The 288,358-nt window shown below is 42.0% G+C and overlaps 6 protein-coding genes across 13 annotated transcripts in view; 4 read left to right on the top strand and 2 right to left on the bottom strand.

The window, feature by feature from the left end:
* The window catches only part of cdr2l (cerebellar degeneration-related protein 2-like), a 31,871-nt gene extending 20,378 nt beyond the window's left edge, over nucleotides 1-11,493 (bottom strand). Inside the window, exon 1 of the mRNA XM_034039541.3 lies at nucleotides 10,611-11,493. Within this exon, the coding sequence (XP_033895432.1) occupies nucleotides 10,611-10,689 (79 nt within the window). The 5' untranslated portion in view covers nucleotides 10,690-11,493. The remainder of the gene's footprint in view (nucleotides 1-10,610) is intronic.
* Nucleotides 11,494-25,271: 13,778 nt separating this feature from the next.
* On the top strand, nucleotides 25,272-36,660 carry LOC117970838 (interferon-inducible GTPase 5-like). The gene is made up of 2 exons (XM_058989975.1): nucleotides 25,272-25,388; nucleotides 34,887-36,660. Exon 2 carries the CDS (start codon nucleotides 34,894-34,896, stop codon nucleotides 36,079-36,081), a length of 1,188 nt encoding a protein of 395 aa, XP_058845958.1. The 5' UTR covers nucleotides 25,272-25,388; nucleotides 34,887-34,893; the 3' UTR covers nucleotides 36,082-36,660.
* A 1,954-nt stretch (nucleotides 36,661-38,614) lies between these two features.
* Nucleotides 38,615-39,269, top strand: LOC117423624 (interferon-inducible GTPase 1-like). The gene is given in 1 exon segment (XM_034928794.2): nucleotides 38,615-39,269. A coding segment is annotated over 1 exon segment (654 nt). The 5' UTR covers nucleotide 38,615.
* A 26,741-nt stretch (nucleotides 39,270-66,010) lies between these two features.
* On the top strand, nucleotides 66,011-142,299 carry tmem94 (transmembrane protein 94). Of its 6 annotated transcripts, none has more exons than XM_058989972.1 (32): nucleotides 66,011-66,229; nucleotides 71,250-71,555; nucleotides 85,619-85,738; nucleotides 86,583-86,710; nucleotides 88,599-88,735; nucleotides 89,907-90,109; nucleotides 97,854-98,005; nucleotides 98,217-98,319; nucleotides 98,940-99,026; nucleotides 99,653-99,769; nucleotides 101,839-101,895; nucleotides 105,734-105,838; nucleotides 107,256-107,429; nucleotides 107,534-107,752; nucleotides 111,584-111,893; nucleotides 120,587-120,760; nucleotides 121,851-121,953; nucleotides 122,796-123,013; nucleotides 124,340-124,521; nucleotides 124,957-125,089; nucleotides 126,481-126,596; nucleotides 127,085-127,184; nucleotides 127,686-127,794; nucleotides 130,346-130,535; nucleotides 131,781-131,858; nucleotides 131,997-132,082; nucleotides 132,571-132,652; nucleotides 132,973-133,115; nucleotides 133,512-133,606; nucleotides 135,908-136,001; nucleotides 137,173-137,343; nucleotides 138,451-142,299. In XM_058989972.1, the coding sequence occupies exons 2-32, from the start codon at nucleotides 71,532-71,534 to the stop codon at nucleotides 138,521-138,523; spliced, it is 4,083 nt and encodes a 1,360-aa protein (XP_058845955.1). In that variant the 5' UTR covers nucleotides 66,011-66,229; nucleotides 71,250-71,531; the 3' UTR covers nucleotides 138,524-142,299. The 6 variants fall into 6 exon arrangements, with proteins under 6 accessions (XP_058845955.1, XP_058845953.1, XP_058845954.1 ...); XM_058989970.1 differs by having other exon boundaries at nucleotides 71,246-71,555; XM_058989971.1 differs by having other exon boundaries at nucleotides 71,228-71,555.
* Nucleotides 142,300-150,427: 8,128 nt separating this feature from the next.
* On the bottom strand, nucleotides 150,428-254,642 carry LOC117423595 (caskin-2-like). 3 transcript variants are annotated; one of them, XM_034039653.3, is made up of 22 exons: nucleotides 254,254-254,642; nucleotides 250,579-251,046; nucleotides 207,665-207,716; nucleotides 196,154-196,251; nucleotides 195,481-195,626; nucleotides 192,165-192,260; nucleotides 187,096-187,226; nucleotides 183,133-183,241; nucleotides 181,344-181,452; nucleotides 178,107-178,201; nucleotides 174,549-174,666; nucleotides 170,306-170,473; nucleotides 169,368-169,454; nucleotides 167,604-167,725; nucleotides 166,766-166,844; nucleotides 163,196-163,425; nucleotides 161,660-161,770; nucleotides 160,319-160,420; nucleotides 159,693-159,831; nucleotides 156,331-158,520; nucleotides 155,712-155,997; nucleotides 150,428-153,692 (listed from the first exon to the last, which is right to left on the bottom strand). In XM_034039653.3, exons 2-22 carry the CDS (start codon nucleotides 250,670-250,672, stop codon nucleotides 153,596-153,598), a joined length of 4,659 nt encoding a protein of 1,552 aa, XP_033895544.3. In that variant the 5' UTR covers nucleotides 250,673-251,046; nucleotides 254,254-254,642; the 3' UTR covers nucleotides 150,428-153,595. The 3 variants fall into 3 exon arrangements, with proteins under 3 accessions (XP_033895544.3, XP_033895546.3, XP_033895545.3); XM_034039655.3 differs by lacking the exon at nucleotides 169,368-169,454; XM_034039654.3 differs by lacking the exons at nucleotides 250,579-251,046; nucleotides 254,254-254,642 and adding an exon at nucleotides 217,103-217,387.
* A 24,610-nt stretch (nucleotides 254,643-279,252) lies between these two features.
* Nucleotides 279,253-288,358, top strand: part of LOC117423623 (alpha-N-acetylgalactosaminide alpha-2,6-sialyltransferase 2-like) — a 13,501-nt gene continuing 4,395 nt past the window's right edge. The window contains exons 1-6 of the mRNA XM_034039683.2: nucleotides 279,253-280,089; nucleotides 284,706-284,874; nucleotides 286,365-286,530; nucleotides 287,332-287,470; nucleotides 288,096-288,199; nucleotides 288,283-288,358. The exon at nucleotides 288,283-288,358 is cut by the window's right edge and continues 8 nt beyond it. Of these exons, the coding sequence (XP_033895574.2) occupies nucleotides 279,328-280,089; nucleotides 284,706-284,874; nucleotides 286,365-286,530; nucleotides 287,332-287,470; nucleotides 288,096-288,199; nucleotides 288,283-288,358 (1,416 nt within the window). The 5' untranslated portion in view covers nucleotides 279,253-279,327. The remainder of the gene's footprint in view (nucleotides 280,090-284,705; nucleotides 284,875-286,364; nucleotides 286,531-287,331; nucleotides 287,471-288,095; nucleotides 288,200-288,282) is intronic.

The following is a 288,358-nucleotide window of genomic DNA, read 5'->3' as shown; positions in this document are numbered from 1 at the left end:
CAGCAGACAGACAGCACGGTGTGACGAGGGCGGAGGGGAGTGCAGCAGACAGACAGACAGCACGGTGTGGCGAGGGCGGAGGGGAGTGCAGCAGACAGACAGCACGGTGTGGCGAGAGCGGAGGGGAGTGCAGCAGACAGACAGACAGCACGGTGTGACGAGAGCGGAGGGGAGTGCAGCAGACAGACAGCACGGTGTGACGAGGGCGGAGGGGAGTGCAGCAGACAGACAGACAGCACAATGTGACGAGGGCGGAGAGGAGTGGTGTGCTACTGCTATGGTAGAAAATTGCAACTTTAGTTTTATTCTCTTTATGCTTTTTATAACCCAATAACATATTGATTGATATATTAATATTATATTACCGGTACTGAAAAAATATTAGACAATATTGGACAGAATGTTTCGAAACTGTAGCTAGAGTTTTTATAACTTTTGTTGCATTACTGTTTCTTGCACCTATTAGTAGAATTATCAAACAGCAACTAGCTTAAAATATAATCATATTTATTTTAACCCTTTCTCCTGCCTCTTATTGATGTTAGCAGTAATGCTGCATGGTTCTGAGCGGTTCTGCCTTCTGTTGCTCCAATATTTAGTTAGTATTATCTGTCTCAAAATGATTCAAACCAAGATAGAGAAGCATGATAATTCAGGGCTGGAGCATCAGTGCCCAGAACCACGCTCAATGATTGCGAACATCATAAAATACAAGGACAGGGGGAACAAATACATTCAATTAATAAAATCACATTTCAAGGGACTTGCTCTTAAATTTTTATATAACAGATTATTATTTTTATTTCATTTATTTTTAAATCATTGAATTTAAATTTTGCTGTATTGTAGAATTGTTATTCATTTTGGCTGAAGTCGTTACACTTCAATAAAGTACATTCTACAAACTAAAGACAAAGAACATTGCTGATTATAAAATGGTAAGAGCTAGTTCCCAAAAGAGTTGACTATGAAACAATTTCCTTTTAAAACTCCACATGCCACCATCTCTCTAGTACAAATGTTAATTATTGAATTAGTTATCTCATAAACACTTCCCTTTACAGCCCTCTGTATGTCTTTGATAATATCCAGACCCTGACAGAATGAATTGCTGCAAGCCTTTTTTCTAACCGAGGAATTGCAAAACTGATGTAGAAAATCAATGACCCTCACCACTGCCGAGTGAGTGATCAGGTATTACCTTTCAAACGAATGCTTTCACACTGTAATTGCTGTGTGCATTACCTACACTGCTACATTCAGTTTTAATTTCATAGCACTCTTCACAAACTGACTAATGAAATTCTTCTACAGACATCGACACACAAACACATCTTTATATCCTTGTACGTGTGCAGTATTTTAACCTGCTATTCATCTTCTGTTTTGAATCCTCTTTATGCTAAATAAATTCAACATGTCAGCAATCTATAACTGTTCTTTAGAATAAGTAAAGCGGTTCCATTCTGGTTGAGTGGTTCCATTGAAATGTATATCATGAATCATGCTACAGAGGCAAGGAGGAAGTGCAGTAAGGGCAGGATGCTTTGCAATGTATGTATACCGAAGGGAATGCGTTTCTGTCTTTGATCATTTTCCCCAAAGTATTAACAATGAACAACCCAAAGACAAATGTGCCGTTTTAACCTGAGGCAATTGTACCATTGCCAGCACTGTGTATGAGAGGTGCGACACGTCTCTGTACAGAGAAGGCTACTCCAGGATGCTCATGAAATGATATTCTGTTGATATAAAATCTACTGTACACTGTAAGGAAAAGAAAGTATGTTTGAACCAAAATCGCTGAATTACTTTCCTTGGACGAAGCTGTGCATCTGCGTATTATAGCAATGTGGTGCAATTCAGAACAACGTGAGTCACCTGGTCAGTTCAGTCATTGGATTTGAAGGAACACATTCACCTGGTCAATTCAGTCATTGGATTTGAATGAACGCATCCACCTGGTCAATTCAGTCATTGGATTTGAAGGAATACAAGATAGATTCCAAAATAAGATCCAGTTAAAAAAACATTCTATCTGCAGCATTGAATACAAAACAGTTCTCAACACTAGAACTCTATTCTTTTGAATTTAAGACACCCTCGAATTTATAATGCAGCCCAAATTTCTCGCCCTCAATTAGAGGAAAAAATAAAACATCAAATAAAAGATGCATTTACAAAGATACAACCTCAATTACACATATAAGATACAGTTTTACTCAGGAATACTCATCTATTAGGCATATTACTAAAGCATGTTGTATATGGTAAATTAACATGCCTGTAACAACAACAAATCTCTCCTCGTCATCCTCCTCTGAGTTGGAGGAGTCCTCAATATTACTGGACATCTCCTAGCAATGACCCCCGCTTCTTTGACAATGGCTGCCTGTATGTCATGGATGATTCAAGATCGGTTCAGGAACGTTTTTGTTCGTCTTTTCTCGGGCAGTCAGTCACGTTCCTGTTTGTGTACTCGGGCAGTCATATCTTTTGTTGATGATTTTAATACACATCACTATACTCAAATTTAAGACCCCATTTTGAGAAGAAAAAAATGGGTTTAAAAACTGTGTCTTAAATTCGAACAAATACAGTATGTTATATGTTTTCCATTTCATTTTTACTCAATTATCGTTAGTCCAGATCACAAAAAACACACCAGAGAGGCCAGGGACTATTACATGACAATCTATACCAATACCTAAAGGGGTTGTTGCTAATGAAATAATTCCATAAGCCTGGCACTTTAATTCTCTGCGTAGATCTCAAATGTGCAGTTCTGAAAGAAACACATATGTTGCAAACATGTATTTTCATTATAAAGAATTATATCTACTAGATTAAACACAGCCCTTCAAGCCTACTCACCAGCAGCAGCAGCAGGTTGTGTGTGAGCGTGCACTTCTGTTGGTTTACTTAAAAATGGCTCTATTTTATAGCCAGGGTTTTCATTCCTATTAACTATGGTACTATTGCAGAGAATTAATCTGTACATTTTGGGATTTTACTGCTGTACTTCCATTTATTTATTTCTTTTTTATTTATTTATTTCTTAGCAGACGCCCTTATCCAGGGCGACTTACAATTGTTACAAGGTATCACATTATACATTATTTCACATTATACAGATATCACATTATTTTTACATACAATTACCCATTTATACAGTTGGGTTTTTACTGGAGCAATCTAGGTAAAGTACCTTGCTCAAGGGTACAACAGCAGTGTCCCCCACTGGGGATTGAACCCACGACCCTCCGGTCAAGAGTCCAGAGCCCTAACCACTACTCCACACTGCTGCCCATATGTAGGTTCTATAGACATTGCCATCACAAATATATTGCAAATGTCGTGGACTTTCTTATGTTCTTATGATATTGTATAGTAACAGGAATCTACATTGAATGAACTTTAATCTAATTTGTCTAGCTTTGCCTAGAGGTAACGATCAACCGAACACCTTGAATGCACCAGGCACTCAGGAAACAAAAGGCTAATCAAACCTGTCTCTGTGATTTAATTAACCCATCTAGTGAGAGAGAGGTGGTTTAGCATAGGAGTCTGAAAGAGAGAAAAATAGCTTAAAGATTCAGAGATTTAAGACAAATTTCACATCATATTGATTTAATACCACTATGAGTACAAGATGCAAGTGTTTTTATTCTTAAATTGCCTAACAAGTATAGAATAACCCAGGTAATAAATCCCTAAGAGAATTAAACTGTTTGCAATGTCTAACCAAAGTCGCAACCCGACATGTTTGTTGTCTAAAGAAATGTAATTTCTTATGGTAAAAATAACGGGAATTCAGAATAAAATCTGAATTATTTAGCAAAAGTTATGCATGTTTTAAAAGTTTCCCCTTTCCAGATTATGATAATGAACTAATCAGACAGAGGAAGGGGGGCGCAATCAATCAAGATTTCAAGCCCATTCGCTACAAAATAGCCAATCGGAGCATGCAGCGGGAAATTCAAATAATCTCTTTGTTTGAAAAGTATAAAAGCCAACTAAACATTAGCTCCTTGCCCCTGCTCTACGCCCCAGATCTGCCCCCCTACCCTAGTCTCTGCGTTAGCCCCAGCTACCCTCTGCTGGCCCCTGCTCTACGCCCCTGCTCTATGCCCCTACGCTAGCCTCTGCGGTAGCCCCTGCTCTAGCCCCCTGCTACCCTCTGCGCTATCCCCTGACCGCTGATCCCTGCTCGCTCAGATTCCAAGAAACTACAAGACTGCACCTGCAGCCCTCAGCTCTCAGTATTTATCCATCAAGGTTGGGGGCCCTGACACTCGGAGAAACACAAGGTAACAGAACTCGGAAAGTGACTGCTTTCCAGGCTAGGTAACAATACTCTTAAATATCTATTCAGGTATTGTGTGACCGCTTGTTGTTGTGTCAGTATGTACTAATATTTATTTGGTAAATTGTTGTTTTAAACCTTAGTTCTCATTGTAATGCTTTTAATGTGACATTGTGTAACTGTTTTGTGTGATTTTCAGACTTATTTTGTTGCATGCTTAATAAACACCATCTTTCTAAGAAGAGATTCCCAGTATTGAGTCATTCGCTCATGTTGAACAAACACGATTTATGAACTTTGAACAGTCTGGAACGTGGTCTATTTTTGGCTTGTTGTAACGTGTAAATCCGCCATCGTTTTCAGAGAGCGATATTGAAAATGTGTTTGTACATTATAATAGGACACTGTTTATTGTAGAGGTCCCAACGAGATCTTGACAATCGAAGGTATCTCTTTATCCCCTACAGTTTTTGGAGGTCCTTTAATTTATTGCTTTTAAGAATATATTAACTGCCTAGAATAGTACCCACACACAGTATCAACACTTTTCAGTGCACGGTACAGGTTTGTCTCATTCTGCACCACCTAGTATTTCATTTCTCCCCTGATTAATAGCCTGTTGTGTTTGTATTATTCTCTCTTGCTGTTTTTGTTGAGACTGTTTTGTGTCCTTTTTCAACCACAGGGATTGCTTAAGAAAACACTCCTAAAAGCAGAATTTCTGCAGCTAGGTAGTTTTAGAAATGACACTGTAGCAGCTGTGAGCTAATCAATTCTCAATGCTAAATCACTGTATAAAGCTGCACACAGATGCTACAACAGCGGACATTTTTATAACCACCCAACTTTAGAAATTCAGCTTTTCAAAAGCAGACTAGAAATTACAAGAGGATGTCAAAGAACAAACACAATAGGATATTAAACTAACGATGCACAGAAACTATATTATTAAAATCAATTCATCCAGAACTCTGCTGCCCGCCTGGTGTTCTCTCTGCCTCGCTTCGCCCACGCTACTCCACTACTCCGCTCGCTCCACTGGCTCCCGATCACCACTCGCATCCAGTTCAAGACTCTTGTACTAGCCTACAGATTCCTTGACCAGACTGCACCCAGCTACGTCCAGACCCTCATCTCTCCCTACACCCCCACTCGACCTCTCCGCTCCGCCTGCACTAGAAGACTAGCTCAACCTCCGCTACGCTCCCCTGCCTCCAGAGCCCGCTCCTTCTCCACCCTTGCTCCGCAGTGGTGGAATGACCTTCCTACAGATGTCAGGACTGCCCAGTCCCTGACCACATTCCGACGCCTCCTTAACTCACCTCTTCAAACAGCACCTGTAGAACTCCTCTGTTTGTATCCTGGGACACTATCACCCTTCATGTAAATGTGCTTTATTTTGCTCTTATCTGCCCCCTATTTTACTGCATTTAATCCTGTACTTCAGAATACTGTAATCTGCCAAGTGTTTAACCTGTAGTACTTTGTATTTAATCACATCCTGATGTAACTATCACTATTTAATCATATCCTGATGTAACTATCACTATTGTCTGCTGTATTATTGAATTGTGGTTTGTCACACTTGTACTTTGCTTGAACAAAAGTTATTGTGTTTCTTGCTCTTATTGTATTACTTGTATTGTAACACTTGAAATGTATTTGCTTACGATTGTAAGTTGCCCTGGATAAGGGTGTCTGCCAAGAAATAAATAATAATAATAAATAAATAATATTGTGTTTTTTTGTTTTGTTTTTTTAAATAATAAAATGATATATTCCCTGTAAAGGAGTCTTTACCTAGTGGCCAGTTGGAACTGTACCCAACCCAGGAGAGACACAGTGAGTGGAGTCCTGCATTGACAGACTCCACGGGAGGGAGGCACGTGTGGAGTACTTAGCCGGTCCCTAGAGTGTCCCCATGGGAGGGAGGCACGTGTGGAGTGCTTAGCCAGTCCCTAGACTGTGCCACCACGAGGGAGGCACGTGTGGAGTGCTTAGCCGGTCCCTAGAGTGTCCCCATGGGAGGGAGGCACGTGTGGAGTGCTTAGCCAGTCCCTAGAGTGTGCCAACAGGAGGGAGGCACGTGTGGAGTGCTTAGCCAGTCCCTAGAGTGTGCCACCACGAGGGAGGCACGTGTGGAGTGCTTAGCCGGTCCCTAGAGTGTGCCACCACGAGGGAGGCACGTGTGGAGTGCTTAGCCGGTCCCTAGAGTGTGCCAACAGGAGGGAGGCACGTGTGGAGTGCTTAGCCAGTCCCTAGAGTGTGCCACCACGAGAGGGAGGCATGTGTGGAGTGCTTAGCCGGTCCCTAGAGTGTCCCCATGGGAGGGAGGCACGTGTGGAGTGCTTAGCTGGTCCCTAGAGTGTGCCAACAGGAGTGAGGCACGTGTGGAGTGCTTAGCCGGTCCCTAGAGTGTGCCAACAGGAGGGAGGCACGTGTGGATTGCTTAGCCGGTCCCTAGAGTGTGCCGTGCTAACATTACAGCTATTAAAAACACAATCATCTGCTGCCTCTCACAATGCACTACTGAGCTCCAAACTGGCTGGGTAGTCGACTGGGAGAACAATACAAATTGGTCATTCTTTCTCATTTGATTGTAAAAGCTAGCAGTAATTGCGGGGGAATTTGTGGGCCAGATTAAAGCCAGAACTGATCACGCTGAACGGATGTGACTCCCACTCATTCAACTGAAAAAGTGCAATCAGAGATTGACGACAACTGAAGTATTTGTTCTGTGATTCAATGGGTTTCCCCTGCCCTGGCCCAGCATGGTTAGGCTGTTTAAAGCCAACAAGGCTGGGAGAGCCAGCAGCACTATGGGTTCTTGCTACATGTGGCCTGCCTTTTTCCTTTCTCTCTCTCTGCCCTGGTGTGCTGTGGTGTGCCAGCGAGAAGGCCCCTATAGGCGAAGCTCAGTCTGCCAGCACAGTGGAGCACCCTGTGATTTAGTTTGTATGACAGCGGTAATGTCTTTTGTGGCCCCAGGGCAAAACCTGGGAAATTCACAAAAAAAGTGAAATTGTTCTGTTATTTATGTTATTTAAAACAGCTCATTAAGCATTAAAAGCGAAACAGTGTGGTATTTGTGCCTGAGACAGTGATGCACGATGTGTGATGCGGCACAATGCGCATTTACAAACAAGCCAACTGAATCCAGCAAGTGTGACTGCACCGATATGCCGTGCTACACTATTTATAGAAACAGGCATCAGCGGATGAAGACATGACCTGATTACAAACGTGACGTTACTGAAAACATGGCTCAGTCTTTGGGACCTGCTGAGTCAAGCTCAGTTTCATAAAATTACAAACCATTTTGGAACATTATACATTATGTAACACGCCATGACTTTTCGAATAATGTCACTACTTTGTTGCATTGCTTATTAGAAAATGACTCTGTAAATGCAGGCAGACAGATTTTTGGCTTCTTAGAGTGACTTTCAATACTTTATGGCAAAAGTTTTATTCTCTAAACGCTGTTGGTTGAAAATCTTAAACTTCAGGAGGTCAATGAAATGAGAACAAACTGCAGAGAATGTCCCTGAAAATGCCAGTGCAAGGTTATTAAAAGCAGCTTCATGTGAGAATATTGGTTTGTAAGTAAATCTGTGATCGATTCAATTCAGCTCGAGACATTGCAGCTTATTTTGTTATGTTTAACCGTTTCAAATCTCTCACTGGGAATGCATAGTGTGCTTTCTGAATTGGGGGATATATGGAGATACCTCACACTTTATACATGCAATGTTTGCTGACAGCTTTCATTTTAAATTTACAGCCATGCACAGGGAAGTATGGTACTGTACTTACATCAGTGATGCATTGATGAGATTTTCAACATGATTCAATTTATAATCAACCAGAACCTTTGTCATGTTTTGTGTTATTTTTGTTTCCCAAGTTCTTTGGACTTCATTATATTTTACAGTTCAGAAGCTACAGCACTGTAGGGGTTAAATGAATCAGTATGGTTTGAATCAAGCAGCACTTTCGTGCTGGGAATGAATTGATTGCTGGCAATTAGCACAGTAAGAAGACAGGCTGGTGCTGCCTAAGTGGGTGTTTGTATTGTATTACACAACTGGCAATCTCAACAGTGCAACTCTGTGGAAAAAAAAGCCAGCTGGGAAGTGCCTCTGCAGGGTTTCTCTAACCTTGAAATGAAAGTTTTGCCCCTTGGTGCATTACATTTTGCAGCTTTACATTGTTCTATTAATTGATGCCTTTTACAACCAAATAACTTTAATGTGTTGACATAATGTAAAATGATGGACATTATCTTTAAAAAGATATCGCAATACAATCTTCTCTGAATAATAATCCACAAAGGGCTAGATACTGTACTGTTTCCTTGTCAGAAACCCCCTAGCCCGTTACGAAGTCTCTTACTCTGATAACCAAGCCCTGGATCACAGGAGTAACAGTAACTAGGACACAATCTTTTTTTTCTTGTTATTTGGTAATGTGACCCTGGGATGTCATTAGTTTCACATTAATTTTCTCCTGTATCATTCCCTGCCTGGCACAAGCTGGCATTTTCATCCCCATCTTAATACTTTTAGTAAATGCTGGTGACAGTGAGATGTCTGACTGCCTCTTGTTTAATCATCCTAGTCCCCAAGGATAGACACTTCCCAGCCTCATCGGACAGCTAGGTCATTATCTTGTTTTTTTTCAATGAGTTCTGTTTTTATCTGGAATCGTTTTTAAAGGATTGGTATACACATCAGAAACATACACATCAGTGGGCTTATCAACTCAACAGGATAATACATAAGCCTCTGCCTTTTACCTATGGAGGACTGAGCTGGAATCTACACTACTGTAGCTCAGGGGAAGATTAACACTGGGAACATCATTTAAAGAAAAGGCATCTACTTGATAACATGGTATGATGCTATGTGGAGGTTTTAAAGTGAACAAGTATAGTAGAAGAATTATATTTATTTTACTAACAAATAGTTGATATTAAGTTTATAGTGTCAACCGTTTTTATGGCAGGACATTGCCTCTGGTGGGTTAGGGATCCAAAACCAGCAGGGACTGTTTCTCCTTCTCGTGCCACAGTGCCCCCTACTGGCCAGGCACCCAGTGAGCTCAGCAGACACCTGCAGGGCTGGCTTTTGTCCTCCAGAGGACAGAGGCTGGCTGACCTGCTTTAGTTTCTGGTTGTAAAGAGGCAGCTGGCTTGGTCGTGGGATCGGAGGATGCCCACACTGACCTTCAGTTCTCAAATAAATAAATCAAATAAATAAAAATAATCTCACATGTAAATCAAGCGAACTCCTCCGCTGCCTCAGAGACAGCATTAATTGACAGCATTATATGTATTTAGAAATTGTATTTGCTGGGAGGAAAATACATAATCATTCTATTGTTGCCCTGAACTACACAAAAATATACATTTAAAAACACATATAGAAAAATAATAAAAATGTCAAGGCCTTGCTGATTGTAAATGATCCCCCATTTATGTTGCTTTTTTCTGACAACTATCAACTTTTCAGAGGCAGAAAAACATCACCCGTTCCAGGCATGTGACACATTCCTCAAGGTCAGCTGATATTGACATGCATTTGAGAAGGTGAGTCTGCATCACTGAACTGTCAGTCACCTTGACATGCGAGTGCTGCTTCTCTATGCAAGCAATAGGGGAGCATTTCGGGGTAGCATTCTACTTGCGAGACATGTGTGTCTGTGTGTGTGTGTACATAACACAATAGCATTCCTTCTGGCTTGTTTACTTTCTGTCATGCAAAAAACAGTAGGCCTAAGCTGTTCCCATGCAAATATTACCCTTGAATGCATATGTATAAAAGGCTGCTTGTTTGTGTGGTAATTATTCGATTTTGTTGTGCGTGTATACTCAGCTCTTGTGGAATAGAATCTGCTATTCGCCCTTTTCAAACAGCATGGAAGCTTCCCATACTCTTAGGAGTGGGTCTATTGTGATGCGACTTATAGTAATCACCGTAGGAAACACACATACATTACAGGACCATAACTTAACAAGAGTACCGCACTCCACACAATCCTATAGCTGTACAGCATTATACAGGGATCATAAGGTTTTGTGTAGGCTACTTTTGGGTTGTTGATGCAATATACAATGTACAGCAATATTAATATTATTCAATAACAAACACAATGTTCATTCGTTTTGCAATGCAATATGGCATTTGTCTTTGTGAATTCATTAATGTGTTTATTATTTGCGACCTCAGATCTGGCCTGGTCGGTTTCTTTTCAGTAAATGCTGTACACAACTCCACGCATTGCATAGCCCTGGCTACCCTACCTTGTTCCAGGTCTTGTTGATCATACCACGGCTCCTCTTCCTCGGTCTCAAACTCCTCCATCCTCCCTGCGCTCAGCATCAGGACGCCCGAGCCCTGCAAACACCGGCCGGATACTTAGCTTCCCGTCGTGGAGACGGGTGCGGAATCCAGGTAAACAACAACTAAATGATGTATCCGGATTTACAGGTAACAACAGAGCCGTCAGAATATCAAAGTCTGGTCTTACTCCAAATCCACAGCGAGCTGTCTAGAACAAAGGACGCGGTGCAGTATAGTAACAGGTAAACACCGTGCAATTTTGGTCAGAGATGCCGGAGAGAAGTAGCTACAGCAGCCGCGGGTCAGAAGCTGTATCCTCGCACACTGTGCAGTAAGCATTAACTGTGTGTGAGTATAATTTATTTACCCGTTTCAAATCCCCTCAATGATGTATGTCCAGCTGCATGTTGTCAGAACTAAATCTACACAGCCCAGCAACCGGCCACTGTGGTCGCCCTGAAGCAATGCGGACAATTAATGCTTCGCCTCACAAGCAAAGACAATTATGCAAATGTGCCAATGATGTAAGCTGCTCGCCCAGATGTGTTATTGTAGCTGGTGCCCTGCTACGACGTCTCTCCTCCTTCCCTGTACTCCCTGCTTTGTATCTTCTCTATCTCCTTCTGATACAGACGTGGCAGACAGTTGCAGCTCCCCCTCCTCGCCACTCTCCCCCACACGCACACATGCAGTCACTCACAGCGTTGACTCATAAATGCAGATGTTGTGTCGCCTCACTGTGCCAAAACAGAAACGCAGAGGAGTCCACGAGCAGACCCGGGAAGAGGGAATGCGGCTTCTGCAGCTCAGTAGGGACCTCTAGATTTGGTTTCTTCAGAACACGCTACTGCACAGCTACACAGAACACATTATTGAACAAACATCAGTGTTTAATTTGTGCCGGGTCTCAGCCCCGGAACCTCTTCAGTTATGAAAGTTAAAAACCTCACACAAATGTTTGCTCTCAAATGCGTTTTCCTAAAATTGTCAACACAGTTCGCAATACTAAAGAGAGACAGTCCGCTGCCAAGTTCGTACATTTATACTTTACGATTTTAGCTGAGTGAGCGTCTTTAATGACACTGGCAGCACAACAAGTACTGTGTTGTGTGTGACTTTTGTCGTTTTTTATTCACAAATAAGCTTACTTGATTTGAAAAACGTCTTCTTACACTACTTGGTTTGATTAAATGAGTACACAACAAAATATGAAAGATAAACATTAATTTCAACAAAGAACAACAACAAGTTTTAATGAAAAAAATATTGTAGCCAACTTCTATATGAACATTAATGTCACAGCTGCAGTATTGCCACTTGCCCAGTTTAAGTGATAACATATTAGCTGTCTGTCTGTCCAACACGCAAGCGCACCACGTGTGTGAGTCTGAAAATCCCGCGAGATTGAGGAGACGTGTAAAAGAATTACTGGGTTTGAAAGTGAAATTTGTTGGACTGGCGAAAAGAGAACTGCGTTAGATGTACATTGTATATTACTGAACGAAATGAATACATTAAGTATGAGAAAACTATTCTAACAACTGACACGTTTCATTCTTAATTTCTTCTGCATTCAGAACAATGTGTGTGTGTGTGTCTAGATATATATATATATATATATATATATATATATATATATATATATATATATATATATACAGACGTGCGCAAATTTGTTGGTACCCCTCCACAAAAAACGAAGAATGCACAATTTTCTCTGAAATAACTTGAAACTGACAAAAGTAATTGGCATCCGCCATTGTTTATTCCATATTTAATAGAAATCAGACTTTGCTTTTGATTTTTTATTCAACATAATATTGTAAATAATAAAACAAATGAAAATGGCATGGACAAAAATGATGGGACCGCTAACCTAATATTTTGTTGCACAACCTTTAGAGGCAATCACTGCAATCAAACGTTTTCTGTAGCTCTCAATGAGACTTCTGCACCTGTTAACAGGTAGTTTGGCCCACTCTTCCTGAGCAAACTGCTCCAGCTGTCTCAGGTTTGATGGGTGCCTACTCCAGACTGCAAGTTTCAGCTCTTTCCATAGATGTTCGATAGGATTCAGATCAGGACTCATAGAAGGCCACTTCAGAATAGTCCAATGTTTTGTTCTTATCCATTCTTGGGTGCTTTTAGCTGTGTGTTTTGGGTCATTATCCTGTTGGAGGACCCATGACCTGCGACTGAGACAGAGCTTTCTGACACTGGGCAGTACGTTTCGCTCCAGAATGCCTTGATAGTCTTGAGATTTCATTGTGCCCTGCACAGATTCAAGGCACCCTGTGCCAGGCGCAGCAAAGCAGCCCCAAAACATAACCGAGCCTCCTCCATGTTTCACTGTAGGTATGGTGTTCTTTTCTTTGAAAGCTTCATTTTTTCGTCTGTGAACATAGAGCTGATGTGACTTGCCAAAAAGCTCCAGTTTTGACTCATCTGTCCAAAGGACATTCTCCCAGAAGGATTGTGGCTTGTCAATATGCATTTTAGCAAATCCCAGTCAGGCTTTTTTATGTTTTTCTGTCAAAAGTGGAGTCCTCCTGGGTCGTCTTCCATGGAGCCCACTTTCGCTCAAAAAGCGACGGATGGTGCGATCAGAAACTGACGTACCTTCACCTTGGAGTTCAGCTTGTATCTCTTTGGCAGTTATCCTTGGTTCTTTTTCTACCATTCACACTATCCTTCTGTTCAATCTGGGGTCGATTTTCCTCTTGCGGCCGCGCCCAGGGAGGTTGGCTACAGTTCCATGGACCTTAAACGTCTTAATAATATTTGCAACTGTTGTCATAGGAACATCAAGCTGCTTGGAGATGGTCTTGTAGCCTTTACCTTTACCATGCTTGTCTATTATTTTCTTTCTGATCTCCTCAGACAACTCTCTCCTTTGCTTTCTCTGGTCCATGTTCAGTGTGGTGCACACAATGATACCAAACAGCACAGTGACTACTTTTCTCCATTTAAATAGGATGAATGACTGATTACAAGATTGGAGACATGTGTTTTACTAATTAAAGAAACTAATTAGTTTGAAATATCACTATAATCCAATTATTTATTATCTTTTCTAAGGGGTACCAACAAATGTGTCCAGGCCATTTTAGAATATCTTTGTAGAATAAGCAATAATTCATCTCTTTTCACAGCTTATTTGCTTTATTCTATGACATACCAAAGGCATGCAAGTATACATGATAAAATAGCTTTTAATTTCATCACTTTTCAGGAGGAATGAAGCATTATTTCAATGAGCTGTAAGGGTACCAACAAATTTGAGCACGTCTGTATATATATATATATATATATATATATATATATATATATATATATATATATATATATATATAAACACAATAACATTCCTTCTGGCTTGTTTACTTACTGTCATGCAAAAAAAGACATCATTTAACTATTTATGATCTTGGTTTGCATGCAGGTAGTTTGTTACTCTTTCACTTCCTGTCATCCAAAACAACATCTAAAAACTATTGTAACATTGTAAGATCTGTAGCAATGCAGATGAGGCTTTTCCATCCACGCTGCCAAACAAAAACAAAACATTGTATTTTTAAATACAAAGCATAATACATGCAAAACAAAATACATGGCTACGCCATAATATTTATAAATAATAATAATAATAATAATAATAATAATAATAATAATAATAATAATAATAATAATAATACAAAACAAAACAAATATACTTTCTATTTGCAATGCTTTGCACTGCCCCTTAAATTGTGTGCAGGGCTCTCTCCTGCTGCCCTGCTACAGGTATAAGGCACAGTAAGTGGCACCACATGTTTACCTTAAAGACCTGTCCGATTTGATTATTTTTCCAACATACTATAAAACATAGGGGTAGGTTCACTAAAGTGTTGCGCCTGTTGACTCTCAAACCAGTTGCAAAGTCTTGGGTGAAATGTACTAGACAAGCGCAATGCTATTTGCGACGTTTTGGGGAATGCTTTGCTGCAACAGTTTCTGTTTCTGGTTCAAGCCTGGATTAATATGTAATTCTGGGCATTCCTGCATACATTCGCAAAAAAGGGGTGGAGATAGTTAAGAACTATCGAAAGCATATTTTAAACAGTCGCAATTATTGCTGGCATTTCCCAGTCCGCCTTTTCTTGTGCTCAATGCATGTTTGAGGCGAACACCCAAATGCCTATTTTTTCCCTAAAAGCAGGGTGTATTTACAAGCCTTGGAAACAAATTTCTGTGACATTTCTAGTTTCCCCAACGTGCTGCCCAGCTAATTCTGAACATCTGTACAGGAACAGGAAACACACCTATTCTATTAATGTGCAGGTGGTTTGGTCCACTGGGATCAGTATTAGGTCCTCAGCTCTTCCTATTCTATATTAATGACTTAGATTCTGGTATAGTAAGCAAACTTGTTAAATTTGCAGACGACATAAAATAGGAGGAGAAACACTATTGCAGCAGCAAAGGTCATTCAAAATTATCTAGATAGCATTCAGAACTGGGTAGACACATGGCAAATGACATTTAACAGAGAAAAGTGTAAGGTGTAGTGTGCATTATAAATACCATATGGGAGATACTGAAATTGAAGAAGGAATCTATGAAAAAGATATAGGAGTTTATGTTGACTCAGAAATGTCTTCATCTAGACAATGTGGGGAAGCTATAAAAAAGGGCAACAAAATGCTCGGATATATAGTGAAAAGTGTTGAAGTAAAATCAAGGGAAGTAATGTTAAAACTTTACAATGCATTAGTAAGACCTCATGTAGAATATTGTGTTCAGTTCTGGTCACCTCGCTACAAAAAGGATATTGCTGAAAGAGTGCAAAGAAGAGCGACCAGAATCCTTCAAGAAGCTGCTTGATGAGATTCTGGGATCAATAAGATACTACCAACCAAATGGCCTCCTCTCGTTTGTAACCTTTCTTATGTTCTTATGTTCCAAAAACACATTGGTGTTATTTTGGCGCATTGATTTATACATTTCATATACATTGAGCACTATAATGTGTGTGCAATTGTAGTGTACATTTTTTTAAAATCGACACCTCCTAATGTTGGATAAACATATCCGGTTTAGCGAGGGGCTACTGTATGATTATGAAAATCTTTTTGATAGAAACACATTTATTTGGGGGTGAAGGTGGGGGCCTATAGGATCTGATGGGATTAAACTGTTATATATATAGTTTATATATATATATATATATATATATATATATATATATATATATATATATATATATATAGTCATATATATATATATATAGTCATCGAACAATTAGACATAATGTAATAGAACTAATGGAAAGCAATATAAAACAATATGAAATGTACATAGACTCAGTGACCCATATTGAAAAAATGAAATTAAGTGATGGGAGTATAGATTCTTGGGCTACAGAGGCAGAAGTTATGGCAGCTGTAGACCTCCTAAATAGGCCCATACACGAATACATAGACTTAAAGAATAAGGACTGTTTTAAATACGAAGGCACAATAGAATATATTAAAAATAAGAACGATCCAATTAATCTTTTATACAACAATAACCATTTCTCAGTTATTGTATTTAAAGACAATGAAACCGGAAGAAAATCTAAATACTGTGGCATAATTAAGAAAGATAATCAAAATAAATCTAAAACAGTAAAAATAAACCAGGTTAAAGTAAATAATAAAATGCAAAATAGAGAGTTAAACATGAATAGGACAGAGAATTCAAAACAGAAAGATAGGAGACCCAAAAATAGACATGGTACCAAATACACAAAAGATAAGACAGAAGACATAGTATTCAATTTATCAAGTAAAACTTTCACCACATCCCAAAAAGCGGTACTGAGTAAAGGACTTAAGTTTATACCGACTAAAAGATACATCGATAAAGATAAACTGGCCACTGAATTAAAGGCGTGGGAGAGACGCATGAGATTAGCAGAATATTTTTTCAATGAAAATATCTCGGATTCAGAGGGTAATTATGAACATGGGATTAAGGTTAATAGTACAAGCACATGGACTCCTCCGGATGGAAGAGATAAATGATTAGATATGTATATTGAAGTAGTTGAACAAGAAATAATAGTAGGACTAAAGAAAAGATGTAAACTTAATTGAACCAATATTGAAGAACAAGCTATGACTGAGTTGTTAAATGATGATGATATAATGATAAGACCAGCAGATAAAGGCTCAGGAATAGTGATAATGAACACAGATGACTATATGAAATCTGTAGAATGTGAATTAAATAATACATATACATATGAAGAAGTTAAGAGCAATAAGATCAATAAATCGGTAAAAGAGGTTAAGGAAATTGCGGAGAGACTATACAATAAAGGCATTATATCAAAAGAATTAAAAAAATACATGCAGCCACATAATGCAAGAACAGGCCTAGCAAGAGGAAATCCTAAAATGCACAAAGAAAATCACCCTATGCGAATGATAGTCAGTACAATTGATAATCCAACACACATTATAGCTGAAATAGCAGAAAAACAACTTAGGTCGCACGTTGAGAAATTACCAAGCTATGTTAAGGATACAACACAATTTTTAAAAAGACTTGAATCAATAAAACACAACCTTCCAGAGAATACAATTTTATTTTGCATGGATGTAAAATCCTTGTACCCAAGTGTCCCTCGTAAAGAAACTTTAGAAGCTTGTCAAAAAGCACTAGATAATAGACTAGATAAATCAATACCTACAGCAGAGGTACTGAACATGATCAACATAGTTTTAGAAAACAGTTATTTTACATTTGTTGATAAGAATTACAAACAAAACGATGGTACCGCAATAGGATCTAAATTAGGAATGCATTTTGCCAGTACATACATGGGAAAATGGGAAGAACAATTACTTAGAAAATCGGAAAGAGAACCTTTAGAATACATTCAGTTTGTAGATGATATTTTTGGGGTTTGGACACATGGAGAAGAATCTCTTTTCCAGTTTCATAAAATGGCAAATGAAATACACAGTAATATTAAGGTGGACCTTCGATGGACAAGGAAAGATATAGAATTTTTAGATACCATAGTAAAACTTGAAGAAGGTTCAATTGAGACTGACCTCTTCTGTAAACCTACTGACATGCACCAGTATTTACACATGTCCTCTGCACATCCGATACACACTAAAAGGGCAATCCCAAAGGGTCTAGGAATAAGAATACGAAGAATATGCTCAAAAGAAAGTGACTATGTAAAACAAAGAAATGTATTAAAAACAAATCTTAAAAAAAGAGGATACAAAGAAAGAATTATAGAGACGGAGTTAAGAAAAGTGGATAAACTAAAAAGAGATGATCTACTAGATTATAAAAATAGAGATAAAAAGGTCAAAAGAGTCCCATTAATAATGACTTACTCTAAACTTTTGCCCAATATTTCTAAAATAGTTTGGAAACACTTGCGGATTCTACATAATTCAGAAAAATTTAAAAAAAGTATTTCTTAAGGCCCCAGTTGTAGCATTCAAAAGAGAAGCTAATTTAGGTGATATTTTAGTTCACAGTAAACATAAAAGAATAATTGACAAAATAGGTTCTACGAACATATGCACTAGTAGATGTAAAGTGTGTAAATACATAGACAAACGTAAAAATATAATTAAACATAAGAACACCACATATCCACTAAAAACTAATACCTACTGTAAAAATAGCAATGTTGTTTATGGAATAGCCTGTGAAAAATGTGATGAAATCAAATATGTTGGAGAGACTGGAACTACTTTATATAAAAGAATTCAGAACCACCTTTCATTAATTAGAAATAAAAAAATGAATGAACCAATAGTACAGCACTTCACCAGTCAGGGACATGACATAAATGATGTAAAGTTTGTAGTATTAGAACAGCTCAAATTAGACAATGCGACATATAGAAGAATAAAAGAAAGTAAATGGATAAATAGACTGAACACGATTATGCCAGCGGGACTCAACAGAAAAGAATGAACTAATTAACTTCAATAAATATATAACATTTAAATAAATAAACACAATTCATTCAAAAGTTATGCATGCTGATGCGCTGGGGAGGCCAAATCTAGACTGATCCTCAGAGCCAGCATTGCATGATATAATAAAAATATAAGTTTATATAAAGTAGTGTTAATTAGAATTAATACAGATTCAAAAATAGAAGTACAAATGATGTCACGATATATAGAACACCATTACATCATGTAAGAATAAATCATGAATTTGAATGTAAACAATAACAAGTAGTTGTCATGCCATCAAAAACCTATAAATACCTCCAATGTTTGGATTCAAACACAGGCTCCCTTGAGAAAGATATGTACAACATATCGAAACGTTGGGCATTTTGAGTTTCAGTGTTTTAAAATAAAATATCAAACAGAACGAAATTTTAATGTACCATTTGTAATTCAGTAATATGAGAGAATTCGTCAGGGGTCTGAATACTTTTGCAAGGCACTGTGTGTGTGTGTATATATATATATATATATATATATATATATATATATATATATATATATATATATATATATATATATATATATATATAACATACAGTACTGTGCAAAAGTTTTAGGCAGGTGTGAAAAAATGCTGTAAAGTAAGAATGCTTTCAAAAATAGACATGTTAATAGATTATATTCATCAATTAACAAAATGCAAAGTGAGTGAACAGAAGAAAAATCTACATCAAATCCATATTTGGTGTGACCACCCTTTCCCTTCAAAACAGCATCAATTCTTCTAGGTACACTTGCACAAAGTCAGGGATTTTGTAGGCATATAGTCAGGTGTATGATTAAACAATGATACCAAACAGGTGCTAATGATCATCAATTCAATATGTAGGTTGAAACACAATCATTAACTGAAACAGAAACAGCTGTGTAGGAGAAATAAAACTGGGTGAGGAACAGCCAGACTCAGCTAACAAGGTGAGGTTGCTGAAGACAGTGTACTGTCAAGGGTCATACACCATGGCAAGACTGAGCACAGCAACAAGACACAAGGTAGTTATACTGCATCAGCAAGGTCTCTCCCAGGCAGAAATTTCAAGGCAGACAGGGGTTTCCAGATGTGCTGTCCAAGCTCTTTTGAAGAAGCACAAAGAAACGGGCAACGTTGAGGACCGTAGACGCACTGGTCGGCCAAGGAAACTTACTGCAGCAGATGAAAGACACATGATGCTTACTTCCCTTCGCAATCGGAAGATGTCCAGCAGTGCCATCAGCTCAGAATTGGCAGAAAACAGTGGGACCCTGGTACACCCATCTACTGTCCGGAGAAGTCTGGTCAGAAGTGGCCTTCATGGAAGACTTGCGGCCAAAAAGCCATACCTCCGACGTGGAAACAAGGCCAAGCGACTCAACTATGCACGAAAACACAGGAACTGGGGTGCAGAGAAATGGCAGCAGGTGCTCTGGACTGATGAGTCAAAATTTGAAATATTTGGCTGTAGCAGAAGGCAGTTTGTTCGCCGAAGGGCTGGAGAGTGGTACACGAATGAGTGTCTGCAGGCAACAGTGAAGCATGGTGGAGGTTCCTTGCAAGTTTGGGGCTGCATTTCTGCAAATGGAGTTGGGGATTTGGTCAGAATTAATGGTCTCCTCAATGCTGAGAAGTACAGGCAGATACTTATCCATCATGCAATACCATCAGGGAGGCATCTGATTGGCCCCAAATTTATTCTGCAGCATGACAACGACCCCAAACATACAGCGAAAGTCATTAAGAACTATCGTCAGCATAAAGAAGAACAAGGAGTCCTGGAAGTGATGGTATGACCCCCACAGAGCCCTGATCTCAACATCATCGAGTCTGTCTGGGATTACATGATGAGAGAGAAGCAACTGAGGCTGCCTAAATCCACAGAAGAACTGTGGTTAGTTCTCCAAGATGTTTGGGCCAACCTACCTGCCGAGTTCCTTCAAAAACTGTGTGCAAGTGTACCTAGAAGAATTGATGCTGTTTTGAAGGCAAAGGGTGGTCAGACCAAATATTGATTTGATGTAGATTTTTCTTCTGTTCACTCACTTTGCATTTTGTTAATTGATAAATATAAACTATTAACATGTCTATTTTTGAAAGCATTCTTACTTTACAGCATTTTTTCACACCTGCCTAAAACTTTTGCACAGTACTATATATATATATATATATATATATATATATATATATATATATATATATATATATACAGTGCCTTGCGAAAGTATTCGGCCCCCTTGAACTTTGTGACCTTTTGCCACATTTCAGGCTTCAAACATAAAGATATGAAACTGTAATTTTTTGTGAAGAATCAACAACAAGTGGGACACAATCATGAAGTGGAACGAAATTTATTGGATATTTCAAACTTTTTTAACAAATAAAAAACTGAAAAATTGGGCGTGCAAAATTATTCAGCCCCCTTAAGTTAATACTTTGTAGCGCCACCTTTTGCTGCGATTACAGCTGTAAGTCGCTTGGGGTATGTCTCTATCAGTTTTGCACATCGAGAGACTGAAATTTTTGCCCATTCCTCCTTGCAAAACAGCTCGAGCTCAGTGAGGTTGGATGGAGAGCATTTGTGAACAGCAGTTTTCAGTTCTTTCCACAGATTCTCGATTGGATTCAGGTCTGGACTTTGACTTGGCCATTCTAACACCTGGATATGTTTATTTGTGAACCATTCCATTGTAGATTTTGCTTTATGTTTTGGATCATTGTCTTGTTGGAAGACAAATCTCCGTCCCAGTCTCAGGTCTTTTGCAGACTCCATCAGGTTTTCTTCCAGAATGGTCCTGTATTTGGCTCCATCCATCTTCCCATCAATTTTAACCATCTTCCCTGTCCCTGCTGAAGAAAAACAGGCCCAAACCATGATGCTGCCACCACCATGTTTGACAGTGGGGATGGTGTGTTCAGGGTGATGAGCTGTGTTGCTTTTACGCCAAACATAACGTTTTGCATTGTTGCCAAAAAGTTCGATTTTGGTTTCATCTGACCAGAGCACCTTCTTCCACATGTTTGGTGTGTCTCCCAGGTGGCTTGTGGCAAACTGTAAACAACACTTTTTATGGATATCTTTAAGAAATGGCTTTCTTCTTGCCACTCTTCCATAAAGGCCAGATTTGTGCAGTATACGACTGATTGTTGTCCTATGGACAGAGTCTCCCACCTCAGCTGTAGATCTCTGCAGTTCATCCAGAGTGATCATGGGCCTCTTGGCTGCATCTCTGATCAGTCTTCTCCTTGTATGAGCTGAAAGTTTAGAGGGACGGCCAGGTCTTGGTAGATTTGCAGTGGTCTGATACTCCTTCCATTTCAATATTATCGCTTGCACAGTGCTCCTTGGGATGTTTAAAGCTTGGGAAATCTTTTTGTATCCAAATCCGGCTTTAAACTTCTCCACAACAGTATCTCGGACCTGCCTGGTGTGTTCCTTGTTCTTCATGATGCTCTCTGCGCTTTAAACGGACCTCTGAGACTATCACAGTGCAGGTGCATTTATACGGAGACTTGATTACACACAGGTGGATTCTATTTATCATCATTAGTCATTTAGGTCAACATTGGATCATTCAGAGATCCTCACTGAACTTCTGGAGAGAGTTTGCTGCACTGAAAGTAAAGGGGCTGAATAATTTTGCACGCCCAATTTTTCAGTTTTTTATTTGTTAAAAAAGTTTGAAATATCCAATAAATTTCGTTCCACTTCATGATTGTGTCCCACTTGTTGTTGATTCTTCACAAAAAATTACAGTTTCATATCTTTATGTTTGAAGCCTGAAATGTGGCATAAGGTCGCAAAGTTCAAGGGGGGCGAATACTTTCGCAAGGCACTGTATATATATAGCTCTCTTGAGAAAGATATGTACAACATATCGAAACGTTGGGCAGCTGGCTCTTTGAGCAAAAATATATATATATATATATTGTAGCGAACCTCAGTTAATGCAGGGGCATCACACAGGGCGAGGCAATCCACACACGGATGAAGGGCGGGCGTGAACCCAGGACCTCTCGTACTAAAGCATAGTGCCGATACCGCTGTACAAAAGAGCCGGCTCCCTTACAAGTAGCGTATATATCGGGCTTATGTCTCTGTGTGTGCTTACGTCACCTACCAGCCCTGCTGCTGCCTTCCCCTGTGCACACTACACTCTCCTGTGCCAGCCTTAAGTCCGTCCCCGACTTGCTAACCAGGCTACAGTCCGACTGTTCCCTCTTCAGTTAAAATAGGTTAACTGAAGAGGGAACAGTGCATTGTACAGTTGACGTTTACATTTAACAAAACAATGTTATTTAGATTCTTGCACTATTGCATGCATATACTTTAAACTTCAGGCACCCTCTGCTGCAGCAAACCACAACTCAGCTCCTGCTGTTATTTAAGAAGACTGGTGGTGAGTGAACACAGGTGAATGCAATGCAGTGCGGAATAAACAGACAGACAATGATATCCAGGTGCAAGGGTGTTTATTGATGATTACAATGTCCAGAGCCTTATGGGAAACACCTGTAAATTATAAATGAAGAAGTGATACAGCGGCGTGTATCACTTCGTCTGTAAATCCCCGGGTAACCAGAAAGTCCAGTCTTTATCCCACCCACACGAAACACAAAACACAAACACAGTTAACAGCTTTCACTACAGCTCCGGATTATGTTAGTGGTAGTCTATAACAACAGACAAACAGGTTTTACTAACACTGACAAACAAACACAACACTCACGGTTTTCTGGAATCACAGGAGTCTCCTTTTTAGGTTGATCTAACCATTTACAAAAGGAACAGATCACATTACACTACAACCCCTTTATACCCTCCCCCATGACCCCTAGGTTAACGAGCGCATTCGTTCCTCCAGTCCGCGGATGACATGCCGTTTCCCGTCCGGGTCATTGAGTTTGGGTACCGTAGCTCCGCCCCTTTTCTAGATGGCAGACTTCCACCTAACCCAAGGAATAAATTGTCATGCCATTTAGTCCAGGGTACTCTGTTCCCTTTACACAGCGCCCTCACAGGTCGGGAGGGAGCTCTAACACCAAGAATCATTCGATCTCTGTCACAAAGACACAACAAATATTTAAATTAGTATATTGCGGCTCTTTTCATTAACATATTTTCTCTTAGCACATAGGACAAAATGTTTACTTTGCTAAATGTTGCAACGAAAATGCAAACTGCGCTATGTTTGTGCTGCGACTGACCCATCTTAGTGAATCTACCCCTTAAAGCTTAAAACTATAGCTCGCGGGGATTGGGGAAGATTGATTACTGCATATCTCACCAATAGATCTGTACACTCTGTTTGCTGAGTTCATGCTTCAGCATAATCTGCATAGCTTGTTTGCTTTATCTTGTTCAGTTCTTCATTTTCAATAAAATTGAAATGATATATAATGCAATACCATTTTTACAATGAAGTAAAAATTCTGTTTAAAATATACAAAACAGTACAACAGGTTAAACACTAGCCAAATACAGCAAAAGTCAGATACATCTTAATCTTAATACTGTCAGCCTAAACCAGATTTCTAATAGTACAACTTTGAAAATGCCAGGCCGAACAATTATGTCTTCACCCAATTCCATTAGTCTGTGTATCCTTCTGCTCTGTGTCTCACAAAATAAAGGTTGTGAAGGTCATACAGATAAAGTGAGGGGTTGATTTTATTAATCTTTACCCAGCCTGGAAAATTCACTGCTTTTTTTAGAGCTGGGAAACATACTAACACCAGTGTGTGCCTCCCTGGATCTGCATCTACTTGTCTGTCTTTATATCAAATGACATCTTTACACGTGCATACAGTGGGCATGACATGGTGGTCTACTTCCTCATGTTAGTGATGACTCTTACCTTGAATTTATAGCCCTGACAGGGTGCTGATTTCCATCGACAGTCTTGTTTAGTGTTGAATTGCCTTTACAATAAGCCCAGTAGGTGGCGCCACATGTTTAATTTACCTTAAAAAATCATCAGATAGTATTACATTTCCTACTGATTTATTGTAAAATACTGTAACTGTCTGGAATCGGTTTTCTTAACTGCATATGACACCAACAGTCTGTGTGCTGTGTTTTAGTTTGAAGCATAAACTGAGACTTTGTTCTTCAGAAAGTAACAACATCATATTAGAGTCTCCCATGCTTTGTGTGCTGGACAAAAAAAGAGCCGAGAAACCCATACTGTACGAAAGTCAGATGTGCTGCACTGTACTGCTCTTTATGTTATCTCTTCATAGCACAAAACCTACAGTACAGAGGTTAATGAGAGGTGAGATGAAAACTTAAGCCTTCTTCAGTACCAGGTCCCCGATAGAATATATATTTACAGATCTAAGCTGTGCAGATTGTTTCCTGGATGGGACCTAACATGTCTGCAATGAGAGACTCTCATACATGCTTTTTGGATTTGTACAGAAGTGAGCTGTATTTTATTACACAGGGATGTAATACAGGATTCAGTATTATGGAAGTGGAAGTCTTCGTGCCAGCTCTCCCTGCTACATTGAGCCATGACTACAGGTTTATCTGTGTGCCCGGCTTTAGCCCCCTGATATAAAGACACACCCCAGCCTGTTTATCTGTAGCATGATATTTCCCAGAAGCAGAAGTTAAATCACATGATGTACCTGCTTGTTAAATATAAAGACGTTCACCAGCTACTTTAATTTAAACCTGAATCCACAGTATCAATACCCACTGAAAAGTGACACTTTTTTCCAACGTCTGCAGAAGCATCATTTTGGTAAGTGGTTATATACAGTATATGTACGTGTGTGCGTGCGTGCGTGTGTATGTGTGTGTCTATATATATATATATATATATATATATATATATATATATATATATATAATATATATATATATATATATATATATATAATAAAATAAATGTATTATGGAAGTGGAAGTCTTTGTGCCAGCTCTCCCTGCTACATTTTTTAGTTTCTGTTTGCACTTTTTTTGTCAAATGAAATGGTTTTTGCAATTATTGTGCACAGTGTGTGCCGGGAGGATTTTCCCCCAGTGCTGGGGGGAATGGCAAGAAAAGAAAAAAAGGCACTTTATATATATATATATATATATATATATATATATATATATATATATATATATATATATATATATATATATATATATTATAATTACTGCATTCACAATGGCGTTGCTTTAAAAATAAGCTGCTTTCAGGAGACCTACAGCTGTTCATCACTTTGAGACAGAGCACTCTCCATTGCTTTTGCCATTGCCTGACGTGAAGTTTTTGCATGCAGAGAAAAAAGTTATTTTCTTTTTAACCAGCGCTCCACTCTTTACACTCAGCCCTGTTTCCGCCTGTTTTTCGCTGTTTTCATTTATGTATGTTTATGTAGCGCCCGCGATCTTTTCTACTTAACTGTCCAGGTCGCTATCGAACTACGCCGTCTATATAGTTTAACGAGGAATAGAACCTCCAATAACCTTATTTATAAAGCAGCAATATTTGGGTACCCCACATAGAGCCCCTCTCAAATAAATGAAAAGACAAAATAATGGAAATTGGTTGTGCTCTTTTCAGCAAAATCTTTATTATCGACAACAAAATAACAAAACTAAAATCAACAATTGCTGCAGTGCAATAGATACAATCTTAACCATATATCTTGCACTCAAAATAATTATTTACTTATTGTCCCCAGCGACACCTAGAGGAGAGATAGAGAAACGTCCATTCAATTAATAAATAATGTTTGGCTGCTCCACCCACCAAATCCCAGAGGGCAGTCAAGCACCACCTGTGATAAAATAAACCACACATGAATAATAAAGTAAATATATTAAAAGTGTACCTACAAACAAAATCACCACACCAGACTTAACAGTGCACAATTCAAAAGGAAAACACAACCCAGCACCTGACTTGACTGAACGTTCAAAGCAGCCACAATAGTGATTCTCTCTCTCTCTCTCTCTCTCTCTCTCTCTCTCTCTCTCTCTCTCTCTCTCTCTCTCTCTCTCTCTCTCTCTCTCTCTCTCTCTCTCTCTCTCTCTCTCTCTCTCTCTCTCTCTCTCTCTCTCTCTCTCTCTCTCTCTCTCTCTCTCTCTCTCTCTCTCTCTCTCTCTCTCTCTCTCTCTCTCTCAGCTCCTATAGACACACACACTAAAAACTAGCTGAACGCTGCACGGCACTATTACATCCAGAGTATGTGCGCCGACTCACCCTGCACTATACCAGTAAACAATACAATAAAACCAGAACACCAGAACACTTTGCACTTAACAAAGATTCAGAGGGAGCAAAACAATAGTGCAACTGGCTTACCTCGTCACAGGGGGAACCACGGCAACACAGGAACACCAAAACACAGGTACATTGCTCTGCTGCACCCTTGCGGTGCCGGTATTTATAATGCTGGCAGTACACACTTCCAGGTTCCCACGGTCCCACCTGCAAAATGTAACTACTAGATAGTACTGTGTGCATGTTACAAATCAAATGAAAGGCCACAACATGTCCGTTCATATTATGTAAGTTGCAACAGGATCAGGCATACTATACCTGGCAGAGATGAGAATATATGAAAAAAAAACACTGCACCATTAAACCTCAATATGAAATGAACATGGGGGGGGGGGTGATGGGGGGGAAGCTGAGGAAAGCGATACCTCCCCTTTCAGTTGAGCTGCTTCAAAGACGGAGCAAAACGAAACCTGTGAACTCATGATGAGATGCTTAACTTCAGGCCGTCATAGTTCTGGTTAGGAGTACCGCATACACACACTGAATATGTCTTTGGAGAGCCCCGAGTCTGTGCTTTTAAACAGGTAGGTGGCTTTTATGGTGCCTGAGTAATATGTGTGTAACTTTTGGTGCGCTGGCGCCCCCAAAATGAATGGGCTGAGTTTTAAGAGTTAGCTTTGTCCAGAGCTATATAAAAATACATTTGTATTATATTTTTCTGTCATACTATTACTATTATATTTTTCTGTCACACTATTACTACTGTTTCATTTACTGCTACTTTGTGCATTCAGTGCATTTTGTTGATAAGCAAAGCAATATCTCTCGTCAGTCCTGTAAGAGAACAGGGCTTTTATCTTAACAACAGTAAGATATTTTTTGAGTTTGTTGCTGTTAAAAACCAGGTATTTATTTTAGGTATTTATGTTTTTGTGTTGTTGTGAGATATGGTGTCGCTGATGTACATACAGTCAACAGCAATTTTATCCTGCAATAGTATATCGTCCTGTAAGACAGGGATTTTTATCTTAACAAAGGTAAGATATATTGCTTGTGATGCTTAAAAAAAAAAACATAATTTTTTTTCAGTGTGCAGCAGTATCTTTCATTTTAGTCTCTCTTTCCTTGTTTTAGTTAAAATCCTCAACCTGCCAGTGTAAAGAAGTGTATTTTAAATGTAAATTTGGCAGGAATGCCAACAATAACGTGAGAAATGTGGCCAAATGCCCACCCTTTCTGTGATTATTTTGTTTGAAACTTTTAATAAATGTGTGCATTAGCGCTTCACTGCAGCTTCCCTGTCTCTGGGTCTGTTTCCTGGCAGTAACAACTTGGGCCACAGCACTATCCTGCCACAGTTGGTGTCAGAGTGGGATCGTGTCTCTGGAGACTCAGAGCAGGACTGCAGGTGAAAAACAAAGCTAGGGTGCGGAGCGGGTGGGCACCTCCGAGACATGTGCCCATAAGAAGACACTACATTTATGGAGGCCTTCGCAAGAGACAAGGTGGTCGGCTGCGGAATGTTTCCACATGAAGGTCCATCCCAGCCACCCACCCAACAGTACAAGGTGAGCCCCTCTGCCTTCCAAGCACCCTGGGATGACGGAGTAGACGCCCTTCTCGTCTGCCTCGAGGACCAAGGTTGGTGCCACGCCTGCAGGGATTTCGGAAACTTGGTGCTATGCTGCCTCTCCCACATCAGGAGGAGGAGCTACCTGCCCAAACGCCAGAGAAGGAGGAGCGACCTGTCTGAAAGAGGAAGAAGGGGAAGGGCCCGCTGTCTCTAGGGTCAGAGGGAGAAGCCCTGCTGTCTCCAGCGCGAGAGGGAGAAGCCCCGCTGTCTCCAGAGCCAGAGGGAGAAGCCCCGCTGTCTCCAGAGCCAGAGGGAGAAGCCCCGCTGTCTCCAGCGCCTGAGGGAGAAGCCCTGCTGTCTCCAGCACCTGAGGGAGAAGCCCCGCTGTCTCCAGAGCCAGAGGGAGAAGCCCCGCTGTCTCCAGAGCCAGAGGGAGAAGCCCCGCTGTCTCCAGCGCCAGAGGGAGAAGCCCCGCTGTCTCCAGCACCTGAGGGAGAAGCCCCGCTGTCTCCAGCGCGAGAGGTAGAAGCCCCGCTGTCTCCAGAGCCAGAGGTAGAAGCCCCGCTGTCTCCAGCGCCTGGGGAAGAAGCCCCGCTGTCTCCAGCGCGAGAGGGAGAAGCCCCGCTGTCTCCAGCGCGAGAGGGAGAAGCCCCGCTGTCTCCAGCGCGAGAGGGAGAAGCCCCGCTGTCTCCAGCGCGAGAGGGAGAAGCCCCGCTGTCTCCAGCCCGAGAGGGAGAAGCCCCGCTGTCTCCCGCGCAAGAGGGAGAAGCCCTGCTGTCTCCAGCGCGAGAGGGAGAAGCCCTGCTGTCTCCAGGGTCAGAGGGAGAAGCCCCACTGTCTCCAGCACGAGAGGGAGAAGCCCCGCTGTCTCCAGAGCCAGAGGGAGAAGCCCCGCTGTCTCCAGCGCGAGAGGGAGAAGCCCTGCTGTCTCCAGTGCCAGAGGGAGAAGCCCCGCTGTCTCCAGGGTCAGAGGTAGAAGCCCCGCTGTCTCCAGAGCCAGAGGTAGAAGCCCCGCTGTCTCCAGCGCCTGGGGAAGAAGCCCCGCTGTCTCCAGCGCGAGAGGGAGAAGCCCCGCTGTCTCCAGCGCGAGAGGGAGAAGCCCCACTGTCTCCAGGGTCAGAGGGAGAAACCCCGCCATCTCCAGTGGCAAAGGGGAAGGAACTGCTACCGTCTCTAGTCAGCAGGGCAATCGCCAGGCCAACTTCAGCAGCCACTACATCTGCTCCAAAGGGTCCAGCACTGCCGCCGCCACCGGAGTGTCCAGCACAGCTGCCAGTGTAGCCACTGCTAGAGTGCCCCTCGCTGCTGCCAGCTTCACTACCACTGGAGGGACCAGCGTTGGGGCCAACCTCTGTAGAAAAGCTCAGAGCGGGGAAAAGTCACTCGGGCTTAGGGGGTAGAAAGGGGGTTAAACGGATGCCCCCTTACAAAAGCCCAGGGTTGACCACTGGTTAAATGGGCGCCCCCTTACAACAGCCCAGAGGTCACAAGAGGGGTTAAATGGGCACCCCTGACAGAAGACTCAGAATCACCTCTGCCGAAGAAGGAGGCAAGGAGATCACCACCACAACCCCGACCATCACCCCTGTGTCCGGACCTGCTGCCTATGGGTCGGAGCCCTTGACCCGTGCTCCTGGACAACCGGCATTGGTGTCTGGACCTCTGGTCGCTGGGACTAGTTCCCAGGTTGCTACATCACCAGGCACAGTTGCCTGGTCTCCGCTGGGGCTCGCACCTCTGCCAGCTGCTACACCCACCCAGTCACCCACCTGCGCTCCTGATGCCTCGTCCACATCGCCTGGTCCCCTGTCGCTGGTTCTCGGTCTCTGGGGGGGAAGCACTGGAGTTGGGACCAACCCGCCCACCAACCCACCAACAAGAATCCAGAGGGAGAAAGACAGACAATGTGGGAGGGGGTTGGTGTGCTGGTTGCAGCCATGTGTGCTGCATACAAAGGGGGAGGTATGTGGCAGGGCGGAATTAAGAAGTGTATTTTAAATGTAAGCTTGGCAGGGACGTGGTTAATTCCATCTCTGCCAATATGTGTTTGACCTGTGCTTTTGAAAACTGTGTAGTGAAGACGAATGCGCAGACTACTGGTGATTTATTTTTTTGTTTTAAGCTTTTATTTTGGCCCTCGTGCTGTGTTTGTTTCTGCTTTTTTAACCCTTTGCGGTACATTTATTCAGCGTGTCAGGTCCAATTTATTTTCACACGTGCAGTTTATTTTAGACGCGCTCTTTACATTTTTTTTTCACAGTAAAACAGGTTTAAAAGGCACTGCATATCAACAGGACACTCAGTACTGCATCTCAAGCCCCGCCCCACCCCTTGTTCGCTGTATTTTTCACATCCGTCTTAATAATAGTACATACCGATAAATCATCTCCTGATCACTCGTTTTATCACCAAACTCCTCAATAATGCGATTAAAGTCATTATTTTATTACTATAACATCTAAAAAAGCTCTGCAAATGTCTGTGATATTCTTTGAGCGCTGGATGCAGAAGCAGCTATCCTGTTTGTTTATGTCCGTGTTATCTATGTGGTGTCGGGGTTTTCTATATTTATGAGATAAGCTCAATATTTTTTTCTTTTTCGGGTTCTATCAGTCTCACTCGGCCATTGAATGGTTTTCTCAGCTTTTTGTGGAGAAAAAACGACTAGAGCTCTGTTTTTTACGTCTTTTTGATGATGTCGGACAGGGTCTGACATTGGACGGGAAAGGGAAAGTTGCAATGTCGGACCAGGTCCGACATAGGACCGCAAAGGGTTAATAGACATGCGCATTAGCACTATCCTGTCTCTGAGTCTCTTTCCTGCCAGTATTATTATTATTATTATTATTTATTTCTTAGCAGACGCCCTTATCCAGGGCGACTTACAATTGTTACAAGATAACACATTATTTTTACATACAATTACCCATTTATACAGTTGGGTTTTTACTGGAGCAATCTAGGTAAAATACCTTGCTCAAGGGTACAACAGCAGTGTCCCCGACTGGGGATTGAACCCATGACCCTCCGGTCAAGAGTCCAGAGCCCTAACCACTACTCCACACTGCTGCCCTAACATCTTGGGCCACAGCACTTTCCTGCCATAGCTTCAAACAAAACAGACCTTCCAACACCACCTCCATAGAGGGAGAACACTCTCGTTGATAAGAGAGACATGACTAGATTCTTATCTCGTAGCGCACAGGGCTAATAAAACTTTGAAACGTGGAACTCACCTCTGCGCTACACTTTTGGACCACGGAACAACAATCTACCAAGTTTCATCTGACTGGGCCGATCCTCGCAGGACTGTTGTCCTTCTTCACTGAAACTGTGTTGTTTCTCTAAAAGCCACGGAACAACAGAAATGTTCCTTGCAGAAGTGAAACCTTCACGCAGGCATGACTGTTACTTTATCCGCTTACAAATGCCCATCGTACATTTTGTTTCGCTCGGCTCGGGTCGAAGCATGTCGACCCACAACCTGAGGAGCGCCAGTGTGAAAGAGGCTTAGGTCCAGGCTTGTAGCCGTGGGTTGTACTCGGGAGCTCCTTTCTATAGCGTCATGGTGGGGCAGTGGGAGTTTTCAGTAGCAGGAGTTGTAATTGCTGCATCTGCAGTTGCATTTCTCACTGTATTTGTTGCTGCATTTGTTGTCCCATTTCTTCACTCCAGTCCATTTCTCTTCATTTCTTTGGAAAATATCCTCCCGTCTGCTGACAATAATCTGTTGCAGATAAATCAGTGTAATCTTGTGACGGAGTGTCCCGCCTCTTTGTTTATTATTTATTTATATTATGATTTATCTGTTCATATGACGGCGAAAGCCGATGATTATTTGTTATTGTTTTTGTATTTTAAAAACCTTGTGAGGATGCGTGACTGATCAGCTACTGATTTATTTAACTAGCTGACAGTCACGCATCCTTACTAAACTCATGCAGACTTACTAACAACTTGCAGCTGTCTGCGCTCAGGGAAGAGAGTGTCAGAGGAGAGACGTAAGTCTGTGGTAAAATAGAGATAACAATTGCTAGACGTGCTGGCTAAAAACCAGTACGATACTTGTTTGTTTCAGACTGCCAAGGCGTCTTTTGTTTTGTAGTGTCTTGTTTTGTTTAAACTGTTTGTTTTGTTTAATAAAAGCTGAGCGCCGGAGCGTTTCAGTTTGCCCCACCATTCATTGTTTTGGGTCTGTGTTTCTGTTTTGACGTCACCACTGCAAGCCATTCTGGTCACAAATCTACATCAATCTCTGCACCTGTGTTGAACATCTTTGATTCCTATATGTTTATCTTCAACAAGGAGAACAACAAGAACATTTTTCACATTTTGAATGCATATTTCTCTTTTGTCTATAACGGGCATTACAAACCTTTTTATGTGTGTGATGTTAGTTCGTGTCTCTACATCTGTTCAGAAACACAGAGGCGTAAAGGCACTTCAACATTTCAAACAGTGGCAGTCAATGGTCCCCTAGGGAGCTAAGCATTGTGATGGGGTGTCTGTACGTGTATGGAGGCTCTGTGTACAAGTATGAATATGAGTAATGGCACCCCTGCATAACCTTAGTAATTAGCAATTGGTAAGACTAATTGTAGCTGTCTAAATAGTTCTGTAAATGTCCCCTGCCATGCACATTCATTCACTATATAGATCTCAAATACGCAGTTTTGAAAACAACACATTTTAGCAAACATGTATTTTCGTTGTAAAGAAATCTCTGTTTACAAGCCATGTTTTTAGACAGTCTTGCACTTCCTGGGTCATTTCACCTGGAGAGTGAAATTGTCTCTGCCCTTCAGGGCCTCCTTTCCTGTCAGTAACCAACCAGCTGCTTCCTAATGGCAGTGTGACCGAGTTGTTGAGTGGCGTGTGGGTGGTGACATCACAGACCAGGAACAGAAACCAAAACAATGAATGGCAGTGGTGAAACTGGAGCGCTACGGCACTCAGTGTTTTATTAAATAATAAACAAACAAAAGATTTAAACAAGCAACACACTACAAACAAAAGGGCACGTTGGCCAAACAAATAGAAATAAACAAATAAGTATCATGCTGGGGTAAAACCAGCACGCTTAGCAGTTGTTTAGATTTGAAATCTCTCTCCCACTTTGCTCGCTGTCCCGTACTCTCCTCTGTACACTCTCCCCTGAGCGCAGATAGCTGCAGGCTTTTATATTCTGGCCGAGGGGTTAACTAGCTATTAATTAATTATTACTCCTCGGCCATATTATTATTATTATTATTTATTTCTTAGCAGACGCCCTTATCCAGGGCGACTTACAATCGTAAGCAAAAACATTTCAAGCGTTACAATACAAGTAATACAATAAGAGCAAGAAATACAATAACTTTTGTTCAAGTAAAGTACAAGTTTGACAAACCACAATTCAATAATACAGCAGGTAATAGTGATAGTTACATCAGGATATGATTAAATAGTGATAGTTACATCAGGATGTGATTAAATACAAAGTACTACAGGTTAAAAATTTGGCAGATTACAGTACAGGATTAAATGCAGTAAAATAGGGGCTGATAAGAGCAAAATAAAGCACATTTACATGAAGGGTGATAGTGTCCCAGGATACAAACAGAGGAGTTCTACAGGTGCTCTTTGAAGAGGTGAGTCTTAAGGAGGTGTGGTCAGGGACTGGGCAGTCCTGACATCTGTAGGAAGGTCATTCCACCACTGCGGAGCAAGGGTGGAGAAGGAGCGGGCTTTGGAGGCAGGGGAGCGTAGCGGTGGTAGAGCTAGTCTTCTAGTCTGCACGAGTTTAATAAGTCTGCACGAGTTTAATAAGGATGCGTGACTGTCAGCTAGTTAAATAATCAGTAGCTGATCAGTCACGCATCCTTCCAAGCTAGTTAAATAATCATCAGCTTTCGCTGTCATATAAACATATAAAAATCATAATATAAATAAATAATAAACAAAGGGGCGGGACACTCCGCCACAGGCAGACATGCTTTGCAGCCAGTAAAATGCTTTGACCCTGAAGACTGGGGTGAAATGACCTGGGAAGTAAAGCAGTAAGAGACTTCCGGGAAGGCAAAGTAAACTGTAAACTTGTTTTAATCTAGTGTAGTACGAGATAGCATGTTTTGAAATGAAAATACATGTTTGCTATAACTTGTGTTTCTTTCAAAACTGCACCTCCAAGACCTTTCTAGTGCATGGCAGGTATGATGTATGAAATTATGTTGTTAGCTACAGACACTTTAAGTACAGTTTCTCCTCAGCTCAGGGCATTAAAGAAACTGTACAGCTTAATGGACCATTTTCATCCACTAAAAATGTTTTATTAAACATTTTAAAATGTGAACACATCAGTTTTATTAAACTTTATAAAAATGTATCAGCATCCCTTAAAAATGTTCCCTGATTTTTTTTTTTTATCATTCTATGTTGGCCTCTAATCACAAATCTCATTTTTTTTCTAGGAACACAATGGCCAGTTCTCATTCCTGTGAGTTTTTCAGTGATAAAGAAGCTAAAAGTCTTACATCGCTTTATAACGAGGGTGGACTAGCAGCTGTAATCCCTGTGATCAAAGATAAATTACACAATTTGGAGAATGAAACCCTTAACATTGCAGTGACAGGTTGCACTGGCTCAGGGAAATCAGCATTCATCAATGCTTTAAGAGGTCTTCGTAGAAATGATGAGGGGGCCGCCCCAGTTGGTGTTACAGAAACGACAAGGGAAGCAAAGGCCTATAAGCATCCAAACCTTCCTGGAGTGAATTTATGGGATCTCCCCGGAACTCGTTCCACTACATTCCAGGCCAAGGATTACCTGAAGAAGGTTGATTTGAATAAATATGACTTCTTTGTCATAATGGCTGCCAAAAGATTTACAGAAAACGATGCAAATCTTGCCATGGAGATCGAAAAGATGGGGAAACAGTTCTACTTTATTCGTAACCAAATTGACATTGATATTCATTCTTATGAATTAGAGGGCATTGAATACAATAGAGAGGAAGTACTTCAAACCACCAGAAATAATTGCATTTCTAAGTTAATACAGATTGGCATTCAGAAACCTTGTGTTTTCCTCTTATCAAACTACCATGTCAACGAATACGATTTCACTGCATTTACTCAAACTATTGAAGCTGAGCTCCCAGAGAAGAAGAAGCATGTGTTTTGGCTCTCTCTTCCTAGCGTTACTTTGCAAGTGATAGAAAAGAAAAAACAGATCCTGAAGAAGAGAATCTGGATGGTAGCAGCAGCTGCAGGTGCATTTGGAGCAATTCCTGTGCCGGGTTTGTCCTTTGCATGTGACATTGCTATACTAGTGGTTGAACTCTTGTATTACAGGGAGTTCTTGGGTCTAGATCCACAGTCCCTTCAGAGGCTTGCATTGAATGTTGGTAAACCCCTGAAGGTTCTCACAGCAGAAGTTCAGAACCCATTTGTGTTTGACATAACCCCACAGTCTGTCACAAAGTTACTGATCTCATCTGTCTGTGGTGCTATGATGATTGCTGATGATGCTCTCCTTGTTATCCCTGTCATTGGATCTATTCTTGGAGGAATAACATCCTTTGGAACCACCTACATGATGCTGAGAAACTCACTGGATCAGTTTGTAGAGTCTACTCAACGGGTGGTGAAGAAAGCACTTGAATAGATTTTAAATGCCTGTATACGTTAGGTTTACACGTCACTGGAATTCAATTAATTGTGATATTTGCATAACTAAATAGCTAATCCTGTAGCATTATTGCGGTGTGGCAACCACTAATCAACATATATAATGATGTGCATATGTGTAGAAAAGCTCACAAGCAAGTAGGTGAACAGCAGGGGTACCCCTTCTTTAGCAGTTACGACGAGTCAAGGCTTTGATATGTTTGTCTTTCCAGAGCATCCCTTTTCCATCCAGCTGCCCCCTATATTGAAGTATCACAGCTTAACACATAAGGTATGGTTTAATTTGATTATATTTTGGATGAACTAAAATCACCTCGACAACTCAGTTCCTTAACATTAATACCTAACCTCAGGAATCTGAACTGCCTTGACTCTGTCACCTTGGAAATGAGGCACAGTGGAGGAACATGCAGACATCTCCCCCTCCCTCCTCTATACTGCTCTTCAGGTTCAGGACCTCGCGCTGGAATTCCCCTCAGAAATGTTAGAGTGTGAGAAGCAATAGCTGTATGTCTGTTAAAGAATAATAAGGTTCAACTATTCATGTAATAATTAACAGGTGTATATATATATATATATATATATATATATATATATATATATATATATATATATATATATATTGTAACACAGCAGGGAGGGGGTTAAAGCCTCCCTGAGTAGAAAACATGTGCAGAATGCACATTTGTTTAGTTTAATTGTTTTGGTTTATCATTGAATTTGATTTGTTAATTGTTTTATTATTAATTATCCCCTGCACCTGGTAGCTATTGTTAAATTAAAACCAGGTGCAGGGTATTTAAGAGAGGCAGCTAGTCTGTTCTAGGCTGCTGAGGAGAAGGAGGCAGAAAGGTGTGCTCTGCTTCCTGGCAGTCATGAGTGAGAAAGTAAGTGCGGTCTCAAACCAGTGTGTTTTGTAAGGACGGGGAAACAGTGTAGCTGTCCCGTGTTAGCCAGGGTGTTCCTGTGTGTTAGTTAGTGCTCGTACAGAGCTAGGTGTTTATTTTGTGTGTTCTGTTTGATTCTTGTGTTTATTAAAAATAGCGCAACCGCGCTGAAAACTCAATTTCTGTCTGCTGGGTCAAGTTCTTAAAGGGGCAACGAACCCGAGTGAGTTGTGCTTTGTCACTATATATATATATATATATATATATATATATATATATATATATATATATATATATATATATATATATATATACTTGATTGATTGTAATGCAGTGTTTGATATTTTTATCTTATCCCTAATAAAAGTTTACTTCCGTATGCAATATTAAAGAAAACAAAAGTGATTATTAAAGTATGGTGAAATGATAAATATGGTATTCAATGGAAAATACAGTATTGACATTGGGAAAACATGGTAAAATGCTAAATTACCTTCAGAATTTGCCATAGTAAACTTTTATTTATGGGACCTGACTTAATCTTTTTTTGAATGGAATTACAGTGGGCTGGTGATATAAACATTTTTAAGCTGATTACATTTGAAAACTCTTTTTACTAATTAAAGTGCTTTGAGATATTGTTTCACATGAAAGGCTCTACAAATACATATTAATTAAGATGTTTCCATGCCTGGAAATATGCTTCTGCTCTGTAACTGAAAAAACTAAAACCATATACACGAATGCATGATCTGTCATTTGAGAATTTACTTTAAGTATCTTTTTACCATTTAAGAAATATAGCCAATTATTTCCGTATCTGATGCCAAGAGACCAATGCATGCATTTGTTTAATCTAGAATTGATTATTGTAATGCACTTTTTCTGGTATCCTAAAACATGTGCTATCCTGCTTGCAGCTTGTTCAGAATACCACTCCTAGAATTCTGACTAAAACCAGGAAATATGAACATAGTATCCCTGTTTTGGCCTCTACAGTTGTATATGTGACATGCTATACAAATGTATTGTGGTTTGTTCTTTTTTTCTGCTATGTACTGTACAGTGCTTTGAGATAGTTTTGTATAAAAAGCGCTATATAAATGCAATAAATAAATAAAACATGATTTGCATTGTCAAATATGGAATATTATTATTATTATTATTATTATTATTATTATTATTAAAAGTACATGGTCCAGAGTGGCTCACTTGGTGAAGGTAAAGGGGAGAAGGGAAGACAAGGGAAGTGTCTAGTGGGTGATGATAAAGCTGTTTACTAGCCAAGTAGCCCTACATCTTATGTTGTTTTACTATTAATTAGGGTTTAAGTAATTGTTACCAACTGCATCACTGCTCTCTCTTTATGTATTGTCTCCTGTTCCTTTAGCCTCATCCTTTATGTATAATGCTCAAATCCCTGTAATAACCCTGACTATCCACAATCAATCCACTGCATTGTACACAGAGAATAAGTATACAGCAGCAATACTCACTACTAAGCCTCCTGCAGTAACTCTTTATAGAGCGACATCAATTCACAGACTACCTCAATCCTGTGATAGCTGCTGAGGCACAGTGTATTCCATCTTACATGTCTTTCTGTTTTTTTTCCAGAAACACAATGGCTAGTTCTCCTTTGTGTGGGTTGAATGAAACCCTTAACATTGCAGTGACAGGTTGCACTGGCTCAGGGAAATCAGCATTCATCAATGCTTTAAGAGGTCTTCGTAGAAATGATGAGGGGGCCGCCCCAGTTGGTGTTACAGAAACGACAATGGAAGCAAAGGCCTATAAGCATCCAAACCTTCCTGGAGTGAATTTATGGGATCTCCCCGGAACTGGTTCCCCTACATTCCAGGCCAAGGATTACGTGAAGAAGGTTGATTTGAATAGATATGACTTCTTTGTCATAATGGCTTCCAAAAGATTTACAGAAAATGATACAAATCTTGCCATGGAGATCGAAAAGATGGGGAAGCAGTTCTACTTTATTCGTACCCAAATTGACAATGATATTCATTCTTCTGAATTAGAGGGCATTGAATACAATAGAGAGGAAGTACTTTAAACCACCAGTAATAATTGCATTGCTAACTTAGAACAGATTGGCATTCAGGAACCTTGTGTTTTCCTGTTATCAAACTACCATGTCAACGAATACGATTTCACTGCATTTACTCAAACTATTGAAGCTGAGCTGTCAGAAATAAAAGAACATGTCACAGAAAGAAGAAAGGACATGCCCAAGAAGGGAAACAGCTGCAAGCTTCTTTGATAGAAACAGCTGCAGGCTTCTTTGATAGAAACAGCTGCAGGTTGCTGTGGCTCATACCTGTTACTGGTTGGCTCTGTCTCTGTGTGTCTAGCATAGGTAAACCCCGGGAGGTTAAAAAACACCCATTATTTTTTTTTTTAATTACGGATATAGTCCTTCTTTTAATTAATCTGTTGTTGGACGGCTAGTTCATGTGGAACCAAATAAAACATTTTGAAGAAACTCACTGGAAACATGTATTGAGTTTATTCAACAGATTGCATAAAAAAGAACATTCATTTATTGTTGATTCATTTAAAGCAAAGATAGCTTGAAAAAAGGAATCCTTAGTGCTCCACATTCCTGTAATCATTTACATTTCTTACATTCACGTGATAAGTGCAACAATGCTAAAGTTAACTACAGCATCTGTTCGGTCTTCCCATGTTATTAATGGACCCAGGGTATCTCAGGACAATATGCCCCAAACATAACAATGTTTCTGTCATTTGAGCTACTGTTTGACCACCATACTTGACAAACCTCTCTAACCGTCTTTTCCTTCTTCCTGTCACTGCTGCTTCTCTTAGTGACCACTTTCCCATTGCTTTGCCATTTCTTATACTTGATGTCTTGGAGCAGCTTACCAACATGACTATCCTTCCTGCTGTGGCACCAGAACACCTGAACCCACTATCATGCCTCTTTAAAATGCTGTTAGATCTATGCCCTTCCCTATTTCTGGCAGTGTACGTTCCCTTATTCTGATACTCTCATACAGGTAGTGGACAAAAAATGGAAACACGTGGGTAAATGAGGGACACCAAGTATATTGAAAGCAAGGGCTTCCACACAGGTGTGGCTCATGCGTTAATTAAGCAAATAACATCCCAGCATGCTTAGGGTCATGTATAAAAATGCTAGACAGGCCTGGTTGCCTATAATTATGGCTAGCATGGCTGCAAGAGGAGACCTCAGTGACTTTGAAAGAGGGGTGATTGTTGGGGCGCGTTTGGCAGGAGCTTCAGTGACCAAGACAGCTCAACTTGCTGATGTTTCACGAGCAACGGTGTCTAAGATAATGTCGGCATGGAACTCTGAGGGAAAGACAACATCAGCAAAGGGCAACAGTGGGCGGAAGCTCATACTACAGGATTGTGATATCCGTGCATTAATTCGAAGTGCAAGGCAAAACAGGCGAGCAACTGCAGATCAATTTACTGCAAATTTCAACCTGGGGCGTGAGCAGCCAGTTTCATCAAAAACAGTTCACCCAGAACTCCACAGAGCAGGATACCATAGTGGCCCAACACCCTATAAAGTGACTTTACATTGGTGAGCTAAACTCATCTGTCCAATAATCATTTATTTAGACATTCTAAGTAAAATAAAACCAAACCTCTTTATTAGGAACACCAACCAAACTGGTTCCATTTGGATTAATGAAAAAATAAACCTTCTGGATGGAATTTATATTTTTCTAAATATTTGTATATCTAACATTTAATGCTTAATCAGCAGGGAGCATTTGCGTTCATAATCTTCTTAGTTACAGTAATTTTGTATCTAAATAACTATGACCCATGATGCTTGTGTATAAATATATGTGTTTTATTAATTAAGTATTTGTTTATAAGTTTTCATTTTATTATTGCTTCGGCTCAGGACTCAGGGCGCAGTTCCGCTTAAATGTGTCTGTAAAATGTGTTTTTACTTCTGCAAAAGGTTAGACAACAGAAAGTAGGTAGGGAATAAGGCTAAACCACATGTATACGTGTTTACTTGCACATAATACTAAACTGTTCAGAATGAAAGACAACCCCTTATATGGAAAAAACATCTAGAATGATCTGTGATGACGTGCATTTTGCATGAAGGAATTATAAATGTCTCAGCCACCTTGTCACATGCTGAGAGAGATTTGTATTTGTAATGCATCTGCTGCTCTCCCCTTGCGCATTGAATTAAAGCTTTGTGAAAACCTGTGATCTGAGTCTGCATGTCGATCCTTCACCTGAACATCACCTACTACAACCTGTTAGATAATTCAGCAAAGAATACAGTCAGTGCCCCCTCTGGTAATATGACTAGAAAAGATGAATGGTTCTGATGGGGTGTGGCGGAGTGTCCCGCCCCTATTTATTATTATTTGTATTTTTGTTTGCGGCGCGGGTAAAAGCGCCGCGTCTTTTATTGTTATATTTAAAAACCTCGTGAGGATGCATGGCTGATCAGCTACTGATTATTTAACTAGCTGACAGTCATGCATCCTTACCAAACACGTGCAGACTCTGGCCGGGGGATAATAAGATAATTACCAACTAGTTAAATCCCTCGGCCAGAGTATATAAACCAGCAGCACTATGCACTCGGGGTGTGGAGTGTTCGAGAGTGGAGAACGGGAGAGAGAGAGGAAGAAAACAATTGCTAAAACGTGCTGGAGTATCCAGCACGAAACTTACTTGTTTGTTTATTCGTTCGGCCCTCGTGCCCTTTTGTTTGGTGTTTTGTTTAAATCTTTTGTTTTGTTTATTAAATACGCTGAGTGCACCAGCACTCAGCTTCAACCGCCCATCCACTGTTTTGGTTTGAGTTACTTCCTGGTCCGTGACGTCATCCACATCACCACTGCGAGCCAGACTGCCACATATGGTGTCCTGCGTGGGACAAACAACGCCTCCAACAGCCGGACCAGGAACAGCAAAGGAAGGTTTTTTCGTGTTCGTTTTTTCAAATAGTGTTTTTTGTGTTTGAAAAAAAAAAAAAAAAAAAAAAAAATGGATGAAGTGGACGCCTATATGGAGAGGTGGCATGCGCATCAGAGGGAGTTGAAGGAAGGAGGGGCTACATGGTGCCTCGCCTGCCTGGAGTATGGGCACCTCCCTGAGGTGTGCCCATATGAAGACCCCCTCTTTGTGCAGGCCTTTGATCGAGGTGAGGTGGAGACTGCGGAGGAGTGGATCCACCTGAAGGCCATACCATCGCCGCAGGTGGATCAGGAAACCTGCCTCACCTGCCTCAAAGGGGAGGAGTGGTGCTTTGCCGTCGGCAAGGTCGGGCACAAAGCACCCGACCAACCCCCTCCATGGCAGGAGGTGGAACTGCTGGTCCCGAAGAAGGGAAGGAGGGGCGGTGCTAAGAAGGCAAAGAAGCCCGCACGTCCTGCGCCTGAGCGGGAGGAGCCCGAACGTCCTGCGCCTGAGTGGGAGGAGCCCGAACGTCCTGCGCCTGAGTGGGAGGAGCCCGAACGTCCTAAGCCCAAGAGGGGGGAGTCGGTGCATCCACAGCCCAAAAGGGAGGAGTCGGTGCGTCCACAGCCCAAAAGGGAGGAGTCGGTGTGTCCACGGCCCGAAGAGAGGGAAGTCGGGGCTTCCACAGCCCTAGGACCCAAGCTGCAGTCCCAAGAGCCAGAAGGGGAGGAGTTACAGGCTCAACCCCCTGAATTTTTCTGGGGGGGAGAAGGGCAGGATGCTGGTGTTCCCCAGCAGCCTCTATTTATGCTGCTGAAGGGAGCACGGCACACACCAGCCCAGCCGCCACAGCAGAGGGAGCCAGCACCGCCACAGCCTCCCTCTGAGTGGCCAGCATCCGCCCCATCGCCTCTGCCTCCACCACCACCAGGAGCAGAGCAGCAGGAGCTGCCTCTGTCTCCACCACCACCAGGAGCAGAGCAGCAGGAGCTGCTTCTGTCTCCACCATCACCAGGAGCAGAGCAGCAAGAGCTGCCTCTGCCTCCGCCACCTCCACCAGCAGAGGGTGAATGCCTGCTGGTTCCGCCTCCACCGTCGTGGGAGGACTGCTTGCCCCTCCCACCTCCACCAGCAGAGGGTGAATGCCTGCTGGTTCTGCCTCAACTGCCGTGGGAGGACTGCTTGCCCCTCCCACCTCCACCAGCAGAGGGTGAATGCCTGCTGGTTCCGCCTCCACCGTCGTGGGAGGACTGCTTGCCCCTCCCACCTCCACCAGCAGAGGGTGAATGCCTGCTGGTTCTGCCTCAACCGTCGTGGGAGGACTGCTTGCCCCTCCCACCTCCACCAGCAGAGGGTGAATACCTGCTGGTTCCGCCTCAGCCGCCGTGGGAGGACTGCTTGCCACTCCCAGCTCCACCAGCAGAGGGTGAATACCTGCTGGTTCCGTCTCAGCCGCTGTGGGAGGACTGCTTTCCCCTCCCACCATTGCCATTGCCTGGGGATGGCTGTTCTGCATCGCCTGGGGCTGCCTTTTGTTCTCCACAGGACACAGGGTACGAGGGAGAAGTGGAGCTCCCGCTGCCGCCTCCATGGCCAGGGGCTCCCCTCCCGAGTTCGCCTTCCGAGGGTCCGCTGCGGCTGCCGTCGCCTTCCGAGGGTCCGCTGCTGCTGCCGTCGCCTTCCGAGGGTCCGCTGCTGCTGCCGTCGCCTTCCGAGGGTCCGCTGCTGCTGCCGTCGCCTGGGGTCGCCAGGGATCCTGCTTCGCCTGGGGTCGTCGAGGGTCCGGCTTCACCTGGGGTCGCCAGGGATCCTGCTTCGCCTGGGGGCGCTACACGATGGCCGGAGCTCCATGAAAGGGAGCTGCCAGAAATGAAGAAAGGGGGGGAGGTCAGGAGACCAGCTCCCCCAGCCGCACTTTCGCGGCTGGAGATCATGTGGTCAGAGCCCCACGGAGGGGAACTGCTGGCCGTGAAGAGGAGGGGGGAGGTCAGGAGACCAGCTTCCCCAGCCGCACTTTCGCGGCAGGAGTTTGGGTGGTCAGAGCCCCACGGAGGGGAACTGCTGGCCATGAAGAGGAAGGGGAAGGTCAGGAGACCAGCTCCCCCAGCCGCACTTTCGCGGCCGGAGATCATGTGGTCAGAGCCCCACGGAGGGGAACTGCTGGCCGTGAAGAGGAGGGGGGAGGTCAGGAGACCAGCTCCCCCAGCCGCACTTTCGCGGCAGGAAATACTGTGGCTGGAGCCCCATGAAGGGCAGCTGCCAGCCATGAAGAAGGGGGGGGAGGTCAGGAGACCAGCTTCCCCCGCAGCAATTTCGCTGCAGGAGAAAGGGTGGCCGGCCATGAAGAAGGGGGGGCAGGTCTGGAGACCACCCCCAAAATTTTTTTGGCCAGAGGAGCCGGCCGGTGCGCGGGCCATTGGAACGCTACGGCTGTTTGGGTGGGAGGAGGACATCCCACCGTGGCCGCCACCTTTGGTCCGCTGCTGCCCCTGTTCCTGCGCCGGGACTGCTAACCGGGACTTTGGGGACTAAGGGGGGAGGTGGCCGAAAAGGCCATGTGTGCTGCGCACAAGGGGGGGCATGTGTGGCGGAGTGTCCCGCCCCTATTTATTATTATTTGTATTTTTGTTTGCGGCGCGGGTAAAAGCGCCGCGTCTTTTATTGTTATATTTAAAAACCTCGTGAGGATGCATGGCTGATCAGCTACTGATTATTTAACTAGCTGACAGTCATGCATCCTTACCAAACACGTGCAGACTCTGGCCGGGGGATAATAAGATAATTACCAACTAGTTAAATCCCTCGGCCAGAGTATATAAACCAGCAGCACTATGCACTCGGGGTGTGGAGTGTTCGAGAGTGGAGAACGGGAGAGAGAGAGGAAGAAAACAATTGCTAAAACGTGCTGGAGTATCCAGCACGAAACTTACTTGTTTGTTTATTCGTTCGGCCCTCGTGCCCTTTTGTTTGGTGTTTTGTTTAAATCTTTTGTTTTGTTTATTAAATACGCTGAGTGCACCAGCACTCAGCTTCAACCGCCCATCCACTGTTTTGGTTTGAGTTACTTCCTGGTCCGTGACGTCATCCACATCACCACTGCGAGCCAGACTGCCACATGGGGGCAGTGATAAATAATTTGTTAACAGCAACATTTTCTGGTAATATTTGGTGACAGTCTGTTCCATCAGTTTGTTTGTTTTTCCAGACGATTCTTAAATTCTAGTTTTGAAATCTGCTTGAGATTATACATTTTATGAATAAATAAAGTATGCAAAAAAGATCACATTTGAAAAGTCACACTTTCGGTATGAGTGACTCGTAGCGGGTTGTCAGTCCCATTACCTCCCAGCTTTAGTGTGTGCAGCTCCCACAATCACTCACTTCAAATCAGCTGTCAAGACCCACTTGTTCTCTTTTGCTTTCAATGCTCTCTAAGCCTGATCTCTGTTACTAGCTGTTAACTAAATTGCTATCCCAGGTTTTTCACTCCATCTTATTCGTTTAATTCTGCTTGACACACGCATCCACAGTGTTTAGAATTCACATTCTAGCCTTGTATTTAATGTATTATGCTTATATGTAATGTATTATGCATTGTTTTTTTACTGCTGTATTTAATATACTATGCCCTGTATGTAATGTATTATGCATTGATCCTCAATTTGTAACGCTCTTTGTGATGGTGCTCCACTATGAAAGATGCTATATAAAATAAATATTGATTGATTGATTGATTGATTGAAATATGCATCAGCAACTGCTGCAGTCACTTACAATAGGACCTTGGTTTTATATTTGATATAATGTTCAGAGGGAGGTTAAGTACTGTAACATGCCCACGTCCAGACAGTAAGGTGTGTTGGGTTTCAGCACGTAAACTCTTGTCAGTGTAGGGCAGTGAAGAGAGAAGGGAAGTGGGGGGGGGGGGGGGCTATGCTTTGCCAATTAAACACATGGAAAATGTTAGGGGTCCCATAGCCATGAGGTTTCAAGATGACTAACCCTGAATAAGGCTTAGGTATTTGGGGTTACGCACAAGGATGCGGGTTCATGTGTAAATTGGGGTACAGAGCTTTGTTGCTGATTGAATTTTTCGGAAAAGAAAATCTTGATTTATAGAGAATATGCATAAAAAACCAAAACATACATTGTTTGTGTCATGGACGGACGTGGTGATAGCAATCGAGCCATTGACATGCCAGAAATAATGTATGCCATGTTGTTTTCATGACTCTCGAAAACTTCCATCAGTAAGAACATACTGTATATACTTACATAATTGTGTTTTAAACACATACATTGCACAAGTTAGTTTGTGAAGGACTGTATTAAAACTAGATGGTAACTTTACAAGTAAAGTTGTGGGGCTTGCTTTATCGGGAAAGTGGTCAAAGTAGCTGATTTGTGTCAAAAGTTACATCGTTTACAGTAAATAGAATGTTGGAAGTCTGGGAGTTTTTAAACAATGGGGAGCTTTAGAATGTTGAAAAAAGTCCCATTAAAGTGAATGAAGATGGACAAAAAAGGACAAAAAGCTTAATAGTTTAAAAAGTATAAAATATATCAAAAAGTTGTATACAAGAACACTATTCCAGACCGGTCTACACATTTTAAAGTTTGAACGGCATTTCTAGCCCCACTAATAAATGCTTTTTTAATTGTAATGCGACTTATAACATCACTGCACTGACGACGGTCTATTATTTGTCAGTTTGGTACTGAATTTAAGGTACTGCACAGTGCATGGTAATATATATATACACACACACAGAGTAGGCAGTATGGGGCTTGTTGGAAAATTACAATATAGCTCAGTACTGGTATTATTTATTTTATACAGTCTTTCTTTATCAAGGGTGCCAATAGTTTTGGAGGTGACTGTATATATATTACTACAGAGTAGGCAGTAAGGGGCTTGTCCCTTCCCACGGGTGGGCTGGGTATATTGACCCACTGTTTTGTCAAGTCTTTATGAAATTCCTCTATTAAAATATCCTCATGTAAGTTCAACGTTTACGTTCACTATCAAAGACTAGTGGGTGAAGTAGGGGCAAGCCTGCTGACCTGCTATGTCCCTGTCTGCAAGCTGAGGTCCTCTGACTCTGGCTTGCTTGTTATGCCCAAGCAAAAGTGCACCACACTCAGAGAGCGCTCTTTTAACTTCATGGCCCTGACTCTCTGGAACTTGCAGTTGGGAAATGACTGATGACTCCATTTGGCAGCAGTTCAAGAAGCTTTATTTCAATGCACGGAAGGGAAGAGCAGCAGCGACAACAACAACTCACTCTCTCTTGGTTATTGACAATATTTATACACTACTAGTGTAGCAACAATAGGCAGATTAACACGTCAGCATGGTTATAGAACTTTCTCGAAGATGAAGGTTTCCTTATAAGGGGTTGTTTTTTAGTTAGGCAGTTTCGCCTCAAAGTAGACATAACAGCACCCTCACCACACCCCTTTTTATCTCATGAGAAACACATTTCAAGCAATTTCACTATAACATACCGTGCTCAAAACTAGTCATTTAGCAGATGCTTTTATCTAAAGGAGGTGAACTAGGGGCAAGCCTGCTGACCCGTTATGTCCCTGCCTGCAAGCTGAGGTCCTCTGCCTCAGGCCTGCTGGTTATACCCAAGCAAAAGTGCGCCACACTCGGAGAGCGCTCTTTTAGCTTCATGAGCCCGACTCTCTGGAACTCTCTCCCAGCTTTAGTGCGTGCATGTGACCGAGTTGTTGAGTGGCGTGTGGGTGGTGACGTCACGGACCAGGAACAGAAAGCAAAACAATGAATGGCGGGTGAAACTGAACGCAACGGCGCTCAGTTGTTTTATAAAAAAATAACAAAACAAATACCACAAACAAGGCACGTTGGCCAAACAAATACGTATCGTGCTGTGGTAAAACCCGTACTCGCCTCTGTACACTCCAATTGATTAATTGGGCTCCAGCCACAAACTATAAAAGCCAGGAGAGATCCTCTCTCAGAGAGAGTGTTAAGAGGAGGAAGGGGAACCAATGTTGTGAGTACGAGAAAGATGATTGCTACCAACTGTGAGACTTTGTAGGTACTCGTTCTAGAAGATTACTTGTGTCTTTGGCCCCCGTGCCATTTGTTTTCCGAGTGTTTTGTTTAAACTGTTTGTTTTGTTTAAAGCGCTGAACACTAGTGGTGGGAAAAGTGATGCCTCTTGAACCACTGAACCATAATAGATTCACTGAGTCGAATCACTTGAAGCGCTTCGTGCTCCCTAGTGACATCTATTGGTAGAACCGCGTCATTGAACATACTTGAACATACAAGTTACAAACAGGCTGCTATTGCCTGGAACTTGGCATTTAGAAATTATGATCTGTAGCCTATTGTACACGAAAGACACCATAAAGAACGCTTTTTACAGGCTCTGTCAGTGTGACTTACAAAATGAAGTTACATTTTATAATTTCTCTGTTATCTGGTTATATATCAACTACACATGTGTTACCCAACAAAAAAGCCAGTCACGCATACGTATTATCATACTTGAAATGTAAAATTGTTGTACAATCGAAAACACGATAATGTTGCTTTAGAAAGGTGGGCATATCTGACCTCAGATGTACTCAGCTGGGAAATTAGTGTTGAAACAGTAATATATTTGATATTTCATTTTTTAGCCAGTTTCCCAGTGGTGCAACAAGTTAGTAAGTCGTGTAATTAGAAATGCTTGTCAAGCGCCTGCTCCTTTGAGGAAGTGTGCGTGTAGAGAACTTGTTTTAGATTTAAAAAAATAATAATTACATTTTCCAAAATGCAAAACTGAAAGAATCATATTTGCTGATATTTTTTTAAATAAACAAATTGAAAAAAAGAGAGAAATAATAAATGCATCTAGGCTATATTTAAACAAAGCATTGTATTGATTCTGGTGCAGTCAGATCACGTGATGTGTTGCTTCATGCGGAACACTGTCCGCTTCAGATGGTTCGAGGCGGGTTTATGTCATTTGTTTGCTTCACATGAAGCAGTGGTCATTTGAATCAGCTGAAGTAGTGAATCACTGAATCATGTGACTGATCCGAAGCCTCAGTGAGCTCCTGTGAGCGATTAGAAGCCTCATGAGGCAATGAACCCTGTGTATGATTTGAAGCCTCAATGAAGCAATGAACCCCGTGTATGATTTGAAGCCTCAATGAAGCAATGAACCCCGTGTATGATTTGAAGCCTCAATGAAGCAATGAACCCCGTGTATGATTTGAAGCCTCATGAAGCAATGAACCTCGTGAATGATTTGAAGCTCCGCACTAACGTAGAATCAGTTGAAGCCCCTCTCCAAAACTCATAGGCATTCTAGTAGTATGCATAGCATTAATGGGTCATTAGTTCAGTGTCTCATCGGTGTCTCTCGGATGGCTAGATCATTTTTAAGCATACAACATACTTGAAGTGTAACCCCAAGTCAATTAAAGCCTATTGGACATTTAAAAAAAAAGTGTTTTTAAAGTGCATAATATATAGAAACATAATATAATAATAATGTTTATTGTCCCATCTTGTCCCATCTCTAGCTGGTCTGATCACCATACCATATCTAAATTGAATCAATGTTTGCTCTGCTAATCCTAGGATCTAAATAGTGATTTAGGTTTTAGATATTCTTACTTGTACCTTTCTGACAGAATCAGTTAATGTGTTTTTTTTGTTTGTTTTTTTAAAGCCAGCGTGATTAAACAGCTATTTCCTACCAGGCATACCCAATCCTACCCAGTTTATATATATATATATATATATTGTGACAAAGCGCAACTCACTCGGGTTCGTGCCCCTTTAAAAATACGACCTAGAACAATGAAATGGAGTTTTTCCGCGCTGAGCGCTAATTTTTAATGCACACAAAAATAAAACAAAATAGAAAACAAACACCTAGCTCTGCACGAGCACTACCACACAGGTTTAATACAACACACTTTTACCTTACGTCTGCTGGGAAGCAGAGTACCTCTTCCTGCCTCCTACTCAGCAGCCTAGAGCAGACTGACTGTTCTCCTTATAAACCCTGCACCTGGCTCTAATTTACAATCAGCCAGGTGCAGGTGATAATTAACAATAAAACAATTAACAGAAAACAATTAACCCAGACAAATGTGCATTCCGCACATGTTTTTACTGCAGAGAGGTTTTAACCCCCTCCCTGCTGTCTCACACATCCCCCCCCCCCCCATGTCTTTTCAAGACACCGGCCATACCATGGCCACCTCCCTCCACCCTTAAAAGACCACCCAGCCTCAAGTCCAGCAATGTCCATTGCCGCCCTCTTCCACGGGCGGGCTTGAGGATGGGTCGGTCCTTCCGGCGCTGCCAGGAAGGGACCGCAAACCGGCGACACGGGACCCCATCGGGCTAACAGTTCCGACCGAAGCTTAGGCCGGGGCACTGGAGGATGTCGCAGTGGACACAGGTCTTCCCCTGGGAACTGGCGCAGTGATGTCCGATCACCCAGGGGGAGCGAAGCAGCTAACAGGGGGAGCAACAGCGACGTCTGGCAGCAGCCCAGCGACGTCTGGGTGCTCGGGGAGAGCAGAGCAGGTAACCAGGGGCAGAGCTGTGGCCAGTGCTGCAGACTCCTGGGCTCCAGGTCCAGCACAGGGAGGTCCAGGAAGACCGGCAGGGTGTCCAGGAGCAAGGGGTGAGGGACTGGACGCAGCGGCGCCGAACTGGACTGTAGGGGTTGTGGTCGGGGCTGTGGTGGAGGTATGCTTTTCACCTCCTCCCCTCTGGGCTCCGGAAGCGGCAGCTGCTCCCCTCTGGGCTCCGGAAGCGGCGGCTCCTCCCCTCTGGGCTCCGGAAGCGGCGGCTCCTCCCCTCTGGGCTCCGGAAGCGGCGGCTCCTCCCCTCTGGGCTCTGGAAGCGGCGGCTCCTCCCCTCTGGGCTCTGGAGCTGGAGTCAGCGGGGTACCTCTTGCTTGCTCCCACTTTTGGAGTAGCAGGTAACCAGGGGCAGAGCTGTGGCCAGTGCTGCAGACTCCTGGGCTCCAGGTCCAGCACAGGGAGGTCCAGGAAGACCGGCAGGGTGTCCAGGAGCAAGGGGTGAGGGACTGGACGCAGCGGCGCCGAACTGGACTGTAGGGGTTGTGGTCGGGGCTGTGGTGGAGGTATGCTTTTCACCTCCTCCCCTCTGGGCTCCGAAAGCGGCAGCTGCTCCCCTCTGGGCTCCGGAAGCGGCGGCTCCTCCCCTCTGGGCTCCGGAAGCGGCGGCTCCTCCCCTCTGGGCTCCGGAAGCGGCGGCTCCTCCCCTCTGGGCTCTGGAAGCGGCGGCTCCTCCCCTCTGGGCTCTGGAGCTGGAGTCAGCGGGGTACCTCTTGCTTGCTCCCACTTTTGGAGTAGCAGGTCTGTCGGCTCCGGATCCGGTAGCCCCCACTCCTGTCTCCACTTCTTTCTCTGCTCTTTCTGAGCAGCGGTGTTGCGATCGATCATTGCAATTAATTCTTTCAAATCCATTTTCTGGGTCGTAGGGGTGCCCGCATTCTCCACCATATGTGACAAAGCGCAACTCACTCGGGTTCGTGCCCCTTTAAAAATACGACCCAGAACAATGAAATGGAGCTCTGTACTAGCTCTGTACAAGCACTAACTAAACCACAGGAACACCCTGACTACCAGTGGGACAGCTAGGCTGTTTCCCCACTACACAATAAACAACACCACACAGGTTTAATACAACACACTTTGACCTTACGCCTGCTGGGAAGCAGAGTACCTCTTCCTGCCTCCTACTCAGCAGCCTAGAGCAGACTGACTGTTCTCCTTATAAACCCTGCACCTGGCTCTAATTTACAATCATAGCCAGGTGCAGGTGATAATTAACAATAAAACAATTAACAGAAAACAATTAACCCAGACAAATGTGCATTCCGCACAAGTATTTACTGCAGAGAGGTTTTAACCCCCTCCCTGCTGTCTCACAATTTATATATATATATATATATATATATATATATATATATATATATATATATATATATATATATATATATATATATATATCACTTTGCTGTTTTGTTGCTTGCTTCTCTTCAGTCAAGAGCATTGACTGCAAACTTTACCTAGTATTTACAGAAATATTACACCTGGGTAAAGATATCTTCACTTTTCCTTTAAGATACATTCTAAACGTTTGTATTAGCCCATAAGTTACTCTTTTAAATGATATGGACAAACCACTAGGATACACTGAAGACATAACTGCAAAAATGTAGTACTGTAAGATAAAATGTAGCAGACTTGGGACAAAAATAGTTATATTTTAATCAAAATCAAATAGTTTAAACATTTAAATATACTGCATATGTTCACAAAGGCAATGATTTGATAATATTTAAATATATTTTTGTGGAAAGAACTATTTTAAGTACAGTATTTAAGTTTAGGTACATGTTAATTTATTATTATTTACGTCTAACTTGGCTTCTGTTTAAAAAAGAAAAAACAAATCCAAGTTAAAAACAAGTGCCTAACCATATAAAGTAGAGATATCAATAACAGAAGCCATACAATTGTGGCAACCTTGGCCCCCACCACATTTACAATTGTGCCTATTTGCTTGATGCTGGTCAAGGGTACTCCAATTGTTTTTTTTTTCTAACTTGTGCTTCTGTGATATCTCCACTTTATATGGTTGGGTTTCGTTATCTAACATATATATATATATATATATATATATATAGACACATTTTTTCTTCTTCTTAACATATGTACAATAACACTCTATTAACAGTCACTTATTCTATTGTTCAGCCTTTTTACATTTTTTGTTGATATCCATGATTTTTTCTGTTATGTATCTGCCTATTTTTGGAAACATTGATTTTATTTCATCTTCCTTCAGATTTTTTTCTGCTTGGCCAGTCTTTGTAGCAGTCTGTTAAAGGAAAATAACATAAATTAAAAACAACAAAAAAATATCTTAATTCTAATGTGGTAGCTTTTTTCCCGTTTCTCTTTTTGTGGGCTCAAAGTGAATAAATAGTATTAAAAGAAGACAAAAACAAAACAGGGAAGGGTATGATACTATGTGTACTTTACGTATTTACCTTTCATTGCTCTGTACTTAAAAGGAGTGAGGGGCTCTCTTGAAGCAGCCTTCGTTGTAGGGCAACCTTTGCCTTCTAGACTTCTGTTTTTATTATTATTATTATTATTATTATTATTATTATTATTATTATTATTTATTTCTTAGCAGACACCCTTATCCATTAAACAAAAATACATTTCAAGAATCACAGCACAAGTATTAATACAATTAAGAGCAAGATAAAATACAATGACTTCAGTTCGAACAAGTACAAGTATATGACAAAATACGATTCATTAACGGAGCAGTTAACAGTGTCTGTGATAGTAACAGCAAGATATAATTAAATACAAAATACTACAGATTAAATGACACTTGACAGATTACAGTACTCTAAAGTACAGGGTTAAATGCAGTAAAATGTTAGAGTAGCAGACCCCCAGATTGAAACTGCTAACTCCTTCACAAATAGAGAGTCTTTTTGATTAGAACAGATTTTTTTTCCATTGTTCAGAATTGATCCAAACATTGCCTCCAATGTGAATCTAAATAGAGATGACATTTGAATTTAAGATCAAAAAGATCACAATCTCTGTGTTTGCACTTCCTATACATTGTATTTATAATAGGCCTACATCGATTGCAATCAGTATTAAAATACCACTAATTAATAATAAAACATAGTAACTTTTATTTTTGTTTAATTACAGTTCGATTCATAAATTATCAATACACAACGTGTTAAACTCGCAACGAAGAGCAAGTATAGGGCTTTTTTTTGTAATCATGACTCGATTGTGCCTTATTATACTTGTTTTTATTGCTCATTTTCTCTAAAAGCCTTATATAACCCAATCTCTTGTTTCTATTTTTTCAGAATTCTAATTTCAATTTTCAGAAAGTCCTTTAAAATAATAAGGGAGCCTACAAAGGTACAGCATTTTAAATACAATATAAATGATTAACGTAGCCAAGTTAGCAAGAATATCACTGTTAATAATTACTGAACTAAAATTATGCTAGTTCCTCATCTCTTTCCATTAAAAGTTATATTGATTGTAAAAGTGATATTAATTAGATGGATTGCTATCACAAATATTAAAATAATTTTTTTTACACAAATTGCATTGTCATTGAAATGGTCATAAATATTATTTTGGATAGCATGAATAAATTCACTTAGCTGTATGTTTTCTTTTTTTTTTAATTTTAGGTACCATTTTGTATGATTGTCATATGGCTTAATAAAATGAAAAGGTCATATAAGCAATATCTAGAGCCAAATGAACAGTGCAATATTCCACGAACAACTAAATACAGATTGAGTCATGAGCAACAAGATGGAGCTGTCACCAGATCTGCAGAAATGCCTCTTTTCTGAGTCTGTTTCTCTAGAAGAACACAACACAGAACAGCAACTGCACATCTTTCATCCTAACACAAGTACTGCTGATAATGCCAGTGAAGAATCACAGACTGAGGTGATACTCCCAGTAAGTCAACATTTTTTTTTTAATGTAGCATTTAATTTTAAACTAATGAGAAAACTGTTGAATTGTTTTAAAAGTATGGATTTATTACAAAAATCCCAGCAGTGAATATACAGTGAAAACAAAAACATAAGAACTCTTTTCATAAATTTGTCACTGGGGCAGCAGTTTTCACATCTGTACAACTCCTGAATGTAATATAATATTTCTTATATATTTTCAGGAATTCTCCAACTTCCCTTGGGATCAGCTTGTTTCAGATCATCAATTCAATCACATGAGTTGGGCAGATTCACAGAACTCTCAGAAATGTGACTCAGACTACTTCATTGAAAGTTCAAATTCTCAAGCAAGTGAAGAATTGGAATGTGAAACTACAGAGGGCATTTACAAGGATCCTTTAAAATTGCTGTCTAATGATAAAAATCTAGATGTACCTTTATATAACTTTCTCAGCACGACCAAAGCAGAGGTTTTAGTAATGTTAGTGACTTATACACTGAAGCACAATTTAACTGTTGCAGCACTTACTGCCTTACTGAATTTAGTAAGTGAAATATTCAATGATTTAGTTTTACCCGTTACTAAGCACATGTTTAGTCAAGTATTTAGCAACCGATGTTGAATTTCATTTTTATGTACCTGCTGTCAGACGTATGTTGGAAGTCACAAGCAATGTGATCTTAAAGAAAGAGAGCAGTATGAGTGCCCACAATGCAAGAAGACTTTTACTGCAAAACATCTTAAAGGCAATGTGACAGGGTGGCGTAAGGGATGAGGCCCAGAGACAGACTGTAGTTCAAACAAAAGACTTTTATTAAATAGAAAACACAAAATAAACAGGCACGAGGGCCAAACAAAAAGGTTCTTAACACAAAGAATAAACACAAAGTAAAAACTTACAGAAATAAGGCTTCCAGGCTGAGCTTTGCCTTCACTGGATTGCAGCATTAACCACCCCCATCCCCATCCCCATCCCAAAAAAAACTTGCTTCCTTAACTACCTCTCCCTACTGAGGAGCTGAGGCCTCCTTTTATGTCAAGTGGCTGGGTGCTGATTGATTGTTAATGATTCCCACCTGACACAATAAACCTGGGCAGGGAGGAGAATTTAACCCCATCCCTGCCAATATTTACAAGGACAGAGCCCTGCTCTGCCACAGGCAGCAATTAATTGCCCCTTGCATCACAGGAACATACATAAAGGAGTAACGTGGAAAAACAATTTGACTTTGGTAAGCAGCAAATTAGTAGGTCTGTGTTGTTGTGTTGATTCTGTAGCAAGGCCTCTCATGCAGAACACAACACAATATAATGGCTACTATGGTTGTGGATTTTGTTATTATCCAGGAGTGTATGTCAATGGCTGTATTAAGTATCCTGTTGGTCCTGAGGTGTATGAGGACAGAAAAGACAGTGAAAGTGTTAGGGGTGTTAAAGGCCCATCTCCATTAATTAACTTAACCTACTTCAGGATTGCAAGTGGTTTTGTTCCAGATTGTATGCACTGTGTACTACTTGGAGTAACTAAACAGTTGACACAATTGTGGCTTGAAGAATTTGGTAATGACTACTATATCGGTGCCCCTCAAAATCAGCAAATAATAAATTCCAGACTACAAAAAATTAAGCCTCCACAGTGTATCACAAGAACTCCAAGAGCACTTAGTGAACGAAAGTATTGGAAGGCATCTGAGTGGAGATCCTGGCTTCTCTTTTATTCTTTGCAATGTGTTAAAGATGTGCTACCCACTAGATATCTGGGTCATTTCGCTCTGCTTGTGTAAGCAATGCATATATTGTTGGGAAGTGAAATTAGTAAGCAGGATATTAACTTTGCTGACCAAATCCTCCTAGAATGTGTATTTTGCATTCAGATCCTTTATGGAGAAAAAGCCATGACATTCAATGTGCATCAATTAACTCACCTGTCCTCAAGTGTCAGGAATTGGGGACCCCTGTGGGCCCATTCTACATTTTGTTTTGAAAATGGAAATGGAAAGCTAGTTAAGCTTGTAAAGAACTCTAAAGGCGCACCACTGCAGATTGCTAATAAGTTTATGCTGTCAAAGGTTCTCCCATCTTTTAGCAATCTACACAACATTGGTGAGAGGGTATTGGATTTTTGTAGCAAAATGACTGGACCACCAACACTTAAACAAACAAAACAAATTGATAACATCAGGTTGATTGGTCGAGAAACCGTCCTCCTTAGTTTAAGTACTGTGGAAGAAAGTGCTGTCCTGAGAGCAACACATGGCCAAGTCTTGGATGGATACCATATGTATAAACAACAAGCAAATGGTTAATTCATTGGAATATACCAAACCAAAGAAGTCCAATGACATGGTTGTTTTACTAAAGGACGGCACAATTGATGGAGTCAGTAGGATACTAACCCTTACTATAGGGGGGGTTAGTATCCTACTGACTATCCTTACTATAGATGGTACTGAAAAGCATCTCAAAACAGTAAAGCAATTCAGTCTTCTTGGTGAGCCACTTTTACATGATAGAGCTTCAAATGTTTCTGTTCCTCTTATTGCACTGTGTTCTTCTTTTTGTTTTTCTTTTTTTTGAATTTAGTCGTTGCCAATTAGTTTTTTTTAAATTTTTTTATTATTTTCTCCCCAATTTGAAATGCCCAATTATTTTTAGGCTCAGCTCACCGCTACCACCCCTGCGCTGACTCGGGAGGGGTGAAGATGAACACACGCTGTCCTCCGAAAGCGTGTGCCGTCAGCCGCCCGCTTTTTTACACTCTGCAGACTCACCGTGCAGCCGTCTCAGAGTTACAGCGTCGGAGGACAACGCAGCTTTGGGCAGCTTACAGGCAAGCCTGCAGACGCCCGGCCAGACTACAGGGGTCGCTGGTGCGCGGTGAGCCGAGGACACCCTGGCCGACCTAACCCTCCCTCCCCCCGGACGACGCTCGGCCAATTGAGTGCCGCCCTCTGGGAGCTCCCGTCCACGGTCGGCTGTGGAATAGCCTTCATCACTAGTAATAGTGATGAAGTCAAAGAAGTTTCACCCAGTGCCATAGTTTGCAAATGTATGTTGATTTGCTTTACAAATGCTACATGTGTATACAGGTTCCCAGATATTACAGAGAGGGATTAAATGCTGGTTATTTTAAACCTGCTTAAGTAAGCTCACAGTGATAATCAAGTAACCTGCTTAAGTAACCTCAAAGTGATAATTTAACACTTAGCTGACACCCTTATCCAGGGTGATGTACAGTGGTTGCAACATAACAGAGCAAGTACAAACTAGAGTTGCAAGCAACTTTACGGCTTCCAACCAGTCATTGTAAATTTAAGCGCATTGATTGGTTGTTGTGTATTGGTCACTCAAAATTGCCGTGTGTGTGTGTGTGCATATTAGTGTGTTTGTTTTTGTTTTCCTTTTGTACATCCTCTTACATTGTTATGTACTATTCTTCACAATTTTGTTAGGGCACAATGTTATTAAGGGGAGAAATACAATACTTTTCTATAAAAAATATGAAAGCAGAGAATTGAGAAAGTAAAGTCAAATGTACGTCATTTTAAAGTTGTAAATTAAGGGATTTGGTTTCATTGTGAATGTACTTGACACCAATGAAATTTTGTCAGCGGTTTTATTTTCTTGTATTTTCTGTGATACACAATACATTGTAACAAAGTTACATTGTGTTTTTATATTGATTTAATTGCTTGAACCAAAATAGAAATTAAGATTTTCTAGGACACATTAAAATGCCATATATTCCTGAACATTAAAAAAAAAATGGTACTTTTCAAATGTAAAAATACACAAAATATACATAAATATATAATTTTAGCAGCAGAGCCAATTAGACAATACATTACACTTCTATTACATTTTAAGGATGAAAAAATTAAGGCACACACACAAAACTAAGCACAACAATGTTATTATCCACACCAGAATCACAAGCTTTACAACAGCCACCATTAGCAAGCAAATTCACCAGCATGCACATGACCATCTAAAACTACCAGCAAATAGCTCACTTGCCAGCTTGACCATCTGAAACTCAGATAAACCAGCAGTAGTCCAGCTCACTCACCAGCTTGACCATCTGAAACTCAGATTTACTAGCAGTAGACCAGCTAACTCACCAGCTTGATCATCTGAAACTCAGATTTACCAGCAGTAGACCAGCTCACTCACCAACTTGACCATCTGAAACTCAGATTTACCAGCAGTAGTCCAGCTCACTCAACAGCTTGACCATCTGAAACTCAGATTTACCAGCAGTAGTCCAGCTCACTCAACAGCTTGACCATCTGAAAACCAGCTTGACCAGCTCTATACCATCACTGACCAGCTTCATTTTGAAGCTGGTCATTGTTGGAATTTCCAGCAGGGTTTACTGCTGTATTTAATGTACTATGCCCTGTATGTAATGTATTATGCATTGATCCTCAATTTGTAAAGCTCTTTGTGATGGTGCTCCACTATGAAAGATGCTATATAAAATAAATATTGATTGATTGATTGAACTATGCATCAGCAACTGCTGCAGTCACTTACAATAGGACCCTGGTTTTATGTCTCTCATATATTTGATATAATGTTCAGAGGGAGGTTAAGTACTGTACCATGCCCACGTCCAGATGGTAAGGTCTGTTGGGTTTCAGCATGTAAACTGAGGGCAGTGAAGAGGGAAGGGAAGGGGGGTTAAAACAACTTGGATGACATTAGCTATGCTTTGCCAATTAAAAACAGCTGGAAAATGTTAGGGGACCCACAGCCATGAGGTTTCAAGATGACTCATCCTGATTAAGGTTTAGGTATTTGGGGTTACACACAAGGATGCGGGTTCATGTGTAAAGTGGGGTACACAGCTTTTTTTGTGGCAAACAAGCAGCTAACTTCAGCATTCTGATGGAGGCAAGGTGTAAAACAGATGTAAAGGTGTAAAATAGTGGCGTAGCCAAGGGTGGCCCACGGCCCACCTAGTTTGCTCACAGACCCAAATCTGCGCCTATGTAAATGCCAAGTTTAAGTACATTTATGAAAAAAATAAAAATAAAAAAAATAAACGTCAACTGTGCGCCCTGAAGGCGGGTGTTTAAGTTTAGATCAAATAGGCTATTTTGTTTTTAATACCGTAGGCTTTAGCCAAACAAATCAAAGTAGTAATTGTGATGCAATTTTTGGTTCGGATCTTCCTCTCACAAAACGAATCATGTGCAAGCCACGTTTGATTGACAGCTTGCGAGGCAGTTGGCGCGGATCTGTTGAAAGTTTGTTGAAAAGTCCCAGACGTTTGTTTTAATGTGCATTTTTAAAGTAAGTTAGTAGTAGTGCGGCGGCCAACATCGCAAAACAAATATGCACACTATGAGTTTAGTTTAGTAGAAGGGCTCGAGTGAACATGATTAAGACAGCTGGCCGAATGCTGAGAAATAGCTTAAAATTGCTGTCCTTTGAAGAGATATGTGCGATTTTCTGGAGTGTCGTGACTATATAACTGCAAGCCCCGACGCTTTATCCTATGTAAGGTGGAGTGGAGACGAGAGGATAGTAACTAGGCAATGGTAAGTAATTGACTGACTTTCATTGTATTTAGTAATTGCTTAAAATGTAATGCTGTGTTCTCGCTGGTTTGGTGATGCTGCCTGTTTGACTTTTTAAAGTGCATTCACTGTGAATATACAGTGCCTATAGAAAGTCTACACCCCCTTGAACTTTTTTCACATTTTGTTGTGTCAGTGCCTCAGAGTTTCATGCATTTAAATGAGGATTTTTTTCCACTTATCTACACACCATACTCCACACTGTTAAAGGGAAAAAAGTTATATATTAAAAATACAAAATTGAAAGATCATAACTGGATACGTCTCCACCCCCGAGTTAATACTTGGTGGAAGCACCTTTGGCAGCAATTACAGCTGTGAGGTCTATCCCAACAGACTCACAGCGTCCCTATCCTGACAAGTGCCCCAGTCCCTGCCGATGAGAAACATCACCATAACGTGATGCTGCCACCGCCATGCTTCACAGTAGGGATGGTGTTCTTTGGGTGATGCGCTGTGTTGGGTTTGTGTCAAACATAATGCTTTGCATTTAGGCCAAAAAGTTCAATTTTAGTTTTGTAAACTTTTATTTATGGGACCTGTCTTTTTTTTATGGAATTACAGTGGGCTGGGGTTATAAACATTTTTAAGCATATGTTTCATCTAGAATTGATTATTGTAATGCACTTTTTTCTGGTATCCTAAAACATGTGCTATCCTGCTTGCAGCTTGTTCAGAATACCACTGCTAGAATTCTGACTAAAACCAGGAAATATGATCATAGTACCCCTGTTTTGGCCTCTACAGTTGTATATGTGACATGCTATACAAATGTATTGTGGTTTGTTCTTTTTTTCTGCTATGTACTGTACATTGCTTTGCGGTAGTTTTGTATAAAATGCTCTATATAAATTAAATAAATAAATACATAAATAAATAAAAAATGATTTGAATTGTCAAATATGGAATTATTATTATTATTATTATTATTATCCACAACCAATCCACTGCACTGTATACAGAGAGTAAATACACAGCAGCAATACTCACTTCTAAGCCTCCTGCAGTAACTCTTTATAGAGTGACATCAATTCACAGACTACCTCACACCTGTGATAGCTGCTGAGGCACAGTGTATTCCATCTTACATGTCTTTCTGTTTTTTTTCCAGAAACACAATGGCTAGTTCTCCTTCGTGTGGGTTGAATGAAACCCTTAACATTGCAGTGACAGGTTTCACTGGCTCAGGGAAATCAGCATTCATCAATGCTATAAGAGGTCTTCGTAGAAATGATGAGGGTGCCGCCCCAGTTGGTGTTACAGAAACGACAATGGAAGCAAAGGCCTATAAGCATCCAAACCTTCCTGGAGTGAATTTATGGGATCTCCCCGGAACTGGTTCCCCTACATTCCAGGCCAAGGATTACCTGAAGAAGGTTGATTTCAATAGATATGACTTCTTTTGGAAGATCGAAAAGATGGGGAAGCAGTTCTACTTTATTCGTAACCAAATTGCCAATGATATTCATTCTTATGAATTAGAAGGCATTGAATACAATAGAGGGGAAGTACTTCAAACCATCAGAAATGATTGTATTGCTAACGTAGAACACATTGGCATTCAGGAACCTTGTGTTTTCCTCTTATCAAACTACCATGTCAACGAATACGATTTCACTGCATTTACTCAAACTGTAGATGCTGAGCTGTCAGAAATAAAAGAACATGTCACAGAAAGAAGAAAGGACATGCCCAAGAAGAGAAACAGCTGCAGGCTTCTTTGATAGAAACAGCTGCAGGCTTCTTTGATAGAAACAGCTGCAGGTTGCTGTGGCTCATACCTGTTCCTGGTTGGCTGTGTCTCTGTGAGTCTAGCATAGGTAAACCCCGGGAGGTTTAAAAACACCCTTTTTTTTTTTTAAATTACGGATATAGTCCTTCTTTTAATTAATCTGTTGTTGGACGGCTAGTTTATGTGGAACCAAATACAAAATTTTGAAGAAACTCACTGGAAACATATATTTAGTTTTTCAACAAATTGCATAAAAAAGAACATTCATTTATTGTTGATTCATTTAAAGCAAAGATAGCTTGAAAAAAGGAATCCTTAGTGCTCCACATTCCTGTAATCATTTACATTTCTTACATTCACGTGATAAGTGCAACAATGCTAAAGTTAACTACAGCATCTGTTTCTGTCATTTGAGCTACTGTTTGACCACCATACTTGACAAACCTCTCTAACCGTCTTTTCCTTCTTCCTGTCACTGCTGCTTCTCTTAGTGACCACTTTCCCATTGCTTTGCCATTTCTTATACTTGATGTCTTGGAGCAGCCTACCAACATGACTATCCTTCCTGCTGTGGCACCAGAACACCTGAACCCACTATCATGCCTCTTTAAAATGCTGTTAGATCTATGCCCTTCCCTATTTCTGGCAGTGTACGTTCCCTTATTCTGATACTCTCATACAGGTAGTGGACAAAAAAAATGCAAACACCTGGGTAAATGAGGGACCCCAAGTATATTGAAAGCAAGGGCTTCAACACAGGTGTGGCTCATGCGTTAATTAAGCAAATAACATCCCAGCATGCTTAGGGTCATGTATAAAAATGCTAGACAGGCCTGGTTGCCTATAATTATGGCTAGCATGGCTGCAAGAGGAGACCTCAGTGACTTTGAAAGAGGGGTGATTGTTGGGGCGCATTTGGCAGGAGCTTCAGTGACCAAGACAGCTCAACTTGCTGATGTTTCACGAGCAACGGTGTCTAAGATGATGTCAGCATGGAACTCCGAGGGAAAGACATCATCAGCAAAGGGCAACAGTGGGCGGAAGCACATACTCCAGGATTGTGATATCCGTGCATTAATTCGAAGTGCAAGGCAAAACAGGCGAGCAACTGCAGATCAATTGACAAATTTCAACCTGGGGTGCGAGCAGCCAGTTTCATCAAAAACGGTCTGCCGAGAACTCCACAGAGCGGGATACCATAGTGGCTCAAACGCCCTATTAAGTGACTTTACATTGGTGTTTCCATTTTTTTGTCCACTACCTGTATATCTCCTTGGCTGAGACGGACAGTACAATGGAATACTAGATGAGTTTGGCTAAACTCATCTGTCCAATAATCATTTATGCTAAGTAAAATAAAACCAAACCTCTTTATTAGGAACACCAACCAAACTGGTTCCATTTGGATTAATGAAAAAATAAACCTGTTAGATAATTCAGTAAAAGAATACAGTGCCCCCTCTGATAATATGACTAGAAAAGATTAATGGTTCTGATGGGGCAGTGATAAATAATTTGTTAACAGCAACATTTTCTGGTAATATTTGGTGAGTCTGTTCCATCAGTTTTTTTTTTTTTACCAGACGATTCTTAAAATCTAGTTTTGAAATCTGCTTGAGATTATACATTTTATGAATAAATAAAGTATGCAAAAAAGATCACATTTGAAAATTCACAGTTTCGGTATTGCCAAAAATCAGTCTGGCATTACAGTAACTGCATTTGACCATGACATTTCCTATTCAAATACAGCATGTTTGCAGTTTGTGATACACAGTTCTGTTTTGTGATGCACATTGTTTTGAAATGTGCTGCACATAGAGTCTCCTGCTTGGTTCCCATACAAAAACACTATTTAAATAATGAAAAGGGGTTGTCCTTCTCTTCCAGCAATCTTCCAGTTGAGGGCAGCAACATTTGAATGTAGCAATGGAATGCAGATTTGATATGCAGATACAGGACATGGCCAAGGTTCCCTAGGACAGAAATGGCTGAAATGACTAAATTGCTATACAGTGGGAGCTTGTATGTAAAGTGTGAAATTAAGTTATTCCAATTTATAGCTGTCTCTATTGCACTGGATACTGCTTGAACTCCACACAGTGGTGGGAATAGGAGCACAATGATAAACGTGTGTGATACTGTATGATTCACCTCTTCAACCACTAGAGGGGATGGGTGGACAACACATCCACTCTGGTAGACTTAGTATGAAATGCAGTCGATACATGAAGCATTTTGCAGCTACATCATAGTTGAACTTAAATTAAGTCATTGTGGGAGGTGTCTGCAGTTTATTGTATTTTCCACTTTAAGTAAGGTGAGTTTTGCAGAGATTTGGTGATGCAGTCCAATTTTGCAAGCATCCCTTAAATATGAAAAGAACAGTGTTTGTGTTGCATATGCATCAAGGACTACCACGACCAGGACTAACTGTTTCCTCACTCCCTGCTTCTTATGTAAAACCATGTTGTGTGCACAAGTAGTGCATTTTTATATTAAACCTGAGTGACAACTGACCTTGTTTTTTTAAAGATTAATTATGACTTACCCAAGCAAAAGCGCACCACACTGGGAGAGCGCTCTTTTAGCTTCATGGCCGGCCCAGACTCTCTGGAACTCTCTCCCAGCTTTAGTGCGTGCAGCTCCCACCGTCGCTCGCTTCAAATCAACTCTCAAGACCCACTTGTTCTCTCTTGCTTTCAATGCTCTCTAAGCCTGGTATCTGTTATTAGCTGTTGTCTTAATTGCTATTCCAGGTTTTTCACTCCATCTTATTCGTTTAATTCTGTTTGACACACACATCCACAATGTTTAGAATTCACATCCTAGGCTTTTATTTAATGTATTATGCCTGTATTTAATGTATTTGCATTGTTTTTTTTACTGCTGTATTAAATGTACTATGCCCTGTATGTAATGTATTATGCATTGTTCCTCACTATCTTGTAAACAGCTTTGTGATGGTGCTCCACTATGAAAGGCGCTATATAAAATAAATATTGATTGATTGATTGATTGGTTGAACTATGCATCAGCAACTGCTGCAGACACTTACAATAGGACCTTGGTTTTGTCTCATATATTTAATGCAGGTTCATGTGTTTTCTATAGCTGGGTAACGTATAAATTGGGGTACACAGCTTTGTTGCTGATTGAATTTTTAGGAAAAGAGAATTTTGATTTATAGAGAATATGTCATAAAAAAAAACCCATAACATACATTATTTCTGTCATTGCAAACGAGCCCTTGACCCGCTGTTTTGTCAAGTCTTTATGAAATTCCTCTATTAAAACATCCTCATGTAAGTAAAAACATGAGATCAACGTTTACATCCACCATGAAATGGTTTACATTTTGTGAATATCAGCGCTTTGTACACAGTGTTGGTTTTAAACGATACACAGTATGCTTAGCAGTAAAATGTATTTACAGAGCAGTGTGTCACAATGAAAAAAGATCCGACCAATAACTTTTCATGAGATAACATAAAAATAACTCATGGAAACGTAGCCACAAGAGCGTTATAAAGAGTCCCGCTATCTACAACCTGTCATTTAATCATTCAACCAGCAACAAAGCTGTGAGTCCTAAATTAAGGTTACTCCAACATTGAAACACCCACATCTCGTGTTTATTTAGCCCTAAATACCTACGCCACTCCGGAGTAGGCAGCCTGTAACGCCATGTCTACGGGACCCACAACATTGACAATCTTATCATTATTGAATTAGCAAACAAGCAGCTATCTTCAGCATTCTGGTGGAGGCAAGATCTACAGATGTACAGGTGTAAAATACAAAAAGCAATACACACTATGAAGTTGTTATGCTCACAGTACACCACTAGTCTTGAAATACTTAACATCGGGTAGTCTAAAATAGCGCTAATCTGGGTCTGTGAAACCAGCCATATGGATTGGTATACAGTAATACACCTAATCCGATGGTACAGTACAAATTCAACATCATCCCATTTACCTTCTTAACTAAATGTATTCCTCTAATGCTGTCAAATATACGACCTACTTCTCTTATTAATCCAGACGCACTTGAATTTGCATTTCTAACTCTGAGACGCTAAATTACGCCCTGCTATAAAGGTGTATTTTATTATTGTCAACAGCTTTTGCTCCAGAGACCCAGTAAAACTAACGACGCACAACCGCAAAAAGCTAGATCAGCCCCACAACTGCCTGAGCGATAACCGCTGAAGGCATCCCTCCGCATCAAATCGACACCGAGAACACTGACTAGCTGACAGCGCTCAGCCAATAACGAGCCACGTTGTTTGGGCGTTTGCTATCCTTATCCCTTGGTGATTGCCATAACCCAAGATGGCGGGCACAAACTGTCATGAAATGGATTAAGAGGAATGTGCATGAACCATTAAAACTTTAAATGTCAAAGGGACGGCAGTAGCGTTTTTTGGTGAGTTAATAAAACGTATATGTTACGTTTTTTAATGTTTATTTTACTGTTAATACAGTTTAAAGCATAGTACTGTATACACTGACAGTTCCGATCGCTACATAGCTCAGCTGGTTGTATGGCAGTTTCATTTTAATACCTACATACTTAGACAGGACGTATGGTTGTAGTCTATGTTTTGTTAGGGTTTAGGTATTGTTGTTGTGCTTTTAAGATGCGTTCTCTTTGCACATGTTTAATACTAGGATAACATCTGGGTTCGTTGTGTGAGTTTAAACTTAAACTCGGATACAATCAAATCAATACATAGGTTAATACAACGCGAGACGCTGCTCTACTGAAATATGTGAAGACATTATATTTTACGCCAGACTGTTTTAACACAGGATGGCATGGTGAATAATAAACAGGTTCGGTAAACAAAAACATACCGAAGGTTTAAAAAATGTCTTCCGTTTAGATCTACCACTGAGTGCCACCTGTTAGCCAGTGTACTTTGTTTCAGCTCACCCTGTGAATGAAATGTGCATGCTTGGTGTACTTGCAGCAGTAGGAGGTTATATGTTACACATTCAAGGTTTGTTTGACCTTTATTATGCATTTCCCTTATAGTGCTGAGTGATGTTTATCATTCTGAGTCATCATTTGTTTTGCAAATCTAACCTGGTTTGAGCTTGCCTGCAATATAACTTCACATTTTTGCACAGATAAAACTGCACTACACTGCAATGTTCAATAAATCTGCATTGCTTTGTAAAGTAACCTGGCCCAACCCCAGTTTGCCCTCAGAGTTATGCTGTAGATGTTGTTGCTAAAAGACAGCAGCTGTTGATCTGCAGTTGCAGCAAGAAAATCAGGGTTTGCCAGATTGTGATGGCTTGTGCAATTGTGATACAAGTATACAAAACACAAATCTGTGCATTTAATAAGCATAAGCACCGTAATCATTGCATTCCTATACCAGATCCAGCCAGGAGCTGGAGAGTGGCCCAACAAGGTATCGGCTGTACAAATGCATACCTCACAGAGACATTCAGTACCCAAAACTGCTTGTATATACACAAGTCGGCTAACATAAGGGTTATCCCAGCCTACCTGTATTTATGTAGGGAGTTCTGTTTTGGGGGCCATGTTTTACACTTGTCTTATGCTGGGCATCATACTAACCACTCTGATACTGCACACTTTGAAAGTGTGATCCTTTGTGTACTGACACTGATGCATGAAAACCACATTGTGTATGCTGTGTGCTTTTGTATAAGGCCAAATAAAAAAATATGTACTGTTCTGGTTACGATGGAAAAAAAAAATAGGGTAGGTAGATAAAACTTTTTATTTTATTTGCCAAATAAGCAGTGTGAGCTGGTAAAAGTGGCAAGTGATAGTTTAGTTTACACTGTCGTCTTGCTTCATTCTCCCACCTCCCTTTCTCCACCTCACAGCTGGCTGAGTCTCATTTTGAGGGTGCATCTTCATTAATAAACTTTCTGACTGCCTTGTTTTATGCTGTAGGATATTAACACACGCGTACATATGCATCAGGTTTAATTACGATTAAGTAGCATATCCACATAACCACATTTTATGTATTTGTATATGATGTATTTAAATCACATTGCCAGCACACACTTGCATAAGCCTCTTGGCACTGGGTATTCAGTGGCTCGACACCGTCAGCAGCAGTGCTGGTGTTACAGGCTAATTCTCACCCCATGTTATATATATATATATATATATATATATATATATAAATACATGGATGAAGGCTATATTTGCATCCTGAGCCATTCTAAAAAAAAAGGCATAATACCACTAATACCACAGCAGTGACGTCAAAAAGTGATAATTCCTCTAGAAGAAAATATACTTGAACTTTGACCCATTCGACTCCTCAAGACACTACGTTAAAAAAAAAAAAGAAAAAAAACCAAAAAACGACCTGTACTGTTGAACCTCGTCGTCTTTAATATTAGCATCATAAGGGTGTCCATCTTTTATGAAAAATAATAGATGGGCCTCTTCAGTGAGTTACAGGAAAACAATTCCACAGTTAATAAATTACTTGACCTTCGGTCTCGTAATTTATGACATCACAGAAACCCTAGATGAAATTATTTTCATGTAACTCACTGAAGCTTCTCTCTCTCTCTCTCTCTCTCTCTCTCTCTCGATAGATATATAGATAGATATATATCTAAAAATATTTTGGGTCGGGTAACCGGAACCACACATTTTTTTTTTTAATTTGGCCTAATGATAATGGTTTTTATCTTCCATACATTTTTACAATCTGCTTCAAATATTCAGTCTTCCATTTAACTACCGCAGTGCTTGTACAGTGTAGATGCTGGATGCTTTTAAAAAAAAAAAAAAAAAAAAAAGAAAAATGTTCTTGCTTATTTCTTGATTGAAACAATTGTTAACCCTTCAAGCTGAAATCCAATGTTAACAATACATGCATGCTGTGATTCCTCCGTGCTGTGATACTGTGGAGGTTGAAGTCCATATCTAACCAGGTGTAGTTACTAAGGGGCAGAGTAATGTATAATAGAAAGCACTCTGCATTAGTGAAATGAACTGATCAAGTATGTTGCAGTTTTAATACAAGGCTGTAGAGCCCTGTACAGGTTAAAAAAAAAGTTTATACTTGCATGGCTTCACCGAGTCAAAGTAAATATTAAGTCTAGAAACAAAAAGACCACCAAGAGAATGTGTGTGTATGAGAGGTAAGGGAATGTTTTTGAAAGCTTCAATATCATATAATCATGATCAAGTGGAACGCATTCCTGGGAGGTGGCTGCAGTCGTGAGCCCATAGAGAAAGACCAGCCTGGCAGTAGCGTGCCTCCCTGGCAGTAGCGTGCCTCCCTGGCAGTAGCGTGCCTCCCTGGCAGTAGCGTGCCTCCCTGGCAGTAACGTGCCTCAGTAACATGTCTCCTTGGCAGTAATGTGCCTCAGTAACATGCTTCCCTGCAAGTAACATGCCTCCCTGCAAGTAACATGCCTCTGGCAGTAGCGTGCCTCCCTGCCACGACTGTGAATTCAAAATGAAAGCTGTCAGCATGATGAAAATGGGGATGACCATGCCATATATCAGCAGTATGCACAGAATAGTATAGAATACAACTGAGCCATGAAATGTGTAATCACGATTTCATAAGTGATTCTCCATAATGTAAGTGTGACCTGCTGATGGACAGATGTACAAACACAGACCCCCACCCCCATATCCCCAGAATCTGATCTTCTCAATAGCTTATGGTAATTAATGTTCCAATAATACCAAGTTTAATGACAGTTATCCACATAGATGGAAGAATGTGAAGTGGGGGATTCTAAATAGGGCTGTATTGTTTTCATGGTAAAAAAATAGGTATTTCAAGATGTTTTGCAATGGGGAGTTTTCATGTGTGTTCTAATGTTACTTGAGACATTGTGCTTGAGCCAAATGAAAAATGGCCCTATGTAACAGCTGCAGTTTCTGGCCACAAACCTGATCCTCTCGAGTTGTTCTCCCAAATGTGCACACGCATCGCCACTTCACATGTAAATAACCACACGTGGAAACTTCTCCAATGAAACATATATTAAAGCAGAAAAAAATAGCACTGTCACATTCAAAATGGATCATTTTCTCAAGAGTTATTATACACAAATGTTCCTAAATATTTAAATGCTCATCTGAAAAACAGTAAATGCTAAATTGTAGAATTTTTCATTTTTTATGCCCACCATTTTAACATTCTGTTTTCACCATCAGTGAATTATCAAACAAAATGTCCTCTTGTAATGGACAGAGTGATCTTTAGAGAAATATTTCTGATCTTTGATGTAGCTGGTGTCTTTTTCGTTGAAGACGTTTTAAAGAAATCATATAGCTCTATACAGTGTGTTCAGTCGTTTACCGGAAGCAAACTAAACCGACTGCCAGGTTCCTAAATGCAGTGTAACAGGTAGTGTGTACTGTATTTATTTGTAAGTGATATAAAATATATAAATTTACACTGTTCTTTCAGAAATTGGAGTTTTCACAGGGAACTACGCATTACGCAACAATCTTTTAAAAACCCATCAGATCTACAAAATTAGAGAATTGAAATATAAAGTAATAAAAAGTAAATGTAAGTCAACAATCTGTTTCTCACAACAATCTTCAGTAGATGTTGGTCCCTTTAAATCTGGATGGTTGTATTACTAGAGAGAAAAGAACCATGCAGATCTGTTCTGTACTATAGAAATCTCACAGTATCGTGTTTCGTTTTCCATACTATAACTAAAATGTCACAACACACAAGCTATGCTGTTCCACGCGTAGCCTATTTCAACACTGCTCCCACTAACCTTGGAGAAGCACAGGAGAGCAGTGTAAGCAGGATTGAGCTGGTAGCTGCTATTATTTGTTCCTAGAGGTTACTCATTTGTTTTGTGGGTGCTGCCTGTACATTTGGCTTGTTTTTTTCTCCCCTAATTTATTCAAATTGTTGCTTTGTCTCCAAAAGCCTTTAAAAATACAGTTTAGGATATTTTATACCATTTCGATCTGTATTAGTTGGGTTAACAATCTAAATTGCAATGTGATTCACAACACAATACAAGACAGACCTGAAGTAGTGTTAACAAAGCTAAAAAGATAAATGAGGTAACATTATTGTATTTGTGTGCAGGTAAAAGCTTTGAGAATCTAGCCCAATGTATGTGTATCGCTTGAATTGGAAAGTTATACTGTACAATATACATTTCTTATTTTCAAGTTTAAAAAAAATAAAATAAATAATACATATACAAAGGTTTGTATGTTTGTAAATGCTGCCACTAATTATATAAAATAGGGTAGATCGTTGTGTGCTGAGGCTCTGAAAACAGTGTCTCTGTAGAAAAATGTAAGACCCAAGCGAGGTTCCTTCTTAACGACCTAAACCCTGACCGTACTGTACTTATTTCAGCCACGGTTTAGATAATTTGAATAGATAAACTCTCTTGTTCTAATCATCTTCAACAGTTTTTCTTTTCATTCCAGACAGATGTGTAACCACTCCAGGGGTCTGAGAACAATATTATCTGTGCACTGTAACAGGTAAACGGCACTATAAATATTCCCACGACTTCTGGACAGCTTCCCTGCACATTGTGTCGGTCTGACTGCCACTGAGATCTGCATACCTGGCATGTAATCGGTGCTGAACTAGGCCTCTACCCTGCCAGTCTAGGAGTCTGAGAGAATTGGGAATTGTGCATGTCGGAGACTGTTGCTTCCCTCTGGGATTACAGCATCCTACTGAGCATGCTCACAACGCACTGCTGCCATGGAGCTGCAGGATAAGAACCAGGTAAGGGGGATGTGAGGAGTGCTCAGTGCGCGTGGAGTGAGTGAGGAGTGTTCAGTGCGCGTGGAGTGAGTGAGGAGTGCTCAGTGCACGTGGAGTGAGTGAGTGAGGAGTGCTCAGTGCACGTGGAGTGAGTGAGGAGTGCTCAGTGCACGTGGAGTGAGTGAGGAGTGCTCAGTGTGCGTGGAGTGAGTGAGTGAGGAGTGTTCAGTGCGCGTGGCGTGAGTGAGGAGTGCTCAGTGCACATGGAGTGAGTGAGTGAGGAGTGCTCAGTGCGTGTGGAGTGAGTGAGGAGTGCTCAGTGCGTGTGGAGTGAGTGAGGAGTGCTCAGTGCACGTGGAGTGAGTGAGGAGTGCTCAGTGCACGTGGAGTGAGTGAGGAGAGCTCAGTGCATGTGGAGTGAGTGAGGAGAGCTCAGTGTATCAAGAGTACATCAATTTTTTGAGCATTTTTTTAATTAGTCAAATGGATCTGGCTAATCTAGTTAAGATGAAATCCACTACATATGCGTTTGATCCCATCCCTACTCCAGTTTTTAAAGTATTCTCCAAAATAAAATAAAATTAAATATTGTTAATAGCTCCCTTTTATCAGGTATTGTTCATAACTCTTTCAAGACTGCAATAATAAAACCACTACTCAGAAATCCACCTTAAATCACGATGTTGTTAATAACTACAGGCCTATTTCAAATCTTCCATTTTTGTCTAAAGTTTAATAATCTCTTACAGTTCATAACATACATGAGAAATTTCAGTCTGGGTTTTGTCCTTACCATGGCACGTATTAGAGTGGTTAATGATGTGCTATCCTCTGACACAGGCACACCTTTGGTTCTTATACTCTCAGTATCTCATACATTTAAGTGATGAGTTTTGACACTACTGATCGTTCTGTTTTAATTGATTGCCTTGCAAATCTGGTAGGATTGTCAGGTTGTGTTCTGTCTTGGTTTCAATCCTATCTCTCGAACTGGTCGCAATTTGTTAAACTAGAGGAAGAGACCTATTTTTTGCCGGAGGTTACATGCGGTGTCCCACAGGGCTTAGTTCTTGGTCCAACTGTTTTCTTTGTATATGCTGCCTCTGGGCAATATTATTCGCAGCTATGGGGTTCATTTTTCTTGTTACACTGATGACACACAGCTATATTTATCTCTGAAACAGGGTGACACCTCGGCGTAAATATCGAGTACCTGCCTTGCTAACATTAAAAAATGGATGTTTGAAAACTTTTTAATGCTAAACTCAGATAAAACAGAAGTGATGATTCTGGGATCTCTGAAGCAACAAATATGTGTGATTTACTCCCTGGTGGCTTTCTCTTATGAACTTAGACAAAATGAGAAATGCAGGTGTGGTCTTTTGACCCAAATCTTTTTGAGACACACAGGAATATTTCAAAAATGTCTTTTTTATCATCTTAAGAAATATTGCCAAATTGAGAAGCTTTTTTTCCCACTCAGATACTGAGAGATTGATGCATGCTTTTGTATCTTCTAGAATTGATTATTGTAATGTCCTATTCTCTGGTACTCCTAGCCATGTTATATCTCGACTGCAACTTATACAAAATGCTGTAGCTAGGATTTTAACCGGGACTCAGAGACGGGATCACATTACTGCTGTGCTAGCATCTCTGCACTGGCTTCCAGTCCGATTTCAGGATAGGTTGCTTTTAACTTATAAGGCATTGTTTGGCCTTGCATTTAAATTCTTTTTATATGTAATCCGTCAAGTATCTGCCCGTCACACATCTGCCCTATCCATTTATCTGCCATGATCAAACTCTTCAGCAACGTTCATTTTCTTATTGAACAGAGAAGATTAGTTCAGAGATTGTAGATCCTACCAACATTTTCGTACACTGTGTTGTATGTGCTCCGTGCGCTAGTAGTGTCACGTGAGCTGTTCAGTGTATTGCCTTGACATGTAAATAAATCCTGTTCGCCTGTGGGGCGTATCAACTTCAACCTCCGTCTCTATCTCCTGCCTGTCACTCAGCAGCGAATGCACGCACCCACATGGCAGACGGCTACTCTGACACAAGCATTGTGTATTTTAACCCTTTGCGGTCCATTTATTAATCGCGCGTCAGGCACGCCAGGTCTAATTAATTTTCACACGCACAGTTAATTTTAGACGCGCTGTTTAAAAGTATTTTTTTTTCACAGTCAAACGAGTTTAAATGGCCCTGCATATCAACAAAGCACTCACTAGGCATCTCCAGCCCCGCCCCACCCTTTTGTTTGCTATAGCGTTCACCTATGTAAGAAATAAATAATAATAATAATAATAATAATAGTTGTACATACCGATCGATCATCTTCGGATCACTCGTTTTATCACCAAACTCCTCAATAATGCGATCCAAGTCATTATTTTATTACTATAACATCTCAAAAAAGCTCTGCAAATGTCAGTGTTTTCTGTGCGATGATTCAGTCAGCCAACTTGTTTACTTACGTCCGCCCCCGTTATCTGATACCTGATACCATGTATGACTATTCATGAGATACGCCTTTTTTTTTTTTTTCCCCCGACTTGTCTCGGCTCCTGTCGCTCCCACTCGGCAATAGAATGGTTTTCTCAGCTTTTTCCGGAGAAAAAACGACTAGACACCCGTTTATTGCGTTGCTATAATGATGTCGGACCCAGTCCGACAAAGGACCTGTGAGGAATAATTGCAATGTCGGACCCAGTCCGACAATGGACCGCAAAGGGTTAAGGGATCTAGGGGAGCTCCCTAATAAAAGCTGAATCTCAATAATTGTGTGAATATAGTAATTGCTACAGCTGTGTAAAATGATATTTAAAACAGGATTCATTTATCCGACTTTTTACTTATCCGCCCTTATCTGGTCCCACCGCAGTCGGATATGTGATGGACTACTGTACCATATATTCCTAGATACTTACTCAGATCACAGAATGCCAGATTGCCAACTGTCCCACAAATTAAAGAAAAAAAAACACATTCAGTTATAAGGCTCTGCCTAGCTCTGTAAGGGAAGCACCAAGTGTCACTATTCTTTGTACAGCCCTGTGATCCCATTCAGTCTGAAAAATCTATAAATGCATAAAAAAATAAAAGCAGCAGCACTCCTATCTGTCTGTATTGCATTTCCAATAAAGATGCTGCCTGACAATATTATGAGTTTCATATATAAAATAAGTTCCTTTCAAAAAGGGATTATAGGGCTATAATTGGATCTGGCTATTCAACGACTGTAATGGTTTTTTTAATGCTTATCCACTTTATTCTCGATGGTTACTCTATATTTGTTTAATTCATTTGAACTTTACAGAAGTGTGCTGATTCATCTTCTTTTGTGATTTTGCACTGAAGCATCAAGCACCAATTAGCACTGGTCTGCATGCTCACTTTAGGAATGCTGCTTCTGGGCATCCCAGAGAGAGGTTTAGCATATTTCCTATTCTGCAACATACTGTAGGGAATTCCCATTCTGTTTAAACACACCAGTACAGTTTTATCATTTGAACTAAGATGAACAAATAAGAAACAGAAGCAAACAGTTTAGAGAAAGGTCTGGACTTTTTCATCACCCATAGGGAGATTCCTCCTCTGCCACTGATACTGGCAAGCCAATTTTATATATTGCAGAATATATATTGGGGTACATGTTACAGGATATTTTCCTCTTTGTTCAAGTGAAATAACCCAGGCTTAAGTGCATGGAATGAGGGAGACCAGTAACAAATGTTAAGAAAGTTAATAAGAGCATGGATTTTGAAGACTTGGTTATCTCTCCTTTTAACATGAAACAGGCAGTGCAGACAGGTCATAAAAGTAGTTTAAATAAAGTCCCAGAATTATTTCATACACCTTGGATAATGTGGGGTTGTTGTCTATAGCTATGGCTAAAGTTTTGCAAAACCTAGAATTTTAGGATTTGGACATAATAAAAATATATATATATATATATATATATATATATATATATATATATATATATGTGTGTATGTGTGTGTATGTATGTATATGTATGTGTGTGTGTATATATATATATATATATATATATATATATGTGTGTATGTGTGTGTATGTATGTATATGTATGTGTGTGTGTATATATATATATATATATATATATATAATGTATGTGTGTATATATATATATATATACACAGTACTGTGCAAAAGTTTTAGGCAGGTGTGAAAAAATGCTGTAAAGTAAGAATGCTTTCAAAAATAGACATGTTAATAGTTTATATTTATCAATTAACAAAATGCAAAGTGAGTGAACAGAAGAAAAATCTACATCAAATCAATATTTGGTGTGACCACTCTTTGCCTTCAAAACAGCATCAATTCTTCTAGGTACACTTGCACACAGTTTTTGAAGGAACTCGGCAGGTAGGTTGGCCCGAACATCTTGGAGAACTAACCACAGTTCTTCTGTGGATTTAGGCAGACTCAGTTGCTTCTCTATCTTCATGTAATCCCAGACAGTGAGATCAGTGCTCTGTGGGGGCCATACCATCACTTCCAGGACTCCTTGTTCTTCTTTATGCTGAAGATAGTTCTTAATGACTTTCGCTGTATGTTTGGGGTCGTTGTCATGCTGCAGAATAAATTTGGGACCAATCAGATGCCTCCCTGATGGTATTGCATGATGGATAAGTATCTGCCTGTACTTCTCAGCATTGAGGAGACCATTAATTCTGACCAAATCCCCAACTCCATTTGCAGAAATGCAGCCCCAAACTTGCAAGGAAGCTCCACCATGCTTCACTGTTGCCTGCAGACACTCATTCGTGTACCGCTCTCCAGCCCTTCGGCGAACAAACTGCCTTCTGCTACAGCCAAATATTTGAAATTTTGACTCATCAGTCCAGAGCACCTGCTGCCATTTTTCTGCACCCCAGTTCCTGTGTTTTCGTGCATAGTTGAGTCGCTTGGCCTTGTTTCCACGTCAGAGGTATGGCTTTTTGTCCGCAAGTCTTCCATGAAGGCCACTTCTGACCAGACTTCTCTGGACAGTAGATGGGTGTACCAGGGTCCCACTGTTTTCTGCCAATTCTGAGCTGATGGCACTGCTGGACATCTTCCGATTGCGAAGGGAAGTAAGCATGATGTGTCTTTCATCTGCTGCAGTAAGTTTCCTTGGCCGACCACTGCGTCTACGGTCCTCAACGTTGCCCGTTTCTTTGTGCTTCTTCAAAAGAGCTTGGACAGCACATCTGGAAACCCCTGTCTGCCTTGAAATTTCTGCCTGGGAGAGACCTTGCTGATGCAGTATAACTACCTTGTGTCTTGTTGCTGTGTTCAGTCTTGCCATGGTGTATGACTTTTGACAGTAAACTGTCTTCAGCAACCTCACCTTGTTAGCTGAGTTTGGCTGTTCCTCACCCAGTTTTATTCCTCCTACACAGCTGTTTCTGTTTCAGTTAATGATTGTGTTTCAACCTACATATTGAATTGATGATCATTAGCACCTGTTTGGTGTAATTGTTTAATCATACACCTGACTATATGCCTACAAAATCCCTGACTTTGTGCAAGTGTACCTAGAAGAATTGATGCTGTTTTGAAGGGAAAGGGTGGTCACACCAAATATTGATTTGATGTATGTGTGTGTATATATATATATATGTGTGTGTGTGTGTGTGTGACAGGGTCTTACGTCACGTGCGTGGATAGCCGCTGTTTACAAAGTAAAGAGAGACATTGGGGTGGAGTTGAAACTCCGGCACAGGCGCGCAGGATTTATTAATACAAACAGAAAAGAAAGTAAAGGTGGTCATGTGACGTTACCAGCCATGGTAACGCACAGAGGACACATACAGCAAGCTGTACAAAAGGCAAAATAAAACACAGTACAAAAACTACAAATAAAGGTGCCCCAGAAGGCGAGCGCTAGCCTTATAAACCGGGCGTCCCGCTCCAGGAACCGGCTACACTACGTAACCCTCGCTATACATCACATGGGATCATAATCCCCTAACTAACCTACTCATGAGCCGGTATTCATTCAACGACTCCTGCTGCTTCATACGACCTTGGCTGGGCATTGCCTTCACAAACACCGCTTGCAGTTTCAGGGTTGTGTAGCTGTCGTTCCTGCAGAGCGGACCCTCTCCTCCCGAGTATACGCCGCTCCCCTCTGGCATGGCGTTGCAGTTGCCCCGAATCTTCTCCCGCGGATACATTCGAACTGACGGACACTCGGTCAAGACCTGCCCACCTGCTCATTGAGGTCCAGCACAGCCAATCACTTGCTGCCCTTCCCCTCAACCAAGCCTAGCAGGCAGCAAGTCTCAATCGAGCGCCCGTCTGTAAACAATAATGTAATTAAACAAATCAACTCCAAAACGACACACAATAAACCCATTTCCCCATACAAATTATATCAACACTAATTAACACACCTGCAGGGCAATCACCCTGCTACTATATATATATATATATATATATATATATATATATATATATATATATATATATATGATCATAATTTATAACTTTTATTTAACATCATGTAAATAAAGAACCTACAAAATGATAAGGCAAAAGATTACCGGAAGTCATAATAGTAGTACAGTATTTCATGTTAGATTTTGAAACGTCACATTTTTCAATTTTTGCCAGTTTTCTGTTGGAAACTACAAGTATGGAAACTACAAAGTGGTATGTAATTGAATATGTTAACATAACATTATTCAGCAGGTTTCATTCGACTTTATGAAGCAAAATTAGTTCATTCTGTAGGGTGATGCAAAAGTTTTGGCCACAGCTGTATATTACAGATGACCAGTCCTTACACAGCAGGTCAAGCGTTATGGACTTGCTCAGGCTGGGAACCTCAAGGCTTGTTTAAAAATAACTCACCCGGGCATTCAGAATAAAAAGGAGCCCCATAAGAGAGGAATGAGTACTGAATACAAGAGCTGTGTTTACTTCACTTCAACAACAACAACAACAACCATTCACCTTTCTATAGTGCCTTTCATCACTAGGATCCTAAAGCTCTTCACACACACACAAATAAATACATACATGAATAATTAAATTAACAATAATCCAATACAGAATTAAAAAAAAAAAAAAAAAATGTGGTTTTAGTTTTAACATTTGAAAAACCTAAGACAAAGCTATTTTTTAGACAATTAAGAGTCTAAAAAAAAAAAAAACGTAGAGTGTGGGCTCTTTGGAGCAGGGCTTCTGTAAGGGTTACTGTAAGTTCATGTTCTCTCAAGTAAAAGAGAATCTATATATATTGCCCACGGCTTGAATTTCATTTTTATGTGCTGGGGGGTTTCCAAAATGTTAAAGGGGGAGTGGCAAAAAAGGCACCAGAATATAAAAAACTATATATTTTACTGCATCATTCACACTGGTGTTTCTTTAAAATAAGCTGCTTTCAGGAGATCTAACAGCTGTTCATCCCTGCGAGACAGAGCACTCTCCATTGCTTTTGCCATTGCCTGACATGTAGTTTTTGCTGCAGCAGAAGAAAAAGGTGCTTTTCTTTTTAACCAGCGCTCCATTTCTTTTTTTTTTTTTAACTCTTTACACTCAGCCCTATTTCCACCTGTTTTTCACTGTTTTCATTTATGCATGTTTAACTACTGGATAGTTTGTACTGCATGCATGTAACATATCAAATGAAAGGCCACAGAATGTCCTTTCATATTATGTAAGCTGCATCAGGATCTAAGGCATACTATATGTGCTAGAGATGAGAATATATGTAAAAAAAAAAAAAAAACATTTTTCCAAAATAATCATGTTTGGTCACTGCTATATATATTGTAATCGTAGATGGCTCTAAAAAAATAAATAAAACACTGCACCATTGAACCTCAATATGAAATGAACATGGGGGGGAAGCTGAGCTTCTAAGCTTTCCAACGATACCGCTCCTTTCAGTCTAGCTGCTACAATGACGGAGCAATAGACTCAAAACGAAACCTAAGCTGTGAACTCTGTCACGCGATGAGAGGCTTAACTTCAGGCGATCGTAGTTCTGGCTAGACACACTGAATACGTTTTTGGAAAGCCCCGAGTCTGTACTTTTAAACAAGCCGTGAACCAGGTATAATATGCCTGAGTAATATTATTATTATTATTTATTTCTTAGCAGACGCCCTTATCCAGAGCGACTTACAATTGTTACAAGATATCACATTATTTTTTTTACATACAATTACCCATTTATACAGTTGGGTTTTTACTGGAGCAATCTAGGTAAAGTACCTTGCTCAAGGGTACAGCAGCAGCGTCCCCTACCAGGGATTGAACCCACGACCCTCCGGTCAAGAGTCCAAAGCCCTAACCACTACTCCACACTGCTGCCCTTGTATGTGCGTAACCTTCGGTGCCTTGGCGCCTCAAAATGAATGGGGCTGAGTTTTAAGAGTTAAAGCGAAAGTCACTGCTTGCAAAACAACACCTAGATAGACTTAATACCGTATTTTTTTCAAAACTGTTTATTTACTGCAGTGTACTGAGATCCTATAATCCTTAAAGATAGCAGCCGAGAATCACGTACGAGAGAATAAAGTCTCACAGCACTTAAAATATCCAGTGCTACTTATTTATTTATTTATTTATTCATTCATTCATTCATTCATTCATTCATTCATTCATTCATTCATTTATTTATTTATTTATTTTAACCAGAACTACGCAGAATGCGGCTCATAGTGCTTTCGTCACTGACACCCACTTCCTTAGAGATTGTTGTAGCGTTTCAGGCATTGTAAATTGGGTGAAAAATACAGTAGCTTGGTGTCTTAAAATATCTCTGCGGGATTTTCCCATACTGAAAGTTGCAAGATATGCGGGAGCAACTTGGAAAATGCACGATTCCCACAATCCTGCACTGAAATTCAAGCTGTGTTGCCTAAAAAACCCTGGGCTGTCTCCTGAGAGAAGTCTTTTTCTTGTGTTATGTTAGTGTCTCTTGCCTTTGGCTCGGTACATTTAACTACACAGCCAGCCTAAATTGCGTAAGTCTCAATTGTGTCTGTAAGTCATTGACTGGTGACTTGTTAGAAACTTTTCTGGCAGCTATAGAGTTTGAGGGGCGGTTTATAAAAGAAGTTGTGGACTGATTTAACCAAGATCTGATTTATTACACCTGGTAGTTTAAACATTAAATGAGAGTATTTGTGAAACCCAGGATTGAGTGCCGGGCTAGTATGATGTCATTTTAGATTTTAGGTTTCAAGGTTTCAGTGCAAGAAGCAAATAAAAACCTACATTAGAATCTTTTGATGCAGAAAATCCCCAAAGACCTGAGGATAACAATTTCAAATTTGTCATTGTCATCTGGAGTGGTGATTCCAGAGCCTTTTACTGTGTAACTGTTCCAGTTTCCTTATTGGTAAAAACCAACCCATTTTGCAGTACTCCAGATGCACTTGAATCCCTTCATTGTTTCGGGCTGTGGGCCAATCCAAGCAGAACTATGAGAGAACACTGCAGATATTCCGCGGCTGCGCTCTGATTCATCAATCTGCTGTTCCTGAGACCTTTCCACCAACTGCAGCTAAAAGCAGCTCATTGTTCATCCAAGTCATTTTGGCACCCTGATGCACATCCTCTTTAGAAATTTAGATGCAGCATTGATCCTTTCCAGCCTATTTTAGCTTGCAGGACTCAGAACTCCTCTCCGGAAGGCAAACTGCTGTGCTGGCTGGAAGTGATTAATGGCTCATGTTGAAGGACAGCCATCCCAGAGAATCGGTAGCAGCCGCCTCCCCCTCTCCCCCAGTCTCTTACAGTGCGTGACTAGAGGCAAGGGCTAGGCTGATCAGGAACCCTGCTTGCTTACATCTTGCAGCAGCAGCGGCAGCAGCATGCCAGGTCCTGTCTTTTAAATCCTGTTATCTGCTGTGGAAGTAGCAAACGGCTGTGACGTACGAGATAAGGAAATGTTGTGGTGGGGACTCTGCACCGTCTTGTTTGCGACCCTTTGTTTGCAGTAACTTTGCTTCAAAGAGAGTTTGTGTGCTGCATTGAGTTACTAGCAGCAGCACCCTCCCTGCAAGACCTGACAATCCTGCAGCCTGCGATTTTAATTTTGAGGCAGGAAATCAATCTGAGCTTGAGGTCTCCTGGGTTCTGTTTCTAAAGGACTTTCTTTGGGCGGCAGCAAACTTCTGGCATTATCCGATAGTTTGTCAGCGTCCAAATCTCTATGCTTTTGTCGATACGCCTGGCATAACTACAGCCCTGCTGGTAGACTCCAAGGGATTCATTCATTTTCTAAAAATGATCTTCAAAAATGCAGAAGCGTGGCAAACGTTCAGGCACAAAAAAGTAAGTGGGCTATGTTTTCTTTTTCATCAGTGCATTAATGGGTTGTCTTTTTGCAAGGACAGCAGGAGAGTCGGCTTGCTTTGTGGTGAGTGGGTTAATCAGGATTAGGGTATTTGAAGTAGCCACTGTAAAAGTCTCTGTTACTGATTTGTATTTGTTTGCTTTTGCCTCCATAACCCAGTTTCAGGCTTGTTTGGAGATCTCCCCAGTGGGTAGGGGCTATTTTTAGCTGGTGCTGTGAATGCCGTAGCGGTCAGAGCTGGTTACAGGAAAAGGAACCAGCGGCTGTGGGAAACAGGGAGTTCCCAGTAATATCTGACATGCCGGGTTAATCAGGATTAGGGTATTTGAAGTAGCCACTGTAAAAGTCTCTGTTACTGATTTGTATTTGTTTGCTTTTGCCTCCATAACCCAGTTTCAGGCTTGTTTGGAGATCTCCCCAGTGGGTAGGGGCTATTTTTAGCTGGTGCTGTGAATGCCGTAGCGGTCAGAGCTGGTTACAGGAAAAGGAACCAGCGGCTGTGGGAAACAGGGAGTTCCCAGTAATATCTGACATGCCGGTCCTGATCCTGAGCTATTTTTCTTTCCTTTTTTTGGTCTAACTTGTCTTTCCATCACAGTGGTTCCCATCCTTTTTCACATTTAGAGATTTCTCCACAGATCATAATGCGGCTGAAATATGAGCATTTACACTACAAACAAAACCAGTACTTTAGATATTGGGAGGATTATACAGCAAAATGCCAGCATGCCGTTAAATCTGAGCATTGATTAATTCCAGCATGAGAAATATTCTCATGCTGGAATCTTCTAAGTACTTTGAAACATCAGTGGCCATCTTCCGATCCCCTGACCATGCCAATTACCTCTACAGCCAGGAGCTTGAGAGCGGATATCGGAGAGCTACCTGGTGGCCACTGGATGACCAAGGCCAACCCTGCAGGTGTTTGGTTTGAGATCTCTGGGTGCCTGGCCAGAAGGGTTTGCTCTAGCAAGATGAGGGGAAACCGTTCCTGTTGATTGTGTCTAGCTAACCCGCAGGAGGAGACATAGTTTTACGTGTTGTAGGGTACCAGGTTATGCTGCGCACAAGGGTTCCTGTTTTTTTTTTTTAAATTAGGACCCTTAAAACAGTAACATTAAGTCAACACATTGAAATGTGGGCCTGAATAATACATAACTCCTAATGCTATATTACAGCCTTCATTCTTGTTATAATGCGGAGCACCGTTAGCACGCTTCGACACCCTACTATAGTGTCTTAAAGAGGAGTGATGTACAGTACTGTGCAAAAGTTTTAGGCAGGTGTGAAAAAATGCTGTAAAGTAAGAATGCTTTCAAAAATAGACATGTTAATAGTTTATATTTATCAATTAACAAAATGCAAAGTGAGTGAACAGAAGAAAAATCTACATCAAATCAATATTTGGTGTGACCACCCTTTGCCTTCAAAACAGCATCAATTCTTCTAGGTGCACTTGCACACAGTTTTTGAAGGAACTCGGCACGTAGGTTGGCCCAGACATCTTGAAGAACTAACCACAGTTCTTCTGTGGATTTAGGCAGCCTCAGTTGCTTCTCTCTCTTCATGTAATCCCAGACAGACTCGATGATGTTGAGATCAGGGCTCTGTGGGGGCCATACCATCACTTCCAGGACTCCTTGTTCTTCTTTACGCTGAAGATAGTTCTTAATAACTTTCGCTGTATGTTTGGGGTTGTTGTCATGCTGCAGAATAAATTTGGGGCCAATCAGATGCCTCCCTGATGGTATTGCATGATGGATAAGTATCTGCCTGTACTTCTCAGCATTGAGGAGACCATTAATTCTGACCAAATCCCCAACTCCATTTGCAGAAATGCAGCCCCAAACTTGCAAGGAACCTCCACCATGCTTCACTGTTGCCTGCAGACAGTCATTTGTGTACCGCTCTCCAACCCTTCGGCGAACAAACTGCCTTCTGCTACAGCCAGATATTTCAAATTTTGACTCATCAGTCCAGAGCACCTGCTGCCATTTTTCTGCACCCCAGTTCCTGTGTTTTCGTACATAGTTGAGTCGCTTGGCCTTGTTTCCACGTCGGAGGTATGGCTTTTTGGCCGCAAGTCTTTCATGAAGGCCACTTCTGACCAGACTTCTCTGGACAGTAGAGGGTCCCACTGTTTTCTGCCAATTCTGAGCTGATGGCACTGCTGGACATCTTCCGATTGCGAAGGGAAGTAAGCATGATGTGTCTTTCATCTGCTGCAGTAAGTTTCCTTGGCCGACCACTGCGTCTACGGTCCTCAACGTTGCCCGTTTCTTTGTGCTTCTTCAAAAGAGCTTGGACAGCACATCTGGAAACCCCTGTCTGCCTTGAAATTTCTGCCTGGGAGAGACCTTGCTGATGCAGTATAACTACCTTGTGTGTTGTTGCTGTGTTCAGTCTTGCCATGGTGTATGACTTTTGACAGTAAACTGTCTTCAGCAATATCACCTTGTTAGCTGAGTTTGGCTGTTCCTCACCCAGTTTTATTCCTCCTACACAGCTGTTTCTGTTTCAGTTAATGATTGTGTTTCAACCTACATATTGAATTGATGATCATTAGCGTGGTTACACCAAATATGGATTTGATTTAATTTTTTCTTCTGTTCACTCACTTTGCATTTAGTTAATTGATAAATATAATCTATTAACATGTCTATTTTTGAAAGCATTCTTACTTTACAGTATTTTTTCACACAAAACTTTTGCACAGTACTGTATATTCTTTCTTTATTTAGAAAAAGCTTGATACCCCATAATATCACTATATATTAAACAAAGGAGAGGAATTGCTTCTCATCAGCCTACCCTGTAAATCTTCAACACATTTCCACTCCTTTCTCAAATCCCACTGCATTGAAAGGACCCATTCCCAGTATAGAGGCTTGTTGCTGAGGAGTGACGTCACTGCCCTGTGCCTTTTGCTACACTGCTGTCTGCTACAGCTGAACATCTCGTCAGTTCAAATAAAACCTGCTTCAGCAATCAGCAAGTCACCGGTGCCCTGAACATGGATATGTTTGTTGTTGGCAAAAGAAAAGACAAAAGTGAAAATGAAACAACACAGCTGCGGTCTGTAAAAAAAACTAAAAACACTCATAGCTCAATATTAGTGGCCAGCAGTCCAACTATTTTGCTTTGTAGTATTATGCAGTGAGTGTGTATATGGTATAGTACAGTATTAATGCTTTGTTTTTAAATGTTTTGTATGTTTTTGTTTGTGATGTGCATCGTGCAGTAACTAATGAAATGAACAGTAATTCTAAGAGAAATTGCCTATATAGATATACCGGACAGAGACAAAATTATAGGCATTCTTAACATTAGGTAGACAGATAACATTTACAATGCTTAAAATTCAGCTCTAACAGTTGCAGATTTCAAGTTACTTATAAAATGTTACAGCTAACTTGAAGTATGCAACTGTTAAGAGCTGAAAACAATTAAAAAGGTCTAATTAAGCAAATTACCAGTTCAATTAAGGGTATAGTTAAGTAATGGAGAGCTCGGTTAGAATGAAAGCAGCAGACACAGTGGGTCCCCAGGACCAGGGTTGAGAAACACTACTCTAGACTTTGCAGGGATGACGATCACACCCTAGGGGCAAAGCACATATTTTCTACGTTAATTATATGTTAAAGGGATGTGTATTTTACATTCATACATTTCCTAGTGTGAGTTGTAATGTGTTTTACTATGTAAGCCGATGTTGCTGGTAAATATTTGAATGTTTGATGTTTGTGGTTGGCAGGATGAGATTACAGTGAGGCTTGGGCTGTCTACTGGCCAAGCTCTGAGAGCCCTGCGCGAGCAACTATCAGCCCTGCTGGAGGAGACCCAGCAGCAGGGCAAGAAAGAAACCACCTGGCAGGTATGGCACAGCCTGGAGCCTGCTCACACCTCATTCTTTACGCAGTTTAGTTTGATTCACTCGCCAAAGAAACTCAGTCCAACTGGAACTTAACCCTTAGCGGTCCATTTATCCAGCGCGCGTCAGGTCCAATTTATTTTCACACGCGCAGTTTATTTTAGACGCGCTGTTTATAAGTATTTTTTTTAACAGTAAAACAGGTTTAAAAGGCACTGCATATCAACAGGACACTCAGTACTGCATCTCCAGCCCCACCCCACCCCTTGTTTGCTATATTTTTCAAATGCCTCTTAATAATAGTACATACCGATAAATCATCTCCTGATCACTCGTTTTATCACCAAACTTCTCAATAATGCGATCCAAGTCATTATTTTATTACTATAACATCTAAAAAAAGCTATGCAAATGTCTGTGATGTTCTTGGAGTGCTGGATGCGGATGTCGGGTCTATAAGTATTCATGAGATACGCCCTTTTTTTTTCCCGGCTCCTATCGGTCTCACTCGGCCATTGAATGGTTTTCTCGGCTTTTTCCGGAGAAAAAACAACTAGAGACCTGTTTTTTGCGTCTTTTTGATTTTTGGACAGGAAAGGGTTAAAATCAAAAGTGCGGAAAGTAACCCACGCGTTTTTATAACTTGGCCATTTTATCGATATCCCGTTTTACAGAGTTCAAACTCATTCCCGAGTTTCATGAAGATATGTCTTCAAGAAAAATGATACTGTTTGTGTCACTGGAGGACTGAAGTGGTATCTTTGTTCCAGCGGAATGCTGTGACGTTGTCTTGAATTAAACTTCCTGTCCTGAACGGTAGTAATCTTCTGTGCGTGTTCTATTGCAGAGGTTGTGGGGATGGACTTTTCTTCACCAGGACAACCGCTACTCCAGCTTCCATTGGCCCGGGGCAGCCCTGACACTGCTGGCAGTCATTGCACTGCTCTGTTGCTATGGAAGTCAGCCGCAGGGAAGGTGAGGGCCTCGCCACCAGGGGGAGCTAATGCAGTAGCTGTGTTAATAGTGAAACTCAGTCTTCTTGAGTTCATTATCAATTCCATCACCAATATTCTAAAAAGTAGTGTTTGCTGGACAGTTAACTCTAGTCCTCTCCCTAACAATTCATCTGAGATGTATTCCCTTTGTGTTCTCAGTTACTGTGTTTTAATTCAGTGTATCATAACTGATTTGTAACTGATTGTTTTGAATCAGAAAACAAAAGTTTACGTGACAAACTCAATCTGGCTGGGAGAAATGCTTCTGCATCTATGCACTTGAATTTAATTAAACCCAACCCTATTCTAGCATTGAAACTGGTTTACATTCAGGATATACAGTACTGTGCAAAACTTTTAGGCAGGTGTGAAAAAATGCTGTAAAGTAAGAATGCTTTCAAAAATAGACATGTTAATAGTTTATATTTATCAATTAACAAAATTCAAAGTGAGTGAACAGAGAAAAATCTACATCAAATCAATATTTGGTGTGACCACCCTTTGCCTTAAAAACAGCATCAATTCTTCTAGGTACACTTGCACACAGTTTTTGAAGGAACTCGGCAGGTAGGTTGGCCTGAACATCTTGGAGAACTAACCACAGTTCTTCTGTGGATTTAGGCAGCCTCAGTTACTTCTCTCTCTTCATGTAATCCCAGACAGACTCGATGATGTTGAGATCAGTGCTCTGTGGGGGCCATACCATCACTTCCAGGACTCCTTGTTCTTCTTTACGCTGAAGATAGTCCTTAATGACTTTCGCTGTATGTTTGGGTTCGTTGTCATGCTGCAGAATAAATTTGGGGCCAATCAGATGCCTTCCTGATGGTATTGCATGATGGATAAGTATCTGCCTGTACTTCTCAGCATTGAGGAGACCATTAATTCTGACCAAATCCCCAACTCCATTTGCAGAAATGCAGCCCCAAACTTGCAAGGAACCTCCACCATGCTTCACTGTTGCCTGCAGACACTCATTCGTGTACCGCTCTCCAGCCCTTCGGCGAACAAACTGCCTTCTGCTACAGCCAAATATTTCAGATTTTGACGCATCAGTCCAGAGCACCTGCTGCCATTTTTCTGCACCCCAGTTCCTGTGTTTTCGTGCATAGTTGAGTCGCTTGGCCTTGTTTCCACGTCGGAGGTATGGCTTTTTGGCCGCAAGTCTTCCATGAAGGCCACTTCTGACCAGACTTCTCCGGACAGTAGATGGGTGTACCAGGGTCCCACTGTTTTCTGCCAATTCTGAGCTGATGGCACTGCTGGACATCTTCCGATTGCGAAGGGAAGTAAGTTTCTGTGCTCAGTCTTGCCATGGTGTATGACTTTTGACAATAAACTGTCTTCAGCAACCTCACCTTGTTAGCTGAGTTTGGCTGTTCCTCACCCAGTTTTATTCCTCCTACACAGCTGTTTCTGTTTCAGTTAATGATTGTGTTTCAACCTACATATTGAATTGATGATCATTAGCACCTGTTTGGTATAATTGTTTAATCATACACCTGACTATATGCCTACAAAATCCCTGACTTTGTGCAAGTGTACCTAGAAGAATTGATGCTGTTTTGAAGGCAAAGGGTGGTTACACCAAATATGGATTTGATTTAGATTTTTCTTCAGTTCACTCACTTTGCATTTAGTTAATTGATAAATATAATCTATTAACATGTCTATTTTTGAAAGCATTCTTACTTTATAGCATTTTTTCACACCTGCCTAAAACTTTTGCACAGTACTGTATATAGAGGATTAGGGAATCAATTCCTCAAGCAGTTAGCTGGAATCCGATCACATGGAAGGCAGCCAGAGTTTTTGGTTCTTTGCTGGTGTGAAAAATGAAGAGACTCTGTTTGTGCTGTTTCCTGAAGCCAGGGGATCGAGATTGTGAATGCGGGGGCCCTGTTCCTGCTGCTCCTCCTAAACCTCTTTCTAATTGGACGGCAAGAGAGGCTGAAGAACAGCGAGGTTGTCCGCCGGCTGCAGGCGATTATCGACAAGTTGAACAGTAAGCAGACCTCCTGGTTTACTTCCCCGGTAGCTTCCCATACACTACAGTCCCATACACCTCTACTACCCCATACACCTCTCCCATACACCTCTACAACCCCATACACCTCTACAACCCCATACACCTCTACAACCCCATACACCTCTCCAATCCCATACACCTCTACTACCCCATACACCTCTCCCATACACCTCTACAGTCCCATACACCTCTCTCATACACCTCTACAACCCCATACACCTCTACTACCCCATACACCTCTCCCATACACCTCTACAGTCCCATACACCTCTCTCATACACCTCTACAATCCCATACACCTCTACAACCCCATACACCTCTCCCATACACCTCTACCATCCCATACACCTCTACCATCCCATACACCTCTACCATCCCATACACCTCTACCATCCCATACACCTCTACAACCCCATACACCTCTCCAATCCCATACACCTCTCCCATACACCTCTACAATCCCATGCTCCTCTCCCATACACCTCTACAATCCACCTATCCAATACACCTCTACAATCCCATAAACCTCTACAACCCCATACACCTCTCCAATCCCATACACCTCTCCCATACACCTCTCCCATACACCTCTACAATCCCATACACCTCTCCCATACACCTCTACAATCCCATACACCTCTACAACCCCATACACCTCTACAATCCCATACACCTCTCCCATACACCTCTACAATCCCATACACCTCTACAACCCCATACACCTCTCCCATACACCTCTACAATCCCATACACCTTTCCCATACACCTCTGCAATCCCATAAACCTCTACAATCCCAATCACAAGGAGAAGCCAATTGCTGTTAAACAGCCCATGCCTGTGGATGTTGGATCGTATTTGAATGCCCTGGAGTGTGTTGTTGCATTTATAAAATGGCACCCCAAGCCTACCCCCCTCCTCTCAAAGTGAATTGCTTGTCCAGTGAATCAGGCAGTGATTTCTGAAAGTTCCAAACTGCGTTGCTAGGGTGACATATCTGCACAGGTTGGAACACTTGTTAGCCAATGAGATTTCTCCCTCCATTTTTGCCATTTTATAACAATATTTATTTTATTTTATTTCAGCTGTTTAAGTTTATCTTGCCTGGAGCTGTGAGACCGCTATCCTGACTGTGTGTTTGATTTTCAGACACGCTGTCCAATGCAGACACAGTGAAGTGGGCTCCCTCTCTGTTCCCAGACCTGTACATGCCCTCAGCCCCGTCCTGGTCCCTGCACTGGGTCTACAGAGACGGGCAGCTCGTCAACATGCCTGTGAGCCTGCTGGTGGAGGGGGACGTGATCGCTCTGCGGCCTGGACAGGAGTCCTTCGCATCGCTCCGTGGGATCAAGGTACATTCCACATCAACAGCCACTTTACAGAAGCAGTTTTATGTTTCCATTTGACTTTTATTGTATTTTTTACTTTTCTGAACTTCATTTCTCCAAGAGAGTTTAAAAATAGTTTTCTTAAGCTATATGTATGTATAGAGGGGTCATCCTGTCTAGGGTTGTGCCCGAGTATGAGCACAAACGAGTATCCGTAATGAGTATGAACATTGTGGTGTTTTTTTTTTTTGTCTGAGTACAAGTAATAAACAAGTAATTTTACTATTACTCATTATTTTGAGAAAAAAAAACTCCTGTAGGGCAATAGGACAGTGACAACGGTTAATCTCGTCTAGAGTTAGTGAACCAATCCAGGGGGGAAGCAGTCTTTGAGCGACATTTTCTGAAAGTGTACAAAATAAGGATGGGCATTTCTGTATATTTTAATAATTGTATACACATAATTTACTAAATGATTACACAATTATACATTACATCAACCTGCCACTGACTAAAAATAATGCTTGCAAAATACCCAAATTGAAGATGTAACAAAAAAATAAACAACCACGGTACTATTTGACAATGCTTCAATAAGTAGCTCTTTTTATTTACGTGAAATGGTACATTTCAACCACGTTCGTTACCCATAGCTACAGTATTGGTATCGTCCTGCCCTTTAAAAAAACAAAATCATCAATACATTAGCACATATATTTACAAAACCATCAATGCATCAAATACACACATCTGTTAGGAGCTTGAGTAATTTAAAGCCATAGAAAGAAATAATGATTTATTTATAGTAGTACGCTGGGCTGCAGCGGCAGACATAGCGTGGTTAATGGGTCTGTTCAGACCATTTATATCTGTTGCAATACGAGATTAGATTATATGATTTAGTAATTTTCTAAACAATTTTCTAATTATTTACTCCAATAGATGGTAACATGTGCCCGTGCTATAATAAGTTAGGACGCTTTTGTATCTTGAAATGTTCACATGCCTTCCTGAACAGCACCACAGATGAAGTATATCTCAACCAAAAGTAAAATATAACATGTTTCATTCAGCACACAGGAAGTAAAGAGTTTAAAAGGCAAAGGAGAATCAACATGATTCGGTTCTTTTTTTTAGTGTACTGTACAGCCTTCGTTTTGTGAATGCACTGTAGGTGATTAAAACATGTCAGATTCCTTTCTGATGAAATGTATTAGTCAAGAAAACATAACCATGTATCATGGCTGATTTATTTGAATGGCAAATGATATACAGTACCACTTAGCATTAATGAAAAATACGTTGTTCAATGTTGGAAAAATTGTGTTTTTATTTGTTTTACTGTTTTGTAATTAGGGCTTCTGTTTTTATGAATAATTTTTTGGTGTTTATTCTGAGCTATTTTCAAGTTTAATGTAGATCTCCTGAACGTTCGCTTTTTATAAACTCTGTTAAATTGTGGTTTTTGGTTACTTTCCAAAATGCGTGGGCATTTTTTTTCTGTCACAATATGTATAGTAACTTGACAGCACACTTGTACCTTCTTTCCTTTGTCTTCCACAACTAAATCCTTATGGTCACGGGCACATTATTCTGGGGTTTTTGTGTGTCTATGCCTTTTTCTAATATTTCGCCACAATTTTACAATTCTGTTTTAAATCCTCCCTATCTAACCGTAATATAGCTTTAAATCCTGCGAACAGTCCTTGGTTTCTAATTGTAATCTTGTTTAAAATCTCGCAAACGGAGTCTCCAATAGAAATGTAGGAATTTGCAGCCACTCAGTAGTTGGGGTGGGTTTAAAGTAGGGGTGGGCAAAGATATGAAAATTGTATATTGATATCGTGTATGTATTTCGATATCGATAATATTGAAGTCCTGCAAAACATAAAAAATATAATAACACAATTGCAATATCAAACATATATACAGTGCCCTCCATAAGTATTGGGACAGTGAAGTCAAAATTGCTATTTTTGCTGTACACTCAAGCAATATGAAAATATAAAGAAAGATTAATATGAGGCAAAAGTACAGAATGTCACCTTTTATTTCTGGCTGTTTCAACACATATATGTTTTACCAACTAAGAATAACAGCACTTTCAGAGTTCCATCCCCCCATTTTATGTGAGCATAAGTATTGGGACATTTGGCTCACAGGTGTTTCTAATTGATCAGGTGTTTCCTGTTGCATTGATTGTTCACACATAAAAGAGCTGTGAATGTGTAGTCTCAGTTCTATCCTTTTTTTGCCTTTGGAGTCTGCGTTTGATGTCAGTAGGCATAATCCAACATGAAGACTAGGGAGCTGTCTATGAAAGAAAAGCAAGCGATTTGGATGCTAAAAGAAAAGAGGAACTCAATTAGAACCATAGCACAAAAGTTGGGCATAGCCAAACCAACAGTTTGGAATGTCCTGAAAAAGAAAGAAACCACTGGTGTCTTCAGCAATCGGCAACGACCAGGTCGACCAAGGAAAACAACAGCCGTTGATGACAGAAAAATGACCAGAGCTGTGTAAAACAACCCTAAAATAAGTGTCAGTGAAATCACCAACAACCTCCAGAATGCTGGGGTGGAAGTGTCACAATCTACTGTTCGCAGAAGACTTCGGCAGCAGAATTACAAAGGCTACACTGCAAGATGCAAACCTCTGATCAGCACCAAAAACAGAAAGGCCAGATTAGAATTTGCTAAAAAGTACAGAGATCAGTAGAGTTTTGGAACAGAGTTTTATGGACAGATTAGACGAATATTAACCTTTATCAAAGTGATGGGAAGGCAAAAGTGTGGAGAAAAAAAGGAACTGCAGATGATCCAAAGCATACCACCTCATCTGTGAAGCATGGTGGAGGTAGTGTCATGGCATAGGCATGCATGGCTGCCTCTGGAACGGGCTCACTCATCTTTATTGATGATGTAACGAATGATGGCAGCAGCAGAATGACTTCAGAAGAGTACAGAAGCATCTTGGCTACCAATGTACAAGAAAATGCCACCAGACTCATTGGGCGGCACTTCACAATGCAACAGGACAATGACCCAAAACACACTGCCAATGCAACCAAGGAGTTCATCAGGGAAAAAAAGTGGAAAGTTTTAGTCTGGCCAAGTCAATCTCCTGATTTAAATTCGATTGAACATGCATTTCACTTGCTGAAGAGGAGACTGAAGTCAGAAATTCCCCAAAACAAGCAACAGCTGAAAATGGCTGCAGTAAAGGCTTGGCAAAGCATCTCAAAGGACGATATCAAGAGTCTGGTGATGTCAAAGTGTCGCAGACTCACTGCTGTTATTGCATGCAAGGGATTTGTGACTAAATACTAGCTTTTATACTTCTTATATTTGCATTAAGTTGAATTGTGCATTTATTGATACAGACAGATAACTTGTCACATCGTTTTCCTTTTGAGTTTACTGTATATCATACTTTTTTGTTTAATTCAAGAAAATAAAGACCTATGAACACCGATACAATAGCTTACTTGGCTAGAAAAAAATTGAACCGATATTAACCGGTATTTCATTTCATTCGAACCAGAACGGAACGAAATCAGCCGTTCAGAACTTTCGGAACCGGAGCCGAAAATTCCGGTTTGGTTCAGAGCTTTTCTGCTACGTGTTTCAGATCCTTGAAGAAGAATGAGAAGCTGCATAGTTTAAGAGTCGGGGGTAAAGTTCAGAGTTCCCGTTCTGTTTTTGTTTATTGCATTACCATAAGTATTATGTCTAACGCTTCTAATGCATAATACACAATAATAAGCAATTTTGTTTTACATATCACAAAACTGTTTAAGCACTAATGTGTTATACGCAATTGCATTATTTATGCTAGACGATTGTTTCATAATAAATCATGGTCATAATTAAGGGTCTACCTAAATCGTGATTTAGCGGATTTCGCGGAAATCATGAAATTGAGGGGTCACCACGAAATTCAACTCTTAGGGGCCAATGCATACAAACAAGGAAAAAAAAAAAAAACTTGTTTAAATGAACTACTGCACAATGCAAGCGACGCAAACTACTTATCTTCCTTCTGTAGGTAGCCCTTTTTTATTCCTTCACCGTCCCGTGTGCACTGCACTTAAGCAAAAAACAAACAAACAAAAAACATCCACAAGTAACATTTACAAAATAAATTATCCAAAGCAGTTAACGTTCTTGTTTACTATTCAAATGACAAAGCTTTAATCAGCCTATCAGTGCGTCTTTACTGCTTTTATGTGATCTGTACTGTGCATTAGGGGGTGGGACAAAGTTGGTGCTGCATTGTTTTGATTTAGGTTGCTAAAATCTAGTTTTCAGCATTGGAGGTAAAATACCAGAAATGGACGATTGAAAAAAGCAATGTATATTTCGGCTGATGATCGTTTCAAGATATTTCCCAAATAAACTACATGCAAACTGAGGTAATTGTTTTCCATATCTTAATGTGTCTTTGGAGAAAATACGATCGATCGCTATTTAGCTTCAGAATCAAACATTAAACAAAAGGCTATCACAGAGGCTGCTGAACAGAACGTAAAATAAACAGCTTTCAGAAACCAAACTGGAAAGTCAGCCCAGACAAGAAGTATTCCTGTCTGCAAGTTAAATTAGTGCTAAAACGGTCCAGCACAGCCACCTCGCTTCAACCTGCTGCTTGCTTTTTAAACACAGTTGGAATTTTAGACCCGAATAGCCATGTTCTCTGTGTTTTTACTCAGTACTAATAAAATAAATTATTGGATGGGGCAAATAATATGACAACAAATGTGCTGCATACATTGCCTTTATTAAAGTATGCCAGATGCCCTTGTGTAACTGAGTTTCTAATCGATTTCCACATCTGTATAACTTGGCAAAGCTGTGCCTTAACTTCCAACCAATTCAGTGCAGAACGTGCAGTCTTAATATATATATATATATGTATATGTGTATATATATATATGTGTGTGTGTGTGTGTATTCAGAAGTATTCACACCCTTTGATGCTATGATAGTATTGTCTACAAGGTGCTAGAAATGTCAATATGATAATGCAGAACCTAATTCTAGAAAAGTCTAGATAAATGCTGGATTGTAGGTTAACAAGTATAAAAGGCTTAGGCATAGGGTGATTGCTGTCATTACCAATAAGTCAATATTGGAAAAAGTAAAGAGCTATCTGAAAATTATTTATTGTCATAAAGCTGAAGAAGGATACAAGAAGATTTCCAAGCATTTGAGTATCCCAAGTTCAACTATTGTTTCTATTATCAAGTACAAGACTCATGATACTGTCAAAACGCTCCCTCAGTCTGGAAGAAAGTAAGTTCTTTCACCAAGAACAAGCAGAAGAATTGTGAGGAAGGTTAATAACAATCCAAACTGTCAAAGATATTCAAAGTGAATTGGCTGCAAGTGGTACTGGGGTTTCCATTTCAACCATTGGTCGAGTATTGCATGGTGGATGTCTCAATAGTCACAGGCCAAGGAAAAAGCCACTCTTAGGAAAATGTCACAAGGACAATCGCTTAAAGTTTGCAAAACAGCATTTGAATGATGAATATGAGTTCTGGTCAAAGATTTCATGGAGTGATTAAACAAAAAATTGAGCTATTTGGTCACGCCGATAGTTGTTACGTTTGGAGAAAATCTGGTGAAGCGTACAAAGAAAAGAACACCATACCTACTGTCAAGCATGGAGGTGGTAATATCCTTCTATGGGGCTGTTTTTCCTCTAATGGCACAGGCAATTTAGTTCCAATACATGGTAAAATGGATTCCATAGCATATCAAAAGATATTGGCCGATCGTCTGAAACCCTCCGCTACAAAACTTGGTTTAAAGTGGAACTGGACGTTCCAGCCCGACAACAATCCAAAGCACACATCAAAATCTACTTCAGAATGGTTGAAGAAGAATAAAATCAAGGTTCTGGAATGGCCTAGTCAAAATCCTGATCTAAATCCGATTGAGAATCTTTGGTATGAGTTGAAGGCTGTGCACAAGAGAAGTCCTCGGAATTTGAATGAACTGGAACAATTTTGCGTTGAAGAATGGTCAAAGATCACTAAAGAATCATACCTAAAGCTCATTGACAAATTTAAAAGAGATTATTATTGCTAAAGGTGCCTCAGCTAGCTATTCATTTAATTTTCCTTGTCAGGGTATGAATACTTTTGAATTAGCATTTTTTTGAGTTTTGCAAAAAAAATTGCTGAAATAAATAATTGTAGACATCTAGTTCTTGTAACTTTTTTTACAAAAGATTTTGCTACGAAAGATTTTTCCTGTATTTTTTGTTTTTGAGAAATTTCTAGAAATTATAAATTTCTATTGGGGTATGTAAACTTTTGAATACAACTATATATAAACGTTTGTGTGTTTCGTTACTGTGAATTTATCTCTTGGAATATTTTTCAGCCAAATTGTTCTCGTGTCTTCATGCACGGGAAATGAATGAAAGCTTACTGTTGAATTGCACCGTGCTGAAGCTGAGCATGATGGGACACAGCAGTGATCACTGCAGTATCCTTCTCGTTGTTGATATTTAAATGCTTTTGTAGCTGTGCCTGAACTACAACATCCTTTTTCTATTAGAAATTAAACAAACAAGTAAAAAAAAAAAATTAAACCGTTCAATACAGCAAAGGAAAAGATGTAAACAGGATTTGAAATAAACCGCTCATTCTCCGGAAATTGAGATAGCGGTATCCTGAAATGTGACGTCACTTGGTGCAAGCAGCGTATACAATGCGTAATAATACTTCAGTGTGTGGTGTTTGTCTACGAGACTGACCATGATTGGTATCTATAGGGTTTGTTGTATATTAATATCAAATAAACTTGATTTTACTGAGTTTGTATTTTTAGCAGTATTAGCAATAAAAAGTATCGCTATTCCGAAATTATTATTGATGTAGGTGCCCATCCCTATTTTAAAGTATTCAGAACGAATCAAGGAGAGATACAAATCAGGAAGGAGCCTAAATGCACTGGGGAAGGTAGTTTGTTTTTTGTTTTTTTGTTATTTTTTTTTATTTCAGTTTTTAAAATGTTTGTATTTGTTTATTTTTATCACTTGGAAAGGGGTGAAATCATCGTTAATTGAGTAACCATTGTCGTTGTTTTTCCAGTGTTTATTGGCTGTACATCGATTTTCATTTTTTTTTTGTATCGGGGGTGTATAATCTGTGTTTGTCAGTTAAAACTGAAAATCAGAAGCCCTAATTTATAATACCACTCAGTTTAAATGCATTTTTTTTGTAGTTACAAAAATATAACTTCTTGTACTAACTAGCAGGCCTACCACCAGTCCCCCAAAACACATACACCATATTCTTGTTTAATATGCTGGTTTGTTTTATTATTATTATTATTATTATTATTATTATTATTATTATTATTATTTTTGCCTGGTACTATATTTTACATATGACTATTAATTATGCCCATATACTTGAATTCAATCAATGTACCGACAGAATGCAGACAAACTAAACTAATTTCATGTCTCCAATAAATGCATAACGAATGAAACTACCTTGCTTAATAAAAATAAAGTGACCTGCTCATAGAAGCATGTGATTTACTGTACAGCAGCTTCCAGATACTTGCGCTAAGACTCCAAGCGGGAGGCTACAGCACCCCTAGGTGCTTATTTGAACTAATTCTGGAAGTAGTTTGTAAGCACACTCTTCTAGAGATGACTATGAAGTTGTTTTCGGGATGAGGTGTGTGTGTGTGTGTGTGTGTAACTCTACCCCTTGCTCTTACCTGGGTGCTGGATCTCTCCGCAGGATGATGAACACATAGTCCTGGAGCCCGGAGACATGTTCCCACCCTTCTCACCACCACCCTCCCCTCGAGGAAAACAGAAAAAGGGGCCCCAGAACCCCCAGCAGTTCCGCCTCTTCAGAGTGGTGCGGACCCCCGTCATTGACCATGTCAGGTGGGTTCAGCAGAGACGGAATGCAGTGACATTTAGAAATACTAAAATAAACTTAATAAGTCCATGACTAATTTTTTCTTAATGTCTTCAATGCGATCAGTGATAATGCTGCTAATACTAATAGGGGATAAGAAACATTTTTAGCACCCACTCCAGTGATCTCAAAGTATCAAAGTGTTCGATAGGTGTAAACTTCTATTTCCCATTGCAGGCACAGTCTGGACTTTGCCCTGTCCCGCCCTGTGACAGCACTGGATAACGAGAGGTTCACAGTCCAGTCCGTGATGGCCAAATTCGCATGTCCTGTAGTGCTGGTATGTGCAGCTCTCCTGTAACACATCTTAATGGCCTGCTGTGTCCATGTGAAAGTTGGTGCTCGTGAATTGACTTGAATAACCATCGTTTAGTCATTAACCCCTTCATGCATGAAATATTGAAGATAACTGAAAAGTCGTTTTGGACACATAATAAATGCATATTTAGTGAAACTTTTTATTCCATTACTTTTATATGGGGAATAAATTGCATCCTCATATGAGGTCATCATGCTTTTGCGTCTTCCACATCCCCCCTATTAAGATTAGAAGAGAGTTTTTTGTATTCGTCCCCATATGAGGTCTCCATGCATGAAAGGGTTAAACCGATACGACAAACACACACAAGACAAGCGATCTAACTTTTTATTTTGTAAATTGTCCTACAAAAATGATCCAATTTGCAGGGTCAATTATTTCTTATCTCTGGTTAAGAGGACTTGCTTTGAGGTCTTATCTTAAAATTTGGTGTGCAATAGTGTATTACTGTATGATTCTCTCACTCACATGACTTTGTACAGGAGAATGAATGCAAACACAATGCTGATGTCTGTGTGAATTGTATTGGTCTGTTTAGGATCTCCCTCAGTATTAACATTCTATGCAATCCTCTTTTCCAGTCTGCCTTCCTCATTACAAACACAGTGCGCTTCTTTGTCAACGCCCCTGGAGTCACGCCTTGGCAGTTCAGTTTCATACAGCTTCAGGTAGGCCAGTGTTTGTTAGGGATGGGGTCTGCTCTTTACTGGAGGCTGGAGCCCAGCTAGTCACGGGAGGATAGTGGGGAGTGAGCTTTGCAGTGTATCTGCTACACTACAGGGTTTATATGCACAGTTCTCTCTCTCCTGGAAAACGCACCTGAGTAAAAGTTGAGAAATGTATTCCCCATGCGATTTATGTCGTGTGATGTGTGATTAAAATATCCCAGCAATCAGGTTTGTGTATAAATATGTATTGCTGCACTACAGACAACGTGTGACACAGAACAGGTAACTGAATACGTGTCTTGTAAACAACAAGTTCAATGTCTACCAATTTTCATTTTCATACCAGTTTACATTAAATAGAAAAAAAAACATTCAAAAGCAAGAATGTTTTTTTTTTATTTACTGCACTGCGTGGATTTATGTGAAAAAGCTCCTGCCATCCTCTGTCTTGCCCATTGTAACTGAAACAGACACAGGCAGATAAGAATCAGGTGCCATTTACAATACAAATGAAATGTGCTACTGTACATAACGTATATGTGATTCTGTTTTTTTTTTATCCCCGCCCATGTATGTGTGTTCAGGTCCACTAGCAGTATTGCAGTAAATGCTCTTCCCTGTTGCAGGTGAATGGTGTTCTTCCCATTCTGCCTCTTGTGTTCCCGGTGATGTGGGTCCTGGTCACAGCGTACGGAGAGGCCCGAGTACTGGCAGAGTCCAGCAAGGCTTCTCCCACTGGCCTGGTGAGTTCTTCTGACTAAAGGGCTGGCCTGGCTTTCATTAGAGACCCAGCCAGTTCTGTAGCTTTTTCTTTTGACAGTGTTGGCTACCTATAGAAGGGGGATTACTGCCTTGGCCACACTTGCTTTTTACATTTTTAGAACTGTTTTTCCTGTTGTGATGGAACTTGGTATGGGCTTTCCCAGGCACTTGTTGAGAGTAATTGGAATCTAGGTCACTTTCTGGATAGAGCACATATCTTCAGAAAAGACCCAAATGTAATGGAACTTTGCATGGACATTTGGTACAGGAATATTTTACACATGTGAATGTAGGTTATTGTGACAAATGTTTTTACAGTACCAATATCTGAATGAAACTGTGAAGGCACTATATTAGGAAACACTAGTCTGATTTTAAAAGACCGTATTCTACAAAAGAAACCTGATACATTTAATGACAAATGGTTCAACTAAGAGTTAATGCAGCCCAGTTGAAGACATTAGAAGATACTGTTCGTTGAAACATTTGTTATTGAATTTATCATGTTTCTTTTAGTACTTCTAAACAGGTATGGTTTGGAATATTTTATAAGGTCGGTATGGTTTGCTTGCTACAGACCCTGTATGCAAAGCTGGTGATGTTGCTTCTGTTGAGGCTGAATCTGCCTGGTCGGCTGTGCCTGTTTGGTAACTGAGAGCTGCATTCATACTGATCCAGCAGGGTCTGATTAATAACTGAGAGCTGCATTCATACTGACCCAGCAGGGTCTGATTAATAACCTAGAGCTGCATTCATACTGACCCAGCAGGGTCTGATTAATAACTGAGAGCTGCATTCATACTGACCGAGCAGGGTCTGATTAATAACTGAGATGCATTCATACTGACCCAGCAGGGTCTGATTGAGAAGTGAGAGCTGCATTCATACTGACCTAGCAGGGTTTGATTGATAACTGAGCTGCATTCATACTGATCCAGCCGGGTCTAATTAATAACTGAGAGCTGCATTCATACTGACCCAGTAGGGTCTGATTGATAACTGAGCTGCATTCATACTGATCCAGCAGGGTCTGATTAATAACTGAGAGCTGCATTCATACTGACCCAGCAGGGTCTGATTAATAACCTAGAGCTGCATTCATACTGATCCAGCAGGGTCTGATTAATAACTGAGAGCTGCAGTCATACTGACCCAGCAGGGTCTGATTGATAACTGAGCTGCATTCATACTGATCCAGCCGGGTCTAATTAATAACTGAGCTGCATTCATACTGGTCCAGCAGGGTCTGATTAATAACTGAGAGCTGCATTCATACTGACCCAGCAGGGTCTGATTGAGAAGTGAGAGCTGCATTCATACTGACCCAGCAGGGTCTGATTAATAACTGAGAGCTGCATTCATACTGACCCAGCAGGGTCTGATTAATAACTGAGAGCTGCATTCATACTGACCCAGCAGGGTCTGATTAATAACTGAGAGATGCATTCATACTGACCCAGCAGGGTCTGATTAATAACTGAGCTGCATTCATACTGGTCCAGCAGGGTCTGATTAATAACTGAGAGCTGCATTCATACTGACCCAGCAGGGTCTGATTAATAACTGAGAGATGCATTCATACTGACCCAGCAGGGTCTGATTAATAACTGAGAGATGCATTCATACTGACCCAGCAGGGTCTGATTAATAACTGAGAGCTGCATTCATACTGACCCAGCAGGGTCTGATTAATAACTGAGAGCTGCATTCATACTGACCCAGCAGGGTCTGATTGGTAACTGAGCTGCATTCATACTGACCAAGCAGGGTCTGATTAATAACTGAGAGCTGCATTCATACTGACCCAGCAGGGTCTGATTGATAACTGAGCTGCATTCATACTGACCCAGCAGGGTCTGATTAATAACTGAGATGCATTCATACTGACCCAGCAGGGTCTGATTTTATAGCTGAGCTGCATTTGTACTGATCCAGCAAGGTTCCAGGCAGCAGGTCTCCATTGCAAAGACTCCACCCTCATGGATGGTGCTGTGGGGAAAGCTTTGGAGGAAGGTGTGCTTGTTTTAACCAGCATCTTCTTTTGCTCTAGCTGGCTAAGTTCTCAGAGGATACTCTAAGCAGCTTCACGGAGGTGGTGTCTTCACAGGTATAAAAACCAACCTACCCCCCTGCCCGACTTCCCTTGCCAAATCCCTCCACAATCTTCCCTTGAAATCCCTCCATCTCTCACCCACCCTTTTTTCACAGATGCCTTGAATCATATTTTGCTCAAATTTCCAGTGGTGTTCAACTACAGCCCTCAGTCCGTTTTAACAACCCAGTGCACAAATATAAAATGCTGTTCTGTACACCCTACTGACCTGTTATTTATGGAAGTGTGCAAACTATAATGAATACACATCTCTGGCTATAGAGTAATACAATTAAACAATAAAGAAGTGTTGATACAGATGTGTTATACAGTACTGGTCTTTTTTATTTAGTATTGCTGACTGCACTGCACTCGTATAAAATATGGTCCCTATTAAATACCAGAAAGCTGTAAACATGTAAATAATAATAATGACTGTGCTTTGTATATTTAGCTGTGTTAAAATATGTAATGCTAAACAGCGATTTTAAATCACAACTATCTTACATTTGTGAAAATAACTGAATATTGGGAGCATTTTAATTGACGCCCCCTCAATTTCAGTTAGTAGCTGAGAAGCAGCGTGTAACAGAAATGAGTTCTAAACAGCTTTGACTGCAGTTATTTTCGTAGAGGCTGATTGGAACAGAAAGCTGGTTTGTTGGATGGTTGAGGAGTACTGGAGTTGAACAGCCTTGCTTTTTCAGTTCTGAACCCCCCTCCCACCCTGCCTAAGGCCTGTTAGATGCCTTTACCTTTCCAGCCGACTATACTTGCATGATTGTATTACTAGCTCTTTAATCACAAAACCTTGATTCAGACAGAGATGGACGTGATATTTGATTTTATTCATTGGATTATGTTAATTAATTTGTTTTTTAAAAACATTTGTAGACATAATTTTAAATATATGGTGATTATAAAGGGAGTAGGCCAGTGTCCCACGGCACAACAGCAGTATCGATCACGTGAATGTACAACTTGCAGGATACAATAAGGAAATCCACAGGACCTTTCAGCCTACCTTGGCTTCCGCCCTCTCTCTCTTTTGATATACTAAGCTTCCCCCCACCACCCCTGAGGCAAATTTGTCACGAAATGGGGGGGAAAACTTTGCATAGGGCCCGGCCCATTGGTGCAAACTTAGCAAGGGAACAAAAGCTTAATAAATCTTCCTCTCATCACACCCCCACCACATGTACCCACCCCTCCCCACCCAATAGCTCCCCAAACCCCCCTCACTGTCTCAGCTCTGCATGCCTCTGCTCTACATGGCAAGGGTGCAAGACCCCATCGCTGCTGCCTGTCCACCAAGACTTTGCACAGCAGCCCAGTGTAATCACTGAAACTTCTTTTGCACCTCCAGGGGCTGGGCTGAGATTGGAGGACAGTCTCAGCTAAAGACAACACATTTTCTAGAGACTGTTCTTGTACCTCTATTTAGTACCTGTTCATTGATCTGTATCCCGCTTGAACAGCATGCATGTTTGAGGCTGATGATGCTCTCTGCACGGCTCACTTCAGAAGCTGTTTTTATGGTTTGTTCAGCTTCAAGTTGCACAGTGGAAACCTTATCTGGGGCAAGCAAAGGGCATTACAGCCTTTTTAAATGTTTTGGATTGATTTTGTAATTGCCGTGGTTCAGCCAACCAAAAACTAAATTTTTTGAAGTCAAGGTTAGTTAGTATCTTGTATTTTCTCATGTGCCCGAATATTACTGTTCTCATATTATTTATGTTGATTTGGGGAAATTTCAATTTTTTTTTTTTTTATTGTTATTTTAAATAAATTGTAAGTGCAAACCTGGGGTTGTATTACCTGTAGAAAAGTAACAGAGTTGCATTGAAAAATACGTTTACAGGGTTGCCAAAAATCAAGATACTAACCTGTAGAAACCTTAACTTCATATCAGAATAATATAATGCTCCAGGTTAGGTGGACTGGTTCAGTTCAACTTGAACAGACTGTGCATGTTGCAAATGGATTAAGAGTGTAGTTTTGTTTGACAATATTAAAGGGATACGTTACACCATCTATAAATTCAGAATATTGGATCCCCTACCAGTTTAATATCATAGGTGTGTTCAGTATTATTCTCTATTGATGTTTATTTTTTTTACCATGATAAATAACTTTACCAGCAAAAAATCTTAAACTGAATTTCTGAAGTGAAGTGGTTTTAGAAATGAGCACTAGGGGTGTGCAGCTGTAATCTCTGCCCTCTCTGCAACTGCGAGTTAGTAAATGGGAAAATATCTATCCGAAAATCTGTTTTACAAGGGACCTATATTACAGATGCATACCCCTAGTGGGCATTCTGCAAACTATCTCACTTCAGAAATGTAGTTTTAGAAGTGGTTGAATGATGTCATTTTTGCTGGAATAGTTCATAAGCCTGGTGAGTAATAATCTAAGCAGAAACCACACAAGAGAATATACACATAACAGTGTTGAGCAAGAAATTAAGCATTAGGAAAATGCAGGTGATATAAAGTACTACCCCTTTAAGAGCTGATGGACTAGATAAGAACTGTGCATTGCAGACCTTTGGTCAATTATAATTAGAATTACAATCACAGCCTAATTGTTTGCTGAAATTGCAATTGCAATGCTGTTTAGTCAATTAGTTACACTTATTCTGCAGTAATTACAATTAATTACAAGTATACTAAAAAGTAACTTTAAGCAAGTACACACTAACATGTTTATTTATTCTAAATAACTCGGCAATAATCACAGGTACAAATACAGAAACATACTATGTAATTTTTTTTTTTTTTTTTTTTTTTTTCAAACAAATAGATAGGGTGGTTGAAAATACAACAGTAATGATTGAATGACAAATAAATACATAATTGAACTGTAATCTGTCAGTTCTATGGTACAATTAAGCAGACAGCCATGGTTCAGCTGCTATTCCTGTTCCATTGTAATTGAGCCCAGGACTGGTGTATTGTGGTCCTGATTTGCTGAGCTGCTGGTATGAAGTGCATTATTACCTAACGATTAAAGATTACTGTAGATCTACTACAATATCACAATCATACTGATTTATCATCTTGTATTAATCTCTTTATAATCACCTGATTGATTTATCCTTTGCATGCTCTGATTGAAGTTTCTGGTCTGAATTTAAACATGTTTGTGAAGTTCTCTGGTAAGCACAAAATAAAAAAAACCTGCCATAGTGAATGTATCTATAATGTTCTGGTGGTTCTCCAGCAGTAAAGCCTGGTTCAACCCCCTCCAAGATTCAATCATGGATTTCTTGGTGCATTCTACATCTATTTAATGTAAACAAGGAGTAGTAAAAGTGTGTGCTAAATAAGGACAGTTAGTAAAGAAACAAGTTCTGAATAACGGTGCAGTAACACACAAATACATTCAAAATGAGTTTCTGTTGATTTACCACATTACAAAAAAAATAAACATGTGAATGTATCCTTCTGTACAGTGGTAACCGTGGATTTTCAAGCCATTTAATGTTTTTCCATCTCTGTCCGGTTGAATGGCATTAAGCTAACTTAATTAGAACTTCAGTTGAACATGAGCCCAATTTGAATATTCTTCTAAATCCAGATCTCCAAAATGCATAAACATACCGACTGCTGTAAACGAGGGCAGAGTGAGCCCCTTTATTCCTGGAGGAACACTTGCAGCGTTGTTATTGAGGCAATGCTGAAGAAAAGAGGTTCAGCAAGAGGTCTGGCCTCTCTAGGAATCCAGACTTTCACACATCCAAAAGGCCGCTTTCCATGACATTCCCCTGTAGATGCCCAACGTTGTGCTTTTTGATGGCACCTAAAGACTGCTTTTGTGGGCAACAGTCTGAAAATGTGTGATTGGTTGACAGGAGATGCTGCGTTGCATCTGGACACACTTCCTGTGTGTCCTGCAGGGGAAGTCCATGACTCTGTGCTACACGTCGAGTCTGCTGCACAGCCTGGGCTCGGTCACAGTGAGTAACTCTAAATACATTGAAAGTGCTTTCATTGACCCCTTCCCCCTTCATTGTAGATAGTGTATATGTTATGACCCCCAACCCATCTAGATTGGGTTGACAACATTGGGTTGGGGTTCACTTACATTTTTAGAAACCGAAATCTGTTTGTGTTCGGGGTGGGGTTGTTTTGCGAATTACCCCATTGCGATGCAGAACATTCACTTAACCCGAACCAAATCTGAAGAAGATCATCCGAAGACACAACTCAGCAGTGAGCAGCAACGTCCCTGTGCGCGTCGTCTTCCAATGAAAGCTACAGTACCACATTAGCTGCGCAGTACACAGCAGAGTATTCAGAATAAAATAACACATCAAATACCTAAATATTCTACATTTGTTTAACTCTAACAAGTAATAACATTACTAAAATAATCTGAGTAGTGCAACTGGTCCAGAATGCTGCTGCTGCAAGAATACTGACAAGTACAAAACTAACTGAACATATTACATCTGTCTTGGAAACCTTGCATTGGATACCTTTCAAATATCAGGTTATTTAAGATTCTTCTGTTGACCTTCAAGGCTATTCGAGGAACTAAATATTTATTGGACTTTCTGCATCCCTACATACATACTAGCATATTGTTGGAATGTATTTTCTGTTGTTTTGGCCAGGTTACAATATTTCAATCAAGCAATCAATCAGTAAATGTATTTTTATACAGCGCCTTTCATGGTAATGGCATCCCAAAGCACTTTACAAGAAAAATACAAACAAAAAAATAATAATAATACAAAGTACAATGTCAATACTAAAGTAAACACATTACAAGCATTACAAAACGATTAACATAAAAAAAAAAAAAAACTCTATTACCAAAAGCTAGGAAAATGATGGTACTCTGTGTACTGCACAGCTAATGTGGTACTGTAGCTTTAATTGGAAGATGACGTGCACAGTGACGTTGCTGCTCACTGCTTGAGTTATGCTGTGTTTTCGGATGATCTTCTGCATCGCAAGACAACTCCACCCCGAATACGAAAAGATTTTGGGCTTCTGAAAATGTAAATGAACTCCAACCCGATGTGGTCGACCCGGTCTAGATTGGGGTGTTTTTCGGGCTGGGGTCCTAACATATACGTGATACAAAAAGCAGTTTCTGATCCTCTCAGTTCAGATTTGTCCATTTTCAGACCTCATCACCCAGTTATCTATTTTAAAGGCCACTCATTGTGGGTTTTCTGGTGATTTTATCCCTTTATAAAAAACAAATGCGTTGATGGCCCTTAAGCAGCGCGTTCTGACGTGCTAGTGTTTCTTGCTCTGTTGGTCCTGAATCTGTTTCTTGCAGTATTGCTGTGATAGGCAGGTCCCTTCTGTTATAGTTTCTTGCTGTATTGCTGTGATCCAGTCAGGTCCCTCATGTTGCAGGTGCTGTGCTGTGTGGATAAGCAGGGGATCTTATCGTGGCCCAACCCCAGTCCTGAGACGGTGCTCTTCTTCAGCGGGAAGGTGGAGTCTCCCCATGACAGCCAGGAGGACCTGAAAGACGACCTCTCCATGGGGTCCTTCTGCAGGACGGAGGGGGAGGAGGACCGAGATGAGGTGAGGGTGACTGCACACTCAAACAGTTAATCTGCGACCAAGATACTGATCCAGTGAAATAAAACTAGCATTTATAAATCTCTCTGTCTCTCACCTATATAAAGGCACAGGAGGTGGATGCCCTGTTGTGTGCCGCCCCCCCTGCCCTGGACTCTCTGTGCATGGAGAACGAGCAGCAGCACAGTGAGACCTCCCTTGACACGCCACGCTCCTCCGACACCCAGAGACAGAGCCGGCAGACAGACAGCCGTCGAACCAAACACCCCTCAGGGTCCAATGTGAGCTTCAGCCGGGACACTGAGGGCGGGGAGGACCCCTCACAGGTATAGCACAGGGAATGGGACACTGAGGGGGTGGAGGAGGACCCCTCGCAGGTATAGCACAGGGAATGGGACACTGAGGGGGTGGAGGAGGACCCCTCGCAGGTATAGCACAGGGAATGGGACACTGAGGGGGTGGAGGAGGACCCCTCACAGGTATAGCACAGGAAATGGGACACTGAGGGGGTGGAGGAGGATCCCTCACAGGTATAGCACAGGGAATGGGACACTGAGGGGGTGGAGGAGGACCTCTCACAGGTATAGCACAGGGAATGGGACACTGAGGGGGGAGGAGGACCCCTCACAGGTATAGCACAGGGAATGCAAGTGCTTACTGCGTCATAACCAGACATCCTAGTTTTTTCTAAATTGAGCCCCACCCCCATCACATTATATGATACACAAACAGTACTGTTGAATAACAGTTAACACAGGAAGTATTTATTGGTACAATTTTAAATTATGGAAGTTACACGCTCACCAGTGCCATCAATCAATAATATAAACAAACTTACCATTTTACTTTAAACATTACAAATACGTCTGTGCAGTAATAATAAAAAAACAATCAGAATCAATCAATCAATATTTATTTTATATAGCGCCTTACAAGATAGTGAGGAAAAATGCAGAATACATTACATACAGTGAAATACAGGGCATAGCACATTAAATACAACAGTAAAAAACAATGCAAATACATTAAATAAAAGCCTAGGATGTGAATTCTAAACATTGTGGATGCGTGTGTCAAGCAGAATTAAACGAATAAGATGGAGTGAAAAACCTGGAATAGCAATTTAGACAACGGCTAATAACAGATACCAGGCTTAGAGAGCATTAAAAGCAAGAGAGAACAAGTGGGTCTTCAGAGTTGATTTGAAGCGAGCGATTGTGGGAGCTGCATGCACTAAAGCTGGGAGAGAGTTCCAGAGAGTCCGGGCCATGAAGCTAAAAGAGCGCTCTCCGAGTGGGCGCACTTTTGCATGGGTATAACCAGCAGGCCTGAGTCAGAGGACCTCAGCTTGCATGTAGGGACATAGCGGGTCAGCAGGTTGGAGAGATACCCTGGACGTGTGTGATGGAGTGCCTTGTAGGCAAGCAGGACAACTTTTAAAAGTAGGTAGCCAGTGCAGTTGGTCAAGATGTTGGGTAATGTAATCATGTTTTTTACATCTGGTAAGGATCATAGCAGTGGCATTTTGAACCAGCTGCAATCTGTTTATGGTGTGTGACGGAAGACCACCATTGAGAGAGTAGCAGTAGTCGAGGGAAAGGTAGGGACAGACCTTTGATGTTTTGAAGGTGGTAGAAGGAGGATTTGACTACAGAGGAGATTTGGGCATCAAAGGAGAGGTTACTATCCAGAAGTACACCAAGGCTTCGTACAGTGGGAGAAGGCAGCAGCAGACAGTTTCCAAGGCTCAAGGCAGCAATATTGAGATTCTTGAGTTGAGTTTTCGATCCTACTAGAAGTAGTTCAGATTTGTTGGTGTTGAGCTGAAGAAAATTGGCAGAAATCCAGTAGTAACAACGCACTGGATACTGAAGTAAACTGCAGCTACGATTCAGCATGAATGTGACGGTGCGCCTCATTCAGCCTTCACCTCTGTGCACCAGAGGCAGTTTTATTGAACGAGTATGTTTACGTAAATGTAAAGCAACATTGCCTGTGCTGATGATTATATATGATAAGTGTCGTGATTTGGTTATCAAACAAACAAAAACTAAAAATTCTCAAACATAGAAAATCTGTGTTTTTCTGCAGCAAACAGATTCCTAGGATCCCTGCTCATAACTATAAAACAACAACCGGATGTCTTTTTCAATCAGTCATTGGTAATAACTTTGTATTCGTTGCAGCTAGAGAAGAAAGTGATGTGTGAAAGACATTGTAGGTAACGGCTGAAGATACATTTGTCACTTAATTGAGATTCTGTTCATTTCAATTATTATTTCCAATCGTGCTCCTGGCGCTGACTATTTGATCAATGCAGTAAAAAAAAAAAAAAAAAAAATTCTGTAGTATATAATTTTGAAGAGCTAACCATTCCTTTAAGTTTGACCTAATATTTGTTATCATTACTTACGTTACATTGGTTTAACATTGATTTTCCTATTTGAAAGAGATGCACAGATTAAGGTAAATGTGCATTGATTTTTAATGGTATTTTAAAGGAAAGTAGTCAACACTGAAAATTTGCTTCTGGGAGTTTGAGTAAATAACAATGTGGAATGTTTAGGGTTTTTCTAGACCGTGACTTTCAGCATATTGTTTTATGTGTATACCTATGTAGAAAAATCTGATGAGTGATTCGTTTTCCGTGTCGACTGTGTTCCTTGACATCACCTCTTGAAGTAGAATGCAATGAACCGGAGAGCTACTATTGGAATAGCTGCAAGGAAAGATCAATACAGTTTCTTAATAGCTTTGAAAAAGAAATCTGTTAAGTCACACTTGTATAGGACAATGTGTTTCATATAGGATAATGTGTGACCTACAAAATGATGGCAATACATATTGGGTACTGGATTGTTTTTGTTAGCAATGTACATTTAAATATAAATAAATATGCAGTTCGGTTTTTAAGGTAAAACTACAAGAAACTAAGAGAAGTAGACAAAAGTTCAGAAGAATTAGCATTGACCTGTGTACAGGGCAGTGGCGCCTCCCTCCTGTGTACTGAAAGCAATGCCAGCCTAAGAAACCGTGGGCTGCATTCCCAACATTTACAGAGTTCTCAGCTTACAGCATTTTATTTTTATGTTTTTAAATAAAACAAATCGATGACTTGAGAGGTTAACAAATCGATAACTTGAGAGGTTTTTTTTTTTTTGGTTACTCGTTTATAAATTATAACATTGGGCTCCTGAGTGGCGCATCCGGTAAAGGCGCTCCGCGTGGATTGCAGGATCTATAGTCTGGACGTCGCCGGTTCGAATCCAGGCTATTCCACTGCCAACCGTGGACGCGAGCTCCCAATGGGTGGCGCACAATTGGCCGAGCGTCACCCGGGGGTGGGGGCTTAGGTTGGCCAGGGTGTCCTCAGCTCACCATGCACCAGCGACCCCTGTAGTCTGGCCAGGCGCCTGCTGGTTTACCAGTAAGCTGCCCAGAGCTGTATCCTCCAACATTGTATCTCTGAGGTGGCTGCATGGTGGGTCTGCAGTGTGAAAAGAAGCGGTCGGCTGACGGCACACGCTTCGGAGGAAAGCGTGTGTTCGTCTTCGCTCTCCCGAGTCGGCGCAGGGGTTGTAGCGATGAGCTGAGCCTAAAAATAATTGGATATTCTAAATTGGGAGAAAACAATAAAAATAATTGGCGGCTGCTAAATTAAAAAAAAAAAAAAGATAACATTGAAACAAAATGAAACGCTTCAAGTAACGTTTGTGTTAAACAATTGGCTTGCTTGGGTCGGTTGGATATTTCATTTTTTCCGCCAAGCTTAACAAAATGAAACTGCGTTCAGATTGTTTCTTTGTAATAAATAGAAAGCATGTTTGAGTTGGGGCTTGGTTAGATAGCATTGTGTTGTTATTGAAACATGTGTGGAGTAGTGGTTAGGGCTCTGGACTCTTGACCGGAGGGTTGTGGGTTCAATCCCCAGTGGTGGACACTGCTGTTGTACCCTTGAGCAAGGTACTTTACCTAGATTGCTCCAGTACAAACCCAACTGTATAAATGGGTAATTTATGTAAAATAATGTGATATCTGTATAATGTGAAATAATGTATAATGTAATATCTTGTAACAATTGTAAGTCGCCCTGGATAAGGGCGTCTGCTAAGAAATAAATAATAATAATAATAATAACATGTTTGACTGTGTTTCAGCTATGCGGGGACAGCCTGGGCTGCGAGGCAGAGGATTATGTGTGTGATTACCACCTGGAGATGCTGAGCCTCTCCCAGGACCAGCAGAACCCTGTCAGCATCCAGTTCGACGAGTCCAACTGGCAGTACCACCTGACCTCGCTGAAGCCGCTGGGGCTGAATATCCTGCTGAACCTGTGCAACGCCAGCGTGACCGAGCAGCTGTGCCGCTTCTCTGACCACCTGTCCAACATCGCGCTGCAGGAGACACACTGCTCTGTCCTGCCTGTCCACATCCCCTGGGGCCTCTGTGAGCTCGCCCGCCTCATAGGTGAGACTTGTCTCCCCCATTCACAAACACTGAGTAATACACACTGTATATCACACTCCATTTTCTCTAAAACATGATACTTGAAAATCCCAGGATCAAGAGAGACATTTCAGTAATTGCATTCATAGATATTTAATGAATGTGCTGACTTGTTTTTTTTTATTTGTATTTAATTAAACTTCATTTATATAATAATATAAAACGTGATTATTTTCAGTCAATTAAGCACCCTAAATATAAACAAAAGAAACTTGGTTGCAAAGTCCTGTGCGGGTCCAATTTTTCCGACCCGGACCCGCTACTACTGGACCCGACCCGCACACACAACCCGCTGCAGCACCGTCTTCTTCCCTGTGACCCGACCCGACCTGCTTTAATAAGACTTGCAACCCGACACGAACTCACAAGTGTTTATCCTTTACCTACTGCCTGCGTCGACTGACTCTCTCACATTAACACACAGATATCTCTACCATTCTTGAGAGTTTATACAATAGGCCAGGGGTAGGCAACCCTGGTCCTGGAGTGCCACAATCCTGCAGGTTTTGTAGGTATCTCTTAATCGTCAATTGCTAAATACCTGGAACACATGGTAATTCTAACCAATTAAGCCAATCATTAAATCAATTAATTTATTAAGGGGCTTGGGTAAAACAAAAACCAGAAATGTCTGTGGCACTCCAGGACCAGGGTTGCCTACCCCTGCAATAGGCTATACAGCATGGTAGCTCCCTCTAGTGGTCTGGATATATTTTAACATTGTAACATTAACTATCTCTACTTACTTTACTATAAAATACCTACAGTGCCTTGCGAAAGTATTCGGCCCCCTTGAACTTTGCGACCTTTTGCCACATTTCAGGCTTCAAACATAAAGATATGAAACTGTAATTTTTTGTGAAAAATCAACAAGAAGTGGGACACAATCATGAAGTGGAACGAAATTTATTGGATATTTCAAACTTTTTTAACAAATAAAAAACTGAAAAATTGGGCGTGCAAAATTATTCAGCCCCCTTAAGTTAATACTTTGTAGCGCCACCTTTTGCTGCGATTACAGCTGTAAGTCGCTTGGGGTATGTCTCTATCAGTTTTGCACATCGAGAGACTGAAATTTTTGCCCATTCCTCCTTGCAAAACAGCTCGAGCTCAGTGAGGTTGGATGGAGAGCATTTGTGAACAGCAGTTTTCAGTTCTTTCCACAGATTCTCGATTGGATTCAGGTCTGGACTTTGACTTGGCCATTCTAACACCTGGATATGTTTATTTGTGAACCATTCCATTGTAGATTTTGCTTTATGTTTTGGATCATTGTCTTGTTGGAAGACAAATCTCCGTCCCAGTTTCAGGTCTTTTGCAGACTCCATCAGGTTTTCGTCCTGTATTTGGCTCCATCCATCTTCCCATCAATTTTAACCATCTTCCCTGTCCCTGCTGAAGAAAAGCAGGCCCAAACCATGATGCTGCCACCACCATGTTTGACAGTGGGGATTGTGTGTTCAGGGTGATGAGCTGTGTTGCTTTTACGCCAAACATAACGTTTTGCATTGTTGCCAAAAAGTTCGATTTTGGTTTCATCTGACCAGAGCACCTTCTTCCACATGTTTGGTGTGTCTCCCAGGTGGCTTGTGGCAAACTGTAAACAACACTTTTTATGGATATCTTTAAGAAATGGCTTTCTTCTTGCCACTCTTCCATAAAGGCCAGATTTGTGCAGTATACGACTGATTGTTGTCCTATGGACAGAGTCTCCCACCTCAGCTGTAGATCTCTGCAGTTCATCCAGAGTGATCATGGGCCTCTTGGCTGCATCTCTGATCAGTCTTCTCCTTGTATGAGCTGAAAGTTTAGAGGGACGGCCAGGTCTTGGTAGATTTGCAGTGGTCTGATACTCCTTCCATTTCAATATTATCGCTTGCACAGTGCTCCTTGGGATGTTCCCTCCTAAACCCTCCCCCCCCTCCTCCTCCCTCCTCTATCTCCCCTGACGACTTTGCCTCCTTCTTCTCTTCTAAAATCTCAGATATCCGCAAACTCTTTAACACCTCTCCCTCCCCCGCACCCCCTCCTGCTCCAACCCCTACACCCACTACATCCCCTACTAACTCGCCCTCCCTCTCCACCTTCTTGCCCCTCTCAGACTCTGACCTCTCCTCCCTGCTCCAGGGTCACAAACCCACCACGTGTGCCTTGGACCCCCTCCCCACTCACCTCTTTCAAGCTGCTGCTCCTGCTCTACTCCCCTTCATCTCCTCCCTCCTCAACACCTCTCTACTTTCTGGCATCTTCCCCTCTGCCTTCAAAAAAGCCTCTATCACTCCCCTCCTCAAAAAACCTACCCTCGACCCCACCTCCCTCCAGAGCTACCGTCCTGTCTCCCTCCTACCCTTCCTCTCCAAAACCCTCGAGCGGACTGTACACCGCCAGCTCTCTGCTTTCCTGTCCAACCACTCTCTGCTTGACCCTCTTCAATCTGGCTTCCGCTCTGCTCACTCCACTGAAACCGCCCTTCTCTCTGTCACCAACTCACTTAAGTGTGCCCGAGCTGCCTCTCTCTCCTCTGTCCTAATTCTCCTCGACCTCTCTGCTGCCTTTGACACTGTTGATCACTCTATTCTACTATCATCTCTTGCTGACCTGGGGATCTCTGGCACTGCTCTGGCCTGGTTCTCCTCCTACCTCTCCAACCGCACTTACCAGGTAACCTGGCGTGGAGCAACCTCCACACCTCACCCTCTCTTGACTGGAGTCCCCCAAGGGTCAGTCTTGGGTCCTCTCCTGTTCTCTCTCTACACCCGCTCCCTGGGCCCCCTCATCGCATCCTATGGTTTCTCATACCATTTCTATGCTGATGATGCTCAGATTTTCCTCTCCTTCCCCACCTCTGACTCCACCATCTCCTCCCGTATCTCTACCTGTCTGTCTGCTATTTCCTCCTGGATGCACTCGCATCACCTCAAACTCAACCTCTCTAAATCTGACCTCCTTTTCTTTCCCTCCTCCTCCCCCTCCTCTGATCTCTCTATCTCTGTTCCTCTGGAATCTACCACACTCTCTCCCTCTTCCTCAGCTAAAAACCTTGGAGTCACCCTGGACCCCTGCCTCTCTTATTCCCAGCACATCTCCACTCTGGCACGCACTTGCAGATTCTTCCTGAGCAACATCCGAAGAATCCGACCCTTCCTCACCAACTATGCTACCCAGCTCCTGGTCCAGGCCCTGGTACTCTCCCGCCTAGACTACTGCAACTCCCTCCTGGCTGGCCTCCCTGCGTCCGCCACCCGTCCGCTCCAGCTCATCCAGAACTCTGCTGCTCGCCTGGTGTTCTCTCTACCTCGCTTCGCCCACGCTACTCCACTACTCCGCTCGCTCCACTGGCTCCCGATCACCGCTCGCATCCAGTTCAAGACTCTTGTACTAGCCTACAGATGCCTTGATCAGACTGCACCCAGCTACCTCCAGACCCTCATCTCTCCCTACACCCCCACTCGACCTCTCCGCTCCGCCTGCACTAGAAGACTGGCTCTACCTCCGCTACGCTCCCCTGCCTCCCGAGCCCGCTCCTTCTCCACCCTTGCTCCGCAGTGGTGGAACGACCTTCCTACAGATGTCAGGACTGCCCAGTCCCTGACCACTTTCCGGCGCCTCCTTAAGACTCACCTCTTCAAACAGCACCTGTAGAACTCCTCTGTTGTATCCTGGGACACTATCACCCTTCATTTAAATATGCTTTATTTTGCTCTTATCTGCCCCCTATTTTACTGCATTTAATCCTGTACCTCAGAATATTGTAATCTCCCAAGTGTTTAATCTGTAGTATTTTGTACTTAATCATATCCTGATGTAACTATCACTACTTAATCATATCCTGATGTAACTTTCACTATTATCTGCTGTATTATTGAATTGTGGTTTGTCACACTTGAGAATTATTGTATTTCTTGTTCTTATTGTATGACTTATATTGTAACACTTGAATGTATTTGTATTTGCTTGCGATTGTAAGTCGCCCTGGATAAGGGCGTCTGCTAAGAAATAAATAATAATAATAATAATAATGTTTAAAGCTTGGGAAATCTTTTTGTATCCAAATCCGGCTTTAAACTTCTCTACAACAGTATCTCGGACCTGCCTGGTGTGTTCCTTGTTCTTCATGATGCTCTCTGCGCTTTAAACGGACCTCTGAGACTATCACAGTGCAGGTGCATTTATACGGAGACTTGATTACACACAGGTGGATTCTATTTATCATCATTAGTCATTTAGGTCAACATTGGATCATTCAGAGATCCTCACTGAACTTCTGGAGAGAGTTTGCTGCACTGAAAGTAAAGGGGCTGAATAATTTTTCAGTTTTTTATTTGTTAAAAAAAGTTTGAAATATCCAATAAATTTCGTTCCACTTCATGATTGTGTCCCACTTGTTGTTGATTCTTCACAAAAAATTACAGTTTCATATCTTTATGTTTGAAGCCTGAAATGTGGCAAAAGGTCGCAAAGTTCAAGGGGGCCGAATACTTTCGCAAGGCACTGTATCTTCTTTTCGTGCCACCAGTTGAAAGGGAGCGACAGTTTTGTGGCTGTCGTTCACAAAAACATAATGACAGGTTTTGCAAGCAACGGATCCAGTCACATGTTCGTTGTTTTCATTCGCTATGATTCCAAAAGAATTCCACACTTGTGATTTACCTCTTGAACTACAAACATTTTTAATATCACCAAGCATACTTGATAAAAGGATCTTGAGACGTATCAAGCAGCAAAACAAACCGAGAACACTGCTTCGTCAACTGACTCCTCCCTAATCGCCTCCTGCTTTGGTGCTGGAAATATTGTAAAAACTGTATAAGTCGAATTTCTGGGTATTTTTAAGGGGTCCTAAAAAGAGGGGCGCGACTAATACATCGGTGCGACTACACCACTTCCACTGGTAATGCGTCAGTGGAATTATTACAGCCAGAATTGAACAAATGTTCTGTCAACAACACAATAAAGAAATGCAAAAACACTATCTCTAATTAAACATTTAAAACATATTAAATCCCAGCAACCCTTTAGTACCCATGAATGTCAACTAAATGTAGTTAGCAGATGTGGGTAAAAAATAAAAAAACGTAAAACACTGATATACGCACCAAGCACGTAAGAACTATTTAATTAATACCCACAACACAGACGTTTTATATAAAAAACGGCTCAATGAGACAAAAACAGGATGTTAAACTTAAATACTGTACTATATTATAAGTTTTGTACTTACTCCTTTGCTGTTTTTTTCTCTCGTATAATCCTCATGCAGCTGTATTCTCTTTTCATGCAAAGCAGCTACACGATTTAAACAGAGCATGCTTTTTTGGATGGATGCAACGCAGGTGTTTTTTCCAAACCAAAATAGCTAAATACATTTTGTTAACTAATGCATAAATTAAGAAACAAAAGGCAGCCAGTTTGACATAATTTCCTCACATGTCACACTAGTACTTCACACTGAAGTTTTTAGTTTTTTTCCAGCTCCAGTGTACTGGATTTACTTGTAGTTGAAACAAGGGCGGGTCAGCTCAACAAAGCCTGATAGGCTACAGTAGACTATCAATGCTTATATCAAGAAACTGAGTGGTCGGAATTTCTGTCAACACACCGTAACTTTTGGGTATGGTCGTATTTATAGATCATGGAGAATATATATTTCATGACAGTACTCCAACAGTGCAGATTATTCTTATTTCACACGGTACATATATATAGTAGCGGTTTGAGCTGAACCACCCTGCTTGGAACCCATAGCGTGCAAAATGCTACAATATATATATATATATATATATTTACAACACAATCGCACAATGTCCCGGTTTAAAAAAATATATATTTTAATGATTATACAATTTTTAAAGTCAGGATTAATCTTTGTTATCCTGCTCTGAAACATGTTTATTTAATCACGGTATGTTACCATGGATTCAAGCCTGAGTTGTTATCTCGTTTTGTGCAACAGAATGAGCCTGACTTTCAAAATTTAAACTTGGGAGTTATCAGGATAACTCTTAGTTTCAAACACTTTGCAACACTTTGTGCAACATGCAAATAATGGAATGTGATGTTTGTGAACATTTCTACAGCAATTATTTATATATATATACAGACGTGCTCAAATTTGTTGGTACCCTTACAGCTCATTGAAATAATGCTTCATTCCTCCTGAAAAGTGATGAAATTAAAAGCTATCTTATCATGTATACTTGCATGCCTTTGGTATGTCATAGAATAAAGCAAAGAAGCTGTGAAAAGAGATGAATTATTGCTTATTCTACAAAGATATTCTAAAATGGCCTGGACACATTTGTTGGTACCCCTTAGAAAAGATAATAAATAATTGGATTATAGTGATATTTCAAACTAATTAGTTTCTTTAATTAGTATCACACATGTCTCCAATCTTGTAATCAGTCATTCAGCCTATTTAAATGGAGAAAAGTAGTCACTGTGCTGTTTGGTATCATTGTGTGCACCACACTGAACATGGACCAGAGAAAGCAAAGGAAAGAGTTGTCTGAAGAGATCAGAAAGAAAATAATAGACAAGCATGGTAAAGGTAAAGGCTACAAGACCATCTCCAAGCAGCTTGATGTTCCTATGACAACAGTTGCAAATATTATTAAGAAGTTTAAGGTCCATGGAACTGTAGCCAACCTCCCTGGGCGCGGCCGCAAGAGGAAAATCGACCCCTGATTGAACAGAAGGATAGTGCGAATGGTAGAAAAAGAACCAAGGATAACTGCCAAAGAGATACAAGCTGAACTCCAAGGTGAAGGTACGTCAGTTTCTGATCGCACCATCCGTCGCTTTTTGAGTGTAAGTGGGCTCCATGGAAGAAGACCCAGGAGGACTTCACTTTTGAAAGAAAAACATAAAAAAGCCAGACTGGAATTTGCTAAAATGCATATTGACAAGCCACAATCCTTCTGGGAGAATGTCCTTTGGACAAATGAGTCAAAACTGGAGCTTTTTGGCAAGTCACATCAGCTCTATGTTCACAGACAAAAAAATGAAGCTTTCAAAGAAAAGAACACCATACCTACAGTGAAACATGGAGGAGGCTCAGTTATGTTTTAGGGCTGCTTTGCTGCGCCTGGCACAGGGTGCCTTGAATCTGTGCAGGGCACAATGAAATCTCAAGACTATCAAGGCATTCTGGAGCGAAATGTACTGCCCAGTGTCAGAAAGCTCTGTCTCAGTCGCAGGTCATGGGTCCTCCAACAGGATAATGACTCAAAACACACAGCTAAAAGCACCCAAGAATGGATAAGAACAAAACATTGGACTATTCTGAAGTGGCTTTCTATGAGTCCTGATCTGAATCCTATCGACATCTATGGAAAGAGCTGAAACTTGCAGTCTGGAGAAGGCACCCATCAAACCTGAGACAGCTGGAGCAGTTTGCTCAGGAAGAGTGGGCCAAACTACCTGTTAACAGGTGCAGAAGTCTCATTGAGAGCTACAGAAAACGTTTGATTGCAGTGATTGCCTCTAAAGGTTGTGCAACAAAATATTAGGTTAGCAGTCCCATCATTTTTGTCCATGCCATTTTCATTTGTTTTATTATTTATAATATTATGTTGAATAAAAAATCAAAAGCAAAGTCTGATTTCTATTAAATATGGAATAAACAATGGTGGATACCAATTACTTTTGTCAGTTTCAAGTTATTTCAGAGAAAATTGTGCATTCTTCGTTTTTTGTGGAGGGGTACCAACAAATTTGAGCATGTCTGTATATATATGTATATTCCCTATATATAGAGAAAAGCAGTAAACATTGTGTTTGAGTGGGTTGAAAAGCAGCGAAGTAACCTTATCCCTGTCTCCAAAAACATGATACGAATGAAAGATGTTCAGGTAGCTCGTGAACTTGGAAAACATCATTTTACAGGCTGCCTTAGCTGGTGTCACAGGTTAATGAGAAGAAAGAGGCTTTCATTGAGGAATAGAACGTGGATTTTGTAAAAATTGCCCCACGATTATGAAAATAAAATGATGGAATTCCAGCAGTTTGTTATTAAAATTAGATAGAAAAACAACTACGAGCTCATTCAGATGGGAAACATGGATGAAGTTCCGATGTGTTTTGGTATGCCTCCCAATCACACTGTTAATAAAACTGGAGAAAACTCTTCAAATAAAAACCTCAGGGCACGAGGAATCCCACTTCACTGTGGTACTTGTTGCGCAGACAGAACAAAATTGAACCCACTGCTCATTTTCAAACAAAAGACGTTTCCTGAAAGAGAAAATGCCTCGCGGCGTTATCGGAAAAGTGCATGACAAAGGATGGATGGAGGAACAAGGAATGAAGGAGTGGGTGAAAGTTGAATGGGACAGAAGGCCAGGGGCGCTAATGATAAAAAGGGCACTGCTAGTGTTCGATTCGTTTAGAGGCCATCTACACGATTCTGTGCGCCAGGTGGTGAAGGAGTGCAACACCGATTTGGCCATTATCCCAGGGGGTTATTTAGGAAAGGGTTAAAACTTTAGTAAAAGCATGGTAAAGCAAATGTAAGCATTAGCACAGAGCGGTATGGTAAAGCATATTATGTCTAATGTCAGCATGGACTAACTGTGAATTATGGTGTCGTGAAGATGGAGGGAGCCCTGTATTTAGCCTTCCTGTGTTTTAAACGTCCCCTCCTGTTCTTTCAGGATTCACCCCGGGAGCGAAGGAGCTGTTCAAACAGGAGAACCACCTGACCTTGTACCAGCTTCCCTCTGCTGAGCTGGCCAAGGAGATTGTGCCCCGGAGACTGCTCCCTGTCAACAAGAGGCAGCCACCGCTGAGCCACCTCATCAGCCTCTTCGTCAGAGACACCACAAGCAGTGAGTCTGTGTCTGCAAGACTTGTGTCTATGTCTTTTGTATTGAAGCACAAACGGGGACATTCACAAAGCCTTTTGTTCCAAACTGCTATTAGCACCATTTGTTCCTGAAAGAGAAAGTGGCTCGCCTGATAAAAAGCACGGCCGTGTAATGTGCAGGGCAAGTCAAACAATGAGGGGTTAGGAAGGCAAAACTGTCGGGGACTGTTTCTCCTCATTGCACTGCAGCGGACCCTAGTGGCCAGGCACCTGGTGCTTGTTGTCTTCCACTCGAGTTCCTGGGTGTAAAGAGGAAATTGGCTTGGTCACATGATCGGAGGACGCTCGCTTACTTTCAGGAGAACTAAGCTCTTGTGGGGAATTTCTGCAGTGAGGGAATGTACTTGGATGTTCTAAATTGGTGAAAAGATATATTGGGCTCTCTAAATAAAATTAAAAAAGAGAAACACAAAACTAGAGAAAACCTGGGATTAAATACAAGTTTTGTGACTTCAGTGGGTGTTGGCATTCAGAAATAATGGTGCTAATAACACTTCAGAGTGGATTTCCCCCAATGCGTTTCTCTTTACCAAATAAATGATTGTTGGTTACCCAAAGTTTAATATCTGTTGTTGTATACAATATATTACAAAAATATCAGCCCTGTCTTGCATTGTATTTAAACGCTGTAAAGTATCATCCTGCTCGGCCTTTATGACATCTTGTCATATTCTCTGCACTTGCGTCAGATAGCCTTCGTCTGTAATGTCCCCCTGCAGAGGCTCTTCCTCCTGCGCTGGTGTGATCTGTAATGTCCCCCTGCAGAGGCTCTTCCTCCTGCGCTGGTGTGATCTGTAATGTCCCCCTGCAGAGGCTCTTCCTCCTGCGCTGGTGTGAGCTGTAATGTCCCCCTGCAGAGGCTCTTCCTCCTGCGCTGGTGTGAGCTGTAATGTCCCCCTGCAGAGGCTCTTCCTCCTGTGCTGGTGTGAGATGTAATGTCCCCCTGCAGAGGCTCTTCCTCCTGTGCTGGTGTGATCTGTAATGTCCCCTGCAGAGGCTCTTCCTCCTGCGCTGGTGTGATCTGTAATATTCCTCTACTGTTTCCTGTTCAGATAACGTGCAGATGCTGTCTCACGGCACCGCAGACCTGATCCTGGAGGCCTGCACTGACTTCTGGGACGGAGCAGATATCTACCCGCTCTCCGGCTCTGACAGGTGGGCGTCACACATGCAGGGGGGCGTGTCCTGGGACCAGGAAAACAAACAGGATACCATACCGCTGTCAGAGCAAGGGAAAGAGGAGACCGGTGGGCCTGCCTTAAGACATGTGGAATCAGATCATGATTTTGTATTAAACTGACCTAGATACCACACTAATAAAGCTGAATGGGCCTGGATCATTCTTTTAATGATCTGATTCAGCTCCCAAGAATCCAGTGCTCCTGAAAGGGGAGACGGCACTTGGCACCAGTCCCAAAGAGCTCAACACCTCCTGTCTGAGTGCCTAGGGTGGCTGGTTGTGCTGAACTGTGTCAGACTGTTGTATCGTTTTGTGATGTGGCCTGATTTCAAACCCAGACCTTAAGAGGTGAACCACTTACTGCTGCACCACTTCCCCCCCCAACTTCTGACACCAACAGCCCTTATGCTACCGAGCAAAAGGACAGCATTATTTTATAAAACTAATTACTTGTATTGCTACAGGAAGAAGTTGTACCTTCACTGAATAGCATGTATTCTAATTGTTAAACTAACTTAGGAAGGTGTTAATATTGCAATACACAGTAGGATTGACTGTGAAATGTTGGAAGAGCAAACAGTTTTTCATGTTTGTTAAAATATTGTAATCTGAGAAAAAAAACAAAAAAAAAACTACTACTACCACCACATACACACACAAGTGAAACAGAATAAAAAATCTCATTATGAATCCTGAGACTTGAAATAGCTCTAGTGTGATTATTTGAATGGAGACCACAAAGGCAGGGAAGTACAACCTGGTTGTTTCCTGCAGCTGCTTTCCTAGACTGAATGTGCTCATGTTGTTGCTGTTCCAGGAAGAAGGTTCTGGATTTCTACCATCGGGCCTGTCTCTCTGGCTACTGCTCTGCGTTTGCCTACAAGCCCATGCAGTGCACGCTGTCCCCGCTGCTCAATGGAAAGTGCGTGGAACTGGCCCAGGTGCCTGGACAGAATGCCATCTTCACCTCCTTCGAGCTGCCCGGGACCACGCCCATCAAGCACAGCAGCCGCCGCAACAGCTGGAGCTCTGACGGTACAGATAGCCGGGGAGCGTTCACTGAGAACTCAGGGTAGTCCGCCCAGCAGGACAAGCACAAGCTGTGAAATGCATTCAGAAGCAGTGCCATAGCTGAGGGGTCCACACTGTTCTACTTTGAGGCCACTTGTGACTTCTGTGGATCTGGTGTGGTGTAGATTATGGGTGTAAGATTCTGTTTCATATCTCCAAAAAATACTTTACCTATGCTGTGTCCAGCATGGTCTGTATCACAGCAATATATTTAATTGAATCTAGGATGCTAGTAAGAGAAATTCTCTGGAAAAAATTAAGAAATGTAAAACCAATAATAAATTAAGGCTTTGCCTAAAGTTTAGCTTTTGTGGCCCTCCATTTGGTAGAGTGATCTTAAAGGCCACTCGCCAATGCTCGGGCACTCATCAGTGCTGGGGTCTGTCCTGACTCTGTCTCTGTGAGGTGCTGGGTCTGTCCTGACTTTGTCTCTGTGAGGGGCTGGGTCTGTCCTGACTGTGTGTCTGTGAGGGGCTGGGTCTGTCCTGACTCTGTGTCTCTGTGAGGTGCTGGGTCTGTCCTGACGGTAGCTCAGTGAGGCAGTGTCTCTGTGAGGTGCTGGGTCTGTCCTGACTGTGTTTGTGAGGTGCTGGGTCTGTCCTGACTGTGTCTGTGAGGTGCTGACGTCTGTCCTGACTGTGTGTCTCTGTGAGGTGCTGGGTCTGTCCTGACTGTGGCTCAGTGAGGGTGTCTCTGTGAGGTGCTGGGTCTGTCCTGACTGTCCCAGTGAGGCAGTGTGTCTGTGAGGTGCTGGGTCTGTCCTGACTGTCTCAGTGAGGCAGTGTGTCTGTGAGGTGCTGGGTCTGTCCTGACTGTGGCTCAGTGAGGGTGTCTCTGTGAGGTGCTGGGTCTGTCCTGACTGTGGCTCAGTGAGGGTGTCTCTGTGAGGTGCTGGGTCTGTCCTGACTGTCTCAGTGAGGCAGTGTGTCTGTGAGGTGCTGGGTCTGTCCTGACTGTGTCTCAGTGAGGCAGTGTGTCTGTGAGGTGCTGGGTCTGTCCTGACTGTGTCTCAGTGAGGCAGTGTGTCTGTGAGGTGCTGGGTCTGTCCTGACTGTGGCTCAGTGAGGGTGTCTCTGTGAGGTGCTGGGTCTGTCCTGACTGTCTCAGTGAGGCAGTGTGTCTGTGAGGTGCTGGGTCTGTTCTGACTGTGTGTCCCTTGTGAGGTGCTGGGTCTGTCCTGACTGGGTGTCTCTGTGAGGTGCTGGGTCTGTCCTGATTGACTTAATGAGGCAGTGTGTCTGTGAGGTGCTGGGTCTGTCCTGTGGGTACTGACTGTGGCTGTGTTTGCAGAGGGGATCGGAGAGGTAATGGAGAAGGAAGACTGTGTGCAGGCGCTCAGTGGGCAGATCTTCATGGGTATGGTGTCCTCGCAGTACCAGGCGCGTCTCGACATCGTGCGGCTAATCGATGCGCTCATCACCGCCTGCATCCGCTTCGTCTACTTCTCCATGGAGGATGAGCTCAGGAGCAAGGTACCAAACAAGAAATACAGAGTGTTGCTCTGTCCACTGAAGCTCACGGAGATAATAAAATAGTCCCAGAACACTTCCTGTGAAGGTCTCATGTTATGGGGTTTAAAAGAAACATTCATCAACATTTTTCGTAAACTCATAAAATGTCAGCTGTAAAATCAACAGCCATATTTAAGAACTGTAGAGGGCTTTCTCAAGCAAAAATTGCTAAAATTCAAAATATAGATAAACAATAATCTTATTAACTAAGAACTAAATTAACTTGCATTGTGTGCTACATAGTGCACAGTAATAACCACATAATATAGAAAAACAACTCAATTATAAAAGTTGAATGCTTCTGGTAGAGTAAGGTTATTTCTTCATGTTTGAGAGAGTTCATTATTAAGATTTCTGGATTTTATGGCATTTAGTTGTTGTCTTTTCCCTCTGTAGGTGTTTGCAGAGAAGATGGGGCTGGAGACTGGCTGGAACTGCCACATCTCCCTCACACCCAACAGTGATGGCTCGGATATCCTCCCGCCCAGCCCCAGCCAGGCAGGCTCTCTGCAAGAACACCTGCTGCAAGGTGAGCACACTGCGGGGGCCCGGCCAGCTGCAGGGGTGGGCACTTCACGTCTTTACACAAAGGTTTTCAAATCCATTCTCTTATTAGCATCTCTGGTCGTTCTTTCATTCTATGGAGAGTCTTTGGGTCCTATGATTGTATGTTATATTTGGTGTTCCACATTTCCAGTTTATTCAATTTTTATTTTTTTAACTGAACCTCGGTTTTTACTGATTTATATGTGACTTGTGTCTACTATTAAATATTTTCCTAGAACTATTTTCTAGGAAATACACAGTCTTTTTATTAACCATTTTATTAACAATTTTATTTTGACTCTGACATTGTAAAAAGCAGCCCTACACTGCATCCTAGGATACAGCAGATGTTTAGACGTCAGAGGATGAAATGACATTCAAACGTGGTTCTCTGTCACTTCACAATGATTATGTTGACCAATCAAAGTCTGATTGTTGTGGCAATTGCTGGTCATAGTAACTACTAACTTGATCAAAAACTAAATTGAAATACTTACACAGAAATATAATATTTTTAGTGGATGAGGAATGGGGAGAAAATGTAAATCAGTTTATGAATATTCAAAAGAAAATGAATGTTTCGAAGTATACAAAAAGCAAAAATAGCAGACATGGATCAGATGAGACAGAGGACGTAAAAGCTCTGCAAATATTTCTGCATTGAAGTACATGTAGCACTGACAATAAAAGAACATACTGAAAAATAAGCGACACATTAAACTAAAACAAGAAAGTGAACTGAGAGACAAGCAATCCATTTATGCAGCTTTTACACAAGCTTTAATAAAAGAGAGCGCAGAATGACTGTGTTAATGAGTTTGTCAGAGTGCTCTGCTTTGCTGGACAGCCACTGTTTATTGCAGAGAGGTATGTATTGGTGTCCATCAGCTAAAATACTACCAAACGCCGACAATCTTAATCGTAAATATTTGACAGAAAATGGTGATGCTTGGTAAAGTTAAGGAACGCATTGATGGAAATGTCCAGTGTGATTTTTGACGCGTCTCCTGATGGCTTGCACCGTCCAGTTCTGTCAATTTTCTTTTCTTTTTATGATTTCAAGGCGAATAAACCTGGCTTGTTTTGTGCTGATGTCACGTTCATACCTTCTGTAGATACTATTTCCGTCAGCATAGTGATTGTCCAAACGTTAGCAAAGTACCAGCTAACTTTGGAAAACGTGGCTTCGACTTTCACAGATTCTTCATTGTACATGCCAGGGACATTAAATTTAATCAGAAACAAAAACTGCTACGCATCATATTCCACATGTAAAGTGTGTATACTGAAAAGAAAGGAAGGAAGTGCAGGGCTGTGCTGGGAGCGTCCTGTGCCTGAGGCTGCTGTCTGAGCTTGCTTGTGCCTGTGTGACAGAGTCCCGGTACGAGGAGGTGGGCCCCCTGTTACTGGAGGAGGAGGGACTCTCGGAGCTCATCAGCTTCCAGCCCACAGACAGCGATGTGCCCAGCTTCCTGGAGGACTGCAACCGGGTGAGGGGGCGCATCAAATCGAACTCTGAAACACCAGCAACTTAAGACAGCTTTTAAACCAAAAATACTCAAAAGAAACAGGGGTTGATTTGATCCACCAATGCCCTGCTTGTATAACTGGAGAGGGGGTTGAGAATTCTACAGCACAAGGGAATCCCACTGTCTGTGCTTATCTTTGGATTACCCCTAAAGAGAAGTGGTTGATGCAATCCAGCAGGATTCCCCGGTCCTGTAAAACGCTCTAAAAAGTCAATCTGTGGCTTCTCACGATGAGGTATTGGATTAATCAAATCAACCCTATAGTCAAATAGCAGACAAGTGTCTCAATGAGAAGTCCTTGTCAATGTCTTTCTGTTCAAGTGCTGTAAATTGAAACTTAGGCTAACGGTCCGAATATTGTTTTTGTATGCATGCTTGTAAATATGTATATAGAGTACATTCTGAAGTAGTAGTCACATTGAAGGTGTTCCTGTGTTGTTCCTTTTCAGGCCAAACTTCCTCGTGGAATCCACCAGGTGCGCCCCCACCTCAACAACATTGACAACGTGCCTCTGCTGGTCCCGTTGTTCACAGACTGCACGCCTGAGAGTAAGAGACAGCTGGGAGAGATATACAGAGTTGTCATGAAACTTGTTAAGAACCGTCTTTTAAGTTATTGAGAGGAATATGATCTGGGGGTATATGGATGCCTTCATGTCTGTCACAAGTTTGTACATATTTTTAGAGAAGCACTCGTTAAATTATGATAAAACATGATCTAGACATACTTTAAGTCATTGAGAGTATCCGAATATGGCAGTATATTAAGACAGCTGCTCATCTGACTGTATAGAAAACATTGTTTTTACAGTGGATATAGAAGCATCAGCATGGATTCAGAACAAACACTGTTGGTATTGCTGTCTCCTGTGCTGTATTTGAAACGTTTTCAATTCTTTGATACTTTATCCACACACTCTATACTGGGTTGCTTGTAGAAACTTGCGTCCGTTCGGAGAACTCTTTGTCCTATTGTACAACCTTATAGACATGCTTGTAACAGCATATCAAAGCTGTGTATCTCAGTGTTGTCCCTCCTGCACGTTTCAGCCATGTGTGAGATGATCAAGATAATGCAGGAAAACCGGGAGGTGACCTGCTGCCTGGGGAGCTCGGCCAACTTCAGGAACAACTGCCTCTTCCTGCAGAGCGACGTCAGGTAAGGACCATGCACTCTTACTATCAGGTATCCCTGCCAGGGTACACAGAGGAGGAGAGGGTCAGTATGTACACTTTTACATATGTCACAATTTGCAGAGAGAACCGCTTGTCCAATTGTGACAAAAATTGCTATAGACTTCTTTAGCACTAAATATTGAATGTATATTGGGGTATGTTTAGGCCGTCTGTCTGTATTTCATTCCACAAAATTCCCCAATGTTAAGGCATTTCATTTCAGAAACTGCACTGCTGTAGCTACTAAACTCTGCTTTTGCTAGTCCTCAAACATGGGAATATCCTCAAATACACCTAGTGATTCAAGGTCAAGATGTTTGGCATGATTGGGATCAAACACTCGGCAGGCTTTGAAGAAATTGGCAGCGGGTTGACAGAATCCTGCAGATCCAGTCATGTAGGTTTCGATTTTATCGGTTTTCAACTGGCAAGATCGGCCAAATCATTTGCCACCTTATAGTCTGATTTCTGGTTTTTCGTAAGCAGTGAGAGTTGCCATTATTCTTGTTGCAAATGGTTCTATTGCTGCAACATCTGCTTTTATTTCTGTTGATTTACTTAAGGTGACTGCATCTTCAACAGATGCGCTACTGCTTCGCTCACACTCCTCAAAAAAATCCACATAATCCTTAAGGTGGCTGGCATGAAAACGGACAGCTTCAAACCAGTTGTTCCACTGCGTGATTAGCAATAACAAATTCATTTACTTTTCCAAATTTTTTCTCCAGGTATCACCCACTAAGCTGAGGAGATGTGCAGTGCATGTTCTGTGCACTGCATTCAAAAACAGTGCTTTGAGACTTCGTTCCCAGGTTTTGTTCATATATGCAGCAATGTCTGTAACAAAAGCAGTCATTTTATCAAAATGAATTCCGTATTTCTGAACTGTTTCCATTACTGCTTGGCTCACAGTTTTAAAGTTTACCGTCTCCAAACACACACACTCTATTAAAAAAGACTTAAAGTCCAAACTCCCTTCTCCTTGTTGGCTTGAAATGGCTGGAACTGCCAAGATATTTAGTACGTAGCACCCTTCAGCATCTGTAGTTTTGTCTGCTACAAGACTAATTCCAAAACCAGTTTTTTTTTCAGATCATTTACATGCCTTTCAAAAAGCTTTGGCAAGTGCGTTTTTCTGAGTTGATCCGAATTAGGTATAACACCAATGTTTTTTAGCAAGCTTTCCAGATAGCTTTTCATAGCAGGGTTGTCAAGGACATGAAGTGGAATATTACTGGTGCAGAAAGCCTCTTCAGTCGGTAAACTTCTGTCCTACGTTGTAGCTGTTCTTCGGTCTTTACGTTAAACAGCTCACTCACCGTTTGTGGTATTTTAGCAGTCTCACCGACTGTTGATTCAAGGCCTTGTGCCTTCCTTTTATGTAAAGCAGTTTCAATATGTTTGTCGCAGCTTGCTGTTCGCTTGTAATCCACAGGAATATTACATGCTGTACAAAACATCAATCCACCACTTTCATTAAATGTTCCCTTTGTGTATTTACCAGTTCTCTGCTTAGCAGTGATTTTTGCCACTTTGCTTACTGATGCACTTGACGTCGCCATTTTTACAGTTCACTCTCTCTTCGATCTAAGCCTTCACACGCTTAACTGCTCAATTACAACAAATTTAATTGGCTGAGCTACACGTGCCTGGTACGTGCTTACTGTATGGCTGTCTGCAACACCATGCTATGCAGCTGTATTTTTTGTATATCGCATACTTCTTTTTTTTTTTTTTTTTTTGGTAAAATTTAACGCTTATGGGAATTTTCATGAAGTCACGAACATCTCTTAAAATCACAGAATCCGTGACAGAATCATAGCCTTACTAATATTTTATGTATGGAAATCAGAATATATGAAGATTTCAATAACTTTCAGCATTTACTGGGAAACCTTACATTTGTGGCTTTAAACTGCTTGGTAAGCTTTCAATTAAACTTTGATAACCTGGCCAGGTTTTCTGCCAGCAATTAAGTATAGCAGGCAGCAAACTTAATGTGCTGCAAGGGTGTAACCAATGCTACAATATAACACTTACATTTTACCCAATACCTAGAGAACCATGTATCGAATTGTGATGAAGCTTGCTCAGGACATTCTTTAGCATTGTTATTGTCCACTCCAAGACGGTACTCATGAAGGCATTGCCTCAGTCGAGGACGTTTGAAAAGGCCGCTTGAAGAGGCCGGAGTCACAGTGACGCGCCTGGCCAAACGGTATAGAGATGGTTACCGTAGTATAGCATGTTCCTGTATTGTTATTAAATCTGCACGCCTGTGCGGTGTGTCAACACCCACTGCTCGGTCTCAGTGACGACACACGTATGTAACATCGCCCTGTTACAGTATGATATTGGTAACTGTTTTGAATTTACAGCCCTGATGGTTGATGAATGTCACTGACGTGCTTGTTTATGATGCAGTCTTACAGCACTTTCCCAGCAGGCAGAGAAAGTAAACCTTAAACTGTTTTCTATGTGTTGGTTCAAAATGATGGACTGAATGCATAAAATCCCCTCTTCGGTTTCCACAGCATTGCTCTGGACCCCCTGTACCCGTCACGCTGCTCCTGGGAGACTTTTGGCTATGCTGCCAGTGCCAACCTGGCTCTGGATTCGGAGGAGCTCACTCCCCTGCAGCTCTCCAGCCTCCTCAACGGCCTGTCCTGCTCCGTCTCCTTCCACCAGGAGGAGACCATCAGCATGGTCAAGCTCATCGAGCAGGTACACACACACCCGCACTGCCTTACAACAACACACAGGTTTATAGTCTGTTTAAAAGGACCAGCACACACACACACACACACACACACACACACACACAATCACAGCTCGGCACACACCCGCACTGCCTTACAACAACACACAGGTTTATAGTCTGTTTAAAAGGACCAGCACACACACACACACACACACACACACACAATCACAGCTCGGCACACACCCGCACTGCCTTACAACAACACACAGGTTTATAGTCCGTTTGAAAGGATCAGTGCACACACACACACACACACACACACACACACAGAGTCACAGCTCCGCACACAGCTGATCCAGCTGGTACACACAACACACAGAGCTCTCATCTAATAGAAATGATGATAAAAGGAAATTAAATGAGGCAATAAACCGCATGCCAATTACTGATTGGTCTAACCCGTGGTTGGAAGTGAAGGATGACTAATGGGGGAATGACACCATCATAAGATTGGACTTCTGAGCAGAGTCAGTGTGCACCATCTGTATCGACCAGAACACGAAGCAGGGAGTTACACGTGATAGAGTTTTACCAGTTACTGATTGTGCTATCGGTATCCCTGCTTTCTCATGCATTTAAAAAATCACAGTTGTTTACTTGGCAGAGATCCCAATAACCTCAAAAGGTTTGTTTTAGAATACAGGATTTTTTTACTCCCTGTTGCAATCTTGCTCAGTCCTGCACAGCAAGGGCCCTGCATATAGGAACACATTGCCACTGAGATTATCAGTCAAATTGAGCCTTTTGAGCTCTGTCTTTTGTGCTGCTTCCTTTCCATCTGACTGTCAGTGGTTATTCAGTGATTGTAAAACGCTTTGAGACACTGCTCACATGAACAGAGCTGTATACATTAGTGGTATTATATTTAAACCTTTAACATATTTGTAATCAATCAGAAAGAATATATTTAAAAAAACACTGCAACATCTGGTTGTATTACTACATGTGTATCATTTATATGTATATGGAAAAGATCTTGAATACATATTGAATATTAAACAAATTACCTTCATCAGAGACTATGCTGTGCATCTACTATTGTATAAATACTGATGCCATGTGTAAAGGTTTAATACAGTTTAAAAGTTTGGATCTCAGATTATGACCTAATATCAATGTAAATGATGGTACCATGCTGTTGGCTGGGTTTCACGGGGCAGCGCTTGTATAAGCGAGTGAGTGACGCTCCATGTTGCTGTTTGTTCCAGGCTCGGCACACCACCTACGGGATCAGAAAGTGCTTCCTGTTCCTGCTGCAGTGCCAGCTCACCCTTGTGATAATCCAGGTGGGTGCAGCACACTGGGTTCTAGCAAGAGAAAGTGATTTAAGCCAGTAATATTAAATTATGTCATTTGGTATAGAAAAATAATAAGGTTTGCATTTGTATCTGGAAGCTCACCGCTGCTGTTTTGTATTTGACTAGTTTTTAGCTTGCCTTGTCCAACTCCCTCCTCCAATCAACATCACAGACATCCTCTGGCTCTCCTGCATCTGCTACCCGTTACTCAGGTGAGTGCACTGATACAGGACTAGGACATACTGCACAGTAAGAGAGGGAAGGAAATGTCTGCACCACAATTATAGGTGCAGCGTCCCTCGCTCATGTTGAATTTTACAGTAAAGGCCATGGCTGAATTGCCCTTGTTTACAATGTAGGATGCCTGTTATAATTGTGCTTCTGACCACATACAGACCACTCAGCAGATTTATATATTGGAGCTAGGCTACTCTTTGAAGACATGCTGTAGAACGTAAAACAAGTTAGGGAACAAGAAGATGACTAATGGTCCATCAAGGCTTGCATGGCATTTGCCCCTACAAAGGGAATCTAATTTAATGAGTAAAGAATAAGGATTCAGATTGTTTACTTGTATGTTCCTAGAGTTGAAGATGTTACTAGTTCACCTGGCGATCCCATTACTCAGTACCCTTGTGTGATGTTGCAGTTGCAGGTTATGAAGCAGTGCCACTCTACTCAGTCTTGTGTTTAATTTCAGTGTGTCGTTGCTGGGGAAGCCTCCAGACAGCTCTGTGATGACGGTGGCTACGGGGAAAAATCTTGATGCCATTCCGAGAAAGGTGAGTGTTTGGAGAGGATCATCGTGACTCACACATGTACGACAATGCAGCACAAACATTCCATATGACCCGATGAAAACTTGGGGAAAGAAACGTTCCGTCTTCATTTTATACAGTTTTACCATCTTTTTAGTCTTTACTTGGTTACCTTGTGATGTTATAATAAATCAACATGCTTTGACACAAAGCACTTGGAAATGAGACTGCAATCATCACCTCATGTGCTTCACTAAAGGTCCTAATTGCACGTGTTTGAAGTGTTTTGAAGGTGTGTTGTGTGTAGTGTAGTTGCTGATGGTTCTGCTGGTCATGTCTTCTAGACGCAGCAGTATTTCCTGGTGTGTTTTCTGGTGAAGTTCAGCATCACGGTCAGTGCCTACCTCATCTGCTTCGGCTTCACTCTGCAGGAATTCTGCCAGAAATCCAGCAACATCACGGGCTGCTCCTCCATCATGGCAAATAGGTACCTGAGGGGGGGTTGCGGTCTCCTGGCACTCTGTACTCGCAGGGTGAAGCCACCTGTCCACTTTGTGGTGCTGTTGTGGAAACAAAGACTCTTGTCAAGTAAATACACCATAGGATTTTGCGCTACTGTAAGCATTATTACTTAAAATGCATTAAATGGCTTAAATCATCAAGATAACTTTACTGCAGAATTTGCAATGGTACGCATAGCAGTTCTTAATAGAATTCATACTTCATTTGGGAAAAGCTTTTCCGTATTTAAACATGTGGAACCGCTGCCTGTATAAGGAGTAATGTGAGTGGGTTACCATGTGGAATTGCTTGTCAGAGTAATAGTTCCCAGTAGCTGTTCTCACACTGTGTGTGTGTGTGTGTGTGTGTGTGTTGTTTGCAGTTCCTCTGTGGAGGCCCCCAGCTGGTTTGGGGACCTGTCCAGTGGTCTGCTGCTCATACAGAAGGTGATGGCAGGTTTCCTGGCGCTGCACACAGGTTGGTACAGGGAGAATCCGCATGGCATCGTCCTCCAATCACTCACCTATTTTAACCCTTTGCGGTCCATTTATTAAATGCGCGTCAGGCACGCCAGGTCTAATTTATTTTCACACGCGCAATTTTAGACGCGCTGTTTAAAAGTATTTTTTTTTCACAGTCAAACGGGTTTAAATGGCCCTGCATATCAACAAAGCACTCACTAGGCATCTCCAGCCCCGCCCCACCCTTTTGTTTGCTATGGCTTTCACCTATGTAAGAAATAAATAATAATAATAATAGTCGTACATACCGATCGATCATCTCCTGATCACCAAACTCCTCAATAATGCGATCCAAGTCATTATTTTATTACTATAACATCTCAAAAAGCTCTGCAAATGTCTGTGTTCTCTGTGCGCCGATTCACAGGCAGCCAGCTTGTTTACTTACGACCGCCCCGTTATCTGATACCAGGGCCATGTATGACTATTCATGAGATACGCCTTTATTTTTATTTTTATTTTTTTCGACTGGTTTCGGCTCCTGTCGTTCTCACTCGGCCATTGAATGGTTTTCTCGACTTTTTCCGGAGAAAAAACGACTCAAACCCGTTTTTTGCGTTTCTATAATGATGTCGGACAGGGTCCGACATTGGACCTGATAGGAATAATTGCAATGTCGGACCAGGTCCGACAATGGACCGCAAAGGGTTAATATAGAAATTGATTCCACAGTGTACGCCAATGCCTAATGTCAGTACCATGGTGCTGCAGTATTTTTGAACTTTTCATTTTCATCTTCATCTAATTATAACTGATCAATAAAGCAATTGATTTCCCAGTGTCTACAAATATCTTGTTTCTTAACCTCTTGTTTGAGGAACTTGGATGGGAACAAACTATTCAAGATAGGGGACATATTTGGATGCTGCACTGTGATGCTTATTGATGAGTCACTTATCAGATGAAGAGTAAAGTTTACACATCCATTAGCATGTAACAAACATGAATATATGGGGCTTTGCACGAGTCATTTCAGGTCATTATTTTTCAATTACTTTTACTAGGAATGCATGCTTTAAGACACACTTTACGTTATATTCTTGTTTCTATAAATGGCTAATAGTCCATGGCTATTTTGTTATATTAAGTAAACAATTGTATGAAGTGGCTGACTGGGAGTAATACTGATGACCGGAAGTCGAGTGGCCAGTACATTTTAAATGGCAGGGTTTAACACACATTACAAACGCACATGACATTACATTGTTTGAACAGACATGTAGAAGAGTCTACAAGGTGTTCACATTGTTCTGGAGGTGTCCTCAATGATCACCACTCTCTAATGCCTTCAGGTAAGCTGGGGGTCTGTTTTCTGTTCTCCAGAGTGAGCCATGGTATACAGGGTCATCATCACTTTGCACAAATTACCGATGTGTCCAGAGGAACAGTCAGTCGTGGAATATGGAAGCACTGCCAGATCGCCTTTGCTGTTGTGACTGAAACTGACGTGCAACAGGACCATGCAGCTCCTTTATATGAAAACAATAACACACAGCAGGTTGTTCTAATATGGTCCAATAGCCACACTAGGAGTGTGGTTCTCCACAGGCCTGTGGATGTTGGATCGTATTTGAACACCCTGGAGTGTGTTGTTGCACTTATAAAATGGCACCCCAAGCCTACCCCACTCCTCTCAAAGTGAATTGCTTGTCCAGTGAATCAGGCAGTGGTTCGGAAAGTTCCAAGCTGTGCTGATGTGGTGACATATCTGCACAGGCTGGAACACTTATTGGCCAATGAGATTGCTCCCTCTATTCTCGACATTTTATAATACAGAATAAATACTTGGGATTCCACTATAATTTCCGTATTGATTCAGAAGAGAGTGCAGGTGTTTAATTTTTAATTGTGATCCACTGCTTTGTAATAAATGTTACAATATAGCCAACCATCTAGTTAAAATCCGCACAGGTACGGTCATATTCATAAAGCATTAGCATGCTGGTAGGTGCAGTTCAACCCTGTGTGTTAATCTGCATTTTCAGCTGAAAATCCCCAGAATGTTAAATTACAGGTAGTGTTTCTGCAGAGTTATTATCTTATTCACAGTGCTTTCATTTGCCTATATGCATGTGTTAACAGCCTAAAACCAAGTACTCCGTAAGCATCTGAAAAGGGCTGCATTCAGTTGAATAGGCGAGGTATTCCGTTGTTGATTGCAGCCTGTAATGCATGTTGATGCTGTTGTTTGATGTGAATGCTTGCCCCTCCCTGTACTGACGGCTGTCTCCCTCCCTTCTCTCTCCCCACTGTGAAGTGGTTATCTCACTCAGTCACGTCCATCGATCCAAACCTGTCTGGAGGAAGAGTCCCTTCAGTAACACCTGGTGGTGCCTCACTGTGCCTGTGGTGTAAGTGTGTCTGTCTCGCTCTGGTATCCCATCCTCTGGCTCTCTCGAGTGCTGTGCTATTAACGGTGGTGATTAGTGCTCATCACAAAAGCACTACACAATTCAGAACACTTGTCAGGCTCTGCTTGAGAGATACCTGGGAGTGAGTGGCAGGCAGGGGTTCAGGTCAGGACTGAGTTTGCACACCTGAAACAATACAAAGGATGCAGGATTCATCTGTGACACTAATGGGTTTGAACTGCAGGACTGCAGTGCTGATTGATAGAGAGAATTCTAACTATCTCAGAATGTATCGGGTGTCCTTAAAGGTATGTGTACTTGCTGTGTGTCGTCCCTTCACAAATTCAGAGCCTTTGAAAAGGACCTTTTAAATGTATTAAAGTTATTATTATTACAGACAGTGAAGGTTTTAAGTTTCTGTTAAAGAAAAACAGTTTTCTAGGAAGTTAGTCAACCTCACATCTTGTAATGCTGAGGAAATGAATGTCTTGATGAGAGAGCTTTCATTCTCACAGTTGTATACTGCCCAAGAAAAACCCACCTGCTCCATATGTTTATGTAGAATTAATATCCTGTAGAGCTTGGTTCTAAAGCGTTGCTGCTGTGTTAGATATGGCCAGCAGGGGGCACTGCAACACCATGTTTTCTGCAGTGTGAACTGAGGAACTGTTTAAATACACAGACAAAAAAAGAGTTTTCTGTGTCATTGAGGGCGTTGCACAACCACATTTATTCATAGAGTGATGTATCAGAGTGTTATTGTCAACATGTCCATTTACTTTTGAATTAGTTTGCAATACAAATGGCAAGTTTCAAGATACTATGTTACATTGACAAATCTTCCACTGTAGAGGTCACCATTTTCCCCATTTCATTATTGCTAAATAGGATGCACAGCCCCCACTAGGGGCCACAGTGGAAATTACGGAGCACATCATGTGGTAACTCTACCCAACAATGGATGAGTGTCAGTGAGATCTTTATTAGCTTTGTTCAAATTTGAAAGTTCATTTCTAGAAATGACAAATTTTCAAGCCAGACATGAGACTGTATAAACACCTTGCAATAAAACAATAACTGAAAAAGCCCTGCTGATATCCATCAATGATTAGGGTATGTGTTTCTGTGTTTTTATGTCCTTCGTTCATTTCTGTTTGAATTGCACTCTCAGATTGCTGGGCCAGGTGATTCAGGCAGCAGTGGATTTTCACCTGTGGGATAACGTGCAGTCCCCGTTGACCTTTGCCCTGCATGACATCCCCCTGCTGTCCTGGCTCCTGGTGTCGCTCTCTCTGATCCTGGTGGTGGTGGTCAACGAGCTGGTCAAGCTGCACGAGATCAGGTAGGGAGGGAGGGAGGGAGAGAGGGAGGGCAGCTTTTCCCTGCCTCTCATGGTTAGGGCCCTGTGAAATACACAGGAGAATTAGAATGACATGATCTAACCTGCAATTCAGTTCTAAACCTCAAGATGTCCGTGCAGCCACTCCAGCTAAATTGATCTAAAGAATATTTAAGTAATCAACCTATTAAAGTCTGGCTAATTAGAAAACACGAGGGACAATTATTGCCATTCTAGAAACTGAAGCGTTTAAAGAAAAAGCTTACCACGAGATTTGTTGTTTTAGAACAAACAGATGCACCAACAAAAAGCATTTCCTTGAGAGATCGCATGCAGCAATATCCACCTGGGGTGCTGCGCTCTGATGGTAGAACTTATTTTGAACAATCTGCAATTTATCTTTGAACCACACTGGAAAGAGAATAGACGAATTTTGGAGAAATGCAGAAGAACCATTTCCTAATTTAGCAAGAAAGGCTAAAAGATATTTGTCAGTTGTTACCAATTCTGTGGATGCTGAAAGAAGTGTTTCTTCATATGGACACATTTTCAAACAGCAACATCAATCCATGAAAGAAGACCGGTTTAACCAACTGATGATGCTTACGTTTTTAATAGCCAATAAAGCCCAAATAAAGTACCCGTCCATTATATGGTATAACCTAGGTGCACTGTAATTTTATTTTATTTTTTTTATATGTAAATAAAAAATAAAAAAACCTGAACCTTCTAACGCCCCCCAGGACACAGTCCCGGCGCCCCCCCCAGTTTGAGAACCACTGCCATAGGAGGCGGGCTTGATGTACAAATAATATAAATGTTATTGTTTGTATTTTACCTTTGCCTGAAGTAGACATCTGACCAGGACATACTGTACACATAATCTTATAAATTATATTGTATAAGAAAACCTTACTCCCTAGCAGACAGGCATTTCGGCTAATGCCTTCATCAGTGTCATTTTTGATAACCCATTAAATGAAATGTGCATTTTCAACAGAAATAAAGCTATCTCTATGGTAATGTTTAAATACAGTCCGACTGCAGCATCTCTCTAATCTTTTCATGTTGCTGTTTCTTCACTGTCTCTGTCTCTGTTCTTCTCGGCAGGGTGCGAGTTCGCTATCAGAAAAGACAGAAGTTGCAGTTCGAGACAAAGCTAGGAATGAACTCTCCTTTCTGAGGACCTCGAGATGGAAGCACCCTGATCTGGGAGGAGAGCCAGGCACACAGCTCCATTATGGGGAGGGCCAGCAGCAGGATTCCTCACAACCACTAGGCCCAACCAGCCACACTGAGCCAGGCAACCTTTCCATCACTCTGTTAAGACTGGAGGCTCTACAAAGCAGCCCCAGCAGACTGCCTTTGATGTCTCTGCTGTGCTGTGAAGTACATTTATAGAGGGTTCAATCAAATCTACTGTCAAACAGGTCAATGTGCCAGCTTTTCTTACATTATTTTAAAACAAGTCTAGTACTGAGCGCCTGAGTAACAAAAGTTCTGAAGAGGTTCTGTTTTTTTTTTTTTTTTTTTTGTAATTTATTCAGTGAAATGATAATTAAGAAAAGAAAAGCCATCCACCCAAAGCGTTCTGACCAAACATTTTAAGAATGAAGTAGTTGGAAATAAAAATAACTAAATACAGGAATGTTTTGGGGACAAGGCACATCTTATGAATCATGACCGAGAAATAATAGGAATGGTTTGAGCTGAAAATAATACAAAACAAAGGTGACAGCTGTGAAGAAAACTAGTCGAAATAATGTATGTTTATTTTATTTGTATTTTTTTTTTTTACTGTGGAAAGATTTAAAGAGAAATGTTAAACTACATTTCCTTCAGATTTTTTCACCTAATTTATATTTTTTAAATGTATAAACTAATCATTGCACGATTTAGTTTTTCTTGTAAATTATCAGAAAAGTTCAGATTAATATGCACTGTATTTCAAGTCAGTTTTGACCGTGGCATGTATTGGTCAAACTAATGCTCCTGTTCTTGTTGTAGACCTGATCCATCAATTTGGATCCGATTTATTGATCTAATTTGCAGCGCAATATGACTAACATATATATCTAGATATATATCTCTCCTCTGCCACAGCTGTGCACTTTAAATGCTATTAAAATTGGTCTAAAACCTTCACCCACAGTATGCACATGTGTATATAGCTGTGGCTTGCAGTATATATGTACTAAGATTCTGAAGCTCTCTATTTAATTGTGCAAACAGATGACCTTACTAAATCTCATCACAATGGCACAAACATTGATTTCAGTAAAAAGGTGTATATAGAGAGTATGGAACACTCTCTATATACACCTGTATGATACAGGCTGATATCCACGCCACAAGAAGTCAGATGACCAGGCTTACTGGCTGCTGATCTTGAGTGAGTGAAAATCAGTTTTATATTATATAGTTAAATAAGAATTAAACAGTATAGTTAATCTTCACCTCATGCGTGTCAGCTCTCCATCTTAGTTCTTCAGCTTCGCTTTGAAACCTTGTAAATCAAACTGTAAAACTCGGGGGTATAGTCAAGAGCGGTCCCAGTATCTACTGGTGGAATATTACTACCTCCACGTGTTTAATGCACATGACATACCTGAGGAGGATTTGCCATCTGTAGTTTAAACGTTGTGTGTTTTGCACAGTCGACATGTCATTTAAAGCCATGTTGCAAGTCTATCATACCATTGTAAAGCTATCTATAGGGCATTCCGTCGGTTTCTTGAAGTTTTACAGATGAGATAGGTGTTGGTTAAAATGTTTCATTCACAGAAACAAAGTATCGTTTTTACAGGACCCCACGTGTTTTAGGAGCATTTACAATAATGGAACATACTTGGTGTTCCAAAGTGTTTCCAAAGCAATGGCTAGTTTGTGTAAAGAAAACCACACACACTGACCAGCCCAGCATTTTCAACTCAACAGGCAGATGAAATCAGTGTCACAGCACTAGCTACTTTTCCTGGCCGCAAATAGAAGAGGCTCATTTTTTTTTAAATATGCATAGCTTTTTGACAGCATAAACAGAAACATGCTGGTTTTGCATGGGTAACACACAAAAATAATCAATCTGTGAGTAAAGACATAATCCACTAAGGACTTTGTTTATTGGGGTCTATTTTACTGGTTTGAATACTCCTGCTCCCTGACTCTTACTCTGTTTTATTTATTACATTTTTTCACCAGGGTGATTCTATTTAACCCCTTACAAATGCTGTTCAATACAATACAGAGTGATTCATAATTCGTGCAGCAGTGTTGTTTTATGTTGTTTTCAGTCTCTGTCACAGACAGTTTTCCTTTGCAGATCATCCTCCACGTCCCGTCCAGGTTCCGCGATGCTCTGTCAATGTTGTCCGAAATCTGAATCACCCTGTATGATACCGTGGAAAGAGGCAAGAGTCAGGTTAGGAGTTTGAAGGTGTTTAGCTCATTAAAACAGGCCCAGTTGTTTTAAAATGTATTTCCAAATGAGAGGGGGAGGGGGAGGGGGAGGGGGAGGGGGAGGGGGGGAAGAAATGTCAGGGCAATTAAGAAACAAGGATAATATGCAGTACTGTCCTCATGATGGAATCACTTCTCAGCACTTGTAGCCCTTGTGATAGCTACTGGATAACTATCATATTTGTTCGATTGCTACAAGCTGCCTGAAAAGATCAGACCGGGACAGAACAGTCAATGCAATACAGGGGAATGAGATCCATTTCAGCAGATCCGTGGCTGTTTAGGTTATTGAAATAGACCCCCTTGTTCAGAAGTTGTGAGAGGGTCAGTCTTTGGCTCTTGCTGGTTTAGGATGACACAAGGTAAATGAAACAAGTTCCTTGGCATGTGGGGCTGTTTTAAGCACTGTACTGGAGATGACTGTCTGTGAAAGAACCTGCTGAGCTGAAGGACAGAGCACTTACCTTTATTATTTTGAGCTGTTTCTTTCTAGTTTACTTTCAGAACAAAATGGGAGTTACAGAATATTAGAGCAGGGTTTAACCAGAGGCCTCTGTTACAGGGAAAGTAAAGTTAAATAAGCAAGCACAGGATTGGGTTGACTGTGATTGTCTGCCCAGAATAGCACAAAATGTATCATGTTGTGAGCTTGAGAGTGTGCAAAAAGTGCTATTTATTTAGAAGATATATTAAGCTTGTTTAAATCTGAGCACCTACAGTCTACGTGCAATGGTGTTCTTCAGTGTGGCTGTAAACACTGCCTTATCTGCACGAGAAAGCAGAATCGTTTTGATATGAATTTAGGAACAGATACCTAGGCAACCCCATAAAGAAACTCAACTTTTAATAAAAAAAATGTTTCAAACAAAAGATGAAAGTATTAGGAAGTAATACTCTTGCTACTCCAAACCAGTTGGGACCTGACTCTGGTCTGAGCAGTGATTTTTTTTTTTGGAGTTCTGATCATAATCTGTACCATACTGGCAATTCCTTGTCTTGTCTTTGTTTCTGGTTCACTCACACACAAAATACAGTTGTACATTTTTTTAAGTTTAATATACTCCCTAAAAATGTAATAAATAATAAAGTAAATATTTGGCTTTGATTTGTAGTGATGTTTAAATTCGCCCACACAATCCGCATGCATTTCATTGTGATAGCGTGGGTCAGTAAACCCCAACACAGAAGTGAGGATCCTTAAATCAACAGTCATCAATGTTCAGTCTCTTCGGTGACAGCTGTTCAATGCCCCCAAACCCTAACCCTAACCCTAACCCTAACCCCCCTGTGCATGCTCAACAAAACTAGTGCATCAAATTGCCAGATGCACATTGCAGTTTTATGCAGAAAACTACTTGCAAGAATGACTTTATTAAATATGACAGTTTTATAAATGGTGTATATTTTATAAAATGTTTAGATGTATGTAAAATGATCTTTCTGATTTTTAAGATGAATTGTCTCAAATAATGTAAGGATAATAAATATTATCTTTCTAAAGTGGTTTTTCATTTATCAATGGTGTACTTTTGTTTTTTCTAAGCCAAAGTGGGGTGTGTGGGGGTGTATATATATATATATATATATATATATTATACACACTTTTTAAAAATTCTGTGTATGCGTTTTTGTGCATGCAGTATTTTAAATATCACTGTTCCTGCATTCTTCCACCACTTGTTCAGAAGCACGCTACCCTCTAGCAAGTGCACATTGTGTGGGCCTGTTCCCCAAGACAGCACAACGTAGTCTGCATCATTGTTTTATAAAAGGAAAAACAGCTAAAATTTCTTATAAAACTGCTAAGAAACTAAGTTTATGTACAAGTCATTTAAGTGACCATCCTGCATTATTTACTATAAGCTTTGTAGCAACAGCAATTTTAGAAAAAACAAACTGGTGTAACCTTATCCCTGAGGACATTCGTTGTGAATACCGTTCAGTCTGTAATTTTATTTTTGAGAAGACTTTGACAATTACAGAAAAACAAGAAAGGTCAAGCATGAGTGTGCTTTTATAAGATTATATTGAACTATTCGCTTGTTTAGTTTTAGTTTTGTAAAATTTAAATGGGTTTTATTCTTTTCAAAACAAAATCTTTTCATATCAGATTGAATGGTTGGAAAAATGTATTAAAACACATATGTAAAAAAGATGTATATCATTGATACGTCCAGAGCCTAAAAGAACATGGCAGTGAATTATTTTGGTATTTAGAATGTACAAATATGTTCCCCCCCACCACGGCAATGCACCACACAATTCCTCAGAAAGAACTGAAAGTTAGTGGCATCCTCTGATCCACTGGCCTAGGCAATGTCCTCTTTGCTGGCATCTGGAGGACAAAGGCCAGCCTTGCAGGTGTCTGTTTGAGCTCACTGGGGGCATGTCCACAAGCGCAATAAGTGAAAGATTTTCCTCCTAACACCCCGCGGGAGCGCTAGAGCCAATGCAATACAACGCTTCCTGTGAAATCCTCGAGGGACCCTGAAGGGTTCATTTATACAGGACTGTAGTAAACTGTTTATTAAGACTGGTACCGCATATGGGTCAAATCTCCAGTGGGCATTACAGAAACACAAGGCGTTAAATTGAAAAGTAAATGTGTAACCCATTCATTGCATCACTAGTAAATAGATAATACTTGGTGCACCATTGCACTTGTGTCCATTTTGGGATGCACTAATGGGATGGCTTGTTCATTTAGACTTGCCAGGGCTGGTGGTCCATCCCTACAGTTTACGGGAGGAGGAGCAATTTAACACAACAGAAATGAATTAAAAGCAAACATCCCGGTACCATTGTATCTGTTTGGGATCAGCACTAAAGAAACAATACCCTACACAGTGTGCAAGATCTCAGGCATTTTGCATATAATTACTGCTTGTAGAGATTATAAACAAACCATTATTTACAATTGCTAATATTAGAGTCCCATTACATAGTGGATCAGCTGATACAGACACAGAGCCTATTTATGGTTCATATGAGTGTGTGTGTGTGTGTTTATAGTAACCCTCTGGCATACTGGTACTTAGCAATACATACCAAAAACTATTTCAATAAAGATGCAGAGAAGTTTGGAACTGCTTTTCAGAGTGTTTACAGGGAGTCCAGATCACAGCATGGGAGGCTTTTATGTTTTTTTGAGAACTCAAGTGGTTAGTCCACATACTGTGAATCACACATTTTAATATACCATAATACTAACACCTCATTTGCTTACCTATTGATTTCTAGGTTCTCTTTCAAGTACAAAATATTAACCATCACTAATGGGTTATTCCCCTTTAAGAACCCAAGAACTGAAAAGCATTATGCCAACAAACTCTCGCGAGAGTGCATGACGCAATGTGAGTTGCCCCGACAAAAGCACATTGCAGCCATTTGCAAATTCTCTTTTTCCTTTTTCACTAAGAGTGAAAGCATCTGAGCTAAGTATTTCTTATTACTTACACAGGACACTGTATTACGGCTGTAGTACAGAGGTTATTTTCAGGCTTGAGAATAACCTGTAACTGAGTGTTTGACTGTACAGTTAGCTAGCGTGCATCTCTTCATGAGATCTCCTGCTTTTTTGTAGGATTGCTGGCTGCTGTTGTGCATTAGCACAAGGTTAGCGTTTTCTCTTCTTGTACCTTGGTACCAGAGCTGACGCAACCTTTGCAGTATAGTACTGTTACACAGTCTCTTCACTGTACGGTTAGCTGGCGTGCATCTCTTTGTGAGATCTCCTGCTTTTGTAGGATTGCTGGCTGCTGCTGTTGTGCATTAGCATAGGTTTGCGTTTTTTCTTCTTTGTACCTCGGTACCAGAGTTGATGCAGCCTTTGACTTATTAATTCTCTATTGAGACACAGTACCGCGTCTCAGTACCGCGTTTGCATACGCTCAGTACTGACGCTACCGCGTTTGCATACGCTCGGTACGGACGCTACTGCGTTTGCATACGCTTCGGTACCGACGGTAGGTATTTGTATTTGGTACCCAGACTGGTTCATACCAGGTCTGTTGATACCAACGGTACCCAGAACTGACGTTCGGTACCAGGCTTTTATTGGTACCCAGACTAGTTTTACTAAGTCTGTTGGTACCTACTCCCTCAGTACCTAGAACAAACGCTCAGTACCAGGTTCGGTACCAAGCTAACTGTTGGGTGTATTTTACATTGGGTACCCACACTAGTTTACTAAGCCTGTTGGTACCTACACTACTATGTTTCACGGTTGTATTGACTGTGGCGCCAAGCTGCCAGTGGCTGATGGCCACGAAAGATGTGTGCGCTGCTTAGGTCAGGAACACGCAGAGCGAGCTCTGGCAGACCCTGCCTTTTGTGTGCAGTGCGCTGTTTTCAGCAAGCGATCACTACGGTCCAGGCTTATGCGCCAGTCCAGTGATGTCTCAATTACCCCAGCGCAGTTACCTCCTGCAGAGGCAGCTGGTAGTAGTAGGGGGTGCTCTAGGGAGCGCAGTTCTGGAGAGCGCTGCTCCACAGAGCGCCATTCCAGCCATTCCAGGGAGCTTAGCCAGAGGCCTCGCTCCGCTGAGCACAGTGCCAGGGCACGGGGTTCCAAGGAGTCCCTTTTCTTCCTTATCCTCTTCTTCTCCTGCTTCTCCTTCCCCAAGGGGTAAGAAAAGGAGTCACAGGTCCCGATCATCGGACCGCTGGCGGTATATGTGTGAGATGTTCCAACAACAGCAGTCAACTTTGACCCAGTTGTTGCAGGTGCGGTCTCTGCCAGTGCAGGGACCTGCTGTGGTGCAAGCACCTGTTGTGATGCGAGCGCCTGTTGCTCCACCTTCACAAGCGGCTTCTCTCTCCCCCCTCCACCACCGGAACTGGCAGAGGTTGAGTTGGGGGGGGGGGAAATGGAGGACGCTCTCTCTGTCCTCGCTTCAGAAGGAGCTGAGGAGTGTGAGGTGTTCTTTTCAGAGGATCCAGCGTTGGACTCGCTGCCTCTGATTCCCTTGCCTAGAGAGCTCATACCCCTGATGCGTCGAGCCAATGACGCACTTAGGGTGCCATGGCCGAGTGCGACAGTTGAGAGGTGCTCTGTTTATGACGAGTGTAAGGAGCTACCCTCTGAGGCCCCGCCCATCCACCCGGATTTTTGGCAGGAATTGACCTCATCGTGGCAGCACCCGGCCACAGCCCGTGCGGTCCCTAGGTCAGGTACGACCTATAGGGTTCACGAGGGGGATAAAAGGGGTCTGGTCCAGTTTCCCCCTGTCGGGTCCACTATTCTAGCTTTGGCGCAACCAGCGAACCTTGCGCTGCTGTCCAAAGATGCGGCTTGCCCAAACAAGCAATGTCGGGTCACGGAGGTCCTTCTGAAGAAGGCTTACTCTGCTAATGCCTTTGTTGCCCGGTTGGGCAACTACAATACCTGTTTGGTGACCCTCGATCAGACAGAGGAGCTGCGGCTGATCTCCCGAATGTTGCTACGACTAGCACAGCTTCCGAGTCAAGCAACAGGGCGCAGTATGGCAGCATTGGTGGCTGCGCGCCGTCAGCTGTATCTCTCTCAAGCCAGGCTTACGGAGAATAACAAGGCTGCTCTGCTGGACGCGCCCATCACGCCAGGGCATACATTCGGTCCTGCAGTGGACGATTTGTTGCTTCGGTCCAAAGCGGCAAGGGAAGCGACAAAGGCATTTAGTGACCTTGCCCCTAAGCAGGCACCACCGCCTAAGAAGCAGTTGTATCAGAGGCTACTGCCTCAGCCACAGTGGCAGCCTCAGGGCGGTCCACGGGGCTCTCTAGCGGTCACTGATAGGTCAAGCCGGGGACGCGGTCGGCAAAGGCGGTTCCAGCACAATGCGCCTGATAAGAGACCGCAGGCGCCTAAACCAAAGCAGCAGCCCTAGGAATTTGCTGCCATAGGCCCAGGGCCCCTTCTCCAAAGCCCATCTGGAGTACTGGGGCCAGTGCACCCGCGATTCGTGGGTGCTCACCACTATACGTCGGGGGTACTCCTTACAATTCAGCCATGGACCACCCCCCTTTCGGGGGGTGGTCCATACGCTGGTCAGGGACCCCTGTGCCAACGACTCACTGGCTCAGGAGCTAAAGACCCTCCTGCAAAAGCAGGCTATTCGCATCTCAGACAGGTCAACCTGTATCTGAGCCGCAGGCGGTTCATGATGTTGACCTTGCGACAGCTGTCGCAGTCCATCAGGCCGGGCGACTGGTTCACAACAGTGGACTTGCAGGACGCCTACTTTCACATTCCCATAAAACCAGGGCACCAGAAGTATCTTCGGTTCGCCTTTCAAGGGAAAGGCTACGAGTTCCGTGTAATGCCGTTCGGCCTATCCCTAGCGCCACGCGTTTTCACGAAATGCATGGACGCTATCCTGGCCACTCTGAGACTCAACGGTATCAGAATTTTAAACTACCTGGACGACTGGCTCATTTGTGCGGAGTCGCCAGGTCAGGCACTGCAACACACGGAACTTGTCACCGATCACCTATCCAGACTAGGTCTGAAGGTGAATCATGCGAAAAGTCAACTGACGCCAGCTCAAGTAGCGCGCTACTTGGGTTTGAGTCTGGACGCCCGATCCATGACAGCAGTGCTGTCGGACGACGGTGTCAAGAATATCAGCCTGCCTAGACCTATTCCAGTTAGGCAGAGCTTTACCAGTGGTGACATTCCAGAAACTTCTGGGCCTGATGGCAGCAGCTTCTCAATCCCTTCCCCTGGGCCTCCTGCATATGCGGCCCCTTCAGGCCTGGTTCAACAGGATGGTCCCTCACCCAATGCTGAACCGCAACCGTTTGGTGACAGTGTCCAGATATTGTCTCCGAACTCTCTCTTGGTGGAAACAACCGGCCCACCTACGCCTAGGCGTCAGGGAGCGGTCACAAGAAGAGAAGTCGTTAACACCGACGCCTCCAACCATGGTTGGGGTGGGGTGTGGAACGGTCGGGGTGCACAAGGGGTTTGGCGGCCTCCGTGGCTGGGCCGACACATAAATCTTCTAGAACTGCAAGCAGTGTTTCTCACTCTTCAGTTCTTTCTAGAGGAAATCAGGGGGAGACAAGTGCTTGTCCGGACGGACAACACGACAGTGGTGGCTTACATCAACCACCAGGGTGGTACAAGATCACCCAGTCTCAATAAGGTAGTCAACAGGCTTCTGGTCTGGGCACACACCCATCTCCTCTCACTCCGAGCGGTACACCTACCTGGAGTGGTGAACATTGCCGCAGACCTCCTCTCGAGGCAGGTTCCGGGCGGCGCAGATTGGAGACTCCATCCCGAGGTTGTCAGCCTCATATGGAAATGGTTTGGGAGAGCGGAGATCAACCTTTTTGCCTCCCAGGAGTCGACGCATTGCACCCTGTGGTTCTCCATAATGAGAGACAAAGGGTGTCTAGGGGTCGACGCATTGGCTGACCAATGGCCAGCGCACCCACTGTATGCGTTTCCGCCGATAGCTTTGCTACCTCTGTGTCTGGAGAAGATCAGACAGGACAGGGCCACGGTCCTACTAGTAGCACCTCACTGGCCCAAGAGAGCCTGGTTTGCCTCACTGATACAGCTCCTGTGCGGACAGCCTTGGCAGTTGCCCAGTTGCCGCGACCTGCTCAGCCAGGCACAGGGTGCTCTGGCATCACGACCCATTGAGCCTACAGCTCTGGGTTTGGCCCCTGAGCGGCTCCATTTGAGCCGTCGGGGTTTGTCTAATAGGGTGATTGACACCCTACAGAACGCTAGGGCTGCCTCCACTCGTTCCCAGTATGGCTACAAGTGGGGCGTTTTTCAGACATGGTGTCTGTCGAAGGGAGAGGATCCCACAATGTGTCCAATGGCATTGATCTTGCAGTTTTTGCAAGACCTGCTGGACGATGGGAAGAGCTCTTCTACCCTAAAAGTCTACCTGGCAGCTATTTCAGCTTGCCATGTGAAGATAGACTCAGTCTCCCCAGGAGCACATTTCCTGGCAGGACAGTTTTTGAAGGGGGCTAGGAGATTCCGTCCTCCAAGGAAGGACGTTGTTCCTCACTGGCGGTTGAATGTCGTGCTGAATGCACTAACGAAACCTCCTTTTGAGCCCATGCATTCCGCAGAGCTAAAGCTTTTGTCTTTTAAGACAGCTTTTTTGGTGGCAGTCACTTCTACTAAGCGAGTAAGTGAGCTGCAGGCACTTTCCGTCGCAAAAGCCTGTTTATATTTTGCAAAAGGCCGGTCATGGGTGACACTCCGGACCAACCCTGCGTTTTTGCCGAAGACTATTTCGGCTTTCCATGTCAATCAGTCGGTGGAGGCTTTTCACCCTCCTCCTTTTCAGTCCGACAGAGACAGAATGCTCCACACGCTATGCCCTGTCAGAGCGCTGGCGTATTATGTGGAGAGGATAACAAGTTTGCGCCAGTCGGAGCAGCTCTTTGTTTGCTACGGTTCTCAGTCCCAAGGTCAGGCTCTGTCTAAACAGCGCCTGTCTAGGTGGCTAACGGAGACCGTGAAGATTGCGTATCAACTTGCAAAGTTGCCCCCGCCTGAGAAGATCACTGGCCATTCCACTAGAGGGCAGGCCACTTCTTGGGCAATGTTCCAGGGTGCATCTGTCATGGACATATGTAATGCAGCAGTGTGGGCGACCCCCCACAGGTTCACGAGGTTTTACAGGATGAACATCGTGGATCCGCTGTGTCCTGGTTTTGGATCAAGAGTGTTGGGGGCTGCCTCGGTGGTCGTCCCCTCAACTACAGATTGATCGGTGAGTAACTTGTCACCTTGGACTGCTAGCGCGGTTAGCTCATAGAGTCTTGCGTCTGTCCTCACGACAGATTGGGTATACTTACCCATTGGTGATGGTTAATATTTTGTACTTGAAAGAGAACGTTAGGTTATTATCATAACCCTGGTTCTCTGAAATAGAAATATTAACCATCAGTCTTCGTGGTCGCTGCGGAGCCGCGAGACTCAAAAGTAAAAAGAGAATTTGCAAATGGCTGCAATGTGCTTTTGTCGGGGCAACTCACATTGCGTCATGCACTCTCGCGAGAGTTTGTTGGCATAATGCTTTTCAGTTCTTGGGTTCTTAAAGGGCAATAACCCATTGGTGATGGTTAATATTTCTATTTCAGAGAACCAGGGTTATGATAATAACCTAACGTTTTCAGAACAACTTATTCAATTTGCATTAAACTATTCATTGGCATTTCTTCTATACTATCCTGTACATGCTGTTTATATACGCCATCAACTTTGTCCTCATACGAACCGCTTATTTTTAATCTATCGCCATGGCGGAGTGATGTAGTTTTCTTCTGCACAAGTTCATGTTATGATGACGTTCTGCATGTTTCGTGGTGACCTCTAATCAAGTTGAGAGTGCATTTCTCACGCACTAGAAAGTACACTCAACTTGATTAAAGGGAGCTGCCAAGAACTAAAACATATTATAAGTTATTAAATGTGATATTAACATACTTAATCTGGTTTTATATAGAACCTGTTGTGGTTTCAACATTCCAAATGCTTTGTCCTTGACAGTCTCTCAGTGAAATTATTAGTGTAGCTGCTGCTACCAGGTTCCAATGGGGATTTATAATGACTGTTTGAATAATGAAAATGTCAATATTAAAACCACAATCTTAATAAATGCAAACACAGTGGATCTCTTAAACAGTGGAACATAATGTTTAATAACTGGCATTATTGAGCTGGTTGAGAGACGAGGACAATGTAATAAACACTCATTGCAGACAGTACTCGTATTCAGTAATACTTAATATCTCAGTCGTATAGCGTTAACTTGCTTTTTTTCCTTTTAAATCATTGTCCCTTTTTTTAAAATCATAAAACAAAGGCATTAAAAATAAACAGACATGATTACAGCACTGGTTAGAAATTTTGGACTAAAATGAATACACATTTTGGTTGAATACATAAAAGCATTACATATTTTGTTATAATTTAAACTTACAAGACTAGCAAGCTATTAGAGGATGGTTCTGTTTCAGCAATAGCAAGCACTTTGATTAGTGAAGCCTTGTATCATACAGTGTGCTGCTGGAGGATTGTATACAGCGAGTTTATAAAACAAGCCCCATTTTAATTGCTTTAATTCAACCCAGCTGTTAAAACATCGGGAATGTTTAAATAAGCCATACCCACTTCGCATCTTTCACACACTGTTTTGAAAATGTTTAGACACAATTCTGAATGAACTTTGACATGTTTTTAAAATAAGGTGCTTATTAACCTGGTATGGTTACAGTGTTTTTCACTGGCTGTAATGACTCTGCATCCTATTACAAAAGCACAATTTGGGGATGGCACCCAAGCATTACAACATGCCCTGGTGAGACCATACCCCTCTAGCCCAGATTGAAAATCATGTTTTACGGTACATAAGCAATGCCAGAAAAAAGTGAATCAAAATATTGTAACTCCATATATGACTTTGTTTTTAAACTCTACTTATAGAATACATTTTTTTAAATATTTTTTCAGTATTATGGATACTGTATCTGGCCGGTAAAATAAAGCAAGTAAAGCTTGTAAAAATACCCACAATGCTAAAATATACTTTCTCTGTTAAATGCTTCAGCGACATTAAAAACCAGACTGACCGCTTCTTGCTCAGGAGATGAATGCATTTCAGATAGTCTCTGTACAGCTATCGTCCCTCCAGTGCTGTGCTAAGCATGCGACTAAAGATTTGTGTGTGCATGAATCAGACTGAATGCAAGACAACACAATGCCAAGCTTGTGAAGTGTCTTTTATATACATCCAGGTTGCTGTGCAGAAACTGATCAAATAACCAAGTGGCTGCTCAGTCTTGTTGCAAAAACCTGAGCCAGACTAGCAAATAGCTCTGAGTGGAATGCCACAGCCCAGTTACGTTCCGTGTGATCTTATCTATTAAGATAATTATTGAATGCAATGATTATGTTACAATGCTGGTGAGGCCTTAAGCCATAAACTGAGTGCCTAGAAAAGGACACTGAATGCAAGTGCCAGGAGGCTAGGCCTGGAAACTGACAAGCTGACAAATTCTGAGCGTAGGAATAACCTGGGGCTAGATGAGGTGGTGCAGCAGGCCGAATCATCATTCTCTCATCTCCTGAAGGTCGGTCTCTCTCTCTCTCTCTCTCTCGCAGAGCTTTGAGGGGAAGCTGTAACGTGTGTCTGCCTGGATGTAGCTTCTCAATGTCATGAGCAAGGGCTAGCACTTACATTATAGTATATATTAAAGAAGTAGAATTACAACAAGCTACACTACCTCAGTGTTATTCTATTTCAACTTTGAAAATGTTTAGTTCACCAAAAATAAACGATTGGAAGCCTGATGTTCATGATCTGTACACAGCCATTTTATTTCCAGTGAAACATGCATTTGTTTGTGCCACAACTATGTTGAAAGCTTTTTTTTTTTTTTTTATTTAGTCGTTGCCAATTCTTTTTATTATTTTCTCCCAATTTAGAATGTCCCACTTATTTTTAAGTTCAGCTCACCGCTACCACCCCTGCGCAGACTCGGGAGGGGCGAAGACGAACACACGTTGTCCTCCGAAGCGTGTGCCGTCAGCCAACCGCTTCTTTTCACACTGCAGACCCACCATGCAGCCACCTCAGAGCTACAACGTCGGAGGACAGCGCAGCTTACAGGCAAGCCCGCAGGCACCCTGGCCAGACTACAGGGGTCGCTGGTGCGCGGTGAACTGAGGATACCCTGGCCAACCTAAGCCCCCCGGGTGGCACTCGGCCAATTGTGCGCCGCCCCCTGGGAGCTCCCGTCCATGGTCGGCAGTGGAATAGCCTGGACTCGAACCGGTGACGTCCAGGCTATAGATCCTGCAATCCACGCGGAGCGCCTTTACTGGATGCACCACTCAGGAGCCCCGTTAAAAGCTTTTTAAACCTCACTCTCATTACATGCTCACAAACACACGCACTAACATTGTGTGTTTTACATCGAATAAACAAAAAAAACCCAGTAATTCTAGGTCATTCAAAACATGTATCGCACAAACAAGGAGAGGGAACCGCTTTTTCTTTTTTTTTAAATAAGAATAGCTCAAGCATTCCTTATTAAATGTTAACGCAGCACACCCAGTAAAAGCTTTGGTCTTTGTGGTGGACTGATCTTGTCCAACAGCACACATAATCCCCCAATATGTTCCACATGACGCGGAGTGCATAAGGCTGTGTGTTTAAACCTATGGCACGCAGACATTCCAGTTCATTTCAATGGGTTTGGCAGCCTCTGCCTTGGCCTGCTTGACAGTGGAGGCCCTTCCTGTTCTGGAGGGTGAATACCATATGAGGAGCTCAGAGTCCTAGCCTCCGTACTCCCTTTTTACTCCCTGTACTTTTGCAATTACAGAGCCATGTATAAACTTGAATTAGTAAGCACAACGAGATTAGCTTTTAAAAATTACACTAAAGGAAGGTGGGACTCAGTAAAATGTCAAACACATGGGTCCTAGATACATTAGCAGTCTGGCAATACTTTTCATATCTGCATTACTAAGCAGTTTTGTACAGTACGTTGTTTTTAAGTGCTTGTGTTGAAGCCAGGCGAAACTGAAAAAGAAGCTGGACTGCAGAATTCTGTCCTGCTAATCAAAGCCAAGCTCTTGTATGCAAATCAGATTATTTCTCAAACAAGAGCCCTGTATATTTGTGCGTCCCGGGTACTACTGCTGTGTTTAAAGTGCTGTAACTTCACTCGTCGCAGACACCCAAGGGCTTGGTCCTTTCAGAAGCCAGTCCTATCCGAGCCGTGCTCACAGCAGCGATGTGACCCATGCTCTTTCTGCAGTGCAGGCCTCCTCTCCTCAGTCCAACATGGCGTCCAGCTGATCGGCAAGGTCATCGAACATGTTGCCGATGTCATCGAGAATATTACCGGCCGATCTCACTGTGCTGTTCCCACTAAACAAAGAAAATGGAAAGAGGTTACCATCCCATGAACATCTTGTAAAAAAATCTAAAAAAACCCAGGATTGTCTAACCTTTTCATCATTTTACACAGTCACTCTCCTAATGTACCGAGACCAGAGACCTTGACATGCCTTAATGTTGAATGCTTGGTTTTGTTGGTAATACAGTTGTAGTGTACAGGAGCACGTGCAGATCTGTACAGTAATGATCTTGATGACTGTACGCAAAACCCTTTTCAGAAATTATGATACTATAATTTGTAATATAACCTATTTTGTGATAATAACAACAATGTTTGTGTAACTCAATAGGCATTGTATATTTATTCACTGAACCAAGTTGTTTTCTTTGCTATCACAGCCATTACTTGAATGCAGGGCTCTATTCATAAACCTGTAAGTAGTGAGTTACTTATAGACTATGGGGTAGGGGTAGCACGGAAGAGGCGACTAGTGGAAAGTGACAGTGGATTAATCACATTCACCACTGATTGTAAAACAATGGTGAAGTGCAGTTGCGGTTGTAAACCATAACATATAAATGTTAGAACATTCCCAGCAGTTTTAAAATACAGTGCACAAACATCTGTTTACAAACATAGTGCCAGACATTATCAAATACCATTGCAGAATATATTTTAAAGTGGAGACCTATTTGAGCATCATTACCTCAGCTAATCCACTCTGTCAAATTAGTATTTGTTCTGCCATTACTATGAGGTCTATTCAATTACCATAAATACTGCCCAGATTATGGAAATGTAACTCTGTGTGTATCTGTGTACAATACCAGAGAGGTTCCTGGTTTCATTATTCTAACAGCAGCTGGATTTAGATCTATTAAATAGACCCTTTATGGGGTTTTTTTTGTCCTATAAATTATCCAACTTGAATAGGGTTAACAAACGTCCTGGGAAAACTGAGATCGTCCCAGTTTTTAGCCTTCATTTTTTGTCCTGGTCGGAAACAGTAAAATTGTTAAATCGTCCTGGTTTTGTTACTGAAATAACTTTTTTTTTTTTTAAAGAGTAGATAACTGTAGCGTTGTGCTGAGCAAGTTACCAGCAGAGTGGGTTATTAGGTTGTGTTCGCACCATTCAAGAATAAAACAATCTTAAGGATTATTTGTTTTTATATATACATATAAATGGTAATCAACATTTTCTAAACTAGCTTTTTATATATTTAACATGTTTTGGTCAGACGGCAGTAAAAGGAAAAAATTAATTATTGTGACTTTGAAATTATGATTGTGTTATTATATACAGTCACTTCGATTGCTTAAGAGCTGATACAGCGTCAATAAATTGAAGAAAATGTCCCAGGTTTTTAATCTGCTAACCCTGCGAACCACTTTTTCTGTCCACACTGTGATTTTCAAGTTTTTCAGGGATTCCTCTAAGAAATGTAGGTGCTATAATTATATGATATGGAAACGTAACAGACTAAAATAAAGTTTGACATTCATGGAACTGATTAAGACTACTACTGGTTTATTTAAGTTTCATAAAAGCCAAACACTACTGTAATACATTTTCTGTGGCAATCCAAGTAGTTCTAGCTACAAAATACTTTATTTAGTCTTGCCAGTCCTTCATTTCCAAAATACATTCTCAGTTTTCTGCCTTGCTTTCCAGGAAGTCTGTTACACTTGCACTTCCTGGGTCGTTTCACCACAGCAGTGCCTTCAGAACATCTTATTGGCTGCCAAGCATATCAGTCATTAGGGAAAGCAGCTGGTTGGTTACCGACAGAAAAGAAGGTCCTGAAAGTGTGGGGACAATTTAATTCTCCACAGGAATTGAAAGTGGAAGTACAAGACTAGCTGAAAGCAAGGCCTGCAAACAGAGATTTCACTTACCTGGTACAGTACCAGACATCATGTTTCAAAATGAAAATTCATGTTGGCTAAAACACTCATTTGAGACCGACACAATGTGCATGGCAAGGAATGTTTATGGAAACGGCTACAATGTCTTGAAGAGTGTAAGAGGGGTGCTGCTTTTCTCACCAGTCTCTGCTGTCTTCTAGTGTCAGCTTCCTCTCCACTGCCTGGAGCGCGGCCTCAAGGGAGGTGCTGGTCTGCTCCAGTCTGTGCTGAACCAAGGCCGAGCCATAGGGTGCCCCTGGCCCAGGAGGGGAGGAGGCAGGGGACTTTCCTGCTCTGCTCTGGGGCCTCAGGGACCCAGAGTGTGGGGCCTGTGAGAGGGAACGAGGGCTGGTGGGCGTGGTGGTTGTGAAAGCCAGGCTTTGGACAACATTCAGTGTCACAGAATGGACTGGGATCTCATGGATATCTGTAAAAGTAACAATAATACATTTCATTAGAAATGGCCAGTGCAGCTATTAAAATAAGAATACTATACAGTGGCACCAATAATTATGCAGTTACCAGTTTCAATATTATTAGTATACCCTACTTTTATATATTATATGTTCAAATATGTAACCTCTTTCCAAACATTCTTATTTTTGTATTTTGTTTTTTACACAAACTAAACCATTATTAGGCTTTCTAATCTTTCAATTAAATCTTGAAACAAAAATCCCAGGTATTATACTTCTGTTGTTTATCATCTGCATAAAGATTACTGCAATGCGATGTAATGGAGCTGTGTAACAGTCTGTACCTGCGGCCGCTGCAGGTCTGTGCAGGTGGGAGTTAGTGGCTGCGGACGCACCAGTAGCCAGCTTGGTAACCTGGGAGCCGGTGGACTTGGGAGACAGACCCGGCTTCTCCATCTTGCCTGTGCCCTTTTCCAGAGACTCAATGCTTTTCTCGATCTCTGCGATCCTGAAGCCCATGTCATCATCGTCCTCAAAATCCCTTTTGGTTGCGACGGGCTCTTGAGGCCCCAGGCCCGTCTTGGTGGAGACAATGTTCACAGTGTGAGCCCCGGTGGAGCGAGACACAGACACGCTGTGGTTGGTCTCCAGTTTCCCGTCTGGGGCTGCCTGCTGCTCCTCTTTCTCCTTGGGCTTGTGCCTTCGCTTTACTGTGTCAGACTCTGTCAGGTTGAACTCTGGGACTTCCAGCTGTTTCGTCCCCTGTCCCCCAGCTGCCTGCTCCCCTGTTTCTGTGGAGGAATCTGTCTTGAGAAGCCCATTCCCCTTGGGTCTCTGTTTGATGGTGAGGTTGCCTTCCTCGGCGAAGGGGATACACTCACTGGAGCTGTTCTGGGACGAAGAAGAACCGTCCAGGCCTGGTTTTATTTGCACCGTTGTTTCATCCTCGGCATCAGATTTGACCTCCTCCATTTCAGGCGCCATCTTATCTGTTTGGCAGACCCCTGGCTCACTGAAGGTCCTTCTACGCTGGCTGGGGTACCCAGCGCCCTCCCTCAGAGTCTGGGGGAGGGCTGGTTTTGGTTGGGGCATCAGGGTTATTCTGGGGGAACTCTCCGGGCTGGGAGGCTTGGGAATCGATGTTTCCAGCTTGTTCTCGACGATAACCTTTTCCTGTTTTACTGGTGTCTTGACTGGGCTAGCACCAGAAAGTTCCAACATGGCGGCTATAGACCTTACACTGCCAGCACTGCCCATCTCCACTCCATCGGGAAGAGCTGCAGGCATGGTGGGCAGATCTGCAGGCTGATTGCAGGGAGCACTCTCCTCTGGGGGAGCCGTCACAGAGCTCAGTCTCTTGGGGGGAGGAGGGGGCGGTCCTTTCCGGCGGGCCCGGATGGCAAATGACTGGCTGCGGTTTACGTTCCGGTCTGGGGCGGATGGTAACCGTGCCAGCTGGCTGCGGCCAGGCCGCCTGGTCAGAGTAGCATAGGATCCCAGGTTGCCCACAGGCCTCTCGTTTTCCTCAGGTTCCTCATCTGACATGGCATAGCGGGTGAGGCTCTGGGAGCGCTTCTTCAACTTGAAGAAGTCCGGGTTCAGTGCCGGGCTGCTGTGGCATGGCATGGGCACAGCGCCGGGCAGGGGCTTGGCATTGGGGCTGTGCTCAGTTTCCAAGCTGCCATGGCATTGAGAGTGGAGATAGGTGAACGTTTTCTGTGCTGAAGACTGCCCTGGCGCAAGCCTGAGAGACTGGGGCACATGCTGAAACGGGAGAGCGGGGGTTGAAGGCAGTGGGCCTGCATGCTTATTTTTTTCTGGGATTGGAGGGTAAACGAAAGCCTGAGGGGCTTTGCTAGGGATGTGTGGCGGTGTGAAGGGTTGTTTGGCTGCTGACGGGATGGGGGCAGATGAGTACTGATGAAAATGCTGCAGGGGAATGGCTTTCCCCAGGACGCTGGAGGTGGGGACACCGTTCTTAGTGAGCACTAGAGGCCACTGGTGTTGGTCACGGCCTTCTGGAATGTTCCTTTCCTTGGCAGGGCTGCCATTGGTCCCGTCAGTCCCGCCGGTGGGATTTCGGAGGTTCTCCTGGGTGGTCCCTGCTCTGGAGCGGCCCCCGCTGCTGCCACTGCTGTCCCCGCTGCCCAGGCTCTCCTGGGAGCGACTGGAGAGGGCGGTCCTGGCCAGCATGTTGTCCTGAGAGTGTCCGGAGCCCCGCGAGCGGATCCCAATGCTCTCCTGGCTACAGGACATGGCCACAGCGTTCTTGATGGCCAGTCCGTCCTGACAGCTGCTGTAGGTGTTGGACATGGCGCTCTGCAGCTCGGCGCTTAGCTCGCTGTCCTGGAATGTCAGCATTTTGGGGGTGTGGGGGGACTGGCACTCCCCGCCCTCCATGGGCTCAATGGTGACGATGTCCAGCGCTGTAGGGATCTTGCGCCGCAGGGTCCTCGTGCCTGCCTCCGCCTGGTTTAGAGCCTTCTGGATGTCACACAGCTTCTTTACCGCCAGCATCATCTTCTTCTGGTGACCTGGAAAAAGGAAACACAACCATCAGCACTCAAAGCTGGGTTGGAAATAAGGTTTCACAAAAAATAAGGGCAGATCATTTTGGAACCTGAGATCCCAACATCTTAATGGACAATTGACGGCACCAAATTAGGGCAGGAGAAAGGTTAGAACTTTTTTGGATTTAGTGTAATGGGGTTCAGTGCAATGGGGTTCAGTGCAATCGATTTAATGTAATGGGGTTCAGTGCAATGGATTTAATGTAATGGGGTTCAGTGCAATGGATTTAGTGTAGTGGATTTAGTGCAATGGGGTTCAGTGCAATGGTGTTTAGGGGTATTTTTCCTAAAGGGGACTAACCAGTGTTAATGGTTTTGCTGCAATAAGACTTTGTGACCTACAGCAAATCATGCACCTGTTTATCTAAAGCGTATTTCAGATATTTAATATCCTGAATTAACATAAAAAAACAAGTGAATAACCAAAAGTTTCCAAGAGTCTAGTAACAATGTGTTGGTAGCACTTCTTTAAAATCAGAACTATGCACAGTCTATTTAGTTCCATCTGCTCCCATGTCTCGTGTCAAACAGAAATGTACCAAGATTCGCAAAGCTAATTACTCCAAATGGGCACTCATTTCCTGAAATGAATAAAAAAATCTATTGCAATTCTAAAACACACAAGAAAAACTTCAGACTACAGTACTTACAAGCAGCTAAATTAAATGTCTGCGTTAATAATGATTTTGAGTAAACAGCTTTGAGATAAACGACAATTGACATTCTTTTAAAACACAAACTTTGTACACCACATTTATAACTTGCTGTTTTATTCCTGTATTAAATTAGGACTCCTTACTGCTTCTCCTCTGCTTTTCACAGTACTAAATCTGATTCAGACAGTAAACAGTCTGGTTAATAAACCCGCCTGCAATGTCTACTATAAACTGATTACTCACTGATCCAACTCCTGAGGCTTATTTCTGCTGTGGAAACTAAAACACAGAACACTACTCAATCAGGCCCCTGTGCCGGCTCTGAACCATCAGCACTCAAAGCTGGGTTGGAAATAAGGTTTCACAAAAAATAAGGGCAGATCATTTTGGAACCTGAGGTCCCAACATCTTAATGGACAATTGACGGCACCAAATTAGGGCAGGAGAAAGCTTAGAACTTTTTTGTGGTTTCATTCTTACCGAGCTGGGTGATGCCGATCTCCTGCATGTCCTCCCATGTGATGTCCCGGACGATGTTTATCGAGTCGTACCCGTTTTCTGACAGCTTCTTGTGATACTGGGACAGGCCGATTGCACTGAGCCACTCCCCTAGGTCAGCCTGAGAAGAGCAGGAGGGTGTCAGCAAGCTACAATTTCAGTTTGATTGTATGGAACCAAGCAGTCTGGTTTCAAATCACTTCTCCTCAGTAAATATAACGTGGAAGCTAAAAAGGGTTATGAAATTCCACTGCACCTGCTTTAAAATTACTGACATGTATTTTAATATGCAAGATTGTAAATGAAGTAACTTCAACCTTTGGGTTGCCATACCTAATAAAATCAATCAAACAGAAGCTCAATGAGGTGTCTCCTCACTGCGTTTTTGTGGAGGATTCAACTCTAATGGGTAAAACACAAGAAGTATAGTTTGCTTGCAGGATACTAAACGATCCACAGCAAAATGAGAAAGCACTATGTAAAGAACATTTTTTATTCTAATAAGTAGGTAAGACAAGCTTTTTAAAGGCGTGTTATTCCATGTAATGACTTAAACCCTGGACAGGTACAGTCACTCCATCTCCAGTTCTTATAGCCTGAAGCCTTACCGGGATATAGTCTGGCAGCCACTCAGGTATACTCAGGTTCCCAATTTCAATGGAAATCTTCTTTCGATGCCCTGGCTTTGTCACTCCGATAGCAGTCAGGTCCTATAGGGGGAAAACAAGTTCAAATGTGTTGTGCTGGGGAAATAGATGGCTGAATGGAGTTCAGTGCAACCAGGTTTAGTGCAGTGGGGTTCAGTGCAATGGATTTAGTGTAGTGGATTTAGTGCAATGGGGTTCAATGCAATGGTGTTTAGGGGTATTTTTCCTAAAGGGGACTAACCAGTGTTAATGGTTTTGCTGCAATAAGACTTTGTGACCTACAGCAAATCATGCACCTGTTTATCTAAAGCGTATTTCAGATATTTAATATCCTGAATTAACATAAAAAAACAAGTGAATAACCAAAAGTTTCCAAGAGTCTAGTAACAATGTGTTGGTAGCACTTCTTTAAAATCAGAACTATGCACAGTCTATTTAGTTCCATCTGCTCCCATGTCTCGTGTCAAACAGAAATGTATCAAGATTCGCAAAGCTAATTACTCCAAATGGGCACTCATTTCCTGAAATGAATAAAAAAATCTATTGCAATTCTAAAACACACAAGAAAAACTTCAGACTACAGTACTTACAAGCAGCTAAATTAAATGTCTGCGTTAATAATGATTTTGAGTAAACAGCTTTGAGATAAACCGACAATTATATACTTTTTAATGTGTTGACATTCTTTTAAAACACAAACTTTGTACACCTCAGTTATAACTTATAGCTGTTTTATTCCTGTATTAAATTAGGACTCCTTACTGCTTCTCCTCTGCTTTTCACAGTACTAAATCTGATTCAGACAGTGAACAGTCTGGTTAATAAACCCGCCTGCAATGTCTACTATAAACTGATTACTCACTGATCCAACTCCTGAGGCTTATTTCTGCTGTGGAAACTAAAACACAAAACACTACTCAATCAAGCCCCTGTGTTGGCTCTGAACAAAGGCAGCAGCATTTCCATCTCCCTTAACCTTGAACATGTTTTCACTGTGGCGCCACAAACACACCCCACAAACAAACAGCTCACTGCTGTGTTGGGCAGCAGTGTGGAGTAGTGGTTAGGGCTCTGGACTCTTGACCGGAGGGCCGTGGGTTCAATCCCTGGTAGGGGACACTACCACTGTACCCTTGAGCAAGGTACTTTACCTAGATTGCTCCAGTAAAAACCCAACTGTATAAATGGGTAATTGTATGTAAAAAATAATGAGATATCTTGTAACAATTGTAAGTCGCCCTGGATAAGGGCGTCTGCTAAGAAATAAATAATAATAATAATACTGGTTCTCTGTCTCGCTACCTCAGGGGTCATGCGGCTGATGGTGGGCACGTCGTATCCGGCATTGATGAAGCTGGCGGTGTACTGTTCCAGCTGGAAGTCACTCAGCCACAGGTAAATGGCTTCGGCATCCTGTGAGGAAGGACAGCTCAGGTTAAACTACCTCAGAGAGAGCAGCTGGCTTTCCAGCCCCTCTCGGACAGACCCTTACAAAAGTTTATTTTTGCACTTTTCCCATGGTTACACTCTGCACATACCATACTTTACCATGCTTTAGAATGCATACATATGCCTTACCAAGCTTTCACTTTATTATACTTTCCTGTACTTTTACTATGCAAAACTTTTAAAACACACAGAATATATATATATTTTTTTTTACATGTACTCATTACTAAAAAGATTATACTGCAACCTAACACATGTAAGCCCTGCAATAAAGTATAACACCAATATTTAAACCTCTCTATCTCTTAACAAACCAAGCTTAAGAGCCTCTGTGTTTCCTGAGCTGAGACGGCTTGTTATATCAAAGGATTACTGACTATATATTTTTAAAGGCGGTTGTGTAGTTACAGAATGGATTTACATTCCCTCAGGAATCAAAGTTTATGTGTACTGGGAAATGCCCCTATCTGCTCATACATGCTTTTCAAACCACAGTACCACCTTGTCAAGATAAAATCTCAGCTCAGAAATCAACGAGTCTGAACAATGCTCTAAATCTCCCATTAAATTAAACCCGCATGCTTCTTTGTTCTCAGTTAACGGCTGCTACTGTATACCTCTTTCCCTAACACAGGCACACAGCTTATCGAAAATCCCTCCTTTCAACTTTGATCCAGTATTCAGAATGAGTCAGATTGCCAGGCAGAAGTAGAGACGCTTTATCTTCAGCAGACTTGACTCAAGATATCCCCACAGCTTTACATTACGTATGCAATGTGTCCCAATACTGATGAAAGGGAACTGCATCAGCTACACTGTGGTTCGGAATGTGAAATAACTTTTATCATACAAGCGAGGAACGGCCAAATAACACTCCAGTAGCAGAGCCTGGAGTTTATCATTTCAGGCCACCCACATGCAAGTGATAATGGTTATCAAATACCAAGCCTGCAGCATCTGCTCTTAAACATCCAGACTAAACTCTAAAGACAAAGGACCGGAACAGGAATGGCATGTATATTGGTAGAACTTAAGAGAACATGGTACACAATTTACCAGATTGATCTTCAATAGTCTGGTCAGAATCCAAATTAAATAATGAAGTAGATATTTCAGTGACCTGTGGCACAACTGGGTTGTCAGGGTCTGAATGGGAGACGTATGAAGCCCTGTGTAAAGAAATGAAGCACCAGACTACCAAAGGGCAAGCATGCTTGTGTAACGGGAAGTGCTGTGTAATGTACTGCTGTCATGGATTCGGAACCCGCTCAGTCAGACAGTCAATAGCCTGTCTCTTTTGCACAGTGTTTAAGATACTCGCTTGCAGTGTGCATGCTCCCTGTGTTTTGGGATTTTGAATGGAGACTAAAACAAAAAAAAATCCCTCACCTTGCCCTCCAGAAGGTGTTCCGGTCGGATGAACTGCTGGGTGTAACTCTGCTCCCCAGACCTGCAGCCTGACAGGCCCTGCTGGGAGTAACCCTGCTCTCCGGACCTGCAGCCTGACAGGCCCTGCTGGGAGTAACCCTGCTCTCCGGACCTGCAGCCCGACAGGCCCTGCTGGGAGTAACTTTGCTCCCTGGACTTGCAGCCTGACAGGCCCTGCCGCCGGGTGGTCCCTGAAAAGAAACACAGCACAAGGAATCAAACCACTGTGACTAATGTGTACCGCACACGCACACACACACCGTTATTAAAGGGTGTTTTATACCATTTACATGTTCAGGATATTTAATGTATTAACGGTTCAATATGCTACTTCTAGAGCTTAGTATAGCTCTGTATAACTGTGCCTACACATCATATATACCAATATTACTAAATGTCCTTTTTTTAAGCACAGGGACAGTCCTGTCTGCAAGTGGCTACTGTAAATGGAACATTTCTATACAAAATCACAGTTTCAGAAGCTGCAGAAATAATTTAAAAAAAGTCCAACCACTTACTGCATGCTAACGGGTTCATGTTGTTTATTGCTTTGTTTTGTATCAATTAAGAGTCCATAACTGCCTTAAAAGCTGTATCCTTCTTTTAAACCGTGCCAGGCTGTAACCATGACTACAAATTGTCTCCACCTTTACGGGAACCACATTGACAGACAGGAAGGAATAGCCTTTGGGGTTCAGGAACAGTGAACCTGACCGAGTGTGTGTTTATATTGCTTCTCCCAGAAACACAAAAACAAGACTGCATTCTCTGCCAAGGCAACCTTAGGAGTCTGGAAATCAAGGTTCTATTTTGTGGAAGATTAATCTTATTCATAATGCTTCGACTGTGGTTTTTACTTCTGTTTATTAGCTAAACATAGAGTTTTTACATCTGCATTATTTGGCATCGCTGTGAGGGGAATAAGCTCACTCCAATGTTAAATAAAAGCGAATGCAATGTCTTTTAGCAAATCCACAGCTGCTTGTTTTTAGTGTTACGAGAACTCCTTGGGAAAAATCTACATCTCAGAGAGCATTTGAGGTCATGGTTATATAAGTACTGCATGTTAAATGTGTTGGTGACCTTACATTGACCTTTTATAGCTGCTATAACAAGGTCATGTGACTGTTTATGTTTCTGCAGTATGGTGGTACATGTTTCAGTTGCTGTCTTCACACTTTGTCCACAGCTGACTTAAAGCAATGTGGCAGTAATGCAATTAATTAACTCAGACCATATCAGTGTCACAGACCACAGGCTTTGAGAGTCTCTTAATAATGTCTGATTAAAAGTGTTCTTCAGAAACAACTAAATCATTTAACCTCAGGCCTGATTCTAAATGCCTTTCTTTCATGTTTACAAGCATCCAGTCTGAGATGCCTCTCCCCTGACATGCCCCCCCGGGATGCTTTGTTCTTGTCTGCCCGAACGATTTACTGCACGCAGTGCAATTTACCTTGATCTTATTTTAGCAAAGGAGCTAAAACTACAAGAAACCAAGTCACACATATACACTTTTTAACAAATTCTAATCTGAATGCTTCTTAGGGAAAATATAACCAATGGTTATTGTTTTACCTCTGTGACTGAGTGCAAGTTATGAATGGATTATTTTATTTAAAAGATAATATTTCCAATCTAAAATAAAACATTAAATAAAAGAATGCAAGCAAAATATCTGAATTTGTGTGCACGTCCCATTTTGAAATGACACACAATGCTAACAGTAACTATCTTATAAAGAGCTGGAGAAGCGTTGTGATAGATCTGTCTTACTGTTTCTTAGAAACACTGTATCCCTTCTCTTCCACTCTGCAGCAGCTACGCTGCACTGTCCTGTCCTGGAGTCATTTATACCTAGGAGTGCTAGCGGTTCATTAGAACAATGGCCCATATCTCAAAGAATCTTTACCAACACCAGAGGCTGCACAAGCTCTTAAAGGGCCAGGCACCCCTTTTCTTCTTTCTATACCCTTTAAAGGTGTTCTAACCAAGGCGTTAAAAAAACATTTAAACAAGTTAAACAAGAAAACTGTGGCTTAAAGGTGGTATATTACCTGTATTACCTACATAACACAGACCCTGAAATGTCTGTGAGGTTATTTATTTTCTATACTGATGTGAAGTGCAGTGGTGCAATAATAGGGCTTAGGTCGGCCAGGGTGTCCTTGGTTCACCGCGCACCAGCGACCCCTGTGGTGTGGCCGGGCGCCTACGGGCTTGCCTGTAAGCTGCCCAGAGCTACGTTGTCCTCCGACGCTGTAGCTCTGAGGTGGCTGTATGGTGGGCCTGCAGCGTGTAAAAAGAAGCGGTCGGCTGACGGCACACGCTTCGGAGGACAGCATGTGTTCGCCTTCGCCGCTCCCGAGTCAGCGCTGGTGTGGTAGCGGTGAGCTGAGCCTGAAAATAATTGGCTATTCCAAATTGGCAAGAAAATGATAGAAAACAATTGGCGACTACTAAATTAAAAAAAATAATAATAATAATCTGGACTAACTGCATGGTGATTAAGTGAAGCTAATGTAACAGGCTGGATGTGAACAGCTGCCCACACACACCACAAGCATGGAGTCTTGCCAACATGCAAACAGCCAGGCACGTCTGGAGGTGTGGTAAAAAGCTGCTAATCTCCAGTGACCAACCGGCATCACACAACACTGCCACTCTGAAAACAATAGATTTGAACCCAGGACTCCAGAGATGAATGCCATTAAGGCTTGTGAATTCATCACTGCAGCGAGTAGTAAGGATGGAGATCTGTTTCCACTGCTGTGGCTACAGGGTGCCTGTGCTTCACAGGAAACAAAGCTAGATTTTGATTTTTTGCTGCTTGAAAGACAGCTGTTGAAATTGTTCACAGACATGGCACTGTCAGGACTGGTGTGTAACCATGGAAACATGATGGCAAAAAAGATAAGCTATTACAAGAAAAGTACAATAGGGATGACATCAACAATTCTATACAGAAGCAGCTTCAAGTGCTTGAGAGATGAGAGATGAGGGCTCATAACCTCTTGCCTAAACAATATATATATTTCTAAGTTAATAACATTAGTGTGTGGTTAGTGCTTAACACAGAGACCAGCCTGTGTCAGATCATTTACAGCAGCACTGTTCCATACTCTGTTTACAGTCAGTATTCAATAAGACATACCTTGCTGATCTGGTTTATTTGTTTTTTTAATGACTCCAAAAAGGTAATTTTATTTATAGATGCACAAGCTTTCTCCCTCCCGTGAAATGCTGCTTAGTAATTCAACAGCGTGTGAGCCAAACATACACACTCCTGCCAACACTTTTAGCAATAGGTGGTTATAAATGACATCTTCAAGATCCAAATTCTTTTTTCCCCCCAAACTGGGTTTTTGTTATACTTACATTTTACCGGCAACACACATAACAATAATACTTTCACCTTGATTTCATAAGGAAAGGAGCTTCCTAAATCTGCACAAGCTATTTAAACCCATGTGGAGAGCACACAGTTAAAATCCCAAGCCCAGTGTGACCTGGTAAGAACTGCTTGCTCACCTGAAGGCTGGTCTGGCTGTTTGGAGAGGTCAGAGGACACACTGTGCAGTTGCACTTGATCGCCACCAGGGGGCACTGGCTGCATTGGCAAAAAAAAAAAAAAAAAAAGAAAATATGTTAGAATCTTTTATTGAGGATAGGTAAATGTTAGATTTTTCAGAATTTGTATTTTTGTATTTTTCACTAAACTTTAAGAGCTGTTTTAAGAAATGTATTTTTAGTCACTGTTTTTTTGGTGAGTGATTAGAAACCTCCTCTTAGGTTCAACAGTTGAAAGAGGTTTCATGAACTATAAGCTTGCTTTAATTAATAAAAATGGGCTTTAAAAATATATAGATATATAGATATTCTCTCTTGGTGGGCCCTTTATACAGGGAGTAAGGAGCAGACACATGCATGCAGATACTGGCTCACTGTAACTTTACACACATGGATTAGTTCTGTTTGTTTAAGGCTGATATAGAAGCTGACTCCGGGGTAGAATTAGTTCAGGAGTTTGCTCCCAATTTTCCAGCCTGGGTGCACTGTCTCTACCAGAACCCAGTCTAGTGTCTGAAGACATCAAGAAATACAGGAAAGGGAAGGCCTTTTTAAAAAGCACATATTTGCATTTAAATATAAAATACAATTCTAAAACCATGTGCAAGTTTCTGTGTTTTCTTGAACTCAGTGGATCTTGAGATGTCGTATTCAATACATTTAAACACTAGATTAGGTTAACCTAGAAAGAAATGCTACAAATAATCCTTAATTTTACTGAAAAGTCATTATCTCACACACAGCCCTGCTCCCTGTCTGCTGTGAGTGTAATCCCATGTGTTTCTATCGCACACTGTACCTTGCTGTTCTCTGTGCTGCTCCCTGTTGGCTGCCCGCTGGTGCCGTCCATGCTCTGCCCGCTGCCTGCGCTCCGAGTGCTGCCCACACTGCCCGTGCTGCCAACGCTGTTCCGGTCGCCAGCTGTGAAACACGACAGTGCTCAGCGAGAGAGACTGGAGGGCATTCAGCCCCCTGCTGCTCCCTCACACTAAGAGGCGCTCAGCCCCCAATGGGATCAATAACAATCCTGGCAAAGCCCTTCAAATTCATTTCATATCCATTCAAATCTCCCAGGAATTCATAACGACTCTGCCCCCTTGCTCGCTCACCAGTTATCTTGGTATCCGTGAATAGATAATAGTGAAATACGTTCAATAAGATGATGGCTGGCAATCCGTCCCACATGTTCAGTGACACTTCAAATAGAACTTTCTTACCAATGCAGAGCTGGGTTAGGCATTGATTTTAGGTCAGTATTTGTTCCAAGAAACCTTTACTATTTCCCTTCTGGATATTTGTATGTGAAATCCTGGATCAAAAACCTGGACTTTTATTGGCACGTGTGGAGCGGATTTGGCCACCCCTAATAATAAAGCAGATCATTACTGGAATTATTCATGGCAATTCAATGAACTCAGCTTGGATACCCACATGTCAAAGTGAACTATCCATCTAGTTTAATAAAAAAAAAAAAATTATATATATATCTATATATATACACTATGACATAAGGGATAGTTCACTTTATATGTGTGTCCCCAAATATTACTGAAACTAACTAAACAGGTTAATAATTCAGGGTGAGCATGACCTTCACTTCAGGAGTGCTGAGCAAGACTTTACAATCCAATTTCTTACTGCTTGCTACTGTTTTTGCCTGGGTTCAGACTGTTGATTCCTAGGTAGACAAGGGGTCTTCTGTAAGCAGAGGCATTAGCAGCTGCAATGTTCTTGCAAAAATAAAATGAAACAGCCACACTTAGCAACTAGGGATCCCTTCCCTGGATGGAGGGTACTACTGGGAGCTGAAGCAGGAATTAAAGGTGGAACAATAAATGCTTGTCACAATAACTTTCCCTTGTTGTTTTGCTGCCCATATCTCCGTACACTCTGTTCCGTGCTGCAAACGACAAGGAGTTGGGTTTCAGGACATCTAACACTGGGGAGTAATTCAAGCATGGCGGAAGGATAGGAAGTCACGTCCCTGAGTGGCTCACTGGTAAAAGCATGGCTGCGAGGTCTAGGGTGAGTCATACAGTCAGGGGAGCGCAGGTTCGCGTCCTGGCTGTGGAAAGTCGCTGGTCTTCACTGGGGATTCCAAACAGAGCGTCGTGTTGGCCTTGGTGCTCCTGCGGGTTAGGGAGGCAAAACCAGCTGGGACTGTTTCTCCTTATCGCGCTACAGCGGACACTACCGGTCAGGCGCCTGATGAGCTCAGAGTGGACACCTGAAGAGCTGACCTTTGTCCTCCAGAGGCCGGTAGCTCGCTGATATCCGCTCTCGAGTTCCTGGCTCGGTCGTGGGATCAGGAGATGCCCACTGAACCTTCAGCTCTCCTGAGCTGTGTGGGAAATTGCTGCGTTGAGGGGATAAAAAAATCGGGCACTCTAAATTTAAAAAAATAAAAAAGTTGCTGCAAAACTCGAGAGAATGTTTGACATTCTAATAATGAGAGATAAGAAAATGTCTTTAACGCATTGGTTATTACACCTTTAATAAAGGCTGTAGCACTAGGCAGGGTTGGACAGGGAGAGGGGGCAGGGGGCGCTGGGGTGGTTCTTACCAATCACTGCGCTCCTGAGGACCCATATATCCTCACTGAGGCTGGCTGGCTCTGAGTGTTGGGGCCTGGGGCTCTCAAATGGCTCTCCTAATGTGAACACAAAAACGTATATATCTCCCCGGCCCCTCTGCAAAGCACCCTAAAGAAGTGATAACCAAGGCTTTAAAAAACATACCTCTCAGAAGCATTACAAGACTCTCGCACGCCCCTTCCTGTTTTTTCTTTCACAGTCACCTTGAAGTCCATTTATCCTACTTCAACACTAGATTTTCTAAGAAGTTCACTTCCATCCTGTGCTACAGATCCCAACTGTGTCATACACTCACTTTCTATGCTGCCCTATAGGTGGGGTCGGACTATCCTATTATTCTATTACCCTTACTAACAGTGGAAACCAAGTGCATAGGAGTCAAATTGAAAACAAAAAAGAACAAGGGACTTGTGGGAATACACTAATAAGACTTAAAGCCTCGATTATCACAGCGAGGCAGGTCTCAGGTACACCCTGCCAATAGAAGCTGTTTCCATCTGTGGACAACTGGCACGGCAACTGGGGTGCGTTTGTTGACTCCAAACCCCTGATATTTCAAACTGTTGTCTGCCAGGAACTGAGAAACAACCCCGAAACAGACTCTAACCCTTGATCATGTGAACTGCAACACCAGCGGATAGGTTACTGTGTCTGCTCAAACCCTTCTGACACGCCCTCTGCTTCTTGATGTGACAAAAGGTTGAAATGGGGAGTGAAAGCATAGATGATTCACAGTGCTAAGCAGCTACAGCACAGGCAGAGGTACATACTCCTGATAATATTGGAAACTAGTTCAAGACAAATCATTTTTTAAATAAACACCCAACCCTTGTGCCTAACCCCTTTCAGTTTGAAGGCAGTGTGCACTGATGAACTCAGCGTGTGAAAGCTCTCTCAACGCTGTTACCTGTGTTGTCTCCATGCCCGTTTGTCCGGTGAAAGGCGATGTGAGGGGGTGGAGCGTACAGCTGGTAGGAGTCATCAGTCTGGGGGGCAGTCAGGGTAGTGAGGGGGAGTCTGGAGAGGTGCTGCTGGCGCTGCATGGGCAGGGAGGAGTGGCGGGAGAGGGTGCCACCTGCAGGGAGAGAAGGGAGGTCAGTACAAGCAGGGCTGAGGTTGAGTCACACTCTAGTTTAGCAGGACAGCAGAGCAACAGGCTTCACGTTGCAGATCCTATCTTGGGAATGGTTAGATATATTGGTACCTTCCATTTGAAGAGTGCATGATAAGTTAATATATTGAGTGGCGGTATTTCTTATTGCACAGTCTGGGTGAGGAATGTGAAGCTGTTCAAACTGATTTCTGTTATAAGAGACATCTAAACTGCAGTTTTTATCTCTGACATAATTTCTCAGAGCACAGCGTGTTCTGTCCAGACCAGAGTGACGTGCAGAGGTCTACAAGAATGCTACCCGTCTGACAACAAAATACAAACACTGATATATCACTACTGTAGATTCATTTGTTTCAAGTTTCTTTTAAAATAGCACTTTGAAATAAGTTATTTTTCCATATATATATATATATATATATATATATATATATATATATATATATATATATATATATATATATATATAGTGTACTTTGATGGTGATTATTAGCTTGCCATGCAAGTTTTCACTTTATTAAGTTGTAGCTTTTTTGTGGCTCACATACAAGCTAAAAAAGTGTTTCAGTTTATTTGTAAACTACATTGTGGTCTATGATTCTATGTAGCTACACCTTATGCTAGATCCATTTTTATCCTATTTCTTCAAGCAGTTTATTAACAATTTCTTTTAAATGAATTACTATCTGCAGTTTACAAAATCATATGCACACATGAATGATATAGACTACAGAGACGGTGTAATCGCATGGTGTTGTTTTCAAGACGTTTAGAATTGTTTTAGTTTTGTTTTGGTCCGGCTTTCACCCACTCCCTCCTGTAAATGAACATGTCCAGCTACTGAATAAAGTTACTTGTGGGCACTGACTCGTGACCAATGGGATCTCATAATTGCAGAAGTAAGAATGTGAATGTGCATGTACTGGTTATACATGTATCGGGTTAAAGCCAAATAAATTTGAAACATTTACATGAGGCTAGGAGTGTATGATAAAACCATTTGTGCAAAATTAAGCCAGTTATCATGTTCACCATGTAGAGTGTGATAAGGCAGAGACGGACACACACAATTAGACAAAACTGTGCAAGAGAAAGGCTGACGTGACACTGCTAGTATAAAAAGCACCGTTGTCCTTCCTATTGTTGGGCATATCTGTTCTTTCTGTAACATATAAATATATACTATATAAAAATGTTACTTACTGCAGAAGCATATGTACATAGTAAAGAAAAGGGTTCTTTTTATTTTTGAATACCATGCATACCCCCAGGGCCATGCATCTGAAAAAGCTTTATATAAATAGTTATAATTCTGTACGGTAATTGCAGTTGTGTCCTCCAATCCAAGATTGGTATTCATTTTAATAAACATGACATTACATTAAAACTCTGTGCATTTTATTTTAATGAAAGGATTGCAAGGGAATAAAATCCATGCTTCTTTTCCGCAGTGATTTGTGGTTGCTTTGAATCCCTTAGCAACAATTGCTAAAGATAACGTCAAAATGACCTTACAGCTTTTTTTGTTTTAACTCCATGGTGGCGGTAATGTGTCACAGTTAATTCTTGCCAGCTTTTACTTTGCCAGAGCAGGGTGATGTATTATCATTTTGATATTCAAACTCCATCCAAAAAGCAGTGCAATGCATCAAAGTAAGGGAAAACTTGCACACGATGATGGTAAACCTATAAATATGCCTGATCAATCAGAAAGCGAAGACTGCACTCAAACTGCAATTAAACATAAAAGTATTGTTGTTTTTTTAATCTTTAGAACCCTATGTTTGATGCACAGGATGACATCTATATGCAGGATAAGATGTTCCGGAATTTTCACAGGGGTGAATTTCACATACGTGATTTATAATGGGCAAATCTGAAACCCCAACCAGCCGTACATCCGTCAAACTGAATGTGTATCGGTCCTGTCCTGCTCCACCTCAGAGTTTCATCAAACAGAGCGAATTCCCTGAGATTCATACTCTCACACTGCTAAGCCCCTCATTGTGTGTGGGGCTCTTCTCCATGTTCAGAGCTATGCTCTCTGCCTCAACGGCTGCAGTCAGGCGTCACAGACACATAGACACAGGCCTCTCAATGGCTCTGCCCTCCGTTTGAACACAGCTCAGATCCACACTCACTCGCAGTGCCTATCTCTCCACACCAGCATGCAGTCCTTTCGTTTTAAAGTGTAATGATAACCAATGGGATGTTTCTATTCAGACTGCAACTGCCATTAGTGCAAGTGTCTCTTGCTAGGTAAGGCTTGCAAGCGTCAGAACTTCAGCTCGCTGTCAAAGTATCAAACACCTCAGCAATGGCTTCAGCTAACAATCATTTGTGCACATATTAGTTGCCCTAGTGATTCCCCACAGTAACTTTGAAGTTGGAATTGTGTTACTGTTCCACACTGCACTGCGGTATACAGTAAAGTTCACTGTGTCCTCAGAGTGGAAATAATGAGTCTGTTAACGAAACCTTAGTGGTGTTTAAGTTTAACGCTGTACAGTAATTCTTATGAATTAAATACTACAACTATTACAGTGTTCCCCCAAAATAAACTACAGTTAAACAACATGTTAAGTTGTATAACACATTCTTCCCTCTCTCCCTCGTTGCAGGAGATCTGGTTGCTAGGCAGCTAAGCACACGTTTTTTTGGCGACTACTGGGTCCTATATGTTGGGATGCATTCACAAAGCTTGTCTATCAGGTGTTGAACTTTAGATATGGCTACAAGTGACAGGTGTGAAAAACTGAGTTAGCATAGCTGTCTAAAACTGCTTTCAGATACATTTCAACACCCTTATTGTTAATGCAAATATAAGTAAGCCTGTCACACTCTAGTTGGCATGGTGTTCTGATTTACATTGATTTTTTGCTTCCACATGAACATACCAAAGCTTTCTTTTAAGTGCACTGCATTCTGTAACTGAAAGAGCCCAACCAGTGTTTGAGAAATCCTGTTGCATTTTGGTTAGCCACGTCTGCATTTTAATACAGGCTTAGGCGCTTGTCAAATTAACCAAAAGGTTTTAAGTGAGTCTAAAAATATGTACACATGTCTAAGAGATAAACATGCTTTCTGTACATGTTTACAAAATATATTATTGATATAGAATACACCACTCTGTGACTATCTAAAAAAACAATCCCACAGATCTGTGGTGTGGAACCACTTTGTATTCATGTGGGTTCGGTCAATCACCACAAAAATGTTAAAAGTTAAGTAGCTTCAGATTTTATGTAGACCTTTTAATGATGTTTGCAGTCATTCTGAGTTGTTCTTACTGCAATGACAGACACTGTTTATTGATAAGTCTGCTCATTCTGAGTTGTTCTAATCGCAATGACTCAGACACTGTTAAGTGTCATTGCAATAAGAACAACTGATTGATAAGTCTACTCATTGCCTTTCTCCGAGTTCAGGAATGCAGGCTCAATCAGACAGTGTCTTTATATTAGTAAGACGCCGTCTTGTCATCTGCCACTTTGGAGCAAGTTAACTGTAGTTTTCCTGCCAATACACTGCTGTGCACTAGTTGGTGCTGGTGCTAAGTAATATAAATACATTTATACCCCGTTTCTACTGACGCCCCAGCCTAAAAAAGGGTGCTTCCACTGCTGGACACATCAGCCCTGCCCGGCCACAGTCGCTTCTTCTGTTACAGGTTTCTTTAAAATACAGAACAATACTATCCCACAACCCCCCAGTGACCTTTTGATACAGAACAAGAACCTCCGAGGTTGGCCATGTTTGGAAAGAGCACTGCAACACGTTTCTCTTGGCCAGGGCCAGCCGCGGCTGCAGTGGAAATGAGGCACTACAGTATCTACATTACACATGTCTATGGCAGGCAACGAGAACTGAAGAGCAGCTCTTGAACTCATAGTCAAAGCATCTGAACACAGACCAACCCAGAAAAAAGACACAGCATTGGAGTAATTGCAATAACAACCTCTCGGAATGACTGCAAAATAATAAGATGGTAAAGAGACAATAATGATGTGTGCTGCAGCCTGGTGAGAGCATCACTGACCTGCCCTCCTGCTGATGACCTCCACAATGGAGGGAGGGAAGTACCCGACCTGGTCCGTACCCCGCTGTGTGTCGTGGATGTGTCCTTTCCAGCGGCCATCCATGTGCTGCTCCAGAACCTGCAGACAGACATAGAGGTAGGGAGACATGGGGCATCAGCACCCAGGCAGAGGATCGTTCACAGCAGAGAGACAGAGGGAGGGAGACATGGGGCAGCAGCACCCAGGCAGAGCATCGTTCACAGCAGAGAGACAGAGGGAGGGAGACACGGGGCAGCAGCACCCAGGCAAAGCATCGTTCACAGCAGAGAGACAGAGGGAGGGAGACATGGGGCATCAGCACCCAGGCAGAGCATCGTTCACAGCAGAGAGACAGAGGGAGGGAGACATGGGGCATCAGCACCCAGGCAGAGCATCGTTCACAGCAGAGAGACAGAGGGAGGGAGACACGGGGCATCAGCACCCAGGCAGAGCATCGTTCACAGCAGAGAGACAGAGGGAGGGAGACATGGGGCATCAGCACCCAGGCAGAGCATCGTTCACAGCAGAGAGACAGAGGGAGGGAGACATGGGGCAGCAGCACCCAGGCAGAGCATCGTTCACAGCAGAGAGACAGAGGGAGGGAGACATGGGGCAGCAGCACCCAGGCAGAGCATCGTTCACAGCAGAGACCTGCTTCTGACAGACAGCTACAATTACAGTGGTACCAAAAATTCAGAGGGAATGGAACCTCTAAATGAATGATTTGTGAACATCCAGATGTGTATCACATAGTAACAATGTTAGTCTACTGATTCATATAGTAGTCACATGACGTCCATATGGCAGCCATATTAGGTCATGTCATGCTCACCAACGCATTTAGCATGCAGTTTTATTTAGACCCGCAGATACGAAACTGACTCAAAGCAACGAGGATCTGATGAACTTTTCATGTTGGGTTGATTTGGGATAAAAGCTCAGTTTGGGATTCTTGCATGCTAGATTAAGATTTGGTGCACTTTGAAACGATTCATGTCAGCTTGATTTTGAATAACAGTTCAGCTTCAATTTGGGATTTTTGCTTTTTGTACTACGTTTTAATTCTTTAACAAATAGAATAAAACAAAGGCAGAATACTGCATACATGAGACGAACAGGCACATGTAATTCTACTTGTATTCACAATCTCATCTCATTAACTTACTCCAACAGTTTATCGTTCATTTTGATTGTCTTTTCGCAATAATGAACCCCTCTATATAACAAACAAAAGACCGCTTGGACAGGTTTGTTATAGCGAGGGTGTACTGTATAACATTGGAATCGCGACCTACATATACATTAGAAACAAAATAGGCAAATTAGTGATTGTCTAAGTGAATTGATGACTTTAATAGGCCACACATGCAATTAATTTAAAATAGTAATTGCCACAAATGGTCAAATGCATAAGACTTTTCAGAAGTTGTTTAAGATGCCTAATTAAAGCACAAAGTGGTCTAACATTTTCACACACGAGTGCCTGTTGTTTCTATATCACTGATTACTGAACTCTAAGTGTGCTCGGTGAACAGGTAACAGAGAACACTCTTAATATCTTTACCAAGTTTCACCTCAGTTGGATATCGTGGTTTGTTAAAATGCCCCTCCACTCCACGGGGATAATCACTGAATGCTTTTCTACAGCTCTTCCTCTAGCTTTATGCTTGAAACTGGATGTGTTCTGATTAGGACTCCCTTTGTCAACGAGATGGGAATTTCAATGCATTCTTTCTTTCTGGTTAAATCAAATACATGAATATATAAAGAGAGGGTGCTGCAGGTAGGAAATAAGAAATGGAATCGCTACTGAGTAAGCCTTTAAACCCGTGGCTCTGTGCAGAGTTATTATAGTTGTATTTGCAAGAGTTTGCTGGATAATTAAGGTTGTGGCTTTCACCTTCTGAGGAAACCGGATTAATATTAAGTGTGGCTTCAAGTACTCTACTGGGTTCTTAACCATTTCAACACCATGCAGATATACACATACCCCCCAAAAATATTCAAATAGTCTCTGTGTTAAAATGTTATACAGCCAAACCCTTTTAACATCACTGCAACCTGGGGAAATACACATTAAAACACTGAAGTCATGATAAGAAAAATGCAGAACACCCAGTCTATGACACTGTATTTGTACAACACATGGTAATAATTAAAAAAGAAAGCTATAAACATACACATGGCAGTGTTCTGTATTGTGCTACCGTGCTTTGTATCTGGAACACAGTGTACAACTTACTTACAGTACACAGAAACCTGCTCACTTTATGTTATATCCCAAAGTCATATTAACCGTTTAGCTCACCACTCAGTCATAAACTCTGGTTATTTTCACTCTATAACCATCCATAACAATCCAAATTAGTGGAGGAAAGGAAAAAAAAACTTGATATCCTGCAGTTTCAGATTTTTTTCTTTTTGTATAATAGTATCATGTTTTCTGTACAATTAAAAAAGATGTGGAAGGAAAACTCAATAACACGCAAACATTCCAGTTTCCAGAACATTGTATTGGGTTGGTAATTTGATGCAAATTGTAGGTTATCAAGTTATTCCAGGGCACTCTTAAAAACAAAGTTGACATACTAAAACTAAACTAAACTGTCTCACTGCCACTCAAGCTTCCCCTAGGAGTGACCACTGCAGCCTTAGAGACATAGCAGAACATTTACAACACATTTCTATAGAAGTACAACTCAGAACTAAAGAGATTTCATCCTCTTGGATCATAAAACATCTCGTATTACAGCACTTAACTGCACCTCTGTGACAGAATGATTGATCAAAAGGTCCCGTTGTAGTCTGCCTGCTGGCATTACTGTATAGCTAACCATGTAAGAGATCTTAAAATGACTTGTCTACAAAGTATTGCATAGCCCCCAGCATTACCTTGTTAAATTGTCACCTATGATTAACAGTGAGTGTGGGTCTGAACATCATGTGTGATGCAGAGGGAAAGGAACTCAGTCAGCATTTACTGAAGTGGAAAAATATACCCAGATATGCCATTATGTAAAGAAAGTGCACCTCCATTTCTAATCCTAAGCACATGGCAGTGCAGGATGAATTATAGTGAAGGTTCATAAGGAGTCGAGTGAAAGTTGCCTGTAGTGGAGGCTCTGTGTCAGCACAGAGCAGCAGGATTCAGGGAGGTGAACCAGGCCGCTAAAGAGAACACTATAGCTTGTGAAGACTAGGAATTGAAAGTACTTTGACATCTCATGTCTTTGAATTGGAAATAACCCTGTGTCATCCTGAAGTGTCAACAAAACAGTACTGTGGGAGACGTTATAAAATGACAAGGGTTCTTCAGGGGCACTGAAAGGGTTACATCGCTTCCCTAAAACAATAACCACATGAACCACTCTTGTGACGATGGGCCTGAGAGGGTCCAGAATGGCAGGGTGTGTTTTTGTAATGTTGTGTAAATCTAAACAAGACCTACTACGACCCCCCAGCCCCCCACAAACACTCACACAGACACACAGACACACACACACACACACAGACACACACACACACACACACCAGCCTACCATGATGATGTCGCCTGCTCGGATATTGAGGGCCGTGGGGTCGTGGATGTTCCAGTAATCCTTCAGCGCTCTGACCTGCAGGAGTCCGGATGCCTCTGTGAGGGGAGACAGGGGCAGTGTTAGTGGGGATTGCACTGAGGAAACAGTGTCCTCGGCCCTGATACTGACAGGCCTTGAGGGGTGTGTGGTAAGCAATGCTCCAGAGGGGCAGTGTTAGTGGGGATTGCACTGAGGGAACAGTGTCCTCAGTCCTGATACTGACAGGCCTTGAGGGGTGTGTGGTAAGCAATGCTCCAGATCTCAGTCCTGCAGGGTTCTTTGTGCTCCCTTTGCTACATAATCCTGACCTGAAGTAGAGACCCCCTTATAAAAGTTACACTTTATTTTAGCACATTACTTCAGCAGTTTTCCTGTGCTTTTCCCATAGTTATATTTACCATAGTGTTTTTATTTCATTTTATGTGGAATAAAGTTGAGAAAGGAGACACACACACACATATATATATATATATATATATATATATATATAAAGTCTTCATAAACCAAGGGGGTGCAAAATGGTCAGAGGCAATGCCATCCTGCAGTGAGAAACTGATGGCACTGTCTTGTTTTCTCAATAGGGTTCTCAACCAGTTCAATAATAAAAGTCTGATGAATGGCTGAGTGCTTAATCACAGGTCTGTGTTCTGCATGTGTGAACAAGCGGCATGCTGTTTTTATTTCCCAACAGCCCACAGATTGTGATGTGGAAGAGAGAGACAGAGGAGTTCTGTAAACCAAGCACCCTCGTCACACGACGTGCTTGATGTGTCAATAAAAACATGTGTTTATATCAAACAGCTCCATCTTGTGCTTTTTACAGTTCAATTGGTGGTTCTGATTTGTTGTTGAAAACAACGTAAACCACCTGCCATGGTATTTTCATTGGTGCAGGCTGATTTTCAAGCACATATTAAATCTGACGCACACAAACACATACATAAACACACAATGGGAATATGAAAGTAGACTGGGAACCTGTTCACAGTAATATCAGACATCATTTGACACGTACTAACTGGAACAACTTTATTTAAAGTTACCCTATCCCTGGGCCAAACCCCTGAGAGAATGTGGTGAGGAGAAATTAGATGCTCGATTGTCCACATGTATAAAACAGCACTGGTCTCGAGGGGAGCGGGTGTCCGTGTGCTCCCTGCCTGCTTACCCAGATCAGCTTGGATGTATTTTGCAAACTCATGCCAGCTTCTCCTGCTCTGCCTGCTGCCTGTCTTGATGGCAAGCTGCACTTCCACAGAGGCTCCACTGTATGATCTGTGCTGCTTCCACAGAGGCTCCACTGTATGATCTGTGCTGCTTCCACAGAGGCTCCACTGTATGATCTGTGCTGCTTCCACAGAGGCTCCACTGTATGATCTGAGCTGCTTCCACAGAGGCTTCACTGTATGATCTGAGCTGCTTCCACAGAGGCTTCACTGTATGATCTGTGCTGCTTCCACAGAGGCTCCACTGTATGATCTGTGCTGCTTCCACAGAGGCTCCACTGTATGATCTGAGCTGCTTCCACAGAGGCTTCACTGTATGGTCTGTGCTGCTTCCACAGAGGCTCCACTGTATGATCTGTGCTGCTTCCACAGAGGCTCCACTGTATGATCTGAGCTGCTTCCACAGAGGCTTCACTGTATGATCTGAGCTGCTTCCACAGAGGCTCCACTGTATGATCTGAGCTGCTTCCACAGAGGCTTCACTGTATGATCTGTGCTGCTTCCACAGAGGCTCCACTGTATGATCTGTGCTGCTTCCACAGAGGCTCCACTGTATGATCTGAGCTGCTTCCACAGAGGCTTCACTGTATGATCTGAGCTGCTTCCACAGAGGCTTCACTGTATGATCTGTGCTGCTTCCACAGAGGCTCCACTGTATGATCTGTGCTGCTTCCACAGAGGCTCCACTGTATGATCTGAGCTGCTTCCACAGAGGCTTCACTGTATGGTCTGTGCTGCTTCCACAGAGGCTCCACTGTATGATCTGAGCTGCTTCCACAGAGGCTCCACTGTATGATCTGAGCTGCTTCCACAGAGGCTCCACTGTATGATCTGAGCTGCTTCCACAGAGGCTCCACTGTATGATCTGTGCTGCTTCCACAGAGGCTCCACTGTATGACCTGTGCTGCTTCCACAGAGGCTCCACTGCATGATCTGAGCTGCTTCCACAGAGGCTCCACTGTATGACCTGTGCTGCTTCCACAGAGGCTCCACTGTTGCTTCCCCATTTCACCCCCTAACACACCACCGCAATAGCAAGCTCCACAAGGCCTTCATTTAAAACAGTGCCACTAGAAGTCAGTTAGACTGAATGTCACCATAGAACAGGGCAATTATGCAAGTGTAGTTTGAATGTTTTCATTGACTCTCCCGCATGCTGGGGTTGAACAATAGTAATGAACATACACCAAGGTCAAGTTGAAATGGGTGTGGGACACGGCAGCTTCATGTACTGTTAATGCACACAAATGGATTTACTTGTTTTCAAGGGTTTATCTAGGTTATTAACATAGCAGGTAATTATTAGGACAAGTGGGATGGCACCAGGAATACTGAGAATTTAAAATCCATTCTGAATGCCTAATCCTTGCTGGCCTTTAACTCCAGCTTTGATACTGCTGCTGATTATCACATTGGTTAAAATATCAAAGGATTTACATAAAAAATACCCAGAGCTGAATCAGAAAACAAATCCCCTCTAAATGCTGTTTTAGTGAAGCGAGGTGGTCTTTAGCTCCAAACATTGACCTAAACCCATGATTTGAGCCAAATAGCCGGTGTGCACAGCTGCTTCTGAAATTACAGCACAGACTCTACAGTGAAGCATTTACAGTGTTACTAGAGATAAAAGGCAAGGAGACCATAAACACACGACTTTGGCCTTAGCAGTGCATACACTTACCAGGAAACAAATGCATAAAAAAGCCAATCAGCCTAACTCTTGTTTTCTATTGTTCACAGAAACACCATGAGCTGTTCTAAGCATTGTGATGAATTTGTAAAGTATTTCATGAACTGTACAGAGTGGCATTAAGCATTGTGATGCATTTCATGTCTAATTCCTGTAATAAATACCATTACAATTTTTTTTTTTTTTTAAATAAAAACCTATACAAATAAACTTGAAAGTAACCTCTTCAGCGCTAGCCCCTTATAAAGCACAAGACGAAGCAGGCAGGCCAGCTCCACTTACCTCTCAACAGCTGCTTGATCTCCTTGCTGGCATGGGAGGTGGTGAACTGGTTCACAATGTCCAGGGAGGTCTGGCTGTAGGTGTTGCGAATATTCACATCAATTCCAGCCTGCCAGGAATAATAATGACAATAACTATAACTATAACTATAACCATAACTATAACTATAATAATAATAATAATAATAATAATAATAATAATAATAATAATAATAATAATAATAATAATAATAATAATAATAATTATTATTATTATTATTATAATAACATTATTTAGGCGTGGTGTTTTAGAAATGAGCTCCTGAACTGAAGCTGAAATGTTGCTAGACCAGAAAATACAGCAAGACAGTACAAGCTTTTACAATGAGGTCTATTTCAATGCTCTACAAGGCAGCAAGACTTTGATACTGCTGCCCTAACATTGCTAATCCTGATTCCTCACATTGCACTGTATTTTAAATCAGATGGATTTAATGTTTCTGAACTGTGTAACCCTTGTGAGAATATTCATATCAATATAGGTGGTAGCCTTAGTGTCTATACAGTAGTATGCATGTGTACAGTGTGAGGCTAAACCACATTCAGTATCTATTTGAAATGTTTTCCATATACACATAACTATTGTGCACAAGTATGGGGTCATTTAAATTGATCTAACATAGTAGAGGATATAAATACTGTTTAAACCCTGTCATTTTACAAACTCTAAATACACTGCAGAGACTCACAGATACTGCTTGAGATGTTTCAGAAAGGACCCTTGCTTTAATGATGAAAACAACAGAGGTAGTCTGATAAAGACAATGTGGTAAATCCTGGTAAAACCTTCCAGTACTGGGAGTAAGAATTTACTTGAAAGAATATGGACTGAAACACACAGACTAATCCTATGCAAACAGTGCTTGCACGCTGCCGTCCCAAATGAAAACCGAGGACAGTAAAACAAGCCTATTTAATCTCAGTGTATTCACTGCAAGCCTCGACTGGATTAGGAAAGCTGTCTGTAATGTAGCTTTCATCTCTGTCAAAGCAAAGCCCTGCAAGAGGGTGGATTTAGAAAGCCCCCAACTTCCATCAGGACAATAGTACACTCTATTTATAATCCCCCAGGGCTTTTAACTGTGGTGAAGATTAATTAAAAAGGGAAAGAAATCTGCTGTTTGAAATATGGGAGAGAGGGGGGAGAGGGGAGGGGGGGTTTAGAGTGGAAACAGGGGGAATAAATACATAAACCAAGCCTAGCCATGGCGGGCCCGAATACAAGTTTTAGCTGAAGCCCAAACCGACCAGTGCAAAGCTGAATGAATCTAGATGAGCCATGACGTATGGAGCACATTGAAGGCCATGCATTAACTAATCCACTTCAACGCTAATCTCTGCTCTGCAAATCGGGAGGTGAACCCATTCTAAATCTGCACCTGCAACGGCCAGCCATGCACCTGGAAGAATTTGGAGCTCAAGAAAAGATAATATAAACAAATCTCCCAGATACTTGTGAGTGGTTTAAACAGGCTGGGTGAAGGCAGTGTGTTAGCTGCGATTGCAATTCATTCAGCTCCATCAGAACTGCAGATTCCCTCTCTTGCTGGAAGCCCCAAAGCCTGATTCTATGCCAGTGATGTTGGTTGATCAGGCATGAGCCAAAAGGCAGTGTCTACTTCGAAACTGAGTAGATCAGTGATCACAAACAAATCCCATTGTGCAAATGACTCTCTTTCAGAAATCAAGCCGGCGTTACTGGAGGTAGGGTGTAATTGACAGAGCCCTGGCAGCAGTCACGTCACACTTACATCAAGCAGAAGACGCACCACCTCCGTCTTCCCGTAGAGAGCTGCTTCGTGCAGAGCAGTCCCTGACTTGGTCGTTCTGTTGATGTCGATCCCTGCCTTCAGCAGCAGCCTGAGGGCACAGTGCAGAAGACAGCATTGCATTGTGTTTTACAACAGTGAGCACGCTACCTACTTCATTCAAATGAGAGCTTTGCATTGTGTTATGCAACAGTGAGCACGCTACCTACTTCATTCAAATTCAGTGTTCTTGTTGTAGAACACATCTGGTAATTAAAAAGCTGATGCCTATTCAATTTATTTTCATTATTAACAATTTAACAAGTTAACAAAGCAGACAAAGACGCAATAAGAGAATGGTAAATCAATATATTGACATTAAGACAACATTGTGTATATCTTTACTCTGCTAAATAGAAAACAGACATGATCAACATCCCCCAAAAATAAGTATGTTCTAATTTAGCAGCAATTTATATCGGTTATAATGTAAATATGTTACTGCATTGTCTTTTAACAGGTCGATGCAAAAATCACAAATTGGAATTAGAATATTATGCTGACAAAAGACAATTTGTTGTGGTGTCATATAGACAGTATGGCAAAATCAGGAAAAACCATTTTAATAGCTAATGGTTTAACCAGGAGAAAAAACATGGCTTACGGATATCTGGGAGATGCTGTGTGGATGAAAGGAGCCAGGATTTAAAAAGTATTTGATCACTTCGTAACAATGGGTGTGAGTCGTTTCTTAATGTGTGTTCCGTGCTATAAATGCCCAGATTTTTGTCATCTGTTCACCTCTCTTATTTCTGTGCAATTGTCCCGTGACGAAGTGGTATTTGTGCATGCAGTGCTTATCCAGTGATAACATCATGTTACTGCAGAAATAAAGCTCTCTACTATACATAGTCCCTGTTTCATGCACAACTACATCAGACAGCTGCATTTCTTGTCACACTGCTTATAGTCTACTGTGCAAGTGAGGTAAATTATTTTTATATTTCATTTTTCTTTAATGAATACTGTATTTTGTTGATTGGTGCGATGTGTACTGATTCAAGTGGTAGCCCATCAGACTTCTTTCTGGTCAGATCATAAAATACAAATGCCCTCATTAAAGAGTAACAAGAAAATGCAGCGATTTCTTCCAAGCTAAACCACAAACTCAGCCACGGTTTCGACTAGTGCAATACTGTTTAAGGTACCTGCTTTTATCAATATGCGGTGATAAGGGTTGGGTTTAACTTATTTTGTTCAAAGTGACAGGGAAACATAGGATGGACAACATATATTAGTCGGTGGCGCCCCATTTAATAACTCATAGGCAGATTTCAGTTAAGTCACCTTTACATGTAAAGGGGAAAATAGCAATATTGAGGAAGCATCCCAAGTGTGTTTTTTTCCCTCATTAAGAAGCCCACTTTTCAGATGACACCGCATGTTGTATTGTGCAAATATCAAAGTGTACCGTGGTTTAGACAAAGCTATTGTTTGGTACCTCGGCATGTTACAAATGTACCCTGCTTTTCAAGTTTCACAAATGAATATCCACAAACTGTTACTTTACTGCCATGCACATTACAGCTCCCAACATGGCCTGCACCAAACTAGTGTGCATGAGGGCTGATTGTTTGATTATCTCATGAGCATTCAGACATACGCGCTGGTCAATATGGTGAGGAAGGGCAGGGAGATTAAGGTAGAAGACATCACCATTAAAACAATCTGATCTCATGTGCATGTTCTCTTTCCCTATGGCACTTCCGCCACCGTATGCAGGTTTGACAAATGTCGTAACAAAGGGATATCGTAAAGGACTCGCAACACGAAATGAGACTTGAATCCAGGGTACATTTGTAACATGCCGAGGTACCAAACGAGAGCTTAATCATAACTAGGGTACATTTTGATAGTCCCTCGGTTGACAAAGACCCAATCTGCATCTTTTCTTGTGCTGAAGATGTTTTGTACCTTTGCATATCTCCTAAAATTCTTAAGAAATACGAGCAGTGCGAAAACTGGTTTAAAAATGCTGTCCGTAGACAGCCGGGGTAAGAGGAATTAGGCCAATCCTTGAGGAATGTGGATGGTATTACATGCGGAATGCATCTACACTGAGCATTCTCTTCCTGGCCCTGTGTCAAAGGGCTGAGACATTAACGCACTCACAGGGAACTTTTACTGCTGCAGGAAAACCAACGCAAAACACGGGTAACTTCACACATTTGGTCACAGTATCTTTCACATGTAGTTTGAACTTTAACCTCTTTAACAGAGATCACGTTGAGTAATGTGAGGGGCAGGCTGACCGGTGCCAGTTAAGGAAAAAGGAATCTTCTGATAACTTGATGGCAGATTTCACTAAAGCCCTTTTTCATGTGGGTATAGTCCCAATAGAATGGGTGCAGCATTCTTTATTTATCAGTCCTAAATGTAATCTGCAGAGACAATAATTCATATAAAATACACTATCTTATGGTTTGCAAATTAGCTACAGTCAAATTACAGCATAATTCCATATGGTAGACATGTGAGTCATTGCCAGTGCAACTAGGCTGAAGGGCGCTTCCCTACTGGCAATCAGTGAAGAAAAAAGAACAGCAAGAGAAATAACTTAATCATAACAGAGCACTGAAAGCACACTAGTCAGAGAGAAGGCGCTGACTGATCCTAAATGTGCATGCTTTCCCATGGTTAAACTATTCATTTACTATAGTTTACAATGGTTTGCAATGTTTTTAATATGTTTTTACCATACCTCTCTGGGCTTTACAATGCTAACCAATGTTTTACCATGCTTTCAAGACTCTCTGCTATGCTTTTACCATGCTTTATTATACTTTGCTATGCTTTTACTTGGGGAAGCTTTTATAAGGATGAGAAGGGGAGGCAAAGCGTGGAGGAGTTGCAATTGCTTGTGAACGAGAGTTCTTGTAAAAGGAAGAAATGTCCACACCCTCCTCGTCCCCAGGGTTTACTTTTGCTACCTGTCAAGTGTTATATGCATGTGGTACAGACTTCTCCCTGTCAGCGAGATTAGACCACACACTCTCTCCAGGGACTAACAAAGGCACTCCCACTCCTTATGGAGTTCCGATGTTAAGTGTATGAAATAGTGACCAGGATGGACAGGTCATCAGCTTTGTGCTGTGCTCAGCTCAATAGCAACAAGGAAGTCGTTACACAGGTTGTAAATATGTCAGTCACACGCATTCTTCCCATATCTAGGCTGTAGGGCTGGTGTGGTCTCATACATCACACAGTAAGCTCTCCTGTCCAGGAGGATTGATACAGCTATAACTTTGTAATTGGAACAAGATGGATGGAAAATAAATGTCTTGCCCTATTGCCCGGCTTCTGTTAACACACATAGAGACAGCGAGCCACAGAGCCTATTACCAGCAATGTAACAGCAAAGGAGACCATGAGGACAGCAAAATATTCATAAAAGCGCTAAACCAGGAAAAAGAAGTAATCATGATTTTAAAAGGAAGCAAACATGTTTACCTGTATTATATTTTAAAGGTTAAAAAAATCTATTTTATGATGGCTATATAGCATTTGAATATCCTAACTCAAAAGATTATCAGTACAACAAACAGGGAGCCTGTAGTCATGTTAATAAAGGTAATACAATGGATTTTAAAATATGGTTAACACTGCTTTGAATTATTTGATACTTCTAATTTCTTTATTCCCCCCAATTTAGAAATAAAGGCGAATAATAGAAGGTGTTTGGTTGGCAGAGGCTTCCGTATTCAAGACTGCGAAACTCCTGCAGTTTCACGAGGAACAGTCCCTGAGAACAGACCGAGCTGCAGATCTGCACAGTCGTGGTACTCACTGTAGAACGTCTCCCTCCAGAACAGTCTGAATCAGTGCCGTCCTGCCAATCCATGTTAAAGCAGATAGAGAGATAAGAAGAATAAGGAGTGTAGGCAGCAGGTAGAGTGTTTTTCTCACCGGATAATGTCCTTGTGTCCGTTCCTGGAGGCGAGGTGCAGGGGAGTGTTGGAGCCGGAGTCCGAGCTGTCCTTACTCTCTCCCTCCAGCAGGGCCACGCACATGTTACTGCTCAACAACAGCTGAGCCACCTGGGGAGGGGAGAGGGGGCTGTGAGAGCAGGGCACACTGAGGATCTAATCAACAACGCATAGTCCATCAGCACAGAGTGAAACCCTTTAAAGCACTTTGAAAGGGACTGAGGACCAAATCAGCAGTTTATCAACATACAGCTATGACCAACAATGTTGCATCACCCTATAGAACTAAAGCATTCTAGGGTGGTAGACACATGGTTCTTTAAAAACATGTTTGCGAAGGTCAGATTACGATTTTTAATAAATCGCTTATAAAATATGCAGTGTTTTCCTCCAGGGGAGTCAGCGCCTAACACCTGGTGGGCTGTGTCTCAGCTCGGCGATGCTGATGAGATGAAAATCCCATCTGGTGTTGCAGGGTGTGTTTGGCACATCTGAAGCCAATGATATGGTGGTGGGTTGGAGCTCAGTCCTGGCTATGTGACAGAGCTGTGCTGGGAGATGGTTAATCCCCAGACTGGACACAGCTGCTGAGACGCACTGTGTCCTGGCTCCAGCCGTCGCCAGCAGGGAGAGACTAGATGGCGTGAGCTCATTCCTCCCGGCACTAATATCCCACCGTGAACCACACTGACAGCACCGCACGCCACAAAATTCCAGAGTGGAACTCACTGTTACAATAGGAGAATGCAGTCAAACCAAGTTTAGCTGGCACGTCAGAGTGCAACCACTAACCTGTCCCCCTGCAACACTGCTCCCAATGGACATGAGAAATGACTTGTAGAAGCTGTGCTAAATCAAAAAGAGGTCATACCATATTTGAAAGGAGATTCAGTGAGTACTTAGGATCAAGACTTTTCTTCCTCCCTCATTAGACCACCCCCAGCCCCCATTATAACGCCACCCTCACCCTCGTATTCCTTCTTAATCGATGTGCACCAATATAAACCAATGCTATTTCCCCGTTATATTCTGCTACCCTCGCTGTCCGCCATCTGCCAGTACAGCAGGTCAAGCAAATATGCACAAATGCACTGAAGTCTCCATCACTTTACCACCAGCAAGACACTCATGACTAGAGGCAGTCCACATCATAATCAGACAGCTAAGGACTGAAACCACAGAGTGTGTCAATATAGTATGGCCCCCACTGTATAACAATAATAAACATTTCAATCACTATTCAATGCAGAATGAGTGGGTGTCTACAACACTGGCTTCAGGGCAGACGGTATGAAGAGCTACCTGATTGCAACATGCAGCTATATTAGGTCAGAGGGAATGGTTTTTTGTGTAGCAGTGCAAATATAAAGTTTTCAATTGCGCTGATTTATGCTGGAAGTGTAGCATTGGAGATACTTGATCAAGAGAAATTACAGCTGTTTATGATTTAAGATTTAAGATATCATGTAAGCGTCCTTTGTGGCGCAGATTTTGGGGCCGATTCTTTTTTATAAATGTTTCAAATGGTAATTGTTGCTCCCTGCAGTTTGAAACACCAGGAGGCCGCAGCTAATTCCTCTGTTTCATTATGACAATGTATCACGCATATTCAGATTTTCAAATGTAGCAAATTCAGTGGGTGGTTAAAAAGGCATTATCAATACAACAACTGACTCAGTGAAAACATTTTAAATGATAAAAGTACACTGATAAATGATATCTTACCTGAACCACTTTAAATAGATTCTCAGTGAGACTTACTATTTTATATTACTCGAACTAACAACCTCTATTGGTATGTGCTTTATGTCTAGTTTAATTCATATTTGCTGTTGCTTGACACAGGCCTTCATTGTAAATCAGACTTCAAGTCTCGTTGAGTAATCATCCTGGTAAAAAGTAATTGAACATGAAACTCTCAAATAAATCAGTACAGATGTGTGCTGTTTAAACAAATGGACAAGCAGCAACATGCTCCCCCTGCTATGCAAATAATCACATTACTGCACTTCCCTGTGTGTTTATGTTGGGATAATAGATTCTTCATTTAAACACATTCCAGATGGTTAAGCAGTTGTTGTCCCTGGTTTTCATTAGGTTCAATTGTTTAAATCTGTGCAGAGTTCAGATTGAGAGATGTGTGTATCGTCCTTACAGGAAACCCTTCTGTATTCACTGTGGACTGATTAAACTGAACTGAATATTTCTTCCAACAACTTAAAATGCAACAAATATATTATCTTTTTTTCAGAGAAAGCTGTACATTTATTAAAAAGTTTGGCAGCTGTTTGTCAAATTCTTTACAAGGAAAGGAAGAGAAAAAAGATCTACATTTATATTGAAATATTGAGAAACTAGTGCAAGCACATTCATAGGGTCCTCATAATTGCATTTGAGTTTAGCGGATTCCAGAAAAATGAAATCTGAATAATCTATAGGAGGATAGGGGTGTATAACAAATGTTTGGTCAAGATTAGTGCCAACTCAAGAATATAAAAACATTTACCATCTAAGCTTGCCTGGCTCTTAAAAGGTCCAAGTGATTCTGCTTCAACAACATAACTAGGTAGCCCATTCCATCCCCTCAGCACTCTCTGTGTGAAAAAGTGGCTCCTTTCCTCTGTCCTGTCTATCTTCACTTAATTTGCAACTGTGTCCTCTAGTCCTGGTTTCTGTACTGTGCTTAAAGTATTGGTTTGGGCTAACTATGTCAACTCCTTTTAAGATTTTGAAGAATTCAACCATGTCTCCCCTAATTATACGCTGTTCTAGGCTAACTAGAAGCATAACAGAAGTATCTGAGTAACAGGAAGTTAGATATCGTGTTCACCATGAAGACAGTGACAGACACATGGACACGATCAGTGAATGAGGGCCCTAAAAATGGGCCTTTCACCTCTGCAGTCCCGGCTATGAGGCTGCTCAGGTCACATGTGAAATAGGTTTGGTCATCTCAGCTTGTGTTGATGCTTGATGGGTTAACTGGCAGGCTGATGCCACTAGGTGGAGGTGAAGAGCAGCAACTCAGTGTCCAAGGAATCAGGCAGCTGTGCAAAGCAAGGCAGGACACCAAATATAGTACAGTATTCGAATCAGTGGCTGTTAAATGGAAGGAATTTGCCTGCAATAAAGATGGAAGTCGCTTAGCAAACACAGTCATGTGCTAATGTCTACACATGCACATGCACTACAGCACTGTGAAAATATTCAATCTTCAGGCTGCGATTCAGCACAACCTTCACCACCGTGATGTATAACTGAAACTGGTGTGTCACTCAGAGAAGACTGAGGGGCACACATGTGCTGAATCCCAACGACAGTCTGTATACAATCCTGTAACCCTGAGCCAAGGGGTATCCAACTGTTCAGGGCTTCCAGGACAAACAGCTACTGTACGTTCAAGACGTTGTCCTTCAAAGTTATTCTGACCTCTGTACTTTGTTTTATATCACATTTCATTTGTGAGGAGTTTGTTCCGTTACAGTTTTGAGTCGTCTGCTATATTTCCCAAGCGGCAGAGAGGCAGTAGTCATGGCACACTGATTTCAAATAATTCGAGAATAATTGCAATACCTTGCAGTCTCGCTGCTGTCACGTCGGATCAGGGCCAGTACTAGCTCAACACCCTATTGACTTTGTTCATGTTTTTAACCATCAAAATATGGTTAAATGTATATGTTGTACTTTCAATTCATAGCATTTGCCATATGATGCCCCCAACAGTGTTTTTTTGGTGGGCCCTTCTTTTGGCTTTTATCACTAATGTATTATTTTCCTTATACAAGCCTAAGACAACAGATTATGTTGATGTTGCTTCCCAGCAGCCTCTGCTTTGGGCAGGATTCACCTGGCAGACTATGTGACCAAAAGCACAGGAAAAGAAAAAACAGGAAGAACTAAAAGATTGCATAAGGCAAATAATATAGGTTGAAAATCTGTATGCGCATTGCTGGTTGCCTATAATTATGGCTAGCATGGCTGCAAGAGACCTCAGTGACTGTGAAAGAGGGGTGATGGTTGGGGCGCGTTTGGCAGGAGTTTTTCAATTGACTTAACAGGGAACTCTTTATGGTGTCTCAGGTATTATTATTTCAAGCCAGTGACCTTAACCGCACTGATATTCATGTCATGAATGGGGCTTGATTGTAATGTGTAATGTGTTGAGACACACAGCAAACAAAACGGGAGCTCTGATTGGCTTAAAGCTGCTCAGCAGTCTATACAGCCTTGGTTACCACAATAGTGAGCAGCTTACAGAGGTGGGCTTTTGAATAAAGAAGAACTCATCAGGCAAACCTCTTCTTATTTTACAAACAATGCCTTTGTTTAACCAGCTTTGGTGAACAGATAGGACAAACACAGCGATTTAGGGGCACAGTCTTTAGCCTACAGCATTGACTTGCACCATGTGCATTAACCTCACAATGCACAGAGTGAAACTATGTACAAAGCAAAAAGTGCCGTAGTCATAAAGAGTGCTGGATGTCAATCCTCTGTTACACACATCCTCATGGCACAATTCTCCATTAATGACCTACAGTAGGGGGCTAACTTGATGAAAGCGAATCAGAAAGACCTGCAGTAATCTATTCCTGTAAGCTCTTCAGATCCCTTATTGACATCCAACATTCCTGCGCTCAGCATTGTTCTCCTCCCGTCAGGACATGAAGCTCATCAAACAGGTTGCACTGATCATCATCACATTGAATGGCAAAGCATCTGAAGCTTGATGCACAATTAACAGGTTTAATGACGTATCATTGAGGACCCTTGGCCCCTCGTCAAAAAATGAAATCCCTAGATACATGAAAAGTCTGTGTCATACGTATGTCCATACAGCCCGTGTCCAGATGGGTTACCATTATGACTTGCTCACATCACCAGAGTCAGTGCCCGACAATCTATTCAAAGACTGATTGGCAGTTGTTTCTATTTTTAGCACCCCGACAGTGAAGAGGTACAATATCTGTTCCTCATTCCCTCATTAAAAAGGCCTGTGTGTTGCCACACGATTCGGGAGGACCGAAGAGGTTTGACAGTTCTACTTACCTTCAGCCTCCCAAACTCGCAGGCCAGGTCGAGCGGCGTCTTCCGCGCCTTATTTACGATGCAGGGGTTGGACTGGTGCTGCAGCAGCATCTCCGACTGAAAAACAGAAGGAACAACGTAACGACTGAAGGAAAAACAGATGGAACGAGTTTACGACTACAGCAAAAACCTGGCTGTAAAGTCAATTTAAAAAGATAACATTTTAACCTTCACGGTTTGCTTTGTAAGCTCACCTTTAATGAGTTTAAACTAACACCTATCAAGACTGATATAAAGTAAAGTGCCAACCGGCACTAAAAACAAATATTTTTAAAAAATGTACTAAAATGTACCTGTGATTGAAATCAGATGAACATTTCGATAACTTGCACCAATGCAAAGGCACCATATTTTGACACTTCTAAGACTATATCTGTATCTATATCTCTCTACATCCTATATGGGTCAATATGGGTCAATTCCAAGCATATCTTCTGTCTGCTTGTTAAGTAACTTTTTCAAATGCATGGCATGTGCTGAAGGATTCCACAACTAATTTCTCTGGACAGATGCAACTTGAGCTCGGGGCTCTGGGATTAGGCATGAGAGGGGCAGAGAGCGAGAGAGAGGGGCAGAGAGAGAGAGAGAGAGAGAGAGAGTGCAGTTAGTATGCAGACATTCTCCCAGTCAGCTCAGTGGAGTCTTCAGTAAGACTAGAGATTAAATTATTCTATCACTGTTTGTAATTTTGCTTGCTGCCATCCAGCATGACAGCCTTGAAAACAAGATTGGTGCTTATCCTGATTAAATGTAATTGAATTGAATTGAACTGAAAAGAAAAAAAACAAACAAACAAAAAAAAAAACACATTGCAGCTGTACTGGGTCCACCCACATCTAACCTCAAGAATATATTACGACTGCTGCAACATTTTAACAGGGTTCAAAGATTATTTAACCAAAAATATGGAACAATTCTCAATCTCTTTGACCACACTGACCAGATTTTAGGATTCTGTTTAATGTTCTAGATGGGTCACCCTCAACCCCACATGGGGGCCCCCCTCACTGTGAGAGCCCAATATGCAAACGTGCGTGCTTTACAATCTACCAAACCAGCAAACAGATAAACAATCCCTATTCGGGTGAGATTTGCAGTTGATAATGTTTTGTTTGCCCAAGCCTACAGCCTGCACTGTTGGACCCAATCTCTGTGTACACATTAGGAGACTTGTCTCACCTCCCAGTGTGTAAAGAATGGCTTCTGTTAAAGACGGCGCTATCTTGACCCCATTCTTGTTTTCCTAATTTTCATTTATTTTAAAATGTGTGATTTCGGGACAATTACACTGCTGACAGGTGCGATGAGTGCTGATGCAAGCACACCTTAATCTAACCTCAACACCCTGGCAATTCACTCCTGGTATTATACAAGCAGACCTTAATCTAACCTCAAAACCCCTGCCACTCAATCCTGGTGTTACGCAAGATCAGCTTAATCTAACCTCAAAACCCCTGCTACTCAGTCCTGGTATTATACAAGATCACCTTAATCTAACCTCAAAACCCCTGCTACTCAGTCCTGGTATTATACAAGATCACCTTAATCTAACCTGAAAACCCCTGCTACTCAGTCCTGGTATTATACAAGATCACCTTAATCTAACCTCAAAACCCCTGCTACTCAGTCCTGGTATTATACAAGATCACCTTAATCTAACCTGAAAACCCCTGCTACTCAGTCCTGGTATTATACAAGATCACCTTAATCTAACCTCAAAACCCCTGCTACTCAGTCCTGGTATTATACAAGCTCACCTTAATCTAACCTCAAAACCCCTGCTACTCAGTGATGGTGTTACGCAAGCACACCTTAATCTAACCTCAACACCCTGGCCATTCACTCCTGGTATTATACAAGCACACCTTAATCTAACCTCAACTCCCTGGCCATTCACTCCTGGTATTATACAAGCACACCTTAATCTAACCTCAACACCCTGGCCATTCACTCCTGGTATTATACAAGCACACCTTAATCTAAGTCAACACCCTGGCCATTCACTCCTGGTATTATACAAGCACACCTTAATCTAACCTCAACACCCTGGCCATTCACTCCTGGTATTATACAAGCACACTTTAATCTAACCTCAACACCCAGGCCATTCACTCCTGGTATTATACAAGCACACCTTAATCTAACCTCAACACCCTGGCCATTCACTCCTGGTATTATACAAGCACACCTTAATCTAACCTCAACACCCTGGCCATTCACTCCTGGTATTATACAAGCACACTTTAATCTAACCTCAACACCCTGGCCATTCACTCCTGGTATTATACAAGCACACTTTAATCTAACCTCAACACCCAGGCCATTCACTCCTGGTATTATACAAGCACACCTTAATCTAACCTCAACACTCCTGCCACTCAGTGATGGTGTTACGCAAGCACACCTTAATCTAACCTCAACACCCTGGCCATTCACTCCTGGGCCTCCCTCACTGAACCTGGATTGCTCCGCCCCCTTTGCAGCTGCCTCGTTCGGCCTTGGGGGCAGATTCAGATACGTTGTGAGATTCACAGCCTGGTGCCAGTACTGCCCGTAAAAATGGCCAGTGGAAACGCACCATGTCTTTCTTTCCAATAAGGTCCTCTCGTGCAGCAAAATCTCCCAAACTTTTATATTTTAGCCATTACATTTCATTTTGAGCCCATATTCACGCCTTATTTTTCTTGTTAAGGCATAAACCTCCCCTGAGCTGTATTTAAAGAAACAAGCTGTCTCAGAACAATAACACAATGTAAAATTCAGGGGTAAAAAATGGACTTAGACTGTAAATTAAAAAATAGAGGGTGACAGGGAGAGGGAGGAATGTAAAAACTCAATCAGATCACATGCCGTACAGTAGTAAAATATAAAGTGTGACCCCTGACACTGACGCAGGAAACAGGTCAATTCATTTTTGCATCAAAAAATAAAGGGCGATGCATGTAACACAAAACATAAAGTCAAAACATTTGTATAACAGTACTACTGTACATTTCTTTTTAGTTAACTCTGATATGATATGGAATCACCTATTTTGAGACATCAAAGCACAAACTGTACCACAGCTGAATTCTAGGTCGGGCGAAAGCTTGGGAGCTGAAAATCAGAAAACATTTATCATTGATTTAATATTCATGGCTGGTACCACAGACCCCAATTAGCACAAATCTTGGCCTACTTACTGTCCTGTACATTCGTGATCAGTTGAACTCGGGGTCTGTGAAGCCAGCTGCTGAAACCCGAGTGAAAGAGGCACCCCGCTATGTTGTATACGTACCACTTCGTAGTGTCCGTACTGCGCGGCGAGGTGCAGCGGGATCTGCCCGTCCTGGGAGGCAAGGTTGACGGAGGCACCAGCACGGAGCAGCTGGTGAACGGAGTTAGCTTTGCCCTGCCAGGCAGCATAGTGCAGAGGCCTCATTCCTGAGGGTCACCAAAAACAACAAGCAGGGTGAGTCACACCGCAGAGCACTCAGATACAACCGTCTGATCACTTCTCATCCTGTATCCTCATATCCTGTACTATTTATCAAAACATAGCCTCTCTTAGCGTGACCCCTCCCAAACTATCCAAATCAACGAGACTACGTTCGGGTAACTTCTTACACTGATGAGGGCATTCCCAAAAACATGTGTCTACCATTTCACCAAACAATATCACAGCTCATTGCAGCACATCTGCTTATTTTCAGTGCCTGTGAATTTCGGGCTAATGAATGGTGGTACTGGCTAGTCAGCCACCATGAGTGCTTCCCCTCACAAACCTCAACCCTAACCTGATCACTTGGTCCTTTCTCAAGCAGAGAGTTATGCAGTACTGTGCCTAACTGTGTGCTGGTTTTGTTCTCTGGTCTACACTAGTGTCCTCTGAAGGCTCAGTTAATTCCGTAACCCAGCTGTTCACAGGATACAGGGCCTTTCCTGATAAAGAGGCCGGTCTGGCTTCTCACCATTGCTGTCTTTGATGTCGACAGTGGCCTGGGCCTCCAGCAGCAGGGCGATGAGGTCAGTGGTGCCAGTGAGGGCGGCGTGGTGCAGGGCTGAGAACCTGCAGGAAGAACGGGGAGAGAGGGAGAGAGAGAGAGAGAGAGAGGGGGGCATCAGGGATGGGAGGCAGCACCAAGCACCAACTAACAAAGACTTACCTTGTTACTAATAAAACAGTTAATAATAATAATAATAATAATAATAATAATAATAATAATAATAATAATAATAATACTGTATCTTTTGTTTTGTTTTTTTAACACTGCTGCTTTATGTTTTGTATACAGCAATCTAGCCTCTTTATTTACCCGATGGAATTTGACAGAAAAAAGTTCTAACAAAACTCCCAAAATAATAGTTATCAAACGCAGAGGCGTTTCATATACTTTTTGTATTTTATTGAGAAAGTCAGTAAAAATACAAAATGGCCAAAGGAGGAAACCTGAAGTAACAGAGACCTCTTCACTGGAGACGGCCTCCTGCCTACACTTCAAACATCTTCCCAGAGCTGTGCTGGGCCTGTTTCACTTGTTATTTTATAAATTGCCTTTTTTTAAAAGAGTTAATAACTGATAACCAGGTGGGAAAGAAAAAGCGGTGCAGATAGTATAGTTAAGTCCTTTTACAATGAACTGGCATCTCTGGCTGGTTTGCATTATTAACGTGTTGTATTAGAAGTATATAAGATGTAAAAGGATTAACATGAATCCAGCTATAGTACACCAGGTACGACATAACGATTTCTTTTTAACCCTATCCTAGTTTTTGCTGAATATTTTTTGTAGTTTTGTAGAGGCACAACTTTGTAAGCATTGTTCTACTACTTGCAGACAGAGGTTTTGTTCACTCCACGTATATGTAGAACCTACTGTACAGAGGTGGAAATATTGGTACATTTTCTATTCTTCTGTCCTTGTCATTTCAGTGCCTTCAGTTTCCTTGGTAATTCATGAACAAAACTACAAAACAACATGCTAATAGCAATCAATCTTTCATGATAGAATGCATACGGAAGCGGATGCAGCTACCATAATACACACCCCAGGTGCAACAAACATTAGCTACTGCGCCGATGTTTAACATTCAGAAGACCTGGAAATGACCCCACTTGGAGAAGGAGCCAGCTGGCGTGTGTATACAGGCTCAGGAGTGCCAAGTCACAATGGAAAGCACTACTCACCAGGCTGCATCAGTTACATCAGCTATGCAGGGTGACAATGCCCTCCAGCAAGCACAGTGCAGGGCAGCTGTACTTCTTATTAACACACAGAACTGTCTCTTTCAACACTGGTAGCACATGCAGTGTGGTCCAACACAGCCACCATGTTTCATCCGGAAATCAAGACTAACATGGAGGCCGTCACAGTAGGTTGAAGGCCAGTTCGGAGGCCAACATTCAATTTCCATACCCTTGTGAAGTGAATGAGCAGTAACGTCAGCAGGCAGGAATTAGACAACAAAGACGGCACTTAAGGGCTTATCCGTACACTTTTACTATTTTAACAAAATATTAAAACTCAAACCAAACAAACAGAACTCATAGTTTCATCTCCTGGCACAGCGCCCTGAAGACCAGCCTTATCTCTTGGGTCTCCTTCCTTTCTTCCTCTGTCCCTGCGTTTTATCCCATCCAGTTAATCTATTAGCCAATCACGGTCCACAGCTACTCTATCACAACACTACAAATATGAGATCTGTATCTCAAATGGTTCCTTCCTCAAAGTGGATTAATAAAACATGAGGCAGCATACCTTAAAAGTCTTTCTCTTTACGTCTCGTTGTTCACTGGCTAAGGAGATCAGTGTTCCTGCATTTTTTAGCAGATTACATTGCACTTGGACTGGGTTCAAGCTAGGTCGCTCTCAATCAAGCTATTGAAATATTAGCCTGCCGCTTGTCAGATGTCAAACGAATGTCACTGGAGAAGCTTCCTTTTCAAGGGTCATGCAGGACAGGACATACTTGGAATTTAAAAGCAACAAGCCCTTTTTATTAACTTGAAATACACTTCCTCCAACTCTAGTACTTACTACGTGCAATTACTCTTCATCCAACTCTAGTACTTACTATGTGTAGTTACTGTGCTGCAGGCTGGCCTTGGTAAACATCATCCGGTTTCCATGTCAACGCAGGTTACCATTTCAAACTTGGCAGGATCAGCGTTCTATAAACAAGTTCTGAGTAGAACACAGAAAGCCCTTTCTCTCCTAACACTGAGGTCAATCATGAATGAGATACTGCCCTGTTAAAAACCTGGTCGTGTTGGGGTTCCAGAGTTGCTCACCGATAAAGGCACCACTTTGTGGTGTGCAGAGTAAGTCGTAGAGCCAGGGGAGAGCAGGGTCATGTCCTGGCAGTGCTAAGATATCAATGTTCGCTGGGAGCTCTGCATTGGCACTTGTGCTCCCGCGGGTTAGGAAGGACAAATCTGCAATGTGACCCAACTCTCACCTTTCCACAAGCGTGCGTACCAATATCAAAACAATGTAAATGCCATCATTGGCATACTTCCCACAGTATAACAACCTGCACTGATGCAATAAGCCCTGATGGGGTGCACTGAATCATCTCAGTGAGTTGTGAAATGTGAGACAATTCACAACAATACACACCCTGGAAAGTCTTATTGGGATTGTAAAGGGGTCATTCCAAGACAGTGTAGTGTAAGAAAACAAAAGCTCTTTGAGCATAATGATTTTTATTACATTTATAACAACGCCTCACAACAGTAGTTCCTGCAATAGAACAACAAATGGAGATTAGATAAAGGGGCATTCAGAACAGAAATTTTTTTACACAGAGAATTGTGGAAGTCTGGAACCAACTCCCCAGTAATGTTGTCGAAGCGGACATCCTGGGATCCTTCCAGAAGCTGCATGATGAGATTCTGGGATCAATAAGCTACTAACAAACAAACTAGCAAGATGGTCCAAATGGCCTCCTCTCGTTTGTAACCTTTCTTATGTTCTTATGTTCTAACAGAGGAGGCTAAAAGCAAAATACATTATTTACTTAATTTATAGATTATGAAAACATCTTATAAGTTATTCTAATATCCTCAATTATCCTACAGCATGTCCTTACCGATTTGCATTACAGTACTCTAGACATACATGGCATTCACTCCTGGGCCTCTGTAGCAGCTACTGTGGTGAAATGTGTGATGTTTGTCATGTGATGTCTGCTGGGGGTCAGTCGAAAGCACCAAGCTCGTTTTACTTCTGCCTTGAGTGGCTGGATTTGAGCCCAGGTCTCCAGAGATGAGAGGCACGAGAGGCCAGTGAATTAACTCGCTGTCTCTTCCCAGTCCTCTCAATATTTTGGCTTCAACAATCTTCTTTCCTGCTGTACAGATATGGCCAAAAGTTTTGCATCACCCTATAGAAACTAATTTTGCTTCATAAAGTCGAATGAAACCTGCTGGATAATGAATATTGGTTAGGCAGCTATTCAATGTTAACATATTGAATTACATACCGCTTTGTAGTTTTTCCATATACTACTGACAAAAATTGAAAAATGTGAAATCTAACATGAAATACTGTACGACCATTATGGCTTCCGGTAGACTTACGATATGATTTTGTAGCTTCTTTGATTAGATAATGTTAAATAAAATATCTAAATTATGTATATATATATATATATATATATATATATATATATATATATATATATATATATATATATATATATATATATATATATATATTTTAAATGAAGTCTTAATCCTATGAACTCTAGGTGATGCAAAACTTTTGGCCATAGCTGTGCTCTCCCAGGAAGCAGTAGCAGTGCACTGACTCATGGAGTTTGGATACAGGCCTGCACAAGCCCATTCTGTCTGCTCCCCTTTCACTCAGCAGCTTGCTCTTGGCAGGTCTCAGGCTGCCGTATTGAGAGCGGGTCTTCTCTGCTTGATGAAAGAGCTCACTGTTTGCAGAACAGAGGGTTTTATAGACCTCTCTTTCGGTGGTCAGGACTGAGGGCTGTGAAAGGAGACTGTGAATAGGAGTGCTCTGTAACTCACACACAGGCACAGAGTTCAGTGGGAGCGCACAGAGGCTGAGCGGCACCCTGACATCATTGTAAGTGTCCTATATTCCGCTGCTTTTCTGTGAAAGAAGTCTGGGTCCAGGATAGTCTATGTGTAGGACAGGGAATTGATTTACTCTCCCCTGGTGGGGATGCATATTCCCAGCAAAAGGGATATAGTGGAGAAGGGGATAACACGTGTGTCCATATGGCACAGTTACATTTTTACTGCATCTAGAGAACCATTTATCCAATTGTCATGAAATTTGCTATGGGGATTCTTTAGCACCAGCTCCTGATAGTAGGTGTATGGAGTCTGGCTGTCTGTTGTTAGTATATTTCCACATGATCTACTTTTTCTTGTTACTGAAAGCTTTGTAATAACAATCAAGGGCGTGTATGTCACTGACATGCTTGTTTTGGTTATTACATTTTCTTAACCAGGAAATGCAATTGTATGGATACAAGATGGACAGGTTTTTCTATTAAATAAGACAAATTAAAACTAGAAAAATAAAAGTAATTATTGGATCACAAAACAAAAATATCAAAAAGCTGTGGCCCTTGAAGTAAGTGATTTAAGTTTAAATGGGGAAAGGGCAAATCATTTCAGATGGTTTTATTCATATACAAGGTCTCATCCATCATCAAACACTCAACAGGGCAACAAAATAAATCCAACACACAACATTGCACACATTTCCACTGCAAGTCTTGTCTACAATGCCTATAAATAGAAAGTTGAAATGTTTGTCATTGAATGTGTTCATTTATTTTACTACGTCTTCATGTAAAAGGTCTACTTTTCCAGTGGCAGTATCATTCTAGCTTTGAGGGGGGGTTGAGTCTTTGAATAAGTAGAAAACACTCCTGTGTAATTGGGCTGCCCCTCATATTATAGATTCATTTGTTAGGCAAATTAACAGTGTTCATTTGTTATGCAAACAGCATCCCTGCCTCTTACTCTGAGATTCAGTGCAACCTGAAATAACCGCAGGTCACTGAATAGACATGTGTGGCTGCTTATACAAGGTGACTCTGTCATTTACTTTTATTGAAAAAGTCTGGGTTTTACAGGCTGGTGAAAGCAGGTGACTGCACAGACGGTATATCGAAGCTGCTTCAGCTAGCAGGTGCTTCTGTATATAATGCATGGCCTTTGCAACTGTGTACACCTGGGTATTTTACTGTTATAGTGCAATTTTGTCTTACATTTGTATTGTAATTTATCCTGTGCAACTGTTTGGGTCTGTGATCAGTACAGCATGTGCATCGCTTTGAAGTGTCTTGAGACAAAGGTGGTTTAAATGCTAAAACTTGTAAAGACTCAACAGTAGTCCCTCTCTCTATATACCATTCTGAATACTTTGCTGCAGATTTCAGCATCATCAGGGACTGGATATCCCTCCAGAAGAATTAAAACACCAAACTTGACAGATGTTATTTATTCAACCCCTGTACGTATTGATGTATGGTCAATACTACCAATGGGAATAGAAATATTAGCAGTTCAGTCCTCAGTTCCAATACGCTGTAAACAGGAGCACCAGATGCACTGATGACCACAAAAGGGTTAAACAGGAAGCAGTAGCTTGGCATCCCTCAGGAAGCCATGAGGTCATATTGTATATACTGGGTGTGGCGGAGTGTCCCGCCCCTTTGTATTTATTTGTTTATTATTATTGTATTTATTATGTGTACTTAATAAATCCATGCAGAATGTGACTGAGGGATAATATAATAATTAGTCCCTCGGTCACAAATATAAAAGATCTGCAGTTTGGCTGCACGGAGGAGAGTGATCAGAGCGGAGAACGGAAGTAGAGAGAGAGGAGGTAATTTAATAACTAAAGTAAACAATTGCTACTCGTGCTGGCTTTAAACCAGCACGATACTTGTTTGTTGTTATTGTTTATTTGTTTGGCCAACGCTGCATTTACTTTTGTGTTTTGTTTAAACCTTTTATTTTTGTTATTTAATAAAAGCATCGAGCGCCGTAGCATCTCAGTTTTGCCCGTAGTACTGCCTTGTTGTGGATTCATTTCCTGGTCTGATGTCACCACTGCAGCCATCCAGATCACACTGGGTCATAGAAGATTATTGAGACAGTTTTCAATAACCTTTGTTACAGTTCAGTTGTGTAAAAATCATAAGTTCTCTCTCTCAATGTGAAGCCATCTGCATTTAGTGATGCTTCTTGCTGCAGAGAACCACTTCTTCTTAGTCATTGCAAATACTGACACACTTGAAATTGGCCTTATAAACAGATAAATACATTGACACTATTTAGTTCTGGAAGTAGATACAATGTATGTATCATGTCCAGAAACAGGATTTGTAGGTTTCTGGTTGGGTCCTCTTTATTGTTGTACAGGACATGAATCTACAGAAGGCCAGAGGTAATGTGTTTTACCCCTTAAAGTCGCAGAGATGGACCATAACGAAGAATCACATGACAGAGAACAAATATTTCAAGAAACCCTTGTGGAAATGTTACTGTACCGTTTTGAAGCAACTTAGGGAAGGAATGAAATGTTCTGTTTGAAAGCTGCTCGGTTTAGTTTCAATTGTTGTGCTCAAGTAAAGGAAGATTATTTCCTGCACAGATCTGTGTATGTAGCTCTCGACACATGCTTGAAAAATGAGATGTCGGCTTTTAGCCTATTTTCTTCCTGAATAAGCAAGTTCCTGTAAACCAAAAAAGAACGACTGAAAAAAAGAGACAACATAGAAACTAGCTACATCCTTATTGATAATCAGACAGTAAAGTCCTCAAGTCAGCATTCATATTCCACACAGAGAAGACCTGGTTGAAAGGGGTTAAGGGAGAAAAAAGCTTCACCATGGTGCCTAACGGATATTCAGCTGATATCCAATTACTAGCCTGCCCCAGCCCTATTTACAACAATGAATAAAGGACCACGTTTACTGCTTTAGATTTGGGAGCCTCCACGGGAAACTGAAATTGGTTTCATTCACAGGCAAAGTTTATTTGTCAGCATCTACTGTTACATTTCAAAGTATACAGCTGGTAATATATATATGATTAGCTACAGTAATTCATGTTTTCTTTAATAATAAATGACCCAGAACCACAGCTGATATTACTGGCTGCAGTTGTGGCTCATTTTTAACGTTACCCTGCTGAGTGGTGGGTCTGTTGAGTGGACAGTGGCACCCCGGGCATGTGTCCTGTAATGTATTAAGGTGGAATTGCAGTTGGGCATTCAGTTCCAGCTACAATGAGGAAGACAACAGATTTGACAGGCAGACAAGTTGTCCTGTATCCAAGACTGATGAATTAATAATGTTTAAGCTAGTTCTAGGACAAACACTTGAATATTACGACAAAATACTGCATGGAATGTATTCAGAGACAAAAATGACCATGATCCTATTCATTCCACAATGTATAAATAGCTGTATCAAAAAGATATCATGCAATGGAAACAAATACATAAATGATGTCTGAAATAAATAACACATATTCTCACAGTTTTCTCTCCTCTGGTTTTAATTTCAGTACCATTTTCTGAGAGATTGCTTTACTGTAGCATGGTACTAATTGCACATGTTCTCGGCTAACTAAAAAATGAAGAATATTTCAATATTCATTTGAATTCTGCAAGAATATTTGATGTGCCGTGCGGACTCCCATTACGGGTCATTCTGGGTAACGGTATTTCCTACAGATTTTTATTACTTGCACTCCATTGACAATGCTATGGCAGGCACTTCACTGTGGTTTTTTTCAAGCTACATTGTAATGAACAGAATAGTTTTTTATTCAGACCCTGTACATTATAACCACCAGAAAAACCCTGACAGAGCCAGCTGCTGGCTAGTTATCGTACTATTTGTTTTTGTTTTCTGTACTTTACTGCAGCAGATGCTTCCTGAAAACACATCCACTCCCTCAGGACTTCCACCGCAGTGATGACAGGCTGTTTGGATCCCAGTCCCCTGTATGGGAATGCTGAAAGAAGCTGCCCCTTCCTGGAGACAGACTGAGTCATAGTCCTTCTATGGTCCAGCACTCGTGAGGCAGTTATTAAACATGTTCGCCTCCCAAACCCTTACCTTAAATGGGTTACCAAGGTTTCAATATCAATTGCTAGCAGGGGCAAGAAAAATCCCTTTGCATTCAAATGTCATCAACCCCAATTGTAGCCTCAGACTGCCCAGGAAACCTTACTTCTTACATGGCTCAAGACTATTCTGTATAGCAGGCCTGCATTAGTGAGTATATATTGACTGTATGTGGGTGTGTCTATATGTATGTATACAGGTATGTACATGACTATAGATACATGTGTGTATATGTACACTTATTTAAATCTTATGGTTTGTTTTCCCTTATTGTCATATATACATAGCTGGTTTAAATAATACTATTAATAATAATAATAATAATAATAATAATAATAATAATAATAATAATAATAATAATAATAATAATAATATTCTGTAGTAAGGTTCCCAATGGAGGAAGTGGGTCATAGGCAGGGTTTTGTTTGTTTTTTGCTTTTTGTTAAATTCATAATAATAATAAATTCTCTAAAGCAGTGGCAGATCTAAGCTTGTACCCTCTCCAAAGTATTTTTGTTATATTAGGCGATGTTAATAAGGGGGACAATAAAATCAGCCATAAAAAAAATGAAATATCATACCTATAGTACCAACCTACTCATCTTTAGAAACCTGCACACCAGTTTCTGTTTCCCAAAAAGATCAAAATATGTCCTCTAATCAGCTGATTAGTGCCAATCCAAAACTTCTGCATTACTTTGAAGGTTCACTGTGTTCTAATGACCACTACAGACACCGCAGTGTCCTCAGATGATGGACCACTCTGGCACCAATGGGTCACTCAGATGGAGCGTCTAGTCAAGTTTCAGTCTCTGTTGTTTTCCTGCACCCATAAGAAAACACTCACACACAGTTTTTGAATGTCTGCCACATTATGTTTAAATAATTCTATGAAAATCATTCTGTATAACAAAACTATATTACAGTCTGACACACCTGAACCTGTATTCATGTCAGGGGAGTGAAATGAGAAAGTACTGCATACAGAGTAGCGCCACAAAATCAAACAAATACAATGCTTTACATGTGATCAAACTGAAAGCGTCAAGGTGATGTTTCCAGCAAAGCATTTCCTTCAAATACAAATTAAAAAGCATATGCCGGGAAGGAAATGAACCAGCAAATCAACATTCCCTGCAGCAGTAACTAGTTTTTGTTAATGTATTACACTATTGCATGAACTTGATAAGTCTTTAACTTGGATTAGACAGGTTTCTACGTTTTTTCCCCCCTTTTACTTTTTTCTACTTTTAGGAAACATTTTCTGGTATTGTGATGATACTACTTCTACTACTACTACTACTACTACTACACTGCAGCTACCAGTCTCCGCTCTAACCGAGGAATTTAAGTGCGCCAAGGTCCGACTGGAAATGACATTAGAGTCACGAGACAAATGCGTAAGGGAGGCAGCACCTGTGATGAAAACTGGAAGAAAGTGGGTGGCAAAGAAAGCCGTGGGAGATGCAAAGGCTGCCCTTCGAATCGGTGATATCATGGGGCAAGTTCAGCATGGAAGAGGGGGTCTTGGTCTCAGTTCAGCTCCTCCTACATGGCACAAGGCAGCCCCAACTCAACGGAGGAAGCTGGTAGTCAACGAGGTGCAAAAGCAGGAGAGGATGAGGTGCGTAAAGGCCGTTTCCCAGGCCAAGCAGGGAGAATGGATGAGAAGGGAGAGTGTGGAACAATGCAAGATTCTCCCATCACCACAGAGCCTAAACCTCTGGGTAGGAGAGGATCCCTCATGTCCTTTATGTTCATCACCTGCAACATTAAGGCACATTTTGACAGGATGTAAGGTGGCTCTTAGCCAAGGATGGTTTACTTGGCGCCATGACCAGGTGCTGCGATGTTTGGCCTTAGCATTGACCAATAAGTTGCCACCGGTCCCATCAAAACATTACACACAAAAGAAAAACATTCCTCCGCCCAGGAGAGCAACCACCAAGAAAAGGTGTTAAAACCAAGCCTCGCCCAGGACAACTGGAAGCTGCTAGAGACTGGAAAATGCTGACAGATGTTGGTCAACTGCTTAGTTTTCCACCGGAGACTGCCACAACTAACCTTCGACCAGATATTGTCTTGTGGTCTGGATCAGCACGCCTTGTTCACCTGGTAGAGTTAACAGTGCCATGGGAGAATGCTGTAGATGAGGCGTATGAGAGGAAGAAACTGCGGTATGCTCAACTAGCCGCTGAGGCGGAACAGCGAGGATGGAGAGTCTGGGTTTACCCAGTGGAGGTGGGTTGTCGAGGATTTGTGGCACATTCTACAACCCGGTTTCTCAGAGACGTCAGATTCAGTGGCCAAAAGTTGCGTCGCACAGTGAAGAACTTATCTGAAGCAGCAGAGAGGAGCAGCAACTGGCTGTGGTTGAGACGAAAAGATTCTGGTTGGGGATCTCATTCACAATAGAAAGAAAGAAACGCTGATGTACGGGTAAGTAAGCTGGGCTGAGTTGTGGGGGGGACGGAGGAGGGTGATGCTGGGACACCAGATTCACCGTCGAGCCCTCTTGAGGTGTCGTGGGCTAGTCGACGAAACACTGAGGATGGAAGGTGCCCACTTGAAGACCCCAGAGATGTACCCTACTTAGCTCAATCCAGACGGTTGTCATGCTGATGCGCTGGGGAGACCGCACTGTGGTTGATCCCCAGAGCCAGCATTGCAGCCGTTGTGTGTGCTGGTGCGCTAGGGAGGCAAAATAAGCTGATGCCTGGAGCCAGCATTACACTTCAGCCATCAACACCAGGCAGAAGGATATCTACATCATCATATGGAAGGAAACGCAAATGGATGGAGATACAGATGGATCACATTAGTTTACTGTAAAGCTACGTCTTAGTTGGTGCTTATCTTGGCGAGAGCCGAGTTCAAATCAGCATGAAGTTTTAACACCTACTCTCATGTAATGGAAATCTAATCTGTTTTGGGTTCATGTATTTAAAAAAGGACTGAGACAAACTGGCTGTACACTACTTTAGAAACTGGGAGTACATATTTTGTGTGGGGTCCACATGGCAGCTAAGGCAGGTTACAGAAAAACACCTTAGTATTTTTATAACACTATCTATATTAGGGCTTTATACTATTCCTCAGTTAAACACCCCCTGTACATCCTGTTTGGATACATGAGGGACAAGGGTTACAGTCAGACTTCTTCATGAGTCAGCAAGCCTCTATCCTGAGGATTCCTGACCCTCTGCCTGCCCTTGAGTCCTGGTCCTCCCAAACTCATTTCACTGATGAGAAGAGCCAGATTCAAACCAAGGCCTACAGAAAAAAGGCATGTAATGCTAAAGCATTAGCCCACTGCGCCAGCATCCTAGCCACTTCATCCAGACACTTACCCATCGGAGTCCTGGTAGTTGATATTCAGCCTCTTTGTGGAGCCCAGCAGCTCTGAAATACACAAAGGTTAAAAACAGCCATTAGCTCGAAAGAAGCAGAGCTAAAAAAAAAAAAAAAAGCAGAGGGAAGTGGAACTACAGTAAAAGGAAGAGCAAGAGTTCACATCTAACCAGCCTCGGTTAATTTGAAGAAAAAAAAAACATCTTAAATGGAACAAAGGGGCACTATGTGTTTGCTTGAACTTTATCAACATCCTCTTCTGAGTAACTGGCTGAAATGAACTGACTGACAGAACTACTGCACTTGGATGAGATGCTGGTTTAGCTAGACAGTGCTATTCCTAATAGTTGTATGTAATGTTTAACTTCACCCAGACAGGACCTGGGTGTCTGCGGCTCTCTGGCACTAGCTTGTCATGTGCAAATACCAGACAGGAGGGTCAAACATCCTTTTATAAAGCATGACGTTTCCACTGGGAAGAGGTGAGTTACTGTACTCTGGCCCTGGCTGCTGCTTCCCCTCACTGCACACTTCAGACCACTGAACACCCCTCTGCCATTCAGTCCTGAGCCTCTCAACCACTGACTGATCGCTCGTGAGCTCTGAGACCATCACATTCATTACAGGCCTGAAATGTAAAAGGCATGAACGGCTAATGAAATATCCCAGCTAGTCCCCCTGACCTCATATTTCTGTATGTACTGTATGGTCATTGTTTCACCAGGCCAGTGTACAAAACCAAAACGGGAAGTGCTGTAAATATAAACTTAAATAGGTAAAATAGTACTTAAATAGTTAGCATCTGACAACTTTCTATTGCCTGCTGCTGTATACAGAGCAAACATTTAAAACAGCAAAGCTTCTAAGTGGATGCCATGTTCATCTGTGACACAAAGAGTTTCAAACTCTTAAGAATTTACATGAAAATCAGAGAGGGCTGAAAGCATCTTGTGGGATATTTCTTTTTCTTTTAACTTCCACAAAGAAGCACTTCCACGCTCAACCCCCAATGAAATTGTATTGTGAGCAACGCAGCTAAAGCAACAGTGACACATATTTGGTCCTGAAAGCAGAGCAGATTCAATAGCAGACGTGTTCAGCTTCAGCCAAAACCTGTAAGCTATTCTCCAGTCTGGAAGACTACCCGTAAAATCAGCACTGAAGTCTGGCTTCAGGAAGGGATAAGGGGTGGAAGCGTGACCTTGTTGGAATGTCACATTGAAACCTTGAGAAAAACTTCTGGCTGCAAACAACGACACAAAAGGTCGCCAATTGAATTCACTTTTTAGTTTGCAATATTTTGGGGCAAGAGAACAAACCAACTCACAACATAAATGAGTTTGGTGGTCCTCAGTTTACAAAACCGACATACTGTACAGGTACATTACATCACAAAACCTCCCTTTGGTTAGCGTCTCTGATAGAGAGAGGCACAGAGTGAAAGGTCAGGATTATCCAATAACCAGGTTCTGCCATTTGCAACTACAATGTAAAAGATTAACATAAAGTTTCTTGTCCACATACATTCACATTCACTGGCAAATCCACCAGAGGGTGCCACAGAATGTATTCCCAAAACCTGTACAATAAACAGATCCAAAGTTTTAGCTGTCCAAAATGGCCAAGAAACATTGTGTTAACCCTGTACTTCTGCTCAAAAGAGAGGTCTGTTGTCATGTTACAGTAGGTGGGATTCCTGCTTCATTATTGCAACCAACGAGAGACGTTTGTGCAAAGCGACCAGCTAGGGTTCAGAAAAAAATCTACTGTGGCCACCAATCTCCCTTGATTCTCCAGACGCTACACTAGAAATCACCCACAGTTGGCTTTGGCCTGAGGGAACCACGGATTTAGCTTTTTACCCCCCAACTCCAACTGCGTAAATAAAAAAGACCTACAGAGGACCTTGATTTCGGTTTTGACTCAGTGTTTGAGTCAGGCCGTGCAACCATTGGGTAAAACAGGTGATGAGAAGCTGTCTTCATTCTCAGGGCTAGCTGTGCTACACACTCCTGGCTGCCAGCCCACAGGCACTTAGCCAGGTGATAAACCTCCACAGTTAATCACAGTCCCGTAAACCTCTCAGCCACCCTGTGCTTGTGCAGGCTCTCAGGCCTCAGAGACCTTAACCTCTTCAGGGCTGTGTAAACAGAATCCAGGACTGGGATTGTTAGCAACACAAACGAATCAATACAAAGAACAGGGAGGAGGCCTAGTATGCAGAATAATCAGCAATTACTGTACAAGTTACAACAGGAAAACATACCAAATCTTTCAGCAATTTTCTTTTCTTAAAAGGTGAGGAGCCGTATACGGTTTCACAAACAGGAATTTAAGAAAGTTGTCTCCTACTGTACATCTCTGTTCAGAAGCCTAAGTTGAGCCTAAACTCTGAATATAAGCTCGTTTAGCATTTCCTGTAAAACCACTCTTTTGAAATAGTTTTGTGAGCGTCGAGCTACAGCCGAACTTGCGGGTCACGTTTATAACCTCCTGCTCCTGTAAGTATAGCAGGAGCATGTCTGTTAGTCCAGTAATTGTCAGGAAACTTGTGTGCCTGCAGCTGAAACTACCTAAAAGGAATGTAAAAAACTAACTGATAAGCCAACAAGGTCTTTCTGATGAAATGGAGTGAACTATCAAAAAATGTATTATGCCCAGGAACCATATTTTGCCATAAAATTTAACATGATTGTAGCAATTTGTTATATATTGTTTAACAACTTGTTCAAAAAGCTTTAAAAATACAGTGTTTAATGTGTATTAATACTAGCCAGTAAAACACACTGCAGCTCAAAGTGACAGCTCCACTGTATAAAGAAGACAGGCTATAGTTTGAGATAGGAAACTTTGTTCTTTACATATTTGAATCCAACTATACTACACAGTAGAAAGCTAGGGTCATGAAACATGCTGTATGAATAAGTGTCTGAATATATTTAGGGTCATTGGTGTCATCTGATACCATCTCTGCTCCACTGACAGGAGTATGACCCTTTATTTCCAGTGTTTATTTCTGAAAACACTATAATACATCACCATATCCCTGCAATAAAGAGTGGGGTTCTTCATTGAATCATCATGATGCATGCTCGTTATGTAAATCTCCTCTTAATCCAATAATGGGTTGATATATCCAGGTGCAATAGAAAGTTTGAGCTATCAGATCCAGCCTTGCATGCAGTAGTTTTTACTCAGCTGATGAATTAAACATGTACTGTAATTCCTGTAGAATCTAAAAAAACACCCAGAACTACTTCTGTTTCGGACTGCATTGTTGGCACAACTTTCCAATAAGGACCTAGGGGGCACTTGCAGTAATACTAAAAGAAACTTCTAAACAATGACAAACATTTAGACTATTGAAATAGCTGGAGGCTTTAACAGTGAAAGAAAGCCGGGACAATATTACTGTGTCTGGTGTTGGATATGATTGCTTTCATTCAATAGCTCGCTTAGTCACACTCACGGTTTTGGTTCAGCTGGTCACAAACCAAAGAATAAATTGAGAGCGATCACATTGAGTAGCTGAGTGTTGCACGACTGTATTTTAATGATGCTTCGGCTCAAACGCATTACTCCGGAAGAGTGATTTATTATGCCGGTATTCAAAACTGAAAATAAAGGGCCCTGGAAATAATCAAATTCTTGTTTGGCTGGTGCTCATCCATCAAATTGTCAGCCCCACTGCCTGTGTGACGGTATGTTGGGGTGAGCACAGCTGGTCCTGTATAGTATGTGACTGTGACTGTGAAGTGGAAGTGCTTGCAACAGTTTTATGGTCCTCTTGCCCACCCAAAGAGACCATAAGAGACAGGGGCAACTGTACATGACATGACTGCTCATGTTGCTCTGCTGGACCTACTGTAGATATGACAGACACATTTAACACTCACAGTAATACTGTTCATTTTTCATAAATTAGGAGTGTCCTGGAAAAATGCAGTGTGGAGTAGTGGTTAGGGCTCTGGACTCTTGACCGGAGGGTTGTGGGTTCAATCCCCAGTGGGGGGACACTGCTGTTGTACCCTTGAGCAAGGTACTTTACCTAGATTGCTCCAGTAAAAACCCAACTGTATAAATGGGTAATTGTATGTAAAAATAATGTGATATCTGTATAATGTGATATCTTGTAACAATTGTAAGTCGCCCTGGATAAGGGCGTCTGCTAAGAAATTAATAATAATTTAATTTTCTTTTCCTAACCTCTCGTTGCGTCCTATTACCAACCAAATACAATTTTCTGAAAACTGAAGTTTGTTTGGTGTTAATAATAATAATAATACTAGGCATCATTTTATGAATGTTAAATTGTGGGATATCAAGTTTTCCTGGACACATATACTGTAAAATGTTGCTTTGAATTAATTTTGCTACATTAATATTACGTCAAGTCCTACAGTACTGTAGGGGGTTGCAGCAGGCTTCAGTAATTCACTGGCCTCTTTCAACTGTGGAGTCCAGGGTTCTAGTCAGGCTGTTCGGGTAACAAGCACAATGAGTATAGTTGTCTTAACTAGCTCACACTGGGTGTTCAGGTCAGGATTGAGGTGTGCACTCTCTTGCAGATGGGGGTGCTCAGGACAGGATTGAGGTGTGCACTCTCTTGCAAATGGGGGTGTTCAGGTCACGTCTGAGGTGTGCGCTCTCTTGCAGATGGGGGTGTTCATTTAACAGCCTACACATGATACAGGATTGATAGGATGCGTGGGGGCTGTTTTATTGCACACCAGGGGGTTGACATCCTTCAATATTGTGCACACCATAGATAACTAAATATGATAGCGATCTGATTCTATAATGGTCATTACATCCCAATGGGGCTAAGTGATCATACTGTCTTTAAATAAAGCAGCAGACATAATGGATTGTAACGAAAATTAGAGCATTAAAACATTAAAATGGCAAAAAATAAACCACAGTAAAGCTCCATCATGTAAATGAAAATGATCCCAACTGGTTCACCCAGGTGTACTGAATACCCTAGGCCTCTGGTGTTTTATTCGGGGTCGCTGCCCATTATTGGAAGCATGTTCAGCATCTGCAGCCCCAGGTCTCTACAGAGTTATTTAGGAACCCCCTCCTTCTCTCTCCTGTCTCCCAGGCACGTTCCCTGTCTGCTCAGCTTTTATAGTTCATGTTTCAGTTTTCTTGATTTTACGGACAGCAATTCATGAAGCTTTTTTGTACTTCCTGTCTATCCAACAATATCATTCACAGATTACAGTTTGCGAGGCTCCTGTTGGACTCTTATTTACTCCAATTGATATGTTCTTCTGTGGGTGGATATTAATCTTTTTTGATACTTTGGGATGCAGAGTTTCTGATAACACATTTACTGTTGTTATACCAATTGAAGTAACAGAACTGCTAACCCAATCAGATAAGCTGTAAAAGGAGAGATAACCAATCTTTAAAATCGTTATTGCAGATTTTTTTCCGAGTCGTGTAACACCACAATGTAGCTTTGGATAGACTGCTTTATTTTTCCCTTCCTGTGTTAGCTCTACTCCTCATAGTCAACCATGGAGATGACCACAGGAAGTGAAAAACAAAAAAGCAAAGATCTTGGGTACAATGACAAGGAGATCAGTGACCATGTTGCTACTGTATGTAAAACTAAAAAGGCAAGACAACAAATTTAAAGCCTTGGTTTTCACTGGATGTTCACAATACGGTTGCCAACTGTCCCAGGTTTTCCCTGGATCTCCCTGGTTTTTAGGTAGGTGTCCCAGGATTTCATTATGACTTCCATGGGACAGAAAAAAATTATTTCTTAAATCTTATGCAGTGTTTGGCACAGCACTGCAACCCAAAAGCATCAGCAGCTGCATCCATAAGAACATAAGAAAGTTTACAAATGAGAGGAGGCCATTCAGACCATCTTGCTCATTTGGTTGTTAGTAGCTTATTGATCCCAGAACCTCATCAAGCTTACTTACTTACTTACTATACCAGAATCTAAGTCATTAACGTAGATCAGGAAGAGCAGAGGACCTAATACTGATCTCTGTGGTACTCCACTGGTTACCTCGCTCCATTTTGAGGTTACTTTCTGTTTTCTACATGTTAACCAATCAATGTGCATGCATTTCCTTGAATCCCTACTGTGTTCAGTTTGAGAATTAATCTTTTATGCAGAACTTTGTCAAAAGCTTTCTGGAAATCTAAATAAACTGTGTCATATGCTTTGCAATTATCCATTGTCGATGTTGCATCCTCAAAAAATCAAGCAGGCCAGTTAGAGACGATCTCCCTTTCCTAAAACCATGCTGACTGTCTCCCAAGATACTGCTACCATATAGGTAATTTTCCATTTTGGATCTTATTATAGTTTCCATAATCCACATCCATGCAAAGAACTGCAGACAGACAGACAGACAGACAGACAGACAGACAGACAAGAGAGGAATGCCAATAGGGACAGTTCAGGACACAAAACAGTTCAGACACTTTGAAATGGAATACAGCTGGGCATTCACAAGGAGCTATTTTTAATTCTGTTTGCAGCTGAATGGCTGCTTGCAGTCCTCCCTCACAGTTGTCAAGCCACTTTAATCCATACCCCATACTTACTATTTAGGGAAGTGAATGAGCTGATCTGGATGGGTTGAAAATGAACACCACTAATGGCAGGATCCCACTACGTCAATGGTTCACAATGCACAGTGCTTTATTTTCCATGCATTTCAAACTGACAGCTATAAAGGCACTGTACGTACCTGAACACAGTGTACACTTAATACAAACAGACACAACACAAAATAACAACTGCAGCAGCAATAGTCAGCCTATACTGTAGCATTGGCAACAAGCTGTCTAGGCTCTTAAAAATCAAGAAATCTTTAACATCCAGGTACAGCATAATCTATAATAAACTGGCAAAATCTATGCAAACAAACCTGTGCAAAAATCTGTTTTACATCTAGGAACTGAATAGAAAACTCACCCAATCTTCAGGAGGCTGTGTGGTCCAGTGGTTAAAAAAAGGGCTTGTAACCAGGAGGTCCCCGTTTCAAATCCCACCTCAGCCACTGACTCATTCTGTGACCCTGAGCAAGTCACTTAACCTCCTTGTGCTCCGTCTTTCGGGTGAGACGTAATTGTAAGTGACTCTGCAGCTGATGCATAGTTCACACACCCTAGTCTCTGCAAGTTGCCTTGGATAAAGGCGTCTGCTACATAAACAAATAATAATAAAAGACTGTGGACTCCTGAAGGAAATATACTATAGAGGATGCTTAATGTATTCTGTAGAGTATGAAGCCTGTACTGTAGATAAAAACCAACAAGAGTAACACAAACATAATCAATGTCGGTGAAAACACTGGCCTGGTTAAAGGAATAATGAATACCTTCTGAATTGTCAGCATGTTTACCTTTAGCGCTATCTCTGAGCAAGCCAGAGCAAGGTGAAACTTCTGTACAATGGGATAATAAACAGAAACGTACAATGCAGATACAGAGGGTGCAAAGTATTTCTTACCTACCTACAAACCCAGCAGATTGCCTTAGGGTAACTGATTCAATAAATTGTATTGTCTTACACAAAAAAATTAAATAAAAAAAAGATGTTCCCTCCTTTCCCCACATGATGTTATGTTGTGTACATAAATATACACGCATGATTAGTACACAGCTTTATTATCAGATATTTACTCAACATCAGTAAGCTTTGAACATTTTGTTTTTTGAAATATGAAACTGGTTTATTTAACTTTTCCTGAAACAAGTGCAACTGATTTGCCCGGCCTCTATTACCTTCCTCAGCCTGAAGACTTATTCCAGTTCCAGAGGACTCATCTACCCGGGTGTCACCGAGTACCATGAAAAGATACACTAGGTCACCCTATCACCCATCACCAAAGAAACAATCATTATATCTATAGCACCACTCTACATTCACAGTCTGTTCAATCATTTCTTGTACAGTAACACATATCGATGATGCAAAGTTTCATACACTTGGGCTGTTGGTTGCAAACCGTTTCTTTTTGTTCTTTCTCATTTTAACTTAGCAAATTAGGATTTGAGTCCCTTTCCAAAAACGAGGACAGTACCTTGAAGAGCTGCAGCTCTGCGCAATCTAATTAGTTTTTTCTTTTTTAGGTATGTTTTAAACGCTCTAGGCAGTTATCAGTTCTGTGTCTGGTTTCTTTATTGGTATCCCTTTGGGTTCACAGAGCTATCTGTAACAGGGGCACTCCAGGGCGACATTGCTGGAAAGTACAGTAACCAGACAAGAGGGTCATATATTCAGAGAAGTAACGTTGTCAAGTATATAGTATGCATTTGGCCATCTGAAAACAATACAAAACGAAAGAGGTTAATTCCTTGTTTCCTTCATCTTATATGAAAGAAATCCGGAACATGTCTAAATCCTCCTCCAACCAGAGGAAATTATTCATAACTTCATGAACTCAAACTCAGTGCAGCCCAGCAGCCAAACGTTTCAGCTAGTGCCTTCATCAGTGTAACTTTAATAAGGGAGTCACTGAGACCAGGTTTCATTGGCAAAATACGGGCCATCGACTGGAGACTTTTCAATTACTTTAACAAAAGGGGTTCGTTTAAATTGCAGCAGTTAACTACACACTGATAGCTTACAAGAACATTGCCTGAAGTGGAGTGCTGGCTGTCACAAGCTGGTGTGCATGAGTGAGATTTGAGTGATGTTTTTCATTATACACACTGAAAAGACTAATCTGACAGCAGTAATCGCCAACAGAAACCAAGTCAAGGCTGGACAAGTCGATGGAGGAAAACTGGCTCCACAATGTCAAGATAGGGTGCCACTTTAATAGAACAAGGCTTACATCTATCTATTACAATGTTATTTTAAAACAGCTTAACATGTCCAATCTTTTCCAAAAAAGAAAAGTGACAAAAACAATCTTCACTAAGAAGAGAGAGTTTTCCAGTATGTTTATGAAAGCGACTTCATGCCTGATGGCAGGACAGCTATTTTATTTGTTTAAATAACCTGTGTTTGTGAGCTCACAATGTCTTTTTCAATTCAAAATGCTCACGAGCTCTGTCACTGACTGTGCCAAACCATCAATCTGTCTAAGTTTTCAATTGCAATCTACAGTAGCCTGTTATTTTCAGTAACAAGACGAGTGTTCTATTTCAGACAAAGTTTTGGCAAGAAATCTAACAGTTAAGGGTTTGTTTTTGACAAGCAGATATTTTGTAGATCAGTCTATTTTTGTTTTATGGCTGTATGATGTTTAAAAGTACTGAAAACTAGTAAAATTACAAGACAAGAAAAAGTTTTCATGACGGTCTTCATCGCCTTGTTCAATGTCAAAGAATGGAATTTATTCATCCACTGTTGTAGTTCTGGATATACAATATAACCTTGACAAATACTTTTCTTTGACTAAGTGTACATTTAAAACAATCTCAGTTATTTCCATGGAAATTATTTAACCAACCTGTCAGTGCACACAATGCTGCCTGTCCCATAGTTCCAACTTCCAATCAACACCTTCCAACTTCTTACTTAACCCTGGTTCCTCAATACCAACTTCAGTTTGAATCCACCCATCGGAATGTCCAGCAAATTCAGCACCCATCAGAACCCAACTCCTCACAGCAGCAGGCTGGAGCTCCAAAACCACACCTGGGATTGAATTAGTCTGTGCTTGCGTTCCCGTTTATATAAAATGTACCAAAAATGTGCTGGCTTAGGAATATTTTTTTCCCTCCAACTCACTAATCTTTGGACAACACAATGTCAGAAACCTACACCAACGCAGGAATAACATCAATTTTGAAGGCAGACAATGATCCCATTCTGATTTCATACTTTTATAATAGATTGCTTTTCCAAAACAATAAGCTTGTCTTCATGCTTTTGTAATGCAAAACCCCAAAGGCTTCACCAAATTATAAGATACTTTTTGCAGCTTCTTAAAAAAAAAAAAAATAATAATCTTTTGTATGTCTCCTCTACAAAACTACAAAAATGTGAAAGGTCAGCCTCCTCCTAACCAGGCCCCACCAATGAGAGCTCTCGTCTTGCTTGTTTAAACTTGGTCACTTCTCTCTGGCGGGTCTGTTGTGAAGGATTCCCCTTGTTCTCTTTACTCTGCACCCTTCCTGCAGGACTGTTTCTGTACAGCAGTCCTGTGAGCCCCTTAATTAAGTCTTATTCACTTGGCTTGGCATCCCGAGAGGTGACAGGCCAGTCTCAGAAAACAAACCCTGAGAAAAGGAGGATCTGGGACACAACAGGGGCTCACAGTGAGGGTCTGCTGGATACCCCTGGAACCGCAGTGCTTTTCAAATGCTAACCCCTTTCCCTCTCTCCCCCCTGGGCCCACACACAGCTCTGCTGAGGCGGAATGGAATGTGGAGCTGCTTCCATACATCCAGTAACACAGCCTGGCTTTCAGTGCTCAGAAAATGCTGAAGGGGTCATTCCATATGAAATCAATCAAAAAATGGCCACTTTTCACTTGACCTCCTCTGATTTTGATAAACTTTTGCACATATTATTGTCTTTGGAAGAAATGTTTGCACTGTGAATTGTAGGCCTGAGTGACATCCCATTCATGAGATACAGGTCATCAAAGCCTGACCTGATTTGGACACCCACCCTACCTTTACATGGTCATAACTTCCTCCGTAATTGACACAGAAAGCTGGTGTTGGTGTCATTTTAAAGTTTCATTGTGTGCCTGCCATTGGTTGAGACACAGCACAGAGTTGAATGCAGTGTCAGGTGAATCTTCTAAGTGAAACGATTACACACCTAATACAATCAAACAAAAATATTTATTTGCAATCAAGTATACTCTCCTCTCCTGTTAATTTGAGGCTGCAGTGAACTGATGCAGCTGTAGCAGCTATTAATATATTAATGAATTGTGTCAATTACAGATGTATCTCATGAACGGGAGGTCTAAGATTTACACTGTAACCACTTCTCCCAAAGGCAAACAAGCATGGAAATTGTTATCCAAATCAAAGGAGGTTGAGGTTTTTGATGACTGATTTCATATGGAATGACCCCAAGGTTTTGCAGGTACTGTACAGAAATGACCCACAATGTGACATTCAATTTTTTCTTTTTTAGAATAAATAAATACGTCATGAATCGGGGAAAACAAAAGTGCTAATTATTAATATCTGGAACATACTCCAGTTGCAAATACAGTCACAATACACAATTAGAGCTATCAGTATCATAAAGAACTAGATAACCAAGCGTGGTGTATGTATTTAGGTACACCTTTTTATATCTGCATTTAGGATATTCTCAATAACGTGTGTAAATTATTAATGGAGAAGCAGCACTCTAGATGTAAATTGTTAGGTATAGACAGACATAAACTGCTTACAAACCCAGATTCTGATACCCTTAACAACCTGCTGATCTACCGCGGGGATAATAGTATCTTAGGAATTACATAAATAAATGAAAGACTAAAACAAAAACAAAACAGGCTTTATACATATTGAATAAACAATGGTTATCCTATGCTTATCGTTTGAGCTACTTACTTAAAAGACTGATAACTCGAGAGGACCACAAATATCTTTTTGTCAACTGGTGACCCATTTCAACTTCACACATGTAAACTGCTGTTTGGTCAAGTACAGCACATGGTACACCAGGTTTTGAACACCCTGAAAATGAAACTTACAGCACTTTCATCTCTTTAGATACACACCCCAGCTTATCGACCTGAAGTAGGATCATTTTAGGTATCGATTTTTACATAAATTACTGCAAATGTTATCAACATGCATCCCCTATGGAGCTTCTCAGTCACTGCAGGGATGATGACACTGAGACAGCTGCTGTTTTATACCACAGACCAGAGCGGAGGTACAACAGGCTGGTCCTGAGGCACTGAGGGTCAGAAACCTCACATGAGGGTTCAATTAGGAAATGAGGGCACACACAGCGACTCTTCACCCTGACACCAGGGGACAATCAGGGGGAAGTAGTCTGGCTAAATCAGTTACTGTAAGTGAAAGGAGAAATGTTTCAGTACAGGCCAGGTGTCCACAATGCCCAAAGCTGAGCTTCCATGTGTTTAATGCCAAACTAAAGGCTGCTGTTGCTTTATTCATTACTAGTATTTTGGCCATGGAATTAAATATAAAGTCTTTATAAAAGACAGTTGGGCGGAGCTAAAGTAAAAGAATGCAGGATTTAAAAAAAAAAAACACACACACACCTGAATTACCTTCTTGAGATGTCACCCTGAAAACCAGGGCACGTCCTCTGTGCTGAGGCTCAATTAGGGCTCTCTTTGTGGCTGGCGTGACACAGATTCCCCAAGGGCCTGGAGCTGTTACATAAACACAGCACTCCCCAGAGCACAGCAAACTGTCTGAGATGGAGTCAAATCTACAGGAGCACTGTCATTACTAGCCATACAGTTGCTGTTTAGAATAACCTGATAACTCGCATGTATGAACACAAATGCAAGGGTTTGAACCCAAAGGCATTTGGTATGTAAAACACTGACTCTAAAGTACCTGTGGGGCATTTTAAATGTCATCAGTTTATTGAGGATAGTTAAATTTTTTGCAACATAAAACATTGCAAATATTGCTCTTATCTGCCCCCTATTTTACTGCATTTAATCCTATACCTCAGAATATTGTAATCTGCCAAGTGTTTAATCTGTAGTATTTTGTACTTAATCATATCCTGATGTAACTATCACTATTTAATCATATCCTGATGTAAATTATCTGCTGTATTATTGAATTGTGGTTTGTCACACTTGAGAATTATTGTATTTCTTGTTCTTATTGTATGACTTATATTGTAACACTTGAATGTATTTGTATTTGCTTGCGATTGTAAGTCGCCCTGGATAAGGGCGTCTGCTAAGAAATAAATAATAATAATAATAATAATAAATATTAACCCTGTAATGCCCATTTCTGGATCCCATCTGATGCTTAGCCACCCGTCTATATTATTATTTTTTTTTTTAAATCCAGCCTCACAAGCCAGAAATGTTCATTTGCAGTGCACTATGGGTTGCATAAATGCAGTAGCTTCTCTCATGGTTCTGATGCCATTGTGTGTATGTTATTGTAATAGAGTGCTCTGTTGTCACATATCTTCAGCTCTGTCTCGTTTCATCAGTCACGTGCATCTTGCATGACGTAACGTAGTTTCCAGTTATATGCAAACAAAACAAACAGAAGCTAAATAACCTCCAGGCTCAAAGCGAGCTTAAAGCCAGGTTAAGACAGATTTAGGGAGAAACGAGAACAACTCAGTATTGGAGTAAATGAAATCAAAGACCCACACAAAATGCTTTCCAGCCCCATAATCCTGTAAGGGAAATGTAAAATAGCATGTGAGGCCATTCTTTCTTGGATTGCATAACAAATATTTGGGTGTGGTTTGAAGGTGGCAAGTATGGGTTACGAACCAGCCGACAGTTTATTACTGCCCTGGTTTTCACTGTCAGTTTGTTAAGTTTCTAATTGCCATAAACCATGATTGCACACATTACCTCCTGTGAACCCAGATAGTACCGACAAGCAGAAACCCTAGAAGAGAAACCCATAAACCTCATCCCTCCCCACAGTATACTGCTCACACTGAAGCAGCACTACAGTCTCACACTCCTCTGCAAGCTTACTGGAAGTTGGTCTGTGAGTCACTGTTACATGTTACAAATTGCCCTAAGTGGTGCTGAATTTGCTGTTGTCTGTCACAAGAATTCAAGTTAAAACACGAGCCAACATTCCTGGGATATCTCGCCCACCGACTCCGACCCTCCACACAACACAGTATTCTTTTCACTGGGGCTCTTTGCAGCTCCCATTTCGAAATACTTAGCATGTCTATTCAATGTACTTTTTTATAATTGAGTATGGCAATTAAGTTAGTAAATAATACCTTACAAATGTTCAGAAAGGTGGCTCCATTTTTAAATTAATTCTCAGGTCTACGATTACATGAACATTCAATTCCAAAAAACTTTAAGGGTTCAAAAGGTAATTTCTAACTTTGTTTGGAGTTTATATTCTGCTTTCAGGTTATTTCAGAATAAACCCAGCCCTTATACTCTAGTCCACCCCTCACTACTATATATGTGCTCATACAACGAGTTGTCCAAAAAGTATGTAGAGGAAGGTGGGTAACTGTGTGCAATGTGAAACAGGAACCTGGCTTATTCCATGCTGAAAAATCTGGTACAGTCGACTTTAAAAACAGCCAGGAAATGTTGACACGTATAATAACCTACTTTCCTATTCAGATTTCAATGTGGAATACAGCTTTTCTACGTAATTAGTTCTCTTGAAAGGTGAGGGCCAGTGGGACTGGCTACAGTCTTGTGTACAAACCTTACCCTGGGCATGAACACCCCCTTAAAGCAAGAGTTCCAATGGAATTGTGGTGGACTGTTGTCCACTGTGGGCTCAGCTTACAGAAGATCAACAAACAATTCCACTACTACAGTAGACCTGACGGGCTAGGGAATTAGTCCACTGGGCCATTGTATGTTGAACGTTAGCCCATAAATCACTGAAGGATTGTCTTTATTGTATCCAGTGAATAAAAACAAAGCAGATTGAGTGGCTCTCGGCTGCAGGCAACTGTTGGGAAAACATGGCTTTTTATTGTGAGCAGACAAAACATTACCTGGGGCTACACAAGCAACAATGACTGCTGTGAGGGGAGGGGGTTTCGAGCACATTTCAAACACACAGTGAAGCAACACTTTAGTTTAATTGTTCTCCAAGTACAAACTGGTGGCTTCCCAAATCAATTTCCATACCCTTTATTAGCTTCAGTTCCCACGGTCCCCTTATCATTTACCAGTTGAACATTTAATTTCTAATTCATTTTCTTCACTTTGAATTTACAGCGATGTAAAACAGTTCTCTCCACCAGTTATTAGATTTATTTATGCTATTATTTTAAATATTTTTTAAATATTTAGGAACACTTGTTTTATAAAATTATCAATTCTGAATGCGCTATTTTCTTCTGTTTTAATACGTATTATGTTTAAATCGTGAAATATCTTGAAATACCTATTTTTTAGACTACACAATGCAGTAGAATAAGCCATTTTTCCTGTGAAAAAAATACAGCCCTATATATGATATTATAGGCTTGGTAATTACAGCTTTAGGTCAAATCTGAACATTGAGTATTTCTCACAATGTATCCTCTATAGCTATTTATTTTTCACTCCTGCTATTTTAACTTATGCTGCTATGACTTAACTACCCTCATAGAGACTGACTAAAGTCAAACCTGAATGGAGTTTATTTTATTATATTTGTACTGTTTGTTCACTGTACTTTAATGTGCTTTGCCAAGCATTCACTGAGGTTTACGGTGTACCACAGTAAACTTTTATTTTTATAAAGTGATTCAAACAAATAAACACATAAAATAAGTAACTTTTAACAAGGTGCACAATTGAAGTCTGCCTCATGAATCAGCGTTAAGGCCCAAAACTGCACGAATAACAGCACTTACAGTGTATAAAAAGAGACAAAAAAGCAAAGTATGCAGAAAGCTCCTCACAGTGCTGTACTATCCCTCGATACTTGGCAAAGCACCCTTGTCTAAGAGGCCGCCCCTGTCATGCCATTGCTCTCTACAAAGCCTGTCTGTATCACCAGACAGCCCCCACCTCACAATCTTCCCATTACAAGCCCCTCTGTCTCCTGGTGCACAGCCTCATTCTGGACTTGAAGGGAAATGCCATCGCTTGGGCTCAAGTAGCAATGATGTCATCGGCTGAACAAAAGCTGGTCTTCCTCTCATCTTATTCTTAAACGTTCTCAGTTCCTGCATTCATTCAGAAACCTGTGGCCCCTCGAGGCTGTATCGGTGAGGCTCTCGTTGACAGGGTTTGGTTGCAGATCCCAGGTCTTTCCTTTTCAATGCCTTTAATTTGATCCTGGGTGTGCCGCCATCCTGAGCTTCTCCACCCTTGTGGTGCGGCGGCAGGAGCAGTTTGCTGCAGCACTTGAACCCTGTCGCATTGTTATTTAAATTCAATTGTGAGGTTCCAGAAAAACCAGGTGTTGTGTTTCACTGTGCTACACTGCATGGGTGTGGGATTTGGAAAGAGGCTTGCCAGAAAGGCAGCAAGCTGTAGGATAAGAAGAGTGTCATTTTCACATTATGAAGGCCAGCTTTTGTTTAGTTGTTTTTTTGGGGGGTTTTTTACCCACACTTTTTGTAACATTTTTGAAGTTAAATTGGGTGATTTGCAAGGTTACTTGATTTTCTAGGCTGCAAGTGCATCACTGTAAGGAAAACTCTCAGAAAGGCTTTCTTCTCTCAGAAGGAAGCCTTTCTGAGAGAAGAGGTAGACTTGTTTACAGTGCCCCAGTTTTTCATTATAGGAGGCTCACCTTAATTCCATTATTTGGAACTAGAGGGGTAGGTAATGGTAGAAGTTAGATACTTAACAAAACAACACAAGAAAAACATGAGAACTCTGACATCATTTTTATTCATGCAAAGTCCAGAAAGCAACACACCCAATGCATTTTATAGCAACAATTAAATGTGTTAACAATACGCCACACTCACATCTCTGCTTTTATTATAAGGTAAATGTTACACTACTGAAAGAACTTTACACTGTACAGTGTTTACCATGGCAGGCTGTAAACGGTGTGGTTGCCGTTGTCCCCATAGTAACCTGCTGTTCCCAGCCCTTAAGTGGAGAGTGGAGTTTTGTGAGGCTCCCTCGGGCAGAGGCAGTACTGGGCTGAAATTCAAGGCTGACTGATAGTTCTCAACAGCTGCTTAGCACTGCCATTAAAACACAATACAATCTGCCCGTGAAGCCTCCTGAACCCTTAGTGGGAAACCAGTCCAAGGAGATGAGGTGGTGCACGGGTGTAGCAGGATAATCCAGGCCTTTCACGCCAGCTAAGGTGGTTTAGACTCCAGGCTCCAGTGGAGTCCAACACACTAACACTGCTGTCTCCTCTCGATACTGTGAGAGGCTCTGGACACTGCTGTCTCCTCTTGATACTGCGAGAGGCTCTGGACACTGCCGTCTCCTCTCGATACTGTGAGAGGCTCTGGACACTGCCGTCTCCTCGATGCTGTGAGAGGCTCTGGACACTGCCGTCTCCTCTCGATACTGTGAGAGGCTCTGGACACTGCTGTCTCCTCGATGCTGTGAGAGGCTCTGGACACTGCCGTCTCCTCTCGATACTGTGAGAGGCTCTGGACACTGCCGTCTCCTCGATACTGTGAGAGGCTCTGGACACTGCCGTCTCCTCGATACTGTGAGAGGCTCTGGACACTGCTGTCTCCTCGATACTGTGAGAGGCTCTGGACACTGCCGTCTCCTCGATACTGTGAGAGGCTCTGGACACTGCCGTCTCCTCGATACTGTGAGAGGCTCTGGACACTGCCGTCTCCTCGATGCTGTGAGAGGCTCTGGACACTGCCGTCTCCTCGATGCTGTGAGAGGCTCTGGACACTGCCGTCTCCTCGATACTGTGAGAGGCTCTGGACACTGCCGTCTCCTCGATACTGTGAGAGGCTCTGGACAATGCCGTCTCCTCTTAATACTGTGAGAGGCTCTGGACACTGCCGTCTCCTCGATACTGTGAGAGGCTCTGGACACTGCCGTCTCCTCTTAATACTGTGAGAGGCTCTGGACACTGCCGTCTCCTCGATACTGTGAGAGGCTCTGGACACTGCCGTCTCCTCGATACTGTAAGAGGCTCTGGACTGACTGGCAGACAGGGTGAACAAGAACTACAGCGTGCTCATTCGCTTGCAAAGTTGTGAGGGCAACCTATGCTGGCATCGTGCCTATCTGTTACCAGAACCATAAATCCATACGCACCAAACTTCCTCTAACACTGCTTTTTACAGTACCTCCATATCTAATGGGATTTTTGCACACAATAATATTGACTAAACATTTGCAAAAGACAGTAACTGTGTGTTATTGGGATGCTGCAAAGCTGCAGGAGCTCTTTAATGTTGACTCACAAACTTTTATATCCATCAGTGGCACCACCCAATAGAAAGACAAGCCCCTTCTCCTTGGTCGTCACTTGGGTTGTGTTTGCCTGCATTCAGTTGGGTAACCACAGAGATGCCGGCCAAACCAACAAAAAGGCAGGGGGTCACTTCCAAGCCACATCCTTTTTCTTTAAAAAATATTTAGTTTGGATGTGCAGTTAAGAGGAAACATCTGGTTTCATACGGGTTGTTGCATATTCTGGCCAATTACTGTAAGGAAAATGCCATAAAAGCAAGAGGATCTGAGGAAGAAAAGCCAAAAATAGCCATTGAGGCTGAAATAATTATTTTAATAATTCACTCAATATAAGGAAACAAGGGGCTCCCGAGTGGAGCATCCAGTAAAGGCATTCCGCCCGGAGTGCAGGATGTGCCCTATAGCTTGGAGATTGCTGGTTCCAATCCAGGCTATGCCACTGCCGACTGTGGACGGGAGTTCCCAGGGGGCGGTGCACAATTGGCCAAGCGCTGCCCGGGCAGGGTAGGGGTTGTCGGCTGGGGAGTCCTTGGCTCACCACACACTAGCAAGCCCTGTGGCTGGCCGGGCGCCTGCGGGCCGGCCTGTAAGCAATTCAGAACTGCGTGGTCCTCTGACGCTGTAAATTCTGGATATGGCTGCACGGCGGGCTTGCAGAGTAAAAAAAACAGACGGCTGACGGTACTCGTTTCAGAGGACGCGATTGCTCATCTTCGTCTCTCCAGTGTTAGTTCGGGGGTTGCAGTGGTGAACCAGGTTGAATAATAATTGGACATTCCAAATTGGGAGGAAATTGGTAAATGAATAAAAATAATTGTTAAAAAATAAATAAATAGAAGGAAACAACATCAAATGCCATCTTGAAACTGACATTAATTATTAGTTTTTTAATAAATGGAAAAAAAATTTAAAAGGTGAAAAAGTAAACTTGCAGGAAAAGTGTTCTTGAAAACTTGGTGGCGTTGAAATCAATGCAACTGACTGTCTACCGGGCTACACTTATCCCGTAATGACTTGTGGTTTGTGAGAATGGTTTGTTTGTTGAACTGTTTAAATCTGACCTTGACAAAGACATTGAGTCAAAATGCTAATTTAATAACAATGTTTTATTTTTTATTTTTAGCAGCACACAATAGCTAATGATTGGGTGTTTAAAGTTATGGAGGAAGCGCGTAGAAACTCAGATGGAATGAAACAACCTTGACCTAAATGTTATAACCTTGAGGTGGTTATGCTGCTGTTGGTTACACTTTAAATTCCGCTGGTGTCTGTTGGAAGAGGAAATCTTTTGGATTAAACTCAATTTAGAGTCCCAGAGAGCTTCACTAGTCCACCCGACTGTACATGAGTTCTATAGGAATCTGACAGACCAGGGGGTCTAAAAGATACATTACACAGATCTCTGAAAAAAGATGAGAGGATCCAGGCCAACACTCCAGAGACTACAATCTCCATAAAACTTAATTAATAATTAACTTGGAAAGTGTGTGGTGGTTTAAGTGCTAATGATCTTACTTGAATCTGGCATGACAAACACTTGTGCCTTTACCTAATTTAGGCTCAGCGACAAAACCTTCACTAAAAAATAACCTTCAGACAAGAATTATTCAGCACTGCCCGGCTCCATGGTGTTCTGCATTTAAATGAGTTTCAGTTCAGGAGCAGGAATTCAATTTACAGTAGACCCATTCTCCGCTAACAGTGATCAAAGTACTTCTTACAATGCAAGAACGCTCAACCTACCAATCCCAACCCATTAAACAACCCAAACCATACAGGGTCTGTAACTATTAGATTCTTTTAAAGAAATAGTGATAGCCAAGGCTTCAAATTCATTCTCGTCATTTTCTTGTGTTTCACAGAGTTTGATTAGCACTAATCTTGGACATGATGCTGCATTTTGGTCTGAGTGAATTGCCTATACCGTCACAGAGCAGTCATATTTTATGCTGTCTCTGAACCACCTTGCGAGGTGCTTCAGAGATGGCATTGAACCTTCTTAACTCCTGTGTGAAATGCTATGCCGGCACTGAAGCGCAATAGTGGGCGTGGATTGCAAGTCAACATCACGTGACTGCATGTATACCGGACACGTTGGGTATTTTTGTCGTTGGTGTTACACGATTTCATTTTTTTCAAATACAATGGCTGATCAAGAATTAATTGGTAGTAATTGGAGTCTGGAATAAGTTAAGGAATTGTTAACTTTACGGGCTGGCGAGGAGGTGAATTCACAAATAGAAGGGACGATGCGTGACGTTGTAATTTATGGTCAAATCGCCATTGCCATGAAAACCATCTGTTGACTGACAGGTTTGAAATTTGTACTTACATGATCCCTTTGGCTGTGTGAAAGGGTTATGACGGTGCTGTGTGAATGGGTATTTTAAAGAATTTTTTAAACGTCTCCGAGACAGCTCAGTAGCTGCATTTGTGTGTAAAAGGGGCTTCACACTTTTTTCTTTCCCCCCTCAGTCTGCTTTTCATTTACTGCTGGTTTATAAGCCATACCACTAAGTACCTGAATTCAGGTCATTTTCCGATGCCCAGTTTCATTACATGGCACAAACCCTCCTCAGTATCTTATCTACAGGAAGAGAGATGAGCAACAAATCTTGGCGGTGCTAACCCTTTTTAGTTTTAGATGACAATTATTGTTGATAACATTCATAATCATTTTTCAGTACAATAAATAATGAAAAACTCTAATTATTTATAATATCGCAATAATCGACTGTTACTTTAAATCTACTCTGAACCACAGCATGTGAGCGGAGTGGAGCAGGACCAGTTTGCTCGGAGCTGGAGTTGAGCGGATAAAGTGATTGAGCAGAGTGGGAGCGAGATCATCTGTGACCCCGCTCCAAATCCTGGCCCGCTCCCGTCCACACTCCAACTCCTGCTCCACAATTTCCCGAACAGTGCACGTGTTGTATCTAATAGTATTTTTGCACATTAACGTTGGTGATCAGGATACATCACTTAAAAAATGTTAATGTTGTTACTGAAAATGACGAAATAATACAATAATAAATCACAGACTGAATTAGGTTTCATTTTGCGTTTTGGTTTTATATAAAGCAGAGATTAATAAAGATGGTTAAACTTTCTTTAATCTTGTCTTTAATTACTGTATTGCTTTTAAATTTTAGATAATACATTTCAGTAATCAGTAAAGGGAGTTGCTCTCTGTGTCAGTGTCACATAGTGAGCAAGAGAGTCCCTCCCTTTACTGATTACTGAAATTTACTGGCATTGACACCCCCTCAGTGACACACAATAAAACAGGTAATAATCCAGGTTAAAAAAACAGACACGAGAGAGGAAGAGAGAAAAGTGAGAGAGACCACAATCAATTGAGAGCGAGACATACAAGCCAGGTAAATTCAGAGCCTTTAAGCCTTTAAGACGGAGTACTAGAGGAGCAGGCCACAGAATTAAAAGCAGCGGACTGGGGAATTAAAAGTAGCGGAGCAGAGCGAACTGCTGAATTAAAAGCTGTGGAGCGGAGCAGATTCAAATATGATTGAGCAATGAGCGGGATCTTAGACTGCTCCACTCCGCTCACATGCTCTGCTCTGAACTGATCAGCCAGATTAATTCAGGATCTTCTCAAGCAGTAAAAAAAAGTCTTCAATGCAACACCTTGCCTGGGAGCGTTACTGCAGTTTAGTGCAGATGGCACGTTTATATTACTTTGTCTTAAATCAACCCCTCCCCGAGTCGTCCCTGGGGTAACAGGGATTTTGTATCAGAACATCCTGGAGGGTTTTTATACAAAGCTAAGCAAAGCTGACCTATGATCTTATAACGCTTCAGACACATCGCTGTCACCTCTGACAGCCTCTCTTTCTCAGCACCACTCAGCTTTCCTCTACCTGTGGGAATACTACTCGGGAAAGAAACACTGGAAAAGAAAAAAGTAGCACAGTAATGAGAAAAACATTTCTTTACAACTGGCAGTTTCTACCCATGCAGATCAGCATGTTGTAAATTTGCCCATAGATTTAATTCAGTAAACAGTAAATCTATTACATGGACAGGTAAGATACACAGAAAAGGATAATAACTGTAATAACTTCCCGTCTCGACTACAGAGTGATGGATGTCTGAAACAGGTAAGAGACTGCATTGCTAAACACGCGGCTTCTTGGAAATGTTAGATTCTTTCAAAACCTTTCATTTGAGCCTCAGGGGTTTAAGGGTTGAGACACAACAATGGTTGCCCCTAAAGCAATTCTGCATGGATTCATGGGTTCAGCGAATGAAAGCAATGTCCTTCTCCAATTTGGACCATAGACCAAGAAGGTACCGTCCAGTAATATAATACTAGACCACATTCCACTTAAAAGAAAGAGGGGAAGGAATCTTACACTTGTACTACCACTGATCCAATATGCTTTAATAGAAGGATGATAATGAGCAATTGGTCAGAAAGTGCACAAATCTGCAATGTGATGGCTGTATCTACCATTCTGAAGGGCAGACTTCAATGCAGACCTCATATATCCCTTCCCAGCTTTCCTGCAGAATTACATACTGTAATCACTGAGGACCGGTCATGACACATCCCTTCAAAGCAGTTTAAATACCCTGCATAAGTGCTGTTCTGGCTTCCCCTAAAGCACATAAAATGACTGCTGTGGTGACAAAACTGGGGAGGCCTGTAACAATTTACACAATGTACAGCTATTTTAACCTACAGAGATGCAGCATGTTGCTTTCAGGAATCTCACGCTGCACTATTGGAATTTGACCTGGTCACCAGGGTTAACACCCTTGCTCTTCTTCAAAAGAGAGCTGTGGGATCTGTAATACCACAATGCTGACTGGGGCATTGGTTTTCTGGCCCAGGAGGAAGAATGCATAGCCAGCAACGCCACTTCATCGCCTGAGGTACAGTATACCCTCTAAACCCAGGGTTATATTTGAATTCTACCCTGGCCAGGCACTTACATGACTACAAATGCCATTTGCAAATAGCATCAAAACGGAAGCAGAGGGATACTTTTATAAAAATGATTATGTCCTTTAATAGTAGCTTGAACTGACAAGACCAGAATCAAAGTAGTACAACGGCAGGGAAACCGCTTTATAAAATCAAATTTCCTGAACTCTATCCCCAACCAAAACATGTGCAGCATCCAGTTACATCCAAATATTGCTTTAAAATAGCATGACCTGTTGAAAAGTATTCATGCAACTAAGCCTGGCCATTTTTTATATTGCAACACATTATGAAATACAGCATTTCTCTCCCATGTGGGATTGAGTCTTTAGATAGCTGTATTGAAGGTGCTGGAAATGACACAGCATCAATGCATTCTTTTTAATGAAAACCAGATGGATCTCAGCTGGATTAAAGTAAGACTCAAATGGAGCTGCAGTGAGTTTGTTCAATTAATTTCATGGAATGCAGCTTTCCAGCAGGGTTCCTATTGAAACTGATGCTTCTTTTAGGCTCCTTTCTTGCTGCTGTAGGAATATTCATGTGACACTTCTACTACTAGTACAGAAAGAAAAGAGGAGCAGTGAAGGCTGATGGTGATAAATAGTCTATTACCAATAGCCAATGAAATATTTATTTGCTGGGCCAGTAGCATGTAAAGCAATTACTATACCGATCACCAGCAGTGATGAATCACGACCCTGCTTGGTGTTGTATTTCACTTGAAAGTACAAAACTGAGAAAGCAGACGCAGTCAGTCACCTACAGACATGCAACTATAAGAAACCCGGAGAGGAACGTGTCAAGTGAACTTAACTCCTTTATCTCCTCAATCATATATGTTCTGTATTTCCAGCAGTGTGTTCCTTGCCACATACGTCTGTATAACACAAGTGCTGCACTAGAGATGGGGTTTTACAGCAAAACGCTTACTTTTCTTTTTTACCTCGTGAACCAATTGCCAAAATGTGGTTTCCTGTAAAATGTTCCAAGCATGAGAAAAAAAGGCGATAAACATTTAAATTTATAGTGGGACACAACTATAAGCTTTGTTAATCTCGACCAACATCTTCTCCTACTTAGGCAGACAACTAGGGATTCAAGTCGGTCACAATTGATTTTTTATTAACTCTTTCAGCTGTTTTTGACATCCAAATCAGTCTTCGGTAAAACTGAAATGAAAGCCAGATTGAATTTGTGGAGACAAAGGAATGGGTCATGCCATTATACACAAGTTGTTTTTTAAGTGTGATAAAAAAAACTCAATACAATGTTATTTCATCACTCATACAACTAGACAAAATCATGTATTAAGAGACATTCAACTTTTTATTTCTTATTTTACCCCTCATTGTTGCCGTGGTCGGTTGGAAATGGCAGATCATGTCTGAGTAGAACTGCAGCTCATGATAGTTTTCAAAATTCAAACTGTTTATCAACATGTTGTTCTCTAAGAGACGAGATATTTGACTGCATTTTAAAGTTTCTGATTAGGAAACGCTTCTAATTTAAAATGTCAACTAGGCCCGCCACCAGCCCCAGAAAACACACCCAAGGTTCTCGTTCAGTATGCTGGTTTATTATAGCCCATTACTAGACTACATATGACTTTTAAACTCAAAAGCTTCCAGCTTCAGATCTGCACTTCTTTCTGTGCAGTTTTTTAAACAAAGGTTTCAGGCAATTCTCGTCATAACTTTTGATTTATGTTACTGTATTAAATGTATTAAGGCATGTTAATATGAACCGTCTACATTCTTATTATTATTATTATTATTATTATTTATTTCTTAGCAGACGCCCTTATCCAGGGCGAACAGCAAAGTCTGTGATGAGCTCCCGAGAATGCCTTCGGCTTAGTGCTGAAACTGCCAAAGGTTTATCAGTTCGGTTTGGGTTTATCTTTTGTTGGTATCGTTGGGTTTGCAATTTTATGGAAATGTTGTAAAATTATAACCGCTTCATCCCTACACACAAACCTTTTATTGTACATGTGCAGTATACATTATGTGTTTATTTACAGAAGGCTTTATCCAAGGTGACTTACAGAGACTAGGGTGTGTGAACTATTCATCAGCTGCAAAGTCACTTACAACATCTAACCTGAAAGACGGAGCACAAGGAGGTTAAATGACTTGCTCAAGGTCACACACTGGATCAGTGGGTGAGTTGGGATTTGAACAGGGGACCTCCTGGTTACAAGCCCTCTTCTTTAACCACTGGACCACATTGCCTCAGCCAGCCAGCCACTCTTCCAAATACAGAAGGTGCTTAACTAAAGAACAGCAGTCTCAATTGCAAACATCAGCGGAGCTTGCTGCCAAATTGTATTTTTGATGAAACTGTAATTGTTTCAAATACAGCTAGATAAATGAGCTTGAAAAAACAATCATAATTCTGACAACTACCTTAGTGTGTACAAACTTGCAGCTTATTGAAGTCAAAATTGCAACTACAGTATGTGCTATTTAACAATTCTACTCTTATCGACAGGCCTCTAAAGCAATTCTACATGGATTGAGCTAATGAAAACAACGTACTTTAATAGAGGGATGAAAATGAGTGATTGGTCAGAATGTGCTCCCATACCAAGAGTGCACAAATCTTACCCTTGATCCAAAAATGTTAGTAAAACACATGTTAGTATCTTTCAAAGCCATCCTCCAAAAGGCCACTTTTCCATTCCTCTGAAGACCTGTACAAACATAGAGGAAACCTGTGGCTTGTGGGATTCCAAAAATAAAATTAAAACACAAACCCTTAAACAACTGTAGTCAATAAACTGCCATTTCTTTCGGAGTGGAGGCTCGCAGGTGTTTGTTATGGAGTTAACACAAACAGTAACCTTAGAGGATAGTGCAGGATTCCTCTGCGCTGTGTTTACTCAGCTGAAACCTGGAACTCATATACATAGCTGAGGAATTTACTGGGATGCATCGTCAGGACATGATACTAGAGATCTTCTGTTGCCTCTGGACATGTTATCTAATTAGCACTGCTAGGAGATGACAACAACAACAGCAAAAAATGATTGTCGTAGATTTGTTTAAAGTGAATAGGATCTGTATGCATGTTTCACAAAACCTCTGTTTACCTCCGTTTCAAGCAAGTCTCCTCTTTATGCTCATGGAATGCTTAGACTTTTGGCTGCTGTTTAAACATTAAAATGATATGTTACTACCCATCAGCACAGCATCTCCAGCTCAGTACATACACACATACATACATCTGACATGAGTGTAGCACCGCACTCTATACAGTTTCACAATGGAAAGTCAAGAACTGTTTTAAATCCTAAACCTAGGACTGTATTTTTGAAGGACATGACTTGCAAACTGTAAATATTCCCTTTAATGTCAGTGGTGGGTACAGCACGTGTCGTGGTGGGTACAACACATTGACGACTTATGCAATTGTGCAATTAAAATCAATTTCTCTAATAATACCCCTTTTCAAAAAGAAAGTTGAATATCAGTCACAGCACGTGCCCGACTGGCCTCATACAGTATTCATTTGTGCAGGAGGAATACAGGTTCTAAGCAAAGTCGAAGGCTACAGTCTTAGCCCTTTGAATGTGTGATTTTCACACCCATCCTAAACAATAATGTATTCTTTTTCAAGCACTCTTCATACCAGTGATCAAGTTGACAGTAGCTGGGCCAACCAGTCCCAATCTCGGGGGATCTCGGGGTGAGACAATGTATGTTACAGCCAGCTTGTTTGTTCACAGGATGCATCTTTTACAGTCGGTCTTCCTCTAGTTTTTAATCAGTTATTGTGAGACCACAGTATACAAACATGGTGTCAGTTTCCTGAATACAGATACTGGGCTCATTAATAAGCCATTCCACAGCCCGTAAACATGGAAAGCATGCTAGAACCAGTTGCTCTCTCTCATTCCAGGTCTGGTTGAAGATCCTTCCAACCCCTTCTCCAAAGATCATTCAAACCCCATCTCTTCAGGTCCTGAGATGTGTATGGCCTTTGACACTCTTTCAACACTGCAAACATGTTCCCAGGAAGCAGCTTTTCCATTAGACTGCCCAGAACTTTACGAGATCATATGACTTTCAGTACTAAATAGAAATAAAATGTCATTCGTGCTTCTAGAACATGAAAACAATTCCAATAAATCAATGACGTTCCTAAAAAAAGGTTATGTTTCTTCCCTACTATTTTCCTAATGCACTTTAATTTAAAGCCTACAGTATAATTCTATTTAGCTACAAACTACAAAAGACCTCCTAATCTCCTCTAGCTAAACCTCCTGCAACATCTTATATCAAAATCTAAAACACTGGTATTTTAAACAGAAGCATGTTGCAGAGTCATTTAGGAAGACGAAAACAAAAATGTTTTTTAACAATGCAACCAGTTTCGATTGGCATCAAGGTACAAGTGAACCCAAACATTGCATTACAAAGAGTAACAAGATAAAAACCAAAGAAACAACTCCCGAGACTGTTGAACATGCTTTTATCTGCACACCTGCGATGTTTGATGAGGTCGGACAGGCTTTTCTTTATTTCAAAAGAAATATTTTGATCAAATCTTTTCTGTTTTTGTTTTTTTTGGATCAGTACTGGCAGCAAAACAAAAAGAAACTCTGAACGAATTAGGGTTGAATGAACCTGTTTGAACGTAGGCCTCTGGAACTATCTTGACAAGAACATGCATATTTCTTTTAAACTTCAGCACATGTAAATTTGTCTTTATTATTTATGACGTGACTGCCTTATAGCTTCAGTCAGCCTGCTGTTGCCTCCATGTTGTTTCTTAAAGCAATTCTGTTTTGAGTTGTCCATTCCCTTACTCTGCATTTATTTTTTTTAAACACATTTTATGGCCAGAAATCAGTGTTTAGGCCAACAAAAGAAAATGTAAACTGCTCTACCTGTAATCTTAACCCTGTCCCATATATTATTCTTTTATCCTCGTAGGTTTGATACAATCAAAAATTATAAGCTTTAAATCCTGGTTAAAGTACCTTATCAGGCTTTTATTTAAAAAAAAAGTTTCTAAGGAATTGTTCCTATGAGTTTAACTTTAGGATTAGAGGCATATATTTCACAATATTAGGATTGCTGTGATGTTGGAAAATATTCTCAAAAGCAGCACACTTGCAATGATTGTTAGGGTAAAAATAATTGCAGGGAATACTTAAGTAAAAATCAAAGCCAGGCTGAAACCGTGAGTGCTGTAAACAATCGTTTCTGGCTCTCAAAAAGTCAGCAAACTTTAGTTAAAATAATTCTATTTCTAAGAAATGTTCTTCTTCAATATAACAGGAACACTGGCATGATCTCCAATTTGCCTTTGGAACATACAGTAGACAAGCTTGTTTTTTATAGATAACAAATTGAAACAGAAACTGTGGTCTCCAGAGCACTTCTATGAAAATAGAAATAAATTAATAAACAGATACATAAAAACGACCTTGTAATTAAGTGAGTAAGCAGAGCAAAAAAAACACATCTGTATTAATAAAAACGTTAGGTTACTTACCGTAACCCTGGTTCCCTGAAAGAGAAGACGACCACCAACATTAAGTATGGGATATTCCCTGCCCTAGAGGTAGGTAATACTGAGCTCTCTATATCAGAGCTGCCGAAGGCCCCTTCCTGTGATGATGCACTCAGTCCCGCCTACCGAGGGTATAAAACCGTCACTCACTGGAAGATCTCCCTCTTTTTCCGCCGAACCCGTGAGGGCGACCGAAGCGACCTCATGGTTGGTGGTCGTCTTCTCTTTCAGGGAACCAGGGTTACGGCAAGTAACCTAACGTTCCCTTTCAAGTCGAAGACGACCACCAACATTAAGTATGGGATAATGTATACCAGAGCCGTCGCGAGGGAGAAGGAACGGCAGCATATGAGCGACGCACAAGTGCTGTCTAACCTAGAGGTTAGCGGTGTGAACTTACACCCTCAAGGACCCTTGTGCCCACAGATGGCATAGCAGGATCTACCACATTAACACGGTAGAATCTGGTGAAAGTATGCGGCGTAGCCCAGCTAGCCACAGCACAAATCTCAGACATCGAAGCACCCCTAAAAAGGGCCCACGATGTAGCCAACCCATAACAAACAAAAAGCTGATTCGATTTACGCAAAGCTTTCGTCTTAAGTACATAAAACCTCAATGCCCGCACTGGGCAGAGGAAATTTAGTTTCTCATCCTCCTGTGAAGTAAACGGAGGCGGGCGAAAAGACTCCAGTTCCACAGATTGGTTAACATGAAAAGCTGTGATCACCTTGGGGAGGAAAGCGGGGTTGGTGCGCAGCGAAACTCTGCTTCCATCCTCCCACACACGCATGCAGGAGCTGTGCACAGACAGCGCCTGCAGCTCACTGATCCGCTTAGCAGAGGTGATAGCCAAAAGGAAGGCTGTCTTCATAGACAGGTACTTCAGCTCTATGGAGTCTAAAGGCTCAAACGGGGCCTTTGTAAGAGCCTCCATGTGACAGGAATGGACGAGTGGTGACGTCACGGCAGAAGAAGGGACAACAAAACAAAAGGTACGGTGCAGTGGCGTGTGCGCCGTTTTATTTAAAGAATCCAAAAATAAATAAAATATTCAAACAGAAAACACTTTGCTCAAAGAGCGAAAATAAAAAGGTTAAACAAAAACAAATCACGAACACAAAATCCACAATAAATAATAAATAAACCATACAGGTCAGGCTGGGCAGTCGCTGTCACTGTTCCTGTATGCTATAATTTAGTTTCGTTTTCACCCGATCGCTCTCGCTCTCGCTCTCGCTCTCGCTCTCGCTCTCTCCGCTCCTACAACACCCACCACGAGTTGGAGAGCTGCAGGTTTTTTATAACAGGTGACCATCTCCCGATTAGCAACAAATTAAATCACCTAATTAATTCAGGAGATGGCCACCTTCTGCACAAGTTTTAATTATATACCATGTGGATGGGGTTTCCCATCCACATTACTAAACAGTATAAAATAAACAAACGGCTACGCCGTCAAAATACAAACAATGAAACATACGGCGCTCGCCGACATAAAAATAAACAAACAAAACAATCTGCACAGGGGCGGAGGGGGAGACCCCGATCTAAAACTAAACAAACAATGTACAGGGCTGCTCGCCCTGTTACACTCCAGTACAATGTTAAGGCTCCACTCAGGAAGAACAGTCCTCCTAGGAGGATGTAATCTCCGTGCGCCTTTAAGAAAGTGCGTAACCAAAAAATGCGCACCCGGAGACCTAGAATCTACAGGTATCTGTGGTGCAAGCGCGCCAGTATTGCAGCTGTTGTGCCGAAAAGGGGGTCAGAGGCTGCCAGCCTTCAGGGGCCCTGCTGGGGCTGCTGGGGCTGGGGCTGAGTAGTTTGGGGTGAGCGCGTAACGCGCTGGCCCTGAGGATGACCCCTGAGACGCTGGTACGTGGATCAACCACGGCCTGCGTTTCCTTTACCTGCTAGTTGGGCTCTGTTACCCTGAAGGCGATGCCTTAGGTCACCCCGTGGGGCTGTGGGGACTGGAACCGTTCTGGTGACAGTTAGTCTTGGGAGCCCGCCAAGACTCGAACTCGAAACAGCTCGACCTATTCCACGCCGGAGCGTGGGGGGGGAGCAGCGCAGCCACCTGACGGGAAGCCTCTTCGTCTTGAAAAGATTTCTGCAGAATCTCTTCCACAGCTGGCCCAAACGTATGCCCCGGGGATATGGGCGCATCCAGCAGCGCAGCTTTATCTGCATCCGGGACCCTGGCCTGTGACAGCCACAGCTGTCTACGCGCCACAACTAAGCCCGCCAGGTTTCGGCCCAGGGCTTGCCCCTGCAGGCCGGAGATCTGCAGCAGTGTATCCGACAGGAGACGCAGCTCCGAAGCCACCGGCTCCGGGAGCGGGGCCTCGCGCAACACTCCATCCAGATACGCAGTCAGCACACTCGCTGTGTTAGCCAAGCGGGTTGCCTGCGCCCTTGCTGCGTACGCTTGCTTTAAATGCGTCTCTGTCACTCTGCACTGAGGGTTAGGACACATTGGGTCTCTAGCGAGCCCCCCCACCGGCGGGGCCCTCACCAGGGCTGCGATAGTGGAGTCCACTGGTGGAAACACCGCCAGGCCAAGCTTATCCGCGCCCTCCAAGGAGGAGAGCGGTGTAGCCTGCTTGGAGATACTAGGGGCTGAAGCTGGTCTATCCCAGGAGGAGCGCACTCCCTCCACAAAGTCTGGGAAGGCTGGGAAACACTGCGGGTGGGGAGCCAGCACCTGCGTCCGGAACACGGAGCGGCGTGGCTGTGCCACCGGTGTCCAGGGAACCTGCAGGAACACTGCAGCACATTCCATAAGAGCCGAGACCGAGCTAGGCAACGGGGTGGAATTGGCTTCCGACACACACTCAGAGCCGGGTTCCTCCTCTGTAAGGGTGTTCCCCACCTGCATATCAGAGGAGAACGAAGCTGCATCACCGGAGGCGGCTATGGACAGAGCATCCTCCTGTGCCAGTTGGGCACAGGAGGACGCGAGCCTTCCCACCCTCCTTGCGCTCCCTCCAGGGAGGGGGGATATGGTGCTTGGGGCTGCAGCGGAGCCTGGGCAGGGGCCGATGCTGTGGCCTGTTTGGACAATAGCTCCAGGACCTGGGCCATCTGGGCCTTCAGGTCCATAATGTCCCTTGCCTGCTTGGAGCGTTTACCCGCTTTGCGGCTGGAGACGGGGAGCGGTTACGCTGCGCATCGGGATGTCAGGCAGGGAGTCCAGGGGCGTGTCGTCGGGGGAACCAAAGGCCGACGACGACCCCGCCGCGTAGGACGCGGAGCTCTCCTTTCTGGCTCTCTCCAGATGAGCCTCTTTCACCCTAGGCTGAAAAGCCTCGCAGACGCTGCAAGCCACATTCCTCTTGAGGGCCATGGTGGCATGCGGGACACCCAAGCACCGCACACAGAGGGTATGGTTATCCTCTTGTGGGATACTGGCGTTACAAGCCGTTCAGACATTGGTCTGTTCTTATTTAGCATAGTTCCCCTTTTTTTTATACCCTCAGTAGGCGAGACCAAGTGCGTCATCACAGGAAGGGGCCTTCGGCAGCTCTGATATAGAGAGCTCAGTATTACCTACCTCTAGGGCAGGGAATATCCCATACTTAATGTTGGTGGTCGTCTTCGACTTGAAAGGGAAACAAAAACTATAAAATTCTAATGACAAACGTGTGAGAAAAAATTGTAGTTGAAACATTTGTCACATCGACCCGACTGGGTTTAGCATCGCTCTGGTGTGGGGCGTGTTCTCCTGGTATACCCTAGTGTGGAACCAGAGCACTTCTTGTTATGTTTTTATTTTTATTTATTTTTTTATTTTTTTAAATCGATCTTCTTGCAGTGATTTAGAGGACAGACCTCAAGTGTAAAAAGTTGTCAGGATGTCAACAATGAAAAGAGTAATTACAGGTACATTATTTAAACAGTTGTAGAAACACGTGGGGATGTATAACAATATATTTTCAGAACCCTGCTACTTACTTTTGTTGCCTGTAGAAATACAAAGAGAAAAAAAATATTCAATAAGGTATACATTGACATGATTTAAATGATGGCAGCTTTTAGATCTGCCCTCAACTAAAAACCGCTTTACTTACACCGGATTCTGCCGAGTCAATGCCCCGGTTTGCTGAAAGAAACATTTTCACCATTCATTTCTGGTTTTGAATAACCATGCACAAATAATGCCTGAGTGGAAATATAGTTGCTCACGTGAACAGAAAAAATTGCCTAGATGTAGTTGCCCTGTGCATTAATGATTCAGACAATTGCTTGCATCATCAACGATGAAGGTTCAGGTGACGAAGACGTGGAGTTGGGCGGTTTCGGATCAGATGACACAGACTCCGCAGTCTGATAGATTTAATTTTTTCTAGACACTTCTAAAGCTTGCAACATGTATTTTTTTGTATTGAACATTTTAATGCTATAGTGCTACTTTGGAAGCTGCGTTAATGTATTATTTCCTGTTGGGTTTTCACACGGGACACTCCAGTTTCCTACTTACAGAGATTACGTAAAGTCATTGATTTCAGTGGACCGAAAATTTCACCTGTTTATATATTTTTTAAATGTAGCAACTTTTATTCTAGCGTTTTTCACCTACAAATTTGTTTTTTCATGATGTGCTTTTGTACTGCACACTGTAGCTCTAAAGTGTAATGTTTGCTTTGTGAAAATATTTGAAATGACAAAACAGTGGACATACTGCAGCAATTTTGAACTTTACGCCCCCTGGGTAGAAATCCGGTAAATGTAAATAAACAGATTTTTTTTAAAAATTCATGAAATTAAATTAAATTAAATTAAATTAAATTAAATTAAAAGAGGATGTATTTAAATTGCTGCACAAGTACTTTTAAAAACAAGTGTTTTTCAAAATACCTCAAAAGATGCTACTGCTGAACTTTTGCCCCGGCAAATGGCTGTCTCCACAGCAACTGTTAAGCCAGAGGAATGTGGCCTCCTCCCTGAGGAGGGCAGTGGTGGAGCAGGGCCAGGATTTCTGTGCCAGGCCTGAGACAGGGGGCCACGGCACAGAGCCAGCTAATAAATAATGTACAACAAGGGCTCTGCTCAGTAGTAACACAATGCAGACCTCTACAGGTGAACAGTATCTTGATCTGTATAGAGGACGTGGCACTGGGACACAATGGGGCCGTTGTCACCAGTCATTTGTAAAAGGAAACTGTGTGCATACAGTACAGTATGCACAGCAGCTTCTGAAGGGGTAAAACCAGAACCCATTGTGACTACAGCGTGTTCACGTCCAGTCAGTGTTTAAAGTGGTTTGAAAAAGGTGCCGGTTATTTAGCTTTTTTAAAAGGACTTGTTATTGTTTTAACGTTATACAACGAAAACATTAAAAACGTTTACCGTCAATTACTTTTAGATTACGCTAAAAGGTCTTGAATAGACAGTATATTTAATTTATTTGCATCACAACAGAACCTTTCGAAAACAGCCGTTTATATTTCTCTTTGTATTCCAGATATTGTTGTTTAAACAACATAATGAATCTTTGCAGGGATTTTTTTTCTCTTGTCCAGATATTGAAGATCCTGGCTGCTGAGAAGTTTGCTGATTTAGTTTGGGCTTGGTGACTGTCATACTCGCACTATGTATAGACATTTAAGTCAAAGTGTTTTTGTTCGAACCTAAAGAGATCCAAGTAGGGTGTATTGCAGAAATATAACCGTCAGGTTTTTTTTTTCTCACCGGTATGCATACCGCCCCACTTTAACCACTGCTTCCAGTGTGGCAGGTATTAGGAATCCCCTGTACTAAGCCTCACACTCCCACGCTAGGATTTGATATTGGCAAAATTCTCTAACCTGTTGACTTCAAATGGTATAAGCACGCTAAGAATTGGTAGGCCGGTGACTGGTATGAGTTGGGAACTGGAACCACACGTTCTACTGGAACACACATGTTCTACTGGAACCACACGTTCTACTGGAACCCACATGTTCTACTGGAACCCACATGTTCTACTGGAACCACACGTTCTACTGGAACCCACATGTTCTACTGGAACCCACTTTCTACTGGAACCACACGTTCTACTGGAACCCACATGTTCTACTGGAACCCACATGTTCTACTGGAACCACATGTTCTACTGGAACCAAACGTTCTACTGGAACTACATGTTCTACTGGAACTACATGTTCTACTGGAACCCACATGTTCTAAAGGAACCACACATTTTACTGGTTACAGGATGCACAGCTGGTATATAAACACCCAGTATAGGTTCTAGACAATCATAAATAAATAGCTGCAAACCACAATACAACTGGAGAGTTTGCCTCACGTATTTGAAAAAATAAAAACCAGAAAAACACATTTTTCATCTGAGAAAGTAGAAATACTTGTTGATGCAGTTTTTCATTTTTATGAAACCTTCCCACTAGGTAAAGGATTAACATGATCCTGTGACCATATATAATTAGAGGATGGGATAATGTGTTGTATCACTGCAATAGTATAAAATTATTCTTTTGTTGTTTGTGACAACTATGTCGTTTTTGTAAAGCATGTATATTTATTCATGCACAGTCAGTCACTTCAGCCACTATTTTGGACACGGTATACTGGCTTATACTCGAGTTGTCTCAGATGGATCTTTGATATGGAGAATATTTGATGCCAAAATGAAAAATATATAAATAAATGTTGAAACAAATAAATATATAGACATTTATGTATTTCTACATTTCTGTATGTATGTATTTTTCACAGGAATGGAAGCTGCACATTGTGGCGTTCTCCAAATCCTCTGATAACTCCTCACTTAAATCCAATATAGCTTGTGTATTTAGTCAAAAGCGACTAATCTGATCATCTGTTAGGTCCAAAAAACAAATACGGGGTTTGTATAATCTAGCAAAAAGACACCTCATTACTCTCCTTCTCTCTGTCTGCACTGCAGCCACTTTGAAAAAAAATCTGCCATTCTCGCTTTCAAAAGGGTAATAAATCTTTTAAACAACAGCAACTAGTCACAGCAGGTAGAAGCTACAGGGGTATGTCAGCTAATTTAACTAGCCATGAATAACTTAAAATAGACAGACAACTAAATCCCACAAAGCACCTAAACGTACATGTTCGAAAATCACACACACAAGCCACCCATCTAAACGACTAAAAAGATTTATGCACTCTTAAACCGCTTAGTCATGTATGAAAATAGAACCCTACATGTCAAACTTATAATACTGCTACAAACTAATGAAAGCAAAGTAATCCTAGATCACGTTTGTATTTAGTCCAGAGACACAATTACCACCTGCTTAGTGCTTGATAAGCAAGTAAATCGCTCTCATATGTCTAGCCCAGAATCCTGTAAAACCTACTTGTATCCCTGTGTATAAGACTGAGAAATGAAACTACAGTAGATGAATGTTTTACATGTAGCTTTTTAACCCTCCCAACCACCCAGTGTATTGGGCTACAGTCCTATGAATATGCATCATATCTGTGTGTATGTGACCCCATTCCCACCGTCTAGTTTCTGTTTCTCATATGTTAATCCCACTGCCATCTGTAGCGTTCCTAATTCACTGACGTGGGCAGCTTGTGGAGCCAGATGTCAGGGGCTTGGAGGGCAACTAATAAATATGTACAACATTGCATACACATACAAGGCCATAGCAGCAAATGAAAGCAGTCATGACATTCAACAAAGGAATAACCTGCAATGCCATTGAGATGTTGGTAGAACTGTACACATGGAGTTTTCAATGAACACTGTGCAAAGGAGGAGCCTCTGACTGGCTGACAGAGAATGGCGGAGTCTGTGTTGCTATGTTACCATTTGCATGTGTTGCATTGTGCATGGCCTTTAACAAGATCAGGTGTAAACAAAATGTAATCTCCAACAGCCCCATGACAAAGCTTTATCTGTTAACTGAAAAATGGTTAAACTTTAAAATCATCTTCTTCAGGTCAAACATAGACTCCATTTAAAACTAGCTCTTAAAAAACAAAAACCATACATTTCACCCTATAAATCCTTTAATGTTTTAAAATATTACTGCAATGCACTGCACAGTAACAAAGTAAAAGCATAGCCAAGTGTACAGTGTAGTAAAACTATGTTAAAGCACAGACAAGCATAATAAACCAGATCTAAATTCACATTGTTCCCTGGTTAATACAAGAAGCATTGAAACCAACATATTTGCCATATTTTTAGAGAGTGTTACAGGTACAGTAATAGTGCCACATTTCTCAGTGCACACCGAAACCAATGTGAGGTCGAGTGAGGACCCATTACTTATACACATGAAGGGAATGTGATCATCTACTGAACTATTCAACACAAAATGGCTTCTTGTGCCATAAAACTAGTAATAAACATTGAGCTGAGCACTGAGCCCCCTCGTTTAACATCCTGCTTCTGAATTACAGTAAAGTACTGTTCCATGAGACAAGCATATCAAACTACTAGCAATCCAAATGCTTTTCGATGATCAATGATTGATGATTTTCAATCAAGCCCACATATGTAAATATGCTTTGTGTTGTGTAATTCCAGATTGGCGTTTCTGATAAGATTATTGCTTAACATTTGTGAGATTCATTTTTCATATACCTGTGCAGGAGAAGGAATTGGGAATTCAAAGACCAGTCTCTGAAGAGACAAGCGGCGCCAGCCAAACCATTAAAGAATTTCAACGCTTCAACTGTAAAATAAAAAACAACGAGGTGACTAGAAATCCTCTGATCTGCAGTGGCAGGTAGAGAAAGGCAGGAGGCGTGGAGCGTGCCAAGCACACAAGTGACAGGCATCTACGTGCGGTTCAGGCTGTCTGCCTTCCAGGAATACACTGTTTACATTCCTCCTCACAGTGTGCATGCCTACACAGACCAGAGAATACAAACTCCAGCTGCTATTATATACAGAACGACTACAGCCTTACATTAACCGACAACTACATCCCAATCAGTTTGTATATAGTCTGAAAGGAGGTTAAAATGCAGCAGGCACCTACAAATGCGTTTGAATTCCTTAGATGCTGTGCACCAGTGTGGTAGAGCGACAGCTCTGCCCATGTATATTTATTAGTGTTTGGTGGTGGTTGGCAGGGATGGGGTTAATTCATCCCTGCCAAAAAAATGTGAGAATGTGGCTGGAGCCTTAATTAGATAATCACTAATTATTGATTAAATAGGCTACAGCCACATCCCATAAAAGACAGACAGGTACAGCAATGGAGTGTCAATCTCTTGTTAGCATTTAGCAACATTATCACTGGCCCACTTTTTGTTGGGCTGAAGATGATCTTTGTGAATTGTGGGTTTACTTTCATGAGGAGAATGCAGATTTTTTTAAATACAGCACTTTGTAGTACACTGTGGTGTTTCTGATAGAGGGTACGTGGTGTGTATGTTACAGTCTATAAAAGATGCTACCCAAGGTACCTGTTATGCCCAGGATGTGTGTTACACAAGGGTGTGTGTTATATATTCAAAAGATTACTGTATATCGTGCACAAAAGTTTGTTTGAGGGGAGAGGTATTATATATATAAAAAAAAAAATAATGGTGTTCACCCAAATACACTTTATTCATGGTACAGAAATGACACAAGAGCACTGAGAAGGTAAACTGGTGTTTTAATAACTCTTTAAAACAAAAGCTTTGAAGAATATGAGGACTGTCATGTAAAAAGTCCTTTATAACTGAGTTTTTATTGCTTGAGGGCGTTTTTCCAAAACAGATGCACAGAACTATTGGAAAGGATTTAATCTCCCACCTCCTCAATGCACTGTCCATCTGGTGCTTTAGCTTAGACTAGAATAGCACACTGCAGGAGGCCCTGTCTCAGCACCACACTGAGCCAGCAGGCTGGGTGCGGACTGTTCCATTGCTTACATGCTCATTCTAATCCCACTGGAACTCGATGGCTACAGGTCAAGATGCCAAAATCTCCATGTCATGAAATGCAGCCCAGCTGGAATCCAGCGTGGTTCACAATCTCCAGATTCAGAGGTACGGTTATTCTAGTGCATCCGTGCTATCGTGTAGTCTTAGGCAAATGCACCAGGCAGCCGTTGAGAAAAACTATTCTATAGTTCAACCCTGCACATTTAAACTGATCTGTTATGTACAGTATCCAAAAATAGTGCGCTTTATCATTTAAAACAAACATCATGAAAAAGACGCTTTAGGCTAAGGGTGCACCGATAAGCGGTAGCCTATCGGCCTGGCACCAATATAAGGAAAAAAAAACAGAAATCGGCTATTGGCAGTTTTTGTTATTTTAGCTGGTAATGTACACCAATATTCATGCTTGAATTTCTTCCAGCACAGAATTTAATGTTTGGTCGGGCGCACTTACTAATGACGCAAGAACACTGACACTCATTTTCCCGGTGCTGTGTAAAGTGCGAACCAAATGCAGTAAATACGTCTCAAAAGAGCGGTGTTTAGGGGCTCCCAAATGGCGCATCCAGTAAAAGCACTCGCTAGAGTGCAGTATGCGCTCTATAGCTGGACGTCGCCGGTTCGAGTCCAGGCTATTCCACAGCCGACTGTGGACGGGAGCTCCCAGGGGGCGGCGCTCAATTGGCCGAGGGTCGCCCGGGGGGGGAGGGAGGGTTAGGTCGGCCAGGGTGTCCTCAGCGCACCGCACAGCAGCGACCCCTGTAGTCTGGCCGGGTGCCTGCGGGCTTGCCTGTAAGCTGCCCAGAGCTGCGTTGTCCTCCGACGCTGTAGCTCTGAGGCGGCTGCACGGTGAGTTTGCAGTGTGTAAAGAAGCGGGTGGCTGACGTCACACGCTTCGGAGGACAGCGTGTGTTAATCTTCGCCCCTCCCGAGTCAGCGCAGGGGTGGTAGCGGTGAGCTGAGCCTGAAAAATGATTGGGCATTTCAAATTGGGGAAAAAATAATAAAAACTAATTGGCAACGACTAAATTATTTTTTTAAAAAAAAGGAGTGGTGTTTGTATTTTTTATTTTATTTTTTTAATATCTGAAGACAACAATAGGATAGCGAGTTGTGTGCAGCAGAAAAACTTGATGCTACATTAAATCCAACGATGAACTGCTAGTTGAGTATTATTCTGAGTATAATTTTTTAAAAAGGTTGAATCCTGAATAACATTGATAGTTTAAGTTTAGAGTACATGCAGCCTATACAGTTACCAGACTAACATTCACCCTAAGTAATGCTTTGTAATTGGTTTCAGGCTGGCAAAACTGTAATAAATATAGACGTACTTATTATTCATAAGAAAATAAGGGGCTCCCGAGTGGCGCATCCAGTAACGGTGCTCCACGTGGAGTGCAGGATGCGCTCTATAGTATGGTCGTCGCGAGTTCGAGTCCAGGCTATTCCTTTGCCAACCGAGGACGGGAGCATCCAGGGGGCGGCGCTCAATTGGCAGAGCACCGCCCGGGGGGAGGGAGGGTTAGGTCGGCCAGGGTGTCCTCGGCTCACCGCGCACTGTCATTTTGTTTTTATTGTTTTTCTTATCCAGAAAGTCTCATGGTGATAAAAATATACAGTATTTTACATTCGAGATTGTGAAAAAATTATTATATACTGTGCGTTTACAGGTACTCACAGAACCAAACACTTTGTGTAGATTGTGGACAGAAATGTTTTTGTTAAGATCACTTCTTTTTTTCCATTTTTTAATAAACGCCTTGTTGCAATATTACATTTTTGTGGGAAATAAAATCCAGGGACTTGAACCAACTATTTGGACACAGTGATTTTGCCCTTGAAGCCAGATTGACTTCCCAAATTGTAATCAGATTACAGTAACATATTACTCCCCAACATGTTACTGTAATCAATGTAGGCGTTCAAATGTCTAGATCTGTAAAGAAACATGCAGAACAGTACTCATACAATGTGGGGATATCCTAGTGTTCCCCCATACTTCAACCCTGTATAGAAAATTAAGGTTGTTACTCTACCTATCATTTGAACTGGATTTTTGTAAATTCATGTGATGTGTTTGCAAGTTGCAACTCAGCCTTGTTCTGGTTCTCAACAAAACAAGAAGGTTATTAAGGTATTAATATATGAAAAGGTAGGAGTCAAGTAGAATAATGTTAGTTTTTTACACCACCTTCGTGAGTTTTGTGGTGGTGTTCTTATATGTTATTAAAACTGACTCCAACAAAAGTCCTTCGAGAAGCAAAGGGAAGTTTCTTGAATCATGTGTGGTCCTAATACCACTTGCACAGGGAATGAGGCAATTTCACCAAAGGGAAAACCAAGTCTGAAAAACAAAATGATCTTCAGAAGAAAGATAGGGGACCTGAAAGACAGTCTAAATGTCTCCATTAGACATAGGCACTAATGAGAGTAAAGATTTTTTTTTTGCTTATGCAAAACCTTGTTTATTACCACTTAATACACACAGCTGGTCCAGAAAGCACAACTGCACACTCTGTAATAGCAACGCTATCAAAAGTCTGGATTGTCATTGTCCTATGCTAGAATGAAATACAGGCTCATGACGCACAAACCATCGAGACACTGTACAAGGATAAGGGCAGTGTTAATAGATCTATATAAAGCAGCTCTGAACAATGTCAGGGTGGAGGGAGGCTGTTCCAGGTGGCAGGAACTCAACAGGCAAATTAGTTAAGCCCAAGGTAAGAGGCAGAGCACACCCAGAGAGAGCCAAGCGCACTCAGTGCTAACACAACACTGAGCTGTCAGGGGAACCTTCAGATTGATAAGGGAAAGACATGTTTCATATTGTCATGCCTCTTTAGCAGAAATCGTTTTGAAGGGATTTTACATTTTGGAGGAAGTACAAGCTAGGAGGGCTGGGTTATTCAAGGTAAAGACAAACCACGTTGGTGCTATGGGGTTTAAATACCTGCATGCGCCAGTTATAAAATGCTAAGCCAGTCACTAAACATTTCAACTAAATTCTACAACACCTCAAGGACCCAATGTTCCAAAGTTGCCACTTGTTTACTAATTGTGCACTCATTATAACAAATGTCTCAATTGTGTCATTTTCACAGTCTGTGCACTATGCTCCTAAACTGTGAAATTACCAAATAACCTTTGTTCTATATGAATTGGAACACTTTGTTCTACAGTACCCTTTGCCTCTTGCGTTAAAGTATAGAAATCACAGCAGCTAACAGTTTAATTTGGGCAGCAGATTTGTGACTCCACAGCGATTATCAATAACACTGTTTATAAACACGACTACTCACAACAGGCCAGTGTGTCACAATCCAACTCCAAATATTTCTCAGATTGAGACAGGGAAGGTCGATCTGGCTTTCACAGCTCAGAGAATTATCCCCACACTACCGCCAAGTCTCTTGTTATGTTTGTGCTTGAGGGCCACCTTTGTATATTTGTATTTGCTGCTACTGCAATGTAACGTCACCTTCAACATTAAGGACATCCCTTCAGAATTGTCTCACTTGTTCTACAACATACCTCGAGCCAAATTCAATGACAGCAGAATCATATCTCTGAGTTCATAGTACGTGCATGTAAATATTCAAGATTCAGATATTCGCAACGACTTGTCAAAGTATGTCCTAAGCAAGTTTCATCACAATCAACATGGAAAATCCTTATATCCCAGGATCCTGTTGTCAAGAATGTCTTTACCAGGTTTCATCCTAATTGGAAAAGGGATGTCAAAGTTGTGTTATGTACGTCCATGTGTCTGCAGTATAGCTGTACAATTGCAAGGTAAGCTTCCTCAATCTACACTAAATGTACAATCAGCTAGCGGCTGACACCTGGTTTTGTACATTATTCTACACCAGGACTTCTTGAGTAAATTAGAAACAGTCAGCATTAAAGGAAAGTTTGATTTGTCAGCAGCGGCCTAATTAGTACCTCATGATAAGCAAAGGAAGGCAATTAAAAGAGAATCCACAGAACAGATTTCTCATAAGCCTCACGCTACTTCACAGTACCCTCTGCACCTCGTACTGCAACAAAACAAGCAAAAACTGAAAATTAAGAGGTTATTAAAAAATACTAAACATATTTTTTTCAACTGTTTGATCAATCACAAGTTTTAGGTTGTATCACAGGATCACTGCACAGTGAGTCTGTCCTCATCAGGCCTCTCATGCCTTTCAGTTGGGTTCGAAGCCAGCATCTTGGCTGGAAGTTTGCAGTCTCCCAGTAGCACCCTGATTTAGGTCAGCACCACAATCCTGGCAGTGTCGGTTTGAGAGGGGCCCTGGACTGAATGGATTTAGAACAGGAACATTTAAAATCTCCATTATCATATCATAGCAATAAAACCCACTGGAAATTACTGAATGACAACAAAAAGAAATTGCCAAAGACTACAACTAACCTTTTGGAGTATATACACAAACTGGTAAGCCAATAAGAGTAGACAGAAAGACAAAGTACAGAACAAGGAGGTAAACCATCGCTCATATTTTACATGACACCATAATTCAGCACTGCAGCTTTAAATGATTGAGTAGCAAATTGTAAAGAAATGTTTACTCACTGTTGCGATTGGTTTTGATCTTTGCCAGAAGCTTTTGTGCAGTCTGCATATCCCCATGCTTCACCGCTTGGAAGAGCTCCTGTTCTTTTCCCATGCTTACAATCCACACTGTCCTTGTGATTAGCAGTACCACAATAATCCGTCAGAGTGCCATGGGGCCTGCCAGAATTATCAAATCATGCACTAACTAACTTCAACCAATATTTGGCAAATTAACATCCAAGAAATGTGTAGTATATGAGATTAAACTGAAATTAAAATTGTTCAATTAAAAACAATGCTTTGAACTCCTGTTCTCCAAAAGCACAGTGTACATTAATAATGGCGGCCAGTTTTAAGGATAATTCTCGGTCTTCTAGTGAGCTGCTAAAATCAAGAGATATCCCAGGTTTATCTCCGGAGAGAATCCGTGTGCTTCAGCAGCTAATTCCGGGAGATCCTGAACTGAAGACCCAAACAGCAAGGAGTCTGCAGAAATAAGAAAGCAACAAACCCATGAAACTTTTTGGAAAACCAAAGCATGCAGCGAAACTGCTGGACTTGCAGGTGTCAGACTCTTGACGTGTTTAAATAGGATGTGAAGTGCTGCCTTTCAAAAAGGGGGGGGGGGGGCAATCTAATTAAACTCATTCCAGGTCTTCATTAATCAAAGTGTCTTACTGATCTGAACACTATACAAAAGAGGTACCACACCATTTATTTGAGGTCTTGACCAGAGAGTTTAAAGCTGTTCTTTGAACTTAACAGTGCACTTGGGTTCTGTAATTGTATTATTTAGGTTCTAATTTTGTAAAATGACTATTGAGTGTTTTAATAGTTATGGATGGAACTATATTAATTCATTTGATAAATATGCTATTTCAGACCCATGCGTACCAAGTTAGTCTTTAATATGGGGAAAGGGGGAGGGATCCCTGGGCACCACAATCCTTGAAAGCACAAGTAGTTTAAAGTATGCAACTTAAATGTGGTCCTTTTCCCAAAACATTCAACAGAAGACATATACAATTTTCTCAAGAGCTTAATCCCTACAAGAAATCAGTTCCACTTACTGGCCAATGCTACAGTTTTCCAACCTACACAGACAGACACACTGTAATTATCTCCAGTTGGATCGCAGTTTGTAAGAGGAGATGGCAGCGGTGATGTCATGGAACGTCTTCATTTTCCATGATTTCTCAACATCAAAAAGCAAGAAAATAAACAAACACAGGTTGTTCCTCAGCTCCATCCAAACAGACAGCATAGCACAGCCCTGGACAGTACAGTGGTCTCCGCGTATAGCAACACCTCCTGAGAAAACACTTCAGCTTAAGGAACAACCTTGTGGTGAAATGGAATTCTCATTGTAAATGCTTCGCTTAAAGGAACAGGAACTTCGCTTAAAAGAACACCTTTTTGGCACCGATAGCGATTCAAAACTGATAAGCTACTGTTTTGTAACCTGATAACTCATCATCAGCAAACTCAGATGGTTTATTCAATCTTTTCAAAACTGACTTGTCATCGCGAGAGTAATCTAGAGCTGCTGCTGCATTTCTTAACATGTGTAGGGGTGCTTTGTGAATAACCATTGCGTTCAAATTCATTCTCATATTCACTGTTACTGTTGGAGCCACTGCTGCATATTTACCGCATGCAGGGGTGTTTTATTAATTTAGTTTGCCAGTTAGTTTGTTAATTATTATAGTTTATTAACATACGCTTGCCTATTGCTTTTCTCTTACTTATTTTGTTAATTTTGTATGTTGATGCACATGCGTCATGACATAAGTAATAAATACATTTGTATTTGTTGATTCATATCGTGACTGGCCTTAGCATTTTGTGTCCGGTGGTCAACTCTGTCTTAGAGAACACTTCGGCTAAGAGAACATTTTGCTTGCTTCCCAAGGGGTGTTCTCTTAGCCTACTGTATTATAAACAATGTGAAATTTAAAAAAAGATAACATTTAGAAATGGTCTTACCTTAAGGCCATGTTGGAAATATTATTTCAAGATGGTTCTTTTAGTGGTGTTAATATGGAGTTAAGCCAAATTCTATCAGTTTAGAATTGTACCTGTGTTGTTTTACCATTGTCAAAGGGTCGAGTATTAGATATTAGATACACTGCAGCTTTAAGACAAACGGGTGAACAGAATCACTTCTATTTATCAGCCTCCAGCCTCTAAAGCAGGGGTGGCAATTCCGGTCCTGGGGGGCCGGTGTCCCTCCTGGCTTTTGTTCCAACTGTACCCTCAATTAATTAATTGGACCAGTTAAGCTTCTACTAAGCACTTAATTGGTGTAAAAGTAATTTAGCGGACAGCTGGAACAAAAACCATGAAGGACACCGGCCCTCCAGGACCGGAATTGCCCACCCCTGCTCTAAAGGAATACAGACCTTTTGAGAATCTAGAGATGTTGACAGTTTGTTTGCCTCTCTTCTAAGCTATGACAAGCTGACAAGTGTTTCAGCTATTGCCTCCTTAAGAGTAAAAGAGCAGAGTATTAGACAGAATCTTACACCAGACTCCACTGATCAAACCCTGTTAGTCTGGACTGACCTAAAGAGCAGAACCATGCCACCAGAATGAACTGCATGCTGACAGCAGCAGTGGAAAACCATCTGCATAAATGAGGCGATACTGGAATCATTTGCAGTGGTCTGTATTTTTACCGTTGGGCTTATAACTGATTTTGAGAAAATCTAAAAATTATTACGATGAAAGACCAGAAAATGCATTTTTGTATGGTAAAGGATTTCTATCAGTACTCCAAACATATCACTTATCTGAAAATGGTCTAGCGGCCCAAATGCTACTGTAGCCTACCAACTGGCATTAGAATGGTTTTGTGTTATTTAAAGACGTCAGAATTGAGTCATGTTTGGCTTCTATACCTTAAAAAAAAACAAAAAAACAGCATGAACTTTGCTCCTACAAACACTTTCTGCAGTAGGGAGCAAAATATATTGTAACCCCCCTATTTGTGTTCTGCCCATGTAATATGCATGCTTACTGTCACATCAGAAGTGTTGTTGAATATCTTAAACACACACCAACCAAGTAACTCCGTTCTAAACTGATGATACGCGTCCTGTACACTTAAGGCATTTCAAAAATTTCAAAACCAAAGCTAAAAAATAAACAACACATGCATGAGATCTAGCCTACGTTACCCACGGAAAAAGAGTGGTGAAATGCGCTTGCTGCTTATTAAACCATGAACCTACAGGTGGTCGGTCATTCGCCATTCTTTTCTAGTACTTGTGCATGTCTTCCTATGACACATATTTAAGTTAAAATAAAAAAAAAGTTATATGTCAACTAACTGTACGTTATGTAAATGTTAATGTTAGTGTTTGGTTTTTTTGTAATGGGGCACTTTATAAAACAGAAGATTAATAAATAAAAGTGACGTTTGTTTTGTCCTGTGTTACATACAGTAATGACATTGAAAATGTGACATTGACCAAATATATAATGTTGACTACCCTAGCTTTTTTAAGTTATTACATACGTAACTCTAATAAACAAAACAAACAAACGAAAAACCGCGTAATAAATAACATTAAAAAAACGACTTTCAACTCACAGAATCTGACACAGAAAGATTAAACTAGGAACCGTACTGTTTCAAAAGTTCTGACAAGAACGGAACAAAAGCGTAAACATAATCGAAGCTATACATACCTGCAACTTGCAACTTCAATTAAACTCGTCTTAAACTGTAATCTAGGGCAAATAAACACTGTATAAAAATTAAAGGTGGCGGTACTGCCTGGTCCCTGCCTTATCCAGCAAAGAAATCCATGTAAAACATCCACAGACAGGAGGTATGGTAAAGTTAAACTCCGATCCTCACAGGTATTTTCGCATAAAATTACACATCGCCGGTATCTTGGTTAAGGGTCCGAATATTAATTATCCCGTTGTTTTAAATGTTCAGTAAATGAGTTTAAATCTTCGGTGTCCGATAATGACACTTGTAATTTCCTAGTTCGTTGTTGGACCCTCCAAACTCCAGTTACCAGCTTTGCATTGTCACTCCGCCAAGTCTCTCTCGCTGCCTGCAAGGAAAGCCACTCCCACTAGGCGTTCTGTCCCGGGCGACTCCACCCTTTTAAAGAAGGACACTCGGTGTACCATTCATGTTGGCCACCTGCCTGCTTTTTCACAATGGTGTGTGAAGTTTTTGTGATTTTATTAGTATTATTTATTTCTTAGCAGACGCCCTTATCCAGACGACTTAAAATTGTTACAAGATATCACATTATTTTTACATACAATTACCCAGTTAGGTTTTGTTGGGTAAAGTACCTTGCTCAAGAGTACAGCAGCAGTGTCCCCCCCACCTGGGATTGAACTCATGACCCTCTGGTCAAGAGTCCAGAGCCCTGCCCACTACTCCACACTGCTGCCCTTTCTGCTGTTTTCTTTATTAATGTTAAATGGCAGCGATATTAATGGCATTGGTCATTTCTTTAAAGGGAAAAAGTATACAAGCCAACAGCCTATTTAGGTGCTTTGTTACACTAAGAAAATTTTAGCACCACAATTTAGGAAATATTAATATTATTATTTATTTCTTAGCAGACGCCCTTATCCAGGTCGACTTACAATTGTTACAAGATATCAAATTATTTTTACATACAATTAGCCATTTATACAGTTGAGTCTTAACTGGAGCAATTTATGTAAAGTACCTTGCTCAAGAGTACAGCAGCGTCTCCAACCTGGAATTGAACCCACAACCCTCCGGTCAAGAGTCCGGAGCCCTAACCACTACTCCACACGGCAAACAGTATTGAATATATTGCATTTATTTTTAAGTGTAATATTTGATAATGTACTTTCCTCAATTGCGCACACTCATTTTGGTGCTTGTGTATTTAGTGCTTGAAAGATGCGATCAAAGGAAACTACAGGAAAAATGGGAGCGCTGGAGCACAAACAGATCCAATTGCAGGGCACGTTATACAATAACTAGAAACACACAATCCAATTGCGTGATCCTTCTAGTCATTCATAGCACAATACAAAGACAAAAATATAAACAAGTTTCATTATTTGTATTTTGTATCTTGCTCTTAATTGTACTGTAATTCTTGATATGTATTTTATTTTGTATACAACTGTAAGTCGCCCAGGGTAAGGGCGTCTGCTAATAAATAAATCAAGAAATAATAATAATTAAATGTGCCTGGAAAGAGAAAGTGACAATGAAATGAAAAATACACTTCAGCACTTTTTAATAGGTCTTTTTTAATAGACCTATTCTTTGGCAAACGGATTCATGTTTTTATTAGGAAATGGATCAGTTAACTTCCCATGAACTATAATGAAGCAGAACACGCTAATTGGGTCATTCTGTGCAAAGAGAAGGCTTTTTGATGTGGTTTTCTCCAACATTTCCAAGTGCTTGACTGGAATACCAGCTGATGGCAAATTACATGTCTATTATTTTTCAAGAAGCAGCAGAGGGTCCGATTCTCAAAGCTGTTTAATTCAAATTATTGTAGCACATTTACATTCTGAATGAAAAAAAAACCCCAACACAAATCTAAAACGAATAACAGCTTTAGACTTCTTGTAAGCCCCATATATTAACAAGTCTGAGTTGTTTAAGATCCAGTGATGATTCAAACATGTACACGTTTATTTGTACATGTGACAAAACAACATTTTGAAAATATCATTTATGTCCAAAAAATTCAGCCTCAGGTACATTAGAAACTGTATTATATGCATAAAAAACATAGACACACCTAAACCACGCATTTGGATTAATACAGACATAAGTAATGTTAATAAATCTACACATTTAAGCAATATAGCACGACAGGGTGTCTGTCATTGTGTGATATCGGATAGTGTTTTCAGCCACCTGTGTCATATTGAGATCATACAATGGCTATGCTAATGTTAAAACCCAGAGTAAGTCATATCCTGTGATGCAGCACATGGGACAAGCCTTTACATGTAGTATGACTGCCTGATTAAATGCAGAGCGTTTATCGGCAATCTATCAAATTACCTGTATTTGGCCGAAAGCCCGAAATTATTAGTCATTTGGTCATTAGTCAAATTCCTGTTTTCCCAGAATGACTGTAACATATATACAGCAGTGTGCAAATGCATTACAGCTCAAGATGTGCCCTTTATATACCTACCTGCATGAAAACCTCTGGGTGTGAGAATTTCAATTTTCACTTAGTAATCGGTGATATAGAAACAATAGGCACTCATGTGTGAAAATGTTAGACCACTTATTGCTTTAATTAGGCATCTTAAACAACAAAGTCTCATGCATTTGTGGCTATGTGTTCCTTTTCTCTTACTATTTTAAATTAATTGCATGTGTGGCCTATTAAAGTCATCAATTAAATTAGATAATCACTAGTTTGATTTCATTTGCACAACAAATCAGAACTACAGAAGCAATGAGGTGTTCTGATAACTGTGCACACTGCTGTAGGCTTTGGGGATTGATTAGTCATCTTACTGTTTTGTTTTGTTGTATAATATAGAAACAGCATTAAATAGCTTTTTTTGTTGCCTTCAATTTTATTTTGTAAATACTATTTAAAAAAAAGTAAAACTGTGATTAACATACACACAGATTACAGCAAATAAACATATTTATTGAGGTCTTTACAGACAGATGTTGTTGACCACTGAAACAGATGCTGCCTAACTAAGAAGAAAAGAAAAACAGCAGTTTAATTTAAAGACTGGAAAGTGTGCTTGAATTGTTTGTTTCTGTTGTTACAGTCCTCTCTGTATTGATGTGTGTCTATCATCCCTGAACACTAACACACAAGTTGTTTACTTGACTTAGCTTCTTGTAATTTTTAAGTTGGAGGGGGAATAAAGCACACAATACAGAACTTTCATCTATGTAGCTGATCTACTGATTTCACAGGATTCGTTCTTCCTTTTGTTTTGTATTCCTATCCAACTTCCATAGGCTGATGAATGGAAACTGACACAGCCTGGTAACCTGCAGCTCATGTGGTGAAATCAATTGCTTTATTGATCAGGCACTACTAGATGAAAATTAAAATTTATTCAAATAAAAATACTTTTGTATGAAGCACACATTCATGCTGGGCAGATCTGACTTGCAGTTATTCAATTATTTATTAACTTACTTGCAAATGATCCCTTTACATATCATGATCAGGGTGGTCAATGTACATTATTCAGTATTAGATTAAGTATACAGAGGCGGAACTATAGATTGGCAGACATACAGGTTATCTTGTTTGGAGACACAGCCCCCTAGTGGTGGTTATGCAGTTTGTTTCCTGGATGGAACTTGATGTGGAAACAAAGGGCAGATCACTCAAGTGACCCGCAATTGACATTAAAACCGCAGACTCGCAACAGTCATTGTACAAACTTTTATGTAAGATCACTGTTCTGGTGATGTGAAAAAAAAACTGAAGTTTGTCATTATCATCATATGATTGTACGTACACTCCATTCATTAATGAGTTCTTAATACAATTGCAAATTAAATGGATCAAAGTTGTTGTTTTCTTTTTCTTTTATTTTGTAATTTTAGTAATTTAGGTCTGATCAATCATTGGCCAAAATGTACTTGCCTGGGACTATTTCATTTTAAAGACATATATGTCTTTGCAATGTCTTAGTTTTTATGAGAAGGTTTTGACACAGGGACCCAGACACTCATGTTCCACTTACAGAAGGCTATCTACATAAATTACTCCTATTGTGTCTGTGTGTCCCTGGTCACAGTTTATTAAACATGCCCATCCCCACTCACTGTGCTGCTGACCTCTGGTTTGAACCACACCAGGTGAAGTGACCAGCTAACAGGAAGCAGCTACAGCTTTCCATCTATAGTGTTGTATTTGAAACATATTATGCATTCCAACCTGAAAACAAAAGACAATGGGAGACCAATGATAACAATGCTAACAAGAGGTAAGAACATGATTTTTAACATCTTGCTTAGCACTCCTTTAAGGGTTAGACAGTGCTGATTCCTAAGTGCAGTTGAACAAAAGGTGTGACTGCTATTGAGCTGAGGGTTGATAGCAGGTGCTCGGTTGGCAGGTGTTTCTATATCCATGTCCACTGCACATATTACTGCAGTTTCAGTGGAACAAATCGCAACCTGCAAAGATCGTTTTGAAAATGCCTTGGGTTACACTGCCCCCTCGTGGTACAACTTAGTAACTGAGATAAGGAAACTGAAGTCAGCACAGCACACATCATTCAACAACTGTGGCGTATGTGACGACATCATGTTCATAAACATTATTTGTATACTTCCAGCCTTTGCAATAGCTTATTGAAGATTTATATGGGAACTGTGACATATTCATCTCTCATTTAAGTTAGAGTATGTCAGTATAAGATGCATGTATTCAAATAGTTTTATTGATTGAATTTACATTAACAATAATAGATGAAAAACAAGCTCACCGAGAGAGAGAGAGAGAGAGAGAGAGAGAGAGAGAGAGAGAGAGAGAGAGAGAGAGAGAGAGAGAGAGAGAGAGAGAGAGAGAGAGAGAGGCTAAAATATGCACACACAAGAACACAGAAATTGGACTATGGAACAATGGTCAAAGGTGCTTTGCAGTGTTGATGGTTGGACAACGATGCTTGTGCCTTCTGCCACTTAGTGGAGGCTTAGAGTAAATTGTTGATGCTCATAATGCATCAGAGTAGAAAAATGCAATATGTCTAAGACTTTTGCACAGCAGTGTATATATATATATATATATATATATATATATATATATATATATATATATATATATATATATATATATACACACATAACTTTTTTGATAAGTTAAATGCAGATGGACATTAATTAGGAACTGAGCTATTTTCACCTGTTTTTTTACTGTTGTTAGATTTGTTGCTATAACACTAACTATAAATGTTACAGGTACATGGCATACATGAAATGAATGTGCACACACTAGGCACACTCTAGGCTTTCATACAAAAAGTGAAATAGTCTGAAGCTCACCCTGTTCAATGCAGATAACAAAAACCACATAAAAAGAGAGATGCTTTTTAGAAAAAAAACATGATTTATTGTTAGTAAAAAATATTTTAGCATGGAAAATAGGTCCTTGTGCCTTCGAGGTCTGAATCTCCTCTTTCCAATGACGTCTTGCAAGCAGGGCTGTCTCTCACAGTGCCTGAGTAAAACAGTTAAAGGCCAGGTCACCGGCGGGATATTTAACATTGGGCAGACCCTAAAAGGTTAAGTGCTTGCTGTGGAAATTAAAAACCAAAAGACATGAAGACTGAAAACCACCACCAAACTGAAAATGAACAACGAATCAGTGGGCTAGAAGATAAAATCTACCGAACTGGTAGGTTACAAAACACTGAACAGTGTCGCAGGCAACAGATATTCGTTTATTCGGTCTTCCAGACAGAACAGAGTGTGACCGTCCAGAAATTCTTTAATAAGTGGTGTCAGAATATCTGGTTCTGAAACTGGACTAAATGCAGCGTGTCCTTCGTATGTAGAGCATTCGGCTCATTGTTCAATGGGACAGTTTGGAACAGTTCAGGTTTTTTAACTCAAATCGCAATGCACTCTGGTAAGTGTAATCCTGCAGTGCATTCTGGTAAGTGTAGTTCTGCAATGTATTCTGGGAAATGTACGCCTACACTTTGTTCTGGGAAGTGTAGTCATGCATTGAATTCTGGTAAGTGTAGCCCTGCAGTGCATTCTGGTAAGTGTAGTCCTGCTTCCCTTAAAGAAAAGAGACAAGTACAAGATACCAGAATGCAATAAGATGGCGGTTAAAAGACCTGAGCTGTCTCGAAATCTTTCCTGGTGAACATGGAGCCATTGTGACTGATGAATAAGTGGAAAAGGAAGCAAACATGAAAAAACAAACAGAACTGGGTGAGGCAGGTATAATAATAGATAAGGCAGGTAGATCATTAGTTCAAATGAGATTCTCATGACATGCTTGTAGCAGAAACCAGATATATAAACAAGTGGAAACCTAGTGCTCTACTTAACATTGAATCACATTTCTTAATGAAGATTTTAAAATGATTTCCAAGTTGCTTTTAGCCAAAAGATCTAATGGCAGGAAAATGAAGTGCAGCAAACTCTCTGAATGCTGAAAAAGCATTTGATCTGGTAGTATTTCTGGTTCGTGCTGTTGTATTTGGTTTTGATCCCTCTTTTTTTAAATGGGTTTATGTCATTTACAGTTAACCAAGCTAGTCCATAGTAACTAACAGATTTATGTCACATTAAGCAAAGTGGTGGTTCTGGAAGGGAACTCACTTTAACCTTAAATCAAATCACATAAATATGAAGCATTTTTTGGCGCTTTCTAATACCAGATCAAATCGCCAATCGAATAGCTAGTATCTTTTTTGTCCTGCGCTAAACAATACATCCAATGATCGGCAAGGAAAGGATCAATATCTTAACTCAATCCATTATGTCCCTGCTGTGCACCAGAGTTCGCCTCCTGCTCCCCAGCCTCCACCTGCTTTTTGGTTTTGTCTAATGGGGGAGGGTGGCTATCCTGCCCCCCTGCCCATGGCTTCCCTCTGGTCTAATCTACAAGTTAATTTATGGGGAGGGGTACCTTGAAAGGCAAGGCCAAAGGCCAAAGACTGTAGCGTAAAATATGTATAATGTAGTAGTGCTGTCTAGTCTATGTTTTAATAAATAATCTATTGCATGAGTTTCCTGACTGAACAGGGGCACTAGACAGGGATGCCAATTGCAGAATGCACCCTGAACAACACAAACTTGAAATGCATACAGCTGACATCCTCAGGACACAATCTCACCTTTATTGCAGTTCGTCAAAAAATACCATCTGAGGTTATAAAACAAATTGAAGTCAGAGATAACAACACTCAAATTTGCATTCTACGAAACATCAGTTACTTAGAAAAGGAGGCACTGAGATCATATTCTGGAATTATGATGCGAGTCATAGAAATAATAAAAAAAAACTTTGGTCTTCATTTTCTCTGATATACAGTATATATAGTCATTTTCTCTGATATATATATATATATATATATATATATATATATATATATATATAGATCAATCAATCAACCCTTATTTAATATAGCACCTTTCACAAAAGCAATGCCTCAAAGTGTTTACATGGCTAAAACAGAAAATATGAGCAGAAAATACAATAATCACAGTAAATGAAAATACATGAGCAGGAGAGTAAATGCATAAATAAATAGATCAAACAGAAGTAAATAAAAACAAGATTGATAAAACAACAAGAATGCAATGAAATTAAATGTATAAATGGGTACAAGTGGGGCGTCTTTCAGACGTGATGCCCGCCTCCGGGTTTTGAGCCCACGATCTGTCCCATGGCAGTTATACTGCAATTTTTGAAGTACCTGTTTGACAAGGGGAAATCCCCCTCTACATTAAAGGTCTATCTGGCAGCTATTTCAGCTTGCCACATCAAAATTGACTCAGTCTCCCCAGGAGCTCACTTCCTGGTGGGGCAATTTTTAAAAGGAGCTTGGCGGCTTCGGTCGCCTATGAAGGAAATTATTTCTCACTGGAGGCATAACGTGGTGCTTGATGCACCCATAAAGCCTCAGTTTGGGCTCTTATATTCAGATGAGCTGAATCGCTCAAAGCGGCTTTGTTGCTTCCAGTCAGCTCTGCCAAACTGGTAACCCGTAAACGTAACTCTAAACCTAATCCCCGTAACCCTAAACCTAATCCCCGTAACCCTGACCCTAAACCTAATCCCAGTAACCCTGACTCTAAACCTAATCTCCGTAACCCTGACCCTAAACCTAATCCCCGTAACCCTAAACCTAATCCCCGTAACCCTGACCCTAAACCTAATCCCAGTAACCCTGACTCTAAACCTAATCCCAGTAACCTGACTCTAAACCTAATCCCCGTAACCCTGACCCTAAACCTAATCCCCGTAACCCTGACTCTAAACCTAATCCCAGTAACCCTGACTCTAAACCTAATCCCAGTAACCCTGACCCTAAACCTAATCCCCGTAACTCTAAACCTAATCCCCGTAACCCTGACCCTAAACCTAATCCCCGTAACCCTAAACCTAATCCCCGTAACCCTGACCCTAAACCTAATCCCCGTAACCCTAAACCTAATCCCCGTAACCCTGACCCTAAACCTAATCCCAGTAACCCTGACTCTAAACCTAATCCCAGTAACCCTGACTCTAAACCTAATCCCCGTAACCCTGACTCTAAACCTAATCCCAGTAACCCTGACTCTAAACCTATTCTCCGTAACCCTGACCCTAAACCTAATCCCAGTAACCCTGACTCTAAACCTAATCCCAGTAACCCTGACTCTAAACCTAATCCCCATAACCCTGACCCTAAACCTAATCTCCGTAACCCTGACCCTAAACCTAATCCCAGTAACCCTGACTCTAAACCTAATCTCCGTAACCCTGACCCTAAACCTAATCTCCGTAACCCTGACTCTAAACCTAATCCCAGTAACCCTGACTCTAAACCTAATCCCAGTAACCCTGACTCTAAACCTAATCCCTGTAACCCTAAACCTAATCCCTGTAACCCTGACCCTAAACCTAATCCCCGTAACCCTGACCCTAAACCTAATCCCGTAACCCTAAACCTAATCCCCGTAACCCTGACCCTAAACCTAATCCCCGTAACCCTGACTCTAAACCTAATCCCCGTAGCTCTAAACCTAATCCCTGTAACCCTGACCCTAAACCTAATCCCCGTAACCCTGACCCTAAACCTAATCCCAGTAACCCTGACTCTAAACCTAATCCCAGTAACACTATAAATTATAAACTACAGGGTACTGTAGCAGGCAAGGCTGCAAGTTTATTAACAAAAACAAACTAAAAAGATGGGAACAAAATATAATTCAAAAACACCCAAGCAAAGCTATCACAGCATATTTTAACTTTTTCCTACCCTTCAGGCTGAGCATTTTCATTCACTGAACTCTCCTAACTACCTCCTCCTAAAGAAAGGATTTTGCTCCCTTTATATACCATGTGGCTGGGGCTTAATAGCCATCAATTAGTCAACTAAGACCCGGTCACATTCCACACGTTAATCTACCCCATCCCTGTGAAATTTAAATAAAAAATAATTCATCTTTATTTATTAAAAAAACACCCTATTTACGTACAAGGCTTCTGCCCTGTCACACACCTCCAATCTTGTGCAAAGCACAGATGGCCACCTCCCCCCTTGAATACCCCCCCCCCCCATTAAAACCAAACCATTTTCCTATGAGTCCCACATTGTCCATTTTTCTTTTTGACTTTTTGTGGGTGGACTGGAGGGCGGGTCGGTTCCGGTGCCTCTATCATGGGACCGAGAAACGGCGACAGGGGACCCCGGCGATGCAGTCGGGTTGTCGGGAGCTCAGGTTGGCGACCGGGTGGGTCCAGCAGCAGCCAGAGGTGTGAGCCCCGGCGACAGTGCAGCAATGTCTGGGACACCAGGGGGGAGCGGAACAGGAAGATGGTCTTCTCAACTCCAGCGGTGGCTCCTCCCCCTTTGGCTCTGGGGACGGCAGCGGCCTCTCCCCCTTTGGCTCTGGAGACAGCAGCGGCCTCTCCCCCTTTGGCTCTGGCGACGGCAGCGACTGATCCCTCTTTGGTTCTAGAGAATGCAGCGGCTCCTCCCCCTTTGGTTCTAGAGAAGGCAGCAGCTCCTCCCCCTTTGGCTCTGGAGACCTCAATGGCTCCTCCCCCTTTGGCTCTGGAGCTGGCAGCGGCTCCTCCCCCTTTGGTTCTAGAGAAGGCAGCAGCCCCTCCCCCTTTGGCTCTGGAGACCTCAATGGCTCCTCCCCCTTTGGCTCTGGAGACGGCAGCGGCTCCTCCCCCTTTGGTTCTAGAGACAGCACCGGCTCCTCCCCCTTTGGCTCTGGAGATGGCAGAGACTGTTTCGTTTTTGGGCAGGCCACTCTTCCTTTTCAGGCTTTCAGGCAGGCAGCACCTCCTCTTGATATTGGAGGGGGCAGCATACCATAATCACTCAATGGCTCTCATTCCTCTCTGAAATTCTTGGTCAGATTCAGAAAAGGTTTACTTATGCCAGCGTAGTTCATTGCTTGGAGTGTATTTCCATATGGAGGGTGAGTGCCAAACACCATAACTGGTTTACTGGTTTCATAAATTATATTGTTTTTGTGGTTGTGGATGTAATAAGTAGGTATACGTATACATTTTTTTAAATGTTTACATTAATTTTTTAAGAGTTCATAGTGTGACAATTATTTACAGTGCTCCCCCTTTACAATGCTGTAGTCATGGGCCATAGTTACGAGACCGTGCTGTTCGTGTTCCAGCTTATAACAAGAATGAAAGCACTGGTGCACTGATGTTACGGCACTGATGAAGGCCAGTGGCTGCAATGCGTTTGCATGAATTTGCTTCTTTGATTATTATATGTTATAATAATAAATATATAAGCTTAACAGCAGATAACTGGTGAGTGCTTGACTTTTTACGACATTCTGTATAATTAATATAATTAATAGTGTCAATTAAAGATAAGAACTCAAATCCAAACATTCATTGAGATAATCTGGTGCCATCTGAAAGTAAATATCCAATAGGCTTCTCCTCTTAATAGTAATTTTAAAATATTACCTCCCCTATCTGGCAATACAATCTTTTCAAGTGCTATACATTTTAAAGAAGAGACTGAACCCTCTTTCACTGCCTGATAATGTCTAGCTATTGCGTAATCTGCATTTTTATTATGGATAGCAGCTTTATGCTGTAATCTTAAGATTTCTTTTGGTTTGTCCAGTGTATGCAAAGCCATATGGACATTTCAACATAAAGATGACATGAGTTGTTACCATTGCCGTAATACGTACAACACAAACAGGTCATCCACATATAGGTCAAAAATACACAATCAAGGGGTGTAACAGGGCGAGCAGCCCTGTACGGATTTATTTATTTTTAGAACGGGGTCCCGGTCTTGGTGGAGCCACGAACAGGGTGCCCGAAAATGAGGAGGGTGGGGGAGAAATGCAGCCAGAACTGCAGCAGGAGATTCTTCAGCAGCAGGAAGAACGGCTGCAGCCTGGTGCATGAAAAATAAATGTGACTTACCGACTCGGACAGACCGCAGAAAGGGCATGTGGAGTCCGAGTCAGTAAAGTGACGCAGGATCTCTCCTGACGCGAGCGCTCCGTGCAGGACCCTCCACCCCAAGTCCCCGGCTCCCCTGGAGACCAGCGGGGAGTACAGAGCCTCCCACTGGGGACTGTCAGCCTCCGGTGGTCGGAGGGTCTCCCGCCAAGCGGTGTCTTGGCGGGAGACGAGGGCGGGGAAGTGGTGGGTGTGGAGCGTCATCGCGTACAGGATCCTCCTCGACGCAGAACGGAGGGGGGTCGAGGAGAACTGCGAGATCCTGCTCAGGTTGTTCTTGAGGGGAGGCCGAGGGGGGGCTCGGGCCTTGGGTTCAATCAGCAGGACCGGAGAGCCGGGGGTAGGGGGGGGGGGGGGAGATGGCTCCCCGGTCCTGAGAACTCCCTCGAGATGCCTGACAGAGTCTGGGTGCAACGCTGCTTTGCACTCCCGGATCGCGCGGCCGGCCATCCTGACCGTCGCCCGAGCCACCCTGGCAACCAGCGACTCGGGAGTCAGCCACTCCGACCGCTCACGATCCAGGAGATCCCAGATTCTGGTCACCTTGGCCGAGATCAGCGTGTGCCGCACCGAGGGGGACTCCAACGCCTGCGCACCTAGATGTGGGTTGTGCAGCAGGGGCTCCAGAAGGAGTCCATCGCCCTCGGTCGGAACAGCATCTCGGCTGACAGAAAACATGCTCCGAGTCCTGAGCAGGTTCCCCGAAGGTCGATCCAGAAGAGCTGCCGGTCATAACCCAGGTCGTGCAGCTGGCGCAAGAGGAGGGGCGCCAGCGTGCACCACTGCGGGGCCGGGTCTGCGTACAGGAATCTCTGCAGGGTCTGGAGGCGGAAGGTGTGCACCTGGCTCCTGATGCACACCAACCCTTGCCCTCCCTCGGCCAGAGGGAGGCTCAGAACCGCCGCAGAGACCCAGTGCTTTCCGGCCCAGAAGAAGTCCGTCAGCTTCCTCTGGACCCTGGCCACAAACTCAGGGGGCGGGCTCAGGACGGTGAGTCAATGCCAGAGCATCGACGCCACCAGCTGGTTAATCACCAGAGCCCTGCCCTTGAAGGAAAGCAGTTTCAGCAGACCCGACCACGACCTCAGCCGAGCAGCCACTTTGTCCTCCAACTCCACCCAGTTGGCTGCGACCAAGGTCTCCGCGGGGCTCAGGTGGACTCCCAGATATTTAAAACTGTCCGCGCTCCACTGAAACTGCTGGAGCGCGACGGGGAGGGAGTCCACCCGCCAGGGACCCACCAGTAACCCGGAGCATTTGTCCCAGTTGATCCTGGCAGAGGAAGCGGCAGAGTAGACGCTCTGGCAGCTCCGCATCCTCTCCAGGTCAAACGGGTCGGAGGCCACCAGGAGCACAGGCCGACAGCATAGGCCGACAGGACCACCCTTGTGTCCGACGCGCTGAGCGCCAACCCCGTGAGCTTCCTGCGAAGGAGGCAGAGGAAGGGCTCGATGCACAGCTCATACAGTTGTCCGGACAGAGGGCAGCCCTGATGTACTCCTCTCCTGAACGCGAGGGACGCGGTCAGGGACCAGTTGGAGCTGGAGCTGTAGGTCCCGCAGGGTGCTCTTCTTCTCTTCGTATGTGCTCTGCTCCAGTTGGTCCCCGCGTGCCAGGCGGATCTCCAGATCGAGCAGCTCCCTTTCCAGCAGCTCGATCCGTGAGTCCCTCCGCCTGCTCACGCCCCTCGTGTACTCCTGACAGAGGATATTGATCTGCGCTTTCCCCACGTCCCACCACTGATGCCAAGTGGGGAAGCGAGATCGCCTGCCATGCCAGACTGTCCAAAAGTCCCGGAAAGACCGCTCAAAGCGCTCGTCCTCCAACAGGCTGTTGTTAAAGTGCCAGTAGGCAGTGGCATGCCTAGCTGGCACCACGGCCACCGTCACGGCCACCAGGCTGTGGTCCGTGAATGGCGCCGGCCTGATGTCGGAGGAGCGAACGCAGTGAGCGTGGTTCCGTGACATGTAGAACCTGTCGATCTGGGACTGAGACACCCGCCCCTCCCTCACCCGGGTGTAGGTGAAGGCCGAGGCATCCGGATGTTGCCACCGCCAGATGTCGACCAGAGAGAGCCGAGCGATCAGCTCTCTCAGGGCGGCCGACGAGAGCGGGTAAGGCTCGCGCCCCACCCGGTCCACGGTCTCGAGGGTGCAGTTGAAGTCCCCCCCGAGGACCACGAGCTCGTCGGCGCCGATGGTGTTCAAATGGTTCGACATCCGGCGGAAAAACTGGACCCTCGCCGGACCCGAGGACGGAGCGTACACGTTCACCAGGTGAATGGTAGCGTCCCCATCTCGGATCCGGTGATGCAACAGACGGCCCGGCACGACGTTGACCACATCGAGCACCGTGGGAACAAAGGACCCGGAGAAGAGCGTCGCCACCCCACAAAATGACTCGGTGAGGTGGCTGAACGACACTCTCCCCCTCCACTCCAGCAGCCAGTTGGCCTCGGCCTGCGGAGTGGAGTGGGTTTCCTGCAGGAAGCACCCAGAGTAACCCCCTTTTTTCAGGAAGGAGATTACCTGGGCCCTGCGGAAATGGTCCTTACACCCGTTGACGTTCACGGTCCCGATGCGATACATTGTCCTCTGTCAGAGTTAGTTGGCGACACTCACGGGAGATCCTGAGATCTCCCGAAATTCACCAACTGGTCGTGTAACTTTCGGGCACGAGCACGAGCGTGAGTGTCGCCAACTAACTCTGACAGAGTGGCTGGCCCTGAGGAAGGATCTCACAGAGTGTAGGATCCTCTGGAAATCCCCCCATTTGTACAGGGCCAGCTGGACCTTGTCCCTGCGGTGGATGGTGGCCTCCAAGAAATCCAGGAGCTCCGCCGCAGGGATATCCGTCTGCACCCTTGATTTCGGGGGCGCAGAAGGACGCTCGACGTACGCCGCCGAGCCCGACGGCCTCACCGTCCCCACTCTGGGTCCCTCCTTCGAGGTCCGAGGCACGGTCTCAGGTCCGTCCTCGTTCCTCGGAGGGAGGGGATCCAACCTCTCGGGTCCTTCCCCTCCCTCTGCGGCGGTCACCGGGGCCGCCTCGGGCGCTGTTTCCCCCCGGACGACCGCGCAAGGGCCGGAGCCCTCGTCGCCGCCGGAGGAAGAAACCTGAGGCGGTTGTTCTTTCGGGGGCTCCTCCTGCGCCCCCTCGGTGACCGCGACAGAAACCGGCCCCTTGGTGGTGGGTCGGGACCGGTTTCCTGGCCCCTTTGCGCGTTGGGGAGGGGATCTATCTTGAGGGCACCACCTTCTGCCCTCTCAGGTTCTTCCCCTCCCTTCTGTGCTCCAGCGGCCGTTGTAAGCGTGGGCTCCGCAGAGCCCACCTCTGCCTCAGGAGATGTTTCCTCGTCCCCCTGCCGCAGCAGCACGAGGGCCAGAACCCCCTTCGCCGCAAGAGAGGGAAGCCTGAGGCAGCTCTTGTTCTTGGGGGGGGTGGTTCATCCCCCCCCTCCGGCCCCTCGGCAGGGGTCGCCTGCATGGGCTCCGCGTTATCTGCGGAGCCCGCTTTTATCTTGGGGGCCGAATCCGCCTCCTCGCAGGAAGCGGAAGCCCGAGGCAGCTCTTTTTCTGGGAGGGGTGGTTCTTTCTCCCCCTCCGGCCCATCGGCAGGGGGTCGCCTGCATGGGCTCCGCTTTATCTGCGGAGCCCACTTCTGCCTCGGGAGCTGGTTCCGCCGCCCCCTCCTCGGCAACACAGGGTTCCGGACCCGGGTCACAACTGGAGGAAGACGGTGCCCGAGGCAGCTGCTCTGTTGGGGGCCCCTCCTGCGCCCCCTCGGCGACCTCCGCTGCAGCCGGCCCCTCAATGGTAGAGTCGGGGCCGGCTTCCGAGGTCTGTTGTGTGACGGGGAGGGGATCTACCCGAAGGGCTCCTTCTGCCCTCGCGGGTTCTTCCCTCCCCTTTGGCCTCTCGGCAGGGGCCTCTTTCATGGGCTCCGCTGCTTCTGTGGAGCCCTGGACCACCTCGGGGGATGGATCCTTCTCCCCCTCCGTGGCAGTGCCAGTAGAGGGGGGACACCGAGGCGGTCTCTTTCGTTTTTGAGGGCCCTCTTTCGCCCCCCCCCCCCCCCGGGGACCCTCACTAAGAGGCCGAGACGTGTGCACTTGCGTGCACACGTGGTAAGGCGCGCTTGTGCCTTCCTCTTCTCCCTGATGCTGCCGGAGGCGGTCCCCTGCCTTGTCATGGCAACGGGGAGCTCACCTCTGGCAGCGCTTTTCTCCTCACCCCCAAGGATGAGGTGTTTGGTTTTCCGGGCGGCTTTGCTGCCCTGCCTCGCGGGGGGTGCCGTCGAGGGAGTCCCTTTCTCTGGGACTCCCCCTGACCCACCGCCAGATGGTGCGGCTGCGGGCTTCGTCGCCCCCTGCTCAGCCGCCCCGGTGGACCTGGCAGCCGCCTTCTTTTTGCGGCGGGCGACCACGGTCCACTCGGCGGCCTTCTCCCCGGGCGTGCTTTTGGGAGGCGCGGAGGGTCTGACCGTCTCGGGGGCCTTCTCTCCCTTTCCCCCCCCTGGATGTTACAGGGAGGGTGGCGGGTGCTTTTTTGCCCCCCTCTGCGGGCCTCTTTGAGGGCCCCGGGGGCGAGGTGGACTCGGAGGGGCGCGGTGCGGGCGCGGTTGGCTTTGCGCCCTGCTGGAGCTTGGGGCACCTCTTTTTCTGGTGCCCCAGCTCCTTGCAGTGGTAGCACCGCACCTCCTCCGAGGAGAAAAAGATTACATAATTGGTCCCCTCGAAGGGGATCACAAAGCTGCCCTCCACCGTCTCCCGGCCCGCCAGGTGGATGGTCACCTGACGGCGGAAGGACAGGATGTGGCGGAGGGCCTGGTCTCTGCAGCCCAGGGGGATGGGGTGGATGGCCGTCTTGATCTCCCCCAGGGCTTGCAGATGGGGCATTAGCAGGGCATCCTGAATAAAAGGTGGCACATTAGACAGGATGACCCTGCTGCCCAGCCCCGCGAGGGGCTCAATGGGAACGAACATGCCCCCCACGCCCAACGCTGAGACCCCTCTCGATCGCGGTGTTCACGGCGGCCTCCGATTTCAGGAAAAACACAGCTTTCCCGTACATTTTGTAGGCCACCACGATTGCAGATGGTCCCACCGCCTTCGCCATGGCCTTGACAAAGCCCTCGATCGAGAGGGAGTCTCGCAGGAGGCACCTGACCCTGTGCTCCCTGGTGATGTTCTTAAATGGGGGGGCCGCGTTGCTCGCGGCCGCCTTTGCCCATTGTTTGGGGGGCTGTGATGTCTGCCCGCTAATTTTATTTCTTTGATTTATTACTTTTATTTTATTGTTATTTTATTTTATTAGTGTTACTTACTTTTATTTTATTAGTGTTTTGTTTTATTTATTTAGTTTTTATTTTCAAAACACAAACAAAACACACACACACAGAGAAGACAGACACACCCCTGCACTGCAAAACAGTTACCAGCGCAGGGGTACACAAAAAGACAAACAAATGTATTTATTTATTTATTTTTAAAATAAAGAAATAAAATAAAGTACAAACACGCACCCCTGCACTCCAATAGCACAGGGGCACAAATTAAAAATCAAAACCAAACAATTTTTTTTTTCAAATTAAATAAACGAAAAATAACTACCCCTGCACTCTAATAGTGCAGGAGTAGCGAAATTAAAAATAAAACAAACAAACAAAAATTATTTCTTTATTATTTTTAAAACAACAAAATAAAAATAAAACAATCAAAAACACAAAGTTTTTTTTTTCTTTTTTTTTTTTTTTTTTTGACCAAACAAACATATTTGTTTATTTTTAATAAATAAACAAATACAAAATCACACACCCCTGCACTCCAATAGTGCAGGGGTAAAAGGAAAATTCACAAATAAATCAAAGTTTAAAACTAAACAATAGTTTTAAACTTTAAAAGAAAATCAAAAATCAAACCAAGGGCAAACAAAGGAGCACACGGCCTGTGCTCCCTGCCTGCCCTTCCCCCACTCTGCACACAGCAGAGATGGGGGATTTTTAAAACAAAATGATTTTTAAATCAAAAACTAAAACAGCTATTTACATAAAAATAATGTTCCTAAAAGTACAAAATTAAAAGCTTTAAACTAAAATTAACAAAACAATAAAAGAAGTGTTTTAAAAAGAAAGAAAAATTAAAGAAAGAAGAATCTCTCCTGCACTTGCTTATGCAGGCAAGTGCAGGGAGAGAAAGGAACAACTAAAAAAGTGGTTTTTTTATAAAAATAAAAACACTAAATCAAAATATTTTTAACAAAAAAGGTGCACTATTACTTTAGATAAACTAAATTATAAAAAGATTTCCAAAATAAAAAGTTGAAATAACTGTTTTTAATTGTTTTTAATGTGGAAACTGAGGAGCTCAGAAAAGTGCGACCTCTCAGTAGTAGTCATAGTAGTCGTAGTATTATGGTTTATTTATTATAATTATGACAGCGAGGTGCCGCAGGTTTTGTTATTGTTTTTGTATTTATTATTGTAGTTATATATGACGGCTTTGCCGCATTTTATGTTATTATTTAGTAGCGTGGATGGGAAGCCCCATCCACACAGTAATTAATGAACTAGTGCAGATTGTGGCCGAGGGGTAATAGAATAATTACTAGCCAGTTAAACCCCTCGGCCACGATATATAAGCCTGCAGCTCGCTGCACTCAGTGTGGGTGTTTGAGAGGAGGAGCGAGAGCCTTCAAAATAGTAAGACAGGAACAGTGACAGCAATTGCCCAGCCTGACCTGTGTTTTGTTTTGTTTCTGTTCGAGACTTGTTTTATTTATATATTTATTTTCGCTCTGTGAGGAAGTTTCTTTTTGTTAAAATATTTTATTTATTTTTGTTATTTAAAAATAAAATGGCGCGAGCGCCTTTAACTGCAGTCCCTGGTGTCAGTTTTCCTTCCTGCTTCTGGCCTGCCACAAGGGGTTTATTAATTTTAATACAACTCATGTCATCTATAAGTTGAAATATCAACATGTCCTTAATTTAGATAGATAGATAGATAGATAGATAGATAGATAGATGCACTAATTTAGGAATACGCTAAAAATGTACACAAAAATGTTGTACACGTTTATATACAAAATGTGAGTTAATGCACTGATTCCAAACGTAATAGATTTGTTTTCTTTATTACAAAAAAGATGAAGTATCAGATTTATATTATGCACATCCAACATCTGCTTTTGAATTCTCATTTTTAACAGACACCAGAAACATTTTTGTAAATAGTGTAAAATCACTTGCTTAAGCTATATTTTAAACTATGTATGTACACAAAAACCTGCAAAGCGTATATCAAACACCCACAGGTCATATAAGATACAAGATACCTTAGTTGCACAAGACACAATAAAAGCTAGTGTAGCAACCATATCATCTCATTGTAATATTAAACTAAGGAACAGCCATTGAATAAATATTTGATTTTCTATAAGTTACTTGTGCTTAAGAATGATGGCAGGGAAAGATAAGCCTTAATTGTCTCTTCATTTACTAATCCATTTAATACACGTTTACTCTTTAATTTGTCCCTTTTTAGGCTTTTTGTTTAATATTTTGTTCAGATACTAAACAAAAGAAGCCCTGCTACTTTCACCACATCCTGCATCAAGTAAATACACATGGCAACTGCTACATAATATTAATCCTTAAAAAAAAAAAAAATGCATAAATTTACAGCACATTTGGCAAAAAAAACCCCATTCTCCACTCCAGGAGGAATGGTACACGATGTCACATGTTTGATTATTTAACTAGCTGACAGTCATGCATCCTTACCAAACGCGTGCAGACTCTGGCCGAGGAGTAATAAGATAATTAAAAACTAGTTAATCCCTCGGCCAGAGTATGTAAACCTGCAGCTCTCTGCACTCTGGGTTGAGTGTAGAGAGGAGAGTACGGGCAGCGGAGAGAAAGAACAACATTTAAAAACAATTGCTAAAGCATGCTGGATTATCCAGCATGACACTTACTTGTTTGTTTGTTTATTCGTTTGGCCCTCGTGCACTTTTGTTTTGTGTTTTGTTAAAATCATTTGTTTGTTTATTAAATACGCTGAATGCAATTGCATTCAGCTTCACCCGCCCATCCACTGTTGTTTGGTTTCTGTACTTCCTGGTCCCTGATGTCATCACACTTCACCACTGCGAGCCAGACTGTCACATATGGTGAAAAAAAAGGGAAAAGTAGCCAGAGGAGAAAGCAGCAGCAGCAGCAACAACAGCAGCAGCAGGAGGCGCAGCGGGTCCTTACCACGCTGGACGTCTGCCTCAACTGCCTGAAGGATGAGGAGTGGTGCTTCGCGGTTGGTGAGGTCGGGCACGTGGCACCGGACCAACCCCCTCCATGGCAGGAGAGGAAGAGCCTGAGCATCCAGCAAAGGTGAGAGAGGACCCGCATCCTCCAAGACGGAAGAATCCTGTCTCCTCTGAGGGGATCTGGGACTGGCTGGCAGAGCCTGAGAGGGATATAATGGTCGCCCTCCCTGCTGTGATCAACCTCCTGTGGGCGAGAGATGGGGAGCGCTGGGAGGCCTGGGAACAGACACACCACCCAGCATCCCTCCCAGACATCGCAGCCATGGTGCTCAACTACCTGGCTGCAGATATGGGAGGGGCCCTGCTGCTGTTTCCAGCGCCAGAGGGAGAGGAGCCATCGCTGCCTTCTCCAGCGCCAGAGGGAGAAGAGCCATCGCTGCCTTCTCCAGCGCCAGAGGGAGAGGAGCCATCGCTGCCTTCTCCAGTGCCAGAGGGAGAGGAGCCATTGCTGCCGTCTCCAGCGCCAGAGGGAGAGGAGCCATCGCTGCCTTCTCCAGCGCCAGAGGGAGAGGAGCCATCGCTGCCGTCTCCAGCGCCAGAGGGAGAGGAGCAATCGCTGCCTTCTCCAGCATTAGGAGCAGAGCAGCAGGAGCTGCCTCTGTCTCCACCACCACCAGGAGCAGAGCAGCAGGAGCTGCCTCTGTCTCCACCACCACCAGGAGCAGAGCAGCAGGAGCTGCCTCTGTCTCCACCACCACCAGGAGCAGAGCAGCAAGAGCTGCCTCTGCCTCCGCCACCTCCACCAGCAAAGGGTGAATGCCTGCTGGTTCTGCCTCAACCGCCGTGGGAGGACTGCTTGCCCCTCCCACCTCCACCAGCAGAGGATGAATGCCTGCTGGTTCCGCCTCAACCGCCGTGGGAGGACTGCTTGCCGCTCCCAGCTCCACCAGCAGAGGGTGAATGCCTGCTGGTTCCGCCTCAGCCGCCGTGGGAGGACTGCTTTCCCATCCCACCTCCACCAGCAGAGGGTGAATACCTGCTGGTTCCACATCCACCGTCATGGGAAGGACTGCTCCTGCCCTGCCTCGCACTGCCCAGGGATGCCTGCCTCGCACCGCCCAGGGATGCCTGCCTCGCACCGCCCAAGGATGCTTGTTTCTCTGCATCACCTGGGGCTGCCTGTTGCTCCGCATCACCTGGGGCTGCCTGTTGCTCCGCATCGCCTGGGGCTGGCTGTTGCTTCGCATCGCCTGGGGCTGCCTGTTGCTCCGCATCGCCTGGGGCTGCCTGTTGCTCTACATCGCCTGGAGAGCCACCAGCTACAGGGAACGAGGGAGAAGTGGAGCTCCCGCTGCTGCCTCCATGACCAGGGGCTCCCCTCCTGAGTTCACCTCCCGAGGGTCCGCTGCTGCTGCCGTCGCCCCCCGAGGGTCCGCTGCTGCTGCCATTGCCTGCCGAAGGTCTGCAGCTGCTACCTTCGCCTCCAGAGGGTCCTTGCTGTTGCTGCGCCGGGACTGCTAACCGGGACTTTGGGAACTAAGGGGGGAGGTGGCCGAAAAGGCCATGTGTGCTGCGCACAAGGGGGGGGCATGTGTGGCGGAGTGTCCCGCCCCTATGTATTATTATTTGTAGTTTTGTTTGCGGCACGGATAAAAGCGCCGCGTCTTTTATTATTATATTTAAAAACCCTGTGAGGATGCATGGCTGATCAGCTACTGATTATTTAACTAGCTGACAGTCATGCATCCTTACCAAACGCGTGCAGACTCTGGCCGAGGAGTAATAAGATAATTAACAACTAGTTAATCCCTCGGCCAGAGTATATAAACCTGCAGCTCTCTGCACTCGGGGTTGAGTGTAGAGAGGAGAGTACAGGCAGCGGAGAGAAAGAACAACATTTAAAAACAATTGCTAAAGCGTGCTGGATTATCCAGCATGACACTTACTTGTTTGTTTGTTTATTCGTTTGGCCCTCGTGCCCTTTTGTTTTGTGTTTTGTTAAAATCATTTGTTTGTTTATTAAATACGCTGAATGCAATTGCATTCAGCTTCACCCGCCCATCCACTGTTGTTTGGTTTCTGTACTTCCTGGTCCGTGACGTCATCACACTTCACCACTGCGAGCCAGACTGTCACAATTATCCATTACTTTCTTGGATAATGGATAATATATAGAGAATAATATACAGGTCAGAATATATCACCACACAATAATATGTCTCAAGTTGGTTTTGAGCCGTCATGCACGAGTGGCCACGAGAACTGATCCACACGAGTGCATTTGAAACAGAGCTTGTGTGATTTGTTAATTGTAATTTTGTAATTCCTGTTTTTCATTCATTCAGCTCCACAGCTGCTTGCGTAAAACACTGTTTCACAACTGCACTGAGACACGCTACAAGCTACACAAGTATTTGTAAACTAGAATGTTCATATAATTAGCGATTGATAGATAAAGCAATGGATTTCACTGTATGAATAAGAGAGCCATGTGTTATAAAAAACAAGCTTTGTAGCTGAAGAGCTCTGGGTGTAGCCTTAATTACAAGCTTGAGGCAGTGTCTTTTTCTCTGCTTATTTTTGTTGCCCAACCCAACAATAAAATTTCTGCCTTGGCTGCTCACAACATATTTGAAATGTAGTTTATTGATCCGTCTGTGTTCTAGTATCCATGGTGCACTAAGATACTCGCTGGCACTCAAGAAAAATCAAACAGATGTTTTTAAAAAACAAGACAGACTAAAACCAGTTTGGTGTGTCTGATTCAGAGGTCAGCTCAGCAAGATAATAAAATGATCTTCTAGATAGATAACCTTCTAAAGTATATCAACTCTATTTTTAGAACTGTACTTTAATGTCAATGCTGTCAAGTTTTTAAAAAATGAATAAGAGATACAGGTAAATGCTGTCACAAATCTGGCACTGAAACAATTCTGTTTGCCAAAAGTAAATCCCAAAGGAACCTCCCTCAGGTCACAGTGTACTCCCAAAACAGGCAGATAACTTCAGTGAGCAGATAGCTCTGTTACCTTTACAGCATGAAGTGTCAGAGTTTGAAGAAGAGATTTCTTGGTCTCATAGCTGTAGTTTCTATAGTAATCGTAGCCGCTTTTTTTAAATATCAGGGAAATGTGGATTATCCAAACTGGTGAGTTACCATATATATATATATATATATATATATATACTGTGTGTGTGTGTATATATATATATATATACTGTGTGTATATATATATATATATATATATATATATATATATATATACTGTGTGTATATATATATATATATATATATATATATATATATATATTAGAAATGGCAAGGTGTGTGTATTTGCCTTTATGGTAACACTCTTTCTCACATAGTATAGGCTCTAAGTATCACTGATTTTTCTTTTGTGTCTTGACTTTTCGTAGGTTTTTGTATGTATTAGGTTTTTTGTATGACGAGGTTTTTGTATGACTTTGCATGTATTAAAGTCATTTTCACTCCCATAAGTTTCATCCCTGCTGTGGTAGTTTAGTTTGTTTCAAACTACTTTCGTATGCGAATGTACGAATCTCAATGTAATATCAAAGTTTCGTGCTTACCCTTGATGTATGATCATTTTTTTCTGATTTATGGCTTCGGTTTGTGCCTGTTATTTTACGCATGTCTCTCGCTGGCGTAGATTCAACAAGCTGTTCATATGTGAAACTTCCTGTCTAAACGTTTACAGGTTACTTTAAAATAAACCAACAAAACACATTATTTATTAATCATTAAATAACAATGGCAATAAATACATTTTGTTTTGGTTTATTTTATATTTTAAGGTGCTTTATTTTAAACTTCACATTAATAATGGAAGGGAAACACGTAAACAAACCATTGCAGAGTTCTTTAATTAAACAAACTGAAATCTTTTCTTCTCAGTAATTAATTATATAGTGCATAGACAACTGAAATACGACAAAAAGTATTTACCATAGGGATATGGTGTTTGATTGATCATCCATAGGGCTCTGGTGTTTGACTGATCATCCATAGGACTCTGGTGTTTGATTGATCTTCCATAGGGCTCTGGTGTTTGTAGTTTTAGCTGGCCTATTATATATTATTAACTTACAGTTAACATTAACATGTACAAAACAAACGGCCCTTAAAATAAAGCGTGACCCTTTGCCACTTGTTTGCGATCAAGCCTTCCTTGTGTACGTCCCACAAAACTAGTGGCAGGTGCCTGTGTGATCTGTGGTATTAATGTTTGAAATTGTCTCTTTACTTATTCACTTATTGGATGGCTTAAAATCCCCAAAGATGATGCTTAAAAAGCTGTGTTTAAAAGTTTTTGTGTAAAAAGTGAACCAAATCATTTTATGCAGAGTAAAAGTTTAATTAACTGCCTGCCTAAAACTATAGCAAAATGCTAATAATGTACAAAAATCAATGGCTGTTCTTTTGATAACTCTCTGGATTGCATCTACTGTGAGCTCAGTTACTAACATGTAACAGTGGAGTGGTATTTTAAGCTTGTTTTGATTGTTTTTATAATTGTTAGACTGCTAGATTTTGGACACCAATAAGGTTCTGAGTTGTATTTAGATAACATGGAAACGAACTTTGTACCCATTCAAGGGTGTTAACTAAATAAATATCAGATTATTATCACTAGTTGGATGGAGGATTTCACTTGTATGCAAATAGCAACTGCCTGGGAATAGTTATACAGTTTTAGCAGCTTATTTCCATGATTGGTGTGTCAAACGTCTTCACCACCAAGGGCTAAAGCCTTTTTTTAATTTTTTCTTTTTAAACATATTTAGTTCTAATTAATATGACAGTAGACTTTTTGTTTTGGTCAAGTCTGGGATATAAACAGACTATAGAATCAATTTATGTTTCAGAAAAACCGAATTGCAATGGTATGATTTTCTTTAATTACCAGTTGTATTTACAGTATATACTGTGCAACTTGCAAACTTAAAGAACAACATCAGTGTACCTAGATGTTTCCACCTTGCTATCTGAAGAAGGTGGAAGTCAAAATGCTTTAGCTAATTATTAAAATAATGAGTTATAATGTTATCAATTACTTTCCTTCATTAAGCATTTGTAGTGATTGATGATGACTATCTCTCTCTTTTCATAACTGCCTAAACAAGTTAATCTCATCTTGTCGTTACTTGTTATAGTGCATGCATATGTTCTTTATGGAAATATTGTAAAATATTCATTTTAATTTCCCCTTTCCACCATTAAAAGTATTAATCCTAAATCCAACAATAGGTATGTCATGGTGGCTCCCGTTCCAGAAAACCAAGACAAAACAACTTTAGGAGAAAAAGCAGCCGCTTCTTTAAGATCTACAGTGATGAGCCGGGAGCCACCTCTCAAACCCACTGTGGAAAAGCAAGCCATGCCTGTGATGAGCCTGGAGCCACCTCTCAAACCCACTGTGGAAAAGCAAGCCACGCTGGTGAATGTGCACAAACCCACAACAAAGAAGGTGACCATAGAAAAACCCAAACCCATGACAGAGAGGACTACCATAGGAAGACCCAAACCCCAGACAAAGAAGTCTACGATAGAAAAACCCCATCCCATAACAGAGAAGACTACCATAGGAAGACCCAAACCCCAGACAAAGAAGTCTACCATAGAAAAACCCAAACCCATAACAGAGAGGACTACCATAGGAAGACCCAAACCCCAGACAAAGAAGTCTACCATAGAAAAACCCAAACCCATAACAGACAGGACTACCATAGGAAGACCCAAACCCACAACAAAGAAGGTGACCAAAGAAAAACCCAAACCCATAACAGACAGGGCTACCATAGGAAGACCCAAACCCCAGACAAAGAAGTCTACCATAGAAAAACCCAAACCCATAACAGAGAGGACTACCATAGGAAGACCCAAACCCCAGACAAAGAAGTCTACCATAGAAAAACCCAAACCCATAACAGACAGGACTACCATAGGAAGACCCAAACCCCAGACAAAGAAGTCTACCATAGAAAAGCCAAGACCACAGACCCCCAAAAAGTCCTTAAGGATCGGGGATTTTCAACTGTACCCCAAGTGGGACATAGAGGAGGACTACCACCGGGACCCTTCTGCAAAAAAGACAGTAAGGAAAGGGTTGGCTTGATGGTTCTTACAAATTCTTATTCCTTTGTAAAACAGTTATGCACTGTAAGGGTAATGTAACCTTAGGAAAAATACATTTGAAAGAAAACAAAAAGAAGTTTCACCTTAACAAAGTTTTTGACCTTTGATCTTGGGATTAAACCCCAAAAATAAAAGACACAAAATTACCAAGAAAAGGTCAAGGTCTTGGCTTCATCTGTTCAAAATTTCAGGAAGGTAATTGTGGCTGAGCAGCTGTTGAGTGGTGTGTGACTAGTGATGTCACGGACCAGGAAGTAACAGTAAACAAAAGGCAATGGATGGAATGGTGGAACTGAGCACTACGACGCTCAGCATTTTATTAAATAATAAAACAAAAGGTTTAAACCAACAACAAAACAACAAACGAAAAGGCGCATTGGCCAAACAAATAAACAAATTAGTATCGTTCTGGTGTAAACCAGCACGCTTAGCAGTTATTTTTAAGTTCAGTTTTCGCTCTCTCCTCGCTCTCTTGTACACTCCTCTATACACGCCCAGAGTGTAGAGAGCTGCAGGTTTATATAAAGTGACCATCTCCCGATTAGCCACAATTAATCAATGAATTAACTCGGGAGATGGTCACCGTCTGCACAAGTTTAATAAGGATGTGTGACTGTCAATCAGCTAAATAAATCACTAGCTGATCAGTTACGCATCCTCATGAGATTTTTAAAATACAAAAACAATAACAAATACGCTGCTCTTTTATCTGCACCGCAAACAATAATACAAATAATAAAACACAGTGCACATATAAATATAGGGGCGGGACACTCCGCCACACATGCCCCCCCCCTTGTGCGCAGCACACATGGCCTTTTCGGCCACGTTCCCCCTTAGTCCCCAAAGTCCTGGCTAGCAGTCCCGGCCCAGGAACAGGGGCAGCAACGGGCCAAAGGTGGCGGCCACGGTGGGATGTCCTCCTCCCACCCAAACAGCTGTAGCGTCCCGGTAGACCACGCACAGGCCGGCTCCTCTGGCCAAGGAAATTTTGGGGGTGGTCCACCCCCTTCTTCATGACCGGCAGCTCCAGCAGGTATTCACCCTCTGCTGGTGGAGCTGGGAGCGGCAAGCTGTTCTCCCACGGCGGTTGAGGCGGAACCAGCAGGTATTCACCCTCTACTGGTGGAGGTGGGAGGGGCAAGCAGTCCTCTCACGGAGCTTGAGGCGGAACCAGCAGGTATTCACCCTCTGCTGGTGGAGGTGGCGGGGGCAGAGGCAGCAGGTATTCTTCCTTTGCTACTGGAGACCTAGGTTCTGGACCTATGGGCTCCCCACTTCTGGATGCACGGGCTCCCCCCTTCTGGGCGCTGGATGCATGGGCTCCCCCCTTCTGGGCGCTATTTCCTCCTTTTCATAATAGCAGAAGGGACAGTTGGCAAACCAATGTTTTTGGTCGCAGAGGGGGCACACCTGTGATGACTGGCTATATCGCCCTGGATGTCTAGCCATTAGGCGACACTCCTCCTCCCTGTCCTTCCTCTCCTGAGCCAGTTCTTCCTGCAGTTCCCCGCAGCCGTCTCTCCAGCTCCAGCCTTCCATTTTTATATATATATATATAATATATATGTATATTTTTCCCCCAAAACACAAAAAAACACTTTTTGGAAAAAAAAACCTGTCCTTTTCTTTCCTGGTCCGGCTCCTGGAGGCGTTGTTTGTCCCCCGCAGGCCACCATATGTGGCCAAGCAGCTGTTGAGTGGCGTGTGACTAGTGATGTCACGGACCAGGAAGTAACAGTAAACAAAAGGCAATGGATGGAATGGTGGAACTGAGCACTACTGCGCTCAGCGTTTTATTAAATAATAAAACAAAACAAAAGGTTTAAACCAACAACAAAACAACAAACAAAAAGGCGCGTTGGCCAAACAAATAAACAAATAAGTATCGTTCTGGTATAAACCAACACGCTTAGCAGTTATTTTTAAGTTCAGTTTTCGCTCTCTCCTCGCTCTCTCGTACACTCCTCTGCACACGCCCAGAGTGTAGGGAACTGTAGGTTTATATAAACTGACCATCTCCCGATTAGCCACAATTAATCAATGAATTAACTTGGGAGATGGTCACCGTCTGCACTAGTTTAATAAGGATGTGTGACTGTCAGCCAGCTAAATAAATCACTAGCTGATCAGTCACGCATCCTCATGAGATTTTTAAAATACAAAAACAATAACAAATACGGTGCTCTTTTATCTGCACCGCAAACAATAATACAAATAATAAAACACAGTGCACATATAAATATAGGGGCGGGATACTCCGCCACAGTAATATTTTTGGTTTGCGTTGAAAAACTCAAAACCTTACCTGTCCCGTCCCCCATTTCTAAGAAACCTGAATAACCTTCAGGTAACAAACATTTAATTCGAATCAGGTGACATGAGTAAATGAATAACACATCAGTAGGGGAAAAAATCAGCACCTTTTATTCCAGGTGAACAATTACTTTAACGCAACACAGGTCACACCAGTCAATGACCCCTTCTCACTCTCCACAGTTGCTCAGTCTTTTTGAGATCTTGATTCTGAAACTTATAGCCTCTTGAGGAAGACGAAGTGAGACTAGAGCATATAACACTGCAAAGAATGTTGCCATGGGGTACCCAGCATTTGTCATCCTTCTCTGGCCAGCGATACTGCTGTGATTTCCCACCAGGGTGTTTGAATTGGATATAAAAGTCCCCAAATTCCTGAGAGACATTGCAAAACGGCATCTTCTTCCTCAGCTTTGGATTCGATCGGAGCCATTCCTGGAGATACTTACAGTTTCTAATTCACTTATGAAGAGGGAAGAGACTTGAAGTCAAGTCTGGGAAATGGGGATGAATCTATGCAGGTGTTTAGTGGCCTTTATGGTTAATGCAGACTTGAACCTATGTTTTAAGTGTTCAGCATTGGCCATGATGTCTTTTCCGGATACAAAGATGAAGGTTATGTTGTGGAAGGCAGTCTTGCAGAATAAATCCATGTCTTCAGGGGTGACAATCTGGCCATCAGTGGGACGCTGCAAGCTTGTTTTTGCAGTCCTTTTGCGTGACTGTTCCCCCAATGCCATCACAAGGACCTTTGCCATGTAAAGTTGCAAAAAAATTCCAATGAAGTAATGAATTTTCCTCAGGTGGGGAAGTTTTTCCTTCACTTGGGGGAGGAGTTTGTATTGAAGGAATTTCTGGCACCTGTGATACTCTACATCAATGGGAAGTTCTCAAATTCTGAACTGAGTGCAAAACCTTGATTACATCTTCCATACTTTACTTCATTACTATGATAGCAGTGGTAGTAACATCTCCATGTCACAGAAAAGTAATTGTTCACCTGGAATAAAAGGTGCTGACTTTTTTCTCCAGCTGATGTGTTATTCATTTACTCATGTCACCTGATTCAAATGAAATGTTTGTTACCTGAAGATTATTCAGGTTTCTTAGAAATGGGGGGCGGGGCAGATGAGGTTTTGAGTTTTTCAACACAAACCAAAAATATTACCTTCCTGAAAGCTGAGACCTTGACCTTTTCTTGGTCATTTGAGATTTAAGATTTAAGGTCAAAGGTCAAAAACTTTGTTAAGGTGTAACTGCCTTTTGTTCTCTTTCCAATTTAGTTTTTAAGTAAAATGTTGGTTAACATTAAGGTGGGGTACCCATCAACCACATTTTGACCTCTCTATAACTTTTAACCCCTTGATCTGGTAGGTCTAAAAATATGTAAAGTTGAGCTTGTATGCCTGAAACAACCCTAAGAAACAAGTCTGGTGTAAATCGGTGACAATAGCGTTTAAAATCCAACATTTCTGGGGTGATTTGTCATGGAATGACCCAATCAATTGTTGTCTATACACCTTAATCAATGCGGTTAACATGCACACTTTCTTATATACCAGCTGTTTATAAAACTCACCAATTCAACAGTGTCTCAAGTGTCTACCGGTACTGATGTTTATATATTAAAATAGGGGCTCCCTATTCATGAAATTGAATACTTAAAATGAAGGGTGTGCAGAGAAACCATTACTCGTAATCATACTCGGAAAGCAGCACTACAGATGCTCTCATGACGTCTATGAAATTTTCACAGACAGTAACCTGACAAGTTTGGTACGATTAACATCGTTCCACGAATCAAAAAGCATCAAACTCAAGAATCCTCATCTTACTGAGATGGCAATACACATCCTAAACTCCTATAATCCATTTGCAAGTCTTGTGTTAATTATGCTTATCGCATAACTTCAGAACAAATAATGCAGAGCCAATGAAAAGATAAAAACTAAACAAAAACAACAACCAAGGCACACAGCAACATCAATGTTTTCCACGACTGTCGAAAGTACATTATTAGCAATCTCACAACATACCTCTCTGAATTCTCAAAACAGGGGAATATGTTTTTACTGTAGATTGAGATATACACATATCAGGGGCAGCAGTGTGGAGTAGTGGTTAGGGCTCTGGACTCTTAACCGGAGGGTTGAGTCTTATAATTAACACTTACACTGTTGGCATGTTGGGAACTTCTCCTTTTTAACTTTATCTCACATCCTTAGTATCCACTACATGTTCTCAATGATTCTGTTACAGACCTGCCCAGAGTCTATAAGGTCCAGGTCTGCTGAAATTGATTGGTTTAAGCAGCTCTTCATCCCTGACATCAGCCTCTTCATGCACAAAGAGCACTTTAATGATGAGGAGTGGAAGAGGCTGGAACATTTCAACCCTCCGTATGGATGGATGGGGACTAATTACACAGGTGAGGAATGAGCTTGGAAATGGTTCTGTCACTCCTAGGGCCTTCCTAGGGATGGTCTGTAGTCATACTACCTTGATTTGCCCACTTGGTCTTGGTTAGTACGTTGATGGATGACCTGCATGGAATACCAGGATCTGCAATGCATGACATGGTGTTGGTGTCTGTGTCTCCATCACAGCAAGGGCCTTTGTAAAGATCTTCATGAAAAATGAAAATCAATGCAGGACCACTACATTTGTGACATGCACTACATACACATGTTGTATCACTTGCAAACAGCTTGTGCAGCATTATCCTGTAGCGGCAAATGCTACAATACAGTAAAACTTTCTGAACTCCCTTCACAACAAATATAGTCCAGTTAACACTACAGAAGTGCTGATTGGCTGATATGCAAGACCGGTACAGAAGTGTTGATTGGCTGACATGTAACAGCGGGAAAAAGCCTTAGTTGGTTGCTAGGTAACCAATTCAGAACGTTCAAAGGCAGGAAAAGAAAATGAGGACTCATTTGGAGTAAAAAAGAGCCAATAATAATAAATGAACATACCTGTTTCTTAAACTAAAATAGTTTATTTTTAATTGCACAGCTATTCGCGACTCCATTGTTTGAGAACTGCTGATTTAGACAGTAACAGGTCTAAATCATTAAGACTGGACCTCCCTGGTGAATTACATATTTTTACAGAAAGAAATACATTTGAATTATCTAAACCAGGGGTGTCAAACATACGGCCCACAGAATATTCACCCCCTTTTTCACGTTTATTTTATTTGAAGTGTTTATTGTAGTTAAAAACTAATGTTATTACTTCATGAAAATGTGTCTATGGCCACTTTGTGTTTATTGCAAAGGCACAACAATGGCAGGGGTTATTTAAAAAAAATGTGTTGTTTACTTTGTTTTTACTTGAAATACACACAACATTTAACTATGGTACTGTATTGATTTCTTTGTTCATAATTCATTCACAAGGGTAAAGTAAGTCCTTTCTTACTTCTGGGATATTTTTCAACTTTAATACAGTGTTACATATAATGGCTGATAACTTTTTGACAACGAATATCCGAACGAATATTTAAATCTTGAATGAATATCCGAACATGAAAATTCCATGTTTTTCCCAGCACTAAAGAAAATTGCAAAATATAGATACGGATCCATTTTTTATTTAGCACTCACCAAAAGATAAAGACAAAGAATATTAGTGACTATTCCTGCTGCTTCCTGATACCTGGGACCTTTGCTTGAACCAGTGCATCAACATCTGGAGCAAACGACTGGGCTGAGGATATCTTGAGAATCAAGTTAAGTTGAGAATTAGATTTGGATTTGTTGATATTCATGACGGAGAAAGCTTGTCACTTCTCAGGACACACTATTTCAGCAGCGTTTCTTCAAAAACTCTCCATCAGAAAATGGTTTTGAAGAAAAAAGGTGCTGGTGGCTTAGTGAGAATTAATTTGCTGTCCTGTTCATTTTTCTTTAGAAGTCAAACAGGCTGTAGAATTGATACCTGGGCTAAAGGAACAGACAGTCCTGCTCAGTCCCAAGAGGAATGACGGTTGTATCCGCTGTGCCGCTGTTGGGAATGGAGGGATCTTGAACGGCTCTCGGAAGGGGGCTGAAATCGACTCTCATGATTATGTATTCCGGTACGAAGTGCTCTAAAGTATTGCAAATCCAGGGTAGGGTCTTAGAGTAGTTCTGTTAAAGATACATGTTTCAGCTACTTCAGTAGAAGAACCGCGGGGCCATTGTCAGCTCAACCATGACTATATTTGATCTCATAGAACCATCAAACACCTGATTATAAATCTGATTATTATTGTCTGTTTCAGGAAACATATATTATCTAACATGATACACACACAAAAAAAATAATGGAGTCTAAGGCAATAGTTGCATCTGATTGAGAATGTGTGGCCTGACTTCAGTGAGGAAGAAATACAGGGCTGTATTTTTAAACAGAACTTAAAATATATAACTTAGTTGCCTGGCTCTAGTTTTGTAAAATGAATAGTTAAATGAATACTGATATATACCTAAACAAGCTTAATATTGTATCAATCAAGAGAACAGAAGCAACTTCCATAATGCCAAGCACAGCCTGGTTTATATATATGGGGTGGGGCACTCTAATAGGATAATAAATATTGGGGGGAAAACGGACAAAACTAGAAGGGTTTAGAAAGACTTTTGCTGTAAATGATTTGAAATGCCTGCCAGTCATCTAATGTTCTAATGCAGAATAGAAAGGCAGTTGATGAGTGTTTAACAAAAGCACACTTGTCTCTCATTTATCAATCATGGATTTGTATTATTATGCAGAACAATTTTTGAAAATGTATTTTATTAACAGAATAACTCAATTTGTCCTTTTTAGTGTCACCTAGCACACACTGTTTATATTTCTATAAATACGCATATAAACCGATGTGTTTGTGTTCCTGCAGTGTGAACGGGGCTGTTATCAAAGGCTTTGAAGATGATGTTGGAGTGAGAACCTCATTTTATGTCCACACAGCTCAAACCATGCTCTCGTCTCTCTGGGGTTATCAGGAACTAGGTTTTACCAATGTACCCATGGATAAGGTAAAGATTGAGTCTTGATATATTCAAATGAGATGCAAGTTTCGTACAGGCGGTTGCAATTCAGCCTTCAGAAAAAGTTGTGCCAGCGAGTGAAATTTAAAATGGCATTGCAGGAGGAAAAAAAAACTCTTGCTCATTTTTTTATTATAAGTTTTGTCCTCAAGTCTGGAGGCTGCAGAGTTGTGATTATGCAAGTCCATCTACAAGTGCAAAAGTCAAAAAATGCTTTCCACAAATCAATATGTTGAGGACAAATTGGCTGCACATATTTGACTTCACTTCGCTAATTCAAAACAAGTGTGATTGAGTGTGTGCATGTTTGTAATTGGTCAAGATGGCATTTTGAAATGGGTTATTTTGATTGCTGACAACAGCAACAACAAAAAAACATTTAAACAAAAAACCTGAGGCAAGTTTGCTGTCATCCATGCAATAATTAAATATTTTTATTTATTTATTTTTACTTTTCCAAACAATTTATCTCACCTTGTACGCAAATACACCTGCATCAGTTGGGTGCAGTCTGAGTTGTGATTCATTTCCTGTTAATCATCTATAGAATTATGCTGAATGCTGCAATTTTGTGCTGCTTTAAAACAGACTCTGTTCACTTTGCCTTTTGTAGGAAATAAAATACATCATGGTTACAGAAGATATGAGGGATTACCAATGGCTAAGAGCGTTACTGCTGAATACTATGGTTTCCAGAGGACCCTATCTTGAAATGAGGTAAGGTTATTATTGTGTCTCTTTATGAATACAATGTGCTTTGCTTGTGTAACTTTCTTCATGTTGTATTTTTTGTTGCTTAGGCCAAGGTCGTATTTTGGGACGGATTTCACACCAGAAAAGTATTTGGTTGCTCACCCTGATTTTAACAGATACATT

Source organism: Acipenser ruthenus, chromosome 17 (assembly GCF_902713425.1).
Source record: "Acipenser ruthenus chromosome 17, fAciRut3.2 maternal haplotype, whole genome shotgun sequence".
NCBI lineage: Eukaryota > Metazoa > Chordata > Actinopteri > Acipenseriformes > Acipenseridae > Acipenser > Acipenser ruthenus.
This window is presented reverse-complemented; position numbering and strand designations above follow the sequence as displayed.

Coding starts and splice junctions, on each gene's coding strand:
- LOC117970838 (XM_058989975.1), top strand. CDS start 34,894: ATGGCCAGTTCTCATTCCTGTGAGTTTTTCAGTGATAAAGAAGCTAAA.
- tmem94 (XM_058989969.1), top strand. CDS start 81,795: ATGATCTTCAAAAATGCAGAAGCGTGGCAAACGTTCAGGCACAAAAAA. Junction 126,597..127,084: donor TCCTGGAGGACTGCAACCGG/GTGAGGGGGCGC, acceptor GTTCCTTTTCAG/GCCAAACTTCCTCGTGGAAT. Junction 131,859..131,996: donor TCACCCTTGTGATAATCCAG/GTGGGTGCAGCA, acceptor GTATTTGACTAG/TTTTTAGCTTGCCTTGTCCA.
- LOC117423595 (XM_034039653.3), bottom strand. CDS start 250,672: ATGGGAAAAGAACAGGAGCTCTTCCAAGCGGTGAAGCATGGGGATATG. Junction 167,726..169,367: donor CCTCAGGAGCGCAGTGATTG/GTAAGAACCACC, acceptor CGTGTTTCACAG/CTGGCGACCGGAACAGCGTT. Junction 158,521..159,692: donor GATCGGCATCACCCAGCTCG/GTAAGAATGAAA, acceptor TCCTTTTTCCAG/GTCACCAGAAGAAGATGATG.